The 288,358-nt window shown below is 35.8% G+C and overlaps 1 protein-coding gene across 1 annotated transcript; it reads right to left on the bottom strand.

The window, feature by feature from the left end:
- Positions 1–86,560: 86,560 nt before the first annotated feature.
- Faah2 (fatty acid amide hydrolase 2) lies at positions 86,561–241,219 on the bottom strand. The gene is made up of 11 exons (XM_077793646.1): positions 241,028–241,219; positions 233,540–233,622; positions 224,647–224,783; positions 215,239–215,448; positions 200,793–200,912; positions 187,693–187,828; positions 185,181–185,298; positions 171,256–171,375; positions 164,200–164,311; positions 150,638–150,832; positions 86,561–86,736 (listed from the first exon to the last, which is right to left on the bottom strand). The coding sequence occupies exons 1-11, from the start codon at positions 241,217–241,219 to the stop codon at positions 86,561–86,563; spliced, it is 1,599 nt and encodes a 532-aa protein (XP_077649772.1).
- Positions 241,220–288,358: the final 47,139 nt, after the last annotated feature.

Here is a 288,358-nt window from a genome sequence, read left to right as displayed (position 1 = left end):
TCAAATACAAAAGCATATCAAAAAATTGTACACCATGATCAAGTAGGATTCATCCCTGGGATGCAAGGCTGGTTCAATATACAGAAATCAATAAATACTATTCACCACATGAATAGACTTAAAGACAAGAACCATATGATCATATCGATAGATGCAGAAAAAGCATTTGACAAAGTACAGCATCCCTTTATGTTCAAAACACTAGAAAAACTAGGGATAACAGGAACTTACCTCAACATTGTAAAAGCTATATATGCTAAACCTCAGGCTAGCATCATCCTAAATGGAGAAAAACTGAAGGCATTCCCTCTAAAATCTGGAACAAGACAGGGATGCCCTCTATCACAACTTACATTCAATTTAGTTCTTGAAACACTAGCCAGAGCAATTAGACAAAAGAAATTAAAGTCATAAAAATAGGAAAAGAAGAACTTAAATTATTGCTATTTGTGGATGACATGATAATATACTTAACAGACCCAAAATGGTCTTTGTAGAAACTGCTAGAGTTAATAAATGAATTCAGCAAAGTGGCAGGATATAAAATCAACACACATAAATCAAAGCCATTCCTGTATATCAGCAACAAAACTTCTGAAATGGAAATGAGGAAAACCATTCCATTCACAATATCCTCAAAGAAAATAAAATACTTGGGAATCAACCTAACAAAAGAGGTGAAAGATTTATACAATGAAAATACAGAACCCTAAAGAGAGAGATAGAAGATCTTAGAATATGGAAAAATGTACCCTGTTCATGGATAGGCAGAGCTAACATCATCAAAATGGCGATACTACCCAAAGTTCTCTACAGGTTCAATGCGATTCCAATTAAAATCCCAACGGCATTTCTTGTATACATAGATAAAGCAATCATGAAATTCATATGGAAAAACAAACGACCCAGAATAGCAAAAGCAATTCTAAGCAGGAAGTGTGAATCTGGAGGTATAGTGATACCAGAGTTCAAACTGTACTAGAAAGCAATAGTAACAAAAACAGCATGGTACTGGTACCAAAACAGGCGGGTGGACCAATGGTACAGAAGAGAGGACACAGAAACCAATCCACAAAATTACAACTTTCTTATATTTGATAAAGGGGTTAAAAGCATGCAATGGAGGAAGGATAGCATCTTTAACAAATGGTGCTGGGAAAATTGGAAATCCATATGCAACAAAATTAAACTGAATCCCTTTCTCTCGCCATGCACAAAAGTTAACTCAAAATGGATCAAGGAGCTAGATATCAAATCAGAGACACTGCGTCTAATAGAAGAAAAAGTTGGCTACGATCTACATACTGTGGGTTCGGGCTCCAAATTCCTTAATAGGACACCCATAGCCCAAGAGTTAAGAATAAGAATAAATAAATGGGACTTACTTAAACTGAAAAGTTTTCTCTCAGAAAGAGAAACAATAAGAGAGGTGAATAGATAGCCTACATCCTGGGAACAAATTTTTACCCCTCACACTTCAGATAGAGCCCTAATATCCAGGATATACAAAGAACTCAAAAAATTAAACAATAAGATAACAAATAACCCAATCAACAAATGGGCCAAGGAGCTGAACAGACACTTCTCAGAGGAGGACATACAATCAATCAACAAGTACATGAAAAAATGCTCACCATCTCTAGCAGTCAGAGAAATGCAAATCAAAACCACCCTAAGATACCATCTCACTCCAGTAAGATTGGCAGCTATTATGAAGTCAAACAACAATAAGTGTTGGCGAGGATGTGGGGAAAAGGGTACACTTGTACACTGCTGGTGGGACTGCAAATTGGTAAGGCCAATTTGGAAAGCAGTATGGAGATACCTGGGAAAGCTGGGAATGGAACCACCATTTGATCCAGCTATCGCCCTCCTCGGACTATTCCCTGAGGATCTTAAAAGAGTGTACTATAGGGATACTGCCACATCAATGATCATAGCGGCACAATTCACAATAGCTAGACCATGGAGCCAACCTAGATGCCCTTCAATAGATGAATGGATAAAAAAAATGTGGCATCTATACAAAATGGAGTACTACGCAGCAATAAAAATGACAAAATCATAGAATTTGCAGGGAAATGGATGGCATTAGAGCAGATTATGCTAAGCGAAGCTAGCCAATCCTTAAAAAACAAATGCCAAATGTCTTCTTTGATATAAAGAGAGCAACTAAGGACAGAACAGGGAGGCAGAGCATGAGGAAAAGATTAACATTAAACAAAGATTAGTGGGGGGAGAGAAAGGGAGAGAGAAGGGAAAACATATGGAAATGGTCGGAGACCCTCAATGTTACACAAAATTACGTAGAAGAGGATGTGAGGGGAAAGGGGGGGGAGACAAGGGAGAGAATTGAACAACAGCAGATGAGGTAGAGAGGGATGATGGGTGTGGAGGGGAGAGGGGATAGTAGGGGATAGGAAAGGTAGCAGAATACAACAGTCACTTATATGCCATTAGGTAAAAATGTGAGTGTGTAACCGATGTGATTCTGCAATTTGTATTTGGGGTAAAAATGGGAGTTCATAACCCAGTTGAGTCAAATTAAAGATGATATATCATGAGCTTTGTAATGTTTTGAACAACCAATTAAAAATATTAAAAAATCAATGAAGCATTCCTTAAAAAAAGATTGCCTCTTACTAAAGAAAAAGAGGGAAAGAGTACAAGGGAAACATAAGTAAGATAAAAGAGTGTATAGAATAAAAATTTTAAAATTAATATTAAAAATAAAAATAACAGAAAAAGAGTACATGAACAAAACTTAATCCTCAAACTATTGATCTACAAGAAAAAAAATCTTAGAAAAATTGTAGTAATGAGAAACAAAGAAAATACAAAACAAAACAAAGCAACTGACCAGCCAAATAAACAAAAACAACAACAAAAAAGATAGGTGTGACTATGTATAAATGTCCATGATTTATTCAGGCCACAATTGAACAGTTATAGGAAAAAATTAAAAAGTAAAAATTTAAAAAGATAAAAATAAATTAAAGCAGATTATAATACTGAAAAATTAGGGAATCATTGGTGTTTCAAATGTTCTTCTCAGGTGTGATAGTTGAGGTAGCTGTATTTGTGGGAGATCCCACAGGCAAAACCATTGGGGGTGGTGTTTAGGCTTTGTTAGCTTTCAAGGTCTTCCTTGGATTGGTCTGAAGATTTTAAATAGGCTCCCCTCCCTGGTGGAGCAGATGCTGGGAAATCCTTGTAGACTGTCCCAGAAGAAAAATCCTGTGCTTTCATTCATATGGTGGAAGAGTCAATTCTTCTCTTCAGACACATGTGAACTGCGTGTTTTTAGGACTCTTGGGTTCAAACTTAAAATTCAATGTTTTCCTCCCTACCCTTTCAAATTCTTGGCCTGGCATGCCTTCCAGCCATACTTTTCAAGTAGCCAATCTTACAAGTGTCCATTCTGGAGAAGGAGGCCAGAAGTCAGGTCTGTTTTTTCAACCAGTTATCCCCTGAATAGCCCCACTCCACTTTTGATTTTCTTCTAATCTCTTAGACATACACCATGTCATGTGTTATGAGTTTGCCAATCCTGGTTTTTAGACTGCCACAGCTGTAGAAGGCTCTGATCTTCTGGATTATGTTCCTCTTTGTTGGAGCTGCAAAATTATTCCTTTCTCTGATTTCCCTGGTAGCCTGGGAAATGGGAGACATGTTTTCCTCCTTCCCCCCCTATACAATAATGTTCTGCAGTGACTTTGAACTCTGATATCTCCATATATACACACACCTCAGACATCCCCAAATTGGGGTTCCTTAAATTGAAGTCTTGCTCCACAATTTTAGCACAGAAGAGATCTTACCTGCCATTGCTTCTGCCAGGAGCAGCAGTTCTGGTGATCTCTTTTATTTTGTTATATCTAACCATCTGATTTCCTGATCTGTTTTGAATGTCCAGAGTTATTTCCCTTAAGATCCCCTCTCTCATCTTATTGAAAAACTTTGTGTCTGAGATCTTGGTTTCATGCCATTGAGTGACCAGGAATGGTACCTTCTCTAATTTGCTATTTTTCCTAACTTAATTACTGGCATTTCTTAGACTTGTGTCTCCACTGCAACTTTGGCTTCCTTTTCACTTCTCCACACATCACCCTCTCAGAAACAGCCTTCAGGGACTCAACCCTGCTATACTTTTCCAGGCCTCCCAGGCTGCCTCCTCCTCCTCCTCCTCCTCCTCCTCCTCCTCCTTCTTATTTTAAAAAATATTTTAGTTGTCAATGGACCTTTATTTTATTTATATATATGCAATGCCAAAATTCAAACCCAATGCCTCACACCTATGCTAGGCAAGTGCTGTACCACTGAGCCACAATCCCAGCCTCTCCCATGACTTCTTTTGAAATTTTGGCTGAAATCGTCATGACCTCTAACTCCATCATTATTCATTTCTTCAGAACCAGCACCACATGTTTCATGCTGTGTCTCAGACCCTTGGAAACATATTTAGAAACCCAGTTGGTGAAATAAAATGGAAAATTCAGTTGGGATAGTAGGCATGCTTTATTAAGAGGCAGGAGAACAATTTAGCCAACTTTAGCCTCCAGATAGTTCCAGTGCACCCTGGGTCCTTCTAGACAAAAAGGGCACACTACAAATAGGTTACATCAGTGGGCTCATGTTCAGAAGCAAATGTTTATAAACTTTTCTATATACTTAAGATATAATCTGCTGGAAGTCTTGAGGAGAGAGCCACAATATAGCAATTTGGCATCTACCCAACAAGATCGTTGATGCCAAGGTCTACCACCATGTCAAGCAGTAGCCAAGCCTTCAAGGACCATGGCTGCAGCAGCCTCTGAGTAATGGATGGCTAAGCATAGTGAAACAACTTTATAGGCTCCTTGTGCAAATAGGGTGTTCCACTGATCTCAAAGAGATTTTTCATCTTTGAGCTTGAAATGGGTGTGATCTTGCCAATTCTTGAGATGTCCTCAAGCCATATTTCTTATTGTCTCTGGGCAAAGCCTTTAGCATTTTTTTAGTGGCTGTAATATCTTCAACAACCACAACTTGCTTAACCTCAGTTTAACTTGTAAATGTCTGGCAAAATTGCAAGTTTTTCAAATCTTCTTCTCTGCTTTATGCTCCTGGTTATCACAATATACTTGGCTGCCAGAAATATTTATGCCACTGACTCAATACTGTGTTGCCTAAAAATTCCTTCCGCCAGATTAAGAAATCCATTGCATTTACATTCTGCCTCACAAAATTCTCAGAACATGGGAAAAATGCAGACAATTTCTTAGCCAGGACATAACATGAATGGGCTCCACTCCAATTTCCAATAGAGACCTTTTTCTCTGAAAACTCATTGCCCTATTTTTAGTGTTCATAGTTCTATCAGGAATCTTGTCTTCTGAATTCCCTCCAGAATTGCACATTAATGTCTATTGGCAACATTTTAGAGCTTTTCTAGCTTAAATCCTAAACATTCTAAAATTTCTTTCAAAAATTCCAGAAAGCTCCATCCATTCTGAACCACATGGTCAGATTAGTCACAGAAAGGATCCCACTTCTTGATATCAATTTCTGTTTTAGTCATTTTTTTGCTACTGTGCTAAAAGACCTAACAAAAACAATTTTAAGGAGGAAAATTTTATTTTGGAGCTCAAGATTTTAGAGGTCCCATTCCATTGAAGTCTAGATAACTGACTTCAATCCTTGGGGCTTGAAGTGAGGCAGAACATCATGGCAGAAGATTGTGGTGGAGGGAAGGTTCTCAAGATAACATACCAGGAAGCACAGAGAGAGTTCCCCTCAATGATAAAATATAAGCCCCAAAAGCACACTTCCAATTGCCCACCTTCTCCAGGCACATCTTACCAGCTTTCTATTACTATTCAGTTAATCCATATGAAGGGATTAATTCATTGAAACAACTTTCTAGGCCCCCTGAGTTAAGGCTCTCAAAATCCAAGCATTTTACATCTAAACCTTTTCACATCCTCTCACACATGAAAATTTGGGGGATATGACATATCTAAACCATAAGAATATCTAATTAGCAAATTTGGTGATCACTCAGTGCAATAGATCATTAGAATTTATTCCTCCAGTCCACCTGAAAAGTTTTAATTTTGTTTCTTTTTTTTTTAATTCTTTGTTGTTGATAGATGTTTATTTTATTTATTTATACATAGTTCTGAGAATCAAGCCCAGTGCCTCACACATGCCAGGCATGTGCGCTACTGCTGAGCCACAGTCCCAGCCCTATTTATCTTTTCTTAACATCTCCCTTTTTCATCTTCATCCCTTCCATCCCTCAGCCTTTGGTAACCACCTTTAATACTCTCTGTTTCTGTGGATGGATAATTAAGCAAGTGAGAGTCAGCCCACAGTTTGGAATAATATTAGAAAACCATACATATGATAGGGGATTATTATCTAAAATGCATAAATAAATCAATTCAAAATGAAGGGAAAAATATCCAATTTTTATTTGGGCAGAGGAGCCAGACAAATTTTTCAAAAAAGAGTGATATAAGGCCCAGCAACCAGCCTAGTAACAGAGCAGCTACACGCGCCTGCAGGGAACGCAGACCGGACCCACTAGGACAGGTCCGGCGGACGGCTGAGGGCCAGGCCCGTCCTCTCCCCCAGTGTCTGCAAGGTAGGTGGGACTGTGAACACCAGCAGAGCGGGCCCAAAGCCTGCTGAGGGGCGGAACCGGCCCCTCCCCCAGTGCCTGCAAGCTAGGCGAACCTGCAACCCTCAGGCGGGCGGGTCAGGCCCAGCAACCAGCCAAGTGACAGAGCAGCTACAAGCGCCTGCGGGGAACGCGGACCGGACCCACTAGGACAGGTCCGGCGGACGGCTGAGGGCCAGGCCCGTCCCCTCCCCCAGTGTCTGCAAGGTAGGCGGGACTGTGAACAACAGCAGAGCGGGCCCAAATCCTGCTGAAGGGCGGAACCGGCCCCTCACCCAGTGCCTGCAAGCTAGGCAAACCTGCAACCCACGGGCGGGCGGGTCAGGACCAGCAACCAGCCAAGTGACAGAGCAGCTACACCGCCTGCGGGAAACGCGGACCGGACCCACTAGGACAGGTCCGGCGGACGGCTGAGGGCCAGGCCCGTCCCCTCCCCCAGTGTCTGCAAGGTAGGCGGGACTGTGAACACCAGCAGAGCGGGCCCAAAGCCTGCTGAGGGACGGAACCGGCCCCTCACCCAGTGCCTGCAAGCTAGGCGAACCTGCAACCCATCGGGAGGTTAGGCCCAGCAACCTACGGAGTGACACAGGTGCCCCTGGCGGCTGCTGGGTAGGCGGACCTTTGACCGACCAGCAGAGCAGACCTAGGGCCTGCCAGCATGGTAGATGGATCACACTAATTGGAGGAGGATCACAGCCACTACCTGCCCTGCAAGGGTGATTTTTCAACTATACAAGAGCAATATAAACAAATAGAGGGAAAATATCAAAGACACAACAATTTCACCAAGCAGAAAGAAACGCCAGCAGTATGAAACGACAAGGAAAGAAAGGACCGCAGGCAATGCAGGTCAACTCAACTTTAGAAGAGGTAATAGCTGCAACAGATGGAATGTCAGATAGAGAGCTCAGGACATACATGCTTCAGATGATCTGGAGTCTCAAGGAAGACATGAGACAGCAAAATCAGACAATGAAAGATCACATTGACAAACAAATCCAGGAAGTAAAAGATCAATTTCACAGGGAGATAGAGGTAATAAAAAACAAACAAATAGAAATCCTAGAAATGCAGGAAACAATAAACCAACTTAAAAACTCAATTGAGAATACTACCAGAAGAGTGGATCACTTAGAAGATAGAATATCAGACAATGAAGACAGAGTATTTCAACTTGAAAAGAACATAGATAGCTTAGCAAGTCTACTAAGAAACCATGAGCAGAACATTCAAGAACTATGGGATAATATCAAAAGACCAAACTTAAGAGTCATTGGGATACAGGAAGGCACAGAGCTCCAAACCAAAGGATTAAGCAATCTATTCAGTGAAATAATACAAGAAAACTTCCCAGACTTGAAGAATGAGACAGAATCCCAAATCCTAGAAGCCTACAGGATGCCGAATGTGCAAAATCATAAGAGATCCACACCTAGACACATTATAATGAAGATGTCCAACATACAGAATAAGGAGAGAATTTTAAAAGCTACAAGGGAAAGGAAGCAGATTACATTTAGGGGTAAACCAATCAGGATAACAGCTGATCTCTCAACACAGAGTCTAAAAGCTAGAAGATCCTGGAATAACATATTTCAAACGCTAAAAGAAAATGGATTCCAACCAAGAATCGGGTATCCCGCGAAATTAAGCTTCAGGATGGAAGATGAAATTAAAACATTCCACGACAAACAAAAGTTAAAAGAATTTGCAGCTAGAAAACCATCTCTTCAAAAAATCCTTGGCAAAACACTACAGGAATAGGAAATGGAAAACAACAATGAAAACCAACAGTGGGAGGTAGGACAGTAAAGGGGGGAAAATAATCAAAGAGGAAAACAAATCAGGTTTAATAGCATTAATAAACAAACTATGGCTGGAAGAACAAACCATATCTCAATAATAATTCTAAATGTTAATGGCTTAAACTCACCAATTAAGAGACACAGGCTAGTTGAATGGATCAGAAAACAAGACCCAACAATATGCTGCCTGCAGGAGATGCATTTGATAGGAAAAGATATACATAGACTGAAGGTGAAAGGTTGGGAAAAATCATATCACTCATATGGACTGTGGAAACAAGCAGGAGTGTCCATACTCATATCAAAGAAAATAGATTTCAAGCCAAAGTTAATCAAAAGGGATAAAGAGGGACACTACATACTGCTCGAGGGAACCATACACCAACAAGACATAACAATCATAAATATACATGCCCCAAACAATGGTGCAGCTATGTTCATCAAACAAACTCTTCTCAAGTTCAAGAATCTAATAGACCACCATACAATAATCATGGGAGACTTTAACACACCTCTCTCACCACTGGACAGATCTTCCAAACAAAAGCTGAATAAGGAAACTATAGAACTCAATAATACAATTAACAACCTAGACATAATTGACACATATAGAATATACCACCCAACATCAAGCAGCTACACTTTTTTCTCAGCAGCACATGGATCCTTCTCAAAAATAGATCATATATTATGTCACAGGGAAACTCTTAGTCAATATAACGGTGTAGAGATAATACCATGCATCTTATCTGATCACAATGGAATGAAACTGAAAATCAACGATAAAAGAAGGAAGGAAAAATCATGCATCACTTGGAGAATGAACAATAAGTTACTGAATGATCAATGGGTTTTAGAAGACATCAAGGAGGAAATTAAAAAATTCTTAGAGTTAAATGAAAACACAGAGACAACATATCGGAATCTATGGGACACATTGAAAGCAGTTCTAAGAGGAAAATTCATTGCTTGGAGTGCATTCCTTAAAAAAAGAAAAAACCAACAAATAAATGATCTCATACTTCATCTCAAAATCCTAGAAAAAGAAGAGCAAAACAACAGCAAAAGAAGTAGAAGGCAAGAAATAATTAAAATCAGAGCTGAAATTAATGAAATCGAAACAAAAGAAACAATTGAAAAAATTGACAAAACTAAAAGTTGGTTCTTTGAAAAAATAAATAAAATTGACAGACCCTTAGCTATGCTAACGAAGAGAAGAAGAGAGAGACCTCAAATTACCAGCATACGGGATGAAAGAGGCAATATCACAACAGACACTTCAGAAATACAGAAGATAATCAGAAATTATTTTGAATCCTTATACTCCAATAAAATTGAAGATAGTGAAGGCATCGATAAATTTCTTAAGTCATATAATCTGCCCAGATTGAGTCAGGAGGATATAGACAACCTAAACAGACCAATATCAATTGAGGAAATAGAAGAAACCATCAAAAGATTACCATCTAAGAAAAGCCCAGGACCGGACGGGTATACAGCAGAGTTTTACAAAACCTTTAAAGAGGAACTAATACCAATACTTTTCAAGCTATTTCAGGAAATAGAAAAAGAGGGAGAACTACCAAATTCATTCTACGAGGCTAACATCACCCTGATTCCGAAACCAGACAAAAACACTTCAAAGAAAGAAAACTAGAGACCAATATCTCTAATGAACCTAGATGCAAAAATCCTCAATAAAATTCTGGCGAATCGGATACAAAAACATATCAAAAAAATTGTGCACCATGATCAAGTAGGATTCATCCCTGGGATGCAAGGTTGGTTCAATATACGGAAATCAATAAATGTTATTCACCACATCAATAGACTTAAAAATAAGAACCATATGATCATCTGGATAGATGTGGAAAAAGCATTCGACAAAGTACAGCATCCCTTTATGTTCAAAACTCTTGAAAAACTAGGGATAACAGGAACATACCTCAACATTGTAAAAGCAATTTATGCTAAGCCTCAGGCTAGCATCATTCTGAATGGAGAAAAATTGAAGGCATTCCCTCTAAGATCTGGAACAAGACAGGGATGCCCTCTTTCACCACTTCTGTTCAACATAGTTCTCGAAACACTGGCCAGAGCAATTAGACAGACGAAAGAAATTAAAGGCATAAAAATAGGAAAAGAAGAACTTAAATTATCACTATTTGCAGATGACATGATTCTATACCTAGCAGACCCAAAAGGGTCTACAAAGAAACTATTAGAGATAATAAATGAATTCAGCAAAGTGGCAGGTTACAAAATCAACACGCATAAATCAAAGGCATTCCTGTATATCAGCGACAAATCCTCTGAAATGGAAACGAGGACAACCACGCCGTTCACAATATCCTCAAAAAGAATAAAATACTTGTGAATCAACCTAACAAAAGAGGTGAAAGACTTATACAATGAAAACTACAGAACCCTAAAAAGAGAAATTGAAGAAGACCTTAGAAGATGGAAAAACATACCCTGTTCATGGATAGGCAGAACTAACATCATCAAAATGGCAATATTACCAAAAGTTCTCTATAGGTTTAATGCAATCCCAATCAAAATCCCAACGGCATTTCTTGTAGAAATGGAGAAAGCAATCATGAAATTCATATGGAAGAATAAAAGACCCAGAATAGCAAAAACAATACTAAGCAGGAAATGTGAATCAGGTGGTATAGCGATTCCAGATCTCAAACTATACTACAGAGCAATAGTAACAAAAACAGCATGGTACTGGTACCAAAACAGGCGGGTGGACCAATGGTACAGAATAGAGGACACAGAAACCAACCCACAAAACTACAACTTCCTTATATTTGATAAAGGGGCTAAAAGCTTGCAATGGAGGAAGGATAGCATCTTCAACAAATGGTGCTGGGAAAACTGGAAATCCATATGCAACAAAATGAATCTGAATCCCTTTCTCTCGCCAAGCACAAAAGTTAACTCAAAATGGATCAAGGAGCTTGATATCAAATCAGAGACACGACATCTGATAGAAGAAAAAGTTGGCTACGACCTACATGCTGTGGGGTCGGGCTCCAAATTCCTCAATAGGACACCCATAGCACAAGAGTTAAAATTTAGAATCAACAAATGGGACTTACTTAAACTAAAAAGTTTTTTTCTCAGCAAAAGAAACAATAAGAGAGGTAAATAGGGAGCCTACATCATGGGAACAAATCTTTACTCCTCACACTTCAGATAGAGCCCTAATATCCAGAATATATAAAGAACTCAGAAAATTAGACAATAAGATAACAAATAACCCAATCAACAAATGGGCCAAGGACTTGAATAGACACTTCTCAGAGGAGGACATACAATCAATCAATAAGTACATGAAAAAATGCTCACCATCTCTAGCAGTCAGAGAAATGCAAATCAAAACCACCCTAAGATACCATCTCACTCCAGTAAGATTGGCAGCCATTATGAAGTGGAACAACAATAAGTGCTGGCGAGGTTGTGGGGAAAAGGGTACACTTGTACATTGTTGGTGGGACTGCAAATTGGTGCAGCCAATTTGGAAAGTGGTATGGAGATTTCTTGGAAAGCTGGGAATGGAACCACCATTTGACCCAGCCATTCCCCTTCTCGGTCTATTCCCTAAAGACCTAAAAAGAGCATGCTACAGGGACACTGCTACATCGATGTTCATAGCAGCACAATTCACAATAGCAAGACTGTGGAATCAACCTAGATGCCCTTCAATAGACGAATGGATAAAAAAAATGTGGCATTTATACACAATGGAGTATTACTCTGCAGTAAAAAATGACAAAATCATAGAATTTGGTGGGAAATGGATGGCATTAGAGCAGATTATGCTAAGCGAAGCTAGCCAAGCCCTAAAAAACAAATGCCAAATGTCTCCTTTGATATAAGGAGAGTAACTAAGAACAGACTAGGGAAGAAGAGCACGAGAAGAAGACCAACATTAAACAAGGATGAGAGGTGGGAGGGAAAGGGAGAGAGAAGGGAAATTGCATGGAAATGGAAGGAGACCCTGAGGGTTATACAAAATTACATACAAGAGGAAGTGAGGGGAAAGGGAAAAACAGTACAAGGGGGAGGAATGAATTACAGTAGTGGGGGTAGAGAGAGAAGAGGGGAGGGGAGGGGAGGGGGGATAGTAGAGGATAGGAAAGGCAGCAGAATACAACAGACATGAGTTTATCAATATGTAAAGCAATGAAGTGTAACTGATGTGATTCTGCAAGCTGTATACGGGGTAAAATGGGAGCTCATAACCCGCTTGAATCAAAATGTGAAATATGATATATCAAGAACTATGTAATGTTTTGAACAACCAACATTAAAAAAATAAATTAAAAAAAAAGAGTGATATAAATGTGCAAAAAATACTTCTCATTTTTGTCAGGCTTGATTCCGCTTGTCTGAAGAACATTTAATGCAACATTTATTTCAAAATAGAAGCCAAAATTATATATTATATTATATTATATTATATTATATTATATTATATTAATCTTCCAAATGGTTCCTGAGCTAGGAAGTGAAAGCCTAGTTTATTCAGCTGTTACAACTTTCAAAGACTTTACATTACCTTCAATGATATTTGTGTTGGTTGTCAATATCTTTGCCTTTTTTGTGTATAAACACCTAGTTTTCATTTTATTACTTACTCTTGGATCAGAATGTCAAGAAAAATCTAATGGTTTTATCCCAGCTCATTTTTTTTTCAGTTTTAATGCTCATTAGTAATTAACAGGGTAGCATCTGACATAAATTATGTTCAGTTTTACTCATATTATAGGTTTTTTATATAGAGTATATAAAGCAATAATTTTGAGTTATTTTGGAAGTACAGAGCATTGTAATATTATTTTCCTATTGCTAAACAATCTTTTATTCACGTGTGACACTGAGTAAGTTACTTGAGTAAGATGAGCAGTAATATCTGTTGAAAACTAGGAAAGCTTTTGGGGAATACCATAAAATTATTGAGATAAGATGTGCAATACTACTTTTCCCAAAATAAATTTTTAATGTTTCCATTAGTGGATCATATTTGTACACAATAGTGGAGTTCATTTTGACATATTTATGTATGCATGGAATACAATTAGCTTCATTACTATTATGAGTACTTCCTCTTTCCTTCTCCTTCTGCCTTTCCCTCTTCTCCTTCTTCTACTCGTCTTTCTTCTGTTTTTTTTTTAAATTATTTTAATTGGCATTTTATAGATATGCATAAAGACATAATTCACTGTGGTATATTTGTATATGTACACAGTATTGTTTGATCAGTATCATTCTGATGTCCCTCCATTTTCCTCATCAAAATTTTAAAATTTGGTATTGGGAATCTATCAGAATGTTGACTAAAAATAAGTCTTTGCCAGAATACAGGATAGAGTAAAGGATCAGCCAAATAATTTCCTTTTAGGTCCTTCAACAATAGCTCTTTGAGTCTTATATTTAACTAAAGCAATTAAGAAGACAACTATTAGCAAAATTTATAGTGTACAAAATCATCATATAAATGAATAGCATTTTCAAGAAATGAAATTAATTTCTAGTTGATAAATAAAAACAAATATTGTGCATGTTACTAGGTTAACATTCAATGTTTTGATACATGTGTAGACTGTGTAATGTTTAAATCAATATAAAATATCTGTGTCCTCAAAACATTATCATTTCTATATTTTGAAAACATTAAAATAATTTCTTCTAGCTTTTCAAATGTACAGTTATCTATGGTCATCTTAGAGTACAGTAACACAAAAGAAGTTCTCTGATCTAACTCTAACATAGTATATTGATCAACATGTTTGCATCCCTTTCTTCCCTATACTCTCCCCAACCTCTCTTAATGACCATTTTACCTTGAACTGCTACTGGATTAACTTTTCCACATTATATCTCAGTGAGCTCACATGATTCATATCTTTCTGTGCCTGGCATATTTTATTTAACCAAAAGATACCCAGGTTCATCTAATTGTCACAAGTGATAGGAATTTATCTTTTATGACTGAAAAGAATTTCATTATGTTTATATACACCATTTTCTTTATTCATTTGTTACTTGATGGACATTTTTGTTGGTTCCATTTCTTAAGTATTGTGAAAACTACTATAACAAATATGGCAGTGCAGATTTCTCCTTAACATACTAACTTTACTTTCTCTGGATATATACACAGGACTGGGATTGCTTAATGCTATGATAGTTCCATTTTATCATTTTGAGGAACTTCCACACCTGTTTATAATGTCTTTACTAATTTACATGACAACAAAAATTGTATAAGGATTCCTTTTATTCCAGATCCTAATTCCACCTATTTAACCCCATGGGAGTCCTTTTTTCTTTGCATATCTCCTTTACTTTCTATAATTTATATTGTAGGGGATTTTTACCTCCTAGATAGATTTATTCCTAGGCATTTAATTTTTTGAGACTATTGTGAATGGAATTGTTTTCTTTTTCCTCAGAATCACTAGTATATCTAAAAGCTAATTGTTTTTAATTTTGTATGCTACCATTTTGCTGTATTTGTTTATCATATCTAGAAGTTTTGTCATGGAGTATATTGGGTCTTCTAAACATAGAATTTTGTTACCTGCAAACTGATAATTTGATTTCTTTCTTTCCTGTTTGTATCCCTTTTAATCCATTTTCTTTCCTAATTTCTTGATTAAATTTTCAACTAATATATTGAATAGGAGAATTAGACAAGGACATTCTTGTCTGATTTTAGAGGAAATTGTCTCATTTTTTCCCCATGTAGTGTAATGTTGGCTTTGAGTTTGTCATATATAATCTTCATGATCTTTATGTGTTTCTTCGATCCCTAATTTCTTTAGTGTTTTAAACATAAATGTTTGCTGCATTTGGTTAAAGAGTTTATATGCATCTATTAAGACTATTATGTGATCTTTCTTATTTATATTTATGTCATAAATTATATTTATTGTTGTACATATTTTAAATCATACTTGCATCTCTGATTGTATGTGACCATGATGCACAATTATGGTAATATTATTTGAGTATGAATTCCAATATTTTATTGAGGATTTTTCCATATACGTTTATCAAAATTTTGTGTAGTTTTTTTGATGTGTACTTATATGATTTTGGGATCAGGATGATACTGACTCCATAGAATAAATTTGGAAGTACTCACTCTTTTTCTATTCCATGGACTATTTTGAAGAACAATGGCATTATTTCTCATTTTAAAGTCTGTTAGAATTTATCTGTAATCCAACATGTCCTGAGTTTTCTTTATTGGAAGAATTTTTATTTCTGCTTTAATTTCATGGTTTGCTTCTAGGTATGTTAAGCTTTCTATATCTTCTTGTTAAGTTAAGCTTTCTATATCTTCTTGTACATTTTTTGGACTACATGTGTATAATAATCTGTTCATTTTTTTACAGATTTTCAATATTATTGATGCTTATATTTTGAAAATTTTCTATAAAAAGCCTCTGGAAAAAAAGCCTCTGGATTTCAGAGATATCTGCTGTGATATGTAATTTTTTACCTCTAATTTTATTAATTTGAGTCTTCTTTCTCAGAGATTGGATAAATGTTTATGAATTGTATTTACCTTTTCAAAGAGTAAACTGTTCACTTTAGTTACTTTTATTCCCCAATTCATTGTTGTTTTATTATTTCTTCTTTCTGCTGATTTTGGAAATGATTTGTTCTTGTTTTTCAAGATGTTTGAGATGTATAATCAGGTTGCTTGTTTGGGTTCTTCCTGATTTTTTTAAAATAAAGTCACAAATAGCTACAAACTTTATTCTTAGAAGCATCTTCAATGTGTTCCAGAGATTGTGTATGTTATAGTTCTACTTTTATTTTAAGTATCTTAAAAATTGTTCTTATATAATTTCTTCTTTTATCCATTCATCATTTAAACTTGTATTGTTTAATCAAAGTATATTTATGCAATTTCTATGCTTTTTCTTTTTTTGTTTTTTGATTTTTGTTAAGTAAACAGTACTTAACCAGTAAGCCGCATCCCCAGCCCTTTTTAATTTTTTAGTTTGAAGCAGGGTCTTACTAGCAGGCTTAGGGCCTGGTTCAATTGCTGAGGCTGGTCTCAAACTTTCAATCCTCCTGTCTTGGCCTCTCAGTTGCTGGGAATATAGGTGCACCCAGAAATGAACATGTCTTTGTCAGGCTATTTGTCCCCATATATGTTGTAATTTTTAATATTTTTGAAACAAGATCTTGCTAAATTTCTCAAAAACATGTAATCCTCCTGTAACAGTGGTCCACTTTATGCTTTGACTCTCCTATGCTTTTTCTTATTTTTTATTTCCAATTTTATTCCATTATTATATGATAATATGAAAGTAATTATATCTTTTTTTGTATTTACTGAGATTTGCTTTCTGTCATAAGATAGAATTTATTTTGGAGAAGTCTCCATAAATAACTAAAAAGAGAGTGAATTCAGCCATTGCTTGGTGAAGTATTCTATAGATGTCAGTTAGGTCCACATGATTTATATTTTTCAGAGTCTTTATTTTTTTGTCTGGATGATTTATCAATTAGCAGTAAAGGTTTGCTGAAATCACACAGAAGTATTGTTTTCTTCCATATATTTTATCCATTCATTATGATGTATATTATAGTGATTTGTTGATGCATATTTGTACATGCACTAGATATAACAATATAATTTGACTGACAACATTCCCCAGTATTTCCCATTTCTCTCTACTCCTTCCCCACCCTCCATCCTTTTTCTCTACTCTACTGTTCTCCCATTAGTTTTCATAACACATCCAACTTCCTTCTCTTTTTTCCTCTTCAGCTTCCCTATGTGATAAGAAAACACATTACCCTTAACCTTCTGAGTTTGGCTTATTTCACATAACATAATGGTCTCAATATTCATCCATTGTTCAGAAAATAACATGATTTTATTTTTTCTTTATGGCTGAATAGAATTTCATTTTATATATTATATATTCATATAATTATATTTATAAAATTATAATTTTGTATTTTCTTAATCCATTCTTCCAATAATGAACATCTACCTTTTCTCACAGTTTGGTTATTGTGATTTGTGCTGCTATAACCATGGTATGCACATATTGCTATAGTATGATGATTTTAATTTTTCAGGATAAATACCAAGGAGTGGTATAGCTGGTTCATATGCCTAGTCTTTTCAGGAAACTCTATACTGATTTTTATTTGATTGTATTAATTTACAATGCTACTAAGAGTGTAAAATTGTTTCTTTTCCTTCAAATACTCTTTAGCATTTATTGTTGTTTGTATTCTTGATGGCTGCCATTCTGACTGACATGAGATAAAATCTCAATGTAGTTTGTTTTGTATTTGTCTAGTTGCTAATGATGTTGAACATTTTTACATATATTTATTGGCTAATTGTATTTTTTGAGAAGTGTGTGTTTAATTTATGTTCTCATTCATAAATTGGGTTATTTGTTTTTTTAGGTGTTAAGTTTTTGACTTCTTTACATATTCTATATATTAATCCTCTGTGAAACGAGTAACTAACAAAGATTTTTTTCCCATTTTGTAGGTTGTCTTTTCACATTCCTAATTATTTCCTTTGCTGTGCAGAAGCTTTTTAAGTTGATGTCATCTCATTTATTAACTCTTGGCATTATTTTCTGAGATTTAAGTGTTCTGTTAAGAATGTTGGCACTGGGGTTGTGGCTCAGCAGTAGAGCATTGCCTAGATCAAGCAAGGCCCTGGGTTTGATCCTCAGTACCACATAAAAACAATATTGTATCCAAATACAACTAAAAAATGAATACTTAAGAATGTCATTGTGCCTATAGGCCAGAATGTTAACCCCTATATTTTCTTCAAGGAGTTGCATAGTTTCTGGTCCAATTACTAGCTCTATGGTTAACTTTGAGTTTGCTTTTGTGTATGGTGAGAAATAAGGTCCTAATCTCACTCTTCTACATACGAATGATCCGTTTTCCTAGCACCATTTGTTAAAAAGGCTGTCATTGCTTCTATGTATGTTTTTGGCACCTTTCTCAGAAATCACATGACTGTAGATCTGTTGGTTTGTCTCTTTGTCTTTCATTCTGTCCCATTGGTCGATGTATCTTTTTTAATGCAATTTTTGTTGTTATAGTTCTATACTATAATTTGAAGTCATGTACTGAGATTCCTCCAACATTGACTTTTGTTTTTGTTTTTATTTAAAATTGCTTTGGTCATTATTCCAAATGCATTTTAGGGCAGTTTTCCCTAATTCTGTGAAGAATATCATCAGGACTTTGATGGGGATTAGATTGAATCTGCACTTTGCTTTTGGTAGTATGGATAATTTAACAATATTAATTCTACCTATCCATGAGCATGAGAGGTCTTTTCATCTTGTGTCATCTTCAATTTCTTTCTTCAATGTTACATCATTTTTATTGTAGAGATCTTTCACCTCCTTGGCTAGATTTATTCTTAGATATTTTTAGAGGCTATGGTGAAAGAGATTGTTTTTCTCTACAAATACATTATAAGTATGTAAGGAAGATTGTTTGTTTTGTATGTCAATTATGTCACCTGCTACATTATTGAATTTTTTATTAGCCTTCACAGTCTTTTGGTGGAGCTTTTTGGAATATTCTAAGTACATGATCATATAATCAGCAAACAGTGATAATTTGACTTCTTCCTTTCCTCCATTTATTTCTTTTATTTTCTTCTTTTGTATAATTTCTCTGCCTTGAATTTGTAGCAATATATTAGATAGAAATAGTGATAATAAATGTTTTTCTTATTGTGAATTTCAAAGAAAATGCTTTTAGTTTTTTCCATTTAATTTGAAGTTGGCATGGCTGTTATAATATTGTTGTAGTTTTCTAAGTCTAATTTCTCCAGTGTTTTTTAAATTTGTTAGTTCTAATCTATACATGACAGTACAAGCTCTTTGATTCATTGTACACAAACAGAGCACAATTGTTCACTTCTCTGGTTGTGCATGAAGTAGAGTCACACCATTAGTGCAATCATACATGTACCTAGGGTAATGATATCCATCTCATTCTACCATATTTACTACCCCTTTGCCCTCTCCCCCTCCCCTTTGCCCCATTCATAGTTCCTTTACTCATGCATGCACCCCCCTTCCTACATACAATCATCCACTTATCACAAAAAACATTCAGACCCCATTTTTTTGAGATTGGCTTATTTGCTTAGCATGATATTCTCCAACTCCATATATTTACCTTCAAAATTCATAATTTTATTCTCTTTCAATGTTGAGTAGCATTCCATTGTAATATGTACTAGAGTTACTTTATGCATTCAGCTATTGAAGGGCATCTATGTAGCTTCCACAGTATAACAATTATGAATTGTGCAGCTATAAATATTAAAGTGGCTGTGCTATTGTAATATGCTGTTTTAAGTCTTTAGGTATAGACCAATGTTTGGGATAGCTGGGTCAAATGGTGGTTCCATTCCAAGTTTTCTAAGGAATCTCCATATTTCTTTCCAGATTGGTTGCACCAATTTGAAGTCCTACTAGCAATGCATGAGTGTGACTTTTCCCCCACATTCTCACCAACATTTATTGTTGTCTGTATTTTTGATAACTGTCATTCTGACTGAAATGAGATGAAATCTTTGAGTAATTTTGATTTGCATTTCTCTAATTACCAGAGATGTTGAAGATTTTTTCATATTTTCTTGATCTATTGTATTTATTCTGAGAAGTTTTGTTCATCTCCTTTGCCCATTTATTGATCATGTTGTTTGTTTTTTGGTATTAAATTTTTTTTAGTTCTTTATATATCCTGAAGATTACTGCTCTATCTGAAGTGCATGTGGCAAAAATTTGCTCCCAAAATGTAGCCTCTCTCTTCACCTCATTGATTGTTTCTCTTCCTGAGAATAAGCTTTTTAGTTTGAATCCATCCCATTTATTGATTTTTAATTATATTTGTTGAACAACAGGATTCTTGTTAAGGAAGTCAGGGCCTAATTGATGTGATGAAGATTTGGGCTTATGTTTTCTTTATTAGAAATAGGGTCTCTAGTCTAATTCCTAGGTCCTTGATTCACTTTGAGTTAATTTTTGTGCATGGTGAGAGATAGGGGCTTAGTTTCAATTTGCTGCATATGGATTTCCAGTTTTCCCAGCATCATTTGTTGAAGAGGCTATCTTTCCTCTAATGTATGCATTTGGTGCCTTTGTCTAGTATGAGATAACTGTATTTATGTGGTTTTGTGTTTGTGTCTTCTATTCTGTACCATTGGTCTACATGTCTATTTTGGTACCAATACCATGCCATTTTTGTTACCATAGCTTTGCAGTACAGTTTAAGGTCTGATATTGTGATGCCTCCTGCTTCACTGTTTATGCTAAGGATTGCTTTGGCTATTCTGCATCTCTTATTTTTCCAAGTGAATTTTGTGATTGCTTTTTCTACTTCTATAAGGAATTATTTGGAAATTTTAATTGGAATCATATTGAATCTGTGTAGCACTTTGGGTAGTATACCCATTTTGACAATATTGATCCTGCATATCCAAGAGCATGGGAGATCTTTCTTTCTTTTAAATGTTAGATTTGGTCTTTTGATGTTATCCCATAATTTTTTTATGTTCTGTTCTTGGTTTCTTACCATCTTCACTGTGCAGTCAACATTATTTTCAAGATTATATATTTTGTCTTCATTGTCTGAGGTTCTGTCTTCCAATTTATCTAGTCTGTTGGTGATGCTTTCTATTGAGTTTTTTAAAAATATTTATTTATTTATTTATTTTAATTGTAGGTGGACACAATACTTTTATTTTATTTTTTTATGTGGTGCTGAGGATAGGTGCCCCATGCATGCTAGGTGAGCGCTCTGCCACTGAGCCACAGCCTCAGCCCCTCTATTGAGTTTTTAAATTTGGTTTATTTTTTCCTTCATTTCACGGATTTCTTTTTTCCCAAGATCTTTATATCTTTCTTAAAGTAATCTTTTGCTCTCTTTTCTTTTTGTTTGTCAATGGTTGCCTGTGTTTGCTTTCTTATCTCTTTGTTGGAGTGATCAAATTTTGCCTGTATTTGCTCACTTAGGTCATTATTTAATTCACAGATCATTTTAATTCTAAACTCTTTTTCTGACATTTCATCTACTGTGTTGTCAATTGATTCTATTGTTATAGTATCTTGGTTTGTTTGGTTCACTCCCTCCCCACCCCATTTTTTTTTTAAATTTTTTTGTCTATGTGTCTTCCTCTCTTGCCTTGCAGATCTATAGTATTTCAGTTTGTACCTTATAATCTTGTAGTATTCCAGCAGGTTATCAATACCTCACCTTTAAGGGTAATATAAATGTATACAGCACCCAATAAAATCAATATGCTGACACAAATCAATAACCTTTTATTTTGACATTGACAGTTTTGTCACTATAAAATAAACAATGAGTTCAGTTATCTTCTATATAGCTAGTAAGTTTGCATAATGGTTTACAGTTTTTATTGGTGCTATTATGTTTATGAGGTAGGATGTGAGAATATAGAGGTATTAGATTATAGGACTAGTGAAAGGGTAACCAACAGAAGTTGGCTGTTAGCAGGAAAAAAAAGAGAGAGTGAGTCAACCCTATGTAAAGCTCCCTGTTACCTCTGCAACAGGATGGTGTCTGTTAGCACAACTAATAAAGATACCTCTGGTGCAACCAGGTCCACAGGGACTTTGGTGATGTTTTTCCACGTCTTGATCATGTCTTTAGTTGGTGGTGGCAGTAGCATCAAGCCTGTAGGTACCTTGATGTTGGGCTTCCATGCCACAGTCTGTGTCCCAAGGTAGAATCTGCCCCAGCAAAAGATGATGGAGGTGGTAGTGGAGGTAACCCAAGATGGTGGTGGTAGAGGTCTCCCAAGATGGAAGCAACCACTTTCAGAGATAAGAATGGAAGGATGGGCTGCAGGATGGCATTGGGTGGCCTATTTGGTGGTGCCACAATGTTGCATGTGGTGCTGCAAGAGGCAGCTGCCTCTTGGCCCTGTGTGATGTCCCCCAGTAGAGATTGCCATGTGGGAAGGGCTATGGCAGTACCTGCAATGTCCACACAATGGAACCATCATGGTGAAGATTTAAAAATAATAGAAAAGAAAAGCCCAGGGACTCTGCCAGTTGGCACATTGCCATTGTGGACATTGGTATCTTGTTTGCTTAGTCCAAAGCCATTAGTTCAGACAAAGATAGAGGAAGTAGAAGACATATTGATTCAAGTAAAAGAGAAGGTCTTTTGAGCTAGTCAGATAGAGGAAGAAAGCTTAGAGCAGAAAAAGCCATCAGGGGAAAAGTTACAACAGGAGACTACTACTAACACCTTTCTATCACCAGAGGGCATAAGTGTCCAACCAACAGCACCACCTCCATATGCTGGGAGGCCCCCAACCCCCGCAGTTGATAGTTGGGATCCCGAGACAGGATCTCAAGTATTAACATGCCCTGTATTTGAGGCAGGAGGGCAGTGAGTTCACCATGCTTTAAATTTCAAAACAGTGAAGCAGCTAAAAGAGGCTGTAACAACCTATGGTCCTCAAGCACCCTTCACTGTAAGCATGGTCGAATCCATTAACAACTTGAATATGACGCCAGCAGATTGGGCTAATATGTGTAAAGCTGTGCTAAATGGAGGACAATACCTGTTATGGAAGGTTGCCAATGAGGAATTTTTTAAGGAGACGGCTAGGAGAAATGCAGCAGCTGGTTATCCTCAGAGAAATCTAGATATGTTCTTAGGAAAGGGACCTTATGAGAATCAGCAGCAACAAATTGCATATGATCCTGGTATATACGAACAAATTGCTGTAGATGCAGTTAAGTCATGGAAGACTTTACAAGGACATGGAGGTTTACAAGGTCAATTATCTAAGGTAATACAAGGAGCTAATGAACCTTATGCTGAATTTGTAGATAGGCTTATTCAAACAGCTACCAGAGTTTTTGGGAATAAGAACAAGCAATAAAATTACTAAACCAGCTGGCTTATGAGCAAGTGAATCGTTGGTGCAGAAAAGTCATTATACCACGGAAACATGAAGATTTAAACACATATATTAAATTATGTAGAGACAGTAATGAACAAGAGCAAGTTGAGGCAGCTGCAGTAAAACAGGCTTTAGAACAAGGGCAAGTCGTGGAGTTGCAGTAAAACAGGCTTTATATGCCAGGCCAAGAACATGCTACAATTGTGAACAAACAGGACATTTTAAAAGGAATTGCCCCATAGGAGGAGGGTTTAACAAAACTAGGTATCAAAGGAGTAGAATACCAGGTATTTGCCCACGATGCCATAGAGGGAGACATTGGGCTAATGAATGCCGTTCTCAAACCACCAGAGAGGGTACTCTATTATCAAAAAACGAACAAGGACCAGGTGTTAATCCACAATATCGTGGAGAAAGGCATCAGGCTCCATTGCCAAAAAATGGACAGGGGGGCCCAATGCTCCGGGGCCCCAAACCACAAATATATGGAGCACCAGAGGAACCCTGCAACCCCATCAGGGTAGTGCCCAGGACACATTGTCCATCAGATCCCTCATCAGACAAACCACAGGGAGCGCAGGGTTGGACATCTGTGCCTCCGCCAGAGCAGTACTAACTCCAGAGATGGGAGTTCAAATCATTCCCACAGGGGTAAAAGGACCTCTTCCCAAAGGAACAGAAGGCTTATTATTGGGACACAGCTCTTCTACTCTAAAAGGACTTATGATAAGTCCTGGGGTAATTGATCCCGATTAAAAAGGTGAAATAAAAATTATAGCCAGTTCTCCAAAGGGTATATCAGTAATTTCACCAGGAGATAGAATAGCACAGTTACTAATAATACCCAGCCTACATGATAAATTTTCCAGTCGTACTGTAGAAAGAGGTTCCAAGGGATTAGGCTCCACAGGTGTAGATTGGGCTATGCTTTCTTTAAATTTAGATTCTCGCCCCATGCTAAAACTAAATATTCAAGGACATGAATTTAATGGGCTACTGGATACAGGTGCAGACCTTAGCATCATCTCTCATCAAGAATGGCCAAAACATTGGCCATTACAACAAGCCACTCAAACGCTTCGAGGCCTAGGAGTGGCGGCTAATCCCCATAGAAGTGCAATGGTATTAGATTGGAAGGATCCTGAAGGATGTGAAGGAACTATACAGCCATATGTATTGGAACATCTTTCCGTAAATTTATGGGGACGAGATGTCCTAGATCAATTAGGTTTGACATTAACAAATAACATCAATCAAAATGCACCCACTATTATGACTAGACAAGGTTTTAGGAAAGGAAAAAGATTAGAAAAACAAGAACAAGGTATAGTAGCACCAATACAAATAAATCAAGGAACAGACAGACATAGGTTGGATTTTCAGAAAGGGCCACTGAGACAATACAAATTACTTGGAAATCAGAAAGACCAGTATGGGTTCCTCAGTGTCCCCTGACTAAAGAAAAGATACAAGCAGCCCATGATCTGGTCAAACAACAATTAGTGGAAGGACATATACAACCTTCTGTATGTCCCCATAATACTCCCATTTTTGTCATCAAAAAGAAATCTGGTAAATGGAGATTATTGCAAGATTTAAGAGCCATTAATAATGAGATGGTCATTATGGGACCTGCTCAATTGGGGATTCCTCAATTGTCTGCTTTGCCAAAAACTTGGTATGTTTTAGTTATAGATATTAAAGATTGTTTTTTTTCAATTCCAATTTATCCTGAGGATAGTCCACGTTTTGCATTTACTATCCCTGTACTGAATGATGAAGGTCATGATCAGAGATATGAATGGAAACTACTCCCTCAAGGGATGGCTAACAGCCCAACTATGTGTCAAATTTATGTTAACAAAGTAATCCAGCCACTTAGAAATCAAAATCCTGAACTACAAATATTTCACTATATGGATGCTGTATTGTTAGCACACAAAGCTAAAAACACATTGCTAGAATGTTATGCCACACTTACAAACTTATTAAAAAATTATAGTCTAGAGATAGCAATAGATAAAGTACAATTAAATTTTCCAATTAATTATTTAGGAGTTCTATGATCCTCAACCATGGTCCATCCACCAAAAATTCAAATACGAGTAGATCAACTCAAATCACTCAACGACTTTCAAAAGTTATTAGGAGACATAAATTGGATAAGGCCTTATCTAGGTATACCAACAGGAGAGTTGGGACCTTTATTTGATATCCTAAAAGGTCCATCAGATCCAAATTCACCCCGCATGTTAACGCCTGAAGCAAGAAAGGCATTAAAAATCATTGAAACATATATGGAAAATATGCATTTGGATAGAATTGATATAAGTTTGCCTTTATTATTTATTGTACTACCAACAAAAAATATTTCTACAGGAGTATTTTGGCAAGAAGGTCCATTATTATGGATATATTTATCTTATTCTCCTAACACTATTATTACTAGGTATCCTGAGGCTGTAGGACAATGAATACTCAAAGGAATAAAAGCAGCAAATGGAGTGTTTGGAATTTCTCCCAATAAAATTATTACTCCATATACTATGAATCAAATTGATGAGTTAGCTAATGAGTTAAATACTTGGGCAATAATCATGTGTAAATCTAATGTTTCAATTGATAATCACTTACCATCTAATCCTTTATAGTCTTTTTGGTCATCACATCCTGTAATTTTTCCAAAAATGACAAGAAAAACACCTATCATGAATGCTCCAAATATATTCACTGATGGGTCAAATAATGGTACAGCAGCAATAGTTACACCTGATCAAACTTTTACATTTTTAGTACCCAAACAATTAGCTCAAAAAGTAGAGCATAATGCAGTATTACAAGCTTTTGTGATGTTTATAAAGATTCTGTATTTAATTTATTTTCTGATAGTCAGTATATAGTTAATGCTATAGTATCCCTTGAAGATGCTGGTAGGATTTCGCCTTCCTCTACTGTTTTCTCTTTGCTTTCCACTATACAAAGTCTAATCTGGGACAGAAAAGATCCATTCTTTATAGGACATATCAGGGCACATACAGGATTGCCTGGAGCCCTTAGTTTGGGCAATGATTTAGCAGATAAAACTACACATGACATACATATTTTCTCTACACTAGAAGAAGCTACAAATTTTCATAAAAAGTTCCATGTCAATAAAATAACTAAGGAACAAGCTAGACAAATAATAAAATAATGTCAAAATTGTGTGACCTTTTTACCACAAGTTAATCTTGGAGTCAATCCTAGAGGATTGATACTAAACCACATTTGGCAGATGGATGTCACACACTTGCCAGAGTTTGGAAAATTAAAATATTTGCATGCTACAGTTGATACTTCTTCTGGATTTTTGATGGGCTCCCTTCATGCCGGAGAAAAAACTAAAGATGTTATAGCTCATTGCTTACAAAATTTTGCCACTGTGGGCGTTCCAAAACAGTTAAAAAGCAGATAATGCCCCTGGTTATACTTCTACCTCTTTTAAACAATTTTGCTCATCATTTGGCATTACTCATATAACAGGAATCCCATACAATCCACAGGGACAAGGCATAGTTGAAAGAGCTCATAAAACTATTAAAATGTACTTATTAAAGCAAAAAGAAGGAATTGGGAAGGGGTATATATTCCCCAAAGATAAACTTAAAATAACCCTTTTTACTCTAAACTTTTAAAATTTGGATTCATCCGGGCTTAGTGCTGCAGAAAGGCATATGTGTCCAAAAAATGTACATAAGCCCAAGGTACTTTGGAAGGATATTCTAACAGGACAATGGAAAGGTCCTGACCCAGTAATTGTCTGGTTTCGGGGTTCTGTTTGTGTGTTTCCACAGGGAGAACAGCAGCCGATTCGGATTCCAGAGAGATTAACTAAGGTGCTGACCCAGTGATTGTCTGGAGTCGGGGGTCTGTTTATGTGTTTCCACAGGGAGAACAGCAGCTGATTTGGATTCCAGAAAGATTAACTAAAGCGATTTCTACAGACCAAAAAGAAGATGATTTGGTTCAAATCCATAACAAGTGATATCCAAAACATATTAAGCCTGATGATAAGTAGCAGTGGGGTAGTAAATCCTTCTTCTAATTTACCATCTTTTCTCCTATCTAAATATTATTTTGTGGTTTAACTTTAATGAGACTGAAGTTTTTCTCTTGAGGATTTTAAAATTATATCCTTGTTCTGTATGTTAGTTGTTATAATGTGTACTGAAGACGTTCTCTTTCAATTTTGTCTATTGGGTATTCTGAATTCTTCCCATATCTGTATGTCTATCTTATTCTCAAAGTTTATTTTTTCTTATATTATTTCTCTGAAAATGTTATTAATATTATTTCTAAAAAAATACACTTTATTCTATTGATTTTTAGGATTGATTACTCAATGTTGTTTGAAATTTTCTCAATATTTTGATAAAGAATTCTTACTGTGTCCTAATTATGTTCTGGATCATATATGCTGTCTTTCAGGCTTAAAAATCTCTATTCTATGTGACCAAATGTATTGGTGGTACTTTCAATTATTTTTTATTGGATTAATTATAATTAGAAATTATTTTGAAAAATTATATGCCAATAAAATAGAAGAAATTGCAGGCATCAAAAATGTCTTAAGTCATATAATTTTCCCAGATTGACTCAGGAAGACATATACAATTTAAACAGACCAATATCGAGTGAGGAAATGGAAGATACCATAAGAATCTTACCAACCAAGAAAAGATCAGGACTGGATGGATACACAGCTGAGTTCTACAAGACTTTTAAAGGAGAACTAATACAAATGCTCTATAATTGGTTTTAGGAAATAGAGAAAGAGGCAGCACTTTCAAAGTCATTCTATGAGGCCAATATCACCCTGATCCCCAAACCAGGCAATGATACATCAAAGAAAAACAACTTCAGACCAATATCTCTAATGAATATTAATGCAAAAATTCTCAATGAAATTCTGGAAAGTCAAATACAAAAACATGTCAAATAGATTGTGCACTATGGTCAAGTGGGATTCATCCCAGGGATACAAGTTTGGTTCAACACACGGAAGTCAATAAATGTAATTCATCACAAGAAGAGACTCAAAGATAAGAATCATATGAAAAAGCATTTGACAAAATACAGCACCCCTTTATGTTCAAAACACTAGAAAAACTAGGGATAACAGGAACAATATCTCAACATCATAAAGGCTATCTATACTAAGCCTAAGGCCAACATCATCCTAAGTTGAGAAAAATTAAAGGCATTCCCTCTAAAAACTATAACAACACAGGGATACCCTCTTTCCCCCTTCTATCCAACACAGTTCTTGAAATGCTGGACAGAGTAATTAGGCAAACAAAAAGTGCCACAGTCTGGCTGGGTACAATTCAGGAGCCACTTGTTAAAAGAAACTAACTTTATTTTTAGAACACACACCCCAAACCACACAGCTCTTCAGCAAAGCCTTCAGAGCCCAACTGCCACCACTGGCTTCCCACAAGCCTCTCAATCTCCCCCACTCCTCCCGCTCTTGAGGCTGATTGGCTGGGTCGTGTGGGCGGAGCCAAAAAAGTCCCCAATGAGCATCTCCATTGTCTGAAAGGGCAGGGAAACAACCCAATGAGCATCAGCACAGAGGAGCCAACCAGTTGGCACCTAGAAGTTTGCTGGGGCCGCTGTGAACCAATCATCAGCTGGAAGCTGGAAGTTTGCTGGCAGCTGGAAGTTTGCTGGCAGCTAGAAGTTTGCTGGGACCCCTTTGGCTGTGGCTCTCAACAAAAAGTAAAGGGATATGTATAGGAAAAGAAGAACTTAATTTATCACTTTTTGATGATGATATGATTCTATACCTAGAAGACCAAAAAAGCTCCACCAGAAAACTTCTAGGACTAGTAAATATATTCAGCAAAGTAGCAGGATATAAAATCAACATCCATAAATCAAAGGCATTTCTGTATATCAGTGACAAATACTCTGAGAAGGAAATAAAGAAAACTACCCCATTTACAATAACCTCAAAAAAAAAGATACCTGGGAATGAACTTTACAAAAGAGGGGAAAGATTTATATAATGAAAACTACAGAACCCTAAAGAAAGAAATCAAAGAAGACCTTAGAAAATGGAAATATCTACATTGCTCTTGGATAGTAGAATTAATATTATCAAACAGACCATATTACCAAAAGCACTATACAGATTTTATACAATTCCTATTAAAATTCCAATGGCATTCCTCACAGAAATAGAAAAAGCAATAATGAAATTCATATGGAAAAGTAAGAGACCCAGAATAGCTAAAGCAATCCTTACCAGGAAGAGGGAAGAGGTCCCATCACTTTTCCAGACCTTGAACTATATTACAGAGGAATAGTAACAAAAACAGCGTGGTATTTTCAACAAAACAGATTGGTAGACCAATGATAAAGAATAGACGACACAGAGACTAACCCACAAATCTACATTTATCTTATATATATTTTTATTGGTTGTTCAAAACATTACAAAGCTCATGACATATCATCTTTCACACATTTGATTCAAGTGAGTTATGAACTCCCATTTTTACCCCAAATACAAATTGCAGAATCACATCAGTTACACATCCACATTTTTACATAATGCCATATTAGTGACTGTTGTATTCTGCTACCTTTCCTATCCTCTACTATCCCCTCTCCCCTCCCCTCCCATCTTCCCTCTCTACCTCATCTGTTGTTGTTCAATTCTCTCCCTTGTTTTTTTCCCGTTTCCCCTCACAACCTCTTATATGTAATTTTGTGTAATAATCAGGGTCTCCTTCCATTTCCATACAATTTCCCTTCTCTCTACCTTTCCCTCCCACCACTCGTCTCTGTTTAATGTTAAACTTTTCCTCCTACTTTTCCTCCCTGCTCTGTTCTTAGTTGCTCTCCTTATAATAAAGAAGACATTTGGCATTTGTTTTTTAAGGATTGGCTAGCTTCACTTAGCATAATCTGCTCTAATGCCATCCATTTCCCTGCAAATTTCATGATTTTGTCATTTTTTAGTGCTGTATAATACTCCGTTGTGTATAAATGCCACATTTTTTTTTATCCATTCATCTATTGAAGGGCATCTAGGTTGGTTCCACACTCTAGCTATTGTGAATTGTGCTGCTATGATCATTGATGTGGCAGTATCCCTGTAGTATGCTCTTTTAAGGTCCTCAGGGAATAGTCCGAGAAGGGCTGGGTCAAATGGTGGTTCCATTCCCAGCTTTCCCAGGAATCTCCATACTGCTTTCCATATTGGCCGCACCAATTTGCAGTCCCACCAGCAATGTACAAGTGTACCCTTTTCCCCACATCCTCTCCAGTACTTGTTGTTATTTGACTTCAGAATGGCTGCCAATCTTACTGGAGTGAGATGGTATCTTAGGTTGGTTTTGATTTGCATTTCTCTGACTGCTAGAGATGGTGAGCATTTTTTCATGTACTTATTGATTGATTGTATGCCCTCCTCTGAGAAGTGTCTGTTCTGGAAGGAATTTATTCTAATGAAAGTATCTTATGAACCTTCATGGAAGAGATGGTGCTTAAGCTGGGAAGTGAATGACAGTTATGTGATTTCCAGGAAGGCTGTGGATTAAGGGAATTATAGTTGGAAGGAACTATAATAAAAATGGCAGAGCATTAGATTTTCCTGAGTGTTTGTGCATCATAAGTTGGTTAAGACTGGTTTGGAACCAAAGAAGGTTATAGAAGCAATTAAACAAACAAAAAAGAAACTCCAAAGTCACTGAAAAAAATTATGATTTTGTCCCTAAGAAGGTCTAGAATCAATTGCACCTCAGAAAAATAATCATGGAACATAGATTTTTGTTTCAAATACATTTTCCCATAAAAGAAAATAGCTTTTCTTGGAAAGAAAGTTGTTTCCAGAAATAAGACAGTGAAACTATAAGAAGGATCTGTGAACTTGAAGACAGGCTATTTAAAAATGTATGGAGGAAATAAAAGAAGGATATACATATGAATAAGCCTATGAGATCTAGATATAGCATCAAGAGAGCAATATGCAAACAATGGGCATTCAATCAAGAGTAGACAATGATAAAGAAATAGAAAGTTTATTAATGAAACAATAGCAGTAAAAATTCTAAACCTGAAGAAAGATATAAATACCCAGGTATAAAAAGGCCAAAGGCCAACAATCAGAGTCTACTTAAAACAACTCCACAATATATAATAGTCAAACACTCAAAAACAAAAAGATGATCTTGAAAGAAGCAAGAGAATAAGAGCAATAAAATATAGGATATTCTTGAACAAAATGGTTGGCTAGCAGTGCCTGGATTGCTTCCTTCCACAACAAAGGACAAAACAAGGGAAACAAATAGCAATTTCACCACAGTGTTTGAGAATCAGAATACAATAGCATGTGTCAAACATGTTGCTGAGTACAGATATATGTAAAATCAATTATAGACCAAGTATTAATTCATCAGTGGGGAAAGGAGAAATATGAGAGCCCAAGGAGTCACCACTTCTATCCCATATAACAAAGTCACTTACTATTGGAAAACTGTGTGATCTTCACAGTCCTTGAGCCCATTTTTTGGAACTTCTGGGCTACAACACTGCAACATGCCCCCTGAAAAAGAGCCTCACCTATGTTATGCCCCATCTCAACAGGCTTTAGATGCATGGACCCATCTTGATAACCCAGCCTACCTGGGAAATTGTGATTAGGTGGACAGCTAGTCCCAGCAACTCCACTGATCCTGCCATAAAAATAAAAAAGAGACCTCATCCACTGTTTAGTTAGATTTCTGTAACTAAAGTTTAAAAACCTGAAAAAAAAACCAACATAGAGAAAGGGAAGTCTATTTTTTGCCCATGATTTCAGAGGTCTCAGTCCATAGATAGACAATTCCAATACTCTGAACCTTAGGTTAGGCAGAACATCATGGCAGAAGGACAGCAGCTCAGCACCTGACAATAAGGAAGCAGAGAGAGATCTTGCCACCGGGGACAAATTATAAACACTGAAGTATATGGTTACCTACCTGTCCTCAAGCCCCACCCTAAACTCCTCCCATTACCTGGCTCTGTCTACAAAGAGGGCCGACCAAAAGTAACCAGCTCCTCCCATGACTTGGCTCTGCTAAACCCTATAAAACCCAGAACCTCATGATGACCCACCACCATTTTCCTCCTGAAGATGTGCCCCTCTGGTGCTGAATAAAGCATTGCTAGTCCATGAAGTCTGCCTCTATTTTCTTTTTCTTTTTGTATTATCTTTCATGTGCTTTCATTTGGTTGCCTGACCAGTTTCTGGGGTTCTTTAGACCCATTCCCATTCCAACAAACCTCCAGATTTTCTCTCTCTCCATGAGACCTCCAGATCAGAAACCACTTTGGCCATTTTTTCCCCTCATGTAACACTGGCTTTTCATTCCTCTGAGAGGTAGGATTCTTTCCAGTCTCTTGCAGAGGTGCACTGCTCAAGATCCTTGCCCTTAGGCTTCTCCAGCCCCTGGGGCCCCCCACTATTGAGATTGCAGAGAAGATGTTCTCTAATTCTCTAATGGAACTGTCTAGTGACAGAAGGCATCAGGGTACACCCTTATATCCACTACAACCTTGGTTAAATGTCTTCAACATGGGAACTACCCAGTCCATTCCACCGGACTGCCCCTTAGGTTGCCTCATTGCTCATCCAAAACCCAGGGTTTCTTCACCAATCTAGCTGTGATCTAAATAAGGCCACCTAAATCAATGGCCCAAATTCAGAATTCAGGACCTTTAACCCACAAATTCTCCAACATTTGGACAATTTCCTCTAATGAAATAGCAAACGACCTGAGGCTTTCTACTATAGTGGCATCCCCTCCTCCACAGAAAGTCTTAACTAAGTCTCTCCAGAAATCTTCACCATAATTGATTTTAGGACTATCAGCAAGAGTTTCTACAAAAGAGTTCAGTGTAGGTAAACTTCCTATTTTCCTGTTGCTTTATTTTACTTGGCCACTGGCCTGAAAGAAATCAGCACTCCTGGTGCTGAATGCCCCTTTACTATTTTTTTTTTTTACAAACATTTATCGGTAGAAGTGTGTTTGCAAATGCAAAATGTGTTTAAAAAAAAGACAAATCCTTTAACAAGGCCAGCCTCTGAATTGAGCTGAAGCTTCACAGAGATGTCTACATTTCTAGGATAAGAGCAGTCACCAATTGGGCTTCATGGTAACAGCTGGCAGGGGGAGGAAATACAGGGGAGAAGAAGCTCTCCCCTTCTCAAGTATTGTCCTTGAAGGGTTAACTTGCCCAGAACAGTGAAAGAAAAAGGTGCTTTTATGTGAATTTCTGCAGACTGAACTTCTGAGCCCTCCCCTTACATGCTGGGTATAAAGATCTGAAACTACGTGACCTTGGGGTTCAGGGGATTAATTGATTACAGCAAAAGCTGTGTCCTATGAACCTGGCTGAAGCCAAATAAAACTGTTGCCTGCTATCTTTCATGCCTTGCCTCATCTGTACCATACAATACTACCTCCAAGCTTTTTTGGTTTGTTTGTTTTATCCCCCCCCAAAAGTTCTCATTGTGGCAGCTTTGCTGTACAATTAATTCTCACCAATACCCCACTCCATAAGCCCCCTAGATCAAGTCCTGACCCTCCTCCCTCTTCTTCATTTACTACCCTCAAAATAGCAGTACACCATGGCTGGGATTGCAGCTCAGTTGCAGAGCACTTGCTTCACAAATGTGAGGCACTGGGTTCAATCATCAGCACCACATAAAAATAAATAAAAAATAAAGGTATTGTGTCCATCTACAGCTAAAAATAAATGAATGAATGAATAAATAAATAAATAAATAAATACATTTTAAAAAATGGCAGTGCAACAAATCAGCTCTTGCCCACAGTTTACTTGTGTACATCAGTGCTGCCTACAGTGAGGTCGATGTGTTGGAGAGAGTGCAAGTCCATGTTCAGGTAACTGCACATCCTTGGTGGTGGTCCACATGGACCAGTCCCACTTCCTTGCTCCCTCTTGCCATCCTCCTGAGAAGCCTCTGGTTGCCACTGCTTCCGCATGGTCCAGGCTACTCTGATGTTCACCATTGCTTGCACCCACACCCACCCCACTAGGATGGGGCTCTTGCCATGGGAAAAAGTGCATGTGTGGGACCACATTCTGGGGATGTGTGCCTGGCAGCAACCTGTGGGGCACCACAATGTCATCTGCCATCACATATCAAAACAGGTGGATTGGATTTCCCATCACTCAGGTATTGGAAATGTCTGTCCTAACTTGCTTCAGTTTTTTTTTTTCCTGTGGGATAAATTTGTTGGGTGGAACACAGGAAAGCTTGAGACAAATGAAGGCAGCTGGACAAGGCCACCCCTGTTGCTACATGAAGGTCATATGTCCCAAATTTTACCTACATTCCTGATAACTTTGGTAACTAATATCCTTAAATATTTACAATCCAAAATAAAGGCCTTGTCCTCATTGGACTTGTTATGGGAACAACTTAGCTCTTGCACCTCCTAGTGAGAAATTAATGATATCTAACATTGTCATGATATTCATTGACAGGTTCGAGATGTTGCAACATTTATTTTATATTAATCTCATTCCAGTACTCATGTTTTTTTGTTTCCCTCATTGGAACACCCACCCCCCCAGATGACTTTAATACCTGTTCTTTCTGAACAAGGTTTTTCCACAGACCTCTCAACTGACCCAAGACATTCCTAAGAGGGAAACCTAAACTGCTTGCCCCCACATCACCCCTTCACAACTTGAAACAGCCAGAGTGATCATCTTCCATTTTCCTCTAACAGCAGTTAAAATTATGTTTTCAGAGGGAGGAATGAGTCAATGGAACAAAAAGACAGTGTGGGTGATAAACGATTGGGTCAGAAATATGGGGGCTAACTCAGGAGGAAATAAAATATTAATCCACAGGACACTTGCCCCTCCTCCACCTGTTACCAAGAAAATCTGTCTCCAGGGAATTGTTCCTCCATAAAAGAAGTTGTTAATGAATGAATGTCCCCTGGGCCACTCCCTTCCTGCCTTTATCCCTTGATTGCTTTGATCCTGCCCTTGTATCAATTCACCTTTAGCCCAACTTTTTTCACCAGTCACATAAAGATGGGGCGGGGAAGAGAGTAAGGATGGGAAGAGGAAAGTGCATGCTAAATGCTGACCTCCACATGCTTTCAATTTCAGGAAGCAATTTACCTGAAGCCCTGCCTGGCCTCTGAGGACAGATTATGTCACATTTCTTAGCAAACTACCTGTTTACTGCAGAAGAAATGCATACCCAAAATAATGTTGATAAGAGGAACCAAGTTTCCTTGAAGTAGGAAACTTTTATGACATGAATAAAAGGAGGTATACCCAAACAATCAGCTCAAAAGATAGAGCTTAATGCAGTATTACAAGCTTTTGTGATGTTTAAAGATTCTGTATTTAATTTATTTTCTGATAGTCAGTATATAGTTAATGCTATAGTATCCCTTGAAGATGCTGGTAGGATTTCCCCTTCTTCTACTGTTTTCTCTTTGTTTTCCACTATACAAAGTCTAATCTGGGACAGAAAAGATCCATTCTTTATAGGAAATACCAGGGCACATACAGGATTGCCTGGAGCCCTTAGTTTGGGCAATGATTTAGCAGATAAAACTACACATGACATACATATATTCTCTACACTAGAAGAAGCTATAAATTTTCATAAAAGGTTCCATGTCAATGCTAATACTTTACAAAAGTGTTTTAAAATAACTAAGGAACAAGCTAGACAAATAATAAAACAATGTCAAAATTGTGTGACCTTTTTACCACAAGTTAATCTTGGAGTCAATCCTAGAGGATTGATACCTAACCATATTTGGCTGATGGACGTCACACACTTGCCAGAATTTGCAAAATTAAAATATTTGCATGTTACAGTTGATACTTCTTCTGGATTTTTGATGGGCTCCCTTCATGCTGGAGAAAAAACTAAAGATGTTATAGCTCATTGCTTACAAAATTTTGCTACTGTGGGTGTTACAAAACAGTTAAAAATAGATAATGCCCCTGGTTATACTTCTACCTCTTTTAAACAATTTTGCTCATCATTTGGCATTACTCATATAACAGGAATCCCATACAATCCACAGGGACAAGGCATAGTGGAAAGAGCTCATCAAACTATTAAAATGTACTTATTAAAGCAAAAAGACGGAATTGGGAAGGGGTATATATTCCCCAAAGATAAACTTAAAATAATCCTTTTTACTCTAAACTTCTTAAATTTGGATTCATCAGGACCTAGTGCTGCAGAAAGGCATATGTGTCCAAAAAATGTACATAAGCCCAAGGTACTTTGGAAGGATATTCTAACAGGACAATGGAAAGGTCCTGACCCAGTAATTGTCTGGAGTCTGGGGTCTGTTTGTGTGTTTCCACAGAAGAACAGCAGCCGATTTGGATTCCAGAGAGATTAACTAAAGCGATTTCTACAGACCAAAAAGAAGATGATTTGGCTCAAATCCATAACAGCTGATATCCAAAACTCCAATTTGACTATCCTTACATCTGCGACAGAACCAGGATGCTTTTTTCAATATGTATTTTATTATTGCCCTTTCCCATATCATGAAGTTCTATTTTCTTTTTTGAGCTCATACAGACCTAAGTTAATGTTTTGCTGATCAGTTCTATTTTTTTGACTATAAAGTTTTTAAACATTGCAATGGAGATTTCACCTGTAAAAATTATAAGGCCTTTACTATTATGTTATGTGTTGTATTTATTATATTATGTGTGCACACTTGTGTTTTGTGTTATATGTTTGAATGTACGTATGTCCATATGTCATATATGATGAGCGCTCATGAAAAAAATGGATCCAAATATTTTTTTTTTATTCACGTGATTTAAATGGTTTAATTTAAATTGGGTAAACAACTGTTGAAGTTTGTTTTAATATGTGAACAAAAAAGGAGGTTAACAGATCTGTTTCTTTACTTTCACCTTTCCTTTTCATTATATTTAATAATTCTCTTCAAGATAATGTAAATTGTTAAGAAAATTGTTTTCTTTTAGTGCCTTCTGGAATGTTATACAATTTTTTTAGCCATTATTGCCAGAATTCCTATCTTCATCCCAGTGCCAGTGAAGACAATGTAAATTGTTAAGAAAATTGTTTTCTTTTAGTGCCTTCTGGAATGTTACATAATTTTTTCTTTAGCCATTATTGCCAGAATTCCTATCTTCATCCCAGTGTCGGTGAAGACAAAGATAAAACCAATCTACAACTTCTGCAATAGCCATCACTGAACTGCTTGCAGAACTTGCCTGGACTATGTATCACTTGTATGCATTGTGAACTAACCTGTATGCATTATGAACTATCTGTTGGTGCAGCGACTTGTAGTAGTGTTGGGGTATTTTTGCTGATGATGTCATCGGTGGTACAATTTTTCCAAAAGGAGCCGTCAATTGTCTTGGTGTATCTTCCTCCCTTCTGCTTGTCATGATTGTTCAGCTAAAATTTGGGGGCCAGCAGAGGTGAGGCAAAGAACCTCACCCCCCCGCTGGTACCTCTCCACAGGTGTGACTGTATACTGGACTGGTTGTCAATGACGGGTAAGATCCAATTACAATGGTACCAACCTAAGACAGGAGGCTGACGCCCTGAGGTCAGCTCATCCAATAACGGGTAAGGACCATATGTAGTATTGTACAACCTAAGGCAGGCATGGTCCCTAAGCCACATGCTTGTTGTTTAAACAGAGGGGGAGATGTTCAGAGCCACAGCCAAAGGGGCCTCAGCAAACTTCTAGCTGCCAGCAAACTTCCAGCTGCCAGCTGATGATTGGCTCACAGCGGCCCCAGCAACATCTAGCTGATTGGCTCCTCTGCGGTGATGCTCATTGGGCTGTTTCCCTGCCCTTTCAGACCACGGAGCTGCTCATTGGGGGACTTCTTTGGCTCCGCCCACATGACCCAGCCAATCGGCCTCAAGAGCAGGAGGATTGTGGGAGGTGGAGAGGCTGGTGTTGGGCTGAGAGGCTTGTGGGAAGCCGGTGGTGGCAGTTGGGCTCTGAGGGTTTTTTCCTGAGGAGCTGTTTTGTTTGGCATGTGTAGTTCTAAAAATAAAGTTAGTTTCTTTTGACAAGTGGCTCCTGAATTGTACCCAGCCAGACTGCAGCAATCCTGAAACTTTAAAAAAGATTCTCAAGATAGAGCTCCCCTAGCTTTTAAAATTAGACTATCTTCTCTAGACTCTTATAAAACACATTTTTTCTATTAGACTCTTGAACTTGAGAAGAGTTTGCTTGATGAACACAGCTGCACCATTATTTGGGGCATATATATTTATGATTGTTATGTCTTGTTGGTGTATGGTTCCCTTGAGCAGTATGAAGTGTCCTTCTATATCCCTTTTGATTAGCTTTGGCTTGAAATCTATTTTATTAGATATGAGTATGGACACTCCTGCTTGTTTCCGCGGTCCATATGAGTGATATGATTTTTCCCAACCTTTCACCTTCAGTCTATGTATATCTTTTCCTATCAAATGCGTCTCCTGTAGACAGCATATTGTTGGGTCTTGTTTTTTGATCCATTCTACTAGCCTGTGTCTCTTAATTGGTGAGTTTAAGCCATTAACATTTAGGGTTATTATTGAGATATGGTTTGTTCTTCTATCCATATTTGTTTGTTGATGTTACTAAACCTGATTTGTTATCCTCTTTGACTACTTTCCCCCCTTTACTGTCCTACCTCCCATTGTTGGTTATCAATGTTATTTTCCATTTCCTCTTCCTGTAATGTTTTGCCAAGGATTTTTTGAAGAGATGGTTTTCTAGCTGCGAATTCTTTTAACTTTTGTTTATTGTGGAAGGTTTTAATTTCATCTTCTAACCTGAAGCTTAATTTCGCCGGATACACGATTCTTGGTTGGAGCCCATTGTCTTTCAGTGTTTGAAATATGTTATTCCAGGATCTTCTAGCTTTCAGAGTCTGTGTTGAGAGATCAGCTGTTATCCTGATTGGTTTACCCCTAAATGTAATCTGCTTTCTTTCTCTTGCTGCTTTTAAAATTCTCTCCTTATTCTGTATGTTGGACATCTTCATTATAATGTGTCTAGGTGTGGATCTCTTATGATTTTGCACATTCGGCGTCCTGTAGGCTTCTAGGATTTGGGATTCTGTCTCAATCTTCAATTCTGGGAAGTTTTCTCGTATTATTTCACTGAATAGATTGCTTAATCCTTTGGTTTGGAGCTCTGTGCCTTCCTGTATCCCAATGACTCTTAAATTTGGTCTTTTGATATTGTCCCATAATTCTTGGATGTTCTGCTCATGGTTTCTTAGCAGACTTGCTGAGCTGTCTACGTTCTTTTCCAGTTGAAATACTTTGTCTTCATTGTCTGATGTTCTCTCTTCTAAGTGATCTACTCTGCTGGTAGTATTCTCAATTGAGTTTTTAAGTTGGTTTATTGTTTCCTGCATTTCTAGAATTTCAATTTGTTTATTTTTTATTACCTCTATCTCCCTGTGAAATTGATCTTTTACTTCCTGGATTTGTTTGTCAATGTGATCTTTCATTGTCTGATTTTGCTGTCTCATGTCTTCCTTGAGACTCCAGATCATCTGAAGCATATATATCCTGAACTCTTTATCTGATATTCCATCTGTTGCAGCTATTACCTCTTCTAAAGTTGAGTTGACCTGCATTGCTTGTGGTCCTTTCTTTCCTTGTCTTTTCATACTGCTCGCGTTTCTTTCTGCTTGGTGCAACTGTTGTGTTTTGAAATTTACCCCCTATTTATTTATGTTGCTCTTGTATACTTGAAAAGTCTCCCTTGCAGGTGCGGGCGGCGGCTGTGCCCCTACTCCAATTGGGGTGACGTGTCTACCACGCTGGCGGCTCTCTGGGCCTGTTCCGGGAGTGGAAGGCAGCTCTGCTCTGTCCCTATTCCAGTTGGGGTGTCGTGACTACAATGCTGGCAGGTCGCTGGGCCTGTTCCGGGCGTGGGCGGTGGGCTTGGCTGGCGGGATTCCACCTAATGGCAGTCCCTAACCTCCCTGCTTGCTAATTAATGGCTTCTCTGAGGTGCCACGCCTTCTGTAGCTGCGGGGCAGGCAGTGCGAATCAGTTGGCCTGGATCTCCGGGGTCCTGCTGCAGGCTGTTTTGATGTTGCAAGCTGTTGGAGAGTGGTGGTGTATTCTTCAGCTTTCCCGTATGGTGGCCGCTGACTGCCTGGATGGAGTGTCCGCTGTTTTCATGTTGCACTCTGAAGGAGAGTGGCGGTGTATCCTTCAGCTTTCCCGGATGGTGGCCGCTGACTGCCTCGGTGGAGTGTCCGCTGTGGGGGATGGGACTGTACCGCTTCCTTCCCCTTCTGAGATCCCGTGCTCGGCCCACGGGTCCGTGTGGGCTTGGTTGGTGGGATTCCACCTAATGGCCTTCCCTAACCTCCCTGCTTGCCAATTAATGGCTTCACTGAGGCGCCACGCCTTCTGTAGCCGCAGGGCAGGCCACGCAATTCAGTTGGCCTGGATCTTCGGGGCCCTGCTGCAGGCTGCTGGGATCCCTGGCACTCTATCACTTTGTTTTTTTCTGCTTGCCCCTCCCCCAGCGCTGGCTAGCCAGGTTTCGTTTTGGCTGCTACTGGGAGGAGGGGTTGGAGGTCAGGTGTCTCTGGTTTCCCCCTAGTCTTTTTTCCTGCACTCCCCTCAGCTGGCAGGAAAAAGAAAAAAATCTGTCTCATTTAATTACAGTAAAACTAACCCTCATCTCTCCTAGCTCTGGAATCCAAATTATTTATTTTCTGTAGTGGATACATCACCCAGAGCACTAACAGGCTTGCCTCTCACTTCAAATTGAAGAGCATAATATAAAATCATGGTCCTGTGAGTAAGAGGACCCAAAAGAACAAAGGGAACATGAAAGAAATTTTAAGAGCACAACTAGCTGGCAAATGTGCTCCCTTAAATTAAAATAGTTATCAAAAATTAATATCCTCCATTCTTAGTGAAGCCCCATCCAGAGTTCATGGATGGAATGGCAAAAACTGCTGACCCTTGAGGCTCTGGGATTGGGGAGTTGCCCCTAGCCAAAGAAACTGTTTTCTTGGCACAGGCATCCATATTTCTTCTGTTCTCTTTATTTATTTTCAGAGGGAAGCCTCATCCTTAAAAATAATAGTAGAGGATGACTTAATCACACTTGAGATAAAGGAGATGCCTAATAATTTTCTGCATTAAACCTGTCCTGATTAGTAACTGGGGGATAAAAATGTTTCAAACACCCTGTAACTCAAACAGCAGATTCCCTTGGCTTCTGCCAAATTTCACCAATGCTTACATTGAAGTGTAAGTGGCTAAGGCATTCCCAGTTTACAGGATTTGGGATCAGAAGGGGGGAAATCTGTCACTTTAAATCCAAGCTGGTTTTCTTCTTTACCTTGATAATATTTGCCCAAATGTTTCAGAGCTCTCTCTTATTTTTTCAATATCTGAACTGACTAATCTGAGACAAAAAGTAAACTGCATGTTCCTTTATAATAGTAATGAATGTCCATTTAATTTTTCCCTGTTCTTATCCACACAATTATTATATAGAATATATAAAGAATTTGAAAAAACTTATCACCAAAAAACCCAATTAACAAATAGGCAAAAGAACTAAACAAACACTCCTCAAAAGAAAAAAAAATGGCCAACAAGTATATGAAAAAATGTTAAACATCTCTAGCAATCAGGAAAATGAAAATCAAAACTACATGAGGTTTTATCTCACTCCATTCAGAATAATAATCATCCAGAATGCAAATAATACCAAGTGTTGGTGAGGATGGAGGGTGGGTAAATTATACATTGTTGTTGGAACTGCATATTGGAGCAAACACCATAGAAAGTAGTATGAATATTTCTAAAAAAAAAAAACTAGAAATGGAACCACCATATGACACAGCTATTTCACTTCTTGTTGTATATATTTTAAAAAGTCTAAAATCAGTATACCATAGACATTCAGTCACATCAATATTTATAGCAGTATTGCAATATCCAAGTCATGGAACCAAACTAGGTGCCCTTCAAAAGATGAATGAATTGAGAAAATGTGGCATTTATACAGAATGGAGCCTTATTCAGGCCATAAAGAAAAATGACTTTATGGAATTTGTCAGTAAATAGATGGAAATGGTCTCTCTCATGATAGTCTCTATCATACTGACTAAAACCCCCAAAAAATCAGATTGAATGTTTTCACTGAAGTCCAAAATAAGGGGAAAATGAACAAAGAAAAATTTTAAAAAGGAGAGGGAACTTCATCCAAATAGAAGAAAGATTAGTGGAGTAGTGAAAGGGATTGAGGGGAGCAGGGAGGAATGAGATAAAGGAAGGCCAGTGGAATTAACCTGATGTGAATTTTCTATGTACACATGTGAATCTCACCATCATTTATATCCACAAGCCACTAAGTAAAACACAACTATAAGTCAATTGCAGAAAAATCAGTAAAGTAGAGGGAAGGAACAAGGGAGGGGGCAGGGGAAGGAAAGGAAAGTATTGATAATTGAATTAAAGTGAATTAGATTGCATTAATTTACAATTATGTTAAAAATCATTCTCAAAAAAAATAATTCTCAATGTTATATATAAAATGTTAGGAAAATTAAAAAAACAAATTAAAAGCAGCACAAAGAGACAAGGCAGGTCATTATATAATGACAAGGGTGACAATACCACAAGAGCTAATAGCAATTCTAAATGTATTTGAACCAAATATAGAAGCATCCAAACATGTAAATTAAGTATAAACAGACCTAAAAGGAACTAGCAGACCTAAAAGGACTGCTAGAGATTGTGAGCATTTTTTCATGTACTTGTTGATTGATTGTATGTCCTCCTCTGAGAAGTGTCTGTTCAGGTCTTTGGCCCATTTGTTGATTGGGCTATTCGTTTTCTTATTGTTTAATTTTTTGAGTTCTTTGTATACTCTGGATATTAGGGCTCTATCTGAAGTGTGAGGAGTAAAAATTTGTTCCCAGGATGTAGGCTCCCTATTTACCTCTCTTATTGTTTCTCTTGCTGAGAAAAAACTTTTCAGTTTAAGTAAGTCCCATTTATTGATTCTTGTTATTAACTCTTGTGCTATGGGTGTCCTATTAAGGAATTTGGAACCTGACCCCACAATATGTAGATCGGAGCCAACTTTTTCTTCTATCAGATATCTAGCTCCTTGATCCACTTTGAGTTAACTTTTGTGCATGGCGAGAGGAGGGGATTCAGTTTCATTTTGTTGCAAATGGATTTCCAGTTTTCCCAGCACCATTTGTTGAAGATGCTATCCTTCCTCTATTGCATGCTTTTAGCCCCTTTATCAAATATAAGATAGTTGTAGCTTTGTGGATTAGTCTCTGTGTCCTCTATTCTGTACCATTGGTCCACCTGCCTGTTTTGGTACCAGTACCATGCTGTCTTTGTTACTATTGCTCTGTAATATAGTTTGAAATCTGGTATCGCTATACCGCCTGATTCACGCTACCTGCTTAGAATTGCTTTTGCTATTCTGGGTATTTTATTTTTCCATATGAATTTCATGATTGCTTTATCTATTTCTACAAGAAATGCTGTTGGGATTTTGATTGGGATTGCATTAAACCTATAGAGAACTTTTGGTAATATCGCCATTTTGATGATGTTAGTTCTGCCTATCCATGAACAGGGTATATTTTTCCATCTTCTAAGATCTTCTTCTACTTCTCTCTTTAGGGTTCTGTAGTTTTCATTGTATAAATCTTTCACCTCTTTTGTTAGGTTGATTCCCAAGTATTTTATTTTTTTGGAGGATATTGTGAATGGAGTGTTTTTCCTCATTTCCATTTCAGAAGTTTTGTCACTGATATACAGAAATGCCTTTGATTTATGCGTGTTAATTTTATATCCTCCCACTTTGCTGAATTCATTTATTAGTTCTAGTAGTTTTTTTGTAGACCCTTTTGGGTCTTCTAGGTATAGGATCATATCATCCGCAAATAGTGATAATTTAAGTTCTTCTTTTCCTATTTTTATGCCTTTAATTTCTTTCGTCTGTCTAAATGCTCTGGCCAGTGTTTCGAGAACTATATTGAATAGAAGTGGTGATAGAGGGCATCCCTGTCTTGTTCCAGATTTTAGAGGGAATGCCTTCAGTTTTTCTCCATTAAGAATGATGCTAGCCTGAAGCTTGGCATAAATAGCTTTTACAATGTCGAGGTAAGTTCCTGTTATCCCTAGTTTTTCTAGTATTTGAACATAAAGGGATGCTGTACTTTGTCGAATGCTTTTTCTGCGTCTATTGAGATGATCATATGGTTCTTATCTTTAAGTCTATTGATGTGGTGAATAAATTTATTGATTTCAGTATATTGAACCATCCTTGCATCCCAGGGATGAATCCTACCTGATCATGGAGTACAATTTTTTTGATGTGCCTTTGTATCCGATTCGCCAGAATTTTATTGAGGATTTTTGCATCTAGGTTCATCAGAGATATTGGTCTGTAGTTTTCTTTCTTTGAGGTGTCTTTGTCTGGTTTCAGATTCAGGGTGATGTTGGCCTCATAGAATGAATTTGGCAGAGCTCCCTCTTTTTCTATTTCCTGAAATAACTTGAAAAGTATTGGTATTAATTTTTCTTTAAAAGTTTTGTAAAACTCCGCTGTATACCCATCCGGTCCTGGGCTTTTCGTGGTTGGAAGTCTTTTGATTGCTTCTTCTATTTCATCTATTGATATTGGTCTGTTTAACTTGTGGGTATCCTCCTGACTCAGTCTGGGCAAATCATATGACTTAAGGAATTTATCAATGTCTTCACTATCTTCCATTTTATTGGAATATAGGTTTTCAAAATAATTTCTGATTGTCTTCTGTATTTCTGTAACGTCTGTTGTAATATTGCCTTTTCATCCTGTATGTTAGTAATTTGAGTTCTCTCTCTTCTTCTCTTCGTTAACATGGCTAGGGGTCTGTCGATCTTATTTATTTTTTCAAAGTACCAACTTTTAGTTTTGTTAATTTTTTCAATAGTTTCTTTTGTTTCAATTTCATTGATTTCCACTCTGATTTTAATTATTTCTTGCCTTCTGCTACATTTGTTGTTTTTTGCTCTTCCTTTTCTAGGTCTTTGAGATGAAGTGTGAGCTCATTTATTTGTTGGTTTTTCCTTTTTTTGAGGTATGACCTCCAGGTGATGAATTTCCCTCTTAAAACTGCTTTCATTGTGTCCCATAGATTCTGATATGTTGTGTCTGTATTTTCATTTATCTCTAAGAATTTTTTGATTTCCTTCTTTATGTCTTCTGCAACCCATTGATCATTCAGTAACATATCATTCATTTTCCATGTGATGTAGGATTTTTCCTTCCTTCTTTTATCATAGATTTCCATTTTCATTCCATTATTATCAGATAAAATGCATGGTATTATCTCCACCCCTGTATATTTACTGAGGGATGCCCTATGGCATAATATATGGTCTATTTTTGAGAAGGATCCATGTGCTGTTGAGAAAAAAGAATAGCCACTTGATGTTGGATGATATATTCTATATATGTCAGTTAAGTCTAGGTTGTTGATTGTGATATTGAGTTCTATAGTTTCTTTATTCAACTTTTGTTTAGAAGATCTGTCCAATGATGAGAGAGGTGTGTTGAAGTCACCCATAATTATTGTGTTGTGGTCTATTTGATTCTTGAACTTGAGGAGAATTTCTTTTATGAACGTTGCAGCACCATTATTTGGTGCATAAATATTGATAATTGTTATGTCTTGTTGGTGAGTGGTTCCTTTTAACAGTATATAATGACCTTCCTTATCCCTTTTGATTAATTTAGTCTTGAAGTCGATTTTATTCGATATGAGGATGGCCACTCCTGCTTGCTTATGAGGAAGGTGTGCGTGGTATATTTTTTCCAAACCTTTCACCTTCAGCCTGTGTATGTCTTTTCCAATCAGATGTGTCTCCTGGAGGCAGCATATTGTTGGATTTGTTTTTTTAATCCATGTTACCAGCCTATGTCGCTTTATTGGAGAGTTTAAGCCATTAATGTTTAGAGTTACTATTGATGTATGGTTTGTACTTCCATCCATGTTTGATTATTTATCTTCTTTTAGTTTGTTTCTCCAAGATTAGCTTTCCCCCCGCCCTCTGACTTTATAGAGGCACTTCCCACTGATGGTTTTGGTTATTGTTTTTCATTTCTTCCTCATGTAATGTTTTGCTCAAGACGCTTTGCAATGCTGGTTTTCTGGCTACAAATTCTTTTAGCTTTTGTTTATCATGAAAGATTTTTATTTCGTTGTCATACCTGAAGCTTAATTTTGCTGGATACAGAATTCTTGGTTGGCATCCATTGTCTTTCAGTGTTTGAAATACGTTGTTCCAGGATCTTCTTGCTTTCAGCGTCTGTGATGAAAAATCCGTTGTTCACCTTATTGGTTTACCCCTAAATATAATCTGCCTCTTTTCTCTTGTAGCTTTTAATATTTTCTCTTTGTTCTGTATATTGGATATCTTCATAACAATGTGTCTTGGCGTTGGTCTACTGTGATTTTGTGTGCTCGGTGTCCTGTATGCATCTACAATTTGTATATCTGTTTTCTTTTTTATTTCTGGAAAGTTTTCTGTAATTATTTCATTCAGCAGGTTACTCATTCCCTTGGTATGAATCTCTGTGCCTTCCTCTATCCCGATGACTCATAAGTTTGTTTTTTTTTTATGTTATCCCAAATCTCTTGGATGTTTTTCTTGTGATTGTTTACCAGCCTTTCTGAGTTGGCTAGACTCTTTTCAAGATGATATATTTTGTCTTCATTATCTGACGTTCTGGCTTCTACTTGCTCCACTCTGTTGGTGATACTCTCGATTGAGTTTTTAATTTGGTTTATCGTTTCCTTCATTTCTAGAATTATTGTTTGATTTTTTTATAATCTCTATCTCCTGATAAAGATGCTTCACTTCTTCTTTTATCTGTTTATGTAATTCATTTTCAATGTGATCTTTAATGTTCCTTTCCATCTGTCTAAGGTGTTCCTTGAGTTCTTTATATGGCCATTTTTCTGATGACTCTAGGTCCTCCTGAATATTTAGGCTGTTCTTCATTGTTTGTACTCCTTTTCTTCCTTGCTTTTTTATGCTCATGTTACTTCTTCTTCTGTTTGACTGCTGAGTTACAGTTTACTCTTATGAATTCATTTGATGCTTGGGAGGAGAGATATTAGAAAGGAAGGGAAGAAGTCACTAAAGAGAATGAGTGTAGGCAGGTAGAATTCAAGAAAGGGAAAGTAAGAAAATTGAAAAGAAATGACAAGACAAAAGAAAAAAGTGAAAAGAGAGAAAGAAAAAATGAAAAAATAAAAATTTAAAACCAAAAAAAATTATAATGATAATAAAAAATGGAAATTAAAGTTTAAAAAATAATAGTAATAATAATAGAATAAAAAGAATTAAAAAAATTGAAACCATTATTAAGAAAGTAAAAGAACAACAACATCATCAACAACAAAAAGTGAAAATAATATAAAAAAATACTAATAATAATCATTAAAAAAAAATAATAATAATAAATGCAGTCATAGAGCTCGATTAACTTCCCTTCCAGTAGGTGGAGCTATGCCCACTGGGCCAGGCTTCTCTTCTTGATAAGTGGGAACCAATAAGTGTGCCTCAGCTCTTCTTCCCAGACTGTGCGGGTCTCCAATCCTGAGTGCCTAGGGCCTTCTCTTGTGGTTCCTCAATCCAGGCCCCGCTCACCTGTGACACCACAATACTGACTACATGCTGGATCTGCTGCTCCTGGGAGCCCTGTTTTCATGGATGCCTGGGCACACCCTTTCTGTTTGCCTCCCTCAGTCCCTAAGTTTGTAGGGCTTGGGGCTGAGGACCCCCAGTGAATTTGTTTGCCCTCGGGTAGCAACTCCCCTGGTAGCTGGTGCACGGGACCTCTGTTGTCAGCACTGGTGGAAGCGATAGCCGGGATTTCTGTGCCGCTAGTCCCACGTCATTCCTGATTCCCTGGGTCTGGCTATCGTGCTCAGTTGGCTTTTGCCTCTGTGAGTTCAGGTGGGCCGACTAGTTATTTCAGCGGGATAGTTAGTGCTGAGTCACAAGAAGCAGGCGAACCGGAGCTTGACTGTAGCTGATTCGTGCTCAGTGTGTGTTTTCTGAGGGGCCCAGACTGTACGCCCTAGCTCCACGTCAGCTCAGCATTGCCTAGTGATCCTGAGCAAACAGGCTTTAGATAATTTACAGCTCCCTATGCCAGCGCAGTTGAAGAGGTCAGAGACTTGATCTCTCCATGCCTGCCGCCATGTTAGACCTCCTCAATGATATTCATGTTACCCTTACAGTTGCCTGGCATAAGCAAGATCTTGGGATTATACAAACTGCTGCTTCTGTTTCCATTCCATTTTTCTAGAACTGAAACCCTGCTGCCGTCGCCTCCACCTTGGGCCGCGCTCACGGGCGCCGCGTTTGTCCGCGACCTTAGCAGCGCAGCTGCAACCTCCGCCATTCCTCGGCCCGGTACCTGGCTCCCGGGGCCCAAGCGGCTGCTGCCGCGGCTCTCCAGCCCCCTCCTCCAGAGCACGGGTCCCCTTGCAGGGGGGTTGCCGAACGACCCCAGAGCAGGCTCTGCCCAAAGGTATAGCGGGGAACAGGCGACCGCGGCGCTCAAGGCTGTGATCCCACCTTCGGAGGACAGGGCTCGGCACACAGCCCAGTTCCAGTCTCTAGATGCGGCAGCTGGACCACGTAGACAGAGCCATCAAGACAGCATGCAGAAAGCAAATGGCGGCTCCCGCGGAGTGGATTTTCGGCCCCGAAACCACAGCTCAGCCAACAATCCCAATCAACTAACTCTTCCTGTATAGAAAATATTAAAAAAAAAAAAGGCGGGGTGTACTGAGCTTTCTTCGTCTCAGGTACTTACAATCCACTGCTGATTACGCATTCAGCTTCTCTGCCGGGAGCGAAGTGAAAGAGGAAGCAGATGGGCGCAAAGCACCTGTGGCTCTGAGCAGGAAAGCGTCCGGGAGCCAAACGTCTCTCTTTGAATCTGTTTGTTTTTTCTGCTGCTTGGCAAGATGGTCCGCTACAGATTAATGGTGAAAGGAGCTCTAACAAGCTGCGCAAAATCTCGATTAAAGCCGCTGCTCAGAGCACCACGCTCAGCACTTCAGCAACCCCTATACGCAGCGGCCATCTTTTATCCCCGTTTTTACTCAACTGCTTTTCAATAAATGTAGTAAGAGCAGGCATTGGAGAAAACACAGTGCTTAAATGAATTATGTTAGAAAACTGTATACCCACATGTAGACCTCTGTCGTTCAATACCCACAAAGATCTACTCAAACTGTACTAAAGAATTAAATGGCAAACATGAAGCTATGAAAATATGAGAATAAATATTAGAGGTGATGCTTCAGGACATTGGTATAGGCAAAATATTTTTGAACAATAGCCCACAATCAGAGACAAATGTAACACTGCAAATTACAAAAAACAAACAAACAAACAATCAAACAAACAAAAAACCTTCTGTACAGCAAAGGAAACACAAAACAGAGTTTAGAGTCAGAATGAAATAATATATATTTTAATGTACATTTATGATAAGGGGTTGATGTTCAGAATATTTAAGAAAATCCTAAATTTTAATAGCATTTTTTGAATGAGGAATGTATAGAAATAGATATTCTCAAAAACATACTTATAAATACAACAGCTACATGAAAAAAATGCTCATATCACTAGTCACCAGGAAAATGTACATGAAAATCACAATGAAATATCACCACACACCAGTAAGTATGGTCAATTAAAAAAAAAAAGCCAGAACATAACAAATGATAGTGAATTAATGGATAATTGGGAACATGAACACAATATTGGTAGGACTGTGAATTAGAACAGTCATTATGGAAAAGAGTATGGAGGGTTCTTAAGTATTAAATATAGAACTACCATGACACAGCAATTCCATTACCCAACTCCTTTTGGTTTGTATCCAAAGGGAATAAAATCAACATATCAAAGAGACATCTTTATTACCAGGTTTATTATAGCACTATTCACAATTGACAAGAAATGATAACAACCTAAGTGTATATCAACTTATAAATTGATAAGTTAAATATGGCATATACATGCAAGCATACTATTCAGCCACAAAATACAATAATATCCTCTCAGTTGTGAAAACATGGATAGAAACATTATGATTGTAGATCATAATGTTAAGTAATATAAACCAGTCATAGAAAGATAGGTACCACATGATTTTTCACGTAGTAGTTGAGATAGATTGGTGATTAGCAGAGGCTAGGGACATTAGTTTAGGCAGGGGTTGAAGAGAAATGTTAATCAATGGGTTCTAAGTTATAGATAGGAAGAGGGAACCCTGACGTTCACAGCACAATAAATAAAGACAAAAATTACATGCCATACATTTCAATTTTAAAAAAAAAATTCTTAATATTTCTTTAATATTGGGGTCTGTTAACATTGTCCTTCCCCACACACAAAAAAGAGAGATCTTGGAACCCTACAAGAGCACTACAAATCTTTAGGGTAAAAACAATACCACCTCAGACCCACAGAGCCAGAAAGGAAGACACATGAGCAACATGAAAATACAAGGGAAGAAAGTGCCCTCCAAAAAATCAAGACACCACATCACTAGACTCATTGGCAGCCAAAACAGAAGAAATTACAGAGAAAGAGTTCAGGATGCACATTGTTAAAATGTTCTGTGAACATAAGTAACGATATAAGAGATCAAATACAGGCAGTGAAATGTCACTTCTACAAGGAGCTACAAAAACAAATACAGGAAGCAAAAAATCAACTCAATAGGAAGATAGAGGTTCTAAAAAGAAAGAAATGGAATTTCTTGATATGAAAGAAATAATAAAACAAATTAAAAGTTCAAATGAAAGCATCACCAACAGAGTAGACCAGTTGGAAGATAGGACATCAGACAATGAAGATAAAACATATAATCTTGAAAAGAACATAGGCCACACAGTGATAATGGTAAGAAATCATAAGCAGAACATTTAAGAAATATGGGGTAGCATACAGAGACCAAATTTAAGAGTTATTGGGATAGAGGAAAGCATAGGGGTCCAAACAAAAGGAATAAACATTATATTAAATGAAATAATATCAGAAAGCTTTCAAACATGAAGAATCAATTGGAAATCCAACTTCAAGAAGCCTACAGGACGCCAAATGTACAAAATTACAACAGATCCACACCAATATACATTATAATAAAAATGCCCAACATACAGAATAAAGAGAAAATTTTAAAAGCCACAAGAGAAAAAATCAGACTACATATAGGGGAAAACTAATTAGGATAATGGCAAATTTTTCAACATAGACCCTGAAAGCTAGAAAAACATGGAACAACATATATCAAACTCTGAATGAAATGGATGCCAACCAAGAATCTTGCATCCAGCAACATTAAGCTTTAGATTTGAAGATGAAATAAAAATGCCCATTATAAACAAAATTTAAAAGAATTTATAGCTAGAAAACCCACACTACAAAACATCCTTGGAAAAGTACTCCATGAAGAGAAAACAAAAAACAACAATGAACATCAGCAGATGGAGGTGGTACCATAAAACAAAACTAAACAAAGAAGAAAATCAAGTCAAGTTAAATAACAAAATAAACAAATATGGCTGAGAATACAAATCATGACTCAATAATAACCCTGAATGTTAATGGCTTAAACTCGCCAATCAAAAAAATATAAGATAGAAGATTAGATTTTTTAAAAAATACGCAACAATATGCTGCCTGGAAAAAATCATACCACTCACATGGACTGCAGAAGAAATCACGGCTTTTCATCCTCATATCAAATAAAGTAGACTTCAAGCCAATGTTAATCAAAAGAGATAAAGATGGACATTACATACTGCTCAAGGAAACCATACACCAATAAGATGTAAAAATCATAAATATATATGCCCCAAACAATGGTGCAGCTATGTTCATCAAACAAATGCTTCTGAAGGTCAAGAGTCAAATTGATCACAAAACAACCATCTTGGGTGACTCTAACACACCTCTATCACCATTGGATAGATCTTCCAAACAAAAGCTGAATAAAGAAAGTACAGAAATCAATAATAAAATCATTAAGTTAAACTAAACTGACATGAATAGAATACTTCAACATGCGTCAAGCGAATATACTTTCTTCTCAGTAGCACATGGATCCTTCTCTAAATAGACCATATACTATGCCACAAAGCAACTCTTAGCAAATACAAAAAAGTAGAGATACTACCATGCATTTTATCAGATCATAATGAAATAAAATTGGAAATCAATGTCAAAATAAAAAATAAAAATTGCCCCAACACCTATAGAATAAACAATCTGCTACTAAATGAACAATGTGTGACAGAAGACATCAAGGAAGAGATTAAAAGATTCCCAGAGGTAAATAAGAACATAGACACAACATATCGAAATCTCTGGGACACTATGAAAGTGATACTAAGAGGAAGGTTCATTGCATGGGGTTCATTCCTTAAAAAGGAGAAAAAGTCAACAAATGAATGACTTCACACTACATCTCAAAGCTGTAGAAAAAGAAGAACAAATCAACAGCAAAAGCAGAAGAAGGCAAGAAATAATTAAAATTAGAGCTGAAATTGATGAAATCAAAACAAAAGAACTGAAAAAATTTTACAAAACTATAAGTTGGTTCTTTGAAAAAGTAAATAAAATTGACAGACCCTTAGCAACCCTAACAAAGAAGAGAGTAAACTCAAATTACCAACATATGTGATTAAAAAAGTAATATCACAATGAACTCTACAGAAATACAGAGGATAGTTAGAAATTATTTTGAAAGCTTATACTCCAATAAGATAAAAGATATTAAAGGCCTCAACAAACTTCTTAAGTCATATGATTCACCCAGATTGGGGCAGGAAGATATACAATTTAAACAGACCAATATCAAATGATGAAATAGAAGATGCCATCAGAAGCCTATCAACCAAGAGAAGCCCAGGACTGGATAGATACACAGCCAAGTTCTACAAGACCTTTAAAGAATTAATATGAATATTCTTCAATTTATTTCAGGAAATAGAGAAGGAAGCAGCACTTCCAGACTCAATCAGTGAGGCCAATATCACCCTGATTCCAAAACCAGGCAAGATACATCAAAGAAAGAAAACTTCAGACCAATATTTCTAATGAACATAGATGCAGAAATTGTCAATAAAATTCTGGCAAATCAAATACAAAAAAAAAACATGAAAAAGATTGTGTACCATGATCACGGGGGATATATCTCAGGGATGCAAGGTTGGTCCAACAAATGGAAATCAATAAATGTAATTCGTCACATCAATAGAACATCAATAGACTCAAATATAAAAAGCATATGATCATCTCAATAGATGCAGAAAAATGCACTTGACAAAATACAGCATCCCTTCCTGGTCAAAACACTAGAAAAAAACTAGGGGTAACAGGAACATATCTCAACATGGTAAATGCTATCTATGCTAAGCGCCAGGCCAACATAATTCTAAATGGAGAAAAATTGAAGGCCTTCCCTTTAAAAACTGGAACAAGTCAGGGATGCACTCTTTCACCACTTCTATTTAACATAGTTCTTGAAACATTGGCCTGAGCAATTAGACAAATGAAAAAAATTAAAAAGATACACATAGGAAAAGAAGAACTGCTGATGATATAATTCTATACCTAGAAGACCCAAAAAGTTTCACTAGACAAAATCTATATATGACAGAGGGGTGTGAGGGGAAGGGAGGGGCTGGGGGTTTGCAAGGATGGTTGAATTTGATGAACATCATTATCCAATGTACATGTATGAACACATGAATTGGTGTGAACATACTTTATATACAAACAGAAATATGAAAAATTATTCTCTATATGTGTAATAAGAATTGTAATGCATTCTGCTGTCATTTATTTTTTTTAAAAAAATCAATTAAAAAAGATTTTAAAAAATAAAAACATAATGTACATAATATTTCTGATAGAAATAATACGTATATAACAAGTATCTAATAAAATTTTTATTTTGAAACTGAAAAAGAAATACATCAGAGTCAAGTCAATTGTGAACATGACATTAGATCAACTGCAGAGCAGAGGAACAACACAAAGTTCAAAAGTGAGAAACAGCAGAAAAATTTAGCAGAGAAAGACCTGTGGAAGGAAATCTCAACTTATGTGATACAGAGGCTACAGTTAACTGATATTTCAAGTTAGCTCTGCTTTTCTCAACTCATAAGTAGGAAGTTGAGGCAGAGATCCATATTTCCATGTTGTGGAGGTCATGCTGGAGCTTACTGCTATGGGAACCTAAAAATTAGCAAATACCAGCATATTGTCCTGTCCAGTGCTTGCTATAAATCCTCAGGGTCACGTAACAGAATGTTATGGGAAAAGGCATAAATAAAATTGAATCCAAGGGGGTTCAGGACAGAAATAAGGGAGTGAAATTCAATTTGCCTTTCAGCTTGGTGACTTGAAAGACCAGCTGAAAAAGGGTCAGAAAACCAAACAGGCAGGCATAATTATACTCATGGACTGAAACTTGGAAGGTCATGGTAGTGGAGTGAACTCCATTGGTGGTGGAGTGAATAAGATTTGCTATATCCTCTCCAATAAGATTCGGTGTCTTTGTTTTGTCCTGTACTACAAAGTAAATTCTAGGAGTCACTTGAGACCCTGAAGCTCAACAGAGATTAGCTACAGTCTGGCCCTAACTGTATTGATCTAACATCTCCAGGAATAGATACCACTGAATGAAGTTCTAAAGTTGTTTTTTTTCAGATTTTTATTTTTTTAAGATATACATGAGATCAGGGCGTATTTCAACATATTATACCTACAGATAGTGCAACCCATCCCAATTTTATCTCATTCTTGTGGTTGTACATGATGTGAAGTTACACTGGTCATGTATTTATATATGAGCATAGCTGCCATTCTGACTAGAGTGAGATGAAATCTTAGAGTGGCTTTGATTTGCATTTCTGTAATTGCCAGTGATGATGAACATTTACTTGAGAATCAACTTAATGAAAGAGTTGAAAGATCTATATAATTAAAATTACAGAACCCTAAAGAAAGAAATCAAAGAAGACCTTAGAAGATGGAAAGATATACCTTGCTCTTGGATAGGCAGAATTTATATTATCAAAATGACCATACTTGCAAAAGTACTATACATATTTAATGCAATTCTGATAAAAATCTCAATGATATTCCACATAGAAATAGAAAAAGCAATCTTGAAATTCATCTGGAAAAATAAGAGACACAGAATAGATAATGCAGTCCTTAGCAGGAAAAGTGAAGCAGGTGGCATCACTATACCATATTTTAAACTATACTACAGAGTAATATTAACAAAGGCAGCATGGTATTTTCACCAAAACAGACTGGTAGACCAATGGTACAAAATAGAGGACACAGAGACTAATCCATAAAACTACAATTATCTTATATTAGACAAAGGTGCCAAGAACATGCATTGGAGAAAAGATAGCATCTTCAACAAATGGTGCTGGGAAAATTGGAAATCCATATGTAACAAAATGAAATTAAACCCCTATCTCTCATCATGCACAAAATTCAACTCAAAATGGATCAAGAATTTAGGAATACAACCAGAGACCCTGCATCTAACAGAAAAAAAGTAGGCCTTAATCTCCATCATGTGGTATTAGGCCCCAACTTCCTTAATAAGACTCCTGTGGCACAAGAATTAAAATCAAGAATCGATAAATTAGATAAACTCAAACTAATTTTTTTCTCAGCAAAAGAAACAATCTGTGAGGTGAATAGAGAGCCTACATCTTGGGAGCAAATCTTTACCCCTCACACATCAGATAGAGCACTAATCACTAGGGTATATAAAGAACTCAAAAAACTAGACACACACACACACAAAACAAAAAACAAATAACCCAATCAATAAATGGTCCAAGTACCCAAAGAGACACTTCTCAGAAAAAGATGTATAATCAATCAATAAACACATGAATGTATTTCTTCTAACCATTAAAACCCTTAATTGGAATCATATTTCCTATCTTTGTCTTACTAGCCCTAGTTTATACTTGCTTCTCCAACCCCTTATTCTCCTTTTCACACTGATACTACCTCAAATACCACAATCTACCATTTTCTCCTTTTTAACATGTTCCATGTTATTCTATTCTATCTTCTCATGATTTTTTCTCAATCTTTGCCCAACACTCTTCATTTGGACTTTCAGTCCAAATATAATATAATAACAATTTTACTGTATTTAGTAATTAATTATTTATCATGCTCCAGAGCCTTACTACAAGTTTATGCCTGGATGAGTGAAACAATTAAAAATGACATCAGCAAGTCTTTCACATTTCATAAAGTTGAATAGTATGTGGCTTGGATCAGAATTGAATAAAGTAAATATGGTCCAGCAGCATCTCTAAATATGGACCTGATATTGGAATCAATAGAGGACACAGAGAGTTAAACTATTAATACTTGTATATTCATCAAATACAGTCTTATAAGAAAAAGAATCTCACATGGTTCCTTGCTTAAAAGAAGAATTGATAATAATCCAAATAGATGAGTAGACATTCAAGCAAATGAAAAAGAAAAGAAACAAATGTCCTAAAAAAAACATCATTTTTCAAAAACTGACTCCATCAGCATCACAGTGAAGAAAATGTCAGAGGAAAATTTTTAGTAAAAATGTTCAATGAACTAGAATAAAACATAATGAGTGAAATTAGAGAGAAAAACAGGAAGTAAAGTATCACTTCAATAAAGAGAGATGCTGAAAAAGAACCAAAAGAAAATCCTGAAAATGAAAACCTCAATAAACCTAATCAAAATAGTTAATGGAACACTTCACTAATAGAATAGACTGCTTTGTAGATATTTTCAGGCACAAATTATATAATCTTGAAAATAATATTGACCACAAAGATAATATATTAAGTGACCATGACAAGAATATTTAAGAAATTTTGGATAACATCAAGAGACAAAATTTGAGAATTACTGGGGTTTATGAAGGCTCTGAAATGCAATCTAAAGGGATACACATTTTTTAATAATATTATATTAGAAAAATTTTCAAACCTTAGGAATGAGATGGAAATTTCAATACAAGAGACAAATATAAAATATTAGGACTCCAAATGTAAAATAATTACAAAAGATCTATTCCAAGACACATTATAATGAAAATCTCTAACATACAGGTTAAGGATATAATTCTAAAAACTTGCAGGAGAACATGTCTGGTCACATTTAAAGGTAAACCAATTTTTCTCAGCACAGATCCTGAAAGACAGATTCAGAATAATATATACCAAGCTCTGAAAGAAAATGGTGTCAACCAAGACTACTATATACAGCAAAATTAAGGTTCAAAATTGAAAATAAAAGAAAAACTTTTCATAAAAAAAGATAAACCAAAAGAATTCATAACTACAAAACCCACACTATAAAACATACTTGATTAAATATTTAATGATGAAGAAATGAAAAAAATTAAAAGCAGCATAAGGATGCATTAAACTAGAAAACAAGAATCAATTAAAGAAAAACAAGTCTGGAGCTGGCTCCTCCGATCCTCAGGAAGCTGAGTTTTTGGAGGAACTTCCCTCTCTAGCAGCATTGCTCCTCCCAAGTCTCATCAGGGCCTCTCATTCAGCATTGTGAATGCTCCACAAAGTCTGTGTGTCCTGCAGGGCCATAGTCTGATTGAATCAGAAGACGATACCAGCCCAGCTTTGACTTCCTCTGCTCTTTGGGACATACTCAAGCTGATGATGTATCTGAAAGAGCTGGGTCTGCTAGCTCCCTGGTTTTCCCACAGGAAGGAAGCTGCACTTCTCCAGAGCCCTTTCATCCGGTCCTTCATCCTCCCTCAGATTGGGACTGGGTGCTCTTGGGTGTGAGGAACTTCACTTGTCCTCTTTCCCACCATATTCTCTTGGTTTGTTGAAGGAGCTTCCTAAGAAAGGGCATATGGGATCCAACATGGCGGCCAGCGAGGAAGCAGCGATTCCAACGTCTCCACTTTAACGGGATAAGAAAGACCCATCGAAACAGTTGCAGCCTACCTACGGAGGAACTTCTAGCATAATTCCCTTAAGAGGAGAGCTGCCATGAACTGGTAGGTTTATTGGAAGTGACAGTTTGTCCCAGAGAAGTGGATATTGGACGGCCACGCGGGCACAGAGGTCTAATCCCGCAGCCATCAGCCGCTCCGGCAAGCGGCTCCCCCGGGAGGCCTAGCTCTCGCTCTGCGAGCAGCCGCCTCACCTGCCCGGTTCCTAACCACACGGCCACAGCTACCCGGCTCTACAGGTGCCCCCGCGGCGGGTGCAGAAGTCAAGTCCTGCAGCCAGCAGCCGCTTTTGCAAGGGGCCGGCACCCGGAGCGGCTTGGCCCGCCCCACCTGAACCGGCAGTCGGCCTCCGCCATCCGGGCTCCCCTGGGAGGCCTAGCACTCGCTCTGGGAACAGCTGCCTCACCTGCCCGGTTCCTAACCATGCGGCCGCAGCTACCCGGCTCTACAGGTGCCCCCGCGGCAGGTGCAGAAGTCAAGTCCTGCAGCCAGCAGCCGCTTTTGCAAGGGGCCGGCACCCGGAGCGGCTTGGCCCGCCCCGCCCGAACAGGCAGTCGGCCTCCGCCATCCGGGCTCCCCTGGGAGGCCTAGCTCTCGCTCTAGGAGCAGCCGCCTCACCTGCCCAGCTCCTAACCACATGGCTGCAGCTACCCGGCTCTACAGGTGGCTCCCCCCTGGTGGGAGCAGAGGTCCAATCCCGCAGCCACCAGCAGCTTCTGAAAGCGGCGGCGGCCCGGAGTGGAGTGGCAGCCCAAACTGGCAGATGCCCCCGCCATCCCGGCTCTCCCGGGAGGCCCTGCTCTCGCTCTGCGAACAGCCAAAACACCCGCCCGGATTTTAGCACGCAGACACAGCTGCCCCGCTCTTCATGCGGCTCCCGGTGGCCTGACTCAGCTAGAAGGGTCCCCGCATGTCCCAGCACATGGCCATGCCCTCCGGGCACTGCTAACAGCCCCACCCACCTGGCGAACAACCGGGAAACTTCAAAATCTGTTCATGGACGTGACCGTAAGGACCAAAGGACTCTCGACCCCCAACTCCCCCTACTGCCAGAGTCAGGAAGACCTGAGTCCCACCAGCGGAACAGGCCTAGAGGCCTGCCAGCCTGGTAGACACGTCACTCCAATTGGAGTAGGGGCAGAGCAGAGCAGCCACCCCCATCCGGATCAGGCCCAACGACCCGAGGGGGTGGTAGTCACATCGCCACAATTGGAGTGGGGGCAGAGCAGAGCCACCACCCACACCCGCAGGGTGGGCAGACCTGTGAACAACCGGCAGAGCAGGCCTAGCGGCCCACCAGCGCGGTAGACAGATCACCCCAATTAGAGGAGGAACACAGCCACTGCCCGCCCTGCAAGGGAGATTTTTCAACTATACAAGAGCAATATAAATAATTAGGGGGAAAACCTCATAAACACAACAGTTTCACCAAGCAGAAAGAAACGTGAGCAGAATGAAAAGACAAGGAAAGAAAGGACCACACGCAATGCAGGTCAACTCAACTTTAGAAGAGGTAATAGCTGCAACAGAGGGAATGTCAGAGAGAGAGTTCAGGATATACATGCTACAGATGATCTGGAGTCTCAAGGAAGACATGAGACAGCAAAATCAGACAATGAAAGATCACATTGACAAACAAATCCAGGAAGTAAAGATCAATTTCACAGGGAGATAGAGGTAATAAAAAACAAAAAATAGAAATCCTAGAAATGCAGGAAGCAATAAACCAACTTAATAACTCAATTGAGAGTACTACCAGCACAGTAGATCACTTATAAGATAGAACATCAGACAATGAAGACAAAGTATTTCAACTTGAAAAGAACATAGACAGCTCAGCAAGACTGCTAAGAAACCATGAGCAGAACATCCAGGAATTATGGGATAACGTTAAAAGACCAAACTTAAGTGTCATTGGGATACAGGAAGGCACAGAGCTCCAAACCAAAGGAATAAACAATGTATTCAGTGAAATAATACGAGAAAACTTCCCAGACTTGAAGAATGAGACAGAATCCCAAATCCTAGAAGCCTACAGGACGCCGAATGTGCAAAATCATAAGAGATCCACACCTAGACACATTATAATGAAGATGTCCAACATACATTATAAGGAGAGAATTTTAAAAGCTAAAAGAGAAAGGAAGCAGATTACATTTAGGGGTAAACCAATCAGGATAACAGCTGATCTCTCAACACAGACCCTGAAAGCTAGAAGATCCTGGAATAACATATTTCAAACACTGAAAGAAAACGGGTTCCAACCAAGAATCGTGTATCCGGCGAAATTAAGCTTCAGAATGGAAGATGAAATTAAAACCTTCCACGATAAACAAAAGTTAAAAGAATTCGCAGCTAGAAAACCATCTCTTCAAAAAATCCTTGGCAAAACATTACAGGAAGAGGAAATGGAAAATAACATTGAAAACCAACAGTGGGAGGTAGGACAGTAAAAGGGGGAAAGTAATCAAAGAGGAAAACAAAACAGGTTTAGTAACATTAATAAACAAATATGGCTGGAAGATCAAACCATATCTCAATAATAACTCTAAATGTTAATGGCTTAAACTCACCAATTAAGAGACACAGGCTAGTAGAATGGATCACAAAACAAGACCCAACAATATGCTGCCTACAGGAGACACATATGATAGAAAAAGATATACATAGCCTGAAAGTGAAAGGTTGGGAAAAATCATACCATTCATATGGACTGCGGAAACAAGCAGGAGTATACATACTCATATCTAATAAAATAGATTTCAAGCCAAAGTTAATCAAAAGGGATAAAGAGGGACACTACATACTGCTCAAGGGAACCGTACACCAACAAGACATAAAAATCATAAATATATATGCCCCAAATAATGGTGCAGCTGTGTTCATCAAGCAAACTCTTCTGAAGTTCAAGAGTCTAATAGACCACCATACAATAATCATGGGAGACTTCAACACACCCCTCTCACCACTGGACAAATCTTCCAAACAAAAGTTAAATAAGGAAACTATAGAACTAAATAACACAATTAATAACCTAGACTTAATTGACATATATAGAGTATAGCACCCAACATCAAGTAGCTACACTTTTTTCTCAGCAGCACATGGAACCTTCTCAAAAATAGACCATATGCTATGTCACAGGGCAACTCTTAGACAATATAAAGGAGTAGAGATAATACCATGCATCTTATCTGATCATAATGGAATGAAACTGAAAATCAATGATAAAAGAAGGAAGGAAAAATCAAGTATCACTTGGAGAATGAACAATAGGTTACTAAATAATCAATGGGTTTTAGAAGACATCAAGGAGGAAATTAAAAAATTCTTAGAGTTAAATGAAAACACAGACACAACATATCGGAATCAATGGGACACACTGAAAGCAGTTCTAAGAGGAAAATTCATTGCCTGGAGTTCATTCCTTAAAAAAAGAAAAAACCAACAAATAAATGATCTCATACTTCATCTCAAAATCCTAGAAAAAGAAGAGCAAAACAACAGCAAAAGAAGTAGAAGGCAAGAAATAATTAAAATCAGAGCTGAAATTAATGAAATCGAAACAAAAGAAACAATTGAAAAAATTGACAAAACTAAAAGTTGGTTCTTTGAAAAAATAAATAAAATCGACAGACCCTTAGCCATGCTAACGAAGAGAAGAAGAGAGAGAACCAAAATTACTAGCATACGGGATGAAAAAGGTAATATCACAACAGACACTTCAGAAATACAGAACATAATCAGAAATTATTTTGAATCCTTATACTCCAATAAAATAGAAGATAGTGAAGGCATAGATAAATTTCTTAAGTCTTATGGTCTGCCCAGATTGAGTCAGGAGGATATAGACAACCTAAACAGACCAATGACAATAGAGGAAATAGAAGAAACCATCAAAAGACTACCAACTATGAAATGCCCAGGACCGGATGGGTATACAGCAGAGTTTTACAAAACCTTTAAAGAGAAACTAACACCAATACTTTTCAAACTATTTCAGGAAATAGAAAAAGAGGGAGAACTACCAAATTCATTCTACGAGGCCAATATCACTCTGATCCCTAAACCAGACAAAGACACTTCAAAGAAAGAAAACTACAGACCAATATCTCTAATGAATCTAGACGCAAAAATCCTCAATAAATTTCTGGCGAATCGGATTCAAAAACATATCAAAAAAATTGTGCACCATGATCAAGTAGGTTTCATCCCTGGGATGCAAGGCTGGTTCAATATACGGAAATCAATAAATGTTATTCACCACATCAATAGACTTAAAAATAAGAACCATATGATCATCTCGATAGATGCAGAAAAAGCATTTGACAAAGTACAGCATCCCTTTGTGTTCAAAACTCTAGAAAAATTAGGGATAACAGGATCATACCTCAACATTGTAAAAGCAATCTATGATAAGCCACAGGCCAGCATCATTCTGAATGGAGAAAAATTGAAGGCATTCCCTCTAAGATCTGGTACAAGACAGGGATGCCCTCTCTCACCACTGCTGTTCAACATAGTCCTCGAAACACTGGCCAGAGCAATTAGACAGATGAAAGAAATTAAAGGCATAAAAATAGGAAAAGAAGAACTTAAATTATCACTATTTTCAGATGACATGATCCTTTACCTAGCAGACCCAAAAGGGTCTACAAAGAAACTATTAGAGCTAATAAATGAATTCAGCAAAGTGGCAGGATATAAGATCAACACGCATAAATCAAATGCATTCCTGTATATCAGCGACAAATCCTCTGAAATGGAAATGAGGACAACTACTCCATTCACAATATCCTCCAAAAAAATAAAATACTTGGGAATCAACCTAACAAAAGAGGTGAAAGACTTATACAATGAAAATTACAGAACCCTAAAGAAAGATATAGAAGAAGATCTTAGAAGATGGAATAACATACCCTGTTCATGCATAGGCCGAACTAACATCATCAAAATGGCAATATTACCAAAAGTTCTCTATAAGTTCAATGCAATGCCAATCAAAATCCCAACAGCATTTCTTGTAGAAATAGATAAAACAATCATGAAGTTCATATGGAATAACAAAAGACCCAGAATAGCAAAAACAATGCTAAGCAGGAAGTGTGAATCAGGTGGAATAGCGACACCAGACTTCAAACTATACTACAGAGCAATAGTAACAAAAACAGCATGGTACTGGTACCAAAACAGGCGGGTGGACCAATGGTACAGAATAGAGGACACAGAAACCAATCCACAAAACTACAACTATCTTATATTTGATAAAGGGGCTAAAAGCATGCAATGGAGGAAGGATAGCATCTTCAACAAATGGTGCTGGGAAAACTGGAAATCCATTTGCATCAAAATGAAACTGAATCTCTTTCTCTCGCCATGCACAAAAGTTAACTCAAAATGGATCAAGGAGCTTGATATCAAAACAGAGACACGGAGTCTGATAGAATAAAAAGTTGGCTAGGATCTACATACCGTGGGGTCGGGCTCCAAATTCCTCAATAGGACACCCATAGCGCAAGAGTTAACAACTAGAATTAACAAATGGGACTTATTCAAACTAAAAAGTTTTTTCTCAGCAAAAGAAACAATAAGAGAGGTAAATAGGTAGCCTACATCCTGGTTACAAATCTTTACTCCTCACACTTCAGATAGAGCCCTAATATCCAGAGTATACAAGGAACTCAAAAAATTAGACAAAAAGACAACAAATAACCCAATCAACAAATGGGCCAAGGACCTGAACAGACACTTCTCAGAGGAGGACATACAATCAATCAATAAGTACATGAAAAAATGCTCACCATCGCTAGCAGTCAGAGAAATGCAAATCAAAACCACCCTAAGATACCATCTCACTCCAGTAAGAATGGGAGCCATTATGAAGTCAAATAACAACAAGTGTTGGCGAGGATGTGGGGAAAAGGGTACACTGGTTCATTGTTGGTGGGACTGCAAACTGGTGCAGCCAATTTGGAAAGCAGTATGGAGATTTCTTGGAAAGCTGGGAATGGAACCACCATTTGACCCAGCTATTCCCCTTCTCGGTCTATTCCCCAAAGACCTAATAAGAGCATGCTACAGGGACACTGCTACATCGATGTTCATAGCAGCACAATTCATGATAGCAAGATTGTGGAACCAACCTAGATGCCCTTCAATAGATGAATGGATAAAAAAATGTGGCATTTATACACAATGGAGTATTACTCTGCATTAAGAAACGACAAGATCATAGAATTCGGAGGGAAATGGATGGCATTAGAGCAGATTATGCTAAGTGAAGCTAGCCAATCCTTAAAAAACAAATGCCAAATGACTTCTTTGATATAAGGGAAGTAACTAAGGACAGAGTAGGGACGAAGAACAGGAGAAGAAGATCGACATTAATAGAGATGAGAGGGGGGAGGGAAAGGGAGAGAGAAGGGAAATTGCATGGAAAGGGATGGTGATCCTCAGGGTTATACAAAATTACATACAAGAGGAAGTGAGGGGTAAGGAAAGAATAATACAAGTGGAAGAAGTGTTTTACAGTAAAGGGGGTTGAGAGAGAAGAGGGGAGGGGAGGGGAGGGGAGGGGGGATAGTAGAGAATAGGATAGAGAGCAGAATTCATCAGACACTAGAATGGCAATATGTAAATCAATGGAAATGTAATTGATGTAACTGATGTGATTCAGCAATCTGTATACGGGGTAAAAATGGGAGTTCATAACCCTTTTGAATCAAACTGTGAAATATATCAAAATAGATGTAATGTTTTGAACTACCAACAATAAAAAAAATAAGTCTGGATAAATAAATAAATAAAACTAATTTCTCTATAATAACATTGAATGGAAATACTCTAAACTCTTCAATCAAAAGACAGATTGGCAGTGTAGATTTTAAAAAATAAAACCCAATAATATATTGTTTGCAGAAAATGCACCTTACAGACATATACATTCACAGACTGAAGGTGAAAGAATTCGGAAAGAAATAAACTGAAAATTGTACCTGAAAACAAGAAGAGGTAGCCATTCTTGTGTCAGGCAAAATGGAGTTCAAACCAAAATTAATCAGAAAAGACAAGTAAGGTCACTTCATAGTGGGTAAGGGAATCACCCAACAAGATATGAGGACTGTAAATATTTATGCCTCAAACAATGGTGCATCTATGTACATAAAACAAACTTCTCTCAATATTAAGAATCAAGTAGACCACAATACAATGGCACAGGTAGCCTTCAACACATTATCTCCCAATACTATATAGATCATTCAGACATAGATTAAGTAATTATTCCTTAGATGTAAAAAAAAACCTATTATTGTAAAAAAAAAACAAATGAACAAACATCATTAGAATATTTCATCACATTAATAACTGATTTTTCCTCATTATCAGAACATGGGATATTTTCTAATATGGATCATATTTAATATCACAAAGCAAATGTTCACAAAATATATAGATAATACCTTGCATCCTATCCGGTCATAAAGAAATGAAACTAGAAATCAATGATGAGATTTTTTTTAAAAGTGAGAACACCTGAAAACAAGAAAAATACACACTTGAAAGACAATGGATAGAAGAATAAATCAGAGAATAAATAAAAAAACTTACAAACTAATGGCAATATTGACACAACAAATACCTGAGACATTATGAAGACAGTTCTAAGAGGAACTCAGTGTATAGCACTGAGTTCATGCATTCAAAAATTAGATACTAAATGAATAATCTAACATTATATCACAAAGCCCTAGGAAATGAACAAACTAACATCAAAGTCAGTAGAAGAAAGGAAATAATTAAAATCAGAGTTAAAATCATTGAAATAGAGAATTAAAAATATAATCCAGACACAGTGGTGCAGACATGAAATCCCAGAGATTGGGAGGTTGTGGCAGGAGAATTACAATTTTGAGACTAGCCTCAGCAACTTGCTGAGGCATGAAGCAACTTATTGAGAACCTGCTCAAATAAAAATAAAAGGGACTCAGTATGTTGCTCAGTGGTTAAGCACTCCTGGGTTCAATTTGCATTGCCAAAAAAATAAAATACAAAGGGCCCATGAAACAAAAATTTGGTTTTACAAAAGGATAAACAATATTGATAAAATATTTTCAAAATAACCAAAATAAAGAGTGAGAAGACTCAAATAAATAAAATAAAAGATAAAAAATGAAATGTTACCAAAACATACCACTGAAATCAAGAGAAACACCAAAAAAATTTTTAATGCATACTCCAATAAGATAGAAAATTTTGAAGATACTGATAAATTGAACCATGAGGAATAGAAAACCTAAATAGATCAGTATCAAGTAATGCAATTTAAACAGCTATCAAAAGCTATCTAGATGTTAAATGTTCCCCCCAAATCTCGTGTGTACTACAATGCAAGAAACATAGAGGTGAAATATTGGTGTTCTGAGAACCATAATCTCTTAATGCATATTATCCCCTGATAGGGATTAACTGGGTGGTAACTATAAGTAGGTAGTGGGTGGCTGGAGATGAGTCACTGGGAGTGTACCTTGGGGTTTATACATTGCCCATAGTGAGGGAAGCTGTATCTGTCTCTGTCTCTTTTTCTCTCCTCTCTGCTTCCTGGTGCCATATCTAAGCCTCTTTCTTCCATCACATTCTTCCACCAGGATGTTCTTCCTTACCTTGGGTTCCAAGGAATAGAATTAGAAATCTATGGACTAAGACCTCTGAAACCATAAACCTCCAAATAAATGTTCCGCTCTAATTGTTATTGTCAGGTATTTGGGTCACAGCAGCAAAAAAAAAAAAAAAAAAAAAAAAAAAAAAAGCTGTCTAGTACACCTTCCCACAAAGAAAAGCCAGGACAAGATGGATTCTCAGCCAAGTTTTATGAGATGTATAAAAAAACTAATGTCAATACTCTTTGAATTATTCATGAAATATAAAAGGAGGAATTTGGGCTGGAGATGTGGCTCAGCGGTAGCGCGCTAGCCCGGCGTGCGTGCGGCCTGGGTTCAATCCTCAGCACCACATACCAACAAAGATGTTGTGTCCGCCAAAAACTAAAAAATAAATATTAAAAATTCTCTCTCTCTCTCCCCTCTCTCACTCTCTCTTTAAAAAAAAAATAAAATAAAAGGTGGAATTAACTTTTAAATTCATGCTATGAAACTAGTATCACCCTAATACAAAAATCAGACAAAGACTTCAAAGGAAAAAACCTTAAAGTTGATATGCTTGATGAACATAGATGCAAACATACTTTATAAAATATTGGTAACTCACTTTCAAAGCCATATGAAAAGATAGCACACCATGATCTAGTGGGTTTCATTCTAGGGGTGCAAGGTTGGTTAAACATATGAAAATCAATAAAAGTAAATAGACTTAAAATCAAGAGTCACATGATTATCTCAATCAATGCAGAAAAAGTACTTGACAAAGTACAACAATGTTTCATGTTTAAAACACTGGAGAAACTTGGCATACAAGGAATTTATCTAAACATTATAAATTCTATATATAACAAACTCAAAGCCAGCATCAAACTGAATGGAGAAAAACTGAAACCATTTAATCTAAAACCAGAAATAAGAATGCCTACTTTCACTATACCTATTTAAAATTCACCTCAAAACTCTAGCTACAGCAATCAGGCAAGAGAGAGAAATTAAAGAAATACAAACAGGAAAAGGAGAGCTCAAATTACTTCTGTTGTCTGAGAACATGGTCTATATTTAGAAAGCCCTCCGCCAGAAGATTTCTAAAGCTAACAAATAAATTAAGTAATGTAGCAGGATACAAGATCAACATATATAAATACATTGCCTTCCTATACTGCAATAAATAATCTTCTGAAAAAGAAATTAGAAAAATTATTCCATTCATAACAACCTCAAAAATAAGATAAAATTCTTGGGAATAAATCTTAGGAAGGATGTTAATGAACTCCAGAATGAAAAATATAGAACAATAAAGAAAGAAATTGATGAAGACCTTACAAGATAGAAAAAAGTACCATATTCTTGGATAGGCAGAAGTAATATTAAAATGGCAATACTACAAAAGCATCATACAGATCCAATGCAATTTCCAACAAAATACCAATGATATTATTCACAGAAGTAGAAAAAGCAATTATAAAATTTATTTGGTAAAATAAGAGATCCAGAATAGTCAAAACTATTCTAAGCAAAATGAATGATGCAAGAGGTTCACAATACCAGACCTCAAATAATTCTTCAAAGGTAAAGTAATGGAAATAGCATGGTGCTGACACCAGAACATACATAAAGACCAATGAAATAGACTAGAAATGCAGAGGTAAATCCAGATAAATAAAATTATCTGATACTAGACAAAAGTGCTAAAAAAAATTCATTGAAAAAAGATAAACTTTGCAACATATGGTGCTGGAGAAAATGGATATACATATGAGGAAGAATAAAATGTGACCCCTTTCCTTTGCCCTTTACAAAAGTCAACACAAAGTGGATCAAAGACCTAGGAATTGTAACAGAAACTCTGAAATTACTAGAAGAGAATGTAGGCCTGTGGGCTCACTCTGTCCAACCAAAGCCCACCAAACAGCTGAGAAGGATGTGGCAATGGAGTCAAAAGGGAAAGGGAGGGAGAAGGGGAATTGCATGGATAGTGGAAGGAGACCCTCATCATTATACAAAATACATGTATGAAGATGTGAAATTGGTATCAACATATCTTGTATACAGAGATATGATAAATTGTGGTATAAAAGTGTATTAAGAATTATAATGCAAATAATAATAATAAGAAGAAGAAGAAGAAGAAGAAAAAGAAGAAGAAGAGAGCTCATGTAAAAATAAATAAATAAATAAATAAATAAATAAATAAAAATTTTTTAAAAAAGAGAGACCGCCAGAGACCAGTTTCAGAGAAACCCATCCACTTTATTATTGCACAGGCAAGCCCTTTATGCATACTCTGCTACTGGGCAAATTTAGCTGAGAGTTGTAATAATCCAATGAGCTAGCAACCAATGGGCTGAAAGGTCAGCAGCAAAAAAGCAGAAGGAAGGGAACATGCTGTGCACCTGAGGGTGGCCAGGTTATATGGTGATCAGACTAGTGGTGGTTGGTATTCCAAACCACAAATATCCGAACCCAGTGTGCCAGGCCCTAAGAGCTCCTCACATAGGCAACACAGGTTGCTTTCCAGCTCATGGGCCCAACACCTCCCTCCTCTGAATTTGCCCCAAGAACCTCAGCAAGCATGGTTTCTTTCTGTTCAATGCTAGCTATTATTTGGCAAAATTGTCTAATAATACAATAAAACACAATAAGTTAAGACAGCAAGCAGAACCAATGTGATAATATTATAGGGGAACATCAATTTAAAAAGCATGTTTTTTCAGTGCTCAGTCAATCCCTGAAACAAAGAGGAGGCTATCAAGGTAGATAATTTAGTCTTCTTGATTTTGACAATTGCCTTAATAAGGTTACATTTTCAGACACAGCATATTGGGGGACACAAATACTAGGGAATTTAGGGTCAGAAGTGAGCCTTTGCAACTAAAACAGTATATCTAGTTGTTCCTGGTGGAGGTCTAGTTCTGGGTAAATGACTAAAATAGCAGCTCCAGACAGTTTACTTAACTTATTTTGAACAGCAAAAGCTTCTGCCATGGAAGTAGAAAAATTGTTTACAGTATGAGCAGTCTGGATACCCTGAGTGAGAAAAGCAGTGGCAGTGGCTGTGGCAGTGATGGCAGTTACCAGGGCAATAATCCCAGCGATGATGAAGCCAATTGCATGCCTTCTCCAGTGCAGGCATCATTCAGAAGTTTCTTCAACTCCATTCCCCATGGACTTCTCCATTCTCTGGACAGGTTCACTGGAAGCCAGATTGCTGGGGACACTCTGAGGATAAATATATGTTTAGCTTTCATAGAAGGAGTTAGGCAATTTGTGAGCCAGCAGGATGTATTGTCTGTACAAGGGATCTCTGTATGGGTGATATTTATGCCATCAGTATCATTGATTATTAGCATAGAAAAGAGTGGCATAACACAAGCCTGTGCATAGTGGGTATGGGTATAATTTTGGATAAAGGTGAATCCATGGTTAGGGCCTTGTCTCAACATGGACCCATTCATCCAGCTAGCTACTGTCCGTTTGATGGATCTAGCAGCCAGAAAATATTAGTGTGATATAAATCATGCTATATTGATTTCTTGCATAATAGTTGGTAACAGCTTGTCCTGTGTAGCAGGTACTATAGTAGCCCATATGGTTTTTGGACACAGCAGAGGGATTTCAGGGAGCTGCACCTGCCCTAGTGCATAGGTATTGTTCTTCCCCAGAGATATTCTTCTTATTGAAGGGATAAGGCCTGGATATGAAGCATTGATTCCAGATAACAGCATCATTATCTGAGGGGAGCTTTCCAAAAAGTGCCTTAGGCTTATTGGTAGCAAGAGACTTTTGCATTTTTCATTGTGGAGTGTATGGACTTTGGTAGCATTAACTATAACTCTAAGGTCAGTGAGAGATAGCCCAACATATGACTTCTTATATTTATCTACAATATTTTCATTAGCAAGTGCAAAGCAAAGGGGATTGTTTTGGTTATATGTCTTATTACCAACTACAGAGAAACAAATTGTCAGAAAAGTCATGGGAATGCTGGAGCTCCATTGTACAGTTGTTTCTTGTACAGCTAATTCAGGATCAATAAGGTTAGAGTTATTGGGAAAGAATTTAGGTAGGGTTTCTTCCCAATTGGCCACCATAAAAGATGTGGCCTAGTGACCAAAGCCCTATTTACCTTCTGAGAGGATTCACTGTTATCAGTAAGTGCCACACAAAATAGGACCACCATCATAGGCCCAGGGATGGGATTGCCACCAGGAAAAGGGGCCAATCTGGTGGCTTGTCAACAAGACATTTAACATCACAACAGGTTACTTTACATGAGGTCAGTTTGTGTTGTTGAGTTCTTTGTTTGTGGGGTTTATCCTCCAGAGTTAGTTCTTTCAACTTCCTGGTTGGTGATTCTGGGGGTCCAGGGCTTGACGTTTCTGGGAGGCACACAGATGGGTAGAGGATCCTGTTAACACATGCAAACCCTCGACCCATGGTTAGGAGGGGCCCTGGGCCATTCCATGAATTTGTTATGGGATCCTTCCATGAGACCATAGGTAAATGGGAGGGCCCCATGCGGGAGGCCCAATGTTTATGGACTGCTGTTTGTGTAGAAAAGTTTGAAATTAAAAGAAAATTTAAATTAAATAATGTTTTGTTTAAGGCATCAAAAGGGGACTTGGTATACTTTTTCCCCTCTGTTTTTGTTGTGTGGTCTTAATTCCTTGTGTGTTCTCTCTATGATGCCTTGAGTCTGAAGGTTATAGGGGATCCCAGTTAAGTGCTGTGTATGCCAATCATTGTAAGCTGCCTTAAAAGTCTTGCTAGTTTAGGCTGGCCCATTGTCAATTTTAATAGACATGGGAAAATCCATGATTCCAAATCACTTAAGGAGATGGGAGATGACATTTTTGTGGTTTCTCCTGTGGAGACTGTGCCCATTACACAGCCTGAATAGGTATCAATGACAACATGTATATTTTAAATTTCCAAAAGGTGCATAATGGGTGATTCCATTTGAAATAAAGCATTAGATTTTAACCCTCAGGGATTCACTCAAGCAGGTTGTAAAGGGCCTGTGGGGAGAAAAGGGGCACATTTTTTTGCTGTCTCTGACTAGCTGTTTGCAAGTCTCCTTAATCAGTTCTGGAAGTAATTTGTGGAGGCTCTGGACATTCTTGCCAGAACAGTCCCATTTCTTCATATCCCCAACAAGTGTAGCTCCCTCTTTATTTGTTAATACCTTCTTCCTGCTTTAATACAGCTTCCATGGCTGAGGACAGCAGAGAGGCTTGAGCCGCTTGTGTACCTATAACCAGGGTGGCCAAAATCCAGTCATCAAGTGTAACATTACACACAGGAGTAATGGGAGCCCTATTTTCCTTGTTTAATCCTTTCCAGATTAACACCTTAACTAGGGTTTTCCTAGGTCCTGCATGAGATACTTTCCCTCCCACTGCCTTGTTTACTCTATGTACAAACTGTAGCAAGTCTTCAGTAGATTTCTGCCTTAGGCCCTATATAGAAACTGTACCTCCTCCAGATGGTAATTTTCTCCAGGCCTTTAAATCACATAGTTGCACCTGATCAAAATAATTTGGGGACCTGTAGCTTGTACAGTAGATTCCTTCTCCCTGCAAACATTGAGCTTGAAGGTTAAAATTTGCAGTGTGGTTGCAATCCCCCTGCTGTTCACATTCATCATAAAAAAATGCCTTCCACTTTAGATATGTGGGGGGTTCAAGAGCGACCCTTGCCAAGTCTTTCCAATCGTATGGGCAGTTTAAATTTAGGCTAAGCAAGCATCTCAAGGGCCTGTTCAGCAATAAGACCTTTAGGTCCATCCTCCTGCACTGCCTTCTTTAACTTCTTTAGTGTAGCTAAGTCATGAGGATACCAGTGCAGTGGCCTGTCAGGGGTGGGGTTGGTGCTAACTGGTAATGCAGCTGGCATCTCCTGTTAACAGGCATGCCATGCTTGGTCCCTTTTCTGACATAAGTCTGAGAATGAATTGGTGTCTGATCATGAAGGAGGGGGCCCTGGCCAAGGTAGAAGGGGGCCCATAAGTCTCTCCTTTTTACCTTCTTCTACTTTTAATTGTTCCATTAGAATTGACAAAGAGGGGTAAATTTACTTTGACTTAACTGTGTTTGGCCCTTTTCTGTTTGTTGTGGTTCAAAGGGCTTTGCATCAGAACTTATCTGTGAGTCTTTCTCCTTTTTGTCCTGTTCTCCTTCTTGTTCCCCTGCCATAACCAGGTAGGGATTTGACACGTTATGTGCCAGGGATTGCTGTATTGCTGTGACAATTGGAAAGAAATGATGAGGCAGGACATATCACTGCCTAACTTCTGCTTGTCTTGCATTAACCATAATTCTTTCCCCTTACACTTGGGTCAAACACATCAAACAGGAAGTGGTTAATAACTTCCACCCTTGCTGTCTCTATCTGAACAAAAGTCCATAAGAAGTGGGGGAAAAGACTGTTTGACATAGAAGTGACCACTTCATTCATCTGGTCAAATATTTTAAAGAACTCAGTGGAGATGATTTCTTTATTCTTTGTTAAGAATTTCCATTTTATGAGAGAGAGAAAGAGAGAGAGAGACAGAGAGAGAGAGAGAGAGAGAGAGAGAGAGAGAGAGAGAGAGAGAATATTCTAGGTGAGCTAATTAATTCAAGAATATACACACACATACACATACTTTTTTGTTTCTTTTCTCTGAATTTTAACATTTTTTTAAATGCAGTTATTTTTTCCTTGCTTTGTCTTTGAGATATAGTTTCTTTGGATTGTATATTTTGGTTTTGTAATATTTTCATTTGTTTACTTCTCTTGTTTCTCTTTGTTCTCTTCTCCTGTTAACTGAAAACTTCTGTTGTTCTTTCCCCCATTCCAATAATGTGCTTCTTCTATTTTCCCATTCCTTCTGTATAAACATCATTATCCACATCTCTTCTGCATTATCAATGTTCACTCTCTTAAATTGTAAACTCTTTTTACCCCAAAACAGTTTTTCCCCTAATTAACTGTATTTATACTATTTTTAGAACTAATTGGCTTATATAACTCTAGCCCACACCATTAATACTGAAGCAATGATTATTGCATTAGATGATGTGGCTGACACCTGTTGTTTGATTTAAAGTCAGATATAGTTCACAATTATTGTTTTTATTGTTGACAATTGTTGAACATACCATTCCTGGTACTGGTGGTAGCCAATGTTGAAGAAGTCATAGTAGGAACTGGGTATTTACTTCAGTGTTGCATATTGTTTGCCATAGTTGTTACTATTATTTATGTTGTCATATTCTGTGAGGTGTTGGGAACCTACAAGAGCATTAAAGTTTATGTTTAAAGACTGCTGCTAAACCAATCTCAAACAAAAGATAGCAACTGTGCTTCACACAAAAATTAATAACACTCAATCTTCAGCTATACTTTAATACAAAAATAGAAGAAAAAACCTAATGATTAGATTTTGTAATTTCCACCCCACTCAAATTGGAGTGATTATAAATGTACTAGATAACATAGTAGATACATATTAACAAATTCCTGATCTAATTTACAGTCTTTTATTAGTAGTACTCTAGTTAAATGCTGATTCCACCATCACTGTAAATGCTGCAAATAATATTACAGATGTTAAAGTAGACTGAACACTTACCATACATGTGTACATTTAGTGCTGACATCAGTACCACTAATGGCTTCCCCCTTTCTCCAATAAAATAGATTGGGAGACTTCAAGTTCACAGAGATCCTGAACCTTTGAAATTCTCCACATCTCCACCAAGCAACAGTGAATCTTACTTCATAATCTATTACACCTGAGCTCTGGCATTACTCCAACTCAAAGAGGTAAGAAAGCAAAAGTCCCAAAACAAAAACAAGAACCCAAGGAGGAACAACCAGACAGGAACCTCAGGATCTTGGCATGTACCCATAGTTTAAACACAGAGAGAAGTCCCACAACAAATAAGATAATTATGCACAAAATGACATGTGAAAAAAGAGGTAGGGTAATTCACCTCAATTGCTGCATAAATACAAAACATTAGAAAACTGGCAAACAAATCTCTTTGCCAAATCCACAATTACCCCGCCAACAGATTGCGTTGATAGTAAGGGGGATGAAAAAAGAGAGAAAGATCATTAAAAGACAATTATCAAAATGTTCAATAAACTAAAACAAAATGTAAGAAATAAATTAAGACAGCAATTACATGAGATGAAAGACCCCTATCAGTGGTAGAAAGAAATGGAAATAGTGAAAGAAAGCAAAGCAGAACTCCTAGAAATAAAAGACACAAACAATCAAATTAAAATTCACTTGAAGTCATCACTATCAGTTTAGAATGTGTAAGAAATAGAACCTCAGCCCTTGAAACCATAACTTCAGATCTTGAAGAAAAGGTATATGATCTTGAGAACACAGAATAAAGTAAGAAGAAAAAACAAATGACATGAGTGGACGATACAAAAATTATTTTTTTATTGATTTAAAAAAATAACAGCAGAATGCATTACAATTCTTATTATACATATATACCACAATTTTTCATATCTCTGGTTGTATACAAAGTATGTTGACACCAATTCGTGTCTTCATACATGTACTTTGGATGATGATATCTATCACATTCCACCATTCTTGCTAATCCCCTGCCCCTTCACTTTCCCTCTCACCCCTCTGCCCTATTTAGAATTCATCAGTTCCTACCATGCTCCCACTCCCTACCCCACTATGAGTCAGCACCCTTATATCAGAGAAAACATTTGGCATGTTTTTTGAGAGGGGGTTTGGTTAACTTCACTGAGCATTATCTTCTCCAACTCCATTCATTTATCTGAAAATGCCATGATTTTATTTTTTTTATTGCTGAGTACAATTCTATTGTGTATATATACCACATTTTCTGTATCCATTCATCCACTGAAGGACATCTAAGTTGGTTCCACAGTTTAGCTATTATGAATTGTGCCACTATAAGAATTGATGTGGCTGTGTCCCTGTAGTATGCTGTTTTTAAGTCCTTTGGGTATAGACCAATGAGAGAGATAGCTGGGTCAAAAGGTGGTTCCATTCACAGTTTTTCAATAAATCTTCATTCTGTTTTCCATATTGGCTGCACCAATTTGCAGTCGCACCAGCAATGTATGAGTGTACCTTTTTCTTCACCTCTTCACCAACACTTATTGTTGTTTGTCTTCATAATAGCTGCCATTCTGACTGGAGTGAGATGATAGAGTAGTTTTGATTTGTATTTCTCTAATTTCTAGATATGATGAACATTTTTTATATATTGCATAATTGACTGTATATCATCTTCTGAGAAGTGTCTGTTCAGGTCCTTGGCCCATTTGTTGATTGGGTTATTTGTTTTGGGGGGGGCTTAGCCTGTTGAGTTCTTTATATACCCTAGAGATTAATGCTCTACCTGATGTGAGAGGGGTAAAAATTTGCTCCCAGGATGTAGGCTCTCTGTTCACCTCAAGGATTGTTTCTTTGACTGAGAAGAAACATTTTAGCTTGATTACATCCCATTTATTGATTCTTGGTTTTAATTCTTGATCTATATGAGTCTTATTTAAAAAGTTGGTGCCTAATACCACATGATGAAGACTAGGGCCTACTTTTCTTCTATTAGACACAGTGTCTCTGTTTAATTCCTAGGTCTTTGATCCACTTTGATTTTTGTGCATGGTGAGAGATAGGGGGTTTATTTCATTTTGTTACATATAGATTTTCAGTTTTCCCAGCAACATTTGTTGAAGATGGTATCTTTTCTCTAATGCATGTTGTTGGCACCTATGACTAATATAAGACAAATGTGGATCCAACATGGCGGCAGGCAGGGAGGCAGCGCTTTCGGTACCTCCTCAATGACAGGGTCAGAAAGACGCATTAATACGCTTAGATTCTACCTGCTGAGAAACTTGTAGCAAAATTCCACTGAAGTGAGACCAGACAGGAATTGGTAGGATTTTTGGAGGTGACAGTTTGCCCCAGACAAGTGAATCTCCGCCACGCGGCACAGAGGTCCAGACCCGCCAGCCGCCGCCCGCACGGCCTCTGCCCAGCGACCAGCGGCCTCCTGCCCGCACAGCTCAGCGACCAGCCTCCAAGGCGAGGCCCAGCAGGAGCATCGCAGAGACCCTAGGAAGAGGTCTTTAGCCAAGACTTCATGAAATACAGAACCAGGAACCGAGGCCAGCCCAGATTGGGTCAGACCAGAGACAGGCCAGTCCCACCCCTCCCCTCAGACACTCCGGCAAGGAGCCTGGGGCTCGCCATAGCAGAGAGGTGATGTCTCTGGAGTTCGGCCGACGAAATTCCTTCCCAGTGCAATCCACTTTAGCAGGTGTGTGACTCCCACCCTCACCAGATACAGACAGCCAGGAGACCTCAAGGGTCTCTCCGGGGGCGTGACTGTAGGGGCCGAGGGACTCCTGACCCCCAACTTCCCCTGCCGCCAGCGGTGTGGGCATGACTGTAGGGGTGGAGGGAAGCAGAGACGACTCCCCACCCCCAACTCCCCCGACCGCCAACAAAGTGGGCGTGACTGTAGGGGCAGAGAGAAGCAGAGGGCACTTCCGACCCCCAACTCCCCCTACTGCCAGAGGCGTGGGGGTGACTGTATGGGTGGAGGGAAACAGAGGGCACACCGGACCCCCAACTCCTCCTACCACCAGCAGAGTGGACGTGAGGGTAGGGGCCAAGGGAAGCAGAGGGGCTTCCCGATCCCCAACTCCCCTTACCACCAGCAGCAACACCCAAGGTCTTAGACGCCAGTTTCCAGCGCGTGCCCACCAAAGGGGTCCAGCAAAATTTAACTGTTGGTTCCCAGATCACTGCTCCACAGCACTGGGGCTTAGATGAATGACAGAGAGAGTGCTCAGTCGTTTGGGAAATAGGGAACGTGGTGGGGCTGCAAGTGTACCTAGATTCTTGGGGAACATCCTCCGGTAAACAGGACCTGGCTGGCTGGCAGGAGGAAGGGGGGAGGGGCTGGAGAAGTGAAATGGACTAACAGGATTGAGAGACTCCCAGAGCCGCCTTACAGGGATTGCTGTCAGCACATAGAGGGCAGAAGCTCAGCTTGGAGGGCACAGCTCCACCTACTGGAAGAGAAGAAAATGGATCTCTAAGACTTCATTTTTTTTCTCTTTTTTCTTTTCTCCCCTTTTCCTTCTTTTTTTCTTTCCCGTTTCAAGTTTTATTTTTCTTTTCATTCTCCTCTAATCTATCTCTCTCTCACTCCTTCTTTCTTTTTAAGAGCACCTTCCTTCCCCTACCCCCCAATGTTCATCCCAAGCATTACGTCTTCCATTACGTGTAATTGTCTAAATGCAAACAGGTAAATGTTTCAAGGCTGTCTATAGGGCTCCTAAATACCTAACTACTACCCATACCCTGATCCAATAGCCTGTTAGTATCCCCCCTCAGTAGAGCAATCTTCTAAAGTAGCCAAGATATACTAACCCTCATACCATCATAGCACCTAACCTAAACATAAAGTCCTAAGAACAAACAACAAATCACTATATGCATACAGAACCTGGAAGCCTTTTATGAATTGAATGAATCAGCTTTAAAGTATAATAAAGCCCAACATTTCTAGGCATAGTCTCCCAACACAAAGGAGAGACCACAGAGATATACAAAACCAAAACAAATTTACAGGAGAAAACAGAAACACAGCCGTTAAACAGAGCTGGAAAATAACGTGAACAACATGAAAAAACAAGGGAAAAAAGGATTACAAACAATGCACGACAACTTAAATCTACAGGAGAACCTAGAGGCATCAGAAAAATGGAGAAACAAGTAGAAACAATGAAAGAATACTTTGAAAACTAATTGCATAAGCAAATTCAAATTGCAAAGAAAGAACTCTAGCAGGAGTTAGAGATTTTTAAAAAAATCAAACATTAATCCTAGAAATGCAAGAAACCATAAACCAAATTAAAAACTCAAACAAGAATATTACAAATAGACTAGATCAAATAGAAGTCAGAACATCAGATAATGAAGACAAAGTTTATCAACTCGAAAAGAATATAGTCAGTTCAAAAAAGATGTTAAAAAATCACGAGCAATCCATGCAAGAGATATGGGATGTCATAAAAAAACAAACTTGAGAGTCTTTGGGATAGAAGAAAGTATAGAGGTTCAATCAAAAGGAATGAACAATCTGTTGAATGAAATAATCTTAGAAAACTTCCCAAATATGAAAGATGGAATGGATTGCCAAATCATGGAAGCCTACAGTACCTCAAACATACAAAACCATAATAGACAAACTCCAAGACACATAATTATGAAGATATCCAACATACAGAACAAGGAGAGAATATTAAAAGCTACAAGAGAAAGGAGGCAGATTACATTCAGGAGTAAACCAATTAGGTTAACGGCTGATTTTTCATCACAGAGGTTGAAAGCAAGAAGATCCTGGAATAATGTATTTCAAACGCTGAAAAATAATGGATTCCAACCAAGAATACTGTATCCATCAAAATTAAGCTTCAGATTTGACAATGAAATTAAAACATTTCACGATAAACAAAAGTTAAAAGAATTCACAGCCAGAAAACCAGCAATGCAAGGTATTTTGAGCAAAATACTACAAGACGAGGAATGGAAAAATAGCACCCAAAACTAACAGTGGGAGGTATCTCAATAAAGGGGGAGAAAAATAACCAAAGAGGAAAAACTAGCCAAACTAAAATAAATAAATAAACATGACTGGAAGTACAAACCGTATTTCAATAGTAACCTTAAATGTTAAGGACTTAAATTCACCAATCAAGAGACATAGGCTAGTAACCTAGATTAAAAATACAGATCCAACAATATGCTGCCTTCAGGAGACTCATATGATAGGAAAAGACTTACACAGGCTGAAGGTTAAAGGTTGGGAAAAATCATACCACTCACATGGCCCTCGGAATCAAGCAGAAGTGGCATATTCATATAGAATAAAATCAAATTTAAACCAAAGTTAATCAAAAGGGATAAAGAAGGACACTATATACTGTTAAAAGGAACCATCCACCAACAAGACATAACAATTATCAATTTGTATGCACCAAACAATGGTGCTGCAACGTTCATAAAACAAACTCTCCTCAAGTTCAAGAGTCAAGTAGACCACAACACAACAATTATGAGTGACTTCAACACACCGTTCTCTCCATTAGACAGACCCTCCAGACAAAAGCTGAATAAAGAAGCTATAGAACTCAATAACACAATCAAAAACCTAGACTTAACTGACATATATAGAATATATCAACCATCATCAAGTGGATACATGTTCTTCTCAGCAGCACAAGGATCTTACTCAAAGATAGACCATATATTATGCCATAGGGAAACTCTTAGTAAATATAAAGGTATGGAGATAACACCATACACCTTATCTGATCATAATGGAATGAAACGGGAAATCAATGATAAAAGAAGGAAGAAAAAATCCTGCATCACCTGGAAAATGAACAATATGTTACTGAATGATCAATGGGTTACAGAAGGCATAAAGGATGAAATCAAAAAATTCTTAGAGATAAATGACAATACAGACACAACATACCGGAATCTATGGGACACAATGAAAGTAGTTTTAAGAGGGAAATTAATTTCCTGGAGTTCATTCCTCAAAAAAAGAAAAAAACAAAAAATAAATGAACTCACACAACATCTTAAAACCCTAGAAAAGGAAGAGCAAAACAACAGCAAATGTAGTAGAAGACAATAAATAATTAAAATCAGAGCAGAAATCAACGAAATTGAAACAAACAAAAAAACATTGAAAAAATTGATAAAACTAAAAGTTGGTTCTTTGAAAAAATAAATAAGATCGACAGACCCTTAGCCATGCTAACGAAGAGAAGAAGAGAGAGAACTCAAATTACTAACGTACGGGATGAAAAAGGTAATATCACAACAGACACTAAGAGCTAAGTTGTTCCCATAACAAGACCAATGAGGACAAGGCCTTTATTTTGGATTGTAAATATTTAAGCATATTAGTTACCAAAGTTATCAGGAATGTAGGTAAAATTTGGGACATATGACCTTCATGTAGCAACAGGGGTGGCCTTGTCCAGCTGCCTTCATTTGTCTCAAGCTTTCCTGTGTTCCACCCAACAAATTTATCCCACAAGAAAAAAAAACTGAAGCAAGTTAGGACAGACATTTCCAATACCTGAGTGATGGGAAATCCAATCCACCTGTTTTGATATGTGATGGCAGATGACATTGTGGTGCCCCACAGGTTGCTGCCAGGCACACATCCCCAGAATGTGGTCCCACACATGCACTTTTTCCCATGGCAAGAGCCCCATCCTAGTGGGGTGGGTGTGGGTGCAAGCAATGGTGAACATCAGAGTAGCCTGGACCATGCGGAAGCAGTGGCAACCAGAGGCTTCTCAGGAGGATGGCAAGAGGGAGCAAGGAAGTGGGACTGGTCCATGTGGACCACCACCAAGGATGTGCAGTTACCTGAACATGGACTTGCACTCTCTCCAACACATCGACCTCACTGTAGGCAGCACTGATGTACACAAGTAAACTGTGGGCAAGAGCTGATTTGTTGCACTGCCATTTTTTAAAATGTATTTATTTATTTATTTATTTATTCATTCATTCATTTATTTTTAGCTGTAGATGGACACAATACCTTTATTTTTTATTTATTTTTATGTGGTGCTGATGATTGAACCCAGTGCCTCACATTTGTGAAGCAAGTGCTCTGCAACTGAGCTGCAATCCCAGCCATGGTGTACTGCTATTTTGAGGGTAGTAAATGAAGAAGAGGGAGGAGGGTCAGGACTTGATCTAGGGGGCTTATGGAGTGGGGTATTGGTGAGAATTAATTGTACAGCAAAGCTGCCACAATGAGAACTTTTGGGGGGGGATAAAACAAACAAACCAAAAAAGCTTGGAGGTAGTATTGTATGGTACAGATGAGGCAAGGCATGAAAGATAGCAGGCAACAGTTTTATTTGGCTTCAGCCAGGTTCATAGGACACAGCTTTTGCTGTAATCAATTAATCCCCTGAACCCCAAGGTCACGTAGTTTCAGATCTTTATACCCAGCATGTAAGGGGAGGGCTCAGAAGTTCAGTCTGCAGAAATTCACATAAAAGCACCTTTTTCTTTCACTGTTCTGGGCAAGTTAACCCTTCAAGGACAATACTTGAGAAGGGGAGAGCTTCTTCTCCCCTGTATTTCCTCCCCCTGCCAGCTGTTACCATGAAGCCCAATTGGTGACTGCTCTTATCCTAGAAATGTAGACATCTCTGTGAAGCTTCAGCTCAATTCAGAGGCTGGCCTTGTTAAAGGATTTGTCTTTTTTTTAAACACATTTTGCATTTGCAAACACACTTCTACCGATAAATGTTTGTAAAAAAAAAAAATAGTAAAGGGGCATTCAGCACCAGGAGTGCTGATTTCTTTCAGGCCAGTGGCCAAGTAAAATAAAGCAACAGGAAAATAGGAAGTTTACCTACACTGAACTCTTTTGTAGAAACTCTTGCTGATAGTCCTAAAATCAATTATGGTGAAGATTTCTGGAGAGACTTAGTTAAGACTTTCTGTGGAGGAGGGGATGCCACTATAGTAGAAAGCCTCAGGTCGTTTGCTATTTCATTAGAGGAAATTGTCCAAATGTTGGAGAATTTGTGGGTTAAAGGTCCTGAATTCTGAATTTGGGCCATTGATTTAGGTGGCCTTATTTAGATCACAGCTAGATTGGTGAAGAAACCCTGGGTTTTGGATGAGCAATGAGGCAACCTAAGGGGCAGTCCGGTGGAATGGACTGGGTAGTTCCCATGTTGAAGACATTTAACCAAGGTTGTAGTGGATATAAGGGTGTACCCTGATGCCTTCTGTCACTAGACAGTTCCATTAGAGAATTAGAGAACATCTTCTCTGCAATCTCAATAGTGGGGGGCCCCAGGGGCTGGAGAAGCCTAAGGGCAAGGATCTTGAGCAGTGCACCTCTGCAAGAGACTGGAAAGAATCCTACCTCTCAGAGGAATGAAAAGCCAGTGTTACATGAGGGGAAAAAATGGCCAAAGTGGTTTCTGATCTGGAGGTCTCATGGAGAGAGAGAAAATCTGGAGGTTTGTTGGAATGGGAATGGGTCTAAAGAACCCCAGAAACTGGTCAGGCAACCAAATGAAAGCACATGAAAGATAATACAAAAAGAAAAAGAAAATAGAGGCAGACTTCATGGACTAGCAATGCTTTATTCAGCACCAGAGGGGCACATCTTCAGGAGGAAAATGGTGGTGGGTCATCATGAGGTTCTGGGTTTTATAGGGTTTAGCAGAGCCAAGTCATGGGAGGAGCTGGTTACTTTTGGTCGGCCCTCTTTGTAGACAGAGCCAGGTAATGGGAGGAGTTTAGGGTGGGGCTTGAGGACAGGTAGGTAACCATATACTTCAGTGTTTATAATTTGTCCCCGGTGGCAAGATCTCTCTCTGCTTCCTTATTGTCAGGTGCTGAGCTGCTGTCCTTCTGCCATGATGTTCTGCCTAACCTAAGGTTCAGAGTATTGGAATTGTCTATCTATGGACTGAGACCTCTGAAATCATGGGCAAAAAATAGACTTCCCTTTCTCTATGTTGGTTTTTTTTTCAGGTTTTTAAACTTTAGTTACAGAAATCTAACTAAACAGTGGATGAGGTCTCTTTTTTATTTTTATGGCAGGATCAGTGGAGTTGCTGGGACTAGCTGTCCACCTAATCACAATTTCCCAGGTAGGCTGGGTTATCAAGATGGGTCCATGCATCTAAAGCCTGTTGAGATGGGGCATAACATAGGTGAGGCTCTTTTTCAGGGGGCATGTTGCAGTGTTGTAGCCCAGAAGTTCCAAAAAATGGGCTCAAGGACTGTGAAGATCACACAGTTTTCCAATAGTAAGTGACTTTGTTATATGGGATAGAAGTGGTGACTCCTTGGGCTCTCATATTTCTCCTTTCCCCACTGATGAATTAATACTTGGTCTATAATTGATTTTACATATATCTGTACTCAGCAACATGTTTGACACATGCTATTGTATTCTGATTCTCAAACACTGTGGTGAAATTGCTATTTGTTTCCCTTGTTTTGTCCTTTGTTGTGGAAGGAAGCAATCCAGGCACTGCTAGCCAACCATTTTGTTCAAGAATATCCTATATTTTATTGCTCTTATTCTCTTGCTTCTTTCAAGATCATCTTTTTGTTTTTGAGTGTTTGACTATTATATATTGTGGAGTTGTTTTAAGTAGACTCTGATTGTTGGCCTTTGGCCTTTTTATACCTGGGTATTTATATCTTTCTTCAGGTTTAGAATTTTTACTGCTATTGTTTCATTAATAAACTTTCTATTTCTTTATCATTGTCTACTCTTGATTGAATGCCCATTGTTTGCATATTGCTCTCTTGATGCTATATCTAGATCTCATAGGCTTATTCATATGTATATCCTTCTTTTATTTCCTCCATACATTTTTAAATAGCCTGTCTTCAAGTTCACAGATCCTTCTTATAGTTTCACTGTCTTATTTCTGGAAACAACTTTCTTTCCAAGAAAAGCTATTTTCTTTTATGGGAAAATGTATTTGAAACAAAAATCTATGTTCCATGATTATTTTTCTGAGGTGCAATTGATTCTAGACCTTCTTAGGGACAAAATCATAATTTTTTTCAGTGACTTTGGAGTTTCTTTTTTGTTTGTTTAATTGCTTCTATAACCTTCTTTGGTTCCAAACCAGTCTTAACCAACTTATGATGCACAAACACTCAGGAAAATCTAATGCTCTGCCATTTTTATTATAGTTCCTTCCAACTATAATTCCCTTAATCCACAGCCTTCCTGGAAATCACATAACTGTCATTCACTTCCCAGCTTAAGCACCATCTCTTCCATGAAGGTTCATAAGATACTTTCATTAGAATAAATTCCTTCCAGAACAGACACTTCTCAGAGGAGGGCATACAATCAATCAATAAGTACATGAAAAAATGCTCACCATCTCTAGCAGTCAGAGAAATGCAAATCAAAACCAACCTAAGATACCATCTCACTCCAGTAAGATTGGCAGCCATTCTGAAGTCAAATAACAACAAGTACTGGAGAGGATGTGGGGAAAAGGGTACACTTGTACATTGCTGGTGGGACTGCAAATTGGTGCGGCCAATATGGAAAGCAGTATGGAGATTCCTGGGAAAGCTGGGAATGGAACCACCATTTGACCCAGCCCTTCTCGGACTATTCCCTGAGGACCTTAAAAGAGCATACTACAGGGATACTGCCACATCAATGAACATAGCAGCACAATTCACAATAGCTAGAGTGTGGAACCAACCTAGATGCCCTTCAATAGATGAATGGATAAAAAAAATGTGGCATTTATATACAACGGAGTATTACACAGCACTAAAAAATGACAAAATCATGAAATTTGCAGGGAAATGGATGGCATTAGAGCAGATTATGCTAAGTGAAGCTAGCCAATCCTTAAAAAACAAATGCCAAATGTCTTCTTTATTATAAGGAGAGCAACTAAGAACAGAGCAGGGAGGAAAAGTAGGAGGAAAAGTTCAACATTAAACAGAGACAAGTGGTGGGAGGGAAAGGTAGAGAGAAGGGAAATTGTATGGAAATGGAAGGAGACCCTGATTGTTACACAAAATTACATATAAGAGGTTGTGAGAGGAAATGGGAAAGAAAACAAGGGAGAGAATTGAACAACAACAGATGAGGTAGAGAGGGAAGATGGGAGGGGAGGGGAGTGGGGATAGTAGAGGATAGGAAAGGCAGCAGAATACAACAGTCACTAATATGGCATTATGTAAAAATGTGAATGTGTAACTGATGTGATTCTGCAATTTGTATTTGGGGTAAAAATGGGAGTTCATAACTCACTTGAATCAAATGTGTGAAAGATGATATGTCATGAGCTTTGTAATGTTTTGAACAACCAATAAAAAAATTTGAAGGCAGCCTCATCAACAAAAAAAGAATAAATTCCTTCCTTTAATTTCCACACTGCACATAAATCAGACACCATCACATCATCTTTTAATCTTTATTACACTTATTCATTTACATGTACACCTTATCCAGTAAAGTGGAAATCAAGTATTGCCATTATAATGCAAACAAAAGTTAGTGCCGTAAATAAAAGTAGAAAGAAAAATATTCTCCAAATATTTTCAATCTACATGCTTGCTGGTGCTTGATTTCATGCAACCAAGAGAAATGTGCATGCATACACATATATGCATGTGCATGTGCATGTGTACACACACTCTGACCTTGGAAAATATCCTGCTAAACTTTTCCAGGACATACCCAGCCACCAAAACTTTTCTCCAAGTACTGAGCCACAGCCAGGGTAAGATGATCATTAAAGGGTCCAGCCACAACCTGGATGCCTACAGGAAGTCCTTTGGCATTCAAACCTAGTGGACACTGAGTCACAGGCAAACCAAGGGCATTGAAGACACCTAAAGAAAACAAACAGGGAAAACTTGAGTAGTCAACTTGTTTTAGAAAACTTATTTCACCCTTCATTTGGTCAATAATGAGAATAATAGCTATAGCATAATTTGGGTTGCCATCTGCTGATGACACATGTAGGGAGTTTGTGTGTAGTAAATTAATGAAGTATCACAGCAAACTCATGATAGGAGCAATATTAACCTTATTTACTGATAAGATGACTGAAGAGGAAAACATGCTCAAAGTTACTTTGTTAATAAAATGTTGTCTCATAACTGAACTCATAAATAAAATGTGAATGAGAGCACAAGGGTCTTCTCGGTATACTATTTCTAAATTGTACCCTCTGGTATTTTCAAAAAACATCAGAGTAAATGCTAGGGTAAGCTAATGTTTTCCCAGATATGTAATGTATTCTCAGATTTTACATTCATTTGTGAAGGTTTTGTAATATCAATTTGCATTAGTCATTTGTATTATGAATCTATACTGCAGAATAATTTACATAAACTAAGATTTCACTTTCAAATATAGAACTCAATAATTGTCAAAAAAACTTAGAGTATGATGCAATCATTACCATATCCTAAGATATTCATCCCCCAAATAACTTCTTACTAATTACCATTTCTGTACTACCCGAACTCTTAGCAAGCACTAATCTGTTTTTTATCTCTATTGATTTCATATTTTGGTTATTCCTAGCTCTCACTAACTCAATGCTAAAAGATTAACTCATGTGTTTTTCTAAATATTTTAAAGTTTTACCCTTTACATTTGGACATCTGATTCAGTTTAAATAAGGTTTTGCATATGCTTTGAGGTAGGGGTCCAACTTTATTATTAGCATCTGAATATCTAGTTTTCCCAGAATCATTTAGGTTTAAGATTATTATTTTTTCACTGAATTGTCTTGGAACCTGTATCAAAAATTGCAAGAACAGTAGAAATGGTAATTTCACAAGATGGAAGAATAGAATTCTCCAGCTTTAGTGCTTCTCAAGAAAACGCATGCAGCAAGTGTTCATGGATAAGAATATTTGTTAATATATCTAATATATTTGTAAATATATTAAAAGAGGCTGAGAAACTTGTTTGGACCACATAACTAAGAAAAGCCACATTAGACGCAAGAAGAATTGTTTCACTTTGACCACATCACCCCTCTATGAGGGGTCGGAAGAGTTGGAGAAAACTATTCAACTTCTTTCAATTCTCGAATTCTTCAAAGAAAGATAAAAATGTCTAAAATACTGAATAAAGATATAATTTCAAAAGCAACAGGAGAAAATGGCAGGTTATATTTAGAGGTAAACCAATTAGTATTTCAACTGATTCTCAACCTAGACCCTCAAAGTCAGGAGGGCTTGGAACAATGTATACCAAACCCTAAAAGAAAATAGGTGTCAATCAGGATTACTTTATTCAACAAAATTACCCATCAGAATTGAAGATGGAATAAAAACATTCCATAATAAATAAAAACTAAAAGAATTCATAACCACCAATATTTCACTACAAAAAATGGAATATTTAATGCAAACGATATAAAGACTAAACATGAAAACCAGCATAAGAATAAATCACACAGGAACAGTCAAATAAAGAAGAATAAAGCTTGATATAAATATTTAAAATAAATTAAAAGAAAAGAAAAATAAAAATTTCTCTATAATAACACTGAATGCAAATGGTCTAACCTCTTCAATCAACAGACATTAACTGTCATAGTGTATTAAAAACTAGACTCAATCATATATTGTTTATAATAGACTAACTTACATGCAAAAATATACATATACTGAAAAATAAAAAGATGAAAAAAAGATATGAAATGCACTTGGAAACCAAAATCAAGAAGGGGTAGCTACTCTCATATAAGACAAAGTGAACCTCAAATCAAAATTAATCAGAAGACAGAAAGAAGGTCACTTCATACTGGTTAAGGTAATTGTCAAATAAGTTATATTGCAAATATTTATACCCCAAGCATTGATGTACATACATATATAACAACAGCAACAACAAGAAAAACCTTCTCAATATGAGGAATCAAATAGACAAAAATACAATAACACTGTGATCTCAACACACCTGTCTCACCATTAGGTAATGGAAACATAAATCAAGATCTTCAGAGCTAAACAACACTATTACACAAATGGACCTAAAAGACGTCTATAGAATATTTCATACATCAACAACTAAATTAACTTTCTTCTCAGGAGCACATCAATTTTTCTCTAAAGTAGATCACATTTTATGGCACAAAACAAGTCTTAAAAATACAAAAAGGATAGATATAAATCTTTGAAATCTATTTGATCACAGTGGAATGAAATTAGATATAATGACAAGATAAAATCAGAAACAATTTTAAACCTGGATATTAAATAATACAATTTTAAATAAAGAATGGATCACAGAAAAAATCAGGGGACATTAAAAACTTAGAAATGTGACTTAACATGTTAAAATATCTGGGACTTTTTAAAGGCAGTTCTAAGAGAAAAGTTTATTTCACTGAGTTCCTACAATAAAAAAGTGGAAAGATCACAAATTAATAATCTAATGTTAAACCTCAAGATACCATAAAAATTCAAATATTCCACAATCAGTAGAAGAAGAAAATAATTAATATCAGAGCCTAAATAAATAAAATTGCAATGGAAAATTATACAAAGGATCAATAAAACAAAGTGTTGGTTCTTCGAAAAGATAAACAACATTGATACATCCTTAGCTAAACTAACCAAAATAAAAAAAATGTGAAGAAAAAGGAAATATCACCACAGACACACATTAAGTCCAGAGGATGTTTAGAAACTATTGTGAAAATTTGTATTTCAATAAAGTAGAAGATATTGACAAATTTCTGGATGCAAATGAGCTAAAAAGTTGAGCCATAAGGATAAAGAAAACTGAAATAGGCCAATATCAAGAAATGAAATTGAGGCAGCAATTGAAAGCCTTTCAATAAAGAAATGCCAAAGATCAGTAGGAGTTCTATCAAATCTTTAGAAAGAACAAATGCCAATCCCCCTCAAATTATTCCATGAAATATAAAGGGAGGGAAAACTGCCAAATTCACTCTAAGAAGCCAGTATCTCCCTCATACCAAAACCAAAGACACATCAAAGACAGAAAATATCAGAAAAATATAAAGGGGGGGAAACTGCCAAATTCACTCTATGAAGCCAGTATCTCCCTGATACCAAAACCAAAGACATGTCAAAGATAGAAATTCCTGATGGACAAATAAATAGAGTTCAGGATCAGAATTTCATGATTATCTCAATATATGCAAAAAAACTATTCTACAAATTTCAGCATCCATTTATGTTTAAAAGACTGGGGAAACTAGAGATAGAAGAAACTTATTTCAACAATGCAGAGGGTATATATGACATACCCCAGGTCAACAACACAGTGAATGAAGAAAAATTGAAAGCATTTCTTCTCAAATTGGGAACAAAAAATGATATTCATTTTCACCCCTCTAATTCAATTTCGTTCTTGAAACATTAGCCAAAACAATGAACCAAGAAAATAAAATTAATTAAAATAGGCAGAAGAGGTAGAATTATCTTTCCTGGTGACATGATAGCATATTTAGAAGACCCAAAAACTCAACCAGAAGACTTCTAGAGGTGGTAAAAATTTGATCAAAGTAACAGGGTACAAGATCAGCATTCATAAATCAATTTTTCTATATTCCAACAATGAATCTGTTGAGAAAAAATCAAGAAAACTATCCCATTCACAATAATCTCAAATTAAAAAAAAACAACTTACCAACCAAATAAAAACACCTTGGGAATAAATCTAACCAAGGAGGTGAAATATTTCTACAGTGAAAACTCCAGAACACTCTAGAAGAAAATTGCATAAGCTCTTAAAAGATGAAAAGACACCCCCATGTTCTTTGATAGGCAGAATTAATATTGTCAAAAATGGCCATACTACTAATAGGGCTATATAGATTAAATGAAATCCTCATCAAAATACCAATGGCGGGGCTGGGGTTGTGGCTCAGTGGTAATGTGCTCACCTAGCATGTGTGAGGCCCTGGGTTGGATCCTCAGCACCACATAAGAATGAAATAAAGATAATGTGTCCAACTACAATTAAAAATAAACATTAAAATTAAAAATATTTATATCAATGGCATTCATTATAGAACTGGAAAAATGAGTTCTAAAATTTATTTGGAAGACTAAGTGACCCAGAATAGCCAATGCAAGAAGAGCAATTCTGGAGGCATTATAATACCATACCTAAATTTGTACTACAGAGCCATAGTAATAAAAACAGCATGGCACTGGCACCAAAACAAACACGAAGTCAATGAAATAGAATAGAGCACACAGGGAGAAATAGCCCTAGACACTTTTTGATACTTGACAACAGTACTAGAAATATACATTGGGTAAAAGATTTTGTAATAAATGGTGCCAGGAAAACTGGCTATCAATATGTCGAAGAAAGAAACTCAACCCATATCTCTCACCCTGCACAAAAGTCAACTAAAAGTGGATCAAAAACCTAGGAATTACAACAGAATTTTTCTACAGGTATAATAAAATGTAAGATCAACACCCCAAGGTATTAGCATATGCACCAACATCCTTAATAAGACTCTTTTTTATTTGTTTTTTTAACGTGGTGCTGAGGATAGAACCTAGTACCTTGCACATGCTAGATCAATGCTCCACCACTGAGCCACAACCCCAGCCCCCTTAATAAGACTCTTGAAGAGCAAGAAATAACACCCAATATTATTAATTGTGATGGCATCAAATTAAAAAGGTTCTTCACAGCAAAGGAAACAATTAAGAATGTAAAGTGAGAGCCTACATACATAATGTGAGATTTTTGCCAGACAGGGCCTTAATACCAGAATATATAAAGAACTCAAAAAACTTAACACCAGATAATAAATAGGCCAATTAATAAATAGCAATAAAACTAAACAGACACTTCTCAAAAGAAGACATACAAATGAAATATATATATATATATATATATGTACATTTCAACATCTCTAGCAATCAGGGAAATTCAGATCAAAACTACATTGAGGGGCTGGGGTTGTAGCTCAGTGGTAGAACACTTGCCTAGCATGTATGAGCCACTAAGTTTGATTCTAGCACCACATAAAAATAAATAAATAAAGTAAAGGTATTGTGACTATAAAAAAAGCAGAAAAGAAAAACTATGTTGAGATTTCATCTCACTCTAGTGAGAATGGTGGATGAGAATGGTAAAGAGATATCCTACATTTTGGGAGCACATTTTTGACACACACATGTCAGACAGAGAACTAATCTCCAGGATATATAAATAACTCAAAAAACTTAACACCAAACAATAAACAAACAACCCAATCAATAAATAGGCCAATAAAATGAACAGATACTTCCAGAAGAAGATATACATTTGATCAACAGATATATGAAAAAATGTTCAACATCTCTAATAATTAGAGAAATACAAATCAAAACTACTCTAAGATTTCATTTCATGCCAGTCAGAATGGCAATTATCAAGAATGCAGACAACAGGGCTGGGGTTGTAGCTCAGTGGTAGAGCACTTGCCTCTCATGTGTGAGACCTTGGGTTCAATCCCCAGCACCATATAAAAATAAACAAATAAATATATTTTAAAAAAGAATGCAGACAACAATAAATGTTAGCGAAGATGTGCAGGAAAACTAAAAATCCTACATTGCTGGTGAGTCTGCAAATTGGTGTAACTAATCTGGAAAGCAGTGTGGAGATTCCTTAAAAACTTGGAATGGAACAACCATTTGATCCAGCTATCCCACTCCTCAGTTCATACCTAAAGGACTTAAAATCAGCATAGTATTATAATGCAGCCATATCAGTGTTTATAGCAGCTCAATTCACAATAGCTAACCTGTGGAACTAACTTAGATGCCCTTTAATAGATGAATGAATAAAGAAATTGTGGTATATATACCCAATGGAATGATACTCACCATTAAAAGAGAATAAAATTATGGTATTTTCAGGCAAATGGATGCAGTTGGAGAATATTGTGTTAAGCAAAGTAAGCCAACGCTAAAAAAACAAAGGCCAAATATTGTCTCTGATGAGTGGATGCTGATCCATAATGGAGGGGCATGGAAAAAATGGGGCAACCTTGATTGGGGAAAAGGGGAAGGAGGGGTGAAGAGGTGGCATGGGGGCAGGAAAGATGGTGGAATGAGATGGACATCATTACCCTTGGTACATGTATGACTGCAAATATGATGAAATGCTACATCATGTACAACCAGAGAAATAAAAAGTTGTGCTGCTATTGTGTACAATGAATCAAAATGCATTTTGCTGTAATACATACCTAATTACAATAAATAAATTAATTGCTAATAAAAATAAATAAGCAATATAATGTGTTACATTGGAGGTGAAGTAGGAAAAAACAATAATAAATAATGGCAAGCTGTGGAAAAATGTACATTCTTACATTGTTGATGGGACTGCAAATTAGTACAACCACTCTATAAAGAATTATAGAAATGGCTAATAAAACTAGCAATGGAACCAACATATAACTCAAATATCCCACTCCTCCATGTATATCTAAAATTTCCAAAATTGGCATACTGTGTGGATGCAGACACATCAATGTTTATAGCAGCACAATTCATAGTAGCTAAGCTATGAAACCTATCTAGGTGCCCATCAACAGATGAATGGATAAAAAAAATCACACACACACACACACACACACACACAATGGAGTATTATTCAATCATAAATAGGAATGAAAATATTGTGTGTTCTGGTAAATGGATGGAACTGGAGAATATCATGCCAAGTGAAATAGGGCAATCCCAGAAATTCAATATTTGAATGTTTTCTGTGACATGTGAAAGTTAGATCAAAAATAGGGGAAGAAAATAAAAAGAAAAAGTGGGGGAGTCCAAGAAAATAGAAAAGACATCAGTGCAGCACATAAAGGGAATTGTAGGGGGGAAGGAGGGAAAGGAAAAGGGAAGAATAGTGGAATGAATCTTACCTACATTTCCTATGTACATATAGGAATAAACCACATTGAATCTCCTCTTTATGTATGTTCTTGAGGATGCAATTTTGTATAGTTTTGTATATCAAAAATAAGGAGTGGAACTACCATATGACCCAGCTATCCCACTCCTCAGCATTTGTCCACAAGAACTAAAATCAGACTAGTATATTGTTACAGTAACATCAATATTCATAGCACCACAATTCACAAGAACCAAGTTATGGAACTTGTCCAGATGCCCATCAACAGATGAACTGATATAGAAAATGTGACATGACTTATATATTTATGTGTGATATATATGTAATGCATCTATATATCATATATATATACACACAATATATCACATATATGTGATATATGGACAATAACATTTTCATATATATATATACATATTTATATGTATGAGTTTTACTCAGACTTAAAGAAAAATGAAATATACATTTGCTGGTAAGTGAAGAGAACTGAAGAACATCATGCTAAGTGAAATACCACAGTGAATCTCTACACCAAGTATATCCATGAGACACTAATTTAAAAAATTATGTATATTTCAGAAAGATTAGAGATAGGAGAGTGGGGGAGGAAGGAGAGGGAAAAGTGCTAGGGGCTGAATTAGAACAAATTATATTCCATGCTTTTGTAATTATGTCAAAATAATTGTTATATATAACAAAATAAAATAAATAATAAAAACTAAGGAAAAAAATAAAGTGGTCAGGAACCTTTTGAAAATAGGCAATCAATGTAATAGAGAAAGGGGAGAGAGGAAGTGGGGTGGGAAATGAGGAAAGGGAGAAACAGTAATGAAATTGTCCAAACTATCCTATGTCCATACATGAAGATATCACAGTGAATTTCACCTTCATGTGTATCTATAAAACATTAATTTTAAAAAACTATAAATAAATAGAAGAAAGGCAAATAGAAGAAAGAAAAGAGGGGGATAGAGGATGAACGGGAAATGGGAAGTACTGCCCACTTGATTGGAGCAAAGTATATTCCATTTTGAGAGCCATCCATGGGCTGTGTGTGGACTACATCAGCATCACAGCCTAGTGAATAGGACAATATGGTGTCTGGGAATTTTCAGTGGACATTTACTCTGGCTAAGATTGCCCAGACACATTGTGAGCCCTATTCCAACTATGCCTAGTCCCACCCACACAGCATTAGAGATGGGTTGACCTGCTACAACCACCCAGCCATACAGCCTCTCAGAGGTGGGTGTGATCTGCCAAGATGCCAATCAACTTGCTGACTGCAAGACACCATGAAATAAGTTTCCATCACTGAAATTTTATCCTTGCCTTTGATGTACCCCCTTAAATAAACCACAGGAGCCATTTTCTAATTGTCTAGCTCTAACTCCTCTTTAGAGTGGACCTATCAGGTACTCCCTTGTTTAGAACTAAATCCAACTTTGTCTTTTGTTCTTCACTAATTATTCTATACTTTAATTTCTTAGGTTAGTTACATCCTCCTGAGCAGAAAGAACCCCCTAATGAGGTGCCGGATGCCTCCCTATATTCCATAGTTTCATGATTACATCAAAGTGAACTCCAATATCATGTATAAGTCACTAATAAAATAATAAAGAAGACTGGCAAGAATTATGGCGTATCATTGATATAATTAGCCATGGGCTGAGGTTGTAGCTCAGTGGTAGAGCACTTGCCTACCATATGTGTGGCATTGGGTTTGATTCTCAGTACCACATATAACTAAATAAAATAAAGGTCTGTTGACAACTAAAAATATTTTGAAAAAAGATAATTAGCCTTGATAAATAAAATTACTGAAATGGAAGGTTGAGAACAAAAGCATATGAGGAAATAATATTAAAGAAAGTAGACTCTCATTATTTCTTTTTCAATCGTAATGAAAGTTTAAACAGAGAAACCAAAAAAAATTAAAATGTGGTATTGTGTGTTTGTTGACACAAAATCTTATATAGAAAACTAAAGGTTCAATCAAAAAATATTAAAATTGATATGTGAATTCAGGACAGTTGCAGGTTAAAAAAATCAATATACAAAAATCAGTACCACTCATGGGGCACTGAGTTCGATCCTCAGTACCACATAAAGCAATAAATATTAAAAAAGGAAATTAAGAAAATACTACCACTTACAATAGAACTAAACAATCAAGGCCATGAAAGACATGCATATGATGGAATATTTATGAACAAAATTCACGAAAACACTGATGGAAATATATTTTGTATTAATGAATTGTAGGAATTAACATTGTAAAAAAGTCTATATTAAGTAAAGTGAAAATAAAATGTCCATCATGAATCCAATTCCATTTTTTCACATAAATAGAAAAAAAAATCTTAAATTTCTATGATACCATAAAAGAACCCAAAGTTCCAAATAAATCTTGAATAAAAAGAAAAAAGTGCTGGAAGAATCACATCCCACAATTCCAATATATTCTAAATGACTGTAATAAAAACAGATAGCCACTGGTATAAAAACGTAAATATTGAAGAATGGAACAGAATGCAGTCACAAGTTAATGGTCAATTTATGATCATTTGATTTTTGAAAAAAAAATTGCCAATAATACAAAATTGGAAAAAGTCTTTTCAATAAATATTGTTGGGCCAACTGGATATACAGTTGTCAAACAAGAAATTCAAAATGAAACATACACACACACACACACACACACACACACACACATAGTAATGTAAAACTACTAGAAGAAATCACAGAAAAATTCTCCACAACATTGCTCTGTGAAATTATCTTTTTTTGTTTGTTTATTTTTGGTTTTGGATATAATCCCAAAAGGACAGGTAATAAAACAAAAAATAGATGAAGGGATTACATCCAACTAAGGCACTTCAGCACAACAATGGAAATAATTAGCCAAGTAAAGAGACAATTTACAGAGTGTGAGAAATATTTCTTTTTTTTTAATGTTGGTTATTCAAAACATTACATAGTTCTTGACATATCATATTTCACATTTTGATTCAAGCGGGTTATGAACTCCCATTTTACCCCGTATACAGCTTGCAGAATCACATCAGTTACACTTCATTGCTTTACATATTGATAAACTCATGTCTGTTGTATTCTGCTGCCTTTCCTATCCTCTACTGTCCCCCCTCCCCTCCCCTCCCCTCCCCTCTTCTCTCTCTACCCCCACTACTGTAATTCATTCCTCCCCATTGTACTGTTTTTCCCTTTCCCCTCACTTCCTCTTGTATGTAATTTTGTATAACCCTGAGGGTCTCCTTCCATTTCCATGCAATTTCCCTTCTCTCTCCCTTTCCCTCCCACCTCTCATCCTTTTTTAATGTTGGTCTTCTTCTCGTGCTCTTCTTCCCTAGTCTGTTCTTAGTTACTCTCCTTATATCAAAGGAGACATTTGGCATTTGTTTTTTAGGGCTTGGCTAGCTTCGCTTAGCATAATCTGCTCTAATGCCATCCATTTCCCACCAAATTCTATGATTTTGTCATTTTTTACTGCAGAGTAATACTCCATTGTGTATAAATGCCACATTTTTTTATCCATTCGTCTATTGAAGGGCATCTAGGTTGATTCCACAGTCTTGCTATTGTGAATTGTGCTGCTATGAACATCGATGTAGCAGTGTCCCTGTAGCATGCTCTTTTTAGGTCTTTAGGGAATAGACCGAGAAGGGGAATAGCTGGGTCAAATGGTGGTTCCATTCCCAGCTTTCCAAGAAATCTCCATACCACTTTCCAAATTGGCTGCACCAATTTGCAGTCCCACCAACAATGTACAAGTGTACCCTTTCCCCCACAACCTTGCCAGGACTTATTGTTGTTCGACTTCATAATGGCTGCCAATCTTACCGGAGTGAGATGGTATCTTAGGGTGGTTTTGATTTGCATTTCTCTGACTGCTAGAGATGGTGAGCATTTTTTCATGTACTTATTGATTGATTGTATGTCCTCCTCTGAGAAGTGTCTATTCAAGTCCTTGGCCCATTTGTTGATTGGGTTATTTGTTATCTTATTGTCTAATTTTCTGAGTTCTTTATATATTCTGGATATTAGGGCTCTATCTGAAGTGTGAGGAGTAAAGATTTGTTCCCATGATGTAGGCTCCCTATTTACCTCTCTTATTGTTTCTTTTGCTGAGAAAAAACTTTTTAGTTTAAGTAAGTCCCATTTGTTGATTCTAAATGTTAACTCTTGTGCTATGGGTGTCCTATTGAGGAATTTGGAGCCCGACCCCACAGCATGTAGGTCGTAGCCAACTTTTTCTTCTATCAGATGCCGTGTCTCTGATTTGATATCAAGCTCCTTGATCCATTTTGAGTTAACTTTTGTGCTTGGCGAGAGAAAGGGATTCAGATTCATTTTGTTGCATATGGATTTCCAGTTTTCCCAGCACCATTTGTTGAAGATGGTATCCTTCCTCCATTGCATGCTTTTAGCCCCTTTATCAAATATAAGGAAGTTGTAGTTTTGTGGGTGGGTTTCTGTGTCCTCTATTCTGTACCATTGGTCCACCCGCCTGTTTTGGTACCAGTACCATGCTGTTTTTGTTACTATTGCTCTGTAGTATAGTTTGAGATCTGGAATCGCTATACCACCTGATTCACACTTCCTGCTTAGCATTGTTTTTGCTATTCTGGGTCTTTTATTCTTCCATATGAATTTCATGATTGCTTTCTCCATTTCTACAAGAAATGCCGTTGGGATTTTGATTGGCATTGCATTAAACCTATAGAGAACTTTTGGTAATATCGCCATTTTGATGATGTTAGTTCTGCCTATCCATGAACAGGGTATGTTTTTCCATCTTCTAAGGTCTTCTTCAATTTCTCTTTTTAGGGTTCTGTAGTTTTCATTGTATAAGTCTTTCACCTCTTTTGTTAGGTTGATTCCCAAGTATTTTATTCTTTTTGAGGATATTGTGAACGGCGTGGTTGTCCTCGTTTCCATTTCAGAGGATTTGTCGCTGATATACAGGAATGCCTTTGATTTATGCATGTTGATTTTATAACCTGCCACTTTGCTGAATTCATTTATTATCTCTAATAGTTTCTTTGTAGACCCTTTTGGGTCTGCTAGGTATAGAATCATGTCATCTGCAAATAGTGATAATTTAAGTTCTTCTTTTCCTATTTTTATGCCTTTAATTTCTTTCGTCTGTCTAATTGCTCTAGCCAGTGTTTCGAGAACTATGTTGAACAGAAGTGGTGAAAGAGGGCATCCCTGTCTTGTTCCAGATCTTAGAGGGAATGCCTTCAATTTTTCTCCATTCAGAATGATGCTAGCCTGAGGCTTAGCATAAATTGCTTTTACAATGTTGAGGTATGTTCCTGTTATCCCTAGTTTTTCAAGAGTTTTGAACATAAAGGGATGCTGTACTTTGTCGAATGCTTTTTCCGCATCTATCGAGATGATCATATGGTTCTTATTTTTAAGTCTATTGATGTGGTGAATAACATTTATTGATTTCCGTATATTGAACCAACCTTGCATACCAGGGATGAATCCTACTTGATCATGGTGCACAATTTTTTTGATATGTTTTTGTATCCGATTCGCCAGAATTTTATTGAGGATTTTTGCATCTAGGTTCATTAGAGATATTGGTCTGTAGTTTTCTTTCTTTGAAGTGTCTTTGTCTGGTTTCGGAATCAGGGTGATGTTAGCCTCGTAGAATGAATTTGGTAGTTCTCCCTCTTTTTCTATTTCCTGAAATAGCTTGAAAAGTATTGGTGTTAGTTCCTCTTTAAAGGTTTTGTAAAACTCTGCTGTATACCCATCCGGTCCTGGGCTTTTCTTAGATGGTAATCTTTTGATGGTTTCTTCTATTTCCTCAATTGATATTGGTCTGTTTAGGTTGTCTATATCCTCCTGACTCAATCTGGGCAGATTATATGACTTAAGAAATTTATCGATGCCTTCACTATCCTCTATTTTATTGGAGTATAAGGATTCAAAATAATTTCTGATTATCTTCTGTATTTCTGAAGTGTCTGTTGTGATATTGCCTCTTTCATCCCGTATGCTGGTAATTTGAGTTCTCTCTCTTCTTCTCTTCGTTAGCATGGCTAAGGGTCTGTCAATTTTATTTATTTTTTCAAAGAACCAACTTTTAGTTTTGTCAATTTTTTCAATTGTTTCTTTTGTATCGATTTCATTAATTTCAGCTCTGATTTTAACTATTTCTTGCCTTCTACTTCTTTTGCTATTGTTTTGCTCTTCTTTTTCTAGGATTTTGAGATGAAGTATGAGATCATTTATTTGTTGGTTTTTTCTTTTTTTAAGGAATGCACTCCAAGCAATGAATTTTCCTCTTAGAACTGCTTTCAATGGGTCCCATAGATTCCGATATGTTGTGTCTGTGTTTTCATTTAACTCTAAGAATTTTTTAATTTCCTCCTTGATGTCTTCTAAAACCCATTGATCATTCAGTAACCTATTGTTCATTCTCCAAGTGATGCATGATTTTTCCTTCCTTCTTTTATCGTTGATTTTCAGTTTCATTCCATTGTGATCAGATAAGATGCATGGTATTATCTCTACACCTTTATATTGACTAAGAGTTTCCCTGTGACATAATATATGATCTATTTTTGAGAAGGATCCATGTGCTGCTGAGAAAAAAGTGTAGCTGCTTGATGTTGGGTGGTATATTCTATATGTGTCAATTAAGTCTAGGTTGTTAATTGTATTATTGAGTTCTATAGTTTCCTTATTCAGCTTTTGTTTGGAAGATCTGTCCAGTGGTGAGAGAGGTGTGTTAAAGTCTCCCATGATTATTGTATGGTGGTCTATTAGATTCTTGAACTTGAGAAGAGTTTGCTTGATGAACATAGCAGCCCCGTTGTTTGGGGCATATATATTTATGATTGTTATGTCTTGTTGGTGTATGGTTCCCTTGAGCAGTATGTAGTGTCCCTCTTTATCCCTTTTGATTAACTTTGGCTTGAAATCTATTTTATTTGATATGAGTATGGACACTCCTGCTTGTTTCCGCAGTCCATATGAGTGATATGATTTTTCCCAACCTTTCACCTTCAGTCTATGTATATCTTTTCCTATCAAATGCGTCTCCTGCAGGCAGCATATTGTTGGTTCTTGTTTTCTGATCCATTCAACTAGCCTGTGTCTCTTAATTGGTGAGTTTAAGCCATTAACATTTAGGGTTATTATTGAGATATGGTTTGTTCTTCCAGCCATAGTTTGTTTATTAATGCTATTAAACCTGATTTGTTTTCCTCTTTGATTATTTTCCCCCCTTTACTGTCCTACCTCCCACTGTTGGTTTTCATTGTTGTTTTCCATTTCCTCTTCCTGTAGTGTTTTGCCAAGGATTTTTTGAAGAGATGGTTTTCTAGCTGCAAATTCTTTTAACTTTTGTTTGTCTTGGAATGTTTTAATTTCATCTTCCATCCTGAAGCTTAATTTCGCGGGATACCCGATTCTTGGTTGGAATCCATTTTCTTTTAGCGTTTGAAATATGTTATTCCAGGATCTTCTAGCTTTTAGACTCTGTGTTGAGAGATCAGCTGTTATCCTGATTGGTTTACCCCTAAATGTAATCTGCTTCCTTTCCCTTGTAGCTTTTAAAATTCTCTCCTTATTCTGTATGTTGGACATCTTCATTATAATGTGTCTAGGTGTGGATCTCTTATGATTTTGCACATTCGGCGTCCTGTAGGCTTCTAGGATTTGGGATTCTGTCTCATTCTTCAAGTCTGGGAAGTTTTCTTGTATTATTTCACTGAATAGATTGCTTAATCCTTTGGTTTGGAGCTCTGTGCCTTCCTGTATCCCAATGACACTTAAGTTTGGTCTTTTGATATTATCCCATAGCTCTTGAATGTTCTGCTCATGGTTTCTTAGTAGACTTGCTGAGCTATCTATGTTCTTTTCAAGTTGAAATACTCTGTCTTCATTGTCTGATGTTCTATCTTCTAAGTGATCCACTCTGCTGGTAGTATTCTCAATTGAGTTATTAAGTTGGTTTATTGCTTCCTGCATTTCTAGTATTTCTATTTGTTTGTTTTTTATTACCTCTATCTCCCTGTGAAATTGATCTTTTACTTCCTGGATTTGTTTGTCAATGTGATCTGTCATTGTCTGATTTTGCTGTCTCATGTCTTCCTTGAGACTCCAGATCATCTGAAGCATGTATGTCCTGAGCTCTCTATCTGACATTCCATCTGTTGCAGCTATTACCTCTTCTAAAGTTGAGTTGACCTGCATTGCCTGCGGTCCTTTCTTTCCTTGTCGTTTCATACTGCTGGCGTTTCTTTCTGCTTGGTGAAATTGTTGTGTCTTTGATATTTTCCCTCTATTTTTTTATATTGCTCTTGTATAGTTGAAAAATCACCCTTGCAGGGCAGGTAGTGGCTGTGATTCTCCTCCAATTAGTGTGATCCGTCTACCATGCTGGCAGGCCCTAGGTCTGCTTTGCTGGTCGGTCAAAGGTCCACCTACCCAGCAGGCGCCAGGGGCACCTGTGTCACTCCATAGGTTGCTGGGCCTAACCTCCCGATGGGTTGCAGGTTCGCCTAGCTTGCAGGCACTGGGGGAGGGGCCGGTTCCGCCCCTCAGCAGGCTTTGGGCCCGCTCTGCTGGTGTTCACAGTCCCGCCTACCTTGCAGACACTGGGGGAGGGGATGGGCCTAGCCCTCAGCCATCCGCCGGACCTGTCCTAGTGGGTCCGGTCCATGTTCCCCGCAGGCGCGTGTAGCTGCTGTCACTTGGCTGTTTGCTGGGCCTGACCCTCCCCTATTTATTTATTTTTATGTGGTGCTGAGGATCAAACCCAGGGCCTCGCACGTGCTAGGTGAGTGCTCTGCCACTGAGCCACAACCCCAGCCCAATAGATTGTCTTTTCATTTTGCTGATTATTTCCTTGGTTGTGTAGATGCTATTTCTTTTTTTTTTTTTCATTTTATTTTATTTTTTTTTTATTTTTTTATTTTTTATTGGTCGTTCATAACATTACATAGTTCTTAATACATCATATTACACGGTTTGATTCAAGTGGAAAAAGCGGGAGTTCATAATCCACTTGAATCAAACCGTGTAGATGCTATTTCATGAGATACAATTTCATTTGTCTACTTGTGCTTTTGTTGTTTGTGCTTTTAGTGTCGTAGCCTAGGAATCATTGCCAAAAATATTGCCAAGAAGCTTCACAGCTATGGTTTTTAGGAGATTTATAGCTTAGGATTTTATGTTTCAATTAGTTTTGATCTGATTTATGAGTGTCATTAGTGTACAATTTCATTCTCTTTCATGTAACTTTCAAGTTTTCCCAGCACCACTTATGCAAGAGATTATCTTTCCTATTTGAAAATTCTTGATGCCCTAGTTGAATATCAGCTGAAGAAAAAAATATTATGTATGTATATATTTTACATAATGTTCTACACACACACACACACATACACACATACACTGCTCTCTGTTCCTTTGATCTATGGGTCTAACTTTGAGCCAGTGCCTGATTGATTTCATAACTATAGCTTTATAATATAGTTTGAAATCAGGGAATGTGATGCTTCAAGTTTGGCTGCTCTTGCTCAAAATTGTTTTGGTTACTCAGGATCTTTTGTAGTTCCATGTGACTTTTAGATGTTTTGTATTTCTATAAAAATGCTACCAAAATGTTGGTAGGAAGTTTATTGAATCTGTGACTTGTTTCATGTAGTGTAGACATTTTAACAATATTAAATCTCCAATCCATGAACACAGATTTTTTTCCCATTTTCTGTGTCTAATTTAATTTTGTTTATCAATGTTATGTAGCCTTGTACATAAGTCTTTCATCTCCTCAGTTAAGTTTATATCTAGGTATATTATTCTTCTTAGTGACATTATAAACACAATTGTTTCCCTGACTTTCAGATATTTCATTGTTAGACATATGATTGGATTTTGAAAGGTTGTATATACACTCAATGGCATATCATTCAACGTTAAAACAGAAGAAAATTGTGCAATACTTGACAACATGGATGAAACTTGAGTACATTATGTTAAGTGAAATAAGTCACTCACAGAAAGACAAAAACTATAATTCCACCAATATGAAGCAAAGAGTGGGATGGTGGTGGTTTCCTGGAGTTAGAGGGGAAGAGGAAACGGAGAGTCACTCATCATTAACGGGCATACATTTCAATTGAGAGACATTTATAAACTCTAGAGATCTGCTGTACAACATTGTACCTCTAGTCAATAACAGTGAACTGTACACTTAATATTTGTTAGGAAGGTAGCTCATGGTAAGTGTTATTATCACAATAAAATACTACTAGTGCCAATGAGAACAACAATAACAAAGCATTCTGATGAATTTCTGTATCTCTTTTTTTTTTCTGCTTTTGTGCTTTCTTTTGTTTCTGGTTTTTGGTCAAGTTAGTTATACTTCTGATATTTACAGCCAATAAATTATTCCATTTCAGGGAGAACATGATTTAGTTGTCTATTTATCTGTCTGTATCAACATGATGGATATCTCTTTGCTTGCACATAAGATTTGATGGAGAAACCAATTTATTTATCTTTAGTTATTCACTGCTCTTGGGCATTAGCTCAATTCAAAGATGAAAAATACCATTTACCAACATAAAAAAATTAATACTTATTTAAAAATCAGACTGGCATGTTTTTGTTTTCGTGTTTTTTTTTTTTAACCTAAGGCCAAAGCCGTAAAACAATTTGAAAGCTTGTGAGTCTAAAATTGAGAAATTTATTTATGTCTCATTATGTGAATAAGTAATATTTTCCTGCCTGGAAATGACAGTAAGTAATTAAATGATACAATCTCTTCAAATAACATCATTGTTCTGATTATTTTATAGATCAGTATTTTGAAAATCCAGTCTTTCTAGCATTCCAAGAATTAAAGTCACTGAGCCTGTAATACTGTCAATGTGCTGTTTTACAGGAAATAATACCTCTGAAGAAACTGTGAGCTCTGATATTTTTATGTAAGAATCTATATATAATGAATTTGAGCCCTTTGACAAATCAGACGAATTTAATCATTTATCTTATAAAATAAACACGTTATATGCCTTTTCCGTGTTTTTACTGAGATAATCACCTACAGAGTCAGGACACGGACTTTGAAAATCTACCTTGGGAGCAGGGATCTAAGATCTGGGGAGCTGAGAGCAAGACAGTGACCTTCTCTTATTCTCCTTTTTGTCCGCATTCCATGGCATGTTTTCCATTTTCCCTCCTTTGTTCCAGGCCAAGAGGAGTTTAGCTAATGCACTGTAGAACTAACCTTTATGGTCAGGCTGCAGCAGGCGGGAAATGTAGTGAAGGATCACCCTCCAGTGGACATTGTAGGAATCGGAACATCTTCACAAGGTTTGTTATGAAATGTTATCCAAAACTTGGAAAGAAGCAACAAGTTTTTCACTGGTATATTCTTTTTTTGTTTATTATTTTTATTTGCTTTTATTAGTTAGACATGACAGTAGAATGTATTTTGACATGTTACACATATATGTAGTGTAACTTCCCATTCTTCTGGTTGTACATGATGTAGAATTACTTTGTGTATTCATACATGTACATGGAAAAGTAATATCTGACTCATTCTATGTTCTTGCCTATTCCCATTCCCTTTTCCTTCCCTTCATAACACTTTCTCTATTTCAAACTACTTCTATTCTTCCCTATCCCCACCCCTTTACACTAAGTTAGCATCCACATATCAGAGAGAAGATTTGCCCTTTGGTTTTTTGGGATTGGCTTATTTCACTTAGCATTTCTCCTTATGGCTGAGTAGTAATCCATAGTGTGTACATACCACATTATCTATTACACTATTGAAGGGCACCTAGGTTGGTTCCATAGTTTAGCTATGATGTGTCTGTGTCACTGTAGTATGCTGATTTTAAGTCTTTTGGGTATATGCTGAGAAGAGGGATAACTGGGTCAAATAGTGATCCTGTTCTAGGTATCCTAGGAATCTCCATACTGCTTTGCATAGGGGTTGCACCAATTTACAGTCCCACCAACAATATATGAATATACCATTTTCCCACATCCCATCAACGATTATTGTTGCTTGAGGTCTTCATAGTAATCATTCTGACTGCAGTGAGATGAAATGTCAGTGTAGTTTTAATTTGCATTTCTCTAATGGCTAGTGATGTTGAACATTGTTTCATATATTTGTTGACCAACTGTATTTCTTCTTCTGTGAAATAACTATTCAGTTCTTTTGCCGTTTATTAATTGGGTTAAGTGCTTTTATGGTGTTAACTTGTTTGAGGTTTTTATATATCTTGGAGATTAATGCTCTATCTGAGGAGCAGGTGGCAAAGATTTTCTCCCATTCTGTAGGCTCTCTCTTCATGTTCTTCATTGTTTCCTTTGCTGTTTTCATAGGTATATTCTTTATTGACTGTTTAATAGTCCTACAATTCTTCAGGTGTAAAAACATGAACATTATAGTAATTGAATTACAGCAGAAATAATTAATGCCTAAGAGAAAGACAAATAGTCTATCTGTAGCAATGCAAAGGGATCTTGCTAAATATAGATAATAGAGAGGACTTGTTTTATTTATGATAGAAAAGATGACCCCCAAATGTACTGTATGGCCCTGGAGCGTTTCCATTTCTCACAGAATTATGCTCAGAAGTTTATATACTTTCTTTTCAAGTATAATTAACTAAGAATTGTGTCTATTTAAAATATGCAATAGGGAGTTTTAGTGTACATGTACATTGTTTAATGGTTACCACAACTTAGTTTAGTTATCATATCTATCATCTCACACACTTACCTTTTTTGTTGAAAGTACTTGAGAGCTACTCTTTAAGCAAATTTCAAGTATGAAATACAATATTGACTATAGTCCTCATGATTTGTATCAGATCTCCAGAACTTATTTGTCTTATAATTGAAACTCTGTGCCCTTTGACCATCATGTCGCCCACCTTTAAGCTCTGGGCATCTACCATTCTACTCTCTACTGCTGAGTTGAACTTCTTTAGATTCCACATATAAGAAAGATCATGCAGTATTTGTCCTGCTGTGTCGGGCTTATGTGACTTCACATATTTTTCTTTGGGTTCATTCACATTGTTGAATATTATAGAACTTCCTTTTTTTATTCTTAAAAGCTATATTGCATTAATATATAAATATATGATACATATTTATATATGATGTGTATACATATTCTCTCTCTCACACACACACACATTATATTGTCTTTGTCCATTTATTCATCAATGAACATTTAGATTATATCCATATTTTGGCAATTGTGAACAATTCCACAATGACATAGGACTGCAGATATCTCTTCAAGATAATGATATTATTACTTTATTAGAGATTTAATATTTCTGCATGCTCATTTGGGTCTGGAATGTTCCCCCAAAGACTCATGTGTTAAAGGCTTGGCCCTAGTGGGGTGCTATTGGGAGACAAGGCAAATTTTTCACCTGGTAAGGTAAAAGGCTGTAAATGTCTAAGTAAATTGAAAGAAAATTTGAATAAAATAAATTTCAAAAAGTTTACATGTAATTAAATTGGTTATATATAATTAACACAATCAGCTAAAGTTATTTAAGATTTTTTACTCTTTTTAAAAAGAAAAGCTTGGCTTTCTTCTAAGTTTCTAATATGAGGCCTATTTATAAGCATAGATAAGATCTTTTCACAGATGCCTGTTAAGTAAAGAATGAGAAGAAATAAATGCTTAAAACAGTAATCTATTCTCATTTCAATAAAATAACTTCTTATGTCTGTTGAGTTTTATTATTTAGGAAAAAATTAGTTTTAAATGACGTAAGATTTGTACAATTTTGGTTAAACAATAACTGGTACTTTAAGGTATCACATTACATTCTAGATTTCAAATTTTTCTTAAAAAGCTGAATTTGGTTAAAATAAAAGCATCAGTGTACTTGTGATACTGTTGTTTATTTCTACACTTAAAATTTTTTGTCTCTCAAATATACCTCTTTAAATCATAAGATTTAAAGGAACATTTTACTAAGCTGCTGATCTTCAAACTAAAAAAAAATTTCTACTACAGTGGTCTCTTACAAACTTATATAAAATATCAAATTAGTTGAAAATTTAATTATGTCATTTAATTTCTTGTAGTTAAATAAATATGTTATAAAATTTTATGTTACTCTCTACACTGAGAAGTAAACTATATTTCTAAAAGACAATAAAGGGAGCCTGTTTTATTTAAAGTAACAATATACAATATAAAAACACTTTACCACTCTTCCTAAAGAGGAAGTTAAAAGCTCTCTTAACTAGTCTGTTTTATGTTTCAGATATAATTATAACTTATGTTAACTCATTCATATTGATTCAAAATTATATATAAAAATTTTGTAAAAGAATATTCAAGTAAGAAACAAAGATTAGTTGCAAGTAACACTCTGCCTCTCATCTCATTCCAGGTAAAGATAATCATTCAAGTTAATTTAAAGTTAAGTTCAAAACAAAAATTTTTATATAAAGACTATTATATTTCTAAAATAAACAAAAATATTATATATATATATATATATATATATATATATATATATACACACATATGTGAAGGTTCAAAATTATAATAAAAAATTGTTCCTTGGTTTATAGCTATTTTAAAAATTAAATGGTTTTACATTTGTTAATTTCATTTTATATTGTTCCTTACAAACCTTACAACTGTAGTCTGTCAATGAAATACACAAGTACAAATTATAATATAAAAATGTAAGTTAATTTAAGATAATAAGGCCATTACCTATATGACAAAAAGGTGTAAAACTGGTTTTCAGTATCTATACTGATCCCATTTCATAATTTTATTGCTCAGCACATTACTGGAGACAAAGGTAAGTCATATAATTGATAAAAACTAGGCTTTCTCTTACTGTGGTGCCATCTTCATCACAACATTGAGTTTACAATCTTCACATGACTAACAGGTAACTTGCTAATTCTCTAGGCCAAATAAAAATGTTTATTAAGTCACTTCTTACTCTTAAAATACTTTTATAATGCTGGACCATTCTCTAAAATTTAGGGCTCATGATGCTCCAGCTTATATCAACTTTATTCTCTCATTTAAAAAAAAATTTAAATGAGAAAACAGAACCTCACATTACCCCACAAAATGCCACAAAATTATTTTAAAAATTTTAAAATTTCGATGTTAAAAGTCTCACTGCTGCTGAGCAACTCTTTATAATAGCATGGACCAGATTTTATTTTTATCCATTCATCTATTAAAAGGCATCTAGGATGGTTCCATAGTTTAGCTATTGTGAATTGTGCTGCTATAAACATTGATGTGGCTATGTCCTGTAGCAGGCTGTTTTTAAGTCCTTTAGGTATAGACTAAGGAGAGGAATAGCTGGGTCAAATGGTGGTCCCATTCCCAATTTTCCAAGAAATCTCCATACTGATTTCCATATTGGCTGCACCAATTTGCAGCACCACCAATAGTGTTTGAGTGTACCTTTTCCCCCACCTCCTTGCCAACACTTATTGTCATTTGTATTCATAATAGCTGCCATTCTGACCAGAGTGAGATGAAATCTTTTGCATTTCTCTAATTGCTAGTGATGATGAACATTTTTTCATATATTTGTTGGTTGATTGTGTATTCTTTCTGAGAAGTGACTGTTCAGGTCCTAGGCCCATTTATTGATTAGGTTATTTGTTGTTTTTTTTGGTGTTTAACTTTTTGAGTTCCTTATATACCCTAGAGATTAATGCTCTATCTGATGTGTGAGGGGTAAAGATTTGCTCCCAAGATGTAGGTTCTCTATTCACTTCGCAAATTGTTTCTTTTGCTAAGAAGAAACTTTTTAGTTTGATTCCATTCCATTTATTGATTCTTGATTTTAATTCTTGTGCCACAGGAGTCTAATAAGGAAGTTGGGGCCTAATCCCACATGATGGAGATTAGGGCCTACTTTTTCTTCTATTAAACACAGGGTCTCTGGTTTTATTCCTAGGTCCTTGATCCATTTTGAGTTGAGTTTTGTGCACAGTAGAATATTACTCAGCAATAAAAGAAAATAAAATCATGGCATTTGCAGGTAAATGGGTGGAGTTAAGTAAGAAAATGCTAAGTGAAGTTAGCCAATCCCCAAATAAACAAATACCAAATGTTTTCTCTGATATAAGGAGGCTGATTCATGGTGGGGTAGGGAAGGAGAGCATGGGAGGAAAACAGGAACTCTGGATATAGTGGGGTGGGAGGGGAAGGGAGGGGGTAAGGGGTTAGAAATGATGGTGGAATATGATGGAAATTATTATCCAAAGTACATGTATAAAGACATGAATTGTTATGAATATACTTTGTATACAACCAGAGATATGAAAAATTGTTCTCTATATGTGGAATAAGGATTGTAATCCATTTCACTTCATATATAAATAAAATATATTAAAAATAATATGAACCAGATATAGTAATAATATATGGTAGAGGCTATTCTTGTATATTTCCAGAAAACACAACCTGTCATTTTGGAGACAACTGAAAGTCCTGACAATTCAGGTTCAGCATATAGTTCAACAACAAGGAGGTAATAAGATTCCAATCCCAATGTTAGTGGCTCTGTTGGCTCTGCTGAGTTGTCAGGAAAGTGGAGACCATGGAGACACATACTGAATCTATTATCCAGATCCACCTTTAGTACATCCAGCTTTGTGGACTGTAGAAACTATCCCAGTATTTAAAATGATACTCATATGATAGGAAGTTTCACAAACACATTACACGTATTCATGCCGCTGGATTTTACTATACTGGCTATGGTGGGAATTTACCTATATGTTGGTCCCATGATAAACATGCTGGTTGTTTAAAAGTAACTTTTGAGGAAAATACAGCATGGGGGGACCTAGAACAGGTAATCATATTAGCCACTGGGACTCACAATCAAACATTTAGACAGTTATTAAAATGGAACTTTCCCAAAACAGACCAGTTATTCCCATGGAACATCCACCAGTAACTTTTTGCCATTATCAATCTGCAATATAATGTGGTGGCTTTCCTAAATAAATGGATTGTGTATATGTCTTGCAAATACAATATAAAATCTCTAGAAGTGGTGGATATGTTTTGGATTTGTCTACAAGAATTGATAAAAGACAGTTATGTCAGGATTCTATGGCTCTTGGTGGACCTGTTGGTACTTTCAGTGTAGGTGACATACAAAAAGATCTGTGACATTTAATACCTGTAACAGATTTTCTCCATTTTACAGATGGACCCTTATCTAACTTTATAGGCAGGAACTGCAAGGATGGTTTCTGCTATGGCCTGTGAGCCTGTGTTCAATTTCCTTATGCTTTAATTTCTGGAAATGTGCAAGTGCAAAGAAAAGGAGAAAAATATCATGTAGCTTGTAAGAGTTGTTATCTAAATAACTGTATCACTAGATATAATAGAGGGAGAGGGGTATTGGTTCTTTACCAACTCTCATTTGTTTTACTCCCAGCCAACATCTCAGGGCTATGGTATGCTGGAGGGTTCAGGTTTTACAACAGATGAATAGCCAGCTAAGCAGACCGTGGTGAGCAATTTGACTTATAGTGCTAAGAGTGTCTGATTTAATTTACTTTTTTAATATTTATTTTTAATTGTAGTTGGACACAACATCTTTATTTTATTTACCTGTTTTTGTGTGGTGCTGAGGATTGAACCCAGGGCCTCGCATGTGCTAGGCAAGTGTTCTACCACGGAGCCACAACCCCAACCCTGCTTTAATTTCTTTTTTAGCCTCTACAGACACAGCTCCTGTAGCTTTATCTAAAAGCATTCATACTTCTCATTTTCTTAGAATTTGGCTGAAAATACCTCTCCAACCCTGTAAAATCATGTAAGTATTGATGAAAGAGTTGAGACTGAATTAAATGCTCTGGAAGCTACTGTAATTAATATTGGAAATGAACTTGCCACTCTCAAATTTAATCTAAGGCTCAAATTTAATCTAAGATGCCATGCTGGTTACAAATATGTCTGTGTTACTGCAGCCAAATATAAAGCTTTCCAATGGGATTGGGAAAAGGTAAAAAAAAATCATTGAATAGGCATTTGGCATGATAATAATAACAGCCTAGATCTTATGGAGTTATTTCATCAAATCAAGGATACCCAGAAATGCACTAGTGTCCTCATGGATCCTGTACCTCTGGTTATACAAATACTTCATGTTCCAAAAGGCTTTAATCCTGAGAATGTATTGAAGCATCCCACATGGTATATTTTTGGAATTATGTGTTTGCAACTAATTCTTTTCAATGTTTTAGTTGCCATACCCTCAGAAACAAAATCCAGGAACTTCAAGTAATAACATATCACTTGTACTTAAAAAACAAAGGGTGGAGATGTGGGTAGCTAAAAATTAACTGTGGGAGTATCTGAGCCATTTCTAAGCTATGGTGAACACCTCAGAGAACTCTGGTATTATCTTACTGATCTGAGACTACTTCAGTGCCTTGGCAAATATCCTGCTGAAAGAGAATTCTGTGATACTATGGAATTTATTGGCTCAGACAGCCCTAGTTTCAAATGCAACTCACCAGAGGTAGAGAGAGATACCAGTGCCCCAACTAGCCTTGAAGCACAAGCTGCCTGGAGGTAGAAGAATTTCTGTGCAAGTGATAAGTCCCCAATCAGGCCAACTTCAACACAACCTCTTGCTTTTTATTTACCTTGAAGAACCCCTCCTCACAATAAATTCCTTTGGTGTGTTTCAGTATAAATGAAGCATTCATAGGCTTTTCCCTTTGTTAGGATCAGACTGATCAGTTTTTTTCCACCTATCAAGCCCCTGGTTTAAAAATATTTTCCTTAATTTTGCTTTATTTCTCGATATTCCTTTTTCACCCTTTTATTTTGAGCCACCCCACACCTCAGAGAGTTACTTATCCCTTCCCCATGCAGGCCAAAGATGACAGAGAACTAACACATAACATAAAGAACACAAAAAAGTAGCACCAAAACCCCCCACAAATAATCCAATTAATAAATGGCAACAGAACTACATATACATGTATCAAAAGAAGGAATATGAATGACCAAGAAATATGTGAAAATATATTCAACATCAATGACAATTAGGGAAATGCAAATACAAACTACATTGAGATTTCATGTCAATCCAGTCAGAAGGACAATTATCAAGAATATAAATAACAAATGATCATGAGGGCATAGGGGATAAGGTATACTCATTCATTGCTGATGGGACAGCAAATTAGTAGAACCACTCTGGAATGCAGTAGGAAGATCCCCCACAAAGCCAAAAATAAAATCACCATATGACTCAGCTATCCTACTCCTTGGAATTTTCCCCAAAAGGTAAAATCATCATACAATTATGATATGGTTGCATTGGTGTTTATAGCAGCTCATGTAAAAATAGACAAAATTATGACAAAAAGAGAAGAAATCCCATGAATATGAAAAAGATATCAATGTATAAGAGGGAGTGGATTGAAGACATTGGAGGATGGGTTGGAAAAGAGGAATAGTGAAGTGAAATTGACAAAATTATGTGATGTACATGCATTAAAATGCCTAATATATAATAATAATAATAATAATAATAATAAATATAATCTCCAATAGAGAAGAGAAAGGAGAATAGGGGGATGATGGAACAGGAGAGGAAAAGGCATAAGGGGATGTACTGGGAACAAAATTGGAGCACATTATATCCCAGACATATTCAATCATGTCAAAATGAATCTCAGTATTATATGTAGCTATAACGCATCAATTTAAAAAAGGAAGAGTTGACACAATGATCAAGCGGGTTTTATCCCTGTGTGAAAAGTTGTTTCAACATATGCAAACAAATAAATTTAATTCACCATATAGATAGCATTATGGGCAAAAACTATATGATCATCTCAATAGATACAGAAAAGGCCTTTGACAATATCCAGTGCCCATTTATGTTAAAAAACCTGGAGAAACTAGGGATAGAAAAAACTTACTTCACCATTACAAAGACAAAATAGGACAAACTGAAAACCAACAACATATTAAAGATAACAAAACAAACAAAAAAATTGAAAGCATTTGCCCTAAATCAGAAATAAGACAAGACTAACCACTCTCACCACTCCTATTAGTAGAGTTCTTCAAATTCTGGTCCTCTAATCAGTCAAGAAAAGAAATTTAAACATATATTTTTTAAAAAGTAATCAAATAATAAGTTTATTAGCAATGTGACACTATATCTAGAAAATTTTTAAAAATTGTGCCATAAGACTTCCAAAGTTCATAACAATTTTTAAAAATGTAGGATAAAATATCAACATCCACAAAACAATAGATTTCCTATACTGCAATAATAATTTTGCTCAGAAAAAGTATGTCCTTCACAATAACTTCAAAAAGTACTTGCAAATTAGTTGAAAGACCTCTACAATAAAAACTGTAGAACACCAAAGAAAGAAATTTAAGAAGACTATCATTCTAAGTGAAATAAGTCAGTCCCCCAAAGTCAAAAGTTTTCTCTGATATTTGGAAACTAATATAAAATAAAGGGAATGGTGGATTTAAAAGAAGAATAGAAGAAAGATAAGTGGAATAGAGATAAAAAAGAATGAAGGGAAGGGAGGTAGAATGGAATAGAAAAACACAGTAAAATGAATGTGACCTAACTTTCCTATGTACATATATGAAGATACCACAGTGAATTTCACCATCATGCACATCCATAAAACACTGTATTTTTAAAAATTATAATAGCAGAAAGATCAGTAGGCATGAAGATAATGGAAGGGAAGACAGAGACAAACCCACATTTTTAGTACTTTGATACTTAAAAAAGGTGTAATAAATAGATTGGATAAAAAAAAGCATTTTAAATGATTTGTACTGGGAAAAGTGGATATACATATGTAGAATAATAAAACTAGGTCTTTGTCACCCTACACAAAAGTCAAGTAAAAATGGAACAAAGGCATAGAAATGAGATCATAGAATTTACAATTTCTTGAAGAAAACAGGCTCTACACTGCAACATATTGGCAGAGTCACAAGACTATGACTTCTTAACAAGACTTCTAAACATCAAGATATAACACCAAAAATCAATGTGGGATGACACCAAATGAAGAAGATTCTGCACAGTAAAGGAAATAATTAAGAGCATAAAATCAGAATCTAAAGAATTGGATAAAGTATTTTTCAGCTGCTCCTCTGACAGATTAATATCCAGTGTATATAAAAAAAAAACAACTTACCCCCCAGGGTACATAAATTGGCAAAAGAATTAAAGAAACAGAATGACCAACAAATACATTTGAGAAGTTCAATGTTTTTAGCAGTAAGAAAAATAAAATAAAAATTGCATTGAAATTCCATCTCATTCCAGGTAGAATGGCAATCATCATGAGTAGAAATAATAAATGCTAACAAGGATGTTGGGAGAAATACAGATTAAAGCATTTTGATGGAACTACAAGTGAGTACATCTACTTTAGAAAGCAGTATGGGATTTATCAAATGACTGAATGAAAACACCATATGACCCATCTATCCAACCCTTGATCTTTATGCAAAAGAGTGAAAACAGTATAGTATAGTGATACTACCACATAGTGGTAGAATTCACAATAATCAAGTTATGGAACTAGATCTGGTGCCTGTCAAAAGATGAACAGATAAAGAAAATGAGATATGTTTTCAAAATAAAGTTTTACTCAGTCATAAAGAATTATAAAAGTATTAGCTTTGGTGGTAAATGGATAAAAGTGGAGAAAATCATTTTAAGTGAAATAAGCCAGACACAGACTCATATATAAAAACAAGAACAGAGTTAGGGATAAAAGTAGGGTGAAACCCACCAAAATAGAAAGACAATCAGTGGTGTAAAGAAAGGAGATTGAAGGGAAAATGGAGGAAATGTGGAATAAAGTTGACATTTTTATGGTATGTTCATGAATGAATATACCACAGTGATTTCAACTTTTTTGTAAAACAATAAATTAATATAAGAAAGACCAGTAGGATACAAGTAGGGGAACAGAGGAGAAAAGAGTGGATGACAAGAGGAAGTATTGGGGACTGAAATGGAGCAAATTATAATCCATGCATATATGATTGTGCCAAAGTGAACCCAATGTTATGTATGACTCTAATGTACCACTAAAAACATCACAAAACACCTAATTTATTAACCTACTGAAGAATATTACTTTCATTTTTTTATTGAATTTGAGGACTTGAGGGAAACATTTTCTGTAATTTTTTTACGTTTATTAATACAGGCCATTTTTCCCCCAAAGTGATTGAATTTACTATGGATTTGTAGCTCCACTCAAAGCAGTGGTGAATACTTGGTACTGATGTGGGTTCACATTGAATGATAGTAGTGATGTTTAGATATTTGCCAAACCTGGGGATCTTAGTAAATAGGAAGTATATCACCAATAATTCAATTGTGTAACAGTATAATATAATAATCATTTCAGAAGATGAACAAAAATCCATGTAATATGATAAAGGAAAGGAAAAAGACATTCTCAATATCTTACAAAACTTCACCAATTAATCCCTTTGTCATTACAGTGAAGGAAATGTAAAATACAAATTTTACATTTAACAGGTGAAATGTTAACAGGTGAAATGTCCAATGAACTAAATGATGGTCTAAGAAATGAACTAAGAGAAAAAATATAAGAAGCAAAGAAACATTTCAATAAAAATAGATTCTGAAAACATAACATAAATTCTAGAAATAAAAATGTGATAAATAAAATTAAAATAATCTCCAACAAATTAGACCACATTTAAGAGAGATTTTCATCTCTTTGCAACAGGATATATAATCCTTAAAATAGAGTCATCAATAAAGAAAAGGTGATTAGAGACCATGACTGGAATATTTCAGAAATATGGGACAAAATTAAGAGACCAAATCAAAAAATGATTAGCATAGAAAAAGACAGCAAGGTATAAACTTAGGGAGTGCAAATACTTTTCATTGTGATAATATAAGAAGAAATTTTATGGTATAAAATTTTTTGAGTTTTTGTATATATGGGAAATAAATGCTATATTTGAGGTGCAGGTAGCAAAGATTTTCTCCCATTCCATATGTTCTTTCTTCCTGTTCTTGATTGTTTACTTTGCTTTGAAGAAGCTTTTTGTTTGATACCATCCCATTTATTGATTCTGATTTAACATCTTACACTTTGGACTCTTATGTAGAAAGCTGGTTCCTAAGCCCACATGATGGAGAGTTGGGCCTACGTTTTCTTCTGGTAGGTGTGGGATCTCTAGTCTAATGCCTAGGTCCTTGATCAACTTTAGTTGATTTTTGTGCATGGTGAGAGAGAGGGATTTAATTTCATTGTACTACATACAAATTTCCAGAAGCATTTGTTGAAGAGGCTACCTTTTCTTCAATGTATGTTTATGGTGCTTTTGTCTAGTAGGAGATAACTGTATTGATGTGAGTATGTCTCAGGGTCTTTATTTTTTTCTGTTCCAGTGGTATTCATGTCTGTTTGGTGCCAATACCATGCCACTTTTTTTTTTTTTACTATATCTCTGTAGTGTACTTTAAATCTGGTATTGTGATGTCTCCTGATTAATTTTTCTTGCTAAGAAATATTTTGGCTAGAGATCCTGGGGATAGTCGAATAGAAAGTTTGTTTACCTGACTACTGCATGGCATGAAATCAAGAAAAACAGACAGAAGCTTCTTAGCAAGGTGGATGAATGAACAAAAATTATGGGCAATGTAACTGGAACTGAGTATTGAACTTAAATCATATCGGGGACTCAGAAGATCAAATATAATAAAATAAGGAAGAAATCCCCAGCCTCATAACTGCAGAAATAGCTAGAGTCACAAGTTAGAACTGTCACTCCATGAATGCAGCAAAGTGACAAGGGAATTAAAGAAACACACATTTTGGGGAGGACTGACATTTGAGTGGGTATGAAGAGTTTAGAGATCAAAGACACTGGCTGACTAAACTGTAAGGTGCAGTGCACAATATCCTTGTACAGAAAAGAAATTGCATCTCTTCCAGCAGCATGCAAAGAACAGAGGCAGGAATCATTTCACAGCTATGGCACAGGGTCCAGCAGCCAAGGGAGCTTATTTCTGGCAGATATGAGTCTGATATATAAACAGCCCTGACAAAATGATGGTACACAACAGAGTGTGTGTAAGAGAACAGGAGAAAATCAAGCATGGAGAGAAGTTTTCACAGGGGAATGGAAACCAACCCAGCTTCCCTCTCCCACACGGATCCTTCTGTTTGCAGGACCTGCTGGAAGAGAAGTGCCTGACCGGGCATTAAAAGGCAGGGATGGGAGATATTGAGTTTGGAGACTGAACTCAAGACCAGGAAACACATTGGCAGGGGATGTAGTGGACTAAGAATTGGTGTCTATACCACATTAGTGGATGCCGAAGGAGATCCCTGGGGTGCAGTATTCTAGCATGCACTGGCAATCGCTGGACACTGGAGGTGCACTGATTTAAAATTCCCAAACCGATTGGTAGTCATTGAAGAGCATGGAACACATCTAATCCTGAATTCTGCCTCTAGGAGTTCATGGTGAACCCTCTCAGCCTAATAAATCCACCCTGAGTGTGGACCAAGAATCACACTCTAGACAAAACACTGTGAAGAAGATGAAAATCATTTGATCTCCAAATGGAAACAATTCTTCAACTTTTCATTGAGATTTTTTCTTTTTCTCATATTTCTACCATTCTGGAAACCAGTTTTTAATTATGGTTTGCTTTATTGAGGGCAAGAATGTCTTATTAGTTTATGTTAGTTTTGCTTTCTATTCTTTTATTTTTACTTCTATTTTTAATTTTTAAATTTTTTTCCATATATATTATTCTCTCACTCATCTGTTTCCCTTGATTCTCTCTCTCTCTTTGGGTAACAGCCAACCTATATTGTTTCCCCTTTTAATGTTAATTTTATTTCATTTTACTTCTATCTCCTCTTCTTCTCCTTCATAATAACTTCATCCTATACCACTTCTGTTCTATCTTTCTTCTTTTTTAAAAAAGATTTTAAAAAATGGACACAATATCTTTATTTTTTAAAATTTATTCTTATGTGGTGCTGAGGATTCAACCCAGTGCTTCATATGTGCAAGGTAAGAATTCTACCATTGAGCTATAACCCCAGATCCTGATCTATCCTTCTTTACCATTTGAAATTGTAAACCCTTTGCATACTGTTCATATTATAGTCAATAACTGAATAATTATTTCTGTTTATTGTGACAAAATTGTATTCAACTTAGCAGGAGCCTTTTGGTTTAATGTTATATATGTTGCATTGATCGCTGTAATTTTTGACTCCTCCTTAATGGCAAGGTACAAGAAACCTTTAGGAACACTACAAGTCAGAAACTGCACTGCATCAGATACATACTGCTATATGGGTAAAACACACAAACAACATGAAAAAACAAGGGACAAAATTGCTCCAAATTTTATTATCGATTCTTCAATAATAGTATCTACTGACACCACAGTGGAAGAAATGTCACAGAAGTAGTTTAGAATGTAAATAGTTGAACTGATCTGTCAGGTAAAGAACAATGTAAGGAGTGAAATCAGAGAGAAAGTACCCAGGAGGTGAAATATTGCTTCAAAAAAGAAATATCCTAAAAAAAAGAAATCAAACAGAAAACTTTGAAGTTATGAAATCAATAAACCAAATTAAAAATTCAATGGAAAGCATCACCAACACACTAGACCACTTGGAAGACATAACTTTAGGCAGTGAAGACAAAATATATAATCTTAAAAATAAAGTTGATTATGGAGAAGAGATCTATGAACAGAACTTCCAAAAATTATGTGACAAATAAAAAGACCAAATTAAAGATTTATTGGGATAATTTAAGGCACAGAGTTTCAAACCAAAGGAATACACAATCTTTTCAATAAAATTATATCAGAAAATTTCTCAAACCTAAAAAGTAAAATGGAAAATCAAACACAGGAGGCTTAGTAGACCCAAAATATACAAAATTACAAGAGACCTACAATGAAGCACATTATTATGAAAATGCCTAACATACAGAATAAAAATAGAATTTTTAATTGGCAGAGAAAAATACAGATAATATATACAGGGAAAAAATCTGGATCTCAGCTGATTTCTCTGCCCAGACCCTCAAAAATATGGGGTGGTAGAATAATATATAGCAATCTCTGAAAGAAAATAGATGCTAACATGAATACTCTACCCAGCAAAACTAAAATTAAGCTTCAGATTTGACAATGAAATAAAATCTTTCCATGGTAAACAAATTTTTTTTTAAAAAAATCACAACTAGAAAACCTGCACTAGAGGACATTCTCAACACAATATTTCATGAAAAAGAAGTAAAAAAATAAAAGTTAAAAACAGCAAAAGAGGGAAACTAAAGAAATAGCCAGCCAAAGACACTCTAATTCAAATTAAATCCAGAAATAAACCAAAATGACTGGGAATAAAAAATCATATCCAAATAATAACTTTGAATATAAATGGCCTAACTCACCAATCAAAAGACATAGACTGGCAGATTGGTTTAAAAAACAAGGCCCCAAAACATGCTGTCTCCAAGAGACTCACCTTGTAGGCAAAGACATCCACAGTCTGAAGGTAAAAGGATGAGAAAAAACATATCACTCACATGAATCCTGTAAACACGCAGGAGTTTCTATCCTCATATCAGATAAAGCCAACTTTAAGCCAAAGGTAAACAGAAGAGATAAAGAAGGACATTTCATGCTCCTAAAATGAATTATACTTCAACAAGACATAGGAACCATAAATATTTATGACCAAAGAAGAAAATCTAAGTTCATAAAACAAACCCTTCTCAATTTCAAAACCCAGATATAACACAACTTAATTATACTGGGCGACTTTAACACACTTCTCGCACCACTTCATAAATCCTCCAAGAAAGCTAAAGAAAGCCCAGAACTAAATAATATAATCAATATTTTAGATTTAATAGCCATATATAGAGTATTTCTTCCATCAATGACTGAATACACTTCCCTCTCAGAAACATATCTTTCTGTAAAGTAGACCACACCTTAGAACAAAAAGAAACTCTTAGCAAATAAAAAAATTAGAGATATTACCTTGCATTCTCTCAGATCATAATGGAATAAAATAGGAAATAAACAAAAAAATTAAAAAGCTACTCTAGCACCTGGAGTCTAACTAACATGCTATTGAATGACAAATGGATAGCAGAAAAGAATCAGGGATAAAATTTCAAAAAATATACAAGTACATGAGAAGAGCAGCACACCATATCAAAATCTCTGGGACACTATGGATGTAGTCCTAAGAGGAATGTTCATTGCATTGAACTCATTTATTAAAAGAATAGAAAATCACCAAATAAATAACCTAACATTACACGTCAAAGCACTAGGAAAGGAAGAACAAATCAACATCAAAAACACTAGAAGACAGGGAATAATTAAAATCATAGCTGAAATTAATGAAATTTAAACAAAAGAAACAATTCAAACAATCAACAAAACAGAGTTGGTTCTTTGAAAAAGCAAACAAAATTGGTAAACCATTAGTGACACTAATGAAGAGGAAGAGAGAGAAAACTCAAGTTACTAAAATTCATGATGAAAAAGGAAATATCAAAAAGAACAGTAGTAAAATACAGATGATACTCAGAATATATTTTGAAAATTTATACTGCAATAAAATAGAAAATCTTGAAGACATTGACAAACTTTGAATTACGTATGACCTACATAAACTGAGTCAAGAGGACATAGACAATTTAAACATACCTATTTCAAGTAATGAAATTGAAGATGCCATCAAAATCCTAATAACTATGAAGATCCCAGGACCAGATGGATTCTCAGCCAAGTCCTACCAGATTCATAGAAGAATTAAGATCAATAATCCTCAAATTATTCCATGAAATAGAAAAGGAGTGAACTCTTCCAAATTCATTCTATGATGCTAGTAATTATCCTGATACCAAAACCAAAGACATATCAGAGAAAAAAAATTCAGACCAATATCACTGATGAATATAGATGCAAAAATTCTTTTAAAAATCTTGGAAAACAGCATACAAAACATGTTAAAATGATAGTGCACCACAATCAAATGGGGTTCATCACAGTACTACAAGGTTGGTTCAACATACAGAAATCAAAAAATATAATTCATCATATCAATAAACTTAAAGACAAGAATCACATGGTTATTTCAATACATGCAGAAAAAAGCTTTCGACAAAATATAGCACACCTTCATGTTCAAAACACTAGAAAAATAAGGAGTAGTAGGAACATATCTCAATATTGTAAATGCTATATATGCTAAACCCAAGGCTAACAGCCTTCTAGATGTAGAAAAATTGAGTGCACTCCCTCTAAACCTAGTTCAAGACAAAGATGCCCTCTTTCAGCACTTCTATTCAACATCATCCCTGAAAAGCTAGCCAGAGAAATTAGACAGAAGAAAGAAATTAAAGAAATACAAGTAGAATAAAAAGAACTCAAACTATGTCTATTTGCTGATGACATGATTCTATATTTAGAAGACCCCCCCCATGAGGGGAGGAAACTTCCACTATTGAACTTCTAGAGCTCATAAATGAATTCAGGAAATTAGCAGGATATAAAGTTAACACCCATAAATCAATTGTGTTCTCATAAAGCAGTGATGAATCAACTGAAAGTGAAATTAGGAAAATTACTCCACTCATAATACCCTCAAAAATAATTGGGATCAATCTAACTAAAGAGGTGAAAGACTTCTACAATGTAAACTACAGAAACTACAGAAGACAAAAGTAAGAAACTGAAGAAAATCTTAGAAGATAGAAGGATCTTCTATGTTCTTGGGTAGGAAGAATTATTATTGTTCAAATGGCCATACTCCCAAAAGCAATATACATATCTAATGGAATTCCTATTAAAATTCCAATGACATTCTTCATAAAAATTGAAAAAGCTTTCATAAAATACATTTGGAAAAATAAGAGACCCAGAATAAATAAAGCAATCTTTGTATAAAAAGTGAAGCCATAGGCATCACGACACCAGACCTTACATTTATTACAAAGCTATAGGAAAAAAATGACATGGTATTGGTAACAAAACAGACATGTAGACCAGTGGTGCAGAATTGAAGACACAGAGATAAACCAACCTAAAAACAGTTATCTCATACTAGACAAACGTGCCAGAAACATACATTGGAGAAAGATAACCTCTTAAACAAATGGTGCTTGGAAAACTGGAAATCCATATGTAGCAAAATGAAATTGAACCCCCATCTCTCACCATGCTCAAAACTCAACTCAAAGTGGATTAAGGACCTAAGCATTAGATCAGAGACCCTGCACCTAACAGAAGAAAAAGTAGATCCCAAACTACAGTGCAAGAAGTAAAATCAAGAATCAGCAAGTGGGGTGGAATCAAACTGGAAAGCTTATTCACTGCAAAGAAAATTATAAAGAATGTGCAGAGAGAGCATACAGAATGGGAGAAAATCTTTGCCACCTGTACCTCAGATAGAACCTTAATCTCCAGGATATATAAAGAACTTGAAAAGCTTTACAGCAAGCAACAACAACAACAACAACAACAAACCTAATCAATAAACAAAGGAAACAAATAAGCACTTCTCAGGAGAATAAATATGAATAGTCAACAAATATGTCAAAATTGTTCAACATCTCTAGAAATTGGAGAAGTGCAAATTGAAACTACACAGAGATTCCATCTTACTCCAGTCGGAATGGCAATTCTTAAGAATGCAAGAAACACAAAATATTAGCAAAGATGTGGGGAAAAATGTTCACTCATACATTGCTGGTGCGACTGCAAATTGGTGCAATATACTCTGGAAATAGTATATAGATTTCTCCCCAAACTTGGAATGAAACAACTATTTGGCCCTGTTATCCCACTCCTCAGTATATACCCTAGTTTAAAATCTTCATTTTACAATGATGTGGCCACATCAATGTTTTTATAGCTGCTCATTTCACAATAGCATAACTGTAGAATCAACGTTAGTGCCCTTCAAAAGATGAATAGTAAAGTAAATGTGGTAGATATACACAATAGAATATTACTGCTTCATAAAGAAGAATGAAATTATGGCATTCACCAGTAAACGGATGGAACTGGCAACTATCATGCTAAGTGAAATATCTAAGTAAGTCAATCCCAAAAAAACTAATACTGAATGTTCTCTCTGATGTGTTTGTGCTAACAATCAATAAGGAGAGGGGAAGAAATAATATAAGTTCTTTGAATTAGATAAAGGGAAATGAAGGGGAGGGAGGAGAGATGGGAAGAGGAAAGACAGTAGAATGAATTAAACATAATGTTCCTATGTTCATATATGAATATACAACTAGTGAATCCCTGTGTCATGTAGAACTACAACAATGGAATCCCAATAGAATAAATTATACTCCACTGTATGTATGTCAAAATACACTCTATTGCCATATAAATCTAAAAATAATATGTGTATGTGTGTATGTGTGTGTGTGTGTATATATATATATATATATATATATATATATATATATATATATATTTAATTTAAAAAAGAAAAATGTTGAAGAGAGTTTGAGGACATAGCTTAGTAGTAGAGCATGTGATTAGCATGACCAACCACCCTTGGTTCAATCCCCAAGACCATTTTTTTTTAATAATAAAAATGTAGGTCACAAAAAAATTATACCTTGGGAGTGAGATAGAAATACAAATGTAGGATGCATTTAGAATCCAAACAGACAAGATAAAAAAATTCTCTCCAAGATATATTACAATTAAAATACTTAATATACAGAACTAGAATAGAATTTTAAAAGCCACAAGGAAAAGATGACAGGTCACATTAGAGGTAGCACACTTTCAAACTAGGAGGGCATGTGATATATCCAGCAAAGATAATATTCAAAATTTAAGATGAAATAAATACATTCCAAGGTAAGCATTAACTAAAAGAATTCATGACTACTAATCAAGCACTGCTAGAAAATACTTAAACATTTGAGGCCAGTAAAATGTAGAGCAAACATCAGAAGCAGTGAATGGATGAATCTCATTAGAAGAGTAGCTTAATAAAGAAAAATCAAGTGTGAATTAAACATTATAACTTATTGAAAGTGGTAAGAAAAAAATCTTTATTATCACTCTGTAATAGCACTGTAAACAGTCACAACTCTCCAGTTAAAAGATGTAGCATAGCAGAGCTAATTAGAAAACAAAATCCAACTATATGTTATTTACAACAGATAGAGATTGAGAGTCTTTCAGATAAAGGATTGAGAGTCTGAATGTAAAATGATATGAAAATATATACCATTCAAATATAGATAAAATCCAAGAAGGAACAGCTCCTCTCATGTATAACAAAACAGACTTCAAACCAAAATTAATCAGAAGATACAAAGAAGGTCCCTAAATATGGAATAAATAACTACCCCACAAGAATATATCATGATTATAAATATTTCTCAAATATTAGTGCACTTCCTTATATAAAACAGAATATACTCACCATTAAGACTCAGAAATTCATGTGATAATACTGTGTGATTTCAAAACACCTCTCTCACACATAGAGCATATAGATTTAAACAATTACATATATGAATATGCCCCAATGAAATTTGATTTTAAGTATGGCTATAAAGCACTAATTTTTAAAAAATAGAAGGAAGGCCAGTAGAATAGAGGATGGCAACAAGTCAGAGGAAGGAGGGGTGGGAAAGAGAAGCATGGGCAATCAAATGAATCAAATTATATTCCATGCATATATGATTGTGTTAAAATGAACCAAAATAGTATGCATAACTACAGTACACTGACAAAAACATTAAAAATAGACACTTGAGACCAAAACATATATATTAATCAAATGGACCAAACATTATCTATAAAATAGTTCATATGTCAGTAATTGAGTTTATTTTTTCTTCTCAACTTCACATTGAATATTCACCAAGACAGATCAAATTTAGGACACAAAACAAGTCTTAGAAAATAGAAAAAAAGAACAAAGTAAATCTTTGCATCTTGTAATATAAGAGAATGAAATTATGCCACAGTCTGGCTGGGCACAAATAACCAAGCTGCCAAGAAGCACTTGTAGGTTCCAAACAGCAACTCTTTATTGCTGAACTCCACCAGCACTCCACACACGCTCCCAGGAACACTCTCCCTCCACCGGGTTCTGCGCACCCTATTGCTGGACAGTAAAGGTCATATATACAATTGAATACACAGCTTAACATAACCATCATCGTCTCAATGGCTCACCTCTCAACCACTCCCTTCTGGCAAAATGCCAGTGTCATCCTGACTGGGCTGAGGCCCTCAACAAAATTAGAAATCAATAGCAAGAAAAAAAAAAGACTTTAACACTAGGAGATTGAATATTATGGTTTGAAATGAGAAATGGGTCATAGAAGAAATCAAGTATGAAATACAAAATTGTTAGAAACAAGAATGAATATAGAACGTATTAGAAATTCTGAAACAATATGAAGTCAATGATACCGATGTTGACCGGTGACGAGTTCTTGCTTCCCCGATGTTGAAGAATAACACCAAAGAAGCACGCCCAGGCAAGGTCAGAGTAGAAATTAGAAGTTTATTAAAGGACAGCAGAAAAGACTTCTACGGAGGAAGAAGGGGACCCAAGAGGTGGAAGTGTGGTTGTCTCCCCTTTTTATAGTTTTGGTGATGGAATGTAGGTTGGAAGGCCCAGGGGTGGGACACAGGTGGTCCAAAGAAGTAATCTGGTTAGGAAGGACTTCATTATCACTTCTTTGGGATGGACTTTGGCCTAGGGCCTTTTCTAGAGTGCAAAAGTTGCGTGAGTGAGATATCAGAGCCTGGAGACCTAGGATGGTGTTATAAAGAAACAGGCAAAGAACACAAGATATATTTCTATCTCACCATTCATTATCAACTCTAAACATGTAAGGGCTTCCCATGATGACAGATGGGTGAGCATGAGTGAGGACTTCAGCAGTCTCTACTATTGCTGTGGACAATCAAAGTATTTTCTGTTGGAGAACAGGAAACCCACACAGACCCCAATCACAATTTTAGCTATGGAGTAATTAACACTTCTTCACTACCCAAGAGAAAGAGCCGAGTCCATATTGTACCTTCTTCCACTTGAGCTCCTGTTACAAAATGCCAGATTGAAATGGGATACACCTACATTCCTGCAAAGGAGCTAGGCAGCCACTCTGTCTCACTTGTGGCTCTGCTATGGAGTTCGGTAATCCTGCCCACACTGCCAGTCAGAAATGTTTTCAAACAGCTCTTCCCACACAATCACAGTTTTGCAAAGCGGTTAGGCTAGCCCAAATAATCTCCTACACACCCAAGAAGGTGCAAAGCATTGCTCTAACCACCATCACAGTTCCCATCCACTGACTTGTAGCCTTATAAAACAAATGGTAGCCTCCCCTGAACAATTTTTCAAGCTGTGGTCCTGCAGCTCTAACACATTTTCAGATGTTATGGCTAGGTCCACCAGTACAGCCTGTCTCAACTGTGGGCCTCTTAATCTGGTAAGTATATTTTCCTCACTATCAGGAGCATTTCACCAGACTTACTCCTTCATATGAGAAATGATTTGCCCTGATGTGGTCCTCCAACACAAATGGCACCCATCTTTCAGCAATGGGAACTCTGTACTGTGCATCCTGGGATCCAAATAATAGCCCTACCTACATGAAACCCTTGGAAACTGACAGCTATCCCACATTTACAACTACATACCATGTCTCAAAGATGGTGGAAAACCTCTGCAACCAAAGATAGTTAAATTACACCTAATTAAGCAGTGTCACAAGTTCATGCAGCCTAGATAACTGAGAAAAATACAGGCATTACTAACATTAATTACATCAGAATAAGCTCCATGGAGACCACATTACTTCACCTACCAGAAAAAAAAGCCAACATAGTTTTCCAAACTGACATTATTACACACATTGCATTCTTTGAAATATGCATAGAATATTCTTTCCTGAGAAAGCAGCCCTCTGAAATTGACAGTGGCAACTAATTGAGTAGATGTGCAGATTTCAATATAGCAACATAAGAAGCATGATAAACCAAAATAATGGGATGTCTCCAAAGAAACAAACCTCTCAAGAAAAAGATCCCAAAGAAAAGGAAATAGAGAAATTGTATGAAATGAATTTAAAAAAAAAATGATTTCAAGAAAACTGAAATATGAGGAAACAGATGGACAATTCAAGGAAATTAGGAAAACAATTCATAATAAGAATAAAAATTTAGCAAATAGATATCATGAAGGCAAAATAATTAACAAGTTATCTTTGAGATGAAAACTCAGTAATTGAAATAAAAATACAGTATAAAGTCTCAATAACATACCAGGTAAGGTAGAAGAAATAATTCTTGAGCTTAAACACAGGTCTTCTGAAGTATTGATGGTCAGAGAAAACAATGAATAAAAATGAAGAAAGTTTACAAAAAATATGAGGAAAAATTAAACAAAAAAGTTGATTATTGCTGTTTAAGAAGGAGAATAGAAGGTAAACAGCACAGAAAATGTATTAAACAATATAGTAAATTCCAAATCTTGGGAAAATTATATAATGCAGGTCCAGGAAGATTTGAGGACCCCACTTAGGTACAAACAGAGAAGGTCCTCACCAAGGCATATTGCAGTCAATCTGTGAAATGTCATTTGAAAAGGAGAGAATTCTAAAGAATGGCAATAGAAAAGCATCACGCCACAGGTAAGGAAACCACACTCAGAATAACAGTGTAAGTGTCCCACGAACGTCGGAGGAAGAGACCACCAAGAGACTGGCTCATGCAATCAGCAAAAGGGGATTTATTGAGAATCCAGCATGCTGGGGCTCCGCGCTCACTCAAGAAGGGAGAGCAGCCCAGAGCCCAGAGCAGAGGTTAAGCAGTGCTTAAGTACACTTTTTGGGGAGGGCGGGGGCTTTGCATACATCAGAACAAATCATCACGAGGCGCGGGAAAATTGAACAACAACTCTCATACATGATTAGCACATTCATTGGCGGGAACAGGTCGGGCGGGGGTGATTGGTCACTCCTAAGCGGGGTACACATTCAAACTGATTGGTTTGGGCCCTGAATGCCTACGTGCCAAACTGCATAGGGTCCTAGGTTATTAAACAACTAAATGGTCAGTACCAGGTATTGTCTTAACTGCCTCAGGAATTTCAGGTTCTGTGTGCAGTTCAGAAACTTTACAATACCTAGTCCTTTACTTTTTAACTCAGGCTTGGCAGCTTAGAAACTTTACCCTTTCATTAGCAGACTTCTCATCAGAAACCTTATATGCTAGTAAATATGGAATGATATAGTTAAATCTCTAAAAGGAAAAAAAAATAGCCTGCCTACTAAGAACATTATATTCAGCTAAGATATCATAGAAACGCAGAAAAAATAAGTGTAAGCATAAACTGAAATAATCACCATATGTACATTACAGAATATAGTTAAGGGACGTCTACATCAAAAAGTGCAAGTAAGCTGTGTGGTGGCAAACATCTATAATTCCAGCAATTGGGTGGTTTTATTCAGTAGGATAGCAAATTCCAGTCCAGCCTCAGCAACTCAGTGAGATCCTGTCTCAAAATAAATAATAATAATAATAATAATAGTAATAGGAGGGGTTACGTAGCTCAATGTGGCAAATCACTTCTGAGTTTAATTCCTAGAACAAAAAATAAATCTAACAAATATAAAGTGGAAGTATGACAACTATCATGATGAAAACATAATAAAGTATAAAACTTGCTAGAGAACACATACTAGAGAAATAATAAAACTATCAATACATAAAATAACCCAATAACAAAGATTAACAGGAGGAGAGGAAGAAAATAGCAAAGGATATATAAAATGATAAAAATTTACAAAACAGCTGGGTGTGGTAATGCACACCTATAATCCCAGTAGCTCTGGAGGGTAAAGCATGAGGACTGCAAGTTCAAAGCCAGCCGCAGAAAAAGAGAGATGCTAAGCAACTCAGTGAGACCCTGACTCTAAATAAAATACAAAATAGAGATGTGGATGAGGATCAGTGGTTGAGTGCCCCTGAGTTCAATATCCAGTACCCCCACCAAAACAACAACAACAACAACAACAATATTGATTATAACTTTTAATATAATCATATTGAACTTTCCAATTAAAACAGACTAGCTGATTGGATTATTTGTTTACTGGTGTTAAGTGTTTTTGAGCTCTTTGTATATCCTAGAGACTAATGCTCTCTCTGAGGAGCAGATGGCCAAGATTTTCTCCCATTCTGTAGGATCTCTCTGCACATTCTTGATTGTTTCCTTTGCTGAGAAGAAGCTTTTTAGTTTGATACTATCCCATTTATTAATTCTTTTAAAAAATATTGTGTTGCATATGGACACAATACCTTCATTTATTTTGTTTGGTCCTGAGGACTGAACCCAGTACTTCACACACACTAGGCAAGTGCTCTACCACTTAGCCACAACCCCAGCCCCCCATTCATTGATTCTTGATTTTACTTCTTTTGCTTTAGGAGTCTTGTTGAGGAAGTAAGTTCCTAAGCTGACATGGAAGAGATTTGGGCCTACATTTTCTTCTAGTAGGTAGAGGGTCTCTGGTCTATTGCCAAGGTCCTTGATCCACTCAGCTGAGTTTGTGCAGAGTAAGAAATAGGGGTTCAATTTCATTCTCCTAGATGTGGGTTTCCAGTTTTCCCAGCCCCATTTTTTGAAGAGACTGTCTTTTCTCCAATGTATGTTTATGGCACATTTGCCTATTATGAGATAGCTGTATATATGTGGGTTTGTCTCCGTGTTTCCTCTTCTACTGCATTGTTTTTTATGTCTTTTTAGTGCCAATACCATGCTGTTTTTGTTACTATATCACTTTAGAATCATTTAAGGTCTGGTATTGTGGTGACTACTGCTTAACTTTTCTCACTAAGAATTGCATTGGCTATTCTGGAACTCTTTTTTCCCTAATGAATTTGTGGACTGCTTTTCAATTTCAGTGAAGGACATCATTAGAATTTTAATGGAATTTGCTAAATCTGTATTGCATTTTTTGTAGTATAGCCATGGTTCTCACCAAACTATCATCCCAAATATAAGTTAATCTGATTTAAAATGTAAAGGATGGTATAAGGAATGAAATCAGAGATAAAATACAGCAATTTAAAGATCAATTAAATAAAGAGGCAGAAAATGTGAAAAAAAACAAGTAGGAATCTTCAAAAGGAAGAAAACAAAACAAAACAAAAATCCATAAATATTCAATGGAAAGTATCATCATCAGACTAGACAACTTGGAAGATAAAACCTCAGGCAATGAAGAAAAAAATATAATCTTGAAAACAGAGTTGACCATGAAGAGATGTTAAGAAATCAGGAACATAACTTTCAAGAATTATGGAATAAATGAAAATTCCAAATTAAACATCTATTGGGACAGATGAAGGCATGGAGATACAAACTAAATAAATAAACAATTATTTCAATAAAAAAAATTCTGAAACCTAAAGAATTAAATTAAAAAATCAAATACAAGAGACTTTCAGGATCCCAAATGCACAAAATTATAAGAGACATAAACTAAGAAATATTATAATGAAAATTCCTAACATACATAATAAAGATAGAATTTTAAAGGCTATGAGAGAAAAATATCAGATTATGAATACGAAAAAACCAATTCAGATCTCAGCTGATTTCTCAACCCAGACCCTCAAATCTAGGAGGACCTGGAATAATATATACCAAGCTCTTAAAGAAAATGGATGCCAAAAAGAACTCTATATCGGAAAAATTAAGCTTCAAATTTGGCAATGAAATAAAAACCTTCCATGTAAGCAAAAGTTAAAATAATTCACAACTAGAAAGCCTGTACTACAGAACATTCTCAACAAAATATTCCATGAAGATGAAATGAAAAAAAATGTGAGAACCAGCAAAGGAAGAAACTACACTAAAGTAATAGTCAATCAAGAGAGAAACTAATTCAAAATAAAAACTCTAAATTAATCAAATGACTATGAATACAAATCATATTTCAACAATAACCCTGAACATTGATGGCCTAAACTCATCCTTCAAAGACATAGATTGGCAGATTGTACTAAAAGGCAACACCCAACAATATGCTGTCTCCAGAAGAATCTCCTTATAGGCAAAGACATCTACAGACTGAAGGTGAAAGGATGGTGGAAAAACATACTGCCAACATGGATCATGTAATAAACCAAGGGTTTCTATCCTTATATCAGATAAAGTGGACTTCAAGCCAAAGGTAATCAGAAGGGGAAAAAAGGACATATCATACTGCCAAAAGGAATCATACATCAACAAGACATAACAATTTTAATGATTCATGCCCCCAAATAATGGAGCATCTAAGGACATCAAACCTTTCTCATATTCAAGAATCAAATAGACCACAACACAATAATACTCGGTAACTTTGAAATACCTCTCTCACCACTGGATATATCCTAAAAACAAAAACTAAACACAGAAACTATGGAATTAAATAACACAATGAATAATTTAGACTAAATGTATATATATATATATATATATATATATATATATAATTGAATACACTTTCTGTTCAGTGACACACAGATCATTTTCTAAAATAGACAATATTTTATGCCACAAAGCAACTCTTAGCAAATACAAACAATAGAGAAAATACTCTGCATTCTATCAGATTCCAATGAAATGAAATTAGAAATCAATAATAGAATAAAAATAGAAGCTACTCTAACAACTGAAGATGAAATAATATGCTATTGAATATCAAATGGATGGCAGAAAAAATCAGGGATGATATAAAAAAATACTTAGAAGTAAATGAGAATAGTGATACACCATATCAAAATCTCTGGACATTATTCAGGTAGTGCTAAGAGGAAAATTCATTGTGTTGAGCTCATTCATTAAAAGAACAGAAAGTCAATAAATAAATGACTTTACCTTACATCTCAAAGCACTAGAAAAATAAGAATAAATCATCACAAAAAGCAGAAGACAGGAAGTAATTAAAATCAGAGCTGAAATCAATGAAATCAAAAGAAACAAAAAAATTGATAAAAATGTTGGTTCTTTGAGAAAATAAATTAAATTGATAAACCTTTATGCACACTGATGAACAGAAACAGAGAGAAAACTCGAATTGCTGAAATTTGTGATGAAAAATGATATATCTTGATGGACCCTACTGGAGTACAGATGATAGACAGAAAATATATTAAAATTTTCTTCTCCAATAAAATAGAAAATGCTGAAGGTATTGACAAATTTCTAGAGACATATAAGTAACCAAACTGAATCAAGAGGACATCCACAATTTAAACAGATCAGTTTAATACAATAAAATATAAGATGCCATCAAAAGCCTACCAACCAAGAAAAGCCCAGGATTAGATGGATTCACAGCAGAATTCTACAAGACGTTCAAAGAAGAATTAACAACACTACTCCTCAAATTATTCCATGAAATGAAAAAGGAAGGAACTCTTCCAATCTCATTCATTAAGTCAGTATCACCCTGATACCATATCAAAACAAAAGAACATTAAGGAAAGAAAACTTCAGACCAATAACCCTAATGAACATAGATGTAAAAATTCTCATTAAAATACTGAGAAATCACATATAAAACATATTAAAAAGTAGTGCACCATGATTAATTGGGGTGCATCCCAGTGATGTAAGGTTGGTTTAACATGTGGTAATTAATAAATGTAATTCATCACATCAATAGGTTTAAAGACAAGAACCATATTAGCATCTCAATAGAGAATCATATGATCACCTTAATAGATGCAGAAAAAGAGCTTGATAAAGTACAGCATCCCTTCATGTTCAAAACACTAGAAAAACTAGGCATAGTAAGAACATTCCTCAATGTTGTAAAAATTATATATGCTAAAACCCAAGGCTAATACCATTCTAAATGGACAAAAATTGAAAACATTCTCTCTAAAAACTTGATCAAGAAAAGGATGCCCCATTTCACCACTTCTATTCAACATCATCCTTTAAACTCTAGCCAGAGCAATTAGACAGAAGAAGCAGTCGAAATAATAAGAACAGGAAAATAAGAACTGAAACTATCCCTATTTGCCCAGACATGATTCTATATTTAGAAAAAACCCTGGGGGAAAAACACAGCAGCAACAACAACAACAACAACAACAACAAAAAACTCCACCAGAAAATTTCTAGAGCTCATAAATGAATTCATCAAAGTAGCAGAATATAAAGTTAACATCCATAAATCAATTGCATTCCTATACAATATACATTAGTGATGAATCAACTGAAACAGAAATTAGTAAAAATACAATATTCACAATTGTCTCAAAAATATGTGGGAATCAATTTAACAAAAGTGGTAAAAGACTTCTACAATGAAAACTATAAAACACTAAATAAAGAAACAGAAGAAATCCTTAGAAAATGGAAAGACCTCCCATGCTTTTGGATTGGCAGAATTAACATATCAAAATGGGCCTACTGCCCAAAAAAGGTTATACAGATTTAATATAATCCCTGTAAAAATCCTAATGATGTTTTTCATAGAAATAGAAAATGCAATCATTAAATTCATTTGTAAAAATAAGAGACCCAGAATAGCCAAAGCAATCCTTAGCAAGAAAAATGAATCAGGAGGCATCACAGTAGTAGACCTTAAATTATATTGCAGAGCCATAATAACAAAAATGGCATAGTATTGGCAACAAAGCAGACATGCAGACCAATGGTACATAATAGAAGACACAGAGACAAACCCACATAAATACAGTTATCTCATAGTAGACAAATATGCCAAAAAATTCATTTGATAAAAATGGTCTCTTCAACATATGGTGCTGGAAAAATTGAAAATCCATATATAGTAAAATGTCTCACCTGTTAGAAAACTCAAAGAGGATCAAGATGGGCTGGGATTATAGCTCAGTGGTAAAGCACTTGACTAGCACATGTAAGGCACTGGGTTCAAGCTTTAGCACCACATAAAAATAAATAAATAAGGTACTATCCCCATCTACAATCAAAAAACAAAATTTTTAAAAAGTGAATAATGGACTTAGGCACTGGAACAAAGACCCTGCACCTAACAGAAGGAAAAGTAGGCCCAAATCCCCATCATATCAGCTTAGCAACCAACTTCCTTATCAAGACACCCAAAGTGCAAGAAGTAAAATCAAGTATCAATAAATGGGTACTGAGGCTATAGCTTAGAGGCAGAGTAGTTGCCTAGCATTCATGAGGAAATGGGTTCAATCCTTAGTTCCACATAAAAATTAACAAATAAAATAAAGGCATTCTTTCCATTTACAACTACAAAACAATTTTTAAAAAGAATAAATAAATGGAATGGAATCAAACTAAAATTCTTCTTCACAGCAAAGAAAACAATAAATAACATGAAGAGAGAGCCTACAGAATGTGAGAAAATCTTTACCACACGTACCTCAGATAAAGCATTAATTTCCAGAATATATAAACAGCCTAAATAGCCTAAAACCAAAAAAATAATAATAATAACCCAATCATCAATGGGCTAAGGAACGGAACAGACATTTTACAGAACAAAAAAAATACAATTGATCAACAAATATATGAAAAACTACTCAATATTTCTCATAATCAGATAAATGGAAATCAAAACTACTGTAAGATTTCTTCTCACCTCAGTCAGAATGGCAATTATCAAGAACACAGCAACAATAAATGTTGACAAAGATATGGGGAAAAAGGTACTTTCATGCATTGTTGGTGGGACAGCAAATATGGAAAGCAGGACGCAGATTCCTCAGAAACTTGGAATAAAACCACCATTTCACCCAGCTATCCTACCCCTTGGTTTATATCCAAGGGACTTATAATTAGCATACTATAGTGACACAGCCACATCAATATTTATAGCAGCTCAACTCAATAGCTAAACTATGGAAGCAACTATACCCTTCAACAGATGAATGGATAAAGAAAATGTGGTATACAAACGCAATGAAAAATCACTGAAAGAATGAAATTATTGAATTTGCTGATAAGTGGATGGAGCTAGAGGCCATGATGCTAAGTGAAATAGGCCAATCCTCTATAAGCAAAGGATGAATGATTTCTCTAATATGCAGATGGTAATTCACAATTAGAGGGAAGAATAGATGTACTTTGGATTAGACACAGGGGAGTAAAGGGAGAGGATGGGGCATGGGGGTAGGAAAGATAGTAGAATAAACTGAACATTATTACACTATTTGCACATATGATTATATGACTGATATAACAGCAAAAAAAATAGTGTCTTTTGCTACTCCACAGGTTCTCCCAGGCCATTTTTTGCCATGCTTTTCTTTCTAAGTACTTGTGCTTACCCTTTCTTCATCAGCCAGAGTAGCAGCCACTGCTTCCACCTCTGCAGCAGCAAGATGGTGTGTTTCTAACATAGTAATTCTTGTTATGTTCAAAGTTTCTGAATTTATGTGTCTCTACAGTTTCTCTTACTGTCAAGTGTTAAATTTTTGTTTTCTCTTGTGTCTTTGTCTGCTTTGGGTAAACCTGTCCTCATAGAAAAAACTTAAAAGAATTTGTTCATTTTTCCTTATTTGAATAGTTTGAGATTTGTCATTAGTTCATTAAAAGTGAGATTATTTAGCATTAAAACTGTTTCATGTGCTGGACTTTGCTGGGAGACATTTATTACTGAATCAGTCTTACTAGTAATTACTGATCTCTGTAGATTTTTTTATTATTCAATTTTATTAGTTTTTATCTTTCCAAAAATTACCTTTTCTTTTGTCTTTCAATTTGTTGTCATATTGTTGTTATAAAAGGCTCCAGTCAGAAGGTGAAAGGTTGGGAAAAATCATACTACTCACATGGACCACAGAAATAAGCAGGGGCCTCCATACTCATATCCAGTAAAGTAGACTTCAAGCCAAAGTTAATCAAAAGAGATAAAGAAGGACACTACATACTGCTGAAGGGAACCATACACCAACAAGACATAGGAATCATTAATATAGATGCCCCAAACAATGGTGCAACTATGTTCATCAAACAAACTATTCTCAAGTTCAAGAGTCAAACAGACCACAACACAATAATCATGGGTGATTTTAACCCACCTCTCTCAGAAGTGGACAGATCTTACATACAAAAGTTGAATAAAGAAACTATAGAACTCAATAACACAATTAATAACTTAGACTTAATTGACATATATAGAATATATCAACCAACATCAAGCAGATACACTTTCTTCTCAGCAGCACATGGATTTTTCTCAAAAATAGAACATATAGTATGCCACAGGGCAACTCTTAGGAAGTACAAAGGAGTAGAAATACTACCTTGAATTTTATCCGATCATAATGGAATGAAATTGGAAATCAATAATAAAATAAGGAAGAAAAATTCTTACATCACATGGAGAATGAAAAATATGCTACTGAATGAACAATGGGTTATATAAGTCATCATTTTAAGAAATTAAAACATTCTTAGAGGTAAATGAAAACTCAGACACAACATATCGAAATCTCTGGGACACTATGAAAGCAGCACTGAGAGGAAAATTCATTGCATGGAGTTCATTCCTTAAAAGAAGAAAAAGCTGGGGCTGGGGATATGGCTCAAGTGGTAGCATGCTCACCTAGTATGCATGGGGTAATGGGTTTGATCCTCAGTACCACATAAAAAAATAAAATAAAGATGTTGTGTCCTCCGAAAAAATAAAAAATAAATATTAAAAATTCTCTCTCTTTCTTTAAAAAAAAAAGAAAACAAGTCAACAAATAAATGACCTCACACTATAACTCAAAGACCTAGAAAAAGAAGAACAAAACAGCAGCAAAGCAGTAGAAGGCAAGAAATAATTAAAATCAGAGCTTAAATCAATGATATCAAAAAAAAGAAACAATTGAAAATTTTGACAAAACTAAAAGTTGGTTCTTTGAAAACATAAATAAGATTGACACATCCTTAACCATGCTAATGAAGAGAAGGAGAGACAGAACCCAAATTACTAGCATACAGGATGAAAAAGGCAATATCACAATAGACACTACAGAAATACAGAAGAGAATTAGAAATTACTTTGAAACCTTATAATATAATAAAATAGAAGATAGTGAAGGCATCGATAAATTCCTAGAATCATATGACTTCCCAGATTGAGTCAGGAAGATATAAACAACTTAAACAGAACATTATCAAGTGAGGAAATAGAAGAAGCCATCAAAAGATTACCAAAAAAGAAAATCCCAGGATCAGAAAGATATATAGCCAAGTTTTACAAGACCTTTAAAGAAGAACTAATACTAATACTCTTCAATCTATTTCAGAAAACAGAAAAAGAGGGAGTACTTCCAAATTAACACTATGAGGTCAATATAACCCTTATTCCAAAACCAGACAAAGACACCTCAAAGAAAGAAAACTTCAAACCAATATCTTTAGTGAATATAGATGAAAAAATCCTCAATAAAATTCTGGCAAATTTTTGAATACAAAAACATATCAAAAAGATTGTGCACCATGATCAAGTTGCATTCATCCCAGGGATGCAAGGTTGGTTCAACATACAGAAATCCATAAATGTAATTCATCACATCAATAGACTTAAAGATAAGAATCATATGATCATCTTGATAGATGTGGAAAAAGCATTTGACAAAATATAGCACCCATTCATGTTCAAAACACTAGAAAAACTAGGGATGTCAGGAACTTATCTCAACATTGTAAAGGCTATCTATGCTAAGCCTCAGGCCAACATCATTCTAAATGGAGAAAAATGGAAGGCATTCCCTCTAAAATCTGGAACAAAACAGGGATGTCCTCTCTCACCACTTCTATTCAACATAATTCTTGAAACACTGCCAAGAGCAATTAGACAGATGAAAGAAATTAAAGAAATAGCTATAGGAAAAGAAGAACTTAAACTACCACTATTTGCTGATGATATTATTCTATACCTAGAAGAAACAAAAAACTCCACCAGGAAACTTCTAGAACTAGCAAATGAATTCAGCAAAGTGGCAGGATATAAAATCAACATCCATAAATCAAAGGCATTTCTGTACATCAATGACATATCCTCTGAAAGGGAAATGAGGAAAGCTACCCCATTCACAATATCCTCAAAAAAATACTTGGGAATCAACTTAACAAAAGAGGTGAAAGAGCTATACAATGAAAACTACAGAACCCTAAAAAGAGAAATAGAAGAAGACCTTAGAAGATGGAAAGATTTACCTTGCTCTTGGATAGGCAGAATTGATATTATTAAAATGGCCATACTACCAAAAGCACTATACAGATTTAATGGAATTCTGATCAAAATCCCAATGGCATTCCTCATAGAAATAGAAAAAGCAATCATGAAATTCATCTGGAAAGATAAGAGACCCAGAATAGCTAAAGTAATTCTAAGCAGGAAGAGTGAAACTGGTGGTATCGCTATGCCAGGTCTTAAACTATACTACAGAACAATAGTAACAAAAACAGAATGGTAATGGCACAAAAAGAGGCTGGTAGACCAATAGTACAGAATAGAGGACACAGAGACTAATCCACAAAACTAGAACTATCTCATATTAGACAAAGTTGTCAAAAGCATGCACTGGAGAAAAGATAGCATCTTCAACAAATGGTGCTCGGAAAACTGGAAATCCACATGCAACAAAATGAAAATGAATCCCTATCTTCCACCATGCACAAAAGTTAACTCAAAATGGATCAAGGATCTAGAAATTAAACCAGAGACTCTGTTTCTAATAGAAGAAAAAGTTGGCCCTAATCTTCATCACGTGGGGCTAGGCTCTAACTTCCTTAATAAGACACCTATAGCACAAGAATTAAAACCAAGAATCAACAAATGGGATGGATTCAAACTAAAAAGTTTTTTTCTCAGCAAAAGATATAATCTGTGAAGTGAACAGGGAGCCTACATCCTGGGAACAAATTTTTCCCCCTCACACATCAGACAGAGCTCTAATCTCTAGGGTATATAAAGAGCTCAACATGATAATCACCAAAAAAACAAATAATCCAATCAATAAATGGGCCAAGGACCTGAACAGACACTTTTCAGGAGAGGATATACAATCAATCAACAAATATATGAAAAATGCTCATCTCTTGCAATCAGAGAAATGCAAATCAAAACTACTGTAAGATACCATCTCACCCCAGTAAGAATGGCAGCTATTATGAAGACAAACAACAAGTTTTGGCAAGGATGTGGGGAAAAAGGTACACTCATACACTGCTGGTGGGACTTCAAAGTAATGCAGCCAATTTGGAAAGTAGTATGGAGATTTCTTGGAAAACTGGGAATAGAACCACCATTTGACCCAGCTATTTCTCTTCTTGGACTATACCCAAAGGACTTAAAAACAGCATACTACAGGGACACAGTCACATCAATGTTTATAGCAGCACAATTCACAATAGCAATATTGTGGAGCCAACCTAGATGTCCTTCAGTGGATGAATGGATAAAAAATTATGTCATTTATACACAATGGAATATTACTCAGCATTAAAAATAAGATCATGGCATTTGCAGGGAAATGGATGGCATTAGAGAAGATTATGCTAAGTGAAGTTAACCAATCCCAAAAACAAATGCTGAATGTTTTCTCTGATATAAGGGCGGTGACTCAAAGTGGGGAAGGGAGGGAGAGCAGGGGAGGAAGATTACCTCTAGATAGGGAATAGGGGTGGGAGGGAAAGGGAGGGGGAAGGGGAATAGCAAGGATGGTGGAAGGAGATGGTCATCATTATACAAAATACATGTATGAAGATGTGAATTTGCTGTCAACATGCCTTATATACAGAGATATGATATATTGTGGTATAAAGGTGTATTAAGAATTGTAATGCAAAAAAATCAATAAGAGAGCTCATGTATAATGGCATAATTTGGCATGAACATACTTTATATACATAATTATGAAAAATTGGGCTGACAATGGATAATTATGAATGTAAAGCATTCCACTATTATCATGTATGAAAGAAATTAAAAAAGGCTCCAGTCAAACTTAGTATTTGTGTGGTGTGTGTTGTAACATATTTTTAATCTTCCATTTTTATTTGAGTTTTTATTTTTTCTAGTTTCCTAACCTATTTAAAGTATTGTTTATTTTATATTTTCAAAGAACCTACTGTTCCATTAGTCTTCTGTAATTGTAATCTCTTATTTATTTATGATATGATTTTGCTTACTCTTGCTTTCTCCTAATTTTGAGTTTGCTAAGATTTTATTTTTCTAGTTCCTTGAAATTCCCTATGAGTTTATTTATTTGAAACATTTTTAATTTTTTTTTATTTGTAGATGGACACTACGTTTATTTTTTAATTTTTTAATTAGTTGTTCAAGACAATGCAATGATCTTGACATATCATACATTTGATTCATATAGGGTATGAATTCTCATTTTTCCACCTGTACAGATTGCAGGATCACATTGGTTATACATCCATGTGTATACATACAGCAACCCTAGTGTCAGTTGTATTCTGCTGTCCTCCCTATCCCCCCTCCCCTCCCCTCCCCTCCCATCACCACTCCCTACCCATTCTACTGTGACACTTCTCTCTCTCTCTTTCTCTCTTTTTTCTTCCCTTCCCCCTCACAGCATCGTATATGTATTTTGTGAACCCATGAAGGTCTCCTTCCGTCTTCCGTGCAATTCCCCTTCTCCCTCTCTTTCCCTCCCTCCTCTTTTCCTGGTTTCATGGTAATCTTCTTCTCATGCTCTTCCTTCCTACTCTGTTTTGAGTCACCTCCCTTATATCAGAGAAGATATTCGGCATTTGTTTTTTAGGGATTGGCTAACTTCGCTTAGCATAATTTGCTCTAGTGCCATCCATTTCCCTGCAAATGCCATGATTTTTTTATTTTTTAATGCTGAGTAATATTCCATTGTGTATAAATGCAACGTTTTTTATTCATTTATTTTTATGTGGTGCTGAGGATTGAACCTAGGGCCTCATGTGTACAAGGCAAGCACTCTATCACTGTGCTGCAACCCAAGACTTGAAACATTTTATGTTTATAAACACTTTAATGTTTATAAAGTGCATATTGTTATAAATTTCCCTTTTAATATTGCTTTTTATGGGTCCCATTAATTTTGCTAAGCTGTTTCTTTTTATATTTTTTAACAAAGATTTTCTTTCCATTTTATTTAATACTACTTATTTTTTAGCATATTGTTTCCATGAATTTGAACATCTTATTTTAAAATTATAATTATTGTGCATAATAATTATATAACATAATGGAATATATTGTGACAATTTCTTTGATCATATCTACCCTCCCTATTTCCCCTCCCTTACCTTTCCCACATTCTTCTCCTATTAATAGTCCCCCTTCAACTTTCATGTAAGCCATTTTTTTTCATTCTAAATTCCACATATGAGAGGAAACAAATGATATTTTTCTGATTCTGACTTATTTTTCTCTACATGATGACCTTCTTTTCCACCCATTTTCATGCACATAACATGATTTTCCTCTTCCTTATAGCTACAAACTATCACATGGTTTATTTATTCATTTTTGAGCTGATGGGCATATAGGCTGGTTCCATACCTTGATTATTGTCAATACTGGCAAAATACACATGTGTGTGCTAGAATTTTTACAGTATGCTTACTTTGATTCATACAGCTATGTATCCAGAAGTGGTTTTGATGGATTCAATGGCATAAATATTTTTATTTTTATTGAGGAACTTCCATGCTGTTTTTCACAGTGGCTTTGCCAATATACATTCTCACAAACACTGAAGAAGAGTTTCTTCTTCCCACATTCTTGCCAAAATTTGTTTTAATTTTGTTTATTTTAATAATAGCCATTCTGACTGAGGTGAAATGAAATATCAGTATAGTTTTAATTTGCATTTACCTTATTTTTAAGGATATAGACATACAATAAAAATCTATTAAAAACATCTTTACACCACCACTGGTCATAGAGAAGAAAGGGACTATAATAATATAGAACATTTTTTTAATTCATTCATCTATTGAGGGACACCTATGTTAGTTCCATAGTCTAGCTCTTGTGAATTGAGCTGCTGTAAACATTGATGTGGCTGCATCAGTATAGTATGCTGATTTTAAATCATTTGGCTATAAACCAAGGAGTGTGATAGCTCAGTGAAATGGTGATTCCATTTAAAGTTTTCTGCGAAATCTGCATCCTGCTTTCCATAGTGGTTACATCAATTTCCAGTACCACCAACAATGTATGAGTATGCCTTTTTCTCCCATCATGGCCAATATTTATTATTGCTTGTATTTTTGATAATTGCCATTCTAGTTGAAGTGAGATGAAATCTCAATGTAATTTTTTAATACCATTATTTTGTTTATTTAGTTTTTTTTTATGTGGTACTGGGGACTGAACCCACTGCCACATGCATGCTAGGCAAGCACTCTACCACGGAGCCAGAACCCCAGCCAACAATGTAGTTTTGATTTGCATTTTCCTAATTGCTAGAGATGTTGAACAGTTTTTCATATGTTTGTTCATTGATTGTATTTTTTCTTCTGTGAAATGTCTGTTCAGTTCCTGAGCCCATTTATAGCTTAGAGTTTCTTTTGTGAGTGTTAAGGTTTTTTTTTTTTTTTGGCTCTTTATATATCCTAGAGATTAATGCTGTATCTGAGGTTCATGTGGTTAATATAGATAAAGAAAATGTGGTATATATACACAATGGAATATTACTCTGCTTAAAAAAAGAATAAAATTATGACATTTGCTGGTAAATGGATACAGCTGGAGAATATCATGCTAACCGAAATAAGCCAATCCTCCAAACCAAAGTCCGAATGTTTTCTCTCATATGTGAGTGCTAATTCACAATAATGGGGGCTAGGGAAGAAGAGAGGTACTTTGGATTATGCAGAGGTAAATGAAGTGAGGGGAAAGGGATGTCAAGGTAGGAAGGATTGTAGAATGAATCAGACATTGATATCCTACGTACAAATATGACTCCATGGCCAATGCAATCATACATCATGTACAAGATCCACTCCATTTATGTATGATTTGCCTGAATGTATTCTACTGTCATGTATAACTAATTAGAACAAAAAAAACTTAACATAAAATTAAATTGCAAGTATTTTCTCACAATCTACTAACATTATAGCCAAAGGCATGATAATATACACTGCTAATATAAAGCATTGATTCAGCTCCAGTGGATATATTCCTCTATGATTTATGTGAAAAAAGACTTCATATTCTTCTTCATAGATTCAGCAATGAGGTTTCATTTCTTATTTAAGCCTAGAAAGTGTAGAAAATTTAAAACCTAGAAGCCAGCAAATATAACACTGAATTATCAATAAAAATATGGAACAGAGAAATATTACACATTAATGAAAGTAAAATTAATACTAAGTTAAGTAAAAATATAGAAAATGAAAGAAAGACATAAAAGTAATTGAAAAGAGGGTAAAAAAACGAATAAGAATTAAAAGAGAGAGTGCACTCCAATTGGAGAATTTAAAATATATAACAGTGTGGAGGGGGGAAGAGGGAAAACAAAGCAATACAGAACAAAAATAAACTAAAAGTAAAAATAAACACAAGTCAAAGGTACCTCATTATTGAGGAATTCCAGTGGCATAATTTGTTAGTGCGTAGTACGTATAAAATTGAGACATTTCCTTCTGGGTCCCCTAAATTTGCAATTGACCAGGTAAGGGCCTTTTAGTGAGTCACAGCTGTATCCAAGTGTGTTTTTCAGCTTCAGGTGAAACAGACCAAATTAGTTAGGGTAATTTGTAGGTGGAGTTTTACCCCTCATTGCCCAATAAAGATGTCTGCAGCAGGACTAAATTCAGTCCCCTAGCCACAATCCTTGCACCTTGGGATTCCAGTATGAACAACAGAAGATTCATGCCAGCCCCTCTCTCCCACTGTGCCTGTGGACCCATGGGATTTTCACATCCTTGTTCCTGAGACTTTCAGTCAGTGCACATAGGGGCATAGCCAATATTTAAGTTATTTTGTCTTATAATCTGAATGCCTCTAAGCATAGAGGAAGTGACCAAGCCTATGGGATCTGCATTGAGTGAAGTGCTGCAGGAACTTAGGGATCTGCCAGTCCCATCCACACTGCTCCCATGCCTAGTACTCTAGCAAAATCACACACAGATCATCTTCCTCATAGTCACAGAATTTGAACACCAAATATATGTGGATGATCCTTCCATTTCCTTCCACCTCACAGAGTACACTTGCCACTGTTTAGTGTTCTCAGCAGATCAGAGACCCAGTCATTTCTTTGGGCCCATAGTTTCACACTGAGAACACATTGAGACAGTGAAAAGAAGAAATCACTAGGTTTGGGAGATATTTTTAAAATGCAAGGGCATCTGATCTTCAAAGCAGTGTGCTTAGATAATAGGACACTTTAAAGATGTCTCCCTACCATAGCACTGAATGGAAATGTTTGGAAGTGAGCAAAATCTTTTTTCCCATGCCATCTCTCTACGTAGAACCCATGTCTCTTATCTGCTCAGCCTTCATGTTTGCTGCACTATGGGGGGTCACTAGGACTCTCTTTCAGCCTGCTAAAGATGAATTTATCCTCCAGCAAAGATGCTGAGCACTATTGTTTTGGTGCACTGTATTGTGCTTCCCACTCTAGACAACAATATGTATGGGTTTCAATAGGTCACTGACTATAGTTGCCCATCAGCACTTTCCTATGACTTCTCAACACAAACACAAATCAACCTGCAACTGCACAGGTATTAGTTTGGTTCAGTCTCGTGGAGCAGCAGGTAGGTGATAAGTGCCTCCAATTCACTGTATTCCACATATGGAATTTATATAGTTTCTGAATCCTCTATTATTGGTTAATTTACAATTATATTCCATTGAGCTCAGAGAAGCTCAATGATATTATTTCAATTCTTTATATGTATTGAGATTTGTTCTGTGGTGTAATATGTTTTATTCTAGAAAATATTCCAAGTACTATATTCTGCAACTGTTGGATGAAAGGCTCTCTTAATGTTGGTTAGTTCTTTTTAATCTATAGTTAAACTTTGCTATTCCTTTGTTATTTTTTTTCCCTTGGGGTGATCTTTTCAATGATGGAAATGCTATCTTAGTCTTCCACTATTGGATACTATATCTGCCTTTAGGTTTAATAATGCATGTTTCATAATACTGTGTGCTCTGGCATTAGGTGAACATACACTTGCAATTATTATATTTTCTTGATTAATTGATCACTTGATTAATATAGAGTGACCTTCTTTGTCTCCTGTCAAATTTTTTGTCTTTAAGTATATTTTTTCCAATATAAGAATAGCCACTCCTTTTTTGCTTTGGTTTTGTTCTTGTTGAATGTCTTTTTTTCATTTTTCAACTTCATTCTGTGAGTTTCTTTACCAGTGAAGTAAAAGGGAGTTTCTTGCAGTCAGAATAACAATGGGTACTTTTCTTCTTTGGTGGGAGGACCAGAGATTGAACTCAGAGGCACTCAATAACTGAGCCACATCCCCAGCCCTATTTTGTATTTTATTTAGAGACAGGGTCTCACTGAATTGCTTAGCACCTCGCTTTTGCTGAGGCTGTCTTTGAACTCTCAATCCTCCATGCACCACCACGCCTGGCAGGTGTTTTTCTTTATCCATTCAGTCCATCTCTTTCTTTTATTTGGAATATTCAGTTTGTTTACGTTTGAGGTTACTATAGATAAGTAAGGACTTCTGTCATTTTTGAAATTATTTCTATTTGTTTTAAATGTTGTTTATTGTATTTTCTTACTCATCTTTGTGTTTTGTTGATTTACTATATTGATAAGACTCCATTTTTATGTTTCTTTTCTGTGTCTACCAGAGTATTTTATACATTTATGTGTTCTCAAAACTTTTACTATATTTCTTTAAATTCTGAATTTATTACCCTCTTAAATATCTTTTGTAAATCTGTTCTGGTGATGATGAGGTCTATGTTTTTGCCTGCCTAAAATGTCTTTAATTATCTTTTATTTTAAAAGGTATCTCTTCTGGATATAGTACTCTTGGTTGAGTTATTTTCATTTTTATCTTAGAATATGTCATTATATACACTTTGGTCCTACAAAGTTTGTGCTAAGAAATATACAGATAATCTAATGTGGATTCCCTCAAATATGATGTGGTGATTTCCTCTTGAAGTTTTATGATCTTGGTAGTTATCTTTGTCTTATGCTCTTGGTAGTTGGATTGTAATACTCTAGAGTTAGGATCTTTTCTGGCAATGTCTATTGGGGTCTTATATATCCCTTGTATCTAAAAGTTCATACCTTTCCCAAGTTAAATAAAGTTTTCAGCTATTTCATTATATAGGTTTTCTATGCTGTTCCTTCTTTGTTCTCCTTCAGATAATTCCAAAATGTGGATATCTGTTTATTTACTTGCATCCCAAATATCTCACAGATTTTCTTCTTTCTTCTTCTTTTTATTTTTTTTGTCTGACCATAATATTTCAAAAAGTCTGTGTTCAAGCTCTAATAATCTTTGTTCTACTTAATCTAGTCTGTTGTCTTTCAACTGAATTTTTTAAAAATTTAACTTATTGATCTCTTCAAGGTTTGTCTCTCAAGATCACTAACTCTTTTCAGATTCTCATACAATGCATTGATTTAAAAAATTGTTCAGCTGTCTGTATTTTCTGGAATCTTATTGAACTTCCTTAAAATAATTCTGTGAATCAGATATTTCATCAATATAATTTTCTTTTGGATCTATTCCTGAAGTATTGTATCTTTGGGGATCTTTCATGTTACTATACATATTCATATTCTTCTGTTCCTATGTTGATATTTGCGTAACTGGTGCATCACTTATCTCTACCACTTTAATAAAATGTGACCGTTTTATTAAACTGCTTTCTACTTAATATGGTCTTTTGTATGAAATGTTGGATTTGGTTCCAGCTAGGATGCTTAGGGTAATAACCCTACAGCCTTGTGGCTATAATTATTCACTATATACACTGTAGATGCTGTGGTAGAGTTCAAGGGATCCATTCTCTCTGGGGATACCTAGTTATTGGGACACTCTTATAATTAATAAAGTTGTGTGCACTACAGTATATATGTTGTTTTCACAGTGATAATTGGAATGGTGGCACCAGTCAGGTGATAGATGATTTCTTAGAAAATGCTGAGTGAGCTTTGTTCCTGGCAAGGACCCGTGGAAGTCCCACAGCATTGGGAATAACTGAGATCAGTCAGTAGCATAAACACATACATTTTTCAGGGAGAGGTGATGGGGAATAAGTAGTAGACTTCTATGGTACCTTTTCCCAGTCCTGAAATTATCACACACTCAGATGTGGCATTGTTGCAGGGTGGTGGTAGCACCTGTGATGCTGGATAAATAATAGAGGGATGTGCACCCAGAGGCAATGTGCACCCAGAGGTGGCATTAACAATAGTACCTACAGTGAAGGCTGATGGGCTCACTGGGAAAGGAGCATGTATGCCCAGAGAGTTTGTGGGGGTGGATTTTGATAAAACTTTGGGGGATAATTCTTAGCCCCAACGGGGAGGATCATACACTCCTAAGTAGTGTAGGTGCAGTGATGGTGGCAGTAGGAACTATGGAACTGGCTGCTGACTCCAATGAAAAAGTAGGGTGCTCACACATGGGGTAATGTGGCTGGATGTTATCATACAGGTGCCAGCCTTCAGCCTTGACACTGGCAAGGTCCACTTCTGGATGGCCATACCATTGTTCCTGGTAGACTAGAATCCTTGATTTTCTGTTCTTGATGGCACTTTCCTGCTTATCCCTTTCTAATCAGGTAAGGATAGGGTTTGATTGCTGGGGTCACAGCTCCTCTTCTGGGTCGAGTTGGGGTTGTAATACTGCAATCCTCCCTGCCCATATTGTGCAATGTCTGCAGAAGTTTCAGACATGAAAATATGTGCATGTTTCTGGCCCCAAGAATAGCATGAATTTGGATAGCTCATCTCTCAAGATGATGCCCAACCACAGGACCCTAGGCTTTGTGGGAATTGCCTGAAAATGACATGAGATTCTTTTCCAAATTAAAGCTATTATACAGACTACAGATTTTTCCCCTAACTGGCCTGCAAGCATATGATGGTTGCAAAGCTTTCCAGTAGCTAGGATTTCTGCCATCTGTGCTGTGGAGTTTACCAATACACTCTTTACCCTGAAATGGGGAGTTCTCCTTCCCCTAGCTACAAAGCTGGTGTCAGTTGCCAGGGTTCTGTGTTTCTCTTTGCTATCATTCCCAGGTGTTCCCATCTCTCCATTTTTGGGCTCCAGTGTTTTCCCATGGTCACTCATCTCAAAATTCAGCTATACAACTGTTGATTTTATTCCTCTTTGTGGGAGGATGTGAATACTGGCAATTATATTCATTCATCTTCAAGGATTTATGTCACTTTTTAAGTAACTCAGTTTTCCTTATCTTTTATATGAAAATAAGTACACCTATTGTGAAGGATTGGGGGAAGCTTAAATGAGATTATGCATGGGATTCCTTGTTCACAGTTTCTGGCATTTATTAGGTAGCTGATAAATCATGGCTAGTATTGATCCTGGATTTTGTGTCTATATCATCTGGAACATAACTAACATGTCTTATAATGGACACTATGCAAATGTACTTAGTATTGAACTGTAGGGTAAAATTTCAAATTGTGACATACTTCAAACTGAGGGAAATCCAAAAGTGGCTATGATCAGTAATTTTCTGTATAGTTTCTTTGTTAAATATTAAATAATTTTCCTATCTTCATAACTTAAATAAAAAGATGATAACAGTGAACCAGAGCAATTTGGAAATAAATATTTAAAAAATGCTCTGAGGTAAATGACCAAACTAAGGAACAGAGTATGGATGAGGAAATTAAGGATAAGGACTTTAATTTTATACCCTCTCCCACATTCCAATCCTTTATGGTCCTTATACCAATTATTTACATGTTTCATTTCATTTATTCTTGACAGTGATACTGTAATATGTTGATTACCCTGACTTCTAAGATAAGAAAATATGTTCAGAAAGTTTTGATGTCCTGCTCCAGGAGGCATAGGTTAAAAAGTTCCAAAAACAATTATTTGAGCTGAAATAAGTAGGACTCCAAATTAGAAGTTTAAGTGGACTAGAAGTTTCCAGAGTGGAAATGCAAGATTTGGCAGAAATCCTAACTTCATCTCAAATATAATTGTAAGGTCCTGAGAGAGACCCTTGAGAAACCACAGAAACTGACCTAGTACAAATCCTGAGACCTTTAAAACTCAAATAACCATGACTCATTCATGGTTCCTAAACAATGTGAAACAAATGAGTAGGTTTAACAATATAATAAATAAAACTCAGATGGATCGTAGTTAAGGCAAATAAGTGGTTCCTTTGGGAACTGTCTTCTGTACTAGAATCTTCTAGAAAGCTATAGATCCAAGGAAATATAGTAACTTGATTTTACAATGTGCCAGATCATGTAAGGAAACATTTGAATTCAGTGAGATCACACTGGGTTATTGAATACAAGCCACTGAACCCCAGTTCTGTAAAAGATGTCTACTACTATTAAGTTGCAGTTTCTTCTGGGGAGGACAAATATTAGTGAAGCATGTTCCATGTAAGACATTAGGAACTCTTGTTCACAGTATGCTTTCAACTACAGAGTGTGTTTAAAGCCAGCAAAAGAAAATTATGCTTTTCGTGAAAATATCTCTATTTCTTTAAGATTACAGAATGAAATGAACAGAGGTATGTACCTGTATAAGCAAAGTTGAAAGGCCTCGTAAGTGGAACATGATGCTTGGGAGCCACTGTGGGATGTGAGGGATATAAGAACACACCATCATCACCTAGCATCTCCACCAGTTCTTTATGCAGGCTTTCTTCAACTGCCTTAAACTTCTTGTATTTCTCTTTGTTATATTTGAACTTTTCCTCGAACAGAGCCAGTCCTACAAAATAATAAATACCAATTTAAATAAAGAAATAATTTTAATTACTATTGCCCATTGTCTTTTCTTATACAAATAATACATGTACATTATAGAACACTAAGAAAGTGATAAAAATAAAACCTTATAACCTTATGATCAAAACCTGAGCATTTTTGTGCATTTACTGTTAACTCCTTCATATCTTTTAAAATAATGCTACTTATAGGATTACTAGATTTTCCTGACAGTATATTACATAATTAATATTTTCATATAAAAACCAATTATGTACATGTTTTAATATTAACTGTATACTATTTTAATCAAAATAATGTACCATAGTATTATTGTTTAATGAGAACATTATTTTGAACATGTAGACTATTTTTTTAAAACTCAATGCTGATTAAAAATATACACTCCCAAAACTCTTAGCAATATTTTATGATAGAATTATATACCAGAAGAATGTATCTTTTAGAGCTTATAAACAAATTTAGTAAAGTAGTAGAATATAAGATCAAGGTACATAAATCAATCACTTTCCTATACTCCAATAATGAATCTTCTGAAAAGGAAATTAGGAAAACTATCCCATTCCCAATAATCTAAAAAAATACTTGGAAATTAATCTTATGAAAGATGTGAATGACCTCTCCAATGAAGACTATAGACCACTGAAGAAAGTGATAAAAGAAGACTGTAGAAGGTGGAAAGACTTCCCATATTCTTTGACAGGTAGAATTAATATTATCAAAATGGTCATAAACCAAAAATATTATAAAGATTAAATGCAGTCCCCATCAAAATACTAATGATATTCTTCACAGAATTAGAAAAAAAAACAGTTCTAAAATAACAGTTCTCTTATTTTTCACTTGGAAAAATAAGAGACCCAGAAAGACCAGAGCAATCCTGAACAAAAATAGTGATTGCTAGAGTGATCACAGTACGTCAAATTATACTACAAAGCTATCATAATTAAAATACAATGTTAAACAGACACAAAGACAATGGAATAGAATAGAAGACACAGAGACAAACACACATAAATACAGTTGTCTGATAATACACAAAGGTGCCAAAAACACACTTTGAAGAATAGCGTTGATATCTATTCTTTTGGTCCTAGGAAAAAAGGATATCCATATGTAGAAGAATAAAACTCGACCCCTATCTCTCACCCTGCACAAAAGCCAACTCAACGTGGATCAAAGACCTAGGAATTAGACCAGAAACTCTGCAATTACTAGAAGAAAACATAGGCCCAACACACTAACATGTTAGCCCAGAAACTGACTTCCTTAAGAAGACTCCCCAAATTCAATAAATAAAACCAAAAATCAATAAGTGGTATGGTATCAAATTTAAAAAACAAAACAAAACAAAACAAACAAACAAATGTATGCACAGCTAAGGAAACAAGATTCTGAAGAGACAGCCTGCAGAATGAGAGAAAATATTTGCCATCTTCTCCTTAGAACATAAATATCCAGAGGGTATAAACACACACACACACACACACACACACACACAAAACCAAATGACCCAATTAATAAACAGGCAAATGAACACCTCACAAAAAAGATATACAAATGCCAACAAATATATGAAAAACTTTTCAACATTGCTAGCAATTAGGAAATGTAAATCAAAACTACATTGAGGGGCTGGGGCTGTAGTTCAGTGGGAAAGCGCTGGCCTCGCATCTGTGAGGCACTGGGTTCAATCCTCAGCACTACATACAAATAAATATAGATATTGTGTGCCCATCTACAACTTAAAAATATTTTTAAAAACTACATTGAGATTTCATCTCACTCCATCTAGAATAGGAATTATCAAGAACACAAATATAATAACTGTTGGTGAGAATTTGGGGGAAAAAGGCACACTCATACATTGTTGGTAAGATTGTAAATTAGTGCAACCCCTCTGGAAAACAGTATGGAGATTCCTCACAAAAAGAGAAATGGAAAACCATAGGATGCAGCTATCCCATTACTTGGCATTTAGCCAAAATAACTAAAAATCATCATATTATAGTGATATGTGCATATCAATTATTATAGCATCGCTACTCACAATAGCCAGATTGTGGAGCCAAAGTAGGTGCCCTTCAAAAGATGAATGGATAAATAAAATGTAGTATATGTACATAATGGAGTATTATTCAGCCATAAGGAAGAGGAAAGTATAGCATTTGCTGGTGAATTGATGGAAATGGTGACTATCATGCAAAATGAAACAAGCCAGACTCAGAAAGCCAAATGTTTTGTTGGATATGCAGAAGCTAATACAAACTAAAGGGGAAGAAGAAGGAGAGAACAACTCTAAGAGAGCAGGAGAGGTACAGAGAAGGGATTTAGATGAGGGGACTAGATAAAGGGAACTGAGGGGGAAGAAGAAGGGACAGGATAAGGGAAGAACTGTGAAATTAATCTGACTTAACTTTCCTATGTGCATATATGAATATGCCACAGCGAATATCACCACACTAACTAAAAAATCCTAAAAGTAAATAGCAGAAAGATCAGTAGAGTAGAAGGAAGGAAACAGGGTGAGGGAGAGGGTGACAGAAAGGGGAAGTACCGGGGACTGAATTAGGGAAAATTATATCCCATGCTTTTATAATTATGCCAAAATGAATCCTGAGACAACCTAGGTGCCCTTCAACTGATGCATAGATTAAGAAAAAAAATATATATATATAAATGGAGTATTACTCAGCCATAAGGAAGAAGGACTTAATGGCATTTTATGATAAATATATGGAATGGGAAACTATCATACTAAATAAAATGAACCATTGTCAAAAAGTATAAGGTAAAATGTTTTCTCTGGTATGTTGAAGCTAATCCAAAATAGGGTGGTATAGATAAATAGAAAAAAAAAATCAGTGAAATAAACAAATGGAAATGAAGGGAAAGGATGAGGGATGAGATAGGAAAATACAATAGAATGAATCTGACCTAACTTTCCTATGTATGTGGATGAATATGCCACAGAGAATCTCACCATCATGAATATCCACAAGACACTCATTAAAAGAAAAAAACAACACGAGGCCAAGATGGTGGAATAGAGTTAGTCCTGTTTCTGGCTGCTCTGTGGCATGAAACCACAAAAGCAGACAGGCCTCTTCCCCACAAGGTCTCACCTAGACAAAACAATGTCTCATAGAGTGTGAGAAGACCCATATACAACAGATTTTCACAGAAATTACCAGCGCTGTGACCACCTGTAGAGAAATCAGAGCTCTGCACTCAAGTAACAATCCAGACTCCAGACCCAAAGCGCGCAGTGGTAGCTCACGCACAGCTCACAAGCAACATAGCAGAATCACCTATCAGCACCTCTGCAGAACTCCAGACTGCACTCTGATCCCATGTAGGTCACTCTGATGCTACCTATTAACAGCATAAGTCCATTACCCAGCTTCCCCAACCTCACCAGACCCTCCGGTGCAGGAAGCAGACAAACTCCATCTTGAAAAACCTTCCCCACCATTTTTTGGTGGACGTGGCTATCAGATGGGATCTCCACTTGAGCAGGTACTTGATTTCCATTCCCACCCCCCCAGTGGCGACAACTCGGCACAATAACCACTCAACACAAAAACAGCTCTCAGTTGGACAGGAGTGCAGTGAGAACAGGGTGCTTCCCACCTGGTGTGAGCCTGGGGGTGAGAGGTCTCGCAGTTGGGACCTGATAAGTAAGAGAGGGGAGGGTACTAAAGTCTGGAGCATAACAGAGAGACCAGGATCTGGGGAAATCTTCAGGCAATAGAGGGAGATGAAACTGGGGGCTCAAGTCAGACAAGTGGTCACAGAAACAGACCTGTGAGGCACAATTCCCCTGCTGGGACTGGTGAGTGGCACTCCCCGATTCCAGACACTCCACAGAAGGTTCAGTCTTCTCACCCTGGTTAACTACACCACCCTGAGGGCCAAGACACCAGCTTAAAACAGACAACCCCACCTACTGGATGAGAAGAGAAGCAGGAAAGAAATGGATCTCTAAGACTATTTTATTTTCTTCTTCTTCTTTCTCTTCTACCCCTCTATCCTCTGGCCCTCACATCCCCAACATATGTAAAACCAAGAACTTTGCATGAGATAGGACTTTGAGGACTGAGTTAACTGAATAATATAATATAGAGGAGTTGCATAAGCCCATTTTTAATTTTTTTTCTTTTTCTTTTTATTCTTTCTTTCTTTCTCTTTTTTCTCATTCTTCTTTCTTTCACCCTGCAAGTTTTACTATTTTTACATCCTGTATTTTTCTAAATGCATATGTGATTTTATTTTATGTACTCTACTGTCTTCCCACATAATTGTCTACCTTAAATTACTTCCTGTCTGGAAACCTGCTACTAACCCTCATCATTATATTTCTCCTTCACATTTCCTAAGATATATTAAATCTATACCCTCACATCTTTTCCCCTCAGCATATTGTCCTATACCTGATCCCCAGTTAATTGTCCACCACCAGAAATTGTAAACCTTTTTATGAAACTACTGATTATATTTTAAATAATAATTGAATTCAAAATTTCTGCACATTTATTCTAAATGTCTTAGTAACAACAAATTGTTCATAAGTTATGCATTGTGGATATTGGGATCTGTTAACATTGTCCTTCCCCACAAAGGAGAGATCTTGGAGCACTACAAGAGCACTACAAATCTATAGGCTAAAAACAGTAATACAAAAGATCTACAGAGCTGGGAAGGAAGACATATGAGGAACACGAAGAGACAATGGAAGAAAGTACCACAAACAAATCAAGATGACACATCATTAGAAGCATTGGCAGCTTCAGCAGAAAATATAACAGAGAAAGATTTCATAGTTAAAATGTTTTGGGAATTCAAAGAAGACATAAGAGAACAAATACAGGCAGTGAAAGATCATTTCAACAATGATCTACATAAACAAATCTAAGAAGCCAAAGATCACCTCAAAAGGGAGATAAAGGTTCTAAAAAAGCAAACAGAAATCCTTGAAATGAAATAAATAATAAACCAAATTAAAAACTCAAATGAAAGCATCACCAACAGAGTATACCACTTAGAACATAGGATATCAGACAATGAAGATAAAATAAATCATTTTGAAAAAAAAAAACATAGATCACAGTGACAATGGTAAGAAACCACGAGCAGAATATTAAAAAAATATGGGATAGCATAAAAAGACAAAATTTAAGAGTTATTGGGATAGAGGAAGGCATAGAAGTCCAAACCAAAGGAATGAGCAATCTATTCAATGAAATAATATCAGAAAACTTTCCAAACATAAAGAATGAATTGGAAATCCAAATTCAAGAAGCCTACAGGACACTGAATACACAAAATCACAACAGATCTATACCAAGGCACATTATAAGGAAAATGCCCAACATACAGAATAAAGAGAGATTATATATAGGGGTTAAACAATTAGGATAATGACAGATTTTTCAACACAGACCCTGAAAGCTAGAAGATACTGAAACAACATATATCAAGCTCTGAAAAATAATGGTGCCAATCAAGAATCTGGTATCCAGCAAAATTAAGCATTAGATTTGAATATGAAATAAAAACCTTCCATGATAAACAAAATTTAAAAGAATTTATAGCTAGAAAACTGGCACTATAAACCATCTTTGGCAAAATATTTCATGAAGAGGAAATGAAAAACAGCATTGAAATTCAGCAGAGGGATGTAGTACAGTAAAGAAAAACCCAATCAAAGAGAAAAACCAATTCAACTAAAATAACAAAAAATAAACAAATATGACTGGAAATACAAACCATATCTTAATAGAAACCCTAAATGTTACTATTACCTAAATGTTAGTGGCTGCAACACAGCAATCAAAACACATAGGCTGGTAGATTTATTTTAAAAAAGACTAAACAATATGCTTCCTCCAGGAGACTCATCTGATAGAAAAATACATACACAGACTGAAGGTGAAAAGTTGGGAAAAATCATACCACTCACATGAACTGAGGAAGCAAGCAGGGGTTCCCATACTCACATCAAATAGACATAAATCCAAAGTTAATCATAAAGGACAAATATGGATATTAAATACTGCTCAAGGAAACCATACACCAACAAAACATAACAATCATAAATATATATGCCCCAAACAATGGTGTAGCTATGTTCATCAAAAAACACTCTTCTCAAGTTCAAGAGTCAAATTGACCACAACAGAATAATCTTGGGTGGCTTTAACACACCTCTCTCACCACTGGATATATCTTCCAAACAAAAGTTGAATAAAGAAACTATAGAACTCAATAATACAATCAATAACTTAGACTTAACTGACATATATGGAATATTTCAGCTGATAGACTTTCTTCTCAGCAGCACATGGATCCTTCTCTAAAACAGACCATATACTATACCACAAAGCAACTCTTAGCAAATACAAAAAAGTAGAGATACTACCATGCATTTTTCAAATCATAATGGAATGATATTGGAAATCAATGACAAAATAAAAAATAAAAGTTTTTCCATCACCTGGAGACTAAACAATGAATACTGAATGAACAATGGGTTACTGAAGACATCAAGGAGATTAAAAACTTCTTAGAGGTAAATGAGAATATAGACACAACATATCAAAATCACTGAGACACTATGAAAACAGTACTAAGAGGAAAATCCGTTTCATGGAGTTCATTCCTTAAGAGAAGAAAAAAGTCAACAAATAAATGACCTCACACTACATGTCAAAGCCTTAGAAAAAGAAGAACAAAGCAGCAGCAAAAGCAGTAGAAGTAAGAAATAATTAAAATTAGAGATGAAATCAATAAAATCAAAACAAACAATTGAAAAAAAATTGACAAAACTAAAAGTTGGTTCTTTGAAAAAGTAAAGAAAATTGACAGACCATTAGCCATGCTAATGAAGAGAAGGAGAGAGAGAACTGAAATCACCAGCATATGTTATAAAAAAGCTAATATCACAACAGACACTAGAGAAATACAGAATATAATTAGAAATTATTTTGAAACCTTATACTCCAATAAACTAGAAGCTATTGAAGGCATCAACAAATTTCTTAAGTCATACAACTTTCCCAGATTGAGTCAGGAAGATATACACAATTTAAACAGACAACATCAAGTGAAGAAATGGAAGAATCCATCAAATCTTACCAACCAAGAAAAGCACAGGACTGGATGGATACACAGCCAAGTTAAACAAGACCTTTGAAGAAGAAATAATACCAATTCTCTTCAATTTATTTCAGGAAATAGAAAAAGAGGCAGTAAATCCAAACTCATTCTATGAGGCAATATCGTCCTGATCCCCAAACCAGGAAAAGACCCATAAAAGAAAGAAAACTTCAGACCAATATCTCTAATGATCATGGATGCAAAAATTTTCAATAAAATTCTGGAAAATTGAATACAAAAACATATGAAAAAGATTGCACCCCATGATCAAGTGGGATTCATCCCAGAGATGCAAGGTTGTTTCAACATATGGAAATCAATAAATGCAATTAATCACATCAATAGACTTAAAGATGATAATCATATGATCATCTCAATAGATGCAGAAAAAGCATTTGACAAAATACAGCACCCCTTCATTTTCAAAACACTATAAAAATTAGGAATAACAGGAACATATCTCAATATCATAAAGGCTATCTACACCAAGCTTCAGGCCAACATCATTCTAAATGGAGAAAAATTGAAGGCAATCCCTATAAAAACTGGAACAAGACAGGGATGCCCTCTTTCACCACTTCTATTTAACATAGTTCTTCAAACACTGCCCAGAGCAATTAGACAGATGAAAGAAATTAAAGGGATATGTATAGGAAAAGAAGAACTTAAACTAGCACTATATGCTGATGATATGATTCCATATCTAGGAGACCCAAAAACTCCACCAGAAAACTTCTAGAACTAGTAAATGAATTCAGTAAAGTAGCAGGATATAAAATCAACACCCATAAATCAAAGGCATTTCTGTATATCAGTGACAAAGCTTCTGAGAAGGAAATGAGGAATACTACCCCATTCACAATAACCTCAAAAAAAAAAGATACTTGGGAATCAACTTAACAAAAGAGATGAAAGATCTATACAATAGAAAACAGAACCCTAAACAAAGAAATCAAAGAAGATGTTAGAATATGAAAAGATCTACCTTGCACTTGGATAGGCAGAATTAATATTATCAAAGTGACCATACTACCAAAAGCACTATACAGATTTAATGGAATTCTGATCAAAATCCCAATGGCATTCCTCATAGAAATAGGAATAGCAATTGTGAAATTCATCTGGAAAAATAAGAGACCCAGAATAGCTAAAGCAATTCTCAATAGGAAGAGTGAAGCAAGAGGCATCGCTATACCAGACCTTAAACTAGAAACAGAATAGTAACAGAATAGTAATAATAACAAATAACAAATGCAATAGTAACAGAAACATCATGGTATTGACACCAATACAGACTGGTAGACCAATGGTACAGAATAGAGGACCCAGAGAAACCCACAAGCCTACAATTATTTTATATTAGACAAAGGTACCAAAAACATGCACTGGAGAAAAGATAGTATCTTCAACAAATGGTGCTGGGAAACTGGAAATCCATATGTAACAAAATAAAATTATACCCCTAACTCTCACCATGCACAAAACTTAACTAAAAATGGATCAAGGACCTAGGAACTAAACCAGAGACTCTTGTTTAATAGATGAAAAAGTAGGTCCTAATCTTCATCATGTGGGATTAGGCCCCAACTTCCTTAATAAGACTCCTATAGTATAAGAAATAAAACCAAGAATCAATAAATGGAATGAAATCAAACTAAAAAGTTTCTTCTCAGCAAAAGAAACAATCTGTGAGGTGAACAGAGAGCCCATATCCTGGGAACAAATTTTTACCCCTCACAATCAGGTAGAGCACTAATCTATAAGATTCATAAGTAATTCAAAAAGCTAAGCACCAAAAAAAACCCAAATAACCCAATCAACAAAGGGCCAAGAACCTGAATAGACACTTCTCAGAAGAGAATATACAATCAGTCAACAAATATATGAAAAAAATTCTTATCATCTCTAGCAATCAGATAAATTCAAATTAAAACTACTCTAAGATATCATCTCTCTCCAAACAGAATTGCAGCTATTTTAAAGACAAATAAATTGGAGAGGATGGGGGGGTGGGAAGGTACACTCATACATTGCTGGTTGGACTGCAAATTGGTACAGCCAATATGGAAAGCAGTATGGAGATTCCTTGGAAATCTGGGAATGGAACCACCATTTGACCCAGCATTCCCCCTCCTCAAACTATACCCAAAGGACTTAAAAACAGCCTACTACAGGGACACAGCCACATCAATGTTTATAGCAGCACAATTCACAACAGCTAAAATGTGGAACCAACAGAGGTGCCCTTCAGTGGATAAATGAATAAAAGAACTGTGGAATATATACACAATGGAATTTTACTCAGCATTGAAAGTGAATAAAATCATGGCATATGCAGGTAAATGGATGGCTTTGGAGAAGATAATGCTAAGTGAAGTTTGCCAATCCCCCCAAAACAAATACCAAATGTTTTCTCTAATATAAGGAGGATGACTCATAGTGGGGTAAGGAGGGGGAGCATGGGAGAATTAGATGAATTCTAGATATAGAAGAGGGGTAGGAGTGAAAGGGAGGGGGCAAGGGATCAGCAAGGGCTGTGGAAGGTGATGGACATCATTATCCAAAGTACGTGTATGAAGACTCCAATTGGCTGTCAACATACTCTCTATATAAACAGAGATATGAAAAATTACAGTATATATGTGTAATAAGAATTGTAATGAAAAAAACAAAAGAAAGTACATGCATAAAGGTATGAATTGGCATTAACATACTCTATATACAAAGATATGAAGAAGTGTACTCTATATGTGTAATAAGAATTGTAATGCATTCCACTGTTGTGTATTTTTTTTATTTTTATTGTTGGTCGTTCAAAACATTACATCTTTCTTGATATATCATGTTTCACAATTTGATTCAGAAGGGTTATGAACTTCCATTTTTACCCCGTATACAGATTGCTGAATCACATCGGTTACATCAGTTACATTTCCATTGATTTACACATTGCCATTCTAGTGTCTGATGAATCCTGCTCTCTATCCTATCCTCTACTATCCCCCCTCCCCTCCCCTCCCCTCCCCTCCCCTCCCCTCTTCTCTCTCGACCACCTCTACTGTAAAACATTTATTCCACTTGTATTCTTCTTCCCTTACCCCTCACTTCCTCTTGTATGTAATTTTATATAACCCTGAGGATCACCTTCCCTTTCCCTGCAATTTCCCTTCTCTCTCCCTTTCCCTCCCACCTCTCATCCCTATTTAATGTTAATCTTCTTCTCCTGCTCTTCGTCCCTACTCTGTCCTTAGTTACTCCCCTTATATCAAAGAAGTCATTTGGCATTTATTTTTTAAGGATTGGCTAGCTTCACTTAGCATAATCTGCTCTAATTTTTTTTAAAAATGAAATCAATGAAACAAAAAAGTAAAATAAAAATAAATACTTCTACAAATGTCTTAAAATAAATAAAAGAAAAAAACAACTATAAAAATAATTTAAAAATCCAGTAGAATAGAGGGAAGTGAACGGGGGAGAGAGGAAGGGAATGTAAGGGGATGTACCGATGACTGAATTAGACCAAATTATTTTCCAGTATTTTATAATTATGTCAAAATCAATCCTATTGTCATATTTAACTCAAAAAACTAATAAAAAAAGAAAAAAGTGAATCATGATATTATGTATCATTAGGATTCAATAAAAAAGAAAAAAGCTCAATACTGTATTGAAAATCTTCATTCACAAAACTTCGTAGCAATACTTCATAATAGAATTTTATTTGAAAGAATGTATCCAATATATGTTCAAGTTTTTATTTATTTCATAAAATTTCATACACATACATGCAAATTAAGTACCCTGTAAGTGCTTAATAAATGTTAAAATACTTAACACTTAACATTAAATATTTCTGCTTTAAGATAGTTTAATATTTTAAAAAACATTTTTTTCTCATTATGAAAGGAACAAATAAGTCACAGAAAATCAGATAAATTTCATATATAAAAATTCAAACAGAAATATAATTCTCAAGGGAAAAATTTATAAACATATTTCACTTCATGTAACAATTGTACTAAGTGCAATTATTAAATCTTATAATACAGTTCATACTATATGTGCAAACTTCTACTTCTTCTAATCACCATTATAACATACAAAAACACCAGTGGTATTTATACACTTTCATAAACTTGGCTTTAAATGACTAAAAACAATTCCATCATATTCATTAAAGATAATTTACTTCCTATTCCTCTGTTATTACACCACTGAGTTGTTTCCAAATAACTTATTATAAATCTTGCTGTATTGTTCATCTTTATGAAAAAAATCGTATATAGTGTATGATAGTTTTATTGGAGTCCAGCTCCAGGGCAAAATGATATGTATGATTTTCAGGCCAAACCATAAACAATTACAAAGGCTTTATCTGGAAAGCTTCACCAGACATGGTGCATAATTAAGGCACTGCAGTATGTAAAAGATGTAGCAGTCAGTCTCAGACTCCTTTGGCAAGTCACGCTCTTACGCATATTTGTATTACTAAGCAAAGGCACATGAAGTTTTTGATCTTTTTACATGAGGCCTTTGGCATAGTCCTTCTTCAGGACTTGCCAGCCCTGGGGAGGAGGGAGAAAACTTGATGCACTTTTACCCATTCTGATGCAATATTTAGAATTTTTTACACCTAGCCCCCCTCTCTCACCCTATCTTATCATTAGAGTCCACAAACTGTTGAAGACATCTGTTCTGAGATCCTAAAATAGTGAGAAGACCCCCACATCTAAAGGTTTTGTCTCTTGTTATAATACTAAAGTAAGTTATGAAAAATTCACTGTTGCTTCCATTTTGATTTGCTTTTATTTTCTATCATGACAAATAATAGCTTGGCTATGTCTCTAATGCAAAGGGCCCTTTACATTATTTAGGGAGATAAAACATGTTTTTTTTATTTTGATTAAGCTAGCATAAGGCATTTCAAGATTTATTTAAATACTTGATGTCAGTATACTACTTTCCCTCAATTGAATTGTCATGGCTACATACAAGGAAGAGAATATTAGTGACTATCATGCCATCAAGATTTTTTTTGAAAAAACTTAACTCTGTCAAATAATATTTGAATATATACTTTAAATGATCTTTTTTTAAAACTACTTCTGTTTCTATCAAAATAACATACCCATTAAAGGCACAATAGAAAACTTTCTGGTAATAGGGACTTCATAAGTAGAACTATGTGATTATAAAAATAATGAAAAGAGTTTCTATTTATTCAATATTTACTAGGTTCTCAGATACATGTTTCCAACTTCCTTAATAAATGAGAAATTTCTAGTGCCTTCAGAATTGGGTATATCTCAGATGCTTTGTGTACACCATGTTATTTAACTGGGAACACATGAAATGAAATATATTTCACTTAACCCACTCAATTACAAAGATAGCACATAATTTTATTAATCTTATTTTGCAGAGTAAAATAGTAAAAAACTGACAGTATAAACAACTTAATGAGAATAAAGCAAGCTACTCTTTGAAAAAGTTATGATTAAATTTCAGCTTGATGTAATTAAAAGAATTTCTATTCACTTCATTTTTCTCAATATAAAGAATGAGCATACCTGCAATATCCAACTCCCTTGAATATTTAAAGGGATGGCACATATATCACACCAGAAGTACACATTTGGTACTCAATCTACATTTTTTACAATAACAACAATCATCAATTGTTCAACAAGTGTGCATTAACCATGCTAATTTGGTGAGCTTCTGAACTGAACTTATTGTACAAGAGCAGTGATTACTATTTTATAAGTTGACTCATCAAAATATCATTGAGTGGGATTATTTCTAGGGTCAAATATATTGTACAAATTATACATTTATATATTGAAATCCAAAATACAGAAAATTCTCATCAGATTTAGAAATTGTAATATGAGTGTTTGAAGAGCACTACTTAACTTGGTAGGGATGTAGGCTTACTGCATTATATATGGTTTCTAATCCAGTAAAATGGTCATCAGAATAAATTTGCAGCAAATGAATGCCTTATAATACACAAGACAGTTTTTGGTACATAATGATAAACTAGAATATGGTGGGTGTGGATAAAGTTATCCATATGTTGCATCTTTCCTCAAATATTGGGAGTGGTACTCATTAGGATATTTTTGGTAGAATGATCTTCTCTTCCCTTATTATATCAAACAAGTAAATCAAAGAAGATGATTTACATACCAATGGAAGGAATAGTGTATACTGAGAGACCCAAGCACCATTTGATCAATTCCCAAAGAGGATTAATTGGTTTCCCATGGTCACCAAGGAGATCCACAAATTTTACAGGTTCCTGAGATTTAGGTAAGAAAGAAAACACAAGAATATTTTCTGTAAAACATAGAGTTAATGAACAAACAGACAATATCATTGGCCATCATAGAAATGTGAATCAAAATTATAATGTGATATCATCTTTCCCTAGTTAGATTGTTATTACCAAACAACAACAACAACAACAAAAAAACAAATGTTAGCCAGGATGTAGAAAAATAGGAATGCTCATACACTGTTGATGGGAATGTAAATTTATACAAGTATAATGGATGCTACTCAAAAAAACTATACCACATTGATCCAGCTATCCCACTTCTGGATACATAATCAAAGTAAATAAATTCATCATATCAAGGGGATAATATGCCCATGTTTATTTTCACACTATTCACAAGAGTTAAGATATGGAATCAACCTAGTAATCCATCAATGGATGAATCAATAAGTATATACATATATATGTATATTCACACATGTATGTACACATAAACAGACTGAAATATTATTCAGCATTAAAGAAGAAAAAAATCTGCTATTTGCAAGAAAATGAATTGAACTGAAGGAAGTTATGTTATTTGAAGTAAGCCAGACACAGGAAGATAAGTACTACATATTCTCTTTCCTATGTGGTAGTAATTAAAAAGATGTGATGAATGTAGAGTAGTGATTATTAGAGATTGGGATGGATTGTGGGAAGGATGAATGAAGGAAGGCTGGATTTTATCAATTCATACTATAAGCATGTATTTAGATATCACACTAAATCCAATTACTATGTATAATATTTACATATTACTCAAAAATAGAACATAATTCTAAAATCATGTGATTAAGACAAAAATGTGTGCAGGAGAATAGCCCAGAAAGCACAACCCTGATTCTGTGCACAAAGTAAAATATTTTGAAATCCCAGGATTTTGAAAGAAAGAAATGCATAAAAGAGGATAGTACTCCCAGTCACTGATTTCTTTGTCAGTGTATATTCACACATGTATGTACACATAAACAGACTGAAATATTATTCAGCATTAAAGAAGAAACATAAACATAAATTTTATACCTGGGATAGAGAAACTGTGGAGAACAGAACCATCATTTTTTTTTCCATATGGTTAAATAGTATGTGACTTTGTTCTGAAGTGTTTGTGCTAAACAGGGGTCAGTGGCTTCTTGCAAAACGGTGGTGATAATGGGGATAGCAGTGGACACACATTGAGTTAAAGTATCTATACTTAGATATTCACCTAAGAAGAGGCAACTGAAGATAAATAAGTACATGAAATAGTCCATTGGAAAAAAGACAAAGAAGCAATAAGCATCCCAAGAGTTGGGTGGACATACAAGCAGCATAAAAAAGCAACAAAATGACCCAAACTGACAAGAACACATAGACAATTGACTCCAATAACATTGTAGTAGAGGAAATGTCAGATAAGGAATTTAGAAAGTTCATAGATAACTTGTGCAATGAGCTAAAAAAAGATGTAAGGATAAAAATTAGAAAAGACAGGAAGTGAAACAAAAGAACAAAAGAGAAAAACTAAATGAAAAACTCAAATTTAAAAATCAATAGATAGCATCACCAATATATGAGACCACTTTGAAGCTAGATTTTTAGGACTTGAAAAAAAGAATATAATTCTGAAAATAAAGCTGACAATACAGAAAAGACGCTAAGAGACCATGAACAGAATATTCAAGAAACCTGTGATATCAAGAGACAAAATTTAAGAATCATTGGCATGGCAATATGTAAATCAGTGGATGTGTAACTGATGTGATTCTGCAATCTGTATACTGGGTAAAAATGGGAGTTCATAACCCACTTGAATCAAAGTGTGAAATATGATATGTCAAGAACTATGTAATGTTTTGAACAACCAACAATAAAAATTAAAAAAAAATAAAAATAAATAAAATCTTGCATGGGAGTAATTTTCTCCCTAACATGAATGATATAGGCAAAAAAAAATTACATAAAATACAGAGGAATTCCAGTGAGTTAATGTGGTAAACCAGCATGGCCTCCAGGGTGATTGGAAGCAGTATTCAAATATAGTTCTATGATGTCCTGACATCAACACTTTGGGCCTATAATTTATTCTGGTTAATTAGTCCTCAATGGAGTCCCTTGGTCAGTAGTTCAAATTCCTGGTTGGGCCTGTAATAACAGGGTAATAACAGGGTAAAATATTTTCTTTAGAGTATCTATCATACTTTTTCACTCATTTTCAGACATGGAACCTAAATTGGACCTCCATCATATTGAGGAAGGGTAAAGTGATTTAAGCAGAGAATTTGTGAGAATTTTTTAAAAAAGAAAATTAGTAAACATTCCACATATGCTTGCAGAGAGAAAGTGATAGAAATTATTTTTTAGGCATAGTCCATAAAAATCTCCCTCACATGCTACTTCAAACACTTCTGGTGATTAGGAGAGAAAAGGCCACAAAGACTTTGGGTAACTTGTGTTGAAGATGCAGTCTCCATCAGCCCAGCGTCTCAGGTGGAGAAATACCACCCCCATCAACAAGGGACATTACCACTGTTATGTGAGCAAGAAATAATATCCTACTGTGTTTCAGCAGTTCAAGTGATATTTATTTCAACAACCATACTTCTAAGCTGCTAAAGACAATTTTATGTTAAATTTTGGGAAAAGAGCTTATATAGGAAAATACTCATGTATTATACAATTACATCTGATATATAAAATAAACAATTAAAAGCTTAAAAAAAGAATCATTGGTATAGATATGGCTCTAAAATAGAAACTAAAGAAATGCACAACCTTTTCAATGAAATACTAGAATTTTTTCAAATTGTAGGAATGAGATTTAAATCCAAATATAATATCCATGTGGAACTCAAAATAGGCAAGATCAAAAAACGTGGTCTCTAAGACACATTTTAATGAAAATGCCTAATATACAGAATCAGGCTAGAATTTTAAAAGCCACAAGAGAAAAACAGGAAGTCAAATTTAGAGGCAGATCAATTCAGATTTCAATTGATTTCTCAGCCCAGATCAAGCTAGGAGGGTTACAATAACAATGAAATCAGTAATGAAAGAAAATAGGTGCCAAGCAAGAATACTTCATCCAGAAAACTTGTCATTCAGAATTAAAGATGAAAGAAAAACCTGTGAGAAACACAACAAAAAGAATTTATAACCACTAAGTCTGCACTGCAAAACATATGCAATGAAATATTTCATGCAGAATAAAAAACAAAAATGAAAACAAGCATAGGGATGAATTGCACTAGAAGAATAGTTAATTAAAGAAAAATCAATTATGAATTAACCATTAGAAATAAATAAAAATGGCAAGAAATAAAACCTATCTCTGTATGATAACACTGAATGTAAATGGTCTAAACTCTTCAATCAAAGGACATATATTGGCATATTGGATTGAAAAACAAAATCCAAAAATAGGTTGCTTGCAAGAGACTCACCTCAGAAAGACATTGACATATTAAATGCAAAAGATAATATTTGCTGAAAGTAAGCAGGGTAGTTACTCTCATATCAGATAAAGTGAACTTCAAATGAAAATTAGTCAAAAGAGACTAAGATGGTAACATCATAAAGGTTAAAGGAAGCATCAAAAAAAGAGAGAAAATGATTGTAAAATTCATGCACCCCCTAAACGTGCATCTATGTACATAAACCTTTCCCGATATAAAGAATTAAATGGACCATATACTGTAATACTGGGTGATTTCAATACAACCCTCTCACCATGAAATAGGTCATCCAGACATAAAATAAGTAAAGATTCTTCATAACTGAAAATATTATTGATCAAATGGACTTAACAGATATTTACAGAATATTTCATCCTTCTATGACTAAATTCACCTTCTTAGCAGCTCATGTAATTTCTAAAATGGATCTTATTTTAGATCACAAAAGGAAATCATTGGAAAAAACAAAGTAGAATTTATTCATTTAATGGAACAAAATTAAAAATAAAAAAACAAGATGAAAATTAGAAAACATCCTAAAATCTGGCAATTAAATAATACTCTGTATTGAATGATGAATAAACAGTATAAGAAATTAGGGGGGAAGTGAAAAAAATTCTTAGAAATGTGGGAATAGTGATAGAACATTTTAAAATCTCTGGGAGAGTATGAAAGCAATTATAAGAGGACAATTTATAGCACTGACTTTCTACATCAAAAAATGAAAGATACCAAATAAATAATCTAATTTTAGACTTCAAGGCCATAGAAAAGAGGAATAAACTAACACCAGAATCAGCAGAAGACAGGTAATAATTAAAATCAGAGCTTGGATTAAAAAAAATGAGACTAAAAATAATACAAAGTATAAATAAAACAAAGAATTGTTTCTTTGAAAGAATAAGCAAGATTGATAAACTCCTATCTAAACTAACCAAAAGAAACAGAAGATGCAAATAAAGGGATAGAAATAGGAAAAAAATCTATTTCTCTCTTTGCCCATGACATTATCTTATAATTCAGTGACACAGGACACTTCACCAGAAGAATTCTAGAGTTAGAAGTACATTTAGTAAAGTAGCAGGTTACAAGAACAACATGTATAATCAATCACTTTCCTATAATCTGAAAATTAATCTGTTAAAAACATATTTTTTAAAATTATTCCATTTAAAATGACTCCAATTAAAATAAAATTAACTGGGTTTTGATTTGCATTTCTCTAATTGCTAGAGATGATGAACATTTTTTTTCATATGTTTGTTGATCAATTGCATTTCTTCCTCTGTGAATTGTCCAGTTCCTTAGCCCATATATTGATTGGGTTATTTTATTTTTTTGGTGTTAAAGTTTTTGAGTTCTTTATATATCCTATCTGAGGTGCATGTGGTTAAGATTTTCTCCTCCTTTATACCCAAGGAACTTAAAATCATCATACTACAGTGACACAGCCTCATCAATGTTTATAGCAGCTCAATTTACAATAGCTAAACTATGGAACCAAACTAGATGCCCTTCAACAGATGAATGGATAAAGAAAATGTGGTACATACACAGTGGAATATTATTCACCTTCAAAGAATAATGAAATTATGACATTTGCAGGTAAATGGATGACACTGGAGAATATCATGTTAAGCAAAATAAGCCAAATCCCCCAGCAAAGGTCAAATATTTTCTGTGATAAGTGGATGGTAATCCATGGTTGGGGGCATGAGTAGGTATGAATGAAGGAACTTTAGATTGTGCAGAGGGGAGTGAGGGGAGGGGAATGGTTGTGAGGATGGGAAGAACAGTGAAATGAGATGGACATTATTACCATGTATGTTTACAATACCAGTGTGACTCTGTACCATGTACAGCCAGAAGAATGAGAAGTTGTGCTCCATTTGTCTACATTTGTCAAAATGCATTCTACTGTCATGTGGAATGCATTACAATACATTTAAAAGCAAAAAATAGTAAACAAATAAAATACATGGGAATTAATCTAATTAAGTAGGTGAAAGACATATAGAGTGAAAATTATAGTACACTAAAAAAAGCAATTGAATAAGAACCCAGAAGATGGAAAGACCTCTAATGTTATTGGATATGCAGAATTAATATTGTCAAAATGGCCATACTACCAAACAACTTATAGAAAATCAATGCAAACACCAAAAAAAAAAAAAAAACAATGGCATTTTTCACACAGCTAGGAAAAATTATAATATTTATTTGGGGGTTGGGGTTGGGGCTCAGTGGTACAGCCCTTGCCTCACATGTGTGGGGCACTGGGTTTGATACTCCACACCACATAAATAAATAAAATAATGGTATTGTGTTCATTTACGACCAAAATTTTTAAAATGTTTAAAAATAATTTGGAAGAATTAGAGATCCAGAATAATCAAAGGAATACTGAAAAAGAAGAGAAATGCTAGAGGCATCACAATACCATAACTCAGATCATACTACAGAGTTATACTAACAAAAATAGAATGGTACTGACCCCTAAACAAACACGAAGACCAATTGAATAGAAGACAGAGACAAACTCACATTGATACAGGCAGATGATACATTGCAATAAAAAATATGTATCATAAAATGTCCATATGCCTTTTATTTTTTAAAAGCTTCAGGTACCAGCTATACAATCTTCCTGTTCTGAGGAAATAACTTATTAGTGAGTGATTATGACCACTGGCTCTGTGTCAGGCATCATATTATAGTTAGGAAAAGAACAGATTTTTAATTCCCTTTATGTCTTTTAAGGCTATTAAATTTCAGAACAAATTTTAATAATCATAATGCATGTTAAGGTTCAAATGTAAAGATTGAAAGTGGACCCTGAATGGGGTTTTTGTTACTAATCTTTTCCTTTATTTATGATGCAACACTCTGATTATTAACCTATATCTCCAGCAAACATCCTCCGCTTATAGATTTACATAAACTTTTAGGACATTTCCAAGATGTTTATATGAAGAAAAATGTCTATTTCTTTAAAACAAGTTACTTTTTATTTATATTTTTAAAGTAGTAAGGGATGCATGACTTCTTCTTATTGAGAGGCTGCTACATGTCACACAATTCAAAAGGAATATTCTTAATCCATATAATAATTCTGTAACATAAGTATCTACCTAATTTTATCTCTATTGAGGAATAGGTAAATAACCTGCCTCAGATACCAAAACTAGGAAATGGCCGGTGATTCAAATTAGGGCCTGTCATAATCTATACAAACACTCCTATTAGCCTATATACAGTAAAGTTAAAACATAAACCTTAAGTGAATTCCACATTAGGGATGGGCCTACTCTTTGATCATACAATCATATATTCTTATACCAGAATAGCACTCACTAATCAAAGCTTTTCTTTAAATATTTCATTTTTTCTTATTTTTCCTATTATTTTCTCCATGTCTTCAAGTATATGACTTGCAAAAGAATATAAAAAATCACTTATAGAAAGAAAGAAGAAAAGAAGTGAACATACCTTTCCATCATGTCCCTTTGTTGACATCATTGTAATCCACAACTGAAAAGAATACTTCATTTCCTTCAGTTTAACATGTTGAACTGAGGCACCTAGAATATTTTCAAGGTGGGCCACAACCTTATAAAATAAATATAAAAATAGACAAATATGATAAGAACTTATATCACTGGATATTGATGTTAGCAAAATGGCAGACTATGGAGGTTTAAGTTCTTGTTCCCCTACAGAAACACCAAAAAATGACATGTAGACTAATATAGCATTTTGAGATAACCAGAACTAGTTCAGAAACCATGGCAACAAGGAAAATACCTATAAAAGAACACAATCAAATTTCTAGGAAATATCATGGCATTTTTGCTTACCCTAGCCACCCCACTGCATGGGAAAAAGAGCAGTTGGGAGGAAGGTATTTGATTATTGATTCCACCCTCTCTCAGGTTGAAAGTAAAAGAGTAGAACTTGCTTGAAAACTTCTTGTTTGTCTTGGGGAAGCCCAAGGGACTGGTTACTGTCTTCCCTGACTTGTAGCACTGAAAGGAATAGTAGCATATTTTGCATATTGGGTTAGAAATTGCTTAATAAATTGAGTGGAGTGGTGGGAGCTGTATCATGACTGATCTGCAAAGTTACTGCAGAACTGTGGATGCTTATAGACATAATATTACAGGAAGAGAAACCAAATACAACTAAACCCTTGAGAATAAGCAGGGGTAAGCTACTGCTGATTATCCTCAGGATCACAATATTGCTTCTAGATCTGTAACTACATACAAGTCCTAGCAGGCCCATAATGGTGAGGTACAAATTTTGACCCACTAGGTGCAATAAACTCCTGAAAAACTTCGTGGATTTTCAATTTACACAGAAAAAAATACAAGTATAGACATATAAATGGATATTAAACATATAGAACAATGGTGGAAGGAACATAAAGTTGGAATGGGCCAAACGTATTGTTATGGTACTACAGCTCATGGGGTTATAAATGGCTCTAAAAAGTTGAGAAAAATGTACTACAAATTGTAGCCTATGGTAAATGAAGTTAAAATTCCAGTCTTCCGGGTGCAGTGGCACACACCTATAATCCCAGCAGCTCAGAAGGCTGAAGCAGGAGGATCATGAGTTCAAAGACACTCTCAGCAACTTAGAAGGCCCTAAGGAACTCAGTGAGACCCTGTCTTTACATAAAATACAAAAAGTGCTGGGGATGTGCCTCAGTGGTTAACTGTCCCTGAGTTCAAGCCCTGGTATTAAAAAAATCCAGTCCTGGATTGGTATACTACAGAGTAAAAGATCCAAAAACTTAGTAAAGATGGACTATTGATTAACATTTCTAAGTGTTTGGATCTTTTACTCTATAGTAATTGTGAGAAACATCTTTGAAATGCTCTGTGATCACTTTTCTCTGAAAATCAGAAATTACAAGGGTAAGAGCCACTATTAAACTTGAAAAGCTAAATTCCATAGGGATAACTGTATCCCCAAGTGTCAGAGTTAAAGTGGCAGTACTTAATTGGCAAAGGTTTTGTAGGCATAATGCCCACCAAAAAAGATTCTTAGAAGAATCAAAGCAGAAATTAGAGTAATCTGTCTCACATGGACATATAGCACTGGCTAGTTGATCATGTTCTTAGCAGTGAAATAGATGAGAATTCCATTATGCAGAAGAGTCTACATCAATTGAACAAAAGTCTAAGTTGGAGAAAGGCAGGATGGTGGAGTGGAAGGTGACCAAAAATCCTGACTCCTCTACAATCTGCTGTGAGACAACAGCTGATCAGAGAGGAATGCACTGAGACACAATACTGGTCAGAGTTTTGGAGAGATTTAGAAATTCTGGTTGTTGGAACAGAAAACAAGAAAAAATGTAGACACTGAACAGGGGAAGTTTGGGGGAAGTTTAGCAAAGAGAGGAAAAGAAAAATACAATGCTGATAAGTTTCAGAACTAATAGAAAAAAAAGAAAGCCAGACCAAGTTAAGCTGGGGAAGAAACTGAAAAGCACTTCGCTAGAAGTGCACAGCTTATCTGAAATTGCTGGTGAAAAACCAGCAGGCAGCCATTTTTGCAGAGACCACACCTAAGCCTACTTTTCTATAAGGCATTAAATTTATATATCTTCACCCCAAATACAGATAGCAACAAATACTATCAAAAGGAATACCTTTGAAATGGGCTGTCTGATTAATATGTTCATGGACAAGAGGAGTGGCATGGAGTGGAAGAGAGAGCAAGTTACGATCAGGGAGTATGGCATGGGGTGGTAACAAGGGCCCCAGCTACTGCCAAAGGTGTATGAGCCACAGCAGACTGCAGAAGACACCAGGTCTCCACAGTGCCACTTGCAGCACAGATATCAGTCACTATAAAGTGCTCACAGAAGTTGGCCCCAATAGCCAGTAGAAGACAAATGCAAACAAGCACCACAATGCATACCACAGAAACAGTCCACAGACATGTGTCTCACAGATGTTGGGCACCACGGAGTCTTCTCAGACATATCCACTGACCCAAAGGCCCCAGAAGCCAGCAGAAGTTGCCTGTGGCCGAACACTGCCACATGCACCATGTAGGTAGCCGGTAGATATGTGTTGCACAGATGCTGGTGACTGCATGCCCAGATGCAGACCCTCCAACACAATTGTTGAAAACAGCTGCCACAGACCTCCAAAAATCCACCCAGCAACACTACCACTGGGATACTATGATGTGATGTTATCTGCCATTCCCCAAGCATCCCAAAATCTACACAGATAAGTTCACATCTGTTTTGACAACTCCAGGCACACAAAACATTTTTAAAGGTTCACCAAATCTGCATCTTCAATGAAGAAGAGACATGAATGCTAACCCACAAACAACATGTCATAGTTTCCTCTGACCCTCCAAAAAAGCTATGGTGCCTGTAAAAAACAAAAAATTGAGGGAGCCTCCTATACTTGCACCTGAAGTGGGCTGGTGAGGTTTCTACCTCCATGGCCTAAGAAACATGGAGATAAAGATAGAAGATGTGGGCATTTAGTAATCTTCCCCAAAGCTAATGAAATACAAATCTGGAAGTTCTCCCAAAATGTTTCCATCTCAAATGTTCAGCATGATATGACTTAAAACTCTCTAATGTCAGGATTTGATTTCATAGCAATATTTTCTTTATTGATTTGATAGGTATCCCTCTATTATTTAACATCAAATGCCTTAATCTAATTCTATGTTTCTTTTAATGTTTTAAAATATTAATCATATTTAGTCTTTCTATGTTTATTATCTGTGTTCATATTTATACTCTTTCATCTTTGATATGTCTTTTTCTTCTTGCATTATCTTTTTCTGTTTATCCATCCCCCTATTTTTTTCTTTTTCTCCCTGTTCTTTATGTTTTTCCTTATCATGCACTACATAGTTCAATAGTAATTGTACATTCATTAGTACCTAATTTATCAGCTATTTCTCGAGCATTACTTTCCTTTTCCACTATTGGATTAGTGGAGTTGTGCAGAACCTTTTAAATACCTTTTTAAGTAGATGGTATTAGTCAGCTTTTTGTCATTATGGCCAAAATCCTTTCAAAGAACAACTAGAGGAGAAAAGATTTATTTGGGCTCATGTTTTCAGAGGAGTCAGTAAATGGACAGCTGGCTTCAAGGTAGAATCATCATGGTGATACGGCATGGTGGAATATGACAGCCAGAAATCAGAGTAAAAGACAGGAACAGGAAGGGGAGGGGATATATATATATATATATATATATATATATATATATATATATATATATTCTCCAAATATATACCTCCACTGGCCTCCCTCTTCAAGTCATGAGCCACCTGCCTACAGTTACCTTTCAATAGTCCATTCAGATATCAATGGTTTATGGATTAATCTGTCAATGAGTTCAGGTCCCTAATAATTGCCTAAAAGCCTCACTTATCAAACTTGCTGCATTGAGGATCATACTTTTGATACATGACTATTGTGGCGACTGTCCAGATCAAAATCATGAGAGGTATATTAGTTTGTGTGTTTGTTCTGATATGATTTTGGGGATTATTATCTCCACTAAAACATTGATGGTGACTGAACATAATAGTATGATAATGTTGAGTGGGATTTTTGACATTTAGACATATATCCAAAATGGCAAAAATAAAGCAGCACACTAAAAACTTCATAGAAGAATATGATATAATCATTCCATCCAGTGTGTAAAAATCAATATAGAAATATGAGAAAACAAGGTAAAAACCTTCCCCCCAAATTACATAAAATTTCAATAACAGATTCCATAGTTATCAAAGCATAGGAAAAATCAGCTAAAGAAATAAAAAAGTTGATTGTTGTAATAGTCAACGAACTAAAAAAAAGATCTAAGAAATAAACTAAGGATATAAAAAGCATTATAATAAGGAGATACAGATAACGAAAAAGAAACACACAGAAAATCTGAAAATAAAAAATGCAATTTATCAAATAAAAACCTCAGATGAAAGGCATATTAGTAGATTAGATTATGTAGAAGACAGTATTTCAGGCCTTGAAGAAAATGTATGAACTTGAATACTCAGAAAAAGAAAGAAAAAGAAGACCACAATCAGAACATAAAATAAATATGAGACATTAAGGGACCAAACTTAAAAATCATTGGCATTGAGAAAAGAGTAGAGATACAGGATAATGGCATTCTTAAAGCTATTCAGTAAAAAAATTGAAAATTTTCCATATCTTGGAAATTAGATGGTCATCAAGGTACAGGAAGCTTTGAAAATCCCCAAATAAATAAGACCAAAAATATCACTCCACATCATATTATAATTAAAGTGCAAAATAACCAGAATTAATATGAAATTTTAAAATTCTCCAGAGAGAAACATCATGTCCATTGTATAGGCAAGTCAATTAGAATAATATCCTACTTCTTAGTAGAAACTCTAAATCCAAATAGAAATAAAACAACATGTTTCAATCCCTGAAGGAAAATGTCTACTAACCAAAACTGCTAAACCCAGAAAAGTTATCCTTCAGAATTGAAAAAGAAACAAAAACTTTTCAGGATATGCATAAACTAAAAGAATTCATGCCTATTAAGTCAGCATTGTTTAAGATACTTTAAAAAAATCCTACAAACAGAAGAGGAAAAAATGGTATATCTTATAAATCCACAAGTAGCAATTCCCTGAGAGTAAGTTAAAACAGTATTTTTCTAGCAACAAACTAATGTAGGAAGACAGTGGGAAAATGCCAGTAAGAAATTCAGTGAACTAACAACCAGTTGAAAACAAAACAAAACAAAACAAAATGACTTTTAGAATAGAAAGAGAATAAAGTCAACAGATGGTTGCAGCACTGGGCATTCTGCAGTGTGGGAAGGGAACTGACTCTTAAACAAGCTGAAAGTATTGAGCAACATAGTCATAAAATGAACAGAAAAGAAGTTCAGAACAGTGAAGTGAGATTAATACAACTAAAAGTTCCGGCACTCTTGAGTGGAAAAACTCCCAGTGTTATGGGCCAGGCTATATGGGCAATGACTAAACAGACTCCATTTTACCCTGAGACTCCATGTCATGTAAGAAATGCTTCTCCCATGGGAACACTCCACCTCTGTACCTATCAATAGTTGCTTAAGATAGCATGTTTGGCAACATAAAATGGCAATTCTTATAAAATGTAAAATTGTTCTTTCTTTGGTTCCCATTTTTCTTGGGCAATGTACCCTGTCAGATATTGAATATCTAGATGTTAGTAACCATTTTCTAACTTCTATTCAACTAGGGTCATTTTGACCCACTTCCTTTCTGCTTGCTTGCTGCTATGACAACCTGGAAAGTCCTATGGAAAATACAAATGTATCCATTGCATTGTTTCAATAACTGCTCATTTCAGCTCTTGTACACCTGGTTGCTTGAAGCAACATCAACCTGGATGTGTTTTTTGTAGGTTTTGCCTTTAAAGACCCTGAAATGCTCAGGCTCCAGGCTGTTCCTTGCAGAGACAGATATGGGTCCTGTGGGGAGCAGTTGCCAGCCAGTTGGCTGGCTAAATAATGACTCTTCAATTCAGACAAAATGGACTGGTACATTTTCTGAGTAGTCTGCCCCATAACATCAGAACTTATTAGCAGAGGTGTTTGTAATAGAGAAGCAATAAAATCTTGATATGATTCTTTTTTCTGACTTCTAGAATGACAGACTATGACTATCATCAATTTACCGTTTTCTTTCATATTTCACTCTCTATGTTTGTTTTCTTTTCTATTTTGTTTGCTCCTTTCTTGGAATAATTGTTTTCGAATATCTGAAACCAAATCTCCACATAGGCTGTACTTTTCACAGGATTAATGCAAACTCACAGCATAAGAGTGTATGGACTAAGAATGCAACATAGACTAGGGAGAAATGCACAGGACCAGTTGATAGGTCTGTAGACGAGAGAAGGGCATTTTTCATTTGAAATTCAAGGACTGGTATCTGCAATAAGGAGAATGGATTATGGGGGACAATTGAAACATATCATGGTAATAGGGAATCAGAGAATCCCTGCATTATTTCCCCAATTACAGAAGGAGATAAAGGATAGATTGATATATCCCATTTAACCATCTTTGGCACAGAGACTGAAGCTCTTCAAACAAGGAATGTGATGCAAACCAGACAAGTCTACACATGTAGCAGGTGAAATAGGTGGTCAGCCTTACCAGACTTTCAATCCCACCAATGAACAAAATAACAGAGTTATTTTGAGAGTGAAGAATGTTCTGAAACAGACAAAGTTCCACCAATGGAGGTGGCCAGGGAATGAGGAATTAGAGGTAAACATACAGACTTCCCTAATGAGGTTGGACAAGAGTCAAGGACAGAAAACAGCAAAACATTTGTGATGCACAAATACCCTCACAGTTGGTAGATTGTAAAATCAAAATTAAGAAAAATAAGTCCTGTATTTCAAAAACCTCAGCAGAAAGAAAGCTGAAACTCTGATAGATATTAATTCCTTGGTATTAACAATTCACAGATTCTCTCCAAAATGAGTTTTGTCAGAGTTCTATAGGATTTTATATATTTTTCATTAATTATTTATCTCTTAGCACTTCTTTTCTTCCCTTCCATCTCCATTCACACTTCTCATTCCTACACCACCCTATTCTCATTTTATTCTTCTTGTTATTTTGGAGCCTACATTCAAATTAATTCAGTATACTATATTCAATGTGTACTATTTTCAACCTTTTCTACATTATTTCTCACAACATTTGTCCTTGGCTAATAGAGTTGTAGAGATAATTAATAATAACATTCATAGCATATGTTAATAGATGGTTTGTTCTTAAATTACAACTATTTCTGCAGATTACTCTTTTCTTTTAAAGAAATACTAGGCGTTTAAATTAACATTTTGAGTGCATAGATCAGATGTATTGAGGCTACAATAAAACACCAGCCTAAGATATATCATAAAGAGATAAAGGAAACTCACAAAATACAGGAAAAAAATGCACTCAGCAGATGTACAAATTAGGACCTCAGAATATATAAACAGGCCAAGATGCCTCAAAAAATTTATAACCCAGTAATTAAGTCAATAGGTATTGACATATTTCAACCCACACCAAGTGGATACACTTTCTTCTCAGCAGTACATGGATCATTTATTAAAATAGACCATATATCATGCTTCAAAGCAACTCTTACAAAATACAGAGAACTAAAAATAATACCCTGTATTCTATCAGATTATAATGAAATGAAATTAGAAATTCATGATAAAATAAAAAATAAAAGCTACTCCAACACCTAGAGACTAAATAACATGTGACAGAATGAACAATGGGTTGCAAAAGACATCAAAGAGGAGACTAAAGAATTCTTAGAGGTAAATGAGAACACTGATGCAACATATCAAAATTTCTGGGATACTATGCAGGCATTTCTAAGAGGAAAGTTCATGGCATGGAATTCATTCCTTAAAAGAAGAAAAAGTCAACAAATAAATGACCTAACATTACATCTCAAAGCCTTAGAAAAAGGAGAACAAATTATCCCCCAAAGCAGTAGGAGACAGGAAATAATTAAAATCAGAGATAAAATGAATGGAATTGAAACAAAAGAAACAATTGAAAAAATTGGTAAAGCAAAAATTAGATCTTGAAGAAAATAAATAAAATGGATAAACTGTTTGCTATGCTAATGAAGAGAAGCAGACAGAGGATTCAAATTACTAACAGCTGTGATAAAAACAAATATGACAGATACTAAAGAAATACAGAGATAATTAGAAATTATTTTGAAAATTTGTACTCCAATACAATAGAAAATATTGAAGGTAATCAACAAACTTCTTGAGTCATATGATTTGCCCAAACTGAATCAGAATGATATACACAAGTTAAACATATCAATTTCAAGCACTGAAATAGAAGATGCCTGCCAAAAAAGAAAAGCTCAGGACCTACAAGAAATTCAAAGAAGAATAGCAATACTCCTGAAATTATTTCATGAAATAGAAAAAGAGGGAAAACTTCCAAACTCACTTTATGAGGCCAATATTATCTGGATTCCAAAACCAGACAAAGACACATCAAAGAAAGAAAATATCAGACCAATATGTCTAATGAACATGGGTGCAAAAATTCTCAATAAAATTCAGGCAAATCAAATACAAAAGGTAGGGCACCACAATCAAATGGATTCATCCCAGGGATGCAAGGTTGGTTTAACATATGGAAATCAATAAAATCAATAAATATAGTTCATCACATCAATGAACTTAAAGATAAGAAACATATGATCATCTCAGTAGACTCAGAACAAGCATTCAAAAATTACAGCATCCAGTTATGTTCAAAACACTACAAAATCTAGGATAACAGGAACATATCTCAACATCATAAAAGCTACCTAAGCTAAGCCCGAGGCCAATATAATTCTAAATGGTGAAAAATTGAAAGCATTCTCTCTAAAAACAGAAACAAGACAAGGATGCCCTCTTTCATCATCTCTATTTAACATAGTCCTTGAAACACTAGACAGAGAAATTAGAAAGACTAAATAAATTAAAGGGATACAGATAGGAAAACAAGAACTCAACACTATTTGCCAATGATATGATTCTATACCTAGAAGACTCAAAAAAATTCCACCAGAAAACTTCTAGAACTAATAAATGAATTCATCAAAATAGCAGAATATAAAATCAACACCCATAAATCAAAGGTATTTCTGTACATCCATGACAAATCCTCAGAAAGAGAAACAAGGAAAACTATCCCATTTAAAATAGCCTCAAAAAAATAAAATATGTGGGAATCAACTAAACAAAAAAAGAGAAAGACCTCTACAATAAAAACGATAGAATTCTAAAGAAAGAAATTAAAAAAAACCTTAGAAGATGCAAAGATCTCCCTTGTGCTTGGATAGGCAGAATTAATATTGTCAAAATGACCATACTATCAAAAGCACTATACAAGTTTAATGTAATTCCAATCAAAATCCCAATGACATTCCACATAGAAATAGAAAAAGCAGTCATGAAATTCATCTGGAAAAATAAGAGACCCAGAATAGGTGAAGCAATCCTTAACAGGAAGAGCAAAGCAGGTGGCATCACTATACAGACCTTAAACTATACTACAGAGAAACAATAACAAAACCATCATGGTATTGGCACCAAAACAGACTGGTAGACCAATAGTACAGAATAGAGGACATAGAGACCAACCCACATAATTACAGTTATCTTGTATTAGAAAAAGGCACCAAAAACATACATTGGAGAAAAGATAGCCTCTTCAACAAATGGTGCTGGGAAAACTGGAAATCCATATGCAACAAAATGAAATTAAACCCTGTCTCTCACCATACACAAAACTCAACTCAAGGTGGACCAAGGTCATAAGAATTAAAACTGAGACACTGTGCCTATTATAAGAAAAAGTAGGCCCAATTCTCCATCATGATGGATTAGGCCCAAACTTCCTTATTAAGACTCCTATATGGCAAAAATTAAAACCAAGAATCAATAAATGGGATGGATTCAAACTAAAAAGCTTCTCCTCAGCAAAAGACACAATCAGTGATGTGAATAGAATGCCTACAATTTGGAAACAAATTTTTACCACATGAACATCAGATAGAACACTAATCTCTAGATATATAAAGAACTCAAAAATCATAACACCAAAAAACCCAAATAACCCAACAAATAAATGGGCCAAGAAACTGAACAGACACTTCTCAAAAGAAGATATACAATCAATCAACAAATAAATATGTGAAAAAATGTTCAACATCTCTAGCAATTAGAGAAATGCAAATCAAAACTAAGATTTCATCTCACTCCATTCAGAATGGCAGCTATTAAGAATACAACAACAATAGGTGCTGGTGAGGATGTGGGGGAAAAGGCACACTCACATGGCTGGTGAGACTGCAAATCAATGCAGCCAATATAGAAAGCATGGATAATACTTGGGAAACTGGGAATGGATCCACCATTTGACCCAGCTATCCCACTCATTGGTCTATACCCAAAGGATTTCAAAACAGCATACTATAGAGACACAGCCACATCAATGTTTTTAGCAACACAATTTGCAATAGCTAAACTGTGGAACCAACCTGGATGCCCTTCTGTATATGAATGGATAAAGAAAATGTGGTATATATACACAGTGCAATATTACTCAGCATTAAAAGAGAATAAAATCATGACATTTGCAGGTAAATGGATGGTGTTGGAGAATATAATGCTAAGTGAAGTTTGCCAATCCCCAAAAGCCAAATGCTGAATGCTTCCTCTGATTTAAGGATGCTGATTCATAACGTGGTTGGGGGCATGCATGGGAGGATCAGATGAACTCTAGATAGGGCAAAGGGGAGGGAGGGGAAGAGAGGGGGCATTGGGGTAGGAAAGACCATGGAATGAGATGGACATCATTACCCTAAGTACATATATGAAGGCACGAATGGTGTGACTCTACTTTGTGTGCAACCAGAGATATAAAACATTGTGTTCTATATGTGTAATATGAATTGTAATTCATTCTGCTGTCATATATAACAAATTTAGGGCTGGGGATGTGGCTCAAGTGGTAGTGCGCTCGCCTGGTATGCGTGCGACCCGGGTTCGATCCTCAGCACCACATACCAACAAAGATGTTGTGTCCGCCGAGAACTAAAAAATAAATATTTAAAAAATTCTCTCTCTCTCTCTCTCTCCTCTCTCACTCTCTCTTTAAAAAAAATTAAATTTTTAAAAAAAGAGTGGAAAATGAAAACTTTGGAAAACATGTTGTTTGAAAAAGTGTATACAAATTTTGGGCCAATTTTTTTTTGCCACTGCATTCACTGATGATTTCAATCTTAATAATCTAAGCAATAAAAGAATCATATCTTAATTTTTCTATAGTTTTTATTTAACTACTTTTTTATTTTTGTATTTTTGGTTCAAGGTATTGAACCCAGGATCACTTAACCAATGAGCTCCATTACCATCCCAGTTTTAATTTTAATTTTAATTTTAATTTTAAGACTGGATCTTGCTAAGTTGCTTAGGGCCTCACTAAGTTGTTGAGCCTGGCTTTCAACTTGTGATCCTCCTGCCTCAGCCTCCCAAGATAATGGGATTATAGGAGTGTAACACCACACCCCACTTATTTAATTATTTGTAAGGTCTAACCTTTTTCAAATTTCATATATATCTTCTTTAATTTCCCTTTATCTTTTTCCTAGGGCTTTGGTGTTATATCTCTTCTTGTGAGTCATGGACTATATAAAATTATTAACTATTATATTTTTCTTTTTCATAGTGCTGGAGATTGAAATTAAGGCTTTTCTCACACCAGACAAGCACTCTATCACTGAGTTACACCCCTAAACTGAACCTTGTATCATTATTACTGCCAATTTTATGTAATTCATTCATTTTCAATGGTATTAATGCAGATTTGTGAAGCTGTCTTAATATACATGAAAAGTTAATGCAAGAAAAATGCCTATTTCTGAGTATATATTATACAGATTTTAATTTTCTTTTTTTCCATTAAACATTACAAAAATCCTCTCAATTTTTATTTGAATTACATTACAGTTGGATAGGTTATAATTATAAATTTAAGGTAATATTTCCCTTCATAACATGGCCTTCAAATCTAGTAACATGGTAATGAATACACATATGCCATGATTTGAATGTCACCTGAAAAATTCAGGTGTTGACAGTGTGCCAGACTTAAGACATGGGGCTTGTAAGAGGTGAGTAGGCCAGTAGGTCTGCACCCTAATTACTGGTAGTTAAACCTTTAAAATGGAGATTTCTGGTAAATATATGGAACTAGAGAACATCTTTCTAAGTAAAATAAGTCAGACTCAGAAAATCAAGGGTCAAATATTTTTTTATATGCAAAACTTGAGCAAGTAAGGTGGACAAAGGAGGGATCATATATAAAACAGAGGGAATATCACTGGAGTACAAGAAGGAGATTGATGGGGGAGGGAGGAAGAATAGAAAATGTAGAATGAATTTTACAAAAATATACCAAGTGCATGTATAAAGAAACTGCAGTGAATTTCACCTTTAGGTATATCTATAAAAACAACAATTAAAATAAGTAAATGAGTATAAGGTGGATAATTAGAGTAGAGGAAGGCAAATGGAATGAGAGAGAAGGGGAAGTAATGGTGGGTCATTGAAATGCCACCATTTCACTGACTGAAATGTTGTAAATTTAATTACATGCATATATGATTTTGTCAAAATGAACCCAACTATTATGTTGTATAACTATAATGCACTAATAAAATTAAAAAATAAAAAGAGGCTTTCTAAGAGTTAGTTATCTTGCTCTTCTGCTTTTTTCTTATGGGAAAGTACAGCATTTAACCCCTCTGAAGGGCATAGCAAGAGAGTCCTTAATAGAAATAAAACTGACCTATGTCTTGCTCTTGGATTTCCTCAATTCCAATATTGTGAGAAATTTCTGTTCTTTATAAATTATTCAGTCTCATGTATTTTTATAGAACCAAAAAATGAACTAAGCAGAAATATAAGGCTATTTTTGTAGTACTCAAGCTTATAATTTTCTTAATTTAGCCTTCATTTATATTTAAGCTAATTCATAAGTATGGCAAAATAAGATTCTACTAGTTATTTCCAAGTAGATTCAGATGATTCTAATTTGTAGATATTTGGATTTTTTGCTAACTCTTACTGTATTATTGCATGAATTCTCTTGAGGATTGAAATACAAAATTCATTGTTTTGAAATAATGATATGTATTATTTTAAAATGATGACATATGTTACTTTATTGTTTAAGTGTTTTTAAATTTTGAGAGATCTCTTCCCCTTCTTACTATTATTTGGAGTAAGTTTTACTTTTAGAAAGACAAATTTGTTCCATTATTTCATCTGATTATGAAAGTATTTTTTGAAAAACTAAAATCAGAATAAAATTATAAATGCATAATGCTATTATAATCATGTGAAATTTACACCTATATATAGATACACAAGAACTACTGGTTAGAAGTATATTAAACAATTAATAATGATTATCTCTAAGCAATTTCTTTCATTGCTTTATCTTACTTTACTTTCAAAATAACTTTCTTTGGTATTAAAAACAAATATCTAAAATAAATATAAAAATCACACCCCAAATTACTTAGTACTACTCTGATCATGTTAATTCTATATGTTGACAGAAAAATATTCAACACAATTAACTCAAGATGTTATAATGTTGTCTTTATTGAATATAAATTCTATTAAATGAATCTATTAAAAATTACCTTTCAGGCTGAAATTGTGGTTAAATGGTAGAGCACTTGGTAGCATGTGTAAGGCACTGAGATCAATTCTCAGCACCACATAAAAATAAATAAAATAAAGTCCATTGACAAATAATAAAATATTGTTTAAAACTTACCTTTCTCTGAGCAAGAATGAGATCTTGGTCTACCTTAGACATTAAAAGTGAGCCTCCATCATGTTCCATCCAGTAAAATTTCAAGTGCTGTAAATGTACTTTTGCATCCAGTTTTAACCTGTGTATAATTAAAAAGAAACTAATGTCAATAAATTATTTATATGTGCTTATTAGTTTAATCTTAACAACTGAACTTCAGTTATAATGAAAAATTTCCCCTTAAAATTGTGTGACAGAGGGCTAGAGCTGTAGCTCACTGATAGAGTGCGTGTCTCACACATGTGAGGCACTGGGTTTGGTCCTCAGAACCACATAAAAATAAATAAAATTAAGATAATATATCTGTAAAATGTTTTTTTAATTGTTTGACAGAAGCAGTGCATGCTTTCAGAAATCATATTTACATTTAAGACTATTATTTCAGTTTATAATGTGTCAAGACTAGAGTTGGAGTGACAGATCAAAAGCTTGCTGCAGTAGTCCAGTTGAGAAACGGTTGTACGTAAACTATAACTGTAACCATGTTGATAGGGAGAAGTGTCAAGGTGAAATAAACAATTAGTTCCAAAAAAACAAATGCTGAATGTTTTCTTTGATATAAGGAGACTAATTCATAGTGGGATAGGGAGCGGGAGCATGGGAGGAATAGACGAACTCTAGATGGGGCAGAGGGATTGGAGGGGAAGGGATGGGGCATAGGGTAATTAATGATGGTGGAATGTGATGATCATTAATATCCAAATTACATGTATGAAGACACATATTGGTGTGGATATACTATGTATACAACCAGAAGTATGAAAAATTGGGCTCAATATAAGTAATAAGAATTGTAGTGCATTCTGATCTCATATATAAATACATTTGGAAGGTAGTTTTAATAGGATGGAACTATTTAGATGTAAGGAGTAAAATAGGGAATCAGTCTTTAGCAACTACTTTTATTGTGATCCAGTCACTGAAATTTTATAAGAATATAGGTAGTAGATTAGTTTCTTAAAACTTACAAGAATGAGATAAATTTTAGGCATATTGAGTTTCAGCTATCTGAGATGACTATTATACCAGGGAATACACTCATAAAGAATAGGTGAGAAAACTGAGCTAGACATGTACATTTGGGATTCATCCACAAGTGGGAAATAGGTGAAGTTACACGTGTAGATGGAGTCATACTGGGAAGGTGAATAGAGAGAAATAAGCCAGGAATCTCTAGAGTATATAAGATTAGCAGAAGGAAAAAAGCCAGCAAGGGAGATGGAAAGGGAAAACCCATAGATAAAGGAGCTATATCAGAAGAGTGGGAATCATGAAATCCAGAGATACAGATTATTTCAAGATGGAGACAGTAATTAATAGTGTCAACAGTTATAATGAGATGATGTATTAAGTTGACAATGTATTTAGCAGAAAGGAAAAAAATGAAACTTTGGATTTGAAGACTAATTTCAGTGATGAAATCAGTATGTAGAGTGTTGAGAAATAATTGGGCAATGTGAGGTTTTAGATTTAATGAATATAAATAATTAATATAATAAATTTGTCCATGAAGGCAAAATATGACATAGGGCAGTAGCAAGCAGTATGTGAGACTGAGAAAATTTCATTTGTTTTTAAGATGAGAGACACTTGTCAGTGATAATGAGGAAGGAGTGAGATAGGGAATCAGTCTTTAGCAACTGTGTTGCTATGTATATATGCATATGTATGTATATGTGTATATATATATATATATATATGTGTGTATATATATATATATATATATATATATATATATATATATGGTATGTGTGTGTGTGTGTGTGTGTGTGTGTGTGACAGAGGCTGAAGTCATAGTAAAGTGAAGTAGTAATTGGGCACAGATCTGAGAGTAAGAAAACATGAAATTCAGAACATAAGTGAAGGTACTTATATAGCAAAACAAAAAGGAAAGACATTTTTACTATTTTAAGAGAAGAAACAAGGAATGAATGGCTGGAGATCTAGGAAATTGTGATGGTAAGAAACTGAAACAAATTCCACACTACTGGCATTTTTTAGTGAGATAAGATATAGGATTATTTATTTGAATATAATGGGATAAGAAGATCACATGCTTGCTGGAAATTAATATACATTTAAGTCACTGCAATAGAGAAATTTGATTAAGAGCTGTCTACGGAAACATTTCTAGGCAGCAGTGATGGTCCAGTGATGCTGGAAAATATGTGTGTGCTGATAGATGGCAGAACCAGAAATCACCAATTTAAATTAAGTCATTATATTCAAATTGCCAAATGAACAAATGATTCACTGTCTCTATCCCAGAATAAAGTCTTTGCTTGTATTTTCTCATTAAAAATTTTACATAGTACCTTCCCAATTTGTGAAACATGTTATCCACTTATATAAAACCTCTCTCATTTAAAATATGATAATAATTTGTTGGAGGACTGGGAGTGTACCTTCATGTCACTAATAAGCAAAGGAAGAAAGAATGTCAGAATAGGACACGGGAAATATGTGAACATACTTTTTAATCCCAGGTCCTGCCATGACTCTTAGCATAGGGATCAGATCTTCAGCATAGCGGCACATTGGACCAGTGCACTGAAAAGGCTCCTGGGCTTCTCCAGCCATGGGAAACTGACCCTGGTTGGAAACCACACCTGAAAAGTGAGATACTCAGATTACATCTCTAAAAACAACAAACAAAAAAAGAAATGATCTCTGCCTGGTGTATATCACCATAATGTTTAATATATCTAAAAAATCATTCTCCTGCTGAACTTCAAACCCCATTTATATTTCATGTTATTATAAATTGTTTATTATTAATAGACACATACATACTTATGGGGTGCAATTTGGTGTGGAATGACATGTATATATTGTATAATATTTAAATAATATTAAAGATCTATGTTCTCAAATATTTATCATTTCTTTTTTAATATTTTATTTTTCAGTTGTAGTTGGACACAATACCTATTTATTTATTTATATGTAGTGCTGAGGATCAAACCCAGGGCCTTGCAATGTGCTAGGCAAGTCATCTACCAATGAGCCACAACTCCAGCCCTAAATATTTATCATTTCTTTTTTTTAAAGACGAGAGAGAGAGAGAGAGAGAGAGAGAGAGAGAGAGAGAGAGAGAAGAGAGAATTTTTTAATATTTATTTTTCAGTTTTCAGTGGACACAATATCTTTTATTTTATTTTATTTTTATGTGGTGCTGAGGATGGAACCCAAAGCCAAGTGAACGCTTGCCAGGCAAGCGTGTTACTGCTTGAGCCACATCCCCAGCCCCATTTATCATTTCTTTATGGAGAAAACATTCAGTGTGAAGATGGCAAAGTGGAAGTAGGCCAAAAATCTCAACTCCTTTACAATCTGGAATTGAAGCTGATCAGAGAGGTGATTGACAGGTAGACAGGTTTACAGCAGCACAATCCACAATAGCTAAGCTATGGAACCAACCTAGATGCCTGTCAACAGATGAATGGATAAAGAAATTCTGGTACATATACACAATAAAATAGTACTCAGCCATAAAGAAGAATGACTTTACAATATGTGCCAGTAAATGGATGGATCCAAAGGCTATCATGCTAAGTGAAATAAGCCAATCCCCCTGCTTAAAAAAAAAAAAGTCAAATGTTCTTTCTTACACATGGATGCTAATACACAATAAGGGGAAGAGGAAGAATAGAAGTTTGGTGGATTAGACAAAGGCAAACAAAGGGAAGAGGAGAGGGGATAGTAATAGAAAAGATAATAGAAAAGACAGTGGAATGAATCTGATATAACTTTCCTAGGTACATATATGAATACACCACAGTGCATCTAGATATCATGTACACCCACAAGAATGGGATCCTAATTAGAATAAGATATATTCCATACTTGTATGTGTGTGTGTGTGTGTATGTGTGTATATATATATATATATATATATATATATATATATATATATATAATATATCTCAAAATAAACTCTACTGTCATGTAAAATTAAAAATAATAATAAAATAAATATCTATATAGGAAAATGAGAAAAATAGTGCTTTATAGATATACATAATAGTGAATTTCACTTTTATATTGGTTCAAAGCATAATTTAGTCAATTTCATTTCAACACTTCTTCCTTTTCCTGTCTTTATTTCCTTTCCCTTAATCCCCTTCCTAGGATGCACTCACTGATCTGTGTGCTCTTTCCCATGGTATTTCTCCACCTCTTTTTTTTTCTTTATTTTGGTCTAGCTTTTGCATATGAATGAAACTTTTGCCCTAGACTTTCTGTGTGTGGCTTATTTCACTTAGCCTGATGTTCTCCAGTTTCATCCATTTATTAGTGAATGCCAAAATCCAATACTTCTTCAAAGCTGAGTAAATCTCCAAGTTTTCTATATCTATTCATGTGCGGACAGGCACCTGGGCTGGTTCTATAAGTGAATTGCATTGCTATATACACTGATGTGGCTGCATAACTATAGTATGCTACTTTTAGTTATTTGGATAACTACCAAGGATGGGGATAACAGAGTCATATGATGGTTCTATTACTAATCTTTTGAATGATCTCCATATTACTTTCCAGAGTTGTTAGACCAATAGGCACTCCCAACAAAAGTGTATGTGTGTAGATTTTTCCCAACATCCTCACTTTAATGTTATTTGCATTCTTGATTATTGCCATTTGAATTGAGTGAAATTAAATCTCAATATAGTTTTGCTTTGCATATCCCTGATTACAAATGTTGAACATTTTTACACATATTTTTTGGCTATCTATTTCTTTTTATGAGAAATGTCTGTTCAGTTGTTTGCCTGGATTATTTTTTTATTTTAAGTTTCTTGAGTTTGTTATATATTCTGGATATTAATCCCTTGTCTGAGAAGCAGGTGGCAAAAATCCTTTAACATTCTGTAGGATCTTTCTTCACAATATTGTTTCCTTTGATGTGCAAAATATTTTTAATTTGATTCTGTCCCACTTATTGATTATTGGTTTTATTTCTTGTGTTTTAGGCATCTTGTTAAGGAAGTAGGTATCTGTGACAATATGCTTAAGTGTTGAGACTACCAGTTCTTCTGAAAATTGCCAAGTTTCATGTCTAATTCTTAGGTATTTGATCAACTTTCAGTTGACATTTCTGATAGAGATAAGAATTTATTTTCATTCTTCTACAAATGGATATACAGATTTACCAGCACCATTTGTTAAAATTGCTATCTTTTCTCCAGAGTATGTTTTGGGCACCTTTGTCAAGTGTCGTATGTCTCTATCTGTGTGGGTTTGTTTCTATGTCTTCTATTCTAATCCATTACTCTTCATGTCTGTTTTGACCCAGTAACATGCTGTTTTGATACTATAGCTCTGCAGTGTAATTTGAAGTCTGGTATTGTGATAACTCCAGCATTGCTCTTCTTACTCAGGATTCCTTTGACTATTATAGTCTATTATTTTTTCAAATGAATTTTAGAACAGTTTTTTTTTAAATTTCTGTGAAAATGTCATTTGTGTTTTGATGAGGATTGCATTGAATCTATAAAATGCTTTTGGTACTGTGGCCATTTTGATATTAAATCTGCCTGTCCATGAACAACTTCTAAAGTCTTCTTCAGTTACTTTCTTCAGTGTTCTGTATTTTTAATCATACGGACCTTTCACCTCCTTGGTTAAATTAATTCCCAAGTATATTTTAGGGTATTGTAAATTGGACAGTTTTCCAGATTTCTTTCTCAGCAATAGTAAAAGAAAGATATTGACTAATGAATGTTGATCTTGTACCCTACAAAGTATTGCTGAATTTACTTATCAGCTCTAGAAGTCTTCTGGTTGACTTTTTGGATTATATAAAGGAACATGTCATAAGCAAATAGATAACTTGACTTCTGTTGTTGTTAGTATCATTTTATTTTCCTGCTCTGGCTACTGCTTTAAGACCTATAATGAACAGAAGTGATGAGGATAGAGAGCCTTGTTTCTCGCCCCCCCCACCCCACCCCCTGCTATTAGAGAAAATGTTTTCAGTTTTGTCTGTTCAGTATGATGTTGGCTTTGGTTTGTCATATATGATAATGAGGTGTGTTGTTTCTATCACTAGTTTTTCCAGTGTTTTTAAAATCATTGGGTGATAGATTTTGTCAAAGGTTTTTTATGCATCTGTTAAGATTATCATGTATTTTCCCTTGATTCTATTTATGTAATACATTAAATTTATTGATTTTGCATATGTTGAACCAAATTGAATTCCTGTAATGAAACCAAATTGGCCAACACATAAAATCTTAATGTTTTCTGAATGTAGGTTACTAATATTTAATTAATAATTTCATGTTTATGTTCTTTTGGGATACTGGTATGTAGTTTTCTTTCCATTATGTGTCTTTTTCAGGGTTTTGGTATCAGGGTGACTCTGAATTCATGCAATGAATCAAGGAGTGTTCCCTCCCAGTAAGACTCCTAAAGCTCAGGAGAAACCAAGAATCAATAAGTGTGATGACTTTAAATTAAAAAGTCTTATCAGCAAAGGAAATAAGGCCCTAGCTACTCTTCTGACAGGACATTAATAACCAAAATTTATACAGAATTCAAAAAACATCTAACACCAAAAAGAGAAATAACCTGATAAATAAATAGGCAAATGAACTAAACAGCTATTTCTCAAAGAAGAAATGCAAATGGCCAATAAAAATATTTTTAAATGCTCAACATCCCTACTAATCAGGGCAATGAAAATAACAACTATACTGAGATTTCATCTCACTTTAGTTAGAATGGGAATCAACAAAAATATAAATAATAAATGATGATGAGGATGTGGGGGAAAAGGCACATGTATGTATACATTGTTGGTGGGAAATTGATCTAACTGCTTTGGACAGCTATTCAGAGAATGGAATAGAACTCCAGAGACACAAACTTGTTCTGCATTTCAGAGACTGGCTGAAATACTAATTGCTTTTGTATTAATTGTTCACAAAAGAGTAATGTTTTGCTGTCTCATTTTTTGTTGTCCTAGCATGATCCTTGCCCTATGTATACCTTGTCCAGTCACCTGCCAACCATGGACCTCTAGACTTGTCTGATGTTGAATACCCCAAACTGACAGAAAACATAGACTTTGGGTCACTTCCTCCCAACTTTGGCCTCTATCAGCAGGAAGCAGCTTGGAGATGTCATCACTCATTTTTTCCATAATAAATGTAATGTAACAGTGGTCCACTTTACTTTTTGGACACAGCTCTTGCTGCTTATTTTAAAAGGTACATATTTTTCTTTTCCTCTTCTCCCTTTTGGTCTCCCTAACCTGGGGACAGGGAACAAGATCACCTTGAGTTATCTGTTCTCCACAGAAAGGAGATGTCACCAGAAGAACTTGGAAGTGACTATCTCCCAAATTAAGAAGTGTATTTCAACACACTGTCAGGGTGTACTTGGGACCTCCTGCCAAGACAAACTTGAAAGGGAGCTTTTGAATAGTTTCTTTTAAACCCCTCTGATTTCTCTGATGGGGAGACTCACAGCCTCTGAGACACGAGTACCCTGTGTTTCTCCTTTGCTAGCAAAGCAATAAAACTATTTCCTTTTTCTCAAAACCATGTCCTTTTTATTGAGTTGGCATTGGGGACAAGGATTGAGCTTTTGATAACAAAATAAGAAACGAAATCACCATGAGCTATACCATTCCTTTGTATTTATCCAAAAGAACTAAAATCAGCATACTATATTGATATATTCATACCAATATTTGTTCCAGAATAATTCATAATAGTCAAGTCATGGAAACATCTCACATAATTACATAAATACTAGCTCAGTGTATACTCCACTGTATACACAGTTAAGCTTTAACAGCCATATCAAAGAATGAAATTGTCATTTTCTGGTGAATGGATGGAACTGAATGAATAACATCATACTGAGTGAAATAAGTCAGTCTTAGAAAACCAAGGTTTTCTTAGAAGCAGAAGCTAGAGAGAAATAAGAAATTAAAAATGGGGGAATCTAATGAAGTCAGAAGAGCAATGGAGTACAGAAATGTGAATGAAGGAACAGAGAAGAGATGGGAAAGGGGAGGAATAGCAAAATGAAACTAAACTATGTCATGTTCAAATATAAACAGAGTGAATACCAATTTTATATACAATTATAATATATCAATTAAAAAATAGATCAACTAAAAGGCAGTTTCATTTCATATACTAAAATGAACAATTCAAATATAAAGTTCATAAAAATAATCTCTATAAATAGCATGAGAAAGATTAAATTATGCAGAAAAAATTTAAACAGGGGAAATATTTGTATGTTGGAAAACAATGAAATATTGTTGTAAGAAATTGAAAACAAATAAATGTAGAGCAATTCCTTGTTCATGAAATTTTCTCCTTACAATAATGTTTTATTTTCATTGTTTGGCAACTAATTGTTCACTGAAAGGTAACTCTCACATTGTTCCCTAAAATAAGACAGATACTATGTTGGCAAGGGTCAATAGACTAATTTAATTATTTTACCTGTTAATCTATATTTCAAAAAAGGCATACCAAGCTCAATTAAATTAAAATTTAAGAAATAGAAACATCATTGGTGCTTTTTACACCAACACAATTTTTCCTATTCAGAGTATACCAGGAGGTAAGCACAATTTCTTCTTGAAAGCTAAGGTAACTGAGACTCTTGAGGCTATCTAAAATGGCCTAAATACATAGGAAGACCATGCTTTTTAAAATTTCTATTATAAAGGTATAGGTGCTTACTAGTGAATGTTTGAAAAAGAATAAAAAATAATCTTGAACATTTGGTATAATTTCCCCAGACCTTTTGTTGTGTATAGCTTTTAACATATAAACATATGACATCAAAATAGATGTATCAATAATTTAAACATTAATATGTTCTAATTTAAAAAGAAATTACACATTATGGAACACTTGGAAAATACTGAAATGTAAAAGGAAATTAAAGTCACATTTAGAATCTGTTAACCAAAAATAACTACAGTTAATATTTTAATATATTCCCCTAATCATTTTCAATCAATTTACTTTTTACATAGTTATGCAAAGGGAGGAGGGGAAGCATAGAAGTTCAGTGAATTAAACAAAGGGTAATGAATGGAAGGGATGGAGATAGGATTAGAAAAGATAGTGGAATGAATCTAACATAACTTTCCTATGTACATGTAGAAATACACCACAGTGAATCTCACTATCATAGTGTACATCCATAAGAATGGGGTCCTAATTATAATAAGATATATTCCATGCTCATATAAATATATCAAAATGGATTCAACCATCATGTAAAACTAAAAAGAATCAATAAAAAAATGCTTACATGGATGATTACAAAGATGGTAAGAGCCTCTCAAATTACTTAATGGTATTTATTATTTTTTTTAGAAAATAATAACTTGTATTTCCTGTCTATTCATCAGGCTATCAAAATATCTACTTTAAAGCCTATGCTAAATTTCTACTGAGGAGAGCCCTGACATAAGTTATCATTTTTTCATATTATTTTGCATCCAAATGGGTCAAAATCAATTATATAAGAATATTCCACTGAAACCTTCTGATAAGACATAAAAGCCATTTAGGAGAGATAAGATATCAGTTTAGTCTGATTTAAAACTCGCAGTATTATGCAATAAAATATATCATGCTTCTTAAGCATTTTACATATTCAAATTTACATAAAAGAGATTTAGCAAGAAAATAAACTATGATTGATAGTGCCCCAAGAAATTTAATGGTATAATAGATTTAATTATACATTATTTAAGCTTCAAAGAATTTATTATCAAAACTTCAGTTGGAAAAGTGGTGATGTAAGTTTACACACATTACTGAAGAATAAGAATAGAGAATTCCAGTTGAAAAGCTGTTTTTGAACATAAAGTTTCCTCTTGATTTCCATATACATTATGCATTAAATGGAATCATCATAAGATATATTCATAACATTTATGCAAGAGTATCAAATCTTTGAAAACAATCTATGGCAGCCCTAGTTTGATGAAGTAGATGATGTTCTTTTTAAACACAATCTCTCAATTGGCACTGTATCATTTTGTAATTGAATTCAGAACCTAAGTCTCACCGTTATCTGGATCTTCTTCATCTCTTAGGAATACATCATTTTACGATTTAATCAAAGTTTATATGTAATATCTCCAGTCATCCAATACAGCCCAAATTTATTCAAATTCCTTATAGTCCAATGTGTCAAACATATCTCCATGCAGCATTGAAAATATAAGCCAACAAACCTCAGTGTTAAGAGGATTGTATCCTCTGGCAATGTCCAATTGTGTTAAGATATCTCTTTAATACATCAGCATCATTTTGCCAATCTTTCAATGTACAGTAGCAAAATACATACAGCACCTATTGAGTTTCACTAGAAAACACAGGTCCTAAGGCAGCCCTTTCATAGCCACATAGGCAGTCCCCACTCTGGTTCAAGGATGCTCAGGGTACCCATGGTGAAGAGTGTGTTGACCTGCAACATTCATGTCCTGTATTTCCTCTGAAATCCTAGTATTATTAAGGTGACATAATTATCCAAATCGATCTACATATTCAAAGCAATTCTTACAAAATTCTCAATGACATTTTCTTGCAGAAATAGAAAAAAACAATTTTGAAATGCACATGAAATTTGAGAGAACCTCAAATACCCAAAACAATCTTGAAAAAGATAAACAAATATGAAGGATTCAAATTTCCTGATTTCCAAATATGCTAGTAAGTTACAGAAATCAAAACAGTATGATGTTAGCTATAAGGACAGTTTTATACACCAATGGAATAGAATACAGAGAAAACTATGTATATATAGGGTCAATTCATTTTTTATCAAAGTTCCAAGACCATTAAATAGGTCAAAGTTAACAATTTCAACAAATAGGTCTGAAAAAACTGCATGTCTATTTTCATAATATTGATATTTCAGCCATATACTATATATAAAAATAACTCAAAATTGATTGACAGCAGACCAAAGAGCTAAAACTATAAAATTTTAAAGAATTTATAGGGGAAATTCTCCATGACACTGTATTTTGCAATTCTTCCTTGAATATAAGACCAAAAGTACAGGGATCAAAAAGAAAAATAGATAAACTGGATTTTATCAAATTTAAAATTTTTTACATATCGAAGAATGTAAATTTTTACATATCAAGAGAATAAAATGAGCTAGCCACAGTGGCAACACACATCTCATCCCAGGGACTTGGGAGCTGAGGTAGGAGGATCTTAAGTTCAAAGCCAGCCTTAGCAACTTAGCGAGACCCTAGGAAATTTAGAAAGACCCTGTCTCAAAATAAAAATAAAGGGCTGGGGATGTGGTTTAGTAGTAAAGCATGCCTGGGTTTAATCCCTGGTACCAAAATCTAAAGAGAGAGAGAGAGAGAGAGAGAGAGAGAGAGAGAGAGAGAGAGAGAGAGAGAGACTGACTCATAGAAGGATAAAAATGCTTACAGAGCATATATTTGATGAGGGATTACTTCCAGTACACATAAAAAAAAAAAAAAAAAACTCCTGCAACTTTAAAAAACAACACAATAAAAAACAATCAATTTTGAATTGTGCAAATAATATAATACACATTTCTTCAAATATAATAATAAGATAGATAACAAGCACATGAAAAGATGCTAAACATTGTTAGTCATCAGGAAAAGGCAAATTAAGATCAAAATGATACTGTGTGTTACCCTAACAGGGATAATTATAACTAAAACAATGCAAAATAACTATTGTTGGTGACAACACAGAGAAATGGGGACCATCCAAAACTACTGGTGGAAATTTAAAATGGTTCAGCCACACTGGAAAACGTTTTAGTCATTCCTAAATCAGTTAAACATAAAATTACTATATGATCTAGTAATTCTACAGTTAAAAACAGGTCTTACAAAATGATATGTTAATTATTATAGCAACAATATTTACAGTAGCCAAAAGTTAAAAACAATCCAAATGTCTACCAACTGTGTGAATCAAGAAACTCTGGTATTTCCAAATGATGCATTATTATTTTTAGTTATACATAATATCAGAATACATTTTGACATAATCATAGAAACATGGAAAATAATTTCTCTGAGTCACCAGCACTTCCCCTCCTTCTACTCTAACTACTCCTCTCCCTATACCCTATTGATCTTAGTGTTATTTTTATAGCTTTTAAAAAAATTAGCGTATTGAATATAATAAGCCTGTTCTAAAAAGTCAAAGGTCAAAAGTTTCTGTGATATGTAGAAGCAAATCCAAAATAAAGTGAGAGGGCAAGAAAGAATGAAAGAGAAAGGAAAAAAGGGAGAAGGGAATTTCATCAAAATAGAGAAATGGTCAAAAGATTAGATGAAGGGGACTGAGGAGGAGGAGGAAGGAAGGGAAAGAACAATGGAATGAATCTGACTGAACTTTTGTATGTACATCTGTGAATATACCACAGGGAATCCCAACCTCAAGTATATTAAAACAATGTATTAATACTTGGATATAAATGTGAACAAAGTATTGATATATGCTGCAACATTGATGAACACTAAAACAATTATGCTAAACAAAATAATCCAGAAACAAAAGACCACATACTTCATGATTCAATTTATATGAAATATACAGAGTTGGTAAACCCATAGACAGAAATGGATTTCTGGTTGCCAGAGGCCATGGGAAGGAGGAATGGGAAATGACAACTTAATTGGTGAGCTGTGGAGGGACAGAATTTCTCATACATTGCTATTGAGGAAGTCAAATGGTAAAGCTAGTTTGCCCAACAACTTGGCAGTTTCTAAGAAGCTAAAAATTTGGGAGGCAAATCAAGATATTAGCTAAGCTCTTATTCCAGTGATTATCTTTGATGAAATAACAATATAAACAGCTATCTAACACCAACCTACCTTCACAAGAGCTAAGGGAGCCAGGTGAGAGAAAATAGTGCCTGTTTTTAATATGATAAGAAAAGAAACATTGAAGAAGGCACGAAATAAAGAGTAACCTGCATCACTTCTCCCCCAACTTCAAGCAGTGTGTAGAGAGACACCTCCTACTTGGGGAAAAGAAGAGAAATTGGGTGCCAACCTTAGAATTGAAATCCAGTACCAGGCCCACCAGAATGAAATCCACTGCCAGACAGAGACCTATAAACGTTTACCTCAGACGAATAACCACACACTGGGCTGCTGGAATTGTGTTATCCAGGTGGCCAAGGGAGATGGAAAAGCAAGACTATCCACTGGGAAGTTATGAAAGTTACTACATAACTTTTTCCTGGAGCTCAGTGCAAAGCATGCCATGGTGAAACTTGACACTAAAACTCCTATACTCATGCCAGAGCTCAAAGATGAAGCTTCTAGACCTGCACCAGAATCAGGTATATGCAGGCTTGAAGCCATCCTGAGCCTCATGCCCTATATTGAGACTTTATAAATCCTTGAAGCTATAAGCCTCAGCATCAAACAGCTTAGCATCAACCTTGGTGGACAAGAAACTATGTCAAATACCAGTCCTCCAAACTTGGGTAACACAGCTACTCCCTAACCAGTACTCAAAGACAGTACCTCTAGACCTGCTCTGGTACTAGGCAGAAACATAAAACCCAATGGGATAGACTTATGTTATAGCCTACATTGCTGAGAGCTGTGGCATGGACCTGGATATACCCCTGAGATTGTGCAGGTCCTTATAGTTATGAATCACAGGTGCTAACAATTTCATTGTAAGCCTCTGTGCCCAAGGGACTGTTTTTACAAACACTATCCCAACATTGGGCAGCATAGTGTAGATCAAAACTCCATTAAATGGGGATTGGAAAAGGGTAGGAAGCAAAGAATTTAGCCTTGGAACTCAGGGATGGGCTGATGAAAATGGGATGCATTCTAAAGCCTCTATCCTCAGGCCAGTCTGCACAGAGCCATAGGAACAGTCCTGATGACAGGCAGAGAAACATAGCTGCAATCTATCAGTCTTCTATTCCAGCCAGCACCACCTGTGGTGAGTTTCATCATTCAAGAACCATGAGTCCACCTCAACAGTAAGCAGAAACAGAAGACACAGAGAGCTTAAAAATGTATCCTGTTGGCATAGTTATATTAGATAAAATAGATTTTAAATCAAAATCAGTTGGTGTACTTATATTAGATAAAACAGATTTTAAATCAAAATTAGTAAGAAGAAAAAAGGAAGGTCACTATAAAAATGATTAAGTGGTAAACTAAGCAAGGGGAATCAAAAATTCTGAATAACCACATGATCATCTCAATAGACATGGAAAGGGAATTTGATAAAATTACATACTGCGTAAACAAAATACTCTGTATGACTTACTTAATGTAGAAGTATACGTCGTCAACATAATAAACATCATATGTAAAAACAGAAACTAACATCATAGTGGATAGTGAAAAAGCTGAAAGTTTGCTACTTAACATAAAGAACAGACAAGGAGGCACACTTTCACTACTTTTATTTAACATAGTAATGAAAATCCTAACCAGAGCAATTAGGCAAGAAAAAGAAATAACGGATATTCAAAAACAGGTAAGAGGAAGTCAAATCCTCACTGTTTACAGATGGTAATATGTTATATGCAGAAAAACCCAGAGATTCCACCCCAAAATACTAGAACTAATACATGAATTCAGCAGATTCACAGGATAAAATTTCAATATACAAAAATAAGTAGTGTTTTTATACACCAATAGCAATTATCTAAAATAGAAATTAGGAAAGCGATTCCATTTATGACAACTATACAAGGAAGAAAATACCTCAGAATAAATTTAAAGAAGTGAAAATCTCTATAATGAAAATGATAAAGCATTGATGAAAGAAACTGAAGAGAATAAATAAATGGAAATACATCCCATGTCCATTAACTGAAATCAACAATATTGTTAAGATGTCCACACGACTCATTTGATAGAATGCAATTCCTATCAATATTCAAAGATGTTTTTCACAAAATTAGAAAAAGTCCTAAGTTTTTATGTAAACACAAAACACCAGTATGTTCAAAGCAATCTCGAGCAAAAAGAACAAAAGAGGAAGTATTATACTATGTGACTTCAAAATACATTCCAAAGTCATAGTAATTAAAATAGCATAGCTTTAATATAAAAACAAACACATATAATGATGGAAAAGAATGGAGGAATGGGGAGAAATGGATCAATGAACGCTGAGTTATAGGTAGATAAGAGTAAGAAATTCTGTTCTGCTATTACAAAGTGGGGTAAAATTAGATAATGGTAATGTAGTATATATTTCAACAAACTAGAAGAAAGGATTTTCAAAGCTTTCTCCATAAAGAATTAATATTTGAAGAGATTGATATATTTAACCAGATATAAACATTATTCAATATGAACATGTATTGAAATAGTATATTACATCATTAATATATACAATTTTATGTTCATATATTATATACCAATGTATATATGATTACATATATACACAAATATACATAAATTTTGTTCATATATAATCTTCATTTATATAATTATAAAAATAAATAAAATAGAAATAAAATTTTAGTGCCCAAAACTCCACTGCTCTGATTGATAAAAATAGAACTACTCTTTTGACCATGTTAAATTACCTGGGGAAGGCTTGTGACCAAAAATGCCATTGAAGAAAGCAGGCATACGAATGCTGCCACCAATATCAGAACCCACACCAATTACTGAACACGCAGCTGCCAGGGTGCATCCCTCACCACCTATAAAGAAATGAAAAAAAAAACAGAATTCATCTTTTCAATTAAAGAAATAAGCTAGGTTACTATTTTCACAGGATATATTTTTAAGCTCTCTGTGTTGTCAGATTAAAAGTGTGTCACTTTTAGACAGCATATATATTCAGATCATGACTTTAATCCATTCTGCCAATCTATAATTTTGAAGAGATTAAAATAGTTAAATTTAAAATACTCAAAAGAAAAAACTTATTTTTGACATTGTTACATTTTTAGTCTTATAGCTTTTCTGTCCTTCAATTACTTCACTACTACCTTCCATTGTATTTAGTTGATATTTTGTAATATTATGTTTTTCTTGTTATTTCCTTTTATGTATATTATATAGACATTTTCTTTGTAGGTTCCATGAGAATCACATAAACATTTAAAGTTATAAGAATTTATTTTAAATTTATACCAATTTATTTCAATTGTTTGCAAAACTCTATTCATTTACAGCTCCCTCCCACTGCTTTATGCAAACTATTTTTATTTATTGTGTAACCCATTAACATGAATTTATAATTTTGGTGCATTTTTCTTTAAAGTTTATATATATTAAAAAACTTGTTGCCAATCAAATTATACTAATATTGATTTTTACATTTGTCCATGTATTCACATTTATCAGAAAATTTATATTTTCATATGTCTTTGCAGTACTCTCTAGCATCCTTTAATTTCATATTAAAAGTCTTCTTTCATAATTTCTTATAGAAGACATCTAGTAATAACAAACTCCCTCAGGGTTTGTTTGCCTGTGAATTGTCTCAATTTTTCCCTCATTTTTGAAGAAAGTTTTCCCAGACATAGAATTCTCAGTTTACAGTTTCTTTTTTTCTTTCAGCACACCTATAATATCATCCCACTGCATTCTTTTCTCCATATTTCTGCTTGGAAATCTCAGAATAATTTTATTGGGAAGCCCCTTGAATAAAATAAGTCACTTTTATCATTTTATTTTCATGATACTTTCTTTGTCATTGCTTTTCAATACATTATTTTTTAGATGATGGGATTTTAATTGTAATCTCATTGCATCTGTATAGTGCTTTGGGTATTATGGTCATTTTGACGATATTAATTTTTTCCTATCAAAGACCATGAGAGATCTCTCCATCTTCTAAGGTCTTCTTCAATTTCTTTCCTTAGTGTTCTGCAGTTTTTATTGTAGAGGTCTTTCACCTCTTTGTTAAATTGATTCTCAAGTATTTTTTAGGCCATTATGAATGGGGTAGTTTTCCTAATCTCTCTTTCAGAGGATTCATCACTAATGTATAGAAATGCATTTTATTTATGAGTATTGATTTTATATTCTGCTATTTTGCTGAATTCATTTATTCTAGAAGTTTTCTGGTGGAGTTTTTTGGATCCTCTAAGTATAAAATTATGTCATTAGCAAATAATAATGGTTTGAGTTCTTCTTGCTTTTCAACACTTTGATTATGTGTTTTAGTGAAGTTCTACCTGGACTTATTCTACTTTTAGTTAACAGAAATTCCTGAATTTGCATTTGCTTTACTCCATTGTAGGAAAATTTTGGCCACTATTTGTTCAATAATTTTCTGTCCTTTTCCTTCTCAATTTATGGCTCCTCTAATGCATATATTGGTCCATTTCATGGTTTTCCATGAATCTCTTAGTCTATGTTTACTTTTTTCATTCTTTTTGCTCCTTACACTCAAATGATTTCAAATGAACTATCCTCAAGCTAACATATTTTATTCTGCTTGTTTGTTCTATTAAACTTTCTGTTAGCCAACTTTCCATTGTGACAAAATGCCTGAGGTAATAAACATTTAAGGAAGAAAAATTTGTTTTGGCTCAGTTTCAGAGGATTCTGTCAATAGTTGGGTGTCTCTGTTGTGTTGGGCCCAAAGTGAGGTAGTACATCATAATGGGAATATGTGGCAGAGGAGGTGCTTATTTCATGGAAACCAATAAGCAAAAATAGACAGAGAAAGTGGCCAGGATCCCAATATCCCCTTCAATGAAATATCTCCAATGACCTTGGTCCCACTTTTTAAAGGTTCCAATATCTCCCAACAGAGACATGGGCCATGGCTCAAGCCTTTAACATATGAGTTTTAGGGGGACATTTTAGATCAAAACTACAGAAAACTTCTGTTATAAAATTTTCAGTTATTGTATTTTTGAATTCCAGAATTTTAGCCCACTTCCTTTCAGAAATATTATTTTTATTCATATACTTAATTGGTCCACATAATTTTTCTGATTCATATAATTTAGATTTTTGCCAATGTCTTCCTTTTGTTTAGTAGAACCCTTAAGACAGATGTTTTTTGTTGTATAAGTACAATGCCTGTGTTCATCGATGGTTTATATCATTCATATACTTTATTTGAATGGATCACATTTTCTATGTGTATGCTTGTGTTTTATTATTGCTATTGTTGTCATTGTTGTTTCTGTTGAATCTGGACAATTGTAAAAACAGCCATATCTCACAGTCTTTGTAGACTGTTTCTATGTCAGAGAAACCTTTATTTATTAGCAGTACAGGTTCTTAGCCTTGAAACTAGCCTGAAATGAAAACATACAGTCCTTTAAGGTCTTTTCTGAGAATGATTATTGTCTGGGTCTCTGGGTTTGTGTTTTTTTCTTCAATTTCCTTCATAAAGGACTGCTTTTAAATATCTTAATATCCTAAAGAATCTTATCTCAATTCAGTTTTTTCTTGGGTCCTTGCATGTTCAATTGTATTCCTGTATACATAAACTCTTTCCCCAGGTGTCTGTGGGTCTGTGTACACTGGCAACATTGAAGAGTAGTGCCCATCTTTGCAGCTTTCACTGACATGAAATCCAAGCTACACTGATATTCTCCACTCAAGCTCCAAGTTAAAGAAAACAGAAACCAGTTCTTCACATAGCCCTCAGGCAATTTAAAATATTGAAAGTAAGTTCTGTTTTGTTTCCTCTATATCCAGGGAGGGAATTGGGAATTAGGCTTTTGTTTTCCTGACAATCACACTATATCAGAGATAGGGTAGATCATTGTTAAGCAAGTATTTAGTGAGTTTTCCTACCACTTTGAATATGGATTTTTTCTTGATTATGTGTTTTCATGGTGGCTGTGGTTTTTTCACTATTTTCCAGAACACTTGCATGTCAATTAGCTATCACTACATGTTCTTTTTAATGATTTCATAAGTGTAATAAAGGACCCATAGCTTTCCAATCTGATATACTGCTGAAAAAACACTCTCACAATTTTTGATAAGTTGCATTTTCATTATCATTTAGTTTGAAATATTTTTAAATCTCTCTCATGACTTCTTCTTTAATCCATTTATTATTTTGAAGTGTGCTATTCAATTTCTATATACTCTGAGTATTTTCTAGCTATCTTCCTGTAATTGATTTCTAATTTAATTTCATTGTGGTTTGAGACCGTATAGTAATATTTCCATTCTTTAAAATTTAAGGCTGGGGCTGGGGCTCAGTGGTAGAGCACTCACCTAGAACACGTGAGGCACTGGATTCAATCTCAGCACCACATAAAATAAAATAAAATAAAGGTATTGTGTCCATCTACAACTAAAAAATGCATATTTAAAAAATTTTGTTTAAGAATGCCTCATGGCCCAGAACATAGCCTTTCTTGATGAATGATTTCCCATGAACTTCAGAATGAGTTTTCTACAGTTCTAGAATGAAGTGTTTTATAAATGTCAATTAGGTTAAGTTGTTGATGCTGTTTAAATTATGTCCTGAGCAACCAGCCCAGAGACAGCAGATACACGCGCCTGCGGGGAACGCAGACCGGACCCACTAGGACAGGTCCGGTGGACAGCTGAGGGCAAGGCCCGTCCCCTCCCCCAGTGTCTGCAGGTAGGCGGGGGACTGGGAACAACAGCAGAGCAGCCCCAAAGCCTACTGAGGGGCGGAACCGGCCCCTCCCCCAGTGCCTGCAAGCGAGGCGAACCTGCAAGCCACGGGCGGGCGGGTCAGGCCCAGCAACCAGCCAAGAGACAGCAGATACACGCGCCTGCGGGGAACACAGACCGGACCCACTAGGACAGGTCCGGTGGACGGCTGAGGGCAAGGCCCGTCCCCTCCCCCAGTGTCTGCAGGTAGGCGGGGGACTGGGAACAAAAGCAGAGCGGCCCCAAAGCCTGCTGAGGGGCGGAACCGGCCCCTCCCCCAGTGCCTGCAAGCGAGGCGACCCTGCAAGCCACGGGCGGGCGGGTCAGGCCCAGCAACCAGCCGAGAGACAGCAGATACACGCGCCTGCGGGGAACGCAGACCGGACCCACTAGGACAGGTCCGGTGGACAGCTGAGGGCAAGGCCCGTCCCCTCCCCCAGTGTCTGCAGGTAGGCGGGGGACTGTGAACAAAAGCAGAGCGGCCCCAAAGCCTGCTGAGGGGCGGAACCGGCCCCTCCCCCAGTGCCTGCAAGCGAGGCGACCCTGCAAGCCACGGGCGGGCGGGTCAGGCCCAGCAACCAGCCGAGAGACAGCAGATACACGCGCCTGCGGGGAACGCAGACCGGACCCACTAGGACAGGTCCGGTGGACAGCTGAGGGCAAGGCCCGTCCCCTCCCCCAGTGTCTGCAGGTAGGCGGGGGACTGGGAACAACAGCAGAGCAGCCCCAAAGCCTACTGAGGGGCGGAACCGGCCCCTCCCCCAGTGCCTGCAAGCGAGGCGAACCTGCAAGCCACGGGCGGGCGGGTCAGGCCCAGCAACCAGCCAAGAGACAGCAGATACACGCGCCTGCGGGGAACACAGACCGGACCCACTAGGACAGGTCCGGTGGACGGCTGAGGGCAAGGCCCGTCCCCTCCCCCAGTGTCTGCAGGTAGGCGGGGGACTGTGAACAAAAGCAGAGCGGCCCCAAAGCCTGCTGAGGGGCGGAACCGGCCCCTCCCCCAGTGCCTGCAAGCGAGGCGACCCTGCAAGCCACGGGCGGGCAGGTCAGGCCCAGCAACCAGCCGAGAGACAGCAGATACACGCGCCTGCGGGGAACGCAGACCGGACCCACTAGGACAGGTCCGGTGGACAGCTGAGGGCAAGGCCCGTCCCCTCCCCCAGTGTCTGCAGGTAGGCGGGGGACTGGGAACAAAAGCAGAGCGGCCCCAAAGCCTGCTGAGGGGCGGAACCGGCCCCTCCCCTAGTGCCTGCAAGCGAGGAGACCCTGCAAGCCACGGGCGGGCGGGTCAGGCCCAGCAACCAGCCAAGTGACAGCAGATACACGCGCCTGCAGGGAACGCGGACTGGACCCACTAGGACAGGTCGGGTGGACGGCTGAGGGCTAGGCCCGTCCCCTCCCCCAGTGTCTGCAGGTAGGCGGGGGACTGGGAACAACAGCAGAGCGGCCCCAAAGCCTGCTGAGGGGCGGAACCGGCCCCTCCCCCATTGCCTGCAAGCGAGGCGAACCTGCAAGCCTAGGGCGGGCGGGTCAGGCCCAGCAACCAGCCAAGAGACAGCAGATACACGCGCCTGCAGGGAACGCGGACCGGACCCACTAGGACAGGTCCGGTGGACGGCTGAGGGCTAGGCCCGTCCCCTCCCCCAGTGTCTGCAGGTAGGCGGGGGACTGTGAACAACAGCAGAGCGGGCCCAAAGCCTGCTGAGGGGTGGAATCGGCCCCTCCCCCAGAGCCTGCAAACGAGGCGAACCTGCAACCCATCGGGAGGTTAGGCCCAGCAACCTACGGAGTGACGCAGGTGCCCCTGGCGCCTGCTGAGTAGGTGGACCTTTGACCGACCAGCAAAGCAGACCTAGGGCCTGCCAGCATGGTAGATGGTTCACACTAATTGGAGGAGGATCACAACCACTACCTGCCCTGCAAGAGTGATTTTCCAACTATACAAGAGCAATATAAATAAATAGAGGGAAAATATCAAAGACACAACAATTTCACCAAGCAGAAAGAAACGCCAGCGGTATGAAACGACAAGGAAAGAAAGGACCACAGGCAATGCAGGTCAACTCAACTTTAGAAGAGGTAATAGCTGCAACAGATGGAATGTCAGATAGAGAGCTCAGGACATACATGCTTCAGATGATCTGGAGTCTCAAGGAAGACATGAGACAGCAAAATCAGACAATGAAAGATCACATCGACAAACAAATCCAGGAGGTAAAGGATCAATTTCACAGGGAGATAGAGGTAATAAAAAACAAACAAATAGAAATACTAGAAATGCAGGAAACAATAAACCAACTTAAAAACTCAATTGAGAATACTACCAGCAGAGTGGATCACTTAGAAGATAGAACATCAGACAATGAAGACAGAGTATTTCAACTCGAAAAGAACATAGATAGCTCAGCAAGTCTACTAAGAAACCATGAGCAGCACATTCAAGAGCTATGGGATAATATCAAAAGACCAAACTTAAGAGTCATTGGGATACAGGAAGGCACAGAGCTCCAAACCAAAGGATTAAGCAATCTATTCAGTGAAATAATACAAGAAAACTTCCCAGACTTGAAGAATGAGACAGAATCCCAAATCCTAGAAGCCTACAGGACGCCGAATGTGCAAAATCATAAGAGATCCACACCTAGACACATTATAATGAAGATGTCCAACATACAGAATAAGGAGAGAATTTTAAAAGCTACAAGGGAAAGGAAGCAGATTACATTTAGGGGTAAACCAATCAGGATAACAGCTGATCTCTCAACACAGACTCTAAAAGCTAGAAGATCCTGGAATAACATATTTCAAACGCTTAAAGAAAATGGATTCCAACCAAGAATCGTGTATCCGGCGAAATTAAGCTTCAGGTTAGAAGATGAAATTAAAACCTTCCATGATAAACAAAAGTTAAAAGAATTCGCAGCTAGAAAACCATCTCTTCAAAAAATCCTTGGCAAAACATTACAGGAAGAGGAAATGGAAAATAACATTGATAACCAACAATGGGAGGTTGGACAGTAAAGGGGGGAAAGTAGTCAAAGAGGATAACAAATCAGGTTTAGTAACATCAATAAACAAATATGGATAGAAGAACAAACCATATCTCAATAATAACCCTAAATGTTAATGGCTTAAACTCACCAATTAAGAGACACAGGCTAGTAGAATGGATCACAAAACAAGACCCAACAATATGCTGTCTACAGGAGACGCATTTGATAGGAAAAGATGTACATAGACTGAAGGTGAAAGGTTGGGAAAAATCATATCACTCATATGGACCACGGAAACAAGCAGGAGTGTCCATACTCATATCTAATAAAATAGATTTCAAGCCAAAGCTAATCAAAAGGGATAAAGAAGGACACTTCATACTGCTCAAGGGAACCATACACCAACAAGACATAACAATCATAAATATATATGCCCCAAATAATGGTGCAGCCGTGTTCATCAAGCAAACTCTTCTCAAGTTCAAGAGTCTAATAGACCACCATACAGTAATCATGGGAGACTTCAACACACCTCTCTCACCACTGGACAGATCTTCCAAACAAAAGTTAAATAAGGAAACTATAGAACTCAATAACACAATTAACAACCTAGACTTAATTGACATATATAGACTATACCACCCAACATCAAGTAGCTACACTTTTTTCTCAGCAGCACATGGAACCTTCTCAAAAATAGACCATATACTATGTCACAGGGCAACTCTTAGACAATACAAAGAGGTAGAGATAATACCATGCATCTTGTCTGATCATAATGGAATGAAACTGAAAATCAATGATAAAAGAAGAAAGGAAAAAGCAAGCATCACCTGGAGAATGAACAATAGGTTGCTGAGTGATCAATGGGTATTAGAAGACATCAAGGAGGAAATTAAAAAATTCCTAGAGTTAAATGAAAACACAGACACAACATATCGGAATCTTTGGGACACATTGAAAGCAGTTCTAAGAGGAAAATTCATTGCTTGGAGTTCATTCCTCAAAAAAAGAAAAAACCAACAAATAAATGATCTCATACTTCATCTCAAAATCCTAGAAAAAGAAGAGCAAAACAACAGCAAAAGAAGTAGAAGGCAAGAAATAATTAAAATCAGAGCTGAAATTAATGAAATTGAAACAAAAGAAACAATTGAAAAAATTGACAAAACTAAAAGCTGGTTCTTTGAAAAAATAAATAAAATTGACAGACCCTTAGCCATGCTAACGAAGAGAAGAAGAGAGAGAACCCAAATTACTAGCATACGGGATGAAAAAGGCAATATCACAACAAACACTACAGAAATACAGAAGATAATCAGAAATTACTTTGAATCCTTATACTCCAATAAAATAGAAGATAGTGAAGGCATAGATAAATTCCTTGAGTCTTACGATCTGCCCAGATTGAGCCAGGAGGATATAGACAACCTAAACAGACCAATAACAATAGAGGAAATAGAAGAAACCATCAAAAGACTACCAACTAAGAAAAGCCCAGGACCGGACGGGTATACAGCAGAGTTTTACAAAACCTTTAAAGAGGAACTAACACCAATACTTTTCAAGCTATTTCAGGAAATAGAAAAAGAGGGAGAACTTCCAAATTCATTCTACGAGGCCAACATCACCCTGATTCCGAAACCAGACAAAGACACTTCAAAGAAAGAAAACTACAGACCAATATCTCTAATGAACCTTGATGCAAAAATCCTCAATAAAATTCTGGCGAATCGGATTCAAATACATATCAAAAAAATTATACACCATGATCAAGTAGGATTCATCCCTGGTATGCAAGGTTGGTTCAATATACGGAAATCAATAAATGTTATCCACCACATCAATAGACTTAAAAATAAGAACCATATGATCATCTCGATAGATGCAGAAAAAGCATTCGACAAAGTACAGCATCCCTTTATGTTCAAAACTCTAGAAAAATTAGGGATAACTGGATCATACCTCAACATTGTAAAAGCAATCTATGATAAGCCACAGGCCAGCATCATTCTGAATGGAGAAAAATTGAAGGCATTCCCTCTAAGATCTGGTACAAGACAGGGATGCCCTCTCTCGCCACTTCTGTTCAACATAGTCCTCGAAACACTGGCCAGAGCAATAAGGCAGACGAAAGAAATTAAAGGCATAAAAATAGGAAAAGAAGAACTTAAATTATCACTATTTGCAGATGATATGATTCTATACCTAGCAGACCCAAAAGGGTCTACAAAGAAGCTATTAGAGCTAATAAATGAATTCAGCAAAGTGGCAGGATATAAGATCAACATGCATAAATCAAAGGCATTCCTGTATATCAGCGACAAATCCTCCGAAACGGAAATGAGGACAACTACTCCATTCACAATATCCCCCCAAAAAATAAAATACTTGGGAATCAACCTAACAAAAGAGGTGAAAGATTTATACAATGAAAATTACAGAACCCTAAAGAAAGACATAGAAGAAGACCTTAGAAGATGGAAAAATATACCCTGCTCATGGATAGGCAGAACTAACATCATCAAAATGGCGATATTACCAAAAGTCCTATATAAGTTCAATGCAATGCCAATCAAAATCCCAACAGCATATCTTGCAGAAATCGATAAAAGAATCATGAAATTCATATGGAATAATAAAAGACCCAGAATAGCAAAAACAATACTAAGCAGGAAGTGTGAATCAGGCGGTATAGCGATACCAGACTTCAAACTATACTACAGAGCAATAGTAACAAAAACAGCATGGTACTGGTACCAAAACAGGCGGGTGGACCAATGGTACAGAATAGAGGACACAGCAACCAATCCACAAAACTACAACTATCTTATTTTTGATAAAGGGGCTAAAAGCATGCAATGGAGGAAAGATAGCATCTTCAACAAATGGTGCTGGGAAAACTGGAAATCCATTTGCACCAAAATGAATCTGAATCCCTATCTCTCCCCGTGCACAAAAGTTAACTCAAAATGGATCAAGGAGCTTGATATTAAATCAGAGACATGGCATCTGATAGAAGAAAAAGTTGGCTACGACCTACATGCTGTGGGGTCGGGCTCCAAATTCCTCAATAGGACACCCATAGCGCTAGAGTTAACAAATAGAATCAACAAATGGGACTTACTCAAACTAAAAAGTTTTTTCTCAGCAAAAGAAACAATAAGAGAGATAAACAGGGAGCCTACATCCTGGGAACAAATCTTTACTCCACACACTTCAGATAGAGCCCTAATAACCAGAATATACAAAGAACTCAAAAAATTAGACAATAAGATAACAAATAACCCAATCAATAAATGGGCCAAGGACCTGAATAGACACTTCTCAGAGGAGGACATACAATCAATCAACAAGTACATGAAAAAATGCTCACCATCGCTAGCAGTCAGAGAAATGCAAATCAAAACTACCCTAAGATACCATCTCACTCCAGTAAGACTGGCAGCCATTAGGAAGTCAAACAACAATAAGTGCTGGAGAGGATGTGGGGAAAAGGGCACTCTTGTTCATTGCTGGTGGGACTGCAAATTGGTGCAGCCAATTTGGAAAGCAGTATGGAGATTTCTCGGAAAGCTGGGAATGGAACCACCATTTGACCCAGCTATTCCCCTTCTCGGTCTATTCCCTAAAGCCCTAACAAGAGCATGCTACAGGGACACTGCTACATCGATGTTCATAGCAGCTCAATTCACGATAGCAAGACTGTGGAACCAGCCTAGATGCCCTTCAATAGATGAATGGATAAAAAAAATGTGGCATTTATATACTATGGAGTATTATTCTGCATTAAAAAATGACAAAATCATAGAATTTGGAGGAAAATGGATGGCATTAGAGCAGATTATGCTAAGTGAAGCTAGTCAATCTTTAAAAAACAAATACCAAATGACTCCTTTGATATAAGGGGAGTAAACAAGGACAGGGTAGGGACGAAGAGCTTGAGAAGAAGATTTACATTAAACAGGGATGAGAGGTGGGAGGGAAAGGGAGTGAGAAGGGAAATTGCATGGAAATGGAAGGCGATCCTCAGGGTTATACAAAATGTCATATAAGAGGAAAGGAGGGGCAAGACAAGATAATACAAATGGAAGAAATGATTTACAGTAGAAGGGGTAGAGAAAGAAAAGGGGAGGGGAGGGGAGGGGAGGGGAGGGAAGGGGGGATAGTAGAGAATAGGACAGACAGCAGAATACATCAGACACTAGAAAGGCAATATGTCAAGCAATGGAAGGGAAACTGATATGATACAGCAATTTGTATATGGGGTAAAAGGGGGAGTTCATAATCCACGTGAATCAAACTGTGTAATATGATGTATTATGAACTATGTAATGTTATGAACGACCAATAAAAAAAAAAAAAGAGTGGGAAAAAAAAAAAAAAAAAAAAAAAAAAAAAAAAAAAAAAAAAAACAAGGTGCTGAAGCTGCCATTGGTCCATGTCCACTCTGAATCTTCCAGTTTAACTCTCAAAAAAAAAAAAAAAAAAAAAAAAAAAAAAGAAAATTACTGACAGAATCAGACATCAGACATGAAGATTTGAACTACTTCTAGGCACAGTGTAGCATGCCTATAATCCCAGGGACTCTGGAGACTGAGGCAGAAGGATCATGAGTTCAAGATTATGTGATAGTAGGAGCAAATATGACTCCATTTTGTTTTATGACTTCATCCTGTAAAACAACCATGCCAAGTAGAAGAGTCATGACTGGGGCAAGATGTTCTTTTCCTTTTGCTATAGAAACCTTTAAGAACATGGAACTACCTAATGGGGTATTGTTTCTGTAACTAGGGTAACGGGGCTCTGTTTCTGAAACTGGGGTGACTGGGCTAACTGTGATTGGTTAGGCTTGCCTCCGCTTGACTGCACTGTCCCGCTTCTGTAACCTGGCTTGCTTGCATTGGCTAGACCCCCGAACATCCCTTTTGCGGTTTTCAGGCTTATAAGGAGTGCCCTTGCAATTGTTCGGGGCTGATCAGGGGAACAGCTTTATGTTCTGGTCAGACACCACCCGTGTGCTTCAATAAAGGCTTGATTCCATTATAAAAAAAAAAAAAAAAAAAAAAAAATAAATTATGTCCTTACTAATTTTCTATTAATAAGACCTTTCAATTACTGATAGAGTTATTGTTGTCTATGGTGTTTATTTAGGTCTTCCCTGTTGTCTTTTGGTTTCACAAAATCCTCTTAAGTAACACCTATGATGCACATTTATTCCATTTTATTTCTCTGAAGTACAAGACCCCTATTTATATGGCAGTGAGGTATTTGAGGGAAGAAACAAGATATACTCTATAAACATATGTTTAGATTTTAGTCATTTAGTTAGGTTCTTCCTCTGGCCTGAGACCCTAACAACATGTGCTTCTCACATTTGTTTTGTTTTCCCACTTATATGGGAGAAGAAGCTAGAGGGGACTAGACATGAGTATTTCTTTTCCCCAATTTGTCAATTATCTCTGGCAATACCACAGTCTGTTTGGTTCTAATAAAATAGTCTCTCAGTGGGCATTCCTTGTTAGAAGAATGAGAAAACTTTGGAAGTATTTCAAAGAGGGTACTCCCCACTACCCCTACTACAAATATGAGGGAATTTTTCTCTAATCTTCACTGTAAGAACATGTTAGAGTTCCTGGAGTTAAAACTCATGGAAGTGTGGGACTTGTAAGACTGCATCCACCTGGAAATTTAAACCCTCAAACTTCACACTGAACCTCAGCAAGCCGTCAATTGTAGTTTAAGTGTTCCCTATTCTGTACATCCTTTGTTTTACACTTTCTAGGCTTTTACTTTACTAAGTTTTGGTAATCTCTCTATGCTTGTCTTTCTCCTCAATTTGAGGGAAGCACTATGCCCTATGACTTTAGTGTTCTTGCCAACATAAAAATGTTGTCAATATTCCGATTGTTCCAGTTTTTCTTACCATGTGGATGGAAGTAATAACTTTCAAGTTCTTTGTATGCCATAATTGAAACCTGTAGTCACAATGTTTTTAGTCATCACAATAATTTACAGGACAGTTTTTATTATTATGGCAAATTTACAGTCTGAGGAAACTGAATCCTGAGCATCTACTTTATGTGACCAAGATCAGATAACAAAGAAATTTCAAAAATCTGTTTGACTTTAGCAACCAAAACCTTCAACACCTTATATTAGTAACCCACGTACACATGCTTGATGTTGTATATTCTAGTGTTCATTATACTCTTGTTTTTTTTTTTACATAACTTGTAGCTCATTCTGATTTGCCTTTGATGGATACTTATCTTCTCACCTTCAAATTACTGAAGTTGACTAATCTTCTGTCATAGGCCTTGATTATTTTCCATCAATATATGGATTTTGTATAAATTTTTAAATTTACAGATAAGATACTTATCATAATTATGCTTATAATTTATAAATAATTATTAATAGTCCATATCTTTACTCTGACTCATAAAAAATGTTCAATTGGCCACCTGATACCTTCACTGTATGTCTTAAAAACATTCTAATCATAATATGTCCAAAATGTCACTCCTAAATCATGCTAAACACCCGTGTTTCCCCTATCCAATTTCCTCATTCTGAATATATCCTGTTGCTATCACTCAAGTCAGAAGTCTTGAGTTATTTTTCATTATTATTTTTACTTTTATATCCACATATTCATATTTAATCTATGAGTAGATCATATATATCTACCTCTGAAATGTCTCTTGCATACGATCTGCTTTCTTCATCTTGAGGAGCACTAGTTGAATCCACTCTCAATTACCTCTTGTGCTACCAAAATAGACTTCCACTTCTCTATTTACTATTTTCTTTGCTTCTCTACATAGTCTACATTAATCTACCTTTCCTATTTCACTTCTAGCTCCTCTGTTTTAATGAACTATATTGGTTTTCTTTATGTTCACTCTAAGCATTAAGCCACTTAGAGACATTTGTACTTTCTGTTACCTCTACTTACATTGTTCCTTGGCTCACCTACTTCTTCTCCTAATGAGTCACCAAATCTCTCTAATCAAATGAGTTTAAACATAAATATTAATTCCTCAGAGAGGTTTTCTATGAACACATCTTCTATATTCACAGTTTCTCTTACAAAGTAATTAATACTCAATATTCTTACACTATTTTATCACCTTTGTCTCCATAAGGAATAGGCAATTAGCTAAAGCATCTACATTAACTCATATTCTCTTCTTTTTCCCATCATACATAAATACACACACACACACACACACATACACACACACACACACAAAGTAACAATATGAATGTTCATTGTCACAATGGTCTTCAATGATCTGTTTCATAGTCACATTTCACAACTTTCTTTACCATAAATACTGACCATTGCTTTCTCAAAGTTTTGTGCAATATTGTATCTACTCCTCATAAGGATCCTTAACTAATATATCTAACTCACCAGAACTTCCACCTACAATATGCTGTAAATCATATGGGTTGTTGGATCGGCCATAGATCTTGTTACTGGATTCATACCACATGCACAATTCACTACAGTTGGTTATGCCAATGGGAATGGCACCTGCTTTCTTCAGTAATGCAACCACAGTGGCATCTGTTTTTGAAATAGCATCACGACGGTTCACAAGGCCAGAAGAATTGGGCATTCCTATAACATTCATAGAACAGAAAGTTTAAAAGAGTGACTGCTTATTGAGAATCCTCAAAAAACTAACCTGGCTGCTGTATAAGGTAATTTTCTTAGTACTGAAATGTGGTATGACATTTTGAAAAGTACACAGGTTTTGGAGTCAGGACAGTTCAAATTTGAACTCTATACCAAACCAACTTTTCAAACTGTGGATAAGTCACTTAACTTCTCTAACTTTTAGTTTGTATGAAGATTAAATGAGAGAATAAATGTCCAAACATTTAATAAATAAAAGTGGAATATAAATTTCACCATCTAACAACCCAAACAGGTAAGTCCATTTATTACTCACCTTAGAGATGAATATATTTAGAGAAGTAGAATGATTGTATCAAGATCATGCAGAAACATAAGACAGATATCAGGAAAGAATCAAGGTATACAGGAAATTTGGTATAAAATAGAAGTGGAGTCAGGCTGGTGGCTTTAATCCCATTTATCCTGGAGGCTGAGACAGGAGGATTCCAAGTTCAAGGCCAGTCTCAGCAATTTAGCAAGGCCTTAAGCAAATTAGTTAGACACTGCCTCAAAACAAAAAAACAAAAAGGACTGGGAATATGCACAGTAGTAAAGCACCTCTGGTGCTTTAATAATAAAAGTAAATAGAAATGGTGCTGAGATCAATAAGGAAATAATAACATTAATGGTTATGCTAGCTTTTAATATGAAAATATATCCATATACTATACCATAAACAAAACAGAATATAGAAATACTAACAACTTAAGTGTGGAAAAATAAAGCTTAAAGATTTATAACACATAAGTTGCAGATCAAAAATGATTGATTCCTCTCACCTATATAAAAAAAGTTTAACCTAAATATAAAGATAAGGAGAAAACAGAAAATCTCAAACTAGGAACATTTTATAAGAAAACTGCCAAGTACTCTTCAAAAAAATGTCATTAAGTACAGAGGAAAAAAATGAAAAAAAAAGTTTCAAAATAAAGAACAAGAGACCTAGCACATGGATTCAATTTGTGATAGTATTATAGAGAAAGAGAAAGAAAACTATGACAAACATTATAGCAACAATTAGTGAATTTGCAATATTAATTGCAGATTGGATAATAATATTCTTTCAATGTTAAAAGTTCTGAATTTGATAACTATACTGTAACTATGTAGGAGTGCCTTCTTTTTTTTAAGAAATACAATGATGTGTTTTAAAGTAAATATGTGCAATATTAAAGTTAATATGTGCAATATATCCTTTTTTAAAAGAGAGAGTGAGTGAGAAAGAGAGAGAGAGAGAGAGAGAGAGAGAGAGAGAGAGAGAGAGAGAGAGAGATTTTTTTTAAATATTTATTTTTCAGTTTTCGGCGGACACAACATCTTTGTTTGTATGTGGTGCTGAGGATAGAACCCGGGCTGCACGCATGACAAGCGAGTGCACTACCGCTTGAGCCACATCCCCAGCCCCAATAATATATCCTTAAATGGTTCATAAAATAGGGAGCAGGAGAGAAGAAAGGACAGAAGGAGTGTGATGGAAAAATAGAGAGATGGGAGAGGAAGAGGAAAAGGAAGAAAGGAAAAGGAAATGAGAGAATAAGAGGAGACAAAGAGAAATTAAACAAAGATGCAAAAGTGTTAATAATCAGTGACTATAAATAAAGGGTACATTTGAGTTGTTTGTGCTATTCTTGTAACATTTGCACATGTTTGAAATTATTCACCTACAAAAACTTTAACTTTAAAACAAATTTGTTCAAGATCACACAGCAAAAAAGAGAGAACTAAGATTTAATTATGGATCCAAAGACTTTAACCTCTATATTTCTACTGTACTCTCATTAAATTACCATTGAAGTAAAGATTACAGTTTTAGGATAATGCTTTAACTTCTTTATTTACTTTAATTTTTAAGAATATATCTGAACATGCCTGTTCTTTGTGTCCTTGCTGTACCTGTCAATTAGTTCAGCATTTCTATTGTAATTAAACAAATCCTGATTTTACTGGATATGTTCAATTTAGTCATAATATATAATCCCTTTAAGATGTTGCTAGCTTTATTTTTTAAAATTTTTTATTTTTTATTTTTGCTGAGGAATTATTTACACCAATATTCAGGGGGATAATTTGTATATAATTTTCTTTTAATGTGATGTCTTCCTTCTGGTTTGTTATAAGGCTGACACTGGCCTCAAGTAATTAGTTATGAAGGTGTTTCCTCCTCCTATTTTATAGAAGAGTTTTTGAAGGATTAGCATTATTTCTTTATAAATTTTTTAATTATAATTTGTTATGTATGACAGCAAAATGCATTACAATTCATATTACACATATAAAACACAACTTATCGTGTCTCTGATTGTATACAAAGTATACATTCGTGTCTTCATACATGTACTTACGGTAATGATGTCATCTCATTCCACCAACATTTCTAACCCCATGCCCCCTCCCTTGTCCTTCCACCCTTTTGACGTATCTAGAGTTCACTTACTCTTCCCATACACCCCCCTCTCAACCCCACTATGAATCAGCTTCCTTATATCAGAGAAAAATATTCGGCATTCAGTTTATGGGAATTGACTTACTTCGCTTAGCATGATATTCTCCAATTCCATGCAGTTACCTGCAGATGTCATGATTTTATTCTCTATTATTGCTGAGTAATATCCCATTGTGTGTATATACACATTTTCTTTATCCATTCATTTACTGAAGGGCATCTAGGTTGATTCCACAGTTTAGCTATTGTGAATTGTGCTGCTATAAACATTGATGTGGGTGTGTCCCTGTAGTATGCTGTTTTTAAGTCTTTGGATATAGACCAAAGAGTGAGATAGCTGGGTCAAAAGGTGGATTCATTCCCAGGTTTCCCAGGAATCTCCATACTGCTTTCCATATTGGTTGCACCAACATGCAGTCCCATCAGCAATGTATGAGTGTGCCTTTTTCCCCACATCCTCACCACTACTTACTGTCATTTGTATTCTTAATAGCTGCCATTCTGACTGGAGTGAGATGAAATCTTAGTTTTGACTTGCATTACTCTAATCGTTAGAGATGTTGAACATTTTTCATATATTTGTTGATTGATTGTGTGTCCTCTTCTGAGAAGTGACTGTTCAGTTCTTTGGCCCATTTATGAGGTTATTTGTTTGTTTGTTTGTTTTTGGTGTTTGGCTTTTTGAGTTCTTTATATACTGATGTGCAAGTGGTAAAAATTTGCTCCCAAGCTGTAGGCTCTCTATTCATCTGATTGTTTCTTAAGATGAGAAGAAGCTTTTTAGTTTGAATTCATCTAATATATTGATTATTGATTTTAATTTTTATGCTATAGGAGTCTTATTAAGGAAGTAGGGGCCCAATCCAATATGATGGAGATTTGAGCCTAGTTTTTCTTGTATTAGATGCAGAGTCTCTGGTTTAATTCCTAGGTCCTTGATCCACTTTGAGTTGAGTTTTGTGCATGGTGAGAGAGAGGGTTTAATTTCATTCTGTTGCACATGGAGCTCCAGTTTTTCTAGCATCATTTGTTGAAGAGGCTATCTTTCTCAAATGTATATTTTTGGCACCTTTGTCTAATATAAGATAACTGTAATTATGTGGGTTTAGTCTCTGTGCCCTCTATTCTGTATCATTGGTCTACTAGTCTGTTTTGGTGTTAATACCATGCTGTTTTTGTTACTATTGCTCTGTAGTATAGTTTGAAGTCTGGTATAGTGATGCCACCTTCTTCACACTTCTTGCTAAGCATTGTTTTAGCTATGCTGGGTTTCTAATTTCTCCAGATGAATTTCATGACTGATTTTTCTATTTCTATGAGTAATGTCATTGTGATTTTGATTGGAATTGCATTAAATCTGTATATTGCTTTTGGTAGTATGGTCATTTTGATAATATTAATTCTGCCTATCCAAGAGCAAGGTAGATCTTTCCATCTTCTAAGGTCTTCTTGATTTCTTTCTTTAGGGTTCTGTAGTTGTCATTGTATAGATCTTTCACCTCTTTCATTACGTCAATTCCCAAGTATCTTTTTTTTTAGGTTGTTGTAAATGGGGTAGTTTTCCTCATTTCCTTCTCAGAAGCTTTGTCATTAATATACATATTTGAGTTATGGGTGTTGATTTTATATCCTGTTACTTTGCTGAATTCATTTATGAGTTCTAAAAGTTTTCTGGTGGAGCTTTGTGGGTCTTCTAGATATAGAATCATATTGTCAGCAAATAGTGCTAATTTAAGTTCTTCTTTTCCTGTACATATCCCTTTAATTTCTTTTCTATGTCTAATTGCTCTGGCCAGTGTTTCAAGAACTATGTTAAATAGAAGTGGTGAAAGAGGGCGTCCCTGTCTTGTTTCAGTTTTTATAGGGATTGCCTTTAATATTTCTCCATTTTGAATAATGTTGGCCTGAGGCTTAGTGTAGATAGCTTTTATGATGTTGAAATATGTTCCTGTTATCCCTATTTTCCTAGTGTTTTGAAAATGAAGGGGTGCTGTATTTTGTCAAATGCTCTTTCTGCATCTATTGAGATGATCATATTATTCTTATCTTTAAGTCTATTGATGTGATGAATTACATTTATTGATTTCTGTATGTTGAACCAACCTTGCATCCCTAGGATGAATCCCACTTGATGATGGTTCACAATCTTTTTGATATGTTTTTTGTATTCAATTTGCCAGAATTTTATTGAGAATTTTTGTATCTATGTTCATTAGAGATATTGGTCTGAAGTTTTCTTTCTTTGATGTGTCTTTGCCTGGTTTTGGAATCAGGTTGATATTGGTCTCATAGAATGAGTTTGGAAGTGCTCCTTCTTTTTCTATTTCCTGAAATAAATAAAGGTCTTGTAGAATTCTGCTATATATATCTAGTCCTGGGCTTTTCTTGGTTGATAGGCATCTGATGGTGTCTTCTATTTCATTTCTTGAAATTGATCTGTTTAAATTGTATATATCATCCTGTTTCAATTTGGGTGAATCATATGACTCTAGAAATTTTTCAATGACTTCAATATTGTCTATTTTATTGGAATACACGGTTTCAAAATAATTTCTAATTATGTTCTGTATTTCTGTAGTGTCTACTGTGAAATTTCCTTTTTCGTCATGTTAGTCATTTGAGTTTTCTCTCTCCTTCTCTTTCTTAGCATGGCTAAGGGTTTGTTAATTTTATCTATTTTTTCAAAGAACCAACATTTTCTTTTGTCACTTTTTTCAATTGTTTCTTTTCTTTCAGTTTCATTGATTTCAGCTCTGATTTTAATTATTTCCTGCCATCTACTATTCTTGGTGTTGATTTGTTCTTCTTTTTCTAGGGCTTTGAGATGTAATGTGTAGTCACTTATTTGTTGACTTTTTCTTCATATCCTTCATAGTGTCCCAGAGATTTTTGATATGTTGTGTCTGTGTTCTCATTCACCTCTAAAATTTTTAATCTCCTCCTTGATGCCTTTTGCAACCATTAATCATTCAGTAGCATATTATTTAGTCTCTAAGTGTTGGAATAGCTTTTATTTTTTATTTTATCATTTATTATTCCATTTTGATCTGATAGAATGCAGGGTAATATCTCTACATTTTTACATTTGCTAAGAGTTGCTTTGTGACATAATATACAATCTATTTTAGAGAAGAATTCATGTGCTGCTGAGGAGAAAGTGTATTCATTCATTGAAGGATGAAATATTCTATATATGTCAGTTAAGTCTAAGTTATTGATTGTATTATTAAGTTCTATAGTTTATTTGTTTAGATTTTGTATGGAAGAACTATTCAGTGGTGAAAGAGGTGTGTTAATACATCCCAGAATTACTGTATTGTCTATTTGAATCTTGAACCTGAGAAGGGTTTGTTTGATGAACATAGATGCTCCATTGTTTAGGGCATATAAATTTATTATTATTATTATGTCTTGTTGATGAATAGTTCCTTTAAGTAGTATGAAATAACCTTTATCCTTTTTAATTAACTTTGACTTGAAGTCTACTTTATTTGTTATGAGGTTGGAAACTCCTTGTTGCTTCTGCAGTCCATATGAGTGTTATGATTTTTCTCAACCTTTCACCTTCAATCTCTGGATATCATTTCCTATGAGATGAGTCTCTTGAAGGCAGAATATTTTTGGATCTTTTTTTTAAATCCAACCTGCCAGTCTATGTCTTTTGATTGTCAATGGTCCCACTTGGGTACCAGGTAGTCCTGCATGGGTGAGTAGTTGGGAGATCTATTCTGATGCTGAGGCCTGGAGCCCTGGATGGACAAGGTGACCGTGATTCCTGAACGGGAGCAGGAATATAGTTTGCAGGGAAGCAGTATTCTCACTACTTCAGTCTGTAGTCACAGAGCAACATAGAAAGCTGCCTCCTTCTTGCCCGCCATTTTGGATTGGTATTATTTCTTAATTAAATATTAACCAAAGTCATTAGTGAAGTCATTACAACCTGGGTTATTTACTATGAATTTCCTTACCTGCTATAGCCTACTCATATTTTCCCTTTGCTTTGGAGTCATTTTTCTTTATTTGTGTCTTTCTGGAAATCTATTTCACTTAAATTGTCTAATTTGTTGCAATGAAGTTTTCATTATATTATCTTATAACTGCTTTAACAGCTTTAGAAACTATAGTCATGCCATCTGTTTCCTTCCTATTTTATAATATATTTTTCTCTTTTATTATAACATTAGTAGAAGTTTGTCAGAATTGTTGATCATTCCCATTCCTCATAGAAATAGAAAAAGCAGTCATGAAATTCATCTGGAAAAATAAGGGACCCAGAATAGCTAAAGCAGTCCTTATCAGGAAGAGTGAAGCAGGTGGCATCAGTATACCAGACCTTAAACTATACTACAGAGCAATAGTAACAAAAACAGCATGGTATTGGCACCAAAACAGACTGGTAGACCAATGGTACAGAGTAGAGGACACAAAGACCCCACATAATTACAGTTATCTTATATTAGACAATGGTGCCAAAAACATAAATTGGAGAAAAGATAGACTCTTCAACAAATGGTGCTAGGAAAACTGGAAATCCATATGCAACAAAATGAAATTAAACCCCTATCTCTCTCCATGCAAAAAACTAAACTCAAAATGGATCAAGGACTTAGGGATAAAACCAGAGACCCTGCTTCTAATAGAAGAAAAAGTAGGCCTAATCTCCATCATGTGGGATTAGGCCCCAACTTCCTTAATAAGATTCCTTTGGTGCAAGAATTAATATCAACAATCAATAAATGGAATAGACTCAAACTAAAAAGTTTCTTGTCAGCAAAAGAAACAATCTGTGAGGTGAATAGAGAGTCTACATCTTGGGAGCAAATACATCAGGTAGAGAACTAATCTCTAGGGTACATAAAGAACTCAAAAAGCTAAGTACCAAGAAAATAAATAACCCAATCAATAAATGGGCCAAGGACCTGAACAGACACTTCTCAGAAGATGATATACAGTCAATCACAAATATATGAAAAAAATGTTCATCATCACTCGCAATTAGAGAAATGCAAATCAAAACCCCTCTAAGATTTCATCTCACTGCAGTCAGAATGGCAGCTATTATGAAGACAAACAACAAGTGTTGGCGAGGATGTGGGGAAAAGGTACACTCATACACTGCTGGTGGGACTGCAAATTGGTGCAGTAAATATGGAAAGCAGTATGGATATTTCTTGGAAAATTTGGAATGGAACCACCATTTGACCCAGCTATCCCTCTCCTCGGTCTATACCCAAAGGACTTAAAAACAGCATACCTCAGAGATACAGCCACATCAATATTTATATCAGCACAATTCACAATAGCTAAATTGTATAACCAACCTAGATGGCCCTTCCTCAGGGTTCCTTTGACTGGAACCATCCTAGGTGCCCTTCCTTTGAACTAACCTAGATGCCTTTCAGTAGATTAATGGATAAAAAATATGTGGCATATATACACATTATTAGTCAGCAATAAAAGAGGTTAAAATGATGGCATTTGCAGGTCAATGGACAGCGTTGGAGAAGATAATGAAGGGGGCATTGGAAGAATGGACTAACTCCAAATAGGGCACAGGGGTTGGAGGGGATGGGAGGGTGTATGGGGTTAGTAATGATGGTGGAATGTGATGATCATTATTATCCAAAGTGCATGTATAAAAACAGAAATTGGTGTGAATATAACTGTGTATACAACCAGAAATATGAAAAATTGTGCTCTATGTGTAATAAGAATTGTAATGCATTCGCTGTCAAATATATATAAATTTAAAAAAAAGAATTGTTGATCATTCCAAAGAATCAAAATTTTAGTTCATTGATTTTACCTACTGTTTTAGTGTTTTTATCTCATTGATTTACACTCTAAACTTCTCATTCCTTCCTTCTTAGTCTAGGTTTTTTTTTTCATTTGATAGTTCACTAAGTTGGAAACTTATCTATTTGAAATATTTTTTTCTTCTCGAATATACTCAAAGCCATAAATTTACCTCTATATACTCTTTTAGCTCATTCCATAAAATTTTTTACATTGTTATTTTGTTTACATTCAGTTCAAAGTTCCCCTGATAATTTATTACTTTGGCCCATATATTTTTTAAAAGCATGATGGTACATCCACAAGACATTAATTTTAAAAATCCTATCACTAAATCACACAAAGAACAGTGAAATAAAAGGAAGGGAACCAGGTGTGGAAAGGAGAGGATGGGGAAATACTGGGAAATGAAGTACTAGTTATGATCCATGCTTTTATAATTATGTCATAGTATATTCTAATGTCACATAGATCTAAAAATAACCAATAAAAATGTCATGTTAAAAAAATAAATGAATATATGATCAAAATTCTGAAAAAAGATAATATTCACTTTAACATTTATATTATACTAAGTAGATTTTAAAAATAAATTAGTCTTAAATTTAATCAATGCAATATAATCAATACAATAATACAGGAGAACATCACTCTGTTGTGAGTCCTAATTAGTATTGAACACAGTGGCCTCTTATGCCATATAGGTATAAGGATGACCATTATAGGATGACCCATTTCACTTCTCTGTGGAATTTGGTGAATATTTTATCTCATTTCAAAACTAAAGAGAAATTTTAGTCCTCCACTTTGATGTTGTCCTTTTCATTTTATCTGTTTAGAAAATGTATGCCACTTCTGAGTTTAACTCTTGTAGTCAAAAAAATTACAAAGGATAATACCTTGTAGTTGGAAAGCTTCCTTTACTGTCAAAGGAACCCCAAGGAAGGGCCATTTCTTTTCCAGGGTGGATTCATCTTCGAGTTTCTCTGAAAGCCTTTGATCAACAGCATAAGCCTCCTTTTTGGCTGCCTCAAATCTAGTAAGAAATTAAACAGCACAAATGTAAACTACATAAATTAAACAACTACCCAATTTTATTAAAAGAGCAGATATAAACATAATATAACTAATATACTTGCCAAAAGACTTACAAAGTGAGCATTTAATCCAGTGATTCTCCTTTTAAGAATCCATCATAAGAACAGTGATCTAACACACTATCAAGGATCACTGTGGAAAGCTGATTTGTACAACATTATTTTTATTAAAAATTAAGAAACCTTTCATCAAACAAATTATGATAGATATCCATTATAGACAACTGCACAGTTGCTTGAAGGTTTCATTACTCTGGAAATTCTCATTATGCAATATGACTGAATTTAAATGAAGAGATCACAGCGTGATATTTTCAACAAAATCTCAAACACATGAAAAATGTACATATATATATATAAGCAAAATAAAACATTAAGAGTGAATAACAACTCCTTTGGTGCAAAGATTATGGGTGAGTTCTTGCATTTTACAAATTTTCTAGAATATATACAATTCACAGCAGAAGGAAATATAATAAATCAATATGTCCAAAAGAACACAATTTGAATGTATGTACTAATATGAACACCAAAGTATGTAATTACAATGGAACTTCTCAATGTTTCAACTACTAACTCTTTAAAAGAGAAATTCAAAATTGTCTAAATAGCATGTCATATGAATGTAAAATATTTAAAGAAAATTAAAGGTACATAAATAAGAAAATAAGTCAAATATTCTCTGTTTGCTTATGCCAGAAGATTTTACCAGAAGACTTCTACAGCTGATAAGAAAATTCAGACAAGCAGCAGGATATAATATACATAAATCAACAGTTTTTCTATACTCCACTAACAAATATGCTGAGAAAGAAATCAGGAAAACTATCCCATTCACAATTGCCTCAAATAATACTTAGTAATAAATCTAACCAAGGAGATGAAAAATCTATACAATTAAAACTACATAAAACTGAAGGAATTAATCAAAGATCTTAGAAGATGAGAAGAGCTCCCATGTTCTTGTGTAAGCAAAATTAATATAGTTTAAATGACTATTATGGTTTGGATGTGAGGTGTCCCTCAAAAGTTCAATGCAAGAAGGTTCAGAGGAGAAATAATTGGGTTTTGAGAGTTTTAGCCCAATCAGTGAATTAATACCATGATATGGATTAACTGAATGGAATTGAAGTGAGAGGTTATAGCTGTTGGAGGTGAGAACTGGGGCATGGATTTGGGGTATATACTTGTATGTGACAAGTGGAGACTCTCTCTCTCTCTGCTTCCTAAACACCATATGAGTTTCTTCACTCTGACACACTCTTCTTCCATGTTGTTCTGCCTCTCCTTGAGCCCCAAGGAATGGAGCCTACCATCTATGGATTGAGATCTTTGAAACCATGAGCCTCCAAATAAACTTTTCCTCCCCTAAAATTATTTTGGTCAGATTTTTTTAGTCACAGCAGTGAAATAGCTGACTAAAACAATATGCAAAGCAATATACAGATTCAATGCAGTCTCCATCAAAACACCAAAGGTATTCTTCACATAACTACAAAAAAGTCCTAAATTTCACTGGAAAGAATAAAATACACAGAATAGTCAATAATCCTGAGCAATAAGAGTGATGCTGGAGGCATCACAATACCTGATCTTAAATTACCATACAAAACTATAGTAACAAAAATGGCATGGGATTGTCATCACAATAGACACAAAGATGAACAGAGTACAATAAAAGACCCAGAGACAAACCCACATAGATGCAGGCATCCAATACTAAATTAAGGTGTCAAAAATATGTTGGAGAAAAGACAGCCTTTTAAACAATTGTGCTAGGAAAATTAGATGTCCATATGAAGAAAAATGAAACTATAATTCCCCCTGCACAAAAGTCAAATCAAAGTGGATCAAAGACCTAGGAATTAGGCCAGACACTGCAACTGCTAGAAGAAAACAGAGAATCAAAACTCCATCATATTGGCAAAGGCACTGACTTCCTTATAAAGTCTCCCAAAACTCAAAAAATAAAACCAAGAATCAATAATTGGGACATCAAATTAAAAAGCTTTGGTACAGCAAAGAAAATGATTAAGAGAATGAAGAGAAAGAGCCTATAGAATGGGAGAAAATCTTTACCAGCTGCTCCTCTGACATGGGATTAATATTCAGAATATATAAAGAACTCAAAAAGCTTAACATAAAAAATAACTCAATCAAAAATGGGCAAAAGAACTAAACAGACATTCCTAAAACAAGAAACACAAATGTCCAATAAATATATCAAATATACAAAAGGTTTAACATCTCTAACCATCAGGGAAATGCAAATCAAAAACACACTGACATTTCATCCCACTCCATTCAGAATGGCAATTATAAAGGTTACTACTAATAATAAATGCCAGCAAGAATGAGGGGGAAAATGTACACTCAAACATTCTTGGTGGGAATGCAAATTAGTAAAACCCCACTCAGGAAAGTAATATGGAGATTCATCAAAAACCTAGAAATGGAACCACTCTATTACCCAGGTATCACTCTCCTTAGTACTTATCCAAAATAACTAAAATCAGCATAATAGTTATATGGCCACATCAATATTTATAAAAGCACCATTCACAATAGCCAAATTATGGTATCAGTCCTGATGCCCATCATAAATGGATAGATTAATAAAATGTGATATATATACACACACACACATATATGTATATATGCATATATAATAAAGTTTTACTTAGCCATGAAATTATGGCATTTGCTGTTAAATTGATAGAGCTGGAGTACATTATGTTACGTGAAATAAGAAATAAGTCAGATTCAGAAAATTAAGGGTAGAATGTTTTATCTCATATGTGGAAGCTACAGAAAAATAAGGAGAAAGGAAGCACATCAGATATCATAAAGATAAAGGGAAGATCAGTGGAGAAGAAAAAGGAGATCAAGAGAAAGGAAGGAGGGACAGAAAAGAGGAGGAAATGTGTAATGAATAACAAAATCACACTGTATGCATGTATATATGTATATATATATATATATATATATATATATATATATGTGTGTGTGTATATATAAAACACCAGTCAAGAATAAATAAATAAATGAGTAAAAGGAGGATCAATAGAGTAGAGGAAGGAGAACAGGAGGAGGGATTTAGAGAGAGAAAGTTGTGGGCACCTAGGACTGAAATAGAGTAAGTGAAATTCCATGCATGTATGATTTTGTCAAAATGAACTCAACTTGGGCTGGGGATGTGGCTCAAGCAGTAGCACACTCGCCTGGCGTGCACCACATACCAACAAAGATGTTGTGTCCACCAAAAAGCTAAAAAATGAATATTAAAAAAAAATCTCTCTCTCTCTCTCTCTCTCTCTCTCTCTCTCTCTCTCTCTCTTTAAAAAAAATGAACTCAACTATTATGTATAACTATAATGGACTAATAAAAAAACATTAAAAAGACCCAGGTGGGTTTTGACAATTTTTATCTTCATAATACCTGAAAGACTATCATGCAGAAAAGTGAACAGAATTAGTCCACATGGTAACTGAGTCCAACCGGTCAAAGCCATAGCAAAAAAGATTCCAGCTACATTCCAAATCTACAAGAGTGAAATAGAGGACAATGAGTTCCCCATCACTGAAAGAGTTCAAGCCAGTTTTGAACTTGTGTGTGGTAGGAATAGGTAGAAGCAACATGAGAATTAGGCAGAAACTTCTAGGCATGCAATTTGGTGATTTTTATGATAATCTCTTAATCTTGCCATCTAAATACATTATTAGTGTTTGATCTCCAACTTTTTTTACAATTCCCATCAATAAAATCCTTTTGGAATACATCTTCCAATAAGGCAGCAAAGACAAGAATGTGTAAAAATGGATGAATGTACCCATCCTTTATTTAATAATACAGTATTTCTCTTGAAAAAAAAATTTATACAAAGTGCTCTTGAAACTTCCCTAAGATGGAGGATTTATCACTGCAAAGTGTATATGCTCATGTTAAGTCATTGCTCCATCAAGGTCATGAAAATTCCTGATAAGCACATCTTCTAGGAGAAAAGATTTATTTTAGTTTCAAAGGGTTCAGTCTATGGTTGGCTATCTCCAAGGTATAAACATCATAGTGGCAGGGCATGGCCATATTATGCTATGTCCTCATATTAATATATCACAATGAATACCATTTTATATATAATTATTATATACAAATTTAAAAATTAGAAGAGAGACCATTAGAGTAAAGGAGTGGGATCAGGGGGCAGAGAATGGGAGGTACTAGGGAAGGAAACTGATCAAATGTTATGTGCACTTACAAATATGTCACCATGAATCCCACCTTTATAGATGATTATAATTCATGAAAAAAGAATTAATCACAAATCAAAAGCAAAGTCATAATGTTAAGTGTTGTAGACATTGTTGGTTGCTTACCCCAAGATCCACTATTCTCCTGTACTAATAAAACCTCAATTTTTTCAGGCACTTACCTTTCTATCACTGTCATGTGCATTAGAGAAAATTATCTAATCACTAGCTTTAAGAGTATGATTTTGGGGGCTGGGGTTGTAGCTCAGTAGTAGGGCATTGGCCTAGCATGTGTGAGGCACTGGGTTCAATTTTCTTGCCAGAAATTGTCTACCTATTGACATTTGATCACAATTTTGGTACTTGAGACATGAGAATAAGGTTGATAAGTGAGGATGTCCAAGACAAAATTAAACCCTTAGGCTATTGATGACATTTTTTATGCCACGAATCAATCCTTTAGCTAAACTATCAAAAGATTTCCTATTTTGTGTAATGATATATTTTATTTATCGTTTTCAGTCATTTTGAGCTGTTAATTTTTGGTGTTGTTGTTGTTGTTTACAATGAAAAGCACCCAAAGTGTTAAAATTAATAGGGCATTTTTAAATTTAGTTGTAGAGATAGAAGCTAGATTTCAGTGAATGTAGGTATAAAACAAAAGTGAGGGTTCAGAAAAAGTAAATATTGACTAAAAATTTTAGCAGCTTGTATATGTAGAAAAAATGATACTGCCAGTTAGGTGCAGCAAGCTATTAATATGAAAATATTATATTCTACCCACTCAAATAATCTAGTCATTCAAAAGGCAATATACGCAGATGTCATATCCAGGATTTGGAGAAAGACTGATCTGGGATTGTTACACAGCTTTGCAACTGACAACTTCCTAAAGCTCAGTTTATCCAACTATAACAGTTTTGTATCAATAGAACCCAGATGCACTGTCATTAAAATGAAATAAAGCTGAAAACATAGCATTTAACACATAGGAGACATTTAATAAATAGTAGCTATTACCATTATCATTTATAATATCATCAAGTTTTTCTGACAATAAAAATATCCCTGTCAGGAAAATAAAAGGATTAGTGTTATAGCGGATAAATCCACAGCTAAATTACCCAAAGTACAGAGCTCATAGAACATGCAACATAAAATTTAGGATGTAGGCTATAAGTCACTGTATCAGAAAAAAACAATGAGAGGAACTGCAACAGCTACTTCTTTCAACATGTTCTATTAGTATTGATGCTATCAGTACCATTTACTGACAGACTCCTTGTTGACAGAAATACAGGTTCTTGGAACACTCTAACATCAAGAGTTTTCTAACCAAGTGAGAACAGAGCATTCAGACTCCCCAGCTGTATCTTCCCAAGGCTGAGGAAGACCTAATAGCTTAACTATATGCACTTTACTAAGGTCTTGAATGCACCTTCATTAATGCTGCTCAAACCTGAGCCACATATAATCAACAAAATCAAAGACTGCTAAGAGAAGGTTGATTTAAACAGAAATGGATCTAGATACCTTTATACATGGGCACAGTTCCAAAAGGCAGTTCTTGACCCCTGATACCAAGGACACACCCATAGTTTTAGACAAGCTAAAACCAGACATCCCAATCATGAATCCTTAAATCTATATATCCTGAAATCCTACCTTCAACCAGTAATCTAAATAGAGCAGAAGGTAAGGGATAAAAATACAAATAGGTTTCTCGCCCCAGGCTTTGGTGAAAGCTATACAGTCCCCTCAACTGTGTAGTGCTGCCTTCTGGTTTATTCATATTCACTCCTCAGGATTCTGTTTTTACATTATTTCCTCCAGAAACCCTTCCCTGATAGCTGTACAGTACTGGACAGATATACCTTCTCTGTGCTTCCACACTGCTCTCTTCTTTTCCTATTATATGCCTAATTACACAGTGCTTTATGTTTCAACCACTGGACTGAGATGTAAAGGAACTCAGGGACTATATGTTGTTCATCTTTGCATCCTGCAACACCTAGTACAGTGTTTCAATAAATATTTTTGGGATAAAGGAAAAAAGTATTAGGATTTTATAAACTGTTTTGCAAAATTATAAGCCTGAGAGTCTATGTTAATTTTCAACTTAGAAAGAATGAAACAAAAATTCAGAAAGGTTCAGAAAAATGCCTAATATCACATGATAATTAAACAGAGGAAGAATTCCATCCCAGGTATGCAGTACTCTATAAGTGTGTACTTCTATGTCTTTCCATCTTTGAACTATAGGACTAACAGCAGGCTTGACTTCACTATTTCCCATTTCATTCAAAGTTTACACACACACACACACACACACACACACACACACACACATATATATATATATATATATATATATATATATATATATATATGAATTCGTTAGCACAGATGTAAGGATGCAAGCCTAAAACTAGTAGGAAATCTGTAACTTTCCAGACAAGAAAGAGAAATAATTAACTATAAATCATAACTGAGGAAGTCTTTGAAAGCAAATGGGTTGGCAGAGCATAAGAGGAAGCTGCATTTTGGACTCAAAGGAAAACGCAGTCTGAGAATAGACACATTATTTAGTCTTCCATTGAATAAACACTACATATCAGATCATATGTTAAACACTGAAGATACCAAGATAAATAAGAGATGGTTCCTATCATTGAGGAGCTCACAGTCTGGTGGTAAGACAAACAAGAACCCAATGACAATGCAGTGTTGAAATGGTCTCTCAACTCCAAACCAGGTGTTCTATATCTTACTGTAAGATGGAACTCTGAAAGTTAAATATTCCTTTGCATATCAGTGGCCTGTTAGATCCTTCAAATACAGAGTGTTACAGAGCGACTGAAAGAAAGAGGTGAAGGGATTTGCTCCTTCCAGCTTGCTTGCTGTACCTCACAACGCTGTATTTTCTTCTAGGCAACAATAGTTAGTTCTAGCTTCCTAGGTCTTTCAACACTGTAGAACCAATCTTAACACATCCCCTCAGAAATATCAATTGCTCCTGAAAATATTAACTACAGTTGGGCAAAGACTTTTCTCTAAGTTTCTGATGTATCAGCAGCTACCAGGCAGTACACTTTTCACAGATATCCCAGTTCTGAAGTAACCTCCTTTGAGCTTCTAGGTTCTGATTATACCAATCTCCTTATGTTCCATCAGACAAAGGGACGTAGCTGTTTCCTGAAGTTATTGTCTCTGCATTACACCACTGTTACATTTGTGGATTTTCCAATCTTTAACCACCTATTTCAACAATTCCCTTCATTAATTTCTTTGTTAACATAGGACAATTTCTGGATTCTGAAAGATACAAGAATCACAAAGAGCACAATGGGTTCTGGGAGCTCAGAGGTATACATCATGTACCAGCTGAGATTATTAGATAAAATGAAACAGAAACTTAAGCTAAGTCCTAAAACCTTAACATCAGGGAGGGAAAAGGTTTTATAAGCAGGAGAAACAGCATATGTAAAGTTATGGGGATGAGAGAGAGCAAAATGGGTCAGAGGAAGTGAAAGAGTGACAAGAAAATTAGGACATGAAGGAACAGAGAAGGATAGAATGATATGAAGTAATGAATGAGATATAGCAAAATTTGAGTAATTGGAGTTAGAAGATAAATTTGATAAAAAAGAGAAAGAAAGAAAGAAAGAAAGAAAGAGAGAGAGAGAGAAAGAAAGAAAGAAAGAGAGAGAGAGAGAAAGAAAGTCGAGTCTAGGGTTACACCCAGATGTCTTATTTGTGTGACTCATGGAAGAACAGGTTTAGCAAGATGGTAATACAGTGATAGATAGTGTTTCATTAGTCAACTAAAAGTAGAGGAACTGGACATGTAGCTCAGTGTTAGAGTACCTGTCTAGCATATGAGGTTTGGAGTTCAATCCCCATTAGAAAAAAGAAGGCTATAAGCTAGCAGAATTACAGCCCATATTTCTGTCTACTATTTCTTGGATCTGTATTTTAGTCACTAAAATTCCCTGAAAGTCAGTTTTAGTGCCAAGTAAACAGGTATAACAATACAGTAGAAAATAATATCTAATATATTAAATTGACACTGAAAAGTTTGTATGTGAGGTGATGGGTGAATTTCTTCTATTAAAACCACCACCAGATATTAATTCAATAAGCATGTAATCATGCCTACCTAGTTTCAGATCTTGTTCTGGATGGTAGATATGCAAAGAAACTAATGAAATTTAGTCCTTGCCATCAAGGATCTAGTCTATATGATAGGGAATGGGGTATAGTGGCAAACACCAACATAAAGGCTGAATAAAGGTCTAAAAGTGCTGAATCAGAAGAAGATTTTAGTGAAAAATCAAAGGAAGGTCACAGAGGAAGACAAGTCCAAGAAACTTGTTAAGGTAGCATGGCCACAAAAGTAGAACAAAAACCATCATGAATGACTCCATGATTGAGTGAAAATGCTCACCTGTACTTTACAATTCCATTAATCATTGGGTTCACATCCTTGATTCTGTTGATATAAGCTTGAACAACATCTATACACTTCACCTGAAAATACAATAATTTAGTTAGATAGCATTTGCTTATTTAAAAATTCATCCATTCAACAAGTACTTATTGAAAGTTCACTAATGCCCTGAAACTTAACACTACACATCTCTGCAAAACTCATGAGTTGGAGAGCAGAGACATTATACCATAAGGTAGAGTTTCCAGATAAAACACAGAATGCTAAGTTATATTTGAAGTTTAGAGGAATAGTAAATAATGTTTAGCATAAGTAAACCTCAATTATTGTATGGGAATAATTATACTAAAATATATGTTTTTATATTAAATTTAGTTGAGTGTATTGTATTTTTATTTGCTAAATTTGGCAACACTGCATGTAGGGTTTTAGGTGAGGCATATGAGTAGGGAAAAGGCAAGTAACACATTCTATGAAGGTGCTATAAGTTTATTATTTAATTACAATATGCAATTGTGGTTCTAATGATACTTCTTAGACATGAAGCAATATGTATTAGTAAATTACAAAGAAATGTATATTCCCTCAATACAAAGTAAATGAAAATAAACTTGTTTAAGACTGAAAAAGTAAGGAAAGGGAAAGTATAATAAACATAGTATGAAGTGGAATAAAAAATTGTATCATACTAAGTGTGAAGGAATGAATTTACCCATTAGAGGGCAAAATCATTAAATAATTAATTTTAGTTTAAAAAACAAAAGCTCAGTAATACATTATTTATAAGAGGTTCACCTGGAGCAAAGAGACAATGAAATCTTTAAAACAACAGAAAGCTAGTCAAATACATACTAGGTAAATACAAGAAGAAAAAAACACCAGGGATGGGCACCATTAATATCATATTAAGCACATTTCAAAATTTAAACATGAAATAAAAAGTTCATGATGGTGCTACAATAGTCATATCCTTTTCTGTATTAAAAAATCTGGCAAATATATAGAGTGTAAACTTAAAAGGGAATACAAAAGAAACTTGGCAGAAATACAAGAATAGTAACAGATAATACAGCTTTCTCAGAAATTGACAGTCATTATAAACAAAGATATAGATGGGAACTTAATAGTACAACCAACATGCTCAAAAACACAGAGAAAAAAATTATTCTATCAAAAATGAATATCTCTGTATCCCCAAATCATCAACATAAATGATCATGCACTTATTCATAAACAAAACTTAAAATCGCCAAATGTTTCAGAAACAGTTTAAGTCAATTAGGTAAATTATCATAATCTAGTAATACTAGAACCAAATAGAGAAAGATGATTTTTTTAAACCTTAACTATTTCAAAAACATTCCTCTATATAATGTATGGCTCTAAGAGGTAAACAAAATTAAAGTTGCAAATTATCCAGAGACTGACAATAAAGAGTGACATCTCTTATCAAACTCTATGAGATATAGCTAAAACTATTTAATATGCATTTTTAGTGTTTTGAAGTTTACGTAACAGTGTAGTTCATTTAGACATATTCTTAAATATATATTACATTTCAATACCCATTAATATTCCCTTCCTATCCTTCCTCCTTCCTTTCCCTGGTCATCTTCCTCTACTCTGTTGGTCTTCCATCTATTTATTTATTTATTTATTTTTACCTGGTTCATTTTATATATTTTATGTGTATATAATGTATATTATATATATAAAATTGGAATGCATTGTGATATATCCATACATGCATAATTACAAATAATATGATTTTATTTGTAAAAGTATAAAATTAATACAATATATAAAATATTCAACTTAAAATAATGTAAAAACAAAGTAAATAAAAAATTATAGATACACAAAACAAAGTTTAAAGACAAAGAAATAATAGCAATAGTCAAAACAACAGGGTGAAAACATAAGTAAAAACAACTTATAAATACCCATAAAACAGATTAAACCATAACAAGTATGATGGAGAATGAGGAGAGTACACACACAATAATGGCTTAATATTGAGAATTAAAAAGAAGATACAATTATAGATGCAAGGAAGATTGAAAAATTTATAAGAAAATATTATATTTCTCTAGGCTAATTCTTACCTATCCTTTAGAAACACCTACTGGGTTCTCAGTAAATATTTGTTTAAAAGCATGCATAAATGGTAATTTAATCCACCACAAATTGAACCTCTACTCTGGTAGCTCTGGAGTTAAGGGCCTGAGTTTTCACACTGAGGTCTAGAACCTGGCCACCTCACCAATGAATGCCACCCAATAGATTTTCAAAATCTGACACACTTTCATTTGAACACATATGAATCGACCACAATGAATCTCCACATCATATACAACCACAAGACTTGGATCCTAATTAGAATAAGATATATTCCATGTATATATAAATAAGTCAAAATATACCCTATTTTCATGTATATCTAAAAAGAACAAATAAAATTTTTAAAAAGAATACAAACCATAATAAAATGCTGGAAAAGATGTGGGAAAACACTTTCAACAGCTGCCCTAATTGAGTCCATAGCAAGTAGGAAAAAAATCAATAAACCAAGCATATATTAAAGGATATAACACAACAATAATTGTCATTTAAATACTTTAAATGCCGAGAACTTTACATTTATTATGTAATTAAATCCTCCTAGTAACACATGTCATATTATCCCCATTTTATAGCTAAAGCCACTGAAGCTCAATGAACTTAAGTGCTTCAAGTACTATATTGAATAGAGTGGTGAGAGTAGACATCTTATTCCTGATTTTTGAAGAAATGCTTTTTTCCCCTTGGTTATGATGTTGTCTTTGGGTTTCTCATATTCTTTATCATGTTAATTTAAGTTCCTTCTTTTCCTAGTTACTTCAGTGTTTTAACATGAAAAGGTTAAGTGAATTCACAGAGATCACAAGGCTGAGCCAGGATATATATGTTTGCTTGATTCAATAAACCATGCTGCCATAGAGAAATGAAGATGGTGTGTGTGACTAGAAAATTCATTCCCTAAAATACAAATGAAAAGTAAAAACATCTTTCTCTCCTCTCCTCTTTCTCTCTTTTCCTTTCCTTCCTTTCTCTATAGCTCTTTCTTCTCCTCCCTCACACAAGACTAATTATAGTATACTAATTGTTCTATCCCTTATTTTTTTACCAGTTGATATATTTCAAGAACTATTTACATATCAGCTCCTTTAGATCTACTTCATGCTTATTAATAGTTACAACATATACCCTTGTATGGTCAGACTAAAGGAGAAATCACTGATATTTTTATTAGTTACATAAAAAGTGAAAACTAATTTTCAAATTTTCCTCATTGGTAACTAATTATATTTAATATAAGTTGGTAGCATGAACACACATGGTCCAACAATCTAAAAATAACATTTCATAGGATTCATTATTCATTATATTTACTCTAAGTAATTGAACACCAGCAATACTTCATCCTAACCTTTGTACCTATTGCCAAATTCTTCCCATTCTTCTCTGTATGTACAATTGTTATGTATTGCTTATAAATAAATAAAATTTTTAAACTATACAATGAAAAAGCTCCCTTATACGTCTGAATCCTGACACACTCTATTAACAACTAATGTTATCAGTTTTGTGCATCTTTTCAGAGACATAGGTATATCTATGAAAGACAGATACTAAATAGAGATAGACAAAAGATTTTTTCATGAAAATAACAATATATTAGAAATTATTTTTTCATTCAAAATACATGTGGAAACTCATTTCATATCCTATACAAAAAGTGCTGCCTTATTTATTATTTGTTGTAGACATAATGTACCACACTAAATCGGGATCTAGATTTGCCTTTATGAACATTCACTTTGATAATATATGAGGATATCATCATATATGTCATTAGGGGATCTGTCAACTGTGAAATCACTAACCAAAGCAAATTTTGAAATATGCAGGAACAATCCCAAGGCTATGGATAGAAGTGAACATAGTAAGTTGATATTATTTTTTAAGGCTCACTCTTGGAAGTCAACTGAGGCTATAGAATTTCCGATGAAATAGAGGTAGCCTGAATTCTGAGTGGTGAAAGAGTGCTCATATAGGGATTGAAAGGCAAGCATAAAGACAATAGAAAGTGAATTAGAAGGAACTGATAGTTCAATCAGAGAGCTGGTGATCAGGAAGCATTATTCTTTCATAAAGAGCCATGAAAATATGCAATCAGATTGACCTGGCTCTATCACTTCATAACTATATGGCACTAAACAAGTTACTGGACAGTTTTAAACCTTCTTTCCTCATCTATAAGATGATGATAATGGTACCAACCTCAAAATGTGGTTATGAGGATTCAGTTTACAAGAGTCTAAGTTAATCATTGCCTCAAGTGGCACATGGTAGCTGCTTAATAAAATTTAGTTGTTTTCTGATAAGAACATTTCTATGTATTAAGAAAGCAGGGACTAAGGAAGAGCTAGGACAAATAAGATTTTGTATGTTCTTCACTTCTCCCCTTCAGAACATTTTTATATAATCTGATAAATTATATACAGCATATAATCTTCTTTCATGAGCAAGCATGAACATATTGATATCACACCTAATAATAATAAAAATAATACAATTAATACTTATATAGTGCTATTATGCCAGGCATTATTTTAAAAGCTTTACATACATGAATTCATTTAATTCTCACAACAATCCTATAAATAGATCATGTCATCAGTACATGTTCTTATCTCCTCATTAGGAGAATTAAGATCTACTTACTTACTGTCCCTGACCCCTAACTACATATTTTATAGTCTTTGCTTATGAAGAAAATAAATAAAATTTCAAAAAGAAATAATAAATATATCATAGCTATTTTTTTCATTTTGCAGAGTTTTCCATAAACTTGTAAACTACAGAATTGATGGGGTTCACTGCATCAAAATTACATTGTAAGAATATATATGTATATATGTGTGTACTTGTAGGTATTTGTGTAAATGTAGATCATGAGAGAATGTTTGAGTAAACTAAGAGTAAGTAGTAGGAACCAAGATACCCAACCAAAATTCCCCAGTATGTGCTAGTATCCATGATTGTATTCCTATTTTCTACAGAAAGATAAGACTACAATCTATAATATTAAAGTTAACTTTCACTGAGAATGTGCTGAGTATTTTAGAGCTGTTATCTCATTCAAGTATCCCAATAACTTTATGAAATAGGTAAAATTATTTTATCCCATTTTACATTTAAGGAAACTGTCACTCAATTACTGATATTTAAGAGAAAGATAAAAGGTAAAACTTTGACCTTTGGAGGGATAAGGAAAACAGACTAAATGGCCTTGTTAATCCTGTAATAGATGAATACTAAAAAATACAGGTGCCATTCTGATAGCACAGTCAAAGGAAAAGGAAAATACTTGATTTTGCTGAAAATGATCTTAAGGCAAAGTGAATATACCAGCAGTTTAGAATTTTCTTGCATCTGGTATATAGAATTTACTCATCCATGTATTGAGGCACCAAAAGATAGCATTCAAATGCATGTGGGTGACAGACTCTGAGTCCGTATATACAGTCTATTAAAGTTAGGTATTAGTATCAATTCCTCCTCCATCTTGATCTTAAATAATTTCTTGGCATTTAATATGCAAATTGGAGATAAAATTCATAAAGTTACTAGTGTGCAATAAGCACTCTATAAATGATGGCTGTTATTATGACAACTATTATGAGTCCTAAATTTGACCAAAAATTTAACTGGTATCAACCCAGTCTTACATAAAAAATAGGTCAAGTTACCTATTTATTTTATAATGGCTTTCTCTCAGGCCTTAGCAAATAAGACTGGAAAGAAACCAGTTTTCTCAAATAACGCTTGAGTAGAATTCTTCAATTTTGGCTCTATTGAAAAATTGAGGCAAATAACTCTACTATGGAGAGGGCTGTCCTGTGCATTGGAGTGTGGTTAGCAGCATCCCTGGTACTCATTCAATTGTGAAACCAAAATGTTCCCATACATTGTCACATGTCCCCGGATGGCCAATCCCTCCCACCCCCCAACCATTTCTCTAGAGAAAGGAAGAAAATTTTAAAATATATATAACAAAAAGTTAAGGTCTAATGGTGTATATATCAACATTACCTTGTTGGGACACAACATTGGTGGGACTGAAGGAAAACTCATACAAATAAGATTTTATATCTACTTCACTTCTCTTCAGAACACTTTAATATAAAATATATCTAGATAAGCTCTTATCATGGGCAAGCATGAACATATAAATAACAGCCATCAAAAACTTGATGGTAGTAATTTTAGCCAGGACTATTATGCCAGGAAATGTTTTAAAAGCTTCATGTGTATGAACTCATTCAATCTTCACAACTCCATACAGTAGATTCTATTATCTAGTCCATTTTTCTTACAGGATATTTAGAGGCACAAAAGTTTAAAGGATTTTTCCAAGATCACACATCCAGATAGCAAGATAGCTAGGATTTCTGAACCCCAGTAATCCGGCTCCAGTGTTCATTCTTGTAATCTCTATGCTACAGAACTTATTGTGTGCCAGAGACTTGACATGTATTATTTGCAATTGTCATGGCAACCCTTGCCCAGGCTATGGAGATACACACCAACATTTTAATCTACTATCTTTACACTACATCCCACTATCTGCCTATTAGCAAAACCATGTATGATTAGTGGATGTTGGGGAGTGAATTGAGGAATGAGAAAAATATGTTGTTTAAAGGTAACCAGGAGTTAAATGAAACAATAGAGAGATAAAGAAAAGAAATTAAAAACAATACTAGGAAATAGCCCAACACCTCTAGGGAATCCACCAATCATATGTCAAGGAGATTACTAGTCCTGCCAGAACAACTGTAGAGAAAAATGATTGCTTAAGCTGCTTAAAATTAATAATTTGTAAATTTTCATGCATTTGTACAAATCATTTTACCCCAATTATTTTACATGGATATTACCTGTAGAACTACATCAGTGAGATAAAATATGTTTAATTATTACTGGTAGCCACAGTAATCACTATTTTAGACCAAATACTACTGTTCTTCTAAATTAAAAAAAGAAAAAAAAAAACACCTTGGACAGAAAGCAAAAAGGAAGAGAGAGAGAAACCCTATTGTTGAGAATCAGTTTCAAAAACCACTCCTGGTTTTTCTTCTGCACAATTATTTTGCACAAACAGGAAAAATGGACATAATGACTGAAGGATGCCGAAATAATCCAACCAGTGCTTACAGCAAATGTATAAACATGCACACTATGACTCACAGAAGTTTCCTTTTCATCCCCATTTGAAAGCCTCTCCCAAGTCTCATAGTAGAGGATGGAAAGGAAATTGATTTCCCCAACTCAGTCATGTACCACAACCACTACCACCACTAAACTTCCAGGAGTCTGAGACTAAAATACGCCCCCTGCACCCACTTCTAAATCTGCTCCCTTTGCGCTCTCTCTCACCTTCCTCTGTCTAATCAGCTTAGCCAGCTGTATTGCAGAAAGCAGAAGCAAGGGTTCCTTCACTGGACCGGTGGTTCTTGAGCCAAATTTTGGGCCGCCAAAGGCTCGAGCCGCTTGGCCCATTAGGCCTATGAGAAAACCTACTGCTCGCAAGAGAAGCAGCTGGACGCGGGCGCGGAATGGAGGTGCCATAGAGGCCTGGATTCCGGTGGGTCCTAGTGCTGGAGGGTTTCGTACACCCTGGGAAAGCAGGAGAAAAGACTAAGCAAACAGCTAAAAAAGGATTCCTTTGGCTTACAAATCCAGTGTCTACCCACAATTCCACAGGAGCTTATTTGTTATCACCTGCTGGGCTCCTGGCCAGAGATGAGAATGGAGATGAACCCTTTTCAGCAGCTTTCTGTGTGACTGCAACCTGTGGTTAGTGCTGGCATAAATCCAACCTGGAAAATGAGATGTAGGAAAGAATACTGGCTTTGAGGCTCTCCAATTCTGCTACTGTATTGCCTTGTCCAATTTATACTAATCTCAAATTCAATTTGTTCATATAAAAAAGGGCATAATTACTTTGACATGAAATAGTTTTGATGAACAGCAAATAAATAAATAAATAAATAAATAAATCACAACACAGTACAACTCACAGCAAATGTTATAAGTAGTAGCTATGATTTATTTCAGCTGTATCTGTGAAAAAAAGTGTTAGAAGTTTACATTTTTATATAAAATAGTATGATCAGAAAAGGTTAACTTGCAAGCATATACATTTTATCCACATGCATGTTACCTAATCCTTATAAACCCATTATCAGGTAGTACTGATGAACATTAAATCTCCAGCCTATATCACTCTTATAAACTCCAGACACTTGAAATCCAATGTCTATTTGACATCTCCATGTGAATGTCTCACCAATTCTTCAAACTAAACATGTCCAAAAGTCATCATTTTCTCCCCAAACTTGCTGTTCCTCCAAGTTCACAAGTAGCATTTTCATGTACCCAGTGAGTCACGCAAAAATCTGAGAATCCTCTCAGCTTCTTCTTTTACTCACATCATCATGAACAATAACCAAATCCACACAATGCCTTTCCCTTCCAACTCAGCCTCATTCTGATCTTATTGATGTTTACATGAACTTCTACAAATACTCTAGCTGATCTCCCTGCCTTTATTTATTAATCCATATTTTTAATATTCAAATGGGACCATGTTACTCCCTTGCCAATGACTCTGCAATAATTCTACATTGTCCACAGGTTAAAGCCACATCTACTTTGGCATTCAGAGGTTTCATGATTGATGTCTGCAAAACTCTGTACTCTTAATACTTCAAGTCTATGCTACAGCCAACCAGAACTGAAAGTCCTCTTTCCCCTTCTTATCTGGTTAAGGACAAATATTTCAACTTTTCCCCAAGCTCCCAAATGCCTTTGATGGCACTCTTTAATTACCCTACACACTACAGATCAACAATATCATAGTACTTCTCGATTTAAACATAAAGATTTTTATAACTACTTGCCATCTAGAAGTGAACTCCTTGAAGAATAAGGCCATTTTAAACCTTCTTTGTATTGTCAAAACTCAACATAGTACTTAGCATGCAGTTGACACTACTTTGTAAGTTAAAGGTAAGAGTTTATGAAAAGAATGAATGCTGACTTGATTTTGACATTTAGAGCCTTGGGTAGGTGCAACCTTTTCACTTGCAAAAGTCAGGTGAATAATCAAGGTGTCATCATAACATTTCTAGCTTAATTGGAAGCACCTGGTAGAATACAGGTTAATCAAGATAGGCACATCTGGCAGATCCAGTGAGCACAGGTAGGTTATCATAATCTAGATGCCATTATAATGTCAAGCAAAATCTTTGGTGAGTGAACTATTTTTAATACCTTTATTTATTTATTTATTTGTTTGTTTGTTTGTTTGTTTTTATGTGGTTCTGAGGATCAAACCTAGTGTCTCACACATGCTAGGCGAACACTCTACTACTGAGCCACAACCACAGCCCCAAGGGTGAACCATTTTTACCAGAAAGAATCTTTGTCAAAATGGAAGTCTATCCTTCGCCTGACTTCTGTTACTTATCTAAATTGTAAATGACCAATATATGAAGATGGTATGAAGAATGTTCACTGATTGGGGACTGAACAGAAAAAAAATGGATTTAAATCTTAGGCTCATCTCGCATGTTTCTGACCTTGTATAAATCACATAATATCTCTGAATGTGCTTCTTCAGCTGTAAAGTAGGATAACAGTTAACTTATGGTGTTAAGAAAATTAAATGAGATATACATGTAAAGCTCGTGATGATGACTTTCTGGTACATATTCACTTGTAGTGGGCAAAGAAATATGCACAGTCTTGAGAATAAGGAAAATGTGTAAGAGAAATTCATTTTGTCTCAAAAGAAAAAAATAAATTCTATATGAGACTGCATGTGTGTATGTGTGTATGTGTGTGTGTGTGTGTGTGTGTGTGTGTGTGTGTGAGAGAGAGAGAGAGAGAGAGAGAGAGAGAGAGAGAGAGAGAGAGAGAGAAATCTTCCCATCAAACTTAAGGTGGATTTATGTAATCTCATCATCCATTAGCAATCAAAGGTGAGACATGGGAGTAATCTTTGATTCCTTACTAAATCTCATTTATCATTAGATATCTTAAGTCTAGTATATCTGCCACCTGTTTTTCTACTCCCACTTCCAGTACTACTAGCTAAATTATGTACTGGCTTACTTACTGGTCTTATGTTCCTTTCAATCTGTTCTGTTTCAACACAATTCACTATGCTTAATTTTTATTTTTTTCAGGCAAGTAAGGTATCTATTTATATGATATATATTTGGCCTTTATCATATCCTCATGAAACTGAGTATTATTGTTTATAACAACTTCATAGGGAAAAAGAATTTTTCATATTATTTAAATTTATATTTATTTGCTTTAGAGAGATAATGAATGATAATCATTTTAAAATGATTATGGATTGTTTGTATATCTTTTATGTGTATAAGATTTTCTTTTTTCTTTTATTTATTTGTTTATTTATTCAAATTTTTTCTATATGACATTGAAATGCATTATAATTCTTATTACACATATACAGCACAATTTTTTATATCTCTAGTTGTATACAAAGTATATTCACATCAATTCATTTCTTCATACATGTACTTTGGATAATAATGATCATCACATTCCACCATTATTTATAATCCCATGCCCCCTCCCTTTCCCTCCAAAACCCCTGTACTATCTAGAGTTCATCTATTCCTCCCATGCTCTCTCTCCTTATTACACTATATATAAGCCTTCTTATATCAGAGAAAACATTTGGCATTTGTTTTTTGGGGATTGGCTAACTTCATTAGCATTATCTTCTCCAACACTATCCATTTATCTGCAAATGCCAAGATTTTATTCTCTTTTATATATATGCCACATTTTTAAAATCCATTCATCTACTGAAGGGCATCTAGGCTGGTTCCACAGTTTAGCTATTGTGAATTGTGCTGCCTATAAAAATTGATGTGGCTGTGTCCATGTAGTATGCTATTTTTAAGTCCTTTGGGTATAGACCCAGGAGAGGGATAGCTGGGTCAAATGGTGGTTCCATTATAAATTTTCCATGAAATCTCCATACTGTTTTCCATATTGAATGCAACAATTTGCAGTCCCACCAGCAGTGCATGAGTGTACCTTTTTCCCCACATCCTCGCCAACACTTATTGTTGTTTGTTTTCACAATAGCTGCCATTCTGACTAGAATGAGATTAAATCTTAGAGTGGTTTTGATTTGCATTTCTCTAATTGCTAGTGATGATGAATTTTTTCATATATTTGTTGATTAATTGTATATCATCTTCTGGGAAGTGTCTGTTCAGGTCATGGGCCCATTTATTGATTGGGTTATTTATTTTCTTGGTGATTAGCTTTTTGAGTTCTTTATATATCCTAGAGAATATAATTCTCTATCTGATGTGTGAGGGGTAAAGATTTGTTCCCATTATATAGGCTCTCTGTTCACCTCACAGACTGTTTCTTTTTGTGATAAAAAACTTTTCAGTTTGAGTCTATCCCACTTATTGTTTCTTGATTTATTTCTTGCACCAAAGGAGTCTTATTAGAAATTGGGGCCTAATCCCACGTGATGGAGATTAGGGCCTACTTTTTCTTCTATTAAATACAGGATCTCTGGTTTTATTCCTAAGTCCTTGATCCATTTTGAGTTTTGTTTTGAGAATGGTAAGAGATAAGGATTCAATTCCATTTTGTTGCATATGGATTTCCAGTTTTCCTAGCACCATTTGTTGAAGTAGATATCTTTTCTCCAGTGCATGTTTTTGGCACCTTTGTCTAATAAAGATAATTGTAATTTTATGGGTTAGTCTCTGTGTCCTCTACTCTGTACCATTGGTCTACCAGTCTGTTTTGGTGCCAATACCATGCTGCTTTTGTTACTATTGCTCTGTAGTATAGTTTAAGGTCTGGTATACTGATGTCACCTGCTTCACTCTTCCTGCTAAGGACTGCTTTAGCTATTCTGGGTCCCTTATTTTTCCAGATGAATTTCATGACTGCTTTTTCTATTTCTATGAGGAATGTCCTTGGGATTTTGACTGTATAGTTCTTTAGGAAGTATGGTCATTTTGATAATATTAATTCTGCCTTTTCAAGAGCAAGGTAGATTTTCTGTATTCTAAGGACTTCTTTGACTTTTTTTTTTTAGGGTTCTGTAATTTTAATTATATAAATCTTTCACTTCTTTCATTAAGTTGATTCCCAGATGTTTTATTTATTTATTTATTTTGGGGGAGGCTATTGTAAATGGTGTAGTTTTCCTCATTTCCCTTTCTGAGGATTTGTCATTGATATACAGAAATGTCTTTGATTTATGAGTATTGATTTTTTATCCTGCTACTTTGCTAAATTTATTTACTAATTCTAGAAGTTTTCTGGTGGAAAACTGTAGGGACTTCTAGGTATAGAAACATATCATCAGCAAATGGTGACAATTTGAATTCTTCTTTTCCTAAGTGTATCCTTTTAATTTCTTTCTCTTTTTTTGACAGAAAGCTAACAAAAAACTATTTTATGTTCTTATCAACTGGCAATATTTTTTTGTATTTTAGGTATTGTGGGTGATATATAGTAAAGTGGGTTGAATTTTCATTTCTCCGGTGACTAATAATGTAGTACAACTTGTGCTTATTTGCCATATGTATATCTTCTTTTTTAGTTTTATTGATTTTATTTCGTTTAATTTATTTCATGTATCTAATTGCTCTGGCCAGTGTTTCAAAAATTATGTTAAATAGAAGTGGCAAAGTAGGGCATCCCCATCCTATCTTGTTCCACATTTTAGATGGAATGCCTTCAAATTTTTCTCCATTTAGAATGATTTTGGTCTGAGGCTTAGCATAGATAGCCTTTATGATGGGTACAATCGTATGTTGTTGTTGGGACTGCAAATTGGTGCACTATGGAAAGCAATAGGATATTTCTCATAAAACTAAGAATGGAACCACCATTTGACCCCTGGTCATCCCACTTCTCTATATATTCAAAGGAGTTAGAATCAATATACTATAGTGACACAACTACACCAATGGTTATAGCAGCACAATCCACAGTAGCTAAGCTGTAGAACCATCCAAGATGACTGTGAACATATGAATGGATGACAAAATCATGGTTCATACATACAATGGAATATTACTCAGTCATGAAGAATGACTTTTACAACATTTCCTGGTAAATGGATGGATACAGAGACTATCATGGTAAGTGAAATAAGCCAATCCAAAATAAATAAATAAACAAATGTCTAACATTCTTTCTGACATATGGATACTGATACACAACAAGATGGATAGAGGTGAAATAGGTGTTCAGTGAATCAGACAAAGGAAAATAAAGGCAAAGGAGGTGGATATGAAGAGAAAATGCAGTGTAATCAATCTGACATAACATTCTTATGTACATATATGAATACACCATACTGAATATATACTGGCTATTAAAACTTTTAGATTTAACCCAGATACTGAACCTTTCAGGCAGCCTTTTCTAATCACTACCATTCCCAAAGGGATTAGATATGCTTACTTGTGTTTCCACAGAGCAACAAAAAATTTGCCCTTGATGACATTCAGCACACTGCACTAACAGTCTTCCTCTTCAAAAGGGTGGAAATCTTATAAAGCCAAGCACCTGTATTTGTCTTCTCTGTACCATCAGGGCCTGAAGAAATGTAGGCACTAAAATAGTGTTTATTTAACTACTGAATTAATAAGTGAAAACATATTAATTTTGTGTGACAACTAACTACAGATTATATGCTTTCTTCACACATACACTAATCACACAACCCACTACCACCCACATAGATAAACATAGTCATAGATAAATAAAGGAATGCACACCCTTACCAACAAACATATATTCATAATACAAATGTTAATATGTACAAACATATATTCATGACACAAATAAAAATATGTACTTTTACTCATTAAAACACCTATACTCATTCTCAAACATGGAAAAAAATGTTCTTTTTGCTACAAAGTCATCATATTAACACACCGATTTGTTTAAAGCTCTAATAACCCAATTATTTTACCTCTAAACTTTCTTGCATTGTGTCATACAGGACGTTTTGTGGAACACCTCATACCTAAACCATAACATATTTTTTTTAAGAATTAGTGCTTGTAGATATACAGAAAGGTGATATTCACTGACTGCCCACTGATGCCTAGAGGTCTGTTATCAGGGTACCTCCAGGTTTGTTTACATGTGGTCACCACCATCTTGGGACATCAGCCAGGGCCTGGGAGACCAGGGCCAAGGGGCCTTCAGGTTGGCCACTGCCACTGCCACCATCTTGGGATATGTCCACCTCAGTCTGGAGAAACTGGCCAAGGTCTAGAAATCTGTTTTGGGGAACCTACAGGTCTGGCTGAATTAAAGCTCTTCCTGCTGGGTGACCACCATCTTGCTGCCTCTTTGCTGGGTCACTCATTTGTGTGACCACATCTCTAATGGTCTCTCTGGAAGTTGGAACATTGGAATATTGGGGCTGCAGTGAGACAGAGCTTGGGGTACCTGAAGCCCATATCCATCAGATTGCTAATGGGTCTGTGGGGCCTAGCCTGGGCCTGGAAACCCTGAGGAAAGCCAAAGTCTGGGGCATTTCCCCAGAGGGAAACACAGGTTGGAAAAACTGGAGAGAACCAGGCTCTCTACAGCTCAGTGAGTCCTGAAGAGCATGGAAACAGAAGGAGCCAGCTCTTCAGAGTGTGGGAAGACTGAAAGAGGGTGTGAGGGCACCTTGCTCTCAGCTTGCCAAGCCAAATGGTCCAGCACCCACTGGACTGGGGCTACCATGGAAATTCAGACAAAGCCTATTGGTTGGTGGAAAGGGAAGATAAGAAACTTTTGAATAACAAGAAATTTTCCATTCAAACCTTTTTTCTTTCTTTCTTTGTCCCCTATCTCTCACATCTCTACCATCTTTGAAACCAAATACTTTTCATGCATGATTTTATTGAGGAGTGGGATGTCTGAATAGTAAATTGCAGTTTTGTTTGTATTCTTTATATATATATATATATATATATATATATATATATATATATCTTTCCTTGAATTCTGCTTCTCATTTCTCATTTCTCCCATGCTGAAAGCTAACCCCTATTAATTCCTTTTTTGTTCTTACTATATATTTTTACCTTTAATTTTCCTCTTCCTCTCTCATGAACTTCACATTCTACATTACTTCTGTTTCCCATTTGTCCATCACTGGAAGTTGTAAACTCTGATAACAAACTTATTGTTTATATTGTAGACAATAATTGAATGCATTATTTCTGTTTATTATAACAAAACTGTAGACACTTTAATAGGAGCTATTTGGTTTAAGGCTATGTATTATCTGCATTGTGTGTTAATAATTTTGGTTTTCCCCTTAAAGGTGAGGTATTGGAAGCCTTCAGGTACACTGGGTAGAAAGACTACAGAGTGGAAACTGTACTACCTTGGGTCCATACCACTAGATGGGAAGACACACAACAAGGGAAAAAACAAAGTAACAAAGCACCTCAAAAAACTCAAAATGTACCAACAATAAAATCCGTAGACAACACAGTAGAAGAAATGCCAGAGAAGGAGTTTAGAAAGTACATAGTTAAACTGACCTTCAAAACAAAGGATGGTATAAGTGAAATTAGCGAGAAATACAGGAAGTAAAAGATCACTTCAATAAAGAGGCAAATATTATAAAAAGAACTCAAGAAGAAATTCTCAAAATTAAAGAAACAATAAAACAATTTAAAAGTTCAATGGAAAATATTACCAACAGACTAGAACATTTGAAAGACAGAACTTCAGGCAATAAAGACAAACTATGTAATCCCAAAAATAAAATAAAATTGAATACAGAGAAAATGGTAAGAAACAAGGAACAAAAATTAAAAGAATTATTAGATAACATGAAAAGACCAAATTTAAGATTTATTGGGATAGATGAAGGCATGGAGATAGAAACCAAAGGAATGCACCATATTTTCAATAGCAAAATATCAGAAAATGTCACAAATCTAAAAAATGAAAAGGAATATCAAATACAAGAGCTTTACAGGACCCCAAATGTACAAAATTACAAAAGACCCACACCAAGGCACATTATAATGAGAATGGCCAATGTACAGAAAAAGAATAGAATTTTAAAGGCTATGAGAGAAAAGTAGGCAGAAACCTATTCAGATCTCAGCTGATTTCCCAGCCCAGAACCTCAAAACTAAGAGATCCTGGAATAATATAAATGAAACTCTTAAAGAAAATGGATGGCAACCAAAAATTGTCCTTCCAGCAAAACTATTCTTCAGATTTGAAAATTAAATGAAAACCTTCCATGATAAATAAAAGTTAAAAGAATTCACAATCAGAAAACCTGCATTACATATTTTTCTCAGCAAAATATTTCATGAGGAGAAAATTTCAAAAAAGTGAAAGCCAGCAAACAGAAGAATTATATTAAAGGAAAAGGTAATCAAAAAAGAAACTAAGGCAAGTTAAAAAACAAAATAAAACAAAATGACCAGGAGAACAAATCATGTTTCATTAATAACTCTGAATGTTACTGAACTAAACTCATCAACCAAAAGGCATAGACTGGCATATTGGATTTTAAAAAAATAACAATATGCTGTCTTCAAAAGAATCACCTCATAGGAAAAGACATCCACAGGCTGTAAGTGAAAGGATGGAGAAAAAAATATATCACTTTCATGGATGGCATAAACAAACAGGTGTTTTCATCCTCATATAAGTTAAAGTGTCGTTCATTCCAAAGTTAGTCAGAAGGGATAAAGAAGGACATTTCATACTGCTTAAGGGAACCATGTGGGCTGGGGACGTGGCTCAAGCGGTAGCGCGCTTGCCTGGCATGCGTGCGGCCCGGGTTCGATCCTCAGCACCACATACCAACAAAGATGTTGTGTCCGCCAATAACTAAAGAGTAAATAATAAAAAATTCTCTCTCTCTCTCTCTCTCTCTCTCTCTCTCTCTCTCTCCTCTCTTTAAAAAAAAAAGGGAACCATGCATCAATAAGAAATAATAACATAAACATTTAGGCCCCAAACAATGGAGTATATAAGTATATCAAACAAATCCTTCTCTATTTCAAAAATCAAATGGACCACAACACAACAATACTGGGTGACTTTAACACACCCCTCTCACCACTGGATAGACCTTCCAAATAAAAACTAAACAAATAAACTACAAACTAAATAATATTATAAATAATTAAGACTTAATGGAGAAGCCACGGGCGGGCGGGTCAGGCCCAGCAACCAGCCAAGTGACAGCAGCTACACGCGCCGGCGGGGAACGCGGACCGGACCCACTAGGACAGGTCCGGTGGACGACTGAGGGCTAGGCCCATCCCCTCCCCCAGTGTCTGCAGGTAGGCGGGGGACTGTGTACACCAGCAGAGCGGGCCCAAAGCCTGCTGAGGGGCGGAACCGGCCCCTCCCCCAGTGCCTGCAAGCGAGGTGAACCTGCAACCCATCGGGAGGTTAGGCCCAGCAACCTACGGAGTGACACAGGTGCCCCTGGCGCCTGCTGGGTAGGTGGACCTTTGACCGACCAGCAAAGCAGACCTAGGGCCTGCCAGCATGGTAGACGGATCACACTAATTGGAGGAGGATCACAGCCACTACCTGCCCTGTAAGGGTGATTTTTCAACTATACAAGAGCAATATAAATAAATAGAGGGAAAATATCAAAGACACAACAATTTCACCAAGCAGAAAGAAACGCCAGCGGTATGAAACGACAAGGAAAGAAAGGACCACATGCCGCGTCCCCTTGCCAGCAAAGGAAACACGACACAGGATTCTTCCTTCAGCAGTTTATTCAGGCCTTTATTTTGACATGTCTTCTAGTTTCTACTTCTACTCCTACTGCTACTTCTACTGCTACTCCTACTACTACTACTACTCCTACTACTACTACTACTACTACTACTACTACTACTACTACGTGCCCCAGCCCTAATAAAGCAGATAAAGCCCCAATGCACAACTGCCACGTGGGTGATTTACAGCTACGTGCCAACTCTCCCAAAATAAGGAGTTGTTTATCACAGGCCACGGCGCTTATCAGCGCCATCTTGTAATGGCGGCCACAGTACACAGAAACGGCTCACTACAGTTCCCCCTTTTTAGTTTTACTAAGACAATACAGGCGAGAGTAGAGGTCCTATCCCACTGTGCAGAAGTGGCTGCATATGGTCCAGCCCTAAGGAGGGCCCTTCCCCAAACCTGAGGCCATATCAGCCGATGCCTTTTTTCGTGGGGCGGGGCGTGGACGTCCAACCCGCATGCAATAGGACATGCTCTCCTTGAGGTCCACTTCAAGGATCACTCAAGTGCAGTGCTTTGCCTCGCATCCTGTATCGTGACGATGGTAGACGAAGGGGGACAGCTGAGGCTGAACTGTGGCTGTTTAGAAATACGATGACAAACAAGTTGGCAGCACCCTGAAAGAAAGGAACGGACAGCAGAAAAGGGGAGAAATTCGGTCGTGACATCTGCCATTGTTAGATAAAGGCCAAGACGTTCCCGTGGAATACATGTGTCTCAGGCGGAAAAACAGGAGGCCTAGTGAGCTGGCCACTTCGACATGCAGAACAAAGAATTAGGGGCTGGGCCCCTGGGGGCCAGGGAAGGCCTGCTACCAGCAAGTTCCCCTCTTTTGTTTATTGCATGTCAAAGGGAATCAAGTAGCCCCTGTCTTAGGTCGTCCACCGCCCCTGCACTGCTTACCCGTCTCTGGGGAGGCCCCATTCCCCTGTCTTAGGTTGCAGTGCAAGCGTGGAAGTTGCCCGTCACTGGGTACTACAAGATCAGCTCAGCGTGTTGTGGCCAACAGGACATTGTCATGGTAACCGCCTCCATAAACAGGACCCATGACCATCACCATCAAATGGCAGGTGTAGTTGAACCATAAGATTAGTTAGTAAAGATCCTAGTGCAGAAAGGCAGGGAGGAGAGGTATGCACAGAGGAAAGATATGGTAGAAGTTCCAGCATTAGAAGAGTGACAAAAGAAGGACATGTCTATCCCAGTGCAATGTTATAATAACTTGGGGTGCAACGACCATGTCAAAGGTTTACTGTTTAAGATGCGCAAGCCAGACTTGAGGTGAGTTGCCATTTTCTAAAGCAGCAAGAGCTTGTATGATCATAGCCTTATCGTGAGCACTGCGGGCCTTGAGGCGACAGAGAAACCACAAGCAGAGAAACATACCAAAGCAACACATAGTACCAAAAATGTCTACTCCCACCCACTCCTTAAAAAAGGAAAAGGCAGAAGATATCCAAAATATCCAAGTGGTGAATTGACTCAAGGTCACTGGATCGACATGGGTGCTATTCAAAACAGCAATCTGAGTTAGTTGAGACTGGATCAAGTTTTCTGCTTCCATGGACCAGGTTCCGGATAGATACTCTCCAATGATGCATGAGGCATTTCTGGAATCATAAAATTTGACAGAGGTTATACATAAATGTGCTCCTTGATCAATACAACCCAAATGTACTAGGTCAGACAATTCCTCAACTTGAGGTTGAAGTAACTCTATCCTTTGATTAGCAGCCAAAATCCCAGATAAAATGTGTTGATTAATTTTACTTTGAGATTTAGAAATTACTTGATTGTATTTTTACTTAAAAGCAAATTTATAGTAAACACATTTATCTCAAACATCTGTAACTGAAAAGGCAGAGTATCTGATAAATGTAAATATAAAACATAAATTATGGGTTTTCTGTTGAAGAAAAACAATTAGGCAAATATATATTATCTAATCAATTAGGCATGTGCTAATTAATTTATAGATTAACAAATATAGGTTATCTAAATATCTAAAATATATATATATATATATATATATATTAAGAATAAGAACATGACTTATAATTGTATTAACTTTATGTAACCACGTGGTCTTAAAATATTTGGATCCATTTAAATTTATTTTTAACTAGGAGTGCACTCTTCTATGTGACGTCACTTGATGTAACTGAAATAAGATCCTTGAGTATACATTTTTATTTTTATAGTTAGCAATGAAAATAAGGATTTTTTGGTCATCACAGGAACTTTGCCGGCTTGTTCCTGTGGCGAGCAAATGCATCCTCATAACCTTCAAAATTAAAAGTAAAATATAAAGAAGCATATTTGATATCTCTCATCAATAGAACATTATTTAGTAACACAACTATAGAGAAAAAGTCAGGTTATTTAACTTAGAACTAGTTTAAATTTAGGACTGTAACATAGAAACCTGTGGAATTAAATTTTGTCTGAAAAAGATATCTTTTGTTAGCATTTACAGGTAGGCATTTTTTAAAAAATACAAGCTCTGAGCAGCTCCGGTAGAAATCTGAAACACAGCAGTACAGGTTAGTGGCTGGAAGGTGGGACTAGAAGTCCTGTCTGAGTGACTGTGGAAGAACCAATGAGAATGAAAAGTCCTCCCGGAGCCTTGGACTCCTCCCACGTATGGGGGCAGAGCAATGGGCGGATCTATGGGTGGAACATCAGGTATAGAGCCCTCCTCTAGGTTCTCAACTTCCTCCCCAGAACTGGATTTATTACCCTTCTCACAGCAGGCTTTTACATCTGTTGTTTCCCGTTTTTTCTTTCTTATCTTAGTCTTACGTAATTGTTGTAATAACTTGTCCAATTCCTCAGAACTGTCCGAGCTACTTGTGTCCTTGGGAGTTTTTAACTCAGTCAAGTCTGGATAGAGCCTTCTCCCCTGTTTAACTTCAGACTCCCTTGCCTGTTCACCCCTCTTACTCCTAATACTTTCTGCTACCTCGCTATGTGACCCCTCCGATTTTTCTTCATGCAATTGCTCAAGAACGGCTTGACCCTCTCTCACAGCTTTCTGACATTTACCATCCATTATACACCCCCTCACTAATTTCCAAAGCGGAATGGTACCGCCCTTTAAAGTTCCTTGTTTGTAAGCGAAATCCAGATCTTTCCCTAATTTGTCCCAACTGGGAATTGTGAGACTCCCTGAAAAAACAAACCAAAGAGCTACAGAGTCAGTCTCTTCTAAAAACCTCTGTAATGTGCTCTGCTTCACTTTAAGTTCCTTAGAACGCAGCAGCCCATCCAAGGCCAGCAAAATTGGGCTTGAGGAGTTAACACCCATAATGTTTTCAAAACTATGAAGAAAGTGAAAGTAGAAAGCCCCGCTCTCTCTTTATCTACAGAGGAGCGTCCTATTTTATTTTTTTTTTTATTTTATTTTTGCTCTCTCTTTATCTACCGAGGAGCTGCCCCGCTTTAATCGCGGATCCCATTTACCTGGGACTTATTCCCGCTCTCTCTTTATTTACCGAGGAGCGCCCCGCTTTCATTTGCGGATTCCCATTTACCCGGGAATTTATTATTTTTTCCCAGCTCTCTCTTTATCTACAGAGGAGCTGCCCCGCTTTAATCGCGGATCCCACTCACCTGGGACTGATTCCCGCTCTCTCTTTATTTACCGAGGAGCGCCCCGCTTTCATTTGCAGATTCCCATTTACCCGGGAATTTATTATTTTTTCCCCGCTCTCTCTTTATCTACAGAGGAGCGTCCCCCGCTTTCATTTGCGGATTCCCATTTACCCGGGAATTTATTATTTTTTCCCCGCTCTCTCTTTATCTACAGAGGAGCGTACCCCGCTTTCATTTGCGGATTCCCATTTACCCGGGAATTTATTATTTTTTCCCAGCTCTCTCTTTATCTACCGAGGAGCTGCCCCGCTTTAATTGCGGATTCCCACTTACCTGGGAATTTACTGGTGCACCACCCTTGACTGCTGAAGGTTCTGGATCCTGGGTTCCAGGAGGTTTCCCAGTCCGGGCCACCAACTGCCGCGTCCCCTCGCCAGCAAAGGAAACACGACACAGGATTCTTCCTTCAGCAGTTTATTCAGGCCTTTATTTTGACATGTCTTCTAGTTTCTACTTCTACTCCTACTGCTACTTCTACTGCTACTCCTACTACTACTACTACTCCTACTACTACTACTACTACTACTACTACGTGCCCCAGCCCTAATAAAGCAGATAAAGCCCCAATGCACAACTGCCACGTGGGTGATTTACAGCTACGTGCCAACTCTCCCAAAATAAGGAGTTGTTTATCACAGGCCACGGCGCTTATCAGCGCCATCTTGTAATGGCGGCCACAGTACACAGAAACGGCTCACTACAACCACAGGCAATGCAGGTCAACTCAACTTTAGAAGAGGTAATAGCTGCAACAGATGGAATGTAAGATAGAGAGCTCAGGACATACATGCTTCAGATGATCTGGAGTCTCAAGGAAGACATGAGACAGCAAAATCAGACAATGAAAGATCACATTGACAAACAAATCCAAGAAGTAAAAGATCAATTTCACAGGGAGATAGAGGTAATAAAAAACAAACAAATAGAAATACTAGAAATGCAGGAAACAATAAACCAACTTAAAAACTCAATTGAGAATACTACCAGCAGAGTGGATCACTTAGAAGATAGAACATCAGACAATGAAGACAGAGTATTTCAACTTGAAAAGAACAAAGATAGCTCAGCAAGTCTACTAAGAAACCATGAGCAGAACATTCAAGAGCTATGGGATAATATCAAAAGACCAAACTTAAGAGTCATTGGGATACAGGAAGGCACAGAGCTCCAAACCAAAGGATTAAGCAATCTATTCAGTGAAATAATACAAGAAAACTTCCCAGACTTGAAGAATGAGACAGAATCCCAAATCCTAGAAGCCTACAGGACGCCGAATGTGCAAAATCATAAGAGATCCACACCTAGACACATTATAATGAAGATGTCCAACATACAGAATAAGGAGAGAATTTTAAAAGCTACAAGGGAAAGGAAGCAGATTACATTTAGGGGTAAACCAATCAGGATAACAGCTGATCTCTCAACACAGACTCTAAAAGCTAGAAGATACTGGAATAACATATTTCAAACGCTAAAGGAAAATGGGTTCCAACCAAGAATCGGGTATCCCGCGAAATTAAGCTTCAGGATGGAAGATGAAATTAAAACATTCCACGACAAACAAAAGTTAAAAGAATTTGCAGCTAGAAAACCATCTCTTCAAAAAATCCTTGGCAAAACACTACTGGAAGAGGAAATGGAAAACAACAATGAAAACCAACAGTGGGAGGTAGGACAGTAAAGGGGGGAAAATAATCTAAGAGGAAAACAAATCAGGTTTATTAGCATTAATAAACAAATATGGCTGGAAGAACAAACCATATCTCAATAATAACCCTAAATGTTAATGGCTTAAGCTCACCAATTAAGAGACACAGGCTAGTTGAATGGATCACAAAACAAGACCCAACAATATGCTACCTACAGGAGACACATTTGATAGGAAAAGATATACATAGACTGAAGGTGAAAGGTTGGGAAAAATCATATCACTCATATGGACTGCGGAAACAAGCAGGAGTGTCCATACTCATATCAAATAAAATGGATTTCAAGCCAAAGTTAATCAAAAGGGATAAAGAGGGACACTACATACTACTCAAGGGAACCATACACCAACAAGACATAACAATCATAAATATATATGCCCCAAACAACGGTGCTGCTATGTTCATCAAGCAAACTCTTCTCAAGTTCAAGAGTCTAATAGACCACCATACAATAATCATGGGAGACTTCAACACGCCTCTCTCACCACTGGACAGATCTTCCAAACAAAAGTTGAATAAGGAAACTATAGAACTCAATAACACAATTAACAACCTAGACTTAATTGACATATATAGAATATACCACCCAACATCAAGCAGCTACACTTTTTTCTCAGCAGCACATGGATCCTTCTCAAAAATAGATCATATATTATGTCACAGGGCAACTCTTAGACAATATAAAGGAGTAGAGATAATACCATGCATCTTATCTGATCATAATGGAATGAAACTGAAAATCAACGATAAAAGAAGGAAGGAAAAATCATGCATCACTTGGAGAATGAACAATAGGTTACTGAATGATCAATGGGTTTTAGAAGACATCAAGGAGGAAATTAAAAAATTCTTAGAGTTAAATGAAAACACAGAGACAACATATCGGAATCTATGGGACACATTGAAAGCAGTTCTAAGAGGAAAATTCATTGCTTGGAGTGCATTCCTTAAAAAAAGAAAAAACCAACAAATAAATGATCTCATACTTCATCTCAAAATCCTAGAAAAAGAAGAGCAAAACAACAGCAAAAGAAGTAGAAGGCAAGAAATAATTAAAATCAGAGCTGAAATTAATGAAATCGAAACAAAAGAAACAATTGAAAAAATTGACAAAACTAAAAGTTGGTTCTTTGAAAAAATAAATAAAATTGACAGACCCTTAGCCATGCTAACGAAGAGAAGAAGAGAGAGAACTCAAATTACCAGCATACGGGATGAAAGAGGCAATATCACAACAGACATTTCAGAAATACAGAAGATAATCAGAAATTATTTTGAATCCTTACACTCCAATAAAATAGAAGACAGTGAAGGCATCGAGAAATTTCGTAAGTCATATAATCTGCCCAGATTGAGTCAGGAGGATATAGACAACCTAAACAGACCAATATCAATTGAGGAAATAGAAGAAACCATCAAAAGATTACCATCTAAGAAAAGCCCAGGACCGGATGGGTATACAGCAGAGTTTTACAAAACCTTTAAAGAGGATCTAATACCAATACTTTTCAAGCTATTTCAGGAAATAGAAAAAGAGGGAGAACTTCCAAATTCATTCTACGAGGCCAACATCACCCTGATTCCGAAACCAGACAAAGACACTTCAAAGAAAGAAAACTACAGACCAATATCTCTAATGAACCTAGATGCAAAAATCCTCAATAAAATTCTGGCGAATCGGATACAAAAACATATCAAAAAAATTGTTCACCATGATCAAGTAGGATTCATCCCTGGTATGCAAGGCTGGTTCAATATACGGAAATCAATAAATGTTATTCACCACATCAATAGACTTAAAAATAAGAACCATATGATCACCTCGATAAATGTGGAAAAAGCATTCGACAAAGTACAGCATCCCTTCATGTTCAAAACTCTCGAAAAACTAGGGATAACAGGAACATACCTCAACATTGTAAAAGCAATTTATGCTAAGCCTAAGGCTAGCATCATTCTGAATGGAGAAAAATTGAAGGCATTCCCTCTAAAATCTGGAACAAGACAGGGATGCCCTCTTTCACCACTTCTGTTCAACATAGTTCTCGAAACACTGGCCAGAGCAATTAGACAGACGAAAGAAATTAAAGACATAAAAATAGGAAAAGAAGAACTTAAATTATCACTATTTGCAGATGACATGATTCTATACCTAGCAGACCCAAAAGGGTCTACAAAGAAGCTATTAGAGCTAATAAATGAATTCAGCAAAGTGGCAGGTTATAAAATCAACACACATAAATCAAAGGCATTCCTGTATATCAGCGACAAATCCACTGAAATGGAAACGAGGACAACCACTCCGTTCACAATATCCTCAAAAAGAATAAAATATCTGGGAATCAACCTAACAAAGAGGTGAAAGACTTATACAATGAAAACTACAGAACCCTAAAGAGAGAAATTGAAGAAGACCTTAGAAGTTGGAAAAATATACCCTGTTCATGGATAGGCAGAACTAACATCATCAAAATGGCGATATTACCAAAAGTTCTCTATAGCTTTAATGCAATGCCAATCAAAATCCCAACGGCATTTCTTGTAGAAATAGAGAAAGCAATCATGAAATTCATATGGAAGAATAAAAGACCCAGAATAGCAAAAACAATACTAAGCAGGAAGTGTGAATCAGGTGGTATAGCGATTCCAGATCTCAAACTATACTACAGAGCAATAGTAACAAAAACAGCATGGTATTGGTACCAAAACAGGCGGGTGGACCAATGGTACAGAATAGAGGATACAGAAACCAACCCACAAAATTACAATTATCTTATATTTGATAAAGGGGCTAAAAGCATGCAATGGAGGAAGGATAGCATCTTCAACAAATGGTGCTGGGAAAACAGGAAATCCATATGCAACAAAATGAAGCTGAATCCCTTTCTCTCGCCATGCACAAAAGTTAACTCAAAATGGATCAAGGAGCTTGATATTAAATCAGAGACACGGCATCTGATAGAAGAAAAAGTTGGCTACGACCTACATGCTGTGGGGTCGGGCTCCAAATTCCTCAATAGGACACCCATAGCACAAGAGTTAACATTTAGAATCAACAAATGGGACTTACTTAAACTAAAAAGTTTTTTCTCAGCAAAAGAAACAATAAGAGAGGTAAATAGGGAGCCTACATCATGGGAACAAATCTTTACTCCTCACACTTCAGATAGAGCCCTAATATCCAGAGTATATAAACAACTCAAAAAATTAGACAATAAGATAACAAATAACCCAATCAACAAATGGGCCAAGGACTGGAACAGACACTTCTCAGAGGAGGACATACAATCAATCAACAAGTACATGAAAAAATGCTCACCATCTCTAGCAGTCAGAGAAATGCAAATCAAAACCACCCTAAGATACCATCTCACTCCAGTAAGATTGGCAGCCATTATGAAGTCAAACAACAATAAGTGCTGGCGAGGATGTGAGGAAAAGGGTACACTTGTACATTGTTGGTGGGACTGCAAATTGGTGCAGCCAATTTGGAAAGCAGTATGGAGATTTCTTGGAAAGCTGGGAATGGAACCACCATTTGACCCAGCTATTCCCCTTCTCGGTCTATTCCCTAAAGACCTAAAAAGAGCATGCTACAGAGACACTGCTACATTGATGTTCATAGCAGCATAATTCACAATAGCAAGACTGTGGAACCAACCTAGATGCCCTTCAATACACGAATGGATAAAAAAAATGTGGCATTTATACACAATGGAGTATTACTCTGCATTAAAAAATGACAAAATCATAGAATTTGGTGGGAAATGGATGGCATTAGAGCAGATTATGCTAAGTGAAGCTAGTCAAGCCCTAAAAAACAAATGCCAAATGTCTTCTTTGATATAAGGAGAGTAGCTAAGAACAGACTAGGGAAGAAGAGCAAGAGAAGAAGACCAACATTAAACAAGGATGAGAGGTGGGAGGGAAGGGGAGAGAGAAGGGAAATTGCATGGAGATGGATGGAGACCCTCAGGGTTTTACAAGGTTGCATACAAGAGGAAGTGAGGGGAAAGGGGAAAATAATACAAGGGGGAGGAATGAACTATAGTAGTGGGGATAGAGAGAGAAGAGGGGAGGGGATGGGAGGGGAGGGGGTATAGTGGAGGATAGGAAAGGCAGCAGAATACAACAGACATGAGTGTATCAATATGTAAATCAATGGAAGTGTAACTGATGGGATTCTGCAAGCTGTATAAGGGGTAAAATGGGAGTTCATAACCTGCTTTGAATCAAAGTGTGAAATATGATATATCAAGAACTATGTAATGTTTTGAACAACCAACAATAAAAAAAAGAAAATCTGAAAAAAAAAACTTTTTTTGGTATTAAAAACAAATATCTAAAATAAATATAAAAACCACAATGCAAATTACTTAGTACTACTCTGATCATGTTAATTCTATATATTGACAGAGATATATTCAACACAATTAACTCATGATATTATAATGTTGTCTTTTTATTGAATATAAATTCTATTAAATGAATCTATTAAAAATTACCTTTCTCAGGCTGAGATTGTGGTTCAGTGGTAGAGCACTTCCTGGCATGTGTGAGAAACTGAGATCAATTCTCAGCACCACATAAAAATAAATAAAATAAAATCCATTGACAAATAATAAAATATTGTTTAAAACTTACCTTTCTCTGAGCAAGAATGAGATATTGGTCTAAATTGGACATTAAAAGTGAGCCTCCATCATGTTCCATGCAGTAAAATTTCAAGTGCTGTAAATGTACTTTTGCATCCAGTTTTAACTTGTGTATCATTAAAAAGAAACTAATGTCAATAAATTATTTATATGTGCTTATTATAGTTATACTTATTAGTTTAATCTTAACAGCTGAACTTCAGTTATAATGAAAAAGTTCCCCTTAAAATTGTGTGACAGAGGGCTAGAGCTGTAGCTCACTGATAGAGTGCTTGTCTTGCACATGTGAGGCACTGAATTTGATCCTCAGAACCACATAAAAATAAATAAAATAAAGATATTGTATCTGTAAAAAAATTTTAATTGTGTGACAGAAGCAGTGCATGCCTTCAGAAATCAGATTTACATTTAAGACTATTATTTCAGTTTATAATGTGTCAAGACTAAAGTTGGAGTGACAGATCAAAAGCTTGCTGTAGTTGTCCAGTTGAGAAATGGCTGTACCTAAACTATAACTGCAACCATGGTGATGGGAGAAGTGTCAAGGTGTAATAAACAATTAGTCCCCAAAAAACAAATGCTGAATGTTTTCTTTGATATAAGGAGACTAATTCATACTGGGATATGGAGCAGAAGCATGGGAGGAATAGACAAACTATAAATGGGGCAGAGGGGGTGGAGGGGAAGGGAGGGGGCAAAGGTTAATTAATGATGGTGGAATGTGATGAGCATTAATATCCAAATTACATGTATGAAGACACATATTGGCCTTCTATCTCCTCATCATCCCAGTGATATATACTTGGCCAATATTCTTTTTTTTTGTGTGTAGTCAGGCTATTTTACAAATAAGCTACTGGACAGTAAGTTTCCCAATGTCTATAAGAGAACTTTTATGTATTGTACTTTGTTTCTCATGCACATATAGTATGAACTCATTTTGAAAATCAGGCAGGCCTATGACGGGGGCTATCATGGGGTGATTTTTAATTATTTTTATTAGCTGTTTATACATCTTTATTTATGTATATGTGGTGCTGAGGATCAAACCCAGTGCCTCACACATACTAGGCAAGCACTCTACCACTGAGCCACAACCCCAGCCCTGTCATGAGGTTTTGATTTAAATTCTTAAAGGAATCTTGGCATTCTGGGGTCCAAATCAAGTTCTATTTATGGTACATTTAAAGCCTCATACAGAGGTTTAGTTATTTGTCAAAAGCAGGGGATCCAAATCTTGCAGAATCCTGACATTTCCAGGAACCCACATAACTGTCTCTGGTTCTTGGCTTCTCTAAAGCTCAAGGTAGCCTTATTTTTATCTGACATCAAACTCCTGGTTTGTTGGCTTACCTGAATCCCAGATGGTGACTTGTTTACAAAAGTGATCCCTTTTTTTAGTGGGTACCATATATCCATGTGAGGCAAGGTGATTTAGTGCAGCAGTAGGGTTTGAAAGGCAGTGTTTATACTCAGAGCTATCTATAAGCAAATCATCCACATATTTCAAAAGTATTCCCTGATCCAGCTATAAATTTCACAGATCTTTAGCTAGACTCTCATTTAACAGAGTAGGAGGTTTCAATCCCTGAGGTAGGACAGTTCAGCAATTCTGGGTAGTTACTATGGTATCAGAGGCTTTCAACTCAAAAGTAAATAGTAATTGGGACTTCCTTTCCAGAGGGATGCAAAAGAATGCATACTTTAAATGTAACACTGTGAATCAGCCATAGTTACCTGGCATTACAGAGAGTAGGATGTATGGATTTAGTACTGTGGATTGTTTATTCTTAACAATATTATTGACAACTCTCAAAACTCGCACAAATCAGTATTCATAAGTGTGAAGTTTCTTTTGTCCATAGTTTAATCTCTTTTGATATTTTAGCTTCTTTGAAACTACATCAAAAATCCAAATGAAGTTTGAAATATTTTATTTAAGATATTTTAAGCCAATACGAATATTTAGAGTGCTGACAAAATTGAATATTTTTAAAGGTATGGTTCATTTTCCTTTTTTATAATAATGACAATTATTATTCTTTCATAAATTTTATTAGATTGTTTTTATTATTCTATGTCATGATCCTATTCTTTATATCTTCTGCTGAGGGCCATTACCAAGTAGGTATTGACGCATCGTAATCCTTGCCAGTGTATCCCATGTTAAATGGACTTGCCTTGGAAATTTGCTGCGACCTTGCTTGTGTGTTTGAGAAAGGTGACCCTGCTCAATCACCAGGGTGGATCCAGGATTAGGGTGTATTGCTGCAGGAAGTATCTCCATCCTTGGGTTTAGGGTGTGACAATAGGAGTTTTAGGGAAGTTAGAGGTTGAAGATTATGGCTGCTGGGATTAGGGTGTTCCTGCTGCTTGTTCCCGTTGAGTTCTCCTGAGATTCAAATGGGATTTTGGAAAAAGCCTCGTGGAGTAGGTGAATTGTGCGGGTAGATGGGAATTTCCCCTGAGCGCTTGTGGAGGCTGGTGTGAGATCCGGAATAAAGAATTGCTGTTTGAACCTACAAAGCTGTGTGGTGGCTCATGATTCTGTGCCAAGCCGAGACATTGGCATTTGGCAATCTTCCTCTAATAATATTCTCCCATGGTAGCACTGATTCACTTTTAAATATTCTCCAGGGTTTAATCAATGGCAATTTTCTTCCTTCAAACTTCGTACATTCAAAAGTTATCAGTGTCACTAAAATAGTACTCAATATTTAATCCAATTTTCTGTGTCAAATATTCTTTAAGATTTTACAGTTGGTTGTTTTAATTTACTTGACTCTTTGAGAGATATATTCTGCCGCAGTCTGGCTGGGCACAATTCAGGAGCCACTTGTCAAAAGAAACCAACTTTATTTTTAGAACTACAAACGCCAAGCAAAACAGCTCCTCAGGAAAAACCCTCAGAGCCCAACTGCCACCACCGGCTTCCACAAGCCTCTCACCCCCACACCAACAACCACCTCCCACAATCCTCCTGCTCTTGAGGCCAATTGGCTAGGTCGCATGGGCGGAGCCAAAGAAGTCCCCCAATGAGCAGTTCCGTAGTCTGAAGGGCAGGGAAACAGCCCAATGAACATGACCGCAGAGGAGCCAATCAGCTAGATGTTGCTGGGGCCGCTGTGAGCCAATCATCAGCTGGCAGTCCGAAGGGCAGGGAAACAGCCCAATGAACATCACCGCAGAGGAGCCAATCAGCTAGCTGTTGCTGGGGCCGCTGTGAGCCAATCATCAGCCAGCAGCTGGAAGTTTGCTGGCAGCTGGAAGTTTGCTGGTGCCCCTTTGGCTGTGGCTCTCAACAATATTCAGTTCTAAAATGGTTATATAGGTTTTTTGTTAATGTCCTCAATTATAGTGTCTTTCCTCTACAGGATGCTTCTGGAATTAAGGGACTTCTGAAATCCTTATCCCATCATTATGGTTATATACCAAAGACCAAAGGGCTGATATGTGAAAGCTAACACACAATAAGGGGGTAAAGGAATAATAGAAATTCAGAGGATCAGACAAAGGGGAATGAAGGAAAGTCAGGATCAGACAAAGAGGAATGAAGGAAAAATTGTAATAGGAAAAACAGGAAAGAATCTCACATAATTTTCTTATGTACATACAAAAATACAACACAGTGAATCCTGCTATAGTGTACATGCACAAGACTGAGGTGCTAATTAGAATAAGATATATTCCATGCATATATAATTTTATCAAAACAGATTCTAATGTCATGTATTAAAAGAACCAATAAAAAAAACTTGATTCACATTCTCTGATCATTGTAGTAATTACACTCCAATGCCAGAAATTGAAAAACAATAGTTCCATAGATTTAGTGCTAGAGTTATAACCTTATAAAGTGTTTATTTATTTTGGTTTGTATTTTTCTTTCAATGCAGGTGCTATGACACCTCAATGAGTAGGCTGCTAAAACCTTCTCTTGTTTTACTATATAAGTGTGAAGTTTCTTAACAGAAAAAATAGGTGTATTGTAGAGTATGAGGCAAAATTGACTTAATCCATATTTAAAAATTAGTCCAGAAAAGGTTAAATCACGATCAATGCATCTAGTTACCTCTCCTCAAACAAAATATTGATTGGGATAACATTGATTTCTCTTTTCAGGTTCCTTTAGTAGACCTCCAGCAGAACAGGCTTAATCCCTATTTCTGGATAGCAAGTGAAAGTTGGAACCACAGGTGTGTTCTGATGGAACTTGTAAATGGAGTCATTGCTTTTTGTGTGCAAATGTTGTCTTAGTATTGCATTTACATAACACATCTCATCAAAGGAAAAGGATAAGACAACCTGATGTTTTCAAAAAATAAACACACACAAAAAAATTCTGCTTTCTTTTTCTTCCCAGGTAGCATATAAAGGGTTGAAGCACAGGATATTGTTGAGCCTGACTTGCCACTCATCATTTTCACAATGCCATAAAGTTTAAGTTCCCCCCATCAATTGCACCCAGAGTTTCTTGTTGGAACATCTACATGCAGTAAGCACATTGATATTCATTGTAGAAATGCCCTTTCCATCCTTTTTTTCCGGCTTCCTTGAAGATCGCTTTTCAGAGGCTGCTAAGATAACCCAAGTTGGTTTATGTTTCTGTTCTTCCAAGCCATTATGTACCTTAAGTAAAATATCAACTAGCCATGAAGGGTTATGTCAGTTTTCCCCCTCTGTTCACTGAAACTTTTTTTTATGTCCAGGGCACTTTATCCAATGAAAATCACATTGACCATACAGAGTTTTTTTAGAGACCTGTCCATGAAGAAAGCAGAAGGGCCCAGAGACAGATATCTGCATATGTAGGACACTGGGAGTCATCCAGCAGGGTTTCATCCAAATATTTCCACAGCTCAAGGAAGGAGATCAGAAATTGATTAAAGACACAGATGATGAGAAAGCATCCAAAGAAGGCCTTGACTGTCCTAGGTTGCTTTAAAAAATAATTTTTATATTTGTTCTTTTTAGATATACATGACAGTAGAGTGTATTTTGTCATATAGTACATACATGAAGTATAACTTATCCTAATTAGGATCCTATTACTGTGGTTGAAGGGAGGTTGGGGTTGTAGAAGTCCTAGGATACTTTGTGTTAGTTACTGTTGAGGCCTGAGAAGTTTTGTTTCTGATGCTGAGGCCACAAAGATGGTTCCATTTATCTCCATATAAAGATAACCCCTGCTGCTTGTGGTGTAGCTATAGTATAGTCCAAGCAGTTTAGGGCCTTTAGCTTTTTGAGCCAGACCTTAGGACTGGGCAGTTATTCAGCTCAAGTTTTACAGCTGTTGCCTTTGTCCACAAAGGCTAGGGGGTTTCAGAATTTACTCTACTCTAGCAATATGCTTTCAAGCCATCACTGGTTTTATTTTCTGTTTGCAGGTTTTATCCTGCCAATCTCCCTGTGTATTTAAGTTGATGGGTTATAGTCATAGCATAAATCATTCTTTCCCAGTATTGGATGTCCCCTGCCCAAATGGGATGCCCTGTCAATCTTAAGTGGGGAAACCATTCCTGTCCCCAAGTCATAATCTAGCAGTTCAGACACCCACAAGACACACTTTTTGACCAGAAGCCACAATCTCATATGAGAAAAAGGGTCTGGAGGGCATGTCTGAACTCAGGTCCTCTTTTCCAATTTCCCTATAGCCCAGGCAGCTTTTCTGGGATTTTTCTTTCATCTCAGGGTTCCTGATCTACAATAAGATGATCTGCTGTTTCTTGGAGATAGACTCAGAAGCAGTGCTAGGACAGCCAGCCCTAGGTTGAATACATTTAAATCTTTAAAACCTTTCTTCTGGTGTCCTGCCATCCTTGCACACAAGAGTCAGTGCCTTTTCTGCACCATTAACTCAGTTTCTGACTATTCAGACTCCTTATCATGCAATTGAATAAATGCCAGCACATTCAGAATTCCTTTCATTCATTTTATCTCTGATAGACCAATGTCAACTGAAAGATTGTATAATTCAGAGAACCATCCAATGAACAGATTGTGTTATAAAAAAAAATCAACCTTTTCTTAGGTAGGTTTATACTTACAGGTGGCTCATTCAGTCAAGATCTTTCCCAAGTGATTACTGGTAAGATCAATGTAGCATTTATCATGTACGAAAGGGCCAGTAAGAGATACAAATAAAAACACAGAGACATACAACCAGAGGCATTCCACAAAACCAGGACCAACACATGGTGATCTTTAAAATAGGCAGATCAGAAAAGAAAGAAAAAATATTCCCTAGATTCCCTGCTCCAATTTAACCATGACTGCTATATCAATGTTGCCATAGATGTTCCCCCAAAGAACAAGATGTTACCATGAAGGGGAACTAGAAGTCCTCATGAAGGGGAACCAGATGTGTGGAATAAAGACTCTTGACATGTACACCATGGCAGCTTACCAGCTAGAGTTATGTGTTGAGATTTAATGCATTCAGTTTCCCTTTTCTCAAATTAGATCATTTGGTAAAGCAACCTAAACTGTTCAGAGAGAGAAGACAGTTGATACCGAAAGCAAAAGGAACCTTAACAACTGCTGGTACAGTCCTTCCTCACTCTCTCCCTTTACTTACAAAAACAATTCCTGGGTTTCAACACAAGGTTAAAACACCAGACTCCAAATTATCCAGTGGTACTCTCTCAACAAGCTCACCAGTGACCTTACATTTTTCTGAATGGAAGGGGGAATGTTTGGACTGTCCAAACAGCCCAAGAAGTCCAGAGAAAAGCCACTCTCAGGACCAATACTGGCTGCCAATTTGTAATCAAAAGCTCGCTCAATTCTTGTGTCTACTGATAATCTAATAATGAGGACAAAATTCGAAGAAAAAGTAAAATGAAGTTTTATCACTTTGTTTGTAAAGGAGAAACAAGGGGGACTTCTGTTCCAGAAGCTGTATTTCTGTAAGGGGGAAGAGATGGCTTTTAAAGAGATATTTCAAAGTCCACATTCCAGCTATGTCATGTCAGCAGTAAAAATTTACTTGTAGCCTTCAGAGTTAGTCATATCATAGATCATCTGGCACCAGTCCTGAATTCTGAATTACTTTATTCCCGTGGTGAGTGAGCTCACGGACAGGTAACTTATCTAGGATGGGGAAAAATTATTCTTGCTTCCTTCATCGTTATGAATGGGGGAAATGAATAAATGAATAAAAGCAGGCCAGTTTTAAAATAAGCCATAGTTACAGAACAACAAGTGTTATGTTCAAAGCACTAACTGGACCCCTGTTACAACTTTAGGGCAGTTTTTGAAAAGGAAAGCTGAGGTAGAGGGGGAAAAACTAAGAAACATTTTACCAAATTTTACAGTGTTAGCTGCTGTGGTCATTTGCCCTATCTCCAGAAACACCTACTGGGTAACATAGCTGAAGCTTGGGCATTGCCATGCCTCACAATACTTAGCATAATCTAAAGCTGGAAGGCCCAGCAAGGAATTTCTCCATCTCCAATGTCTCAGCCAGGAGAAGTTTTAGGCACTGTAATGTTAGTGTTTTGATTTTACTGCTGTTGTCCTCTGTGTTGGTTTAATAGGATGCCATAATATTTGACATTGCAGATGTTATTTCAATTTAATATATTTTTTGTTTATAAAAATACGTTTTGTGATAGGTGTACCTACTCATATATATTTTTTCATTATTTCTATTTTCTATACACTTTCCTCAATTTTTCCCATTCTTCTTCCTCTTTCTCTCTTCCATGACAATTCCTTTTGTCTTTTGTGTTTTCCTTGGCCTCTATTTCTTTTTCTTTTTTTTATACTCTGTATAGTTCAAAATTAATTCTACTTCTTTTAATATCTAATTTTTTCAACTGGTTACAGATTATTGCTCCACTTTGTAAGTTTTGAACTGGTAGAGTTGTAAAAAAATGTTTTCAAATGTCTTTATGGTTTATCATTATGTTGTTTTTTTCTCAAGTGGTCACAATTTCTGTAATTATTATATTTCTTTAAAGCAATTGTTGACATTTGTCAGAGTACTGTAAACAATTCAGTGGGTTCTTTGGTGTTGAGATTTACCACTGACATTGGGAATATGGTAAAGAGAAAACAGGTCATTAAAAGGTCCTCATACTATAGTGAAAGAGATATGTATCCCTGCAGATGCACAAATATCAATAGACAATAAACAGAGACATTAGAAACAATGTAATAAAATAGTTGCAAAATTGAAGAGCCATACAATAACTGAAACATAGATATCAAAATAAAAAAAAATGTTTAAAATTCAAAAAGTTTAATTAAAACATCCTATGAATTAACTAAGTGAAAAAATATAGGTTATGAAAGAACATTTTGATAAAGAGAGACTCTAAAAAATCATCAAAGAGAAAACCTGGAAACAAAAAACTCACTTAGTCAAATAAATATCTTGGTAGAGAGTCTCGCCAATAGAAAAGCTAAAGCATAAAAAAGATCAGTGTTCTAATAAAAACTAGGTATTAGAACACTCAATATTAATGAAAATACTAAGAAACTAAGAACAGATTGTGTAGGAATAATAGGACAAAAACACGATGCCAGAGATTCAAGATGGTGGAATAGAGGGAGGCTGCATTCTTTGTCACTAAAAGACTTGGGATTCAAGTAGAGGAAACACTCTACCTTTGTGAGGCTGTAGTCACTACCCACTGTTTGCCTGCAGATGGCCCACTGTTTGCCTGAAAATAACCTGCTTCTGACTGCCCACTGATGCCTAGAGGTCTGTTATCAGGGTACCTCCAGGTTTGTTTACATGTGGTCACCACTATCTTGGGACATCAGCCAGGGCCTGGGAGACCAGGGCCAAGAGGCCTTCAGGTTGGCCACTGCCACTGCCACCATCTTGGGATATGTCCACCTCAGTCTGGAGAAACTGGCCAAGGTCTAGAAATCTGTTTTGGGGAACCTACAGGTCTGGCTGAATTAAAGCTCTTCCTGCTGGGTGACCACCATCTTGCTGCCTCTTTGCTGGGTCACTCATTTGTGTGACCACATCCCTAATGGTCTCTCTGGAAGTTGGAACATTGGAATATTGGGGCTGCAGTGAGACAGAGCTTCGGGTACCTGAAGCCCATATCCATCAGATTGCTAATGGGTCTGTGTGGCCTAGCCTGGGCCTGGAAACCCTGAGGAAAGCCAAAGTCTGGGGCATTTCCCCAGAGGGAAACACAGGTTGGAAAAACTGGAGAGAACCAGGCTCTCTACAGCTCAGTGAGTCCTGAAGAGCATGGAAACAGAAGGAGCCAGCTCTTCAGAGTGTGGGAAGACTGAAAGAGGGTGTGAGGGCACCTTGCTCTCAGCTTGCCAAGCCAAATGGTCCAGCACCCACTGGACTGGGGCTACCATGGAAATTCAGACAAACCCTATTGGTTGGTGGAAAGGGAAGATAAGAAACTTTTGAATATCAAGAAATTTTCCATTCAAACCTTTTTTCTTTCTTTCTTTGTCCCCTATCTCTCACATCTCTACCATCTTTGAAACCAAATACTTTTCATGCATGAGTTTATTGAGGAGTGGGATGTCTGAATAGTAAATTGCAGTTTTCTTTGTATTCTTATATATATATATATATATATATATATATATATATATATATATATATCTTTCCGTGAATTCTGCTTCTCATTTCTCATTTCTCCCATGCTGAAAGCTAACCCCTATTAATTCCTTTTTTGTTCTTACTATATATTTTTACCTTTAATTTTCCTCTTCCTCTCTCATGAACTTCACATTCTACATTACTTCTGTTTCCCATTTGTCCATCACTGGAAGTTGTAAACTCTGATAACAAACTTATTGTTTATATTGTAGACAATAATTGAATGCATTATTTCTGTTTATTATAACAAAACTGTAGACACTTTAATAGGAGCTATTTGGTTTAAGGCTATGTATTATCTGCATTGTGTGTTAATAATTTTGGTTTTCCCCTTAAAGGTGAGGTATTGGAAGCCTTCAGGTACACTGGGTAGAAAGACTACAGAGTGGAAACTGTACTACCTTGGGTCCATACCACTAGATGGGAAGACACACAACAAGGGAAAAAACAAAGTAACAAAGCACCTCAAAAAACTCAAAATGTACCAACAATAAAATCCGTAGACAACACAGTAGAAGAAATGTCAGAGAAGGAGTTTAGAAAGTACATAGTTAAACTGACCTTCAAAACAAAGGATGGTATAAGTGAAATTAGCGAGAAATACAGGAAGTAAAAGATCACTTCAATAAAGAGTCAAATATTATAAAAAGAACTCAAGAAGAAATTCTCAAAATTAAAGAAACAATAAAACAATTTAAAAGTTCAATGGAAAATGTTACCAACAGACTAGAACATTTGAAAGACAGAACTTCAGGCAATAAAGACAAACTATGTAATCCCAAAAATAAAATAAAATTGAATACAGAGAAAATGGTAAGAAACAAGGAACAAAAATTAAAAGAATTATTAGATAACATGAAAAGACCAAATTTAAGATTTATTGGGATAGATGAAGGCATGGAGATAGAAACCAAAGGAATGCACCATATTTTCAATAGCAAAATATCAGAAAATGTCACAAATCTAAAAAATGAAAAGGAATATCAAATACAAGAGCTTTACAGGACCCCAAATGTACAAAATTACAAAAGACCCACACCAAGGCACATTATAATGAGAATGGCCAATGTACAGAAAAAGAATAGAATTTTAAAGGCTATGAGAGAAAAGTAGGCAGAAACCTATTCAGATCTCAGCTGATTTCCCAGCCCAGAACCTCAAAACTAAGAGATCCTGGAATAATATAAATGAAACTCTTAAAGAAAATGGATGGCAACCAAAAATTGTCCTTCCAGCAAAACTATTCTTCAGATTTGAAAATTAAATGAAAACCTTCCATGATAAATAAAAGTTAAAAGAATTCACAATCAGAAAACCTGCATTACATATTTTTCTCAGCAAAATATTTCATGAGGAGAAAATTTCAAAAAAGTGAAAGCCAGCAAACAGAAGAATTATATTAAAGGAAAAGGTAATCAAAAAAGAAACTAAGGCAAGTTAAAAAACAAAATAAAACAAAATGACCAGGAGAACAAATCATGTTTCATTAATAACTCTGAATGTTACTGAACTAAACTCATCAACTAAAAGGCATAGACTGGCATATTGGATTTTAAAAAAATAACAATATGCTGTCTTCAAAAGAATCACCTCATAGGAAAAGACATCCACAGGCTGTAAGTGAAAGGATGGAGAAAAAAATATATCACTTTCATGGATGGCATAAACAAACAGGTGTTTTCATCCTCATATAAGTTAAAGTGTCGTTCATTCCAAAGTTAGTCAGAAGGGATAAAGAAGGACATTTCATACTGCTTAAGGGAACCATGTGGGCTGGGGACGTGGCTCAAGCGGTAGCGCGCTTGCCTGGCATGCGTGCGGCCCAGGTTCGATCCTCAGCACCACATACCAACAAAGATGTTGTGTCCGACAATAACTAAAAAGTAAATAATAAAAAATTCTCTCTCTCTCTCTCTCTCTCTCTCTCTCTCTCTCTCTCTCTCCTCTCTTCAAAAAAAAAGGGAACCATGCATCAATAAGAAATAATAACATAAACATTTAGGCCCCAAACAATGGAGTATATAAGTATATCAAACAAATCCTTCTCTATTTCAAAAATCAAATGGACCACAACACAACAATACTGGGTGACTTTAACACACCCCTCTCACCACTGGATAGACCTTCCAAATAAAAACTAAACAAATAAACTACAAACTAAATAATATTATAAATAATTAAGACTTAATGGACATATATAGAGTATTTTATCTATCAACCAGAGAATATTCTTTCTTTTCAGAAGCTCATGGATTCTTCTCTAATAGACTATATATTATGCTAAAAAGTAATTATTTGAAACTATAAAAAAAGTAGAGATACTACCCTGTATTCTATCAGGGTCATAATGGAATAAAATTAGAAATCAACAATAAAATTAAAAAAAGAAGATACTCCAACACCTGGAGCTGAATAATATGCTATCCAATCATAAATGGATAGCAGAAGAAATCAGGAAGAAAATTTAAAAATTCTTAGAGGTAAATGATGACAACAACAATACAATATATCAAAATCTCTGGGACACTATGAAGGCAATGTTAAGAGGAGAGTTTATTGCATTGAGTTTATTCATTAAAAGAATAAAAATTCAACAAAAATTACCTAACATTACATCTTAAAGCCCTAGAAAAGAAGAACACATCAACACTCAAAGCAGTATAATATGGAAACAATTAAAATCACAGCTAAAATCAACAAAATTTAAACAAAAGAAAGAATTATAAAAATTGACAAAATAAAAAGTTGGTTCTTTAAAGAAAATAAAATTGATAACCCATTAGCTACACTAATGAAAATAAAGAGGGAGAAAATTCAAATTACTAAAATTCATAATGAAAAAGAAAATATCATGACACACACTACTGAAATATAAATGATAATTAGAAACTATTCTGAAAATTTATACTCCAATACAATAGAAATTCTCAAAGACATTGACAAATTTATAGAGATATATGGTTTACCCAAACTGAATCAGGAGGACATAGAAAATTTAAACAGATCAATTTCAAACAATAAAATAGAAGATGCCATGAAAAGCCTACCAATCAAGAAAAGCCAAGGATCAGAAGGATTCTCAGCAGAGTTTTAGAAGACCTTCAAAGAAGAATTAACACCAGTACTCATCAAATTTTTCCAAGAAATAGAAAATGAGAGAACCCTTCCAAAAACATTCTATGAGATCACCCTGAGAGCATAACCAGACAAACATATCAAGAAAAGAAAGCTTGGGCTGGGGTTGTGGCTCAGTGGAAGAGTGCTTGCCTAGCATGTGTGAGGCCCTGGGCTTGATCCTCAGCACCACATAAAAATAAATAAAATAAAGGTCCCTTGACAACTAAAAAAATTAAAAGAAAAAAAAAATTTAAAAAAAACTTCAGACCGATATTCCTGATGAATATTGATGCAAAAATTCTGAATAAAATTATGGCAAATCATATACAAAAACTTATTTAAAAGATAGTGGTCTGGGGATGTGGCTCAAGCAGCAGTGCACTCACCTGGCATGCACGGAGCGCTGGGTTCGAACCTCAGCACCCTATAAAAATAAAATAAAGATGTTGTGTGCACCGAAAACTAAAAAATAAATACTAAAAAATTCTCTCTCTAAAAAAATTGAAACAAATTAAAAGATAGTGTGCCATGATCAAGTTTGTTTCAACATACAGAAATCAATAAACTTAATTCACCACATCAATAGACTTAAAGACAAAGAATCATATGATCATCTCAATAAATGCAGAAAAAGCATTTGACAAAATATACGACCGCTTCATGTTCAAAATACTAGAAAAGAAAATAGTGATAATTTGAGTTCTTCTTTTTCTATACATATCCATTTAATTTCTTTCATCTCATTGCTCTAGCTAGTGCTTCAAGAACTATGTTAAACAGAAATGGTGAAAGAGGACATCTCTGTCTTGTTCCAGTTTTTTGAGGGAATAGTTTGAATTTTTCTCCACTTAGAATGGCATTGGTCTGCTTCTTAGCATAGATAGCTTTTATGATGTTGAGCAATATTTCTGTTATCTCTAGTTTTTCTAGTGTTTTGAACATGAAGGGGTACTGTATTTAGTTGAATGCTTTTTCTGCATCTATTGAGATTCTTATCTTGAAGTCTATTGATGTGATGAATTATTTGCAGGTAAATGTATGGAGTTTGAGAATATCATACTAAGTGAAGTTAGCCAATCCCCCCAAAACCAAATGCCAAATATTTTCTCTGATATAAGCAGGCTGATTCATAATGGGCTTAGGAGGGGGAGCATAGGATAATTAGACAACCTCTAGATAGGGTAAAGGAGTGGAGGGGGCATGGGGATTAAAAATGGTGGAATGAGATGGATATTATTACCCTAAGTACATGTATAAAGACACTAATGGTGTGAATTTACTTTGTACACAGCCAGATATATGAAAAATTGTGCTTTATATGTGTAATATGAACTGTGATGAATGTAATACATTCTGCTGTCATATGTAACAAATTAGAATGAAAAAAATAAAAATACTATAAAGCCAGGGAAGGTGGGTTATAGCTCAATATTTTAAAAGCTATTTATGCTAATCCCAATTTCAGAATAATTCTACATGGAGAAAAATTGAAAGCATTCTCTATTAAAAACTGTAACAAGACATGGGTGCCCTCTTCCACCTTTTCTATTCACCATAGTCCTTGAAAATCTAGCCAGAGCAATTAAACAGAAGAACGAAATTAAAAGGATACAAAACAGAAAAAGAAGAGAAAACACTATCAGTATTTTCTGATGGTATGATTTTATATTCATAAGATCTAAAAAAGAACTCCACTAGAAAACTTCTAGAGCAAATAAATGAATTCAACAAATTAGCAGGATATAAAATCAGCACCCATAAATAAAATGAATTTCTATACATCAGTAATGAATCCACTGAAAGAGAAATTAGAAAAATGGCCTCAAAAAAGTGCCTGGGAATCAATCTAACAAAAGAGGTGATGGACCTCTACAATGAAAACTACAGAACACCAAAAAAGGAAATTGAAAAAAATACCTTGAAGCTGGAATTATCTGTTATGTTCTTTAAAAGGCAGAATCAATATTGTCAAAATGGCCATACTATCAAAATTTTTATACAAATTTAATACAATTCCTTTTAAAATTCCAATGACATTCTGGCCTGACCGGCAGGACACATCAACATGGGCAGTGAACCTAGATGGGGAGGAATGAAGGGACAAAAGACAGGAGAGATGACAGCAAGACAAGAATTCTGATCAAGCTGCAAACTTTTATTGTTCACACAGGGGTATTTATATGCTGGGGATGGGGAAGCTCTCTAATCAGCAATTGCTGGATGTGGGTGGTAAAACTGCCAGCTGCAAGATGTCTGATGATCCTGATAACTGCAGGATGTTCCAGGGAGATAGGTAGCTGCAGGATGTCTCCCAGGCAGGATGTCTCCCAGGGGGCTGTGTCAGGCTATTCTTTGAAGGAGAATTTCCTTCTAGCCCCTGACAACATTCTTTTAGAAATAGAAACAGCAACCATAAAATTCATTTGCAAAGAGAAGAGATCCAGAATAGGCAAATCAATCCATAGGAAGAAAAGTGAAGCAGGAGGCATCACAATAACAAATATTAAACTAAATCACAGAGTCATAGTTAAAAAAAAAACAGCATGGTATTGCCACCAAAATAGACATGTAGAGTAATGGTACAGAATAGAATAAACAGAGACAAACCCACATAAATACAGTTATGTCATACCAGACGAAGACACCAAAAACATACATCAGAAAAGATAACCTCTTCAACAAATGGTGCTGGTAAAACTGGAAATACATATTCAGCAAATTGAAACTAAACACCTATCTCTCACTATGCACAAAACTCAACTCAAAGTGAGTCAAAAACTTAGGCACTAGAAAAGGGACCCTGTGCCTAATATAAGAAAAAGTAGGCCCAAATCTTCATCATGTTGTCTTAGGACCTGACTCCCTTAAAAAGATTCCTAAATTGCAAGAAGAAAAATAAAGAATTAGTAAATGAGATGGTATCAAAATTAAAGCTTTTTATCAACAAAGAAATCAACAAATATTGTGAATAGAGCCTATACAATGGGAGAAAATCTTTACCACAAACACCAGAGAAAGAGCACTAATCCCCAGGATATATGAAGAAGTCAAAAAATTTAATACCAAAAAACCCAAATAACCCAATCAATAAATGAGTAACATACTGGACAGACACTTCACAGAAGAAATACTATCAAACAACAAATATATAAAAAAATGTTCAACATTTCTAGCAACTAGAGAAATGCATATAAAAACTACTGTAATATTTCATCTCACTCCAGTCATAATGGAAATTATCAAAAATAGAAGCAACAAAAAATACGGGTGAGGATATGGGGAAAAGTGTATCCTCATACATTTCTGGTGGGACTGAAAATTAGTGCAACTGAAAGGGTAAAGTTTCTAAGCTGCAAAGCCTGAATTAAAATGTAAAAGATTAGGTATTGTTAAGTTCCTCTGCTACACCCAGAACCTGAAATTCCTGAGATAGTTAAGACAAGCCCTACTAGCCATATAGCCTAGGGCCCTGTGCAGTTTGTCACTTGGCCGGAACCAATCAGTTTGAATGTGTACCCGCTTAGGAGTGACCAATCACCCCCGCCGACCTGTTCCCTCCAATGAATGTGCTAATCATGTATGAGAGTTGTTGTTCAGTTTTCTGGAGCCTCATGATGATTTGTTCTGATGCATGCAAAGCCCCCCGCCCTCCCCAAAAAGTGTACTTAAGCTCTGCTTGACCTCTGCTCTGGGCTCTGGGCTGCTCTCCCTTCCTGAGTGAGCCTTGAGCCCCAGCATGCTGGTTCAATAAACTCCCTCCTGCCAATTGCATGAAGCAAGTCTCTTGTGTGGTCTCATTCTCCGACACTTCGCCGGACCCTTACACAACCACTCTGGAAAGCAGTATGAAGATTCCTCAGAAAAGTTGGAATAGAGCCACCATTTGACCCAGCTATCCCCCTCCTCAGTTTATATGCAATTGACTTAGGACCAGCATACTACAGTGACATAGTCACATCAATGTATATCGCAGCTCTATTCACAATAGCTAAACTATGAAACCAACCTAGGTGCCCTTCAATGGATGAATAGATAAATAAAATGTAGTATATATACATAATGGAGTATTACTCAGCCTTAAAGAAGAACAAAATTATTGCATTTGCAGATACATGGATAGAGCTGGAGGCCATCATGCTAAATGAAATAAGCCAACCCCAAAACAAACAAACAAACAAAGGCCTAATGTTTTCTCTCATAAGTGGATACTGATCTCTAATGGGGGAGGGTTCTAGGGAAGAATTGAGGAACTTTGGATTGAGCAGAGGGAGTGAGGGGAAGGGAGGGAATGTGGGTTAGGGAAGTGTGGCATAACGAGATTGACGTTATTACCCTATACACATGCATGATTTCATAACTGCTGTAACTGTGCATCAGGTATAGCCAGAGGAAGGAAAAGTTTTGCTCCATTTGTGTACAATGTGTCAAAATGCATTCTACTGTCATGCATAACTAATTTAAAAAATGTGGTGAGCTTAACTACCCTTCAGAACCAAATATGGAATAAAACCCTTCCATTATAATGAGAAGGAATACAATTCTTCCATGATAACAAGAAATTAGAAGTACTCATATCCACTAAACCTGCACTACAAAGCAAGGCCAATGAAATATTTCAAACAGAAAAAATAAAAACCAGCATACTGATGAATTGCACTAAAAGAACACTTATTTAAAAGGACAGTCAAATCTGACTTAAGTATTATAAATTAATCAAAATGACAGGAAATAAAAATCATCCTTCTACAATAACATTGAATGCAATGGTCTGGAAAACCAGCCTCTATCTCAGAGAAAAGCCTGTCCAAGGAAGGGACATGCCTTTGTCCTTGGAAAAACCCACAGAGCACTCCTAGGCACATTCCCACCCTGCTAAGATGTTTATCTAAAGGAGAGATCTACTGCACCAGGTGTCCCTGACTTAGTCAGGCTAGGTGGGGATCCATAGCAGCCCCCTAGCAGCCACCAATCAGCATGAGACAGGGAAATACCTGGGATGCCAGATGACCCTCCCAGTATTTTATGGTGGTTGATAACAAGTTGGGAAACCATGTAGTTCAGCAGGAACACCCCTGTTGGCTCAAACCAATCAGTTCAAATGAATACCCCTTTTGTACTGACAAATCACCCCTACCCAACTTGTTCCCTCCAGTGAATGTGCTAATCATGTTTTAGAGTTGTTATTTGATTTTCCCGCGGTGTGTGATGATTTGCTATGATGTATGTGAAGTCCCTGCCTTCTCCAAAGAATGTATAAAACTGCTTCAAACCCTGGGCTCAGGGCCTCTCAGCCACCAGTCGCTGTGTGTGTGCGCAGAGGACCGAGCTAGCTCGCAATAAACACCTCTTTGCTGCTTACATTGATCTTGGGTCTCTGATGGTCTTTGGGGGTCCCGAATTCAAGCATAACAGGTCCAAACTCTTCAATTAGAAGACACAGTGTGGCAGATTGGATTAGGACACAAGATACAAGGATACATTGTTTACAAAAAACTCATCTTAGAGAAAGACATTCATAGACTGAAAGTGAAAATACGTGAAAAGATATACCATTCATAAGAAAACTAAAATTCAGCAGGGTTAGCTACTCTCATATCAAACAATGTAAACTTAAAACCAAAATTAAACAGAAGAGACATAGAAAGTCTCTTCAGACTGGATAAGGAAATTGTCCCAAACAATACATAATGATTGCAAACATTTATGTTCCAAATAGTATTGCATTTATGTATATATATTAAAAAAAACATTTCTCAAGAATCAAATAGACCACAATACAATAATTCTGGGGGATTTCAACATACCTGTCTTGCCATAAATTAGGTCATGACTAAAGATATAGATTATGTAGACTGTCCAATATCAATAAATGATATTAAAGCAGCAACTGAAAGCCTTGTAATAAAGAAAATCACAGGACCAGATGGATTCTAGGCTAAGTTCTAGTAGTTTAAAGAAGAACTAAATATATGCTAACAATTTTTTATCAAAGTTCAGCACACATTCACATTTAAACTCTAGAGAAACTAAGAAAAGAAAGTTACCTCAACATTGCAAAGGTTATATATGACCAACACAAAAGCAACATGATAGTGAATAGAGAAAAACTGAATAAAAATTAAAGACAAGGATGTTCATTCTCACCACTTGTAGTCCTTGAAATCTAGTCAGAGCGATCAGACAAAAGAAGGAAATTAAAGGGATACAAAGGGAAAATAAGAAGTCAAATAATCTCTATTTGCTGATTACATAATTTTATGTTTAGAACACACTCAAAAATTCCACAAAAAGACTGCAATAACTGATAGACATAATTAGTAAAGTACAAGATTAGCATACAAAATGAATAACTTTTTGTACTACAATAATGAATTTGATAAAAGGGAAATCAGAAAAAAACTGTTTTATTCACAATAACCTCAAAATGTAGTTAGGAATAAATCTAACCAAGTAAGTGAAATACCTCTACAATGAAAACTAGAGAATACTGAAGTTGAAAACCTCAGAAGATGAAAAAAATTTCATTTTTTTTGGAGAGGCAGAATTAATATCAAAATAGCCCCACTACCAAAAACATTTCACAGTGAAGCAAGTGGTATCACTATAGCAGACCTTGAACTATATATACTACAGAGCAAGAGTAACAAAAACATCATGATACTGGCATAAAAATAGACTTGTAGAGCAATGGTATAGAATTGAGGACATAGAGACTAACCCATGTAACTACAGTTAACTTTTATTAGACAAAGGCACGAAAAACATACATTTGAGAAAAGATAGCCTCTTCAACAAACTATGCTGGTAAAACTGGAAATACATCTTCAACAAAAAGAAATTAAACCCCTATCTCTCACCATGCACAAAACTCAACTCAAAGTGGATCAAGAACCCAGGAATTAAACCAGAGACAATCTGCCTATTAAAAGAAAAAGTAGGCCCAAACCTCCATCATATCAGATTAGGGCCCAACTCCCTTAATAAAAATCCTATAGTGCAGGATTAAAATTAAGAATCAATAAATGAGATGGATTCAAACTAAAAAGATTCTTCTTGGCAAAAAAAAAATCAGTAAGGTGAATAGAGAGCTTGGGAGCAAATTTTTACCACTTGCCCATCAGATAGAGCACTAATCTCTAGGGTGTATAAAGAACTCAAAAAGCTAAACACCAATAAAACAAATAGCCCAGTCAATAAATGGATCAAGGAACTGAACAGACACCTCTCATAAGATGTTATACAATCAATCAAGAAATATATGAAAAATGTTCAACAACTCTAGTCATTAGAGAAATGCAAATCAAAATTAAGTTTTCATCTCACTCCAGTAAGAATGGCAGCTATTAAGAACACAAACAACAATAATTGTTGGCAAGATGTGGGGAAAAAGGCACACTCATACATTGCTGGTGGAACTGCAGACTGGTGCAGCCAATATGAAAGCAGTATGGAGATGCCTTTGAAAGCTGGGAATGGATCCACCATTTGACCCAGCTATTCCACTCTTCAGTCTATACCCAAAGGACTTAAAAACAGCATACTACAGAGACACAGCCTCATTAATGTTTATAACAGCACTATTCACAATAACTAAACTGTGGAATCAACCTAGATACCCTTAATAAATGAGTGGATAAGGAAAATGTAGTATATATACACAATGGAATATTACTCAGTAATAAAAGAGAATAAAATCATGCCATTTGAAGGTAAATGTATGAAGTTGAAGAATATCATGCTAAGTGAAGTTAGCCAATCCCCCAAAAAACAAATGCCAAATGTTTTCTCTGATATAAAAAGGCTGATTCATAGTAGGGTTGGAAGGGGAAGTATGGGAGGATTAGACAAACTCTAGATTGAACAAAGGGGAATGAGGGGAGTGAAAGGGGCATGGGGGTAAGAAAGATGGTGGAATGAGATAACAGCATTACCCTAAGTACATGTACAAAGACATAAATTGTGTCAATATACTTTGTATACAACCAGAGATATGAAAAATTGTACCCTAAATGTGTAATGTGAATTGTAATGCATTCTGCTTTCATATATAACAAATTAGAACAAAAAATAATGAATGAATGGAAAACAAAAAGAATTATACACATTCAATGCAATCCCAATCAAGATATTAATGAAGTTCTTTACAGGACTAGAAAAAACTTTTTAAAGTTCATTTGGAAGAATAACAGACCCATAAGAGCTATAGCAATTCTGAGCAAAAGCACGATGCTGTAGGTATCACAGTATCAAACCTGAAATTATACTACACAAGTAAATTAAATTAACAAAAACAGCACAGTATTTGCATAAGTACAGCTATGAAAACCAATGAAATAAAATAGAAGACAGAGGGCTAAACCCACATAGAGTCATCTGATACTCAACAAAATGTCAAAAAAAAAGTGCTGGAGAAAAGACAGACTTTTGAACAAAAAATTCTGGGAAAAGAGGCTATTCTTATGTAGAAGAATGTACCTTGATCCTTATCTCTCACCCTGCACAATAGCCAATTCAAATTGGATCAAATAATTAAGAATTTCATCAGAAACTCTACAACTACTAGAAGAAAATTTAGGCCTAATACTCCAACATGGTTCCATCATCTTTAAAAAGACTCCTGAAGTGCCAGAAATAAATCCTGGATTAATAAGTGATACAGCTTTAAATTGGAAAGTTTTTGCAAAGCAAAAGCAACAGCTGAAAGCATGAAGAAAGAGTCTACAGAATGAGTGAAAATTTTGGATTTCTCCTCCTCAGGTGGAGATTAATATCCAGAATATATAAAGAACTAAAAAAAATTAATAGCAACGATGTATATGTAGCTCAGTGATAGTGTCCTTGTCTCACATGCCTTGAGTTCCCAAGTTGAATCCCCAGCACTGACAAAAAGAACATCTTAATGCCAAAAAAATGACCTAATTAATAAATATGTTAAAGAACTTAAAAAGTACTTTTTGAAGAAAAACTACAAATTACCAACAAATATATAAAAAATGTTCAACATTTCTAGCATTCAGATAAATGAAAATCAAATCTAAATTGATAAGTTTATCTAATAACAGTGAGAACAGCAAATATCAAGATTAAAAAGTTATACTCATACACCTTTAGTATGACTGCAAAATATTACACCCATTCTCCAAAAACTAGGAATGGAACCATCATATGACCTAGCTGTCCTAATATATATATATATATATATATATATATATATATATATACACACATACATACACACACACAAGATCTAAAATCAGCATACTATAGGGATACAGCCACAGCAGTGTTTATAGCAGCACAATTCATAACAGACAAGCTATGGAACCAACCCAGATGTACATCAACTGATGAATATATAATAAATATATAGATAGATATAGATACAGATATCATATATAGGATATATATGATATAGATGTCATATATGTACATAATGGAGTTTTAGTTAGCCATAAGAATTAAATCATAGTATTTTTTGGTAAATGGATAAAACAAGAAAATCAGGGAAAATGAAATAAGCCAGTCCTAGAAAGTCAAGGATTGAATGCTTTCTCTCATATTTGGCAGCTACACCAAAATAAGGGGGGGGGGAAGTGGGGATGAATTCCATGAATACTAAAGATAGACAAGTAGGAAAGAGGAAAGGGACTCACAGGAAAGGAGGAGGTATGGGAAAAGAGAAGAATTATGGAATATGTCTGACCAAACTGTCATATTTACTTATATGAACATACCAGAGTGAAATTCACCTTTATCCTTAATGAACTCATAAAAAAAACTATAATAGAAGAAAACTTAGTAGAGGAATGGGAACATAGGAAAGAGGGGAGGTAAATTGGAAGTACTGGGAAACTGGAACTAATTATATTCCATGCATGTATTATTAGGTAAAATGAACCTCACTTTTATGTATAACAATAATGCACTACTAATAATATGTAAAGAAAAAATATTTGTAAAATAATAATGAAAGAAATATATGACTCAGAGCTGGGGATGTGGCTTAAGCAGTATCGTGCTCGCCTAGCATGCGCGGGGCGCTGGGTTCAATCCTCAGCACCACATAAAAATAAAATAAAGATCATTCCAACCCTAAGTACATGTATGAAGACACTAATGGTGTGAAAATACTTTGTGTACAATCAGTGACTTGAAAAATTGTGCTTTATATGTGTAATATAAAATGGATTGCATTCTGCCATCATATACAACAAATTAGAATAAATAAATAATTTTAAAAAACTAAAAAAGAACAAAAAAATAAAATAAAGATGTTGTGTCCACCAAAAACTAAAAAATAAATATTAAAAAATTCTCTCTCTTTCTCTCTCGCTCTCTCTCTTAAAAAAAAAAAGAAATATATGACTCAGTCCTCAAGATCCATTCCAGTACAAAATTAAGTGCCACAAAGATAAGCAAATACACTTGCTTCATTATTCATTTGATCTTCAAATATTTGTCCTATAGTTACCACCCCTAGTGTCCTGTTTCTCGCTACAAAAACACTCAAAGTCACTGCAGGGAAACTGGGCTGCATGAAATAACCACACAAGAGTCAGAGATACCTTTTTCTTTGGGGGTCCTGTGATGGCTCCGCTGACCTTAAGGGTCTACAGAAAGAGAGAGAGAACCTGCGTGTGCTGAATTCTTTTATTGAGGAGAAGCCATTCAAATGAGGCAAGGGGTAATGTTTCAGGGGGTTGAGCCTAGCTTCGTGATGTCTACTGTCAGCAGGTTGACTGAAGTGTAGGAAGGCTACACCCAAAGGCAGAGCAAGAGAAGGGGACACACAAAGGGCGTTTCCGTAGAACATTCTATCCCAAACAGGGCAAAGGGATAATATCACAAAGGAACAGGTGAACATAGCTCCACTCCATCCATGGAGCTGCAGGAATGCATGCCTACATATGAAGACACATTCTGCTACTTTGAGGCAGTGTCTGGGGCCACTATGAATGTAGTCAGATCACTATGAAAGTGACTGAAAGAGCCTCTACTGATCATGGGAAGAAAAATGCTGGTCATTCAGTGCGACTGCCTCCCACACTCTAGGAAACATTCCATGACTCCTCTGGGTGGCTCTCTCTCTTGTGTGCTCCCATAGCCCCCTATACTCATGTCTCATGCCATTCACCACACAGATAATCAATATTTTTACGAGGCTGATTTTCTAATTAGACTGTAAGACATATAAGGGCAGGGAAGTTGAGGCTTGTCTTTGTAACTATTATCCAGGATACTACCTGGAATGCAGTAGAAATTCAATGTTAAAATAAACAAATTGGGGGCTGGGGATGTGGCTCAAGCGGTAGCGCGCTCCCCTGGCATGCTTGCGGCCCGGGTTTGATCCTCAGCACCACATACAAACAAATATGTTGTGTCCGCCAATAACTGAAAAATAAATATTAAAATTCTCTCTCTCTCCTCTCTCTCTCCCTCTCTCACTCTCTCTTTAAAAATAAATAAATAAACAAACAAACAAACAAATTGGAGGTTGGTAAGATGGTAGAGTGGAGGCAGGGAGCAAATCTCAACTCCTTTGCTGTTGGAATCAAACAAAGCAGTGAGATAACAGCTGATAAGAGAGGTGAGTGATAGTGAAACATAATATTATTTAGTCACAGGCTTAGAAGAATTCAGAAATTCTGGTTGCTGGAAGAAAACACAGAAAAGAATTTGCTAACCCTGAAATGGCATGTGCAGCACAAGGGGATATCTGGGAGGAAAGGGTAATACAGGGAGAAAGAGGAAGAAGTAAATTTGACAAACTTATTACAGAAAGATCAGAAGAGAAAGTCAGACTGAGACTGAGACAGGAGCTACATAGCTACTTGGTGAGAAGTGCCCACATTCTTTCAATTTGCTGATGAAAAACTATGGTGGACATGTAATGATTATGCCTCAGTCTGCAGTTATGGAAGGATTTTAAACTATAGTTTCGTCCCACTGAGTGATATCATAGGAAATGCCTTTGAAATGGGTATCTGAGTAACCTGTGTAGTGGAAACACTGTGAGCTGAAGAATAGGAGGCCAAGACTCCCCTCACGTACTGTGAACAATTGGATTGGAGTGGAACAGGATTCAGTTCATGACACATCCAAAGAGGGCAACCTTTAGGTAGTGTGCCTCAGCCACCAGATGCTGACCCACCCCCACCCCCACAGAAATGGATCAACACCATGTATGCCCTAGAAATGGTCCACTGCTGTCTCACTCCAGTTCCAGCTGCAGACTGTCATTGTACTTGCCCCACATGTGGGCCACCACTCCTGGTCCACATCTCAATAATGAGGCACCCCACACCCTCTACCACTGACACCACATTTCTGAATGGAAAGCCCTGTGCCTCTCCTCCTAAATTGTCATGCCTCTGCTTTGGACTATCATACCTTGTGTACCTTGAAAACCACACATATGGGTTCACAACTTTGATTGCTCTAAGCATATGAAACACTTTTATAGGCAGGCACAAAAGTCTGCAGTCCCAACCAGCAAGAGACAGAGACACTAAATCACAGATAATCAGACTTCCTCTGACTTTACAGATAGCTGCTAGATGCCTGTACACACCAAGGAAATATGCAAACCTCCAAGTTTTGTGCCAGAGAGGGGCAGAATAAATTCTGTGAATATGGATGACAGGACTTAAGTGTTGTGCAATTTTTAAGCATAAAACTGAGTTATACCATGGGAAAATCTAAATATACAATTCTCCAACACAGCAGGGAGATGGTTCTTGTGGGCATGACCTCTATACCCAGAGAAACTCAGACTACAAGTTCAGATGGCATGGGTATTTACTGTGGCTCCCCAAACCTGACAGATTTAAATATGGAAGGCTCAAAGAAATATCTCCATCTTAAATTGCTTGTCAGTGAATAATTTAAACCTCTCTAAAGCTGTTTTTTTAAAAAATAATTTCACTGGTATTGTCCCAATTAATTGATATTGCATCCCTTAGTAATAATGGTTCTGTTAGATTTATTCTAACACTTTTCTTCTTGATGATTCTATATTCTCACTTTTCTCTCTCTTTTTGCATTATATTCTTCTATATCTCTTCACATTTTGTTTTTATGTAGTTGAATATCAATGCTACTTTTATAATACTTAATTTTCCATCCTAGACTATTTCTATTTCCACTATTGGACTAATGGAGTAATGAAGAATATCTTTAATAAATATCTATGGTTTAATGGTTAATGATGATTATTAGTTCTTCTGAAAGCAGTGCTAGGGATTAATTTTAACAGTGATTATATTGAGGAGAAGTTTTGACACTGAATTTTATCCCCAGTCCAGGGCAAATACTAAAGAAAGAAGTTCACTAAAAAGCCACTTACATAAGAATAGTGAAGGTAGACAAAATAGCAAATTTCAAATAAAAATAGATAATGTGAAAAGAAGTCAATATAACACTACTAAAATTTCAAAAATCCCTCAAAACTAAATTCAGAGATATTGAAATAATTAAATGCCAGACAAAAAGAATTCAAAAGTTAATTGTTAAAATAATAAATTTTTCTAAAAGACTTAAGGAACAAACTGAGGAAGAAAACTCAGGATATTAAAGAATGTTTCAATAAAGATAAAGAGATACTGAAAAAGAAATAAAAATGAAATTTAGAAATAAAAAAATCAATTAATCAGCTAAAAATACAGTGGAGACTAACAGACTAAATCATTCAGAAGAATGGCATAAGGGCTCAATGATAAGGCGTAAGAATTGGACTATTCAGACAATAATAGAAAATTTAAAAAATGAGAATACCCAAGTGCTCTGGAACAACATTAAAAAGCTCAAATTTGGGAAGAAGGAGAAATACATACCAATGGCACAGGTGAAATAATAGTAGAAAATTTCTAGAATCTTGTGTATGAAATGATCATGAAGGTACTGGAGGCATTTAGAACTTCAAATAATATCAGAAAGGAGCCATTCCAAAACATTTTATGGTTGCAATGCAAAAAGTTGAAAACAAAAAATTTAAAAACTATGAGAGAGAGGGGCTGGGGATGTGGCTGAAGCGGTAGCAGGCTCGCCTGGCATGCGTGCGGCCGGGGTTCGATCCTCAGCACCACATACAAACAAAGATGTTGTGTCCGCCTTGAACTAAAAAATAAATATTAAAATTCTCTCTCTCCCTCCCTCTCTCTCTCTCTCT

Source organism: Urocitellus parryii, chromosome X (genome assembly GCF_045843805.1).
Source record: "Urocitellus parryii isolate mUroPar1 chromosome X, mUroPar1.hap1, whole genome shotgun sequence".
NCBI classification, from domain to species: domain Eukaryota; kingdom Metazoa; phylum Chordata; class Mammalia; order Rodentia; family Sciuridae; genus Urocitellus; species Urocitellus parryii.
The sequence above is the reverse complement of the archived record's forward strand: the minus strand, read 5'-3'. Positions and strand labels throughout refer to the sequence as shown.

Bases quoted from the DNA above. Each gene is read 5' to 3' on its own strand.
- Faah2 (XM_077793646.1), bottom strand. From the start codon at position 241,219: ATGGCACCTCCATTCCGCGCCCGCGTCCAGCTGCTTCTCTTGCGAGCA. The intron at 233,623-241,027 runs GTGAGAGAGAGC...TTGTATTTTCAG, and splicing joins AGCTGATTAGACAGAGGAAG to GTGAAGTGTATAGATGTTGT. The intron at 185,299-187,692 runs GTATGTTCACAT...AATTATACACAG, and splicing joins GCAGGACCTGGGATTAAAAA to GTTAAAACTGGATGCAAAAG.